The 244,753-nt window shown below is 42.8% G+C and overlaps 1 protein-coding gene across 1 annotated transcript; it reads left to right on the plus strand.

The window, feature by feature from the left end:
* Nucleotides 1-19,586: 19,586 nt before the first annotated feature.
* Nucleotides 19,587-213,482, plus strand: LOC128444811 (cytosolic carboxypeptidase 4). Its single transcript, XM_053427466.1, has 28 exons — nucleotides 19,587-19,601; nucleotides 20,331-20,394; nucleotides 20,602-20,748; nucleotides 25,038-25,169; nucleotides 27,777-27,870; nucleotides 57,935-57,972; nucleotides 72,830-73,038; nucleotides 75,497-75,662; nucleotides 77,521-77,585; nucleotides 93,036-93,152; nucleotides 93,429-93,618; nucleotides 95,179-95,224; nucleotides 95,365-95,493; nucleotides 97,847-98,113; nucleotides 101,869-101,952; nucleotides 102,146-102,226; nucleotides 102,330-102,478; nucleotides 122,656-122,743; nucleotides 122,909-123,041; nucleotides 141,522-141,675; nucleotides 149,713-149,893; nucleotides 165,599-165,728; nucleotides 172,064-172,195; nucleotides 187,192-187,254; nucleotides 187,476-187,589; nucleotides 190,519-190,673; nucleotides 209,171-209,351; nucleotides 213,378-213,482. Exons 1-28 carry the CDS (start codon nucleotides 19,587-19,589, stop codon nucleotides 213,480-213,482), a joined length of 3,429 nt encoding a protein of 1,142 aa, XP_053283441.1.
* The last annotated feature ends 31,271 nt before the right edge of the window (nucleotides 213,483-244,753 follow it).

Here is a 244,753-nt window from a genome sequence, read left to right on the forward strand (position 1 = left end):
TGATGATACCATAGGCACTAGAATTAGCCACATATTCCCTGTAGATTTGGGACTCTGTTGGTGCATGCTGACATTTCATAGTACAGTATATGCTCACTTATAGCTGACTAGCATTAGCATTAGTAAAAGCAGAAGTGAGAGGAATATTAAAATACTGAAAGTGAAGTGTGGACATGTTGGCATGAGTTTGGTACAGGTTAGGATGCTGTGCTGTGAGGTTTTGTTTTTTGAACTGGGCCCAAAAGCAGAAACAGGGTTTGTGAGTGAACAAATGGTATTTTTAATGAAGTGCAGAGGCAGGCAGGAAACAAGATGGTAGCTGGCCCGGACTGAGCAGGCTATCTGTCTGTAACTGCTGTCAGCAGGGAAACATGAAACGTGGGGTGGATCTTAAATGGTAAATGGTTTTATATTTACATAGCGCTTTTTTTGTCTTGATAACCACTCAAAGTGCTTAACAGTACAGTTTTACATTCACACAAACATTCACAAAGTGCACCTATTAGCAGCACTTTCAGGTTCTATAAAGGGGAAATCAGGGTTCAGCATCTTGCACAAGGACACTTCGGCATGCAGATTGGGAAGACTGTGGATTGAACTGCCGACCTTCAGGTTGGTGGACCACCACTCTACCCCACAGCTAAAGCCGCTTAATAGAAGAAGGCGTTTTTATCCTATGGCAGAGGGGTTGACGATCTTGATGATTTGATTAGTGTTTGTTCTGGGACCATACGTGAGCATGAAGTTGAAACAGTCGAGAAACAAGGCCCAGTGGGTCTGGGGAGAGTTCAGCTGTTAAGAGGCGCGCAGGTAGTAAAGGTTCCTGTGGTCGGTCCATACAATGAATGGCTGCAATAAGGTCCAAGTATAAAGTTGCATGTTCTTCAACAAAACAAAGCACAAGATTTAACTTAACCCAAATGTAGACATAGCTGCAGAGAACAGGTTTAAAAGTTATTTATTGAGAAAGAGAGTTGGTGTTCAGAGCAGGCATTCTGGCCGGTAGTGGTGGGAGTGGGGGCTCAGAGAGGGGAATCTACAGGACCAGGTGAGCAGGGGCTCATCCAGAGATCACAGAGTCAAAAAACGGATAAGTATGCACAGGAGGGGTGGGTGTAACAGAGACTAAGCTCTGGCGGCATAGTGAAGCTGAAGTCTGCTTTTTAAGCTGAGTTGATTGGCAATGGGAAACAGCTGCACTCCTAATGCCCTTCGTGATCTCACTCTCTCTCACACACACGCACACACACACACACCGACACACACACACACACAGACATATAGGGATGGAGACAAGGAGGCTGACCTAGAGGACCTGAAAAATTATTTTTTAAGTACAAAATGAAAACTTTTGACAGTATTCTTTAAACATACTATGAAGACTAAGATACATTTATTTGTCCCAAACACATGCACAGACATGCACAGGCACACTCATGCAGGTAGGGAAATTTAAGCTCTGCTTTTAACCCATCTGGTGAAGGACACACAGAGCAGTGAGCAGCCATGTACGGCGCAAGGGGAGCAGATGTTGGGGGAGTAAGGTGCCTTGCTCTCGGGCACTAGACAGGGTAGGGAGAATCCTCTTGGATTTTTGGACAGATCAATCCAGGTTCGTCTTTTTGTTGTTTCTCCGTGGAGTCGAACCAGAGACGAACCAGAGACCTTTTCTGCCCATAGTCCAAGTTTCTGCCACTAGTACCAAGTAATAAGTCCAGCAAAAACAATTGGAATATAAGAAAGCTCTCATGTCTCCCCATTCATTCAAAAAAAAGAAGTAATTGAATGTTAATATAATATTTAATGATAGTATTATAAATGGATCGCCATTGTGAGCTAGTTCTTCTTCTTCTGATGTTGAATGGCGGTTTTGCAAACAACTCATCGGTGCATTATAGTGACTCAAAATGGATATTAACCTAATTTCTGTTATAGAGTCCTGTGTTTTTTAGAAACCTGAATATAATATATCCTACATCACCTGAGTACCATTTCTCTTTGACTTAACGTTAAACTGTTTCTTTGGAATGACTTTTTAAGGGTGTCTCTTGGCTATAATATTGTGGACAGAATCCTTCGTATCTCAGGTGGTTGTTCTCATTTCAACTACTTTCTTTTGAATACCAGAAAGTATCTGCATTTATTTCCTCTGTCCCATTCTTCCTGCCAATCTCTTTTTCAGTCCTGATTGGAATATACTTTTGATCTCAGCCGTGCTACAATTTACTGCCACATCTACAGTTATTTTCCTTCTTGCTCCTTTTGCATATATTTATCAGCCAGATCAATTCTAGGGATGCATGATAGATATATCGGTCCAATATACTACTGGGAATTGTATATTATTATTTATTTATCAGAATTGGAAGTTCTAGCCGATAAAATGTCCGATAATCACAGCTAGCCTGGCTCATGACATCATACATCCCATCACGATTATACCAGCGTTATGTGTTGACGTCGGAACTGAAACTGTGTGGCCGGTGTCAACGTCAATCACACTTTCTGAGAGTGACTGTAGAATTGCAATTTGCAACAAATGTGCTAAGGTTCCGAGAGGGGGAAAAATATTAAAAAATGTTAATACTATCAATGTCATAACTCACCTTAGAGTGCTTCATCGCGATTATGATGTATGGCAAGGATACGAGCCGCTTGCAGCCAGTAATAGTGAGGGGTAAAGGTCAAAGCGAGTGTCAGTGCAGCAGTGCTTATCCAGCAGGCGTTTGAGAAAAGCAGGACGTTTGCTAGAGCAACCCAGTTTCATCAGAAAACGTTCAGTGGCAACATTGGTCCACTTGGAAAAATGTTACCATCTCACAATCTGGCCTCTCAGAATGTGAGATGGTAACATCTCTGTCCGCCCATTGTTTTGCATTGGCGTGTTCTCATGTCACGTGACTCCCATGTTCCCATCTGCGGAAAGGAAAACATGGCGGACATTCCTTGTTTTTTCAGATAAAAATATAATTTTGTAACTTAGTTTGGGCATAAAAATACATTCTGACACCATTTCTAGCGAGAAATGTGCTCTTTGCTTCCACAGTCTTCAGCCAGTTCATGCTTATGAAATATATTTTAATAGTTATCACGAATGTTTTTATCGTTGCTATGAGGGTTGCAATGACGCTGCCATGCCGATGACCACGTCGCAGCGTGCTGTTTAAATCACCGTCCCTGCGTTGTGTCGTTCAGTGATCGTGAATGTTAGTCACGTTATATAATATTAATATTTGAGAATAGATTACACCTCTAATGCGAAGGATCTAAGTAGTCCCTTCATATCGAGGCGGGCCCGAGTGCGCGAGCGAACCTGACGTGTGGGATCGTAAACATTTTTTTTTGTAAACATCGGGTCCATTTAACTCAGCGCTGCGTCATAAACACAGAGCGCTTGGAAGACGACGGTGTAGCTTTCTCCTGTCAGGTAAGTAGTTTATTGTTTTTAAAGATCGTTACGATCTAGGTTTACAGTCCGAGTGCTGAGACAGCGGATGCGGAGTCCGTCGATACACACTATGGACGCTATTCATCAGGTAATATTCTGTTGTTTTTGCCCCAGGCGGCGGCCCAAGGTAGCCCGTGTTACCTGGGATGTTAATAAATGGCAGGTGAAACCAGTTCTAGACGCTTAGCTCATCACTGAGGGACATTACAATATAAATATAAACATGAACAGATAATGTAATGGTATAAGGAAGCTAACAGAAACCACAAATCCGCCCATAAAATATTTGTACACAATACAGTGTAGGGTGCCCACTGTAGGGCCTTCACTTTACATTCATTTTAAGTTTTGAGAGCTTCCCTATTTTTGGGATGGTTTATGATTTAACTTTGATTTATGAATGCTTTAGATTAACAAGGAGTGTATTTGTCTACCATTACTCTACAATATCAGATCAATTTGGTTTAATTTATAGTCTGCAATATGACAATAATGTTTTCATGTTAGGTAGTTGCGATTCATTTTATAAAACCATTGCTATGTTCTGTTTTTTAATCAAGTAGGATCCAAGTGAAGCTACAGGAGATTCAGCAACGTCAAAAACTTGGACCGAACAGTTTGTTTTGCTTGAGGAACAGGAAGGGCAGCCTCTTCCAAAAAGTAGAACTGGAGAGAAGGAGAAGCCGGGTTGAGGCCACTACCATCATCCACATACATCGAGGAAGATGAGGGAGAGAAATGATCCTACCATTAAAGAGGTACTTTTAAGTTACATACCAGAAACACCATTTTATATAATATGCCAAATATACATTTTTATTAAATCCCCAAAGTACGCTGGGTGAAATACAAGTTAATATCACACTGAAAGAATTTTGATCAATCATGCTTCCCTGCTGTGATTGTTCAACTGGGAAGACAACTTTTTCCACAGGAAGGCAAGTAAATTTGAGGAATACATGTGCAAAGTTTTCTTCTGTTATGTATAATGATGACCCCATCAAACATAATGTTAGCAATATTTACACCTTTTAATTTATACTGTTTATTTCTGTCTACATGTGTCAATTTGCCTTCATTAGTTTCAGAAAAGAGCGATGATGTATCGGTCAGTGGGCGGCAGCACGAGACTCCGCAAACTAGTCTGTAAGCAGAGTGGACGAAGGCGTTGAGGTTGCCTCCTGCTATCATTGTTATTTTGCTTAAGCAGAAATATGCCAGATGTTTCACAATGCAATCTGATAAGGTCGTATGAGAAACATTCTTAGCATTAAAGAAATGAACACAGAGGATAGCATAGATGTTTCACCTAAATCAGTAGCTGGTAGTCGGCAGCCTGACTTATTCAAACACATTAATTGTGACTCCCTCCCAAGCACAGTCAGACAGCAAATGGTTTCCTCCACGGGTCTTTAATGAAGTCTTGTTCTCCACATCAAACCGTGAAAACTAAGTTAAACACGGTAACAAAGACATAACATATAACGTTAGCTAGTTAGCAAACACAGTATCAATAATTACAATCAAGGTTAAAATAAATAATAGACAAAATACTTTTCAGAGCATGCAGCCAATAAGTTGGCTGCAATTTTCTGACTTCCATAACTGAGGCATTCTCTAAAGAATGTAATGTGCCCATTCTATTTCAAACCTATTGGATCATTGTGTGTTTATTTTGCTTAAAGCAGAGCATTCACTGCTTTAATGTAATCAGCATCTTATCTGCCAATAACATTGTGTAGAAGTGCAAGCAAATACCAATATGTTATGATCAATGAAATTTATTGTGCACAAACATTACATTAAGGCATCTGCTGGAAATGATATGATCAACAATTCTCATGCAAATAAGACTTTAAAAACTACACAAATAGTGTTTTGGAGAGGGGGGTTTCAGAGGGAGGGGGCAGCTCTGGAGAAAGGTCTGTCACTCCAGGTTTGCTGCTTGGTGTGATGGAGACAGCAGGTTAGCATCAGGAGTGTAGGCTGCAGGAGGGAGCGTGGAGCTGGAGCTCAGTGGAACAGCTTCACTTGAGAAGAACTGAAGGACACAAACAAACCATAGTGTTAAATTATGACGATGGTTCCCTCTGATTTTTTTTTTTTAAACATAAACTTCAGACAGGCCGCTAAAACTAAATATGCTAAAGCTAACAGCTACCAAACACCAAGCTAATGCCAGGCAGTAGCAACAATAAGTAGCCTTGTAGCAACAGAGTTTACCTAATCACAGCAATCACATTTCTTCATCAGTGGAGAAGTACCTCACCATGTTTCCCTCTTCAGAGGAGGATTCATCCAAACCTGCTGCAGCCTGCTGAGCTTGGACCTTGTGCAATTTTCTCTTGAGCATGCAGAGTAGGCCCTCACGTCCCATCTCCGTAAATGCCTCAGTACTCCCTGAGAATATATGATAAAAAACAAAACGTTTTAATAGTGCGTTTGTGTGTATGTATATATACACACATACAAGGCTTTCTTTTCTACAGAAATCTTTTTCCTGAGTTGATGTCTCTGCTTATTGCAATCTAGAATGTGAAACCAAATCTATATTTGGGTGTACCCATACAAGATGTCCAATGTAACACCAATAAAATCCAGTCTACTACACTAACATTTTAATGCCTCTGCAATAGCGAGTCGCCGGAGGCATTACTGTATGTTTTCGGGTTGTCCAACTGACTATTTGTCTTAAAGTCAAAAGGTCAAGGCCACACTGACCTCATCTTATGATTTCAGTTGTCAAGAGGCTACAGTGACATTTATACGAGAGAAAATATTGTTTGTTACTTGTGAAGAGGAGAATAACATGAATTCATACCAATATCAGTTTACAATCAAACCTTTTTGTGTTGACCTTGTGTAAACAGAGTCAAAGGACATTGTGCAACAATGACACACAGTTTTTCAACAGTACCTGTCGTTCACTATTGAACTTCTGACACCCATTACTGGACTGTGTCTTCCTGTAGAGTGCAGATGTTCTCAAGGTCCTTAGCACAGTCTGTCAAAACAAAATTAGAGTTACAATCCATTGCAGATACGGTTAGTATTTGCACACCACATCGGATCAAAACAAAACTGCAGTCTGTGAAACAAGCAGTTTTGGTAGATATAAGGGAAACGCAAATATTTCTGCATGAAACATATTCAGTCCCTTAAGCAAAATAACAATGATAGCAGGAGGCAACCTCAGCGCCTTCGTCCACTTTGCTTACAGACTAGATTGCGGAGACTCGTGCTGCCGCCCACTGACCGATACATCATCGCTCTTTTCTGAAACTAATGACACATGTAGACAGAAATAAACATAACAGAGGAAAACTTTGCACATGTATTCCTCAAATTTACTTGCCTTCCTGTGGAAAAAGTTGTTTTCCCAGTTGAACAATCACAGCAGGGAAGCATGATTGATCAAAATTCTTTCAGTGTGATATTAACTTGTATTTCATCCAGCGTACTTTGGGGATTTAATAAATATGTATATTTGGCATATTATATAAAATGGTGTTTCTGGTATGTAACTTAAAAGTACCTCTTTAATGGTAGGATCATTTCTCTCCCTCATCTTCCTCGATGTATGTGGATGATGGTAGTGGCCTCAACCCGGCTTCTCCTTCTCTCCAGTTCTACTTTTTGGAAGAGGCTGCCCTTCCTGTTCCTCAAGCAAAACAAACTGTTCGGTCCAAGTTTTTGATGTTGCTGAATCTCCTGTAGCTTCACTTGGATCCTCCTTGATTAAAAAACAGAACATAGCAATGGTTTTATAAAATGAATCGCAACTACCTAACATGAAAACATTATTGTCATATTGCAGACTATAAATTAAACCAAATTGATCTGATAATGTAGAGTAATGGTAGACAAATACACTCCTTGTTAATCTAAAGCATTCATAAATCAAAGTTAAATCATAAACCATCCTTAATTTGAGAAAACGAAATCAAACTTAATAGAAACCAAAAATAGGGAAGCTCTCAAAACTTAAAATTAATGTAAAGTGAAGGCCCTACAGGCCCGTACACTGTATTGTGTACAAATATTTTATGGGCGGATTTGTGGTTTCTGTTAGCTTCCTTATACCATTACATTATCTGTTCATGTTTATATTTATATTGTAATGTCCCTCAATGATGAGCTAAGCGTCTAGAACTGGTTTCACCTGCCATTTATTAACATCCCAGGTAACACGGGCTACCTTGGGCCACCGCCTGGGGCAAAAACAACAGAATATTACCTGATGAATAGCGTCCATAGTGTGTATCGACGGACTCCGCATCCGCTGTCTCAGCACTCGGACTGTAAACCTAGATCGTAACGATCTTTAAAAACAATAAACTACTTACCTGACAGGAGAAAGCTACACCGTCGTCTTCCAAGCGCTCTGTGTTTATGACGCAGCGCTGAGTTAAATGGACCGGATGTTTACAAAAAAAAATGTTTACGATCCCACACGTCAGGTTCGCTCGCGCACTCGGGCCCGCCTCGATATGAAGGGACTCCTTAGATCCTTCGCATTAGAGGTGTAATCTATTCTGAAATATTAATATTATATAACGTGAATAACATTCACGATCACTGAACGACACAACGCAGGGACGGTGATTTAAACAGCATGCTGCGACGTGGTCTTCGGCATGGCAGCATCATAGCAACCCTCATAGCAACGATAAAAACATTCGTGATAACTATTAAAATATATTCCATAAGCATGAACTGGCTGAAGACTGTGGAAGCAAAGAGCACATTTCTCGCTAGAAATGGTGTCAGAATGTATTTTTATGCCCAAACTAAGTTACAAAATTATATTTTTATCTGAAAAAACAAGGATTGTCCGCCATGTTTTCCTTTCCGCAGATGGGAACATGGGAGTCACGTGACGTGAGAACACGCCAATGCAAAACAATGGGCGGACAGAGACATTACCATCTCACATTCTGAGAGGCCAGATTGTGAGATGGTAACATTTTTCCAAGTGGACCAATGTTGCCACTGAACGTTTTCTGATGAGACTGGGTTGGCTAGAGACAGTCCACAGGCTAAAGCAATTAATGAAAGAATAACGGAATTTATCGTGCTTGATGACCATTAGTTTTCGCCGGCTAATGGCACATTTCAAGCCCCGCTACACACTGCCAAGTTACCCCTTCTTTCAGATGTTTAGCTGCCCCATAGGATGTGTTCGCCGCACACATTCGCAGTCTAATAGATGGCGACCTAAGTTTTACCGCTGATATACGGACCTCGGATGTCAGTCCAGTGAGTATGCTTGGTTTGATGGCTCTGTAGCTGGATGATGATTTCAATATGAAACAGACATTATAGAACTGACAACAGCCTGTCAGTTCTATAAGAACCTTACTTTTATATAGAAAGAGGCATTTTATACTATGTCTCAACTAATTGTGTTTAATAAGTGACATGTCGTTTCAGAGATATTGTCAGTGCATTTATTTTATTTTGAATTTTAATGAAAAATATTATATAAGATTTATCTTACATGAAGGCCAAAGTATAGATAAACCTTCCTCACATGCATGCACTAAAAGTACACAAGCTATGCCCAACCTTTTTCCTTTTCTTTATTGAGCATAATATTCCATTTGCTTTTGGCAGTTTTTATCAGGCTTTCAATTCTATTATAACCTTTATTTTTGAACTCACAGTACTCAGGGTTCATTCACATTTTGACCAATGAATTTCCATGACTTTTCCATGACTTTTCAATAACTTTAAACGAAATTTCCATGACCGAACATTTTCTGAAATCTCGGTGTATACTCGAAAAAGTGACAAAATGTAGCATTCAAACTAACAATGAGAATTCCAAGGCATACAGTATACCTTAAATGACACAAACCAAAGTAGCCTGCTTATATTTTTAGCGTATTTCTTTAAAAGCAGATGAATTATTTAAAACTCAGCGTAAATGAACTAGGGATGGGCATGCGATTAAATTGTCTTAATCGATCGTCGGGAGAATTAACGATAGATTTTCGATTAATCATTAATATTTTTAATGTAAAAATTCACTATTTATAGGCTATATTAAAATGCAGTGAAAATAGGATAAACACAGCGTGTTTCCTCATTGAGGTCTTTATTACAAGAGGAACAACTCTTGTGGCAGTTAAACGGGATCAGTTCAATGGTTACACTTGAAAATATGCGCTGCTGTACTCTTAAGCCCTGATGAGAGAGCAGCTAGCCGCTGAGAGCTAGCTCGATTTGACGGTTCTCGACCTCTCAGTCCGGTTGTTGTCACGCCCTCACTCCCGGAAACCCTCACCCAGACCCGGGTCTGTCCGGGTTCCCCTCTGCGTGGACTGACGGTCTGTGTGCAGACATGAAGTCGAGTGAGCAGTGGAGGCTAGCTTCGGGCTGCTTTCTCCAGCTGCTAACATCCTCGCTGTGCTGCGTTCAGGACAACTCGGATATTCCGACCTCCTGCCACATAGCGAACATGTAATAGTTTTCATTCATGAAAAAATAATGTCATCGACGAAATTCTTAATGATCAATTCATCGATCGTCGATTAATTATGCCCATCCCTAAAATAAACTACATGAAAATATGAATATAACAAATTTCCATGACTTTTCCAAAACTTTTGGGGGATATTTTTTTCCATAACTTTTCCAGGCCTGGAAAAACACATTTTAAAATTCCATGACTTTTCCAGGTTTTCCATGACCGTACGAACCCTGAGTACTATTTTAATGTACGGAGCCCCCCTGGTATCAAGCGAAGAAAAAAAAATCCATTACCTCATTAAGCAAACCGGGCCCTCAGTTTAATAATCTCTGCCCTCGGTTTAGCTCAGTGGTTCTCAAACTTTTTCTGTCATGCCCCACTTTGGGTCTAGAATATTTTTCACGCCCCACCCGCTCCCCCGCCCCAACAAAATGGGCCAAGTTTAACATGTGTATTTACATATAATACACATGTACATTAAATCCACATTACTTTCAGAAATGTCTGTTTACTGCTCCGCCATTAAAGAGATGCGGAAGTTAAAACATTGGTTCGGCTATAATATTATTTCCGCCTCATATTTCCCCCTCCCGGTCGCGCGCCTCATCTGTTATGCCTCCGCGCCCCACTGGTGGGGCGCCACTCAGTTTGAGAATCACTGGTTTAGCTAATGAAGTCCGCAACTGCGTCAAACCAAATGGAGTGCTCCCCGCCACCTACACGTACTAATTTATAGTCAGTTGAATTTATCCAGACTGACTTGAATACTTCCCCGGAGTCCCTTTGCCTTATCGTCCGCAGATGCCACCACATTGTGGATTATGATGTTGGATCGCGTGTCAGAGATCGAGATCGTAATGGTGGATCCTGTATCGTGTTGGCATCTGATAGTTGTGGTGGACCACGATCGAGGTGGCAGCTGATGATGTATCCTGATGGCGGCAGTGGACAGTGGACTGTGGACTATAGTGGCATCCGATCGTGGTGGCTGCTGACCATCGACTATGATTACAATAAGACTGCTTGATATACAATGTTTCTCCTAAAATATTCGACCATTACTGACAATAATCCTTCAATTAATTTAACTTTCAATATGATACAATACAAATGATTATTCTAATCAATGCTGCAAATACCCTTTTCTTTCTGATGTTCTATTGAACAAATTTCTAGAACCGCCTTTTTCCACTTGCGTAATATCTCAAAAATCAGACATGTCCTTTCGCAAAAAGATGCAGAAAAACTAGTCCACGCCTTTGTTACATCGAGACTGGACTATTGTAATTTATTATTATCAGGCTCCAGCAGTAAGTCGTTAAAGACTCTACAGCTTGTCCAAAATGCCGCAGCACGTGTCCTGACGAGAACAAAGAAAAGAGAGCACATTTCTCCAGTATTAGCATCGCTAAACTGGATTCCAGTTAAATCTAGAATAGAATTTAAAATTCTCCTCCTCACCTTCAAGGCCCTTAATAATATAGCGCCTTTTTACCTTAAAGGGCTGTTAGTACCTTATAAACCCACTAGAGCACTCCGCTCCCAGAATTCAAGCCTACTTGTCATCCCTAAAGTCTCTAAAAGTAGAGTAGGAGCCAGAGCTTTTAGCCATCAAGCCCCTCGGCTGTGGAATAATCTACCACTTTCAGCTCGGGAGGCAGACACCATCTGTTCGTTTAAGAGTAGGCTCAAAACCTTCCTTTTTGATAAAGCTTATAGTTAGAGCTAATTAGTGCGGCAGAACGTAACTTGTTCAATTATTGACACATGACACACGGAGCTTCTTTTTCCAGCTTCTCCTTCCTCTTCTCCATCCCTATCCCCCTTCCCCAGAATCCCTTTGCTTTCTCTGTGGCCGCACCATGGATTGCGGTTTGTGGATCGCGCACCGGGGGTCGCAGTGTTGGATCCAGTGTGGCGGATTCTGAGTTATGTGGCCTGATCGTGGTGCTGGTGGCGGACCCTGTATCGCGTTGGCATTGGGCACGGGCGGTGGACCAGGACCGGGGTGGTGGCTCGTGATGGGTCCTGGTGGGTGGCGGTGGACGGTGACTGAGGACTGGAGTGGCGTCTGGTCTGAATGGTGGATCGTGGTCTGGATGGTTGCTGACCATGGACTGTGATTGCAGCGGGACTGCTTGGCATGTCATGTTGGGGTTGTCCTTCGGGATGTCTACCCTCATCAAATGCTGCTAGAGACTTTAATCTTGAAGACTTTAATCTTGATGATGTTTTCCTGCACGTGGCATCTATTGCACTTCTGTCCGTCCTGGGAGAGGGATCCCTCACATGTGGCTCTCTCTGAGGTTTCTACGTATTTTTACCCTGTTAAAAGGGTTTTTAGTAGTTTTTCCTTACTCTTGCTGAGGGTTAAGGACAGAGGATGTCACACCCTGTTAAAGCCCTATGAGATGAATTGTAATTTGTGAATACGGGCTATACAAATAAAATTTGATTGATTGATTGATGTAATGTTGGGGTTGTCCTTCGGGATGTTTACCCTCATCAATGCTGCTAAAAACTTTAATCTGAATGATGTTTTCCTACATGTGGCATCTATTGTACTTCTGTCCGTCCTGGGAGAGGGATCCCTCATGTGGCTCTCTCTGAGGTTTCTACGTATTTTTACCCTGTTAAAGGGGTTTTTAGTAGTTTTTCCTTACTCTTGCTGAGGGTTAAGGACAGAGGATGTCACACCCTGTTAAAGCCCTATGAGACGAATTGTGATTTGTGAATATGGGCTATACAAATAAAATTTGATGGATTGATTGATTGATTCTACATTACACGTGGCAGCTATTGCCCTTCTGTCCGTCCTGGGAGAGGGATCCCTCACATGTGGCTCTCTCTGAGGCAGTGTTGCCAACTCCACAGTAAGGAAAGTAGCTATTGGCTTTCCTAAAAGTTGCTAGATGTCGCTAAATAATGTCATCGTCTAATTTGCATAATGTAATGATCGCTATAGAACGTACAGAAAGTGAGAAAAAAACACCCTAAATATGTTTAGAACATAAAATAAGCTTTCTTCTACAGAAGCGTATTACATTCACTTCACAATTATTTTTTTTCTGTTTTTCTGAGATAATTATCTCGGAAATTCCGAGATAAATGCCCCAAAACATAAAAAATGAAAGTGAATGCCATACGCTTCCGTTTTCTTCTGTTAATACTTTTTTTTTTATTATCTTGCCATTGAAATAGGATATCACTTCTCAAAATAACTTCATGACTTTAATGCTGTATCTAGAACCACATACATAAATCAATTTTGTCCTGTATTGTTAAATGTTAGAATATCAAATTTATTCAAAAGGCTGTTATGTGGGGTGGAACTTCTAGCTCTACGTCAAACCCTCCTCCTTTATCCGGGCTAGGGACCGGCAAAATTATCCAAAAGAAATGGCAGAGCAAGTTCTTTTTTTTTTCTTCTTAAGTTTGGTTTAGTTTTCAGGGCCCTGAAAGGGTTCAGTTTCACTTCGTTCCACACGAGAGATGTGGCATTGATGAAGAGACTGATTTCAATGACTCATGACTCATGTTTTCCAGTGACAGTGGAAAATTAATTTGCAGTCTGGAGGACGCTGAGCGGGGGTCTCCTCTCTGCTCTGACTGCAGCTGGGACTGCTGCGCAAGGCTACTGGGAGACTGACCGCCTGTGAGTGTGTTGGGACGGCGGAGGGGCTCACGGCAGCACCCGCTGCTCGTTGAGGACAGTAACTGCAGAACGATACGTGCTTTCACGTCAGTCTCCAAAACACCAGAAAGTCTCTAATATCACTAGAAAAAGTCGCTAGATTTGTCGCTAGTAGCTTTTGACAAAAAAAGTCGTCATGAGGGTTTGGAAAGTCGCCAGATTTAGGAACAAAGTCGGTAAGTTGGCAACACTGCTCTGAGGTTTCTACGTTCTTTTTACCCTGTTAAAAGTTTTTTTTGTTTTCCTTATTCTTGATGAGGGTTAAGGGCAGAAGATGTCACCCCTTGTTAAAGCCCTATGAGACAAATTGTGATTTGTGAATATGGGCTTCACAAAAAAATTAAAACATTACCATTACAAAAATTCGATTGATTGATTTATATACTTACATGCGTTAAGTGGTTTGTTAAACTGGGGGAACGGATCATTTATTTTTCTTCACCTGATACCATGTTGTCAGTTGTCACTAAATAGACAGACACACACAAGCACACAATCTCTTGTGGGGGGCGGCTTTAGGCTTGTAGAGGTCAGTCACCTGTGAAGACCATCATCATTTACCCCCAAACCAGCGTGGAGAAATGTGCTTCCTGTGTGAACAGCCAGGCAGCTGCCCGCACGAGAATTGCACATCATTAATGTTTATTTCTGTCGACATGAATAGCTAGCTAGCTGTCAGTACAGCAGACTCTTTGTATATTTTCTATTATATATTCATATTGTTATTTATAGCCTACGTGCGGTATTACATTTAAAACATCTATATTAACTAATGAATGTAACCTCTGGAGGGGGGTCAAACTGAAATCTTGCCTAAGGCTCCAACATTGCCCTGGGCTGGCTGACCCAGAACTTTTGCTGGGCCTTCTTGAGAATTGTGTTGATGTTGGGTTCCCACTTCAGGTTCCTGGAGATTGTGGATCCCAGAAACTTGAACGATTCCACAGCCAACACAGTACTGTTGAGTATGGTGAGGGGGTGCAGTGCTGGGGGGCTCCTCCTGAAGTCCACTGTCATCTCCACGGTTTTAAGTGTGTTAAGCTCTAGGTTGTTGCGACCGCACCACAGGACCAGCTGTTCGACCTCCCGCCTATATGCAGACTCATTATTATCCTGGATGAGGCCGATGACTGATGTGTTGTCTGCAAATTTTAGGATTTTAACAGATAGGTCTCCTGAGGTGCAGTCGTTTGTGTAGAGGGAGAAGAGCAGTGGGGAGAGCACGCATCCCTGAGGTGCACCAGTGCTGACTGACCGGGTGCTGGATGTTATTTCACCCAGCCTCACCTGCTGCTTCCTGTCTATCAGGAAGTTTTTGATCCACTGACAGGTGGAGGCAGGCACAGTGAGCTGGATGAGTTTGGTGAGGAGGACTTCTGGGATGATGGTGTTGAACGCCGAGCTGATGTCAACGAACAGCATCCTTGCATAGGTCCCTGGGGAGTCGAGGTGTTGCAGGATGAAGTGCAGCCCCATGTTGACAGCATCATACACTGACCTGTTTGCCCGGTAGGCAAACTGCATGGGGTCCAGCAGGGGGCCTGTGATGTCGTTCAGATCGGTCAACACCAGTCTTTCAATGGATTTCATGACCACAGACGTCAGGGCGACGGGTCTGTAGTCATTCAGTCCGTTGATGTAATGTTTCTTAGGGACTGGGATGATGGTGGAGCGTTTGAAGCAGGAGGGGACTTCACACAGCTCCAGAGATCTGTTGAAGATCCGTGTGAAGATGGGGGCCAGCTGATCTGCGCAGTCTTTCAGACAGGAGGGTGACACACTGTCTGGGCCTGATACCTCCCCTGTATTTTGTCTCTGAATGTGCTGGCACACATCCTCTTCAAGGACCGTCAGTGCTGGTGGGGAGTCAGGGGGGAGGGGGGAGGTGATAACAGGGGGTGCAGATGGTTGTGTGAAGTCTGGGTTGGAGCGGGTGAGAGGTGTTAATGTGGGGTGATCAAACCTGCAGTAGAACACATTCAGATCCTCAGCCAGTTTAGGGTTCTCCATGGGGCGGGGGGAGGTTTTCCTGTAGTCAGTGATGTCCTGAAGGCCTCTCCACACTGATGCAGGGTCGTTAGCTGAAAACCTGTTTTTCAGCTTTTCAGAGTAGTTCGTCTTTGCCATTCGGATCTCCTTAGTCAGTGTGTTTCTGGCCTGGTTGAACAGGATCCTGTCCACACTCCTGAAGGCCTCCTCTTTTGCTTGACGAAGCCGCTTGAGCTTTGCTGAGAACCACGGTTTATTGTTATTAAATATGCAGTATGTTTTGGTGGGTACGCACATGCCTTCACAAAAACTGATATATGACGTCACAGTGAGTTCGTCCAGTGATGAAGATGCAGCCTCAAAAACACTCCAGTCAGTGCAGTCAAAGCAGGCCTGTAGCTCCAGCTTTGACTCGTTGGTTCATTTCCTCACAGTTTTCACCACAGGCTTTGTAGATTTTAGTTTCTGCCTGTAGCTTGGAAGGAGATGAAGCAGGCAGTGATCGGAGAGTCCCAAAGCTGCACGGGGGACACAGCGGTATGAATTCTCGCAGGTTTGAGGTGGTATGTACATGCCGACCAGAATAAAGGAGGAAAACTCCCGCGGTGAGTAAAATGGTTTGCAGTTTATGGAAATGGCTTCTAGCTGAGGAGTGCATATTTTCCATAGCATTGTGGCATCTGTACACCAACTTTCTTTGATGTAAAAGCAGATTCCTCCTCCCCTTGTTTTCCCTGTTAGTTCCGTAACACGGTCCGCGCAGTGGAGTTGGAAGCCCGGCAGATGAAGGATGCTGTCAGGGATGCACTCACCAAGCCAGGTTTAGGTGAAGCACAGCGCAGAAGATCCTGATAAATCCCTGTTTATCTTCCTAAAGATGGCAAACATTACACCGTTTGCCAGGTGTAACGCCGGGAGCGGAGTTCGGAACCCCCGCTTTCGCAGTCTAACCAGCGCTCCAGCGTGCTTCCCTCGCCTGCGTCTCCTCCAAGCTCCACAGAGAGCTGCGGCTCCTACTCATCTCATTATTATATACCAACCCACTGTCAATCCCTTTACTGGCTATACTAGCCCAATGCACAGACTTTACCACTACATATTCTTATATATTTATATATTTATATTTTTCTGCTGTTTTTATATATATACATTTTATATTTTATTGTACTATCCAATCCCTTCACTGGCTATACTAGCCTCATGCACAGACTTTACCACTACATATTCTTATATATTTAGATATTTTTATATATATAGTTTTCTGCTGTTTTTATATATATATATACATTTTATATTTTATTGTATTATCCACTCCAGCAGCACAAGAACACTTTCCTACTGCACACTGACACAATCACATCATTGCATTCCATTCCTCTATCTGTAAATTTGTTCTCCGTATGTGATTTATGTATGTATGTCAGTGATGTGTTAAGTGTACAAGCTACTGGATGATCTGAATTTCCCACGGGATTAATAAAGTATCCATCTATCTATCTATCTATCTAGACAAACAGGCTAAAAGTGATGGACACTGCTGCCACACTGAGACACGTAAACGTCCAATACATTATACAAATTCAGTTCTACTCAGGGTTCAGCCACCCGCGGCTCTGCGGCTCTTCAGCCCCTCTGAAGTGGCTGTACAGTGTTGTGCATATTTTTTGCGAACGCTGAACTTAACGGATCAGTTTTTTTTGATGAACGTGAGTGAACGTCACGTTCATTTTTTAAATCATCATCGTATCAGGCCATCATGAAATACCAGGAGCGGGCGAGTGTGCGTGCGTATGCGTGTGCATGTGTTTGTAGCAAGCGCACCGGCCCCAGGTCCTGGACCCCGCCCACTCGTTCAGAAGAGGGGGCAAAATGTCTCTTTTGATAGTAAAGGCTTCGTACACCTGCACACTATGGACTTATAATTATGAGATACTAAGTCATAATAATGAGATACTATCTCATAATAATGAGATGCTAAGTCATAATTATGAGATACTAAGTCATAATAATGAGATGCTAAGCCATAATTATGGGATACAATTTTTTTCTTCTTCATCAATGTGGCGGAAATGGGCTTCCATAGAAAAGACCCTTATTGACACTGTAAGTGGACTTAGTGGAGCTGTGTACGGCTCCCTGGTGTTTGCCCAAGCCTTGGTGGTGCTGCGGCCGGGCTGTATGCCTTCTCCCGGCCACGGAGCTGTCGTCTCTCTGCGTCTGTAGCCAGAGACTGTTTATGTTTATTTATCGCATATCATCATCCCGATATTAAACAAGGTTGTCTCATATCGCATGTTTTCCAACTGGTATAGAAAATACATTAGAATGTCTACTATTTACAATATTCCTAAATAAAAAAAAGGTATAATCATTTAAAAAATACCATATTATATGTATTCGACAGCCTCATCTCCCTCTGCTGGATATAGCTTCACAGTGCAAACCAAACTCATAGCTCTATCCAAGAGAACTCAATCCACTGGTTGAGACTGCTGGGTCTGTAACACTCTTCACCATCGGCTGTGGCTGAGGGGTAGAGTGGTCGTCCTCCAAACTGAAACCCCAGTCTGACCAATCTGCATGCCGAAGTGTCCTTGGGCAAGATGCTGAGCCCTGAATTGCCCCCCATAGAATAGCAAAGTGCTGCAAATAGATGCACTGTATGAATGTGTGTGTGAATGGGTGAATGTAAATCTACTGTAAAGCTACTTGAGTGGTCATCAAGACTAAAAAAGCGCTATATAAATACAATACCATTACCATTACAAACCAATCAGAAGCTTTAACCCGCCCTCTGACTATTGATGACTGAAGTTGAAAGTTTATTTTGTTCTGTCCAGCAGGTTACGCAGAGGATAAATAAAAGTATAAATAAAAACATGAATGTAAAAATAAAAAGATAAAACTCGAAATATATAAATAAATGTATAAATTAATGTGTAAGTTAATTTGAAATAAATAAATACATAAATACAACTATAAATAAATGTATAGATATTCATCTAGGCATTTATTAGTAGAGCTCTTTACAGCAGTGGTGAGACGTGGGCAAAGTAAAAATCTCACAACTTTGCCTACAGTAAACTCTCAATGTCACAAAGGACATGGCCAGATCTATGAAAGCTTTGGAGAGAGACGTGGTGGAGCTGCAGAATTTGGCAGACTCCACAGGAAAAAGAGAACACATTCAGGTTTTCAAAAGGAAAAAGGCAGATTTATACTTGTTTCTGTCTTTAGATATGAAGGTTTTTTGTTAAAGTTATACAATGTCTTTGACATCAACCTGAGCATTATAGCCGGTAAGACACTGTGTTATTTATTTGTCTACTACTGAACCAAAACAAATTAAAAGGCTGGCCCTGAACGAGGCTCAGAGGCTGGAGTTGAGAACACTGTACAAACCACCTCTAACTAAGAGGGTTGGGGATCTACAGTGGAGGGTTCTTCATGGAGCTGTTGCTGTCAATGCAGTTGTCTCTGTAATAAATCCAGAAGTTGCTGACACATGTCCTTTCTGTCCCCAGAGGGAGAAAGTCTTTCACTGTTTCACAGTCTCCTCTATGTCGTTTTCTCACTCCGTTATCTACTTTATTTAATCAAGTTTTTTCATGTTAAACTTTCATTCTAGGTCACAAGTACATTGAAAAAGAAAAAAGGAAGGTGCAAGTTTTCTTCTGTGTCAAGTCAAAATAGCCATTTATCTCAGCCGGAGAAATAAGATTAACAACCTGGGTGACGTTGACGCAACATCTTTTCTCAAATGAATGATAACAACAAGACAAAAACAATATTTAGTTTTCTTTATGTTGACCAACAATGTGGAGCTTTGAAAATGTTTCATGCATGAGACGAGCTGGATATTGCTCATATTTTGGTTTGCATTTTTCTTTTCTGTTTTGTTGTATCTGTTCTGTCCCTCAAATGTGTATTATGTTTAGTTATGCAACAGCATCCCCTTTGGGCATTTCAGGTACATAACAATGCTACGGGTCAAGGTATGAATTGCCCCCCATAGAATAGCAAAGTGCTGCGAATAGATGCACTGTATGAATGTGTGTGTGAATGGGTGAATGTAAATCTACTGTAAAGCTACTTGAGTGGTCATCAAGACAGCATCCCCTTTGGGCATTTCAGGTACATAACAATGCTACGGGTCAAGGTATGATTCGGAGTAATTTGGCTGTAATTCAGAGTTAGTTTATTTGCGTTATTTATAGATGTCAGCTCTACACATAAGTATTGTTGTTTACAAATTGTGTCTTTACAACCAGAAGGTTATTTTGCCACAAAGTATTATGTTAACAAAGGCAGTTTTGCCGAGCAGCTACGCTAAGCTAACAGATATCGCCGTGTCTTTTAATATACGAGCCTCCGTGTGATGTTATTGAAGTAGCTCAGAGAGCCGGATTGTAATCTGTCTCTCTCTCTCACACACTCGCACTCACTATGTACAGTCCCCTGAAATAATGTATATTATGATTTGGCACTATACAAATACAATTGAATTGAATTGATTTGTTGGTTCAGAGTGTGCTCAGCGCATGGGCTTCACAGAGGAATGCCTGATGAGAGAATGACCTTCTGGAAGGATTATATATGCCTATGGGCCTGTGTTTCTCATGTTGGTCTGTCCTTTATTTGTCATCGAGCTGAAGATATATAGATATATAGTAAAAGAAAATGTTTTGCATTTATTTATATATCTTTGTTTTTTGTGTCTGCAGAATGAAGGGGATGTGGCAAGCACCTTAAACATCCTCAATGTCTTGGATGAACTTCTGTCAGCTGGTGAGCTAATATCAGCTTTTAACCAACACCAGCTGTATTCAATGTGATGTGGGAGAAGACACCATGAAATTAAGGCTGAATCCAGTCTGCTAATGGACTCATGGAGAAATAATAACGACAACAAAATGTGCCACTCTCACTGAAACTCACAATATATTTAGCTTTATAACATAATTTGTTTTGTATCAACGTTATGTCTCTGTTCAGGTACAGATCGTCGTATCCACTATTTGATAAGTAAAGGTGGCAGCGAGGCCTTGCTGTCTGTGTTGGTCAACACTGGCCTCAGTTTCTGTCCCAATTACACTGTCCTGCTGCCACTGCTGCACCTGCTGGCTAAAGTTGGACACAGAGGTGAGAAATTATCAAAAGTAAAAAAAAAATGATGGTGATGGGAAACTAAATTATATCTATTTAACTCTTTAATCAAACTTCTTACACACTAGTTCAACACAAGATTATTGTAGCTATACTCACTGAGCACCTAATGATCAAAACCACACTAATTTAAGATTGTTTATATACAGTATATTTGCCTTTGAACAGCCTCTTTTTTATGTCATGAATTCAACAATATGTTGGAAATATTCCTTTTATTTCTGATTTCTGTTGACTTTACTGCATCACATTATTTCTCCAGATTTATCTGCTGCATATTTGTGCTTGAAATCTGGAAATCCATAGAAAACCTCCTCATCCCAAAGTTGTCTGTGTTGTAGATAAAAAAAAGTATATTACTGGGCCAAAGACTGAACTTCTGATTTGTCCTAATTCTAATGGTGTCATACTTCCATTGTGGATTTTGGCTTTAGATCACTGTTTTTTTAATGGTGTATCAGTGTTAATTTCGTTGACGAAAACTATGACGAAAACTATTCGTTAATAAACTTTTTTACATGACTAAGAAGAGACGAAGACGAAACGAAAACGGATCTTTGAAAATAAAAACTGTGACTAAATCTATTTTACCTTTCGTTAACGAGACTAGACGAGACGAAAATGTTGGTGGTTGACTAAGTCACAATACTTTTTTTAAACATCATCGTATCAGGCCGTCACAAAGTATCAGGAGCTGGCGAGTGAGTGTGTGTGTCTGTCCGTGTGTGTTTGTGTGTGTGTGTGTGTGTGTGTGCCCCAGATAGCGCACCGGTCCCGAGGCTTTGCCCCCCGCCCCGCTCACTCGCTCAGAGACACAGTGAGATCAGAGCTCGTTCACGTGAAGCACCCGCTCAGTGACTGACTGCTTCGCCTCCAGTCTGACCTGCTCTCACTTTTTGTTTTCACGTTTAAAACTAAATATATATTTCTAAGCTATTAGGATGCAGTTATATGTTTTTATTTATTTCAAAATGGCGTGCTTCTTATTTCATACATTTCCCACAAATACGGGGAGGACTCAAATAGCCCTACAAAGTTCTGTGTTTTATTTATTTCAAAGTAGGCCTACACTTGCCTGTGTATTTTGGTGTTTTCCTTTGTTGTAACGGGTACAAATAGTAATAAAAGAGTTTTCTATATTGTCGTTCTATAATTTCGTAAATGCAACAAACTATAGTTTAGTATAGTATAACTTTATAATAAACTTTATTAGCTTTGTTATCAAATATGTTTTGCGGTTCCAGACAAATTTTATTTGGGGGAAGAGGGGACAAAATTACTCTTTTGAAAGTAAAGGTTGCCGACCCCTGCTATAGACCTATGCTGGTAGGGATATCTAATGGACAACCTAAGTACTGCAAGCTAGACTATTATGCAGTTTTGGACACAACACAGGGTCCCTTGGCCTGAGAAGGGAAGAAAAGGAGTTTAATGTGGCTATTAAATGTGACTAAAACTAGACTAAAATGTAATTCGTTTTCGTCGACTAAAACTAGACTAAAACTAAGAAGGATAAAAATGACTAAATGTGACTAATATGCATTTTCGTCAAAAGACTAAGACTAAGACTAAATCAAAAATAGCTGCCAAAATGAACACTGTGGTGTATTCAATCACTGGTTAGCAGTGCAATTGGGACACTTAATATAATTCTCAGTCATTGGAGGCCTTTGAACTGAGCCTTCACCTGTACCTGTTTATCTTAGGTCTTGTCCAGGCAGCCTGCAGTTTCTGATCACCTCAGTACATAGACACATAGTATAAGTGCATAAGCTTGCAAAGAATACACGTAGACAGAATAGAATTCAAGATTCAAGATTCAAGATTTTTTATTGTCAAATGCAAAACAATAACATTAAGCAGTCGCTGGCAATGAAATGCTTGAGTCACAGGCTCTCTTCTAGCAATGCTCAAGTAATTACAACCAAAAAAATAAAATTGAAATAGTATAAAAAATAATAAAATAGAATATCAACATTTAAAATAGAAAATTAAATATATATATATATATAAATATATAGATGAAGAGAGAAATAAAATAAAATAAAACAACAATAGTGCAATTTGTGCAGTAGTGCAAATATGCAAATATGCCACGGTGCTGGTTTGGTGGAGTTATTGCAGTTCAGAGGAGTTTAAAAGTCTTATGGCCTGGGGGAAGAAACTCTCTCTGAGCCTGGTGGTGCGGGTCCTGATGCTGCGGTACCGTCGGCCAGATGGCAGCAGGCAAAAATGTTTATGGCTGGGGTGAAAGGGCTCTTTAATAATCGAATAAATGTATAAAGAATTTTTTACAACATCCGACTTGATTTAGATCTGGTGACTGCAGGGGCCACTGATGTGTAATGACTGGGTTGGAAGTGACGGTTTAGACTGAGGCTGCAATAATAGTAAAGGGTAAATGGGCTGTATTTATCTATTACTTTTTTAGTCTCAAGACTTTGGCAGATTCTGAGATAAAAATAGGAACTTAGTAACTATAGATCAAGGGTGGTTCAATTCATTTTTTCAAGGGGCCACATGAGAAACATGGACAGTTGTGGAGGGCCGGACCAATAAGCTGAACTCAATTCTACTCATATTAATTTGATAAGCTTCTACAGGTAAGAGTAAATGTTATGGTTAGGCAATGAAAAAGTGAGGCAGGCAAAGTAATAAAGCCAGCATTATATCACACTTTAATCAACATTTACAAGAAAAGTTGTGAACAAAATATGCAATTTTTTTGCAGTATTCCAAAGATCAGCTTTAAATTAACGGTCTACAAAGTGCTATTACTATTTGCATATAGTCTTATCACCCCATTTGCTGTTTTTTTTTTTTTCTTGTTAAGTGAGAGAAATCTAGTCTGTTTTGGGATCGAACAAGTGCACTGAAGTCAGGTTGAATATCTGAGGTGGATATACGAAGGACAGCTGACAGGTGATCATCAGTGAGAGAGGATCTATATCCCGGATTTGTTCAACTTTAAATGTTTGTTCATATATGGAAGTAGATCCAAAGAGAACCAACATCTTCTGAGCATGCCTCCTGAACTCTTGGATGTCCTTGTCTTTTTTTTTCAAAAAACTCTCCAATCTCTGCTCTCAGGTCCCATACTGTTTTAAGCACCTTGCCCAGACTGAGCCATCTGACAGCTGCGTGGTAGCCTTTGTCCCCATGTTCAGTCTCATGCTCCTCCAAAAGTGCAACAAACTGTCTGAGATTCAATGCTCTTGCCCTGATAAAGTTAACTAATTTAGTTACAACATCAGTAACATGATTCATTTTGAGCACTGACTTACACAGCACCTCCTGATGTATAATACACAGGGTTCATACAGATTTTGACCAATGGATTTCCATGAATTTCAATAACTTTAAACCAACTTTCCATGACCAAACATTTTGTGAGATCTCAGTGTATACATGCAAAAGAGACTAAATTTTGTATTTAAGCTAACAATGAGAATTTCAAAGCATACGTATACCTTGAATTACGTCTGTTGTAACCCATGGCATGTACTTTTCCATTTGTAGCCAAGCATGGTTAAATCTACACTTCCCTGGCGTAGTGCATTATCTCGCCTGCTTCCCCACCGAACATTTCAATTAGTACGAGATAGTATGCCTGCTTATATTTTGAGCGTAGGACTGGAAATAAACATTAAACAATTCCATGACTTTTCCAGGTTTTTCATGACCGTGGGTTAATTCACATCTCTTCTTAACTCCGTTCGCCAACACATCATCCGCTCGCGGGCATTCAGGATGTACGTCAGGTAAATGTTTAAAAAAGGCACCTTCAAAATAAAAGAAATGTTGTATTCTTTGCAGGATTTTCACTTATTTACGTGTGATTCCTAATATTCCGTTGACCTCACGCGGGCCGGTCACAGACAGCCAAAGGGCCAGATGCGGCCCGGGGGCTGTACAATAACAGGGATAATTAGCTTTGTAGAAGTGTATTGACTTTATATTGAGATATACTTACTAACACAGAGGGACCATACAGAATATAAAATAAATGACTGGCATTTGATGAAGATTTTTAAAAATCCACTATCAGAAGTAGCAATGCTCGCAAAAGGAGTGATGTTAGCAAAGGTAGCAATCCGTACGGCACCTCCCGTGTACCCTTGGGCGAGAGTTTGTGTGCAGTGCGTGCGAATGTGAACGCAGCTCCAGATGAGGATATCAGCAGCCATTTAGGATACATTTAGTAAATTTTGTCCTTACTATGGCTTCATTTTAATAAAAATATTAATTTGTATCCGTTTGTGCAGATAGTCGTATTGGTGTGAAGGCAGAGGAGACTGGAGCTGTGCTGCTGACTCTGAATCTGCTAAAACACAATGCCAAACATGTCAAGATGGCTGCTGCCTGTCTCTGGGTCATCCAAGTGTTTTCTTCATCAGGTATCAACACATGAAAAGTCACACACTAGCATTAACGTTAACAATTTTGTACCTCCGTTAAGGGGGTTATGTTTCCACTTGTGTTTATTTATCATCAGTATATGCTAACTGCTAAACCAAACTAGATGGGAGGATGGGGCATTAGCCAGGGAAGAACTCATCCAAATCTCGTGCAGATCTGTGTATCTTTATCAATTCACAGGAAATTAAAATTGTTTAATCTTAAAGTAAATGAATGGAATTATAAATCATGTAGAGACGAATGCATTTGTACAATTTGGTGCACATTAGACTTAGAGATTAAATGACAGGCGTTCTGCATTTCTCATTATCCTACTTGTTAATATGATAAGGGGATGTTTCAAAATAACATGGCAAGTGTCTGATGCATCGGCAGCTCATCACGGAGTGAAGTAAATACAGTTGCAATCAGAAATATTCAACCCCCTCACCTCAATAGACATTATAGTGATGTGGATGACAGATAATGTCATGATAATGTTTGTTAAAAAGTTAACAAAGACAAAACAAAAGTAGGCTACTTACAACTCAAATATTAAAAGTAAAACTAAATCAATGCACCAGCAAACACCCAAGCAAAACCAAGCAACACAATCAGAGCTCTGCCACAGCTCAACCCAAAAACCTCCCATCGCTAACAAAAAACAAAGGACTATTTAAAGGGGCAGGTCCGTTCAGAGATCCGGAAAACAGGTGTGGTGATTTTATGATTGGAACCAGGTTCCTCTTCCTCTGTGCCCACTTCACTGACGCGTCCAGCCCGAGAGCTCGCCCTTACGGTGCCTGCAGGCATCACCAGTCAACCAGGAGAAGGAGGAGGAGACAAAACAACAACACAAAACAGAACACAATACATGTATACATACAGGACATACAGAACACTGTAGGTAACAATCATGTCGACTAGAGCAGTGATTTTCAACCAGTGTGCCGCGGCACACTAGTGTGCCGTGGGAAATTATCTAATATCTAGTGTTGCACCGAAGATGTTTACCGACATCTGCACATCGGTAATAAACTTGACTTTCACCGATATCATTGGTATTTGTGGTTAAACCGCTGGGCACGTGCCGCGGCTGGGGGAGCAGTCGCCCCGTCGCCTTCCTCTCCACGCCTCCGGAGACCCGGCGTGCGGCACGCCTCGACGTTTTTTTGGGGGGGGAGGTCCTCTTCTGCGGTGCCTCACGGCGTCAGTGGTGTGGGGGCTTTCTTTCTCTTGGACCGCGGGGTGGTGTCCCCCGCCGGTGCGGTAGGCGGGCCGTTGGAGGGGACCGGGTATGGCGGTCGGCGGCGGCGACTCTGGACGCGTGTCGGGACCTTCTCGCGGATCACCTCAGCTACGGCGCCCGCTGGGGGAACCCTCCGTTCGCGCGGGGGCCCCCCCTGGCGGTGCGCCTCGGCTGGCGCCTAGCAGCTGACTCTGGTGCGGACCAGGGGAATCCGACTGTTTAATTAAAACAAAGCATGGCGAAGGCCCACGGTGGGTGTTGACGCGATGTGGTTTCTGCCCAGTGCTCTGAATGTCAAAGTGAAGAAATTCAATGAAGCGCGGGTAAACGGCGGGAGTAACTATTGGCACTCAAAACAGGTCAATCTGTTTTAGACAGGGTTAAAAGGTCCTGTTTTAAATGATCCTTGTGGTATTTTGACCAAAATATGTTACAGACATTTCATTAAGACCCCAAGGAACCATATCAACTGTGATAAAATGTGTATAATATGTCTCCGTTAAATAAAGTTTACTTAAATCAAAGATTGTTTCATAAATCTGATTCAATACCTCATTAAAAGGTAAGAGTAATAAAGGGCTGAACTAATTTAAAATAGTGCTTTTTAATACATTTAGAAACTATATTACTAATTATATGTATTATATGTACTGTGTTAGGCCATAGAGTGTCATTTTGTGTCATTTTGGTTGGTGGTGTGCCCCAGGATTTTGTAAATGTAAAAAATGTGCCGCGGCTCAAAAAAGGTTGAAAATCACTGGACTAGAGGAGCCGAGGATTAACATTCTGATTATTGGACAAGCCGACTTATCTTCAATAAAGAGGACTCAACTGTTTTGAATTGAATAAGCCTTGGTGAACTACAGGTTCACAGTTTTACTATTGGACCAGATTGCGGAACTGGGTATTTATCAAGTTATTAAGGGAACCAATGTGCACAAGACCAGAACACCATGACTTAAGCTCTCAGGATCATATAAACTATGAGCTTCTATGGTCTTTATATGTGCTCTTATCTTTAGGGCAGATGTATATCATTCCCAGGACATGGACTAAATTGGCATCGCGTCCTTTATCCCGCATATTAATCTGCTTAACAAGCTTTGATAACATGGTCTGAATCTGAATTTAAACCATGTTTGAGCGTTATGTGGTATTCATGTACAAAATTGTTTTTATGTTATGTATTCTTTTAGTTTGGAGCTAGGTTTTAGCGTACTCTAAGTGTTCCCTCCCCACCTACTTTTCCATGGTAGAATACCTGTATTTAATCAAATTTGATGACTAACCTCAGTAACTCTCATCATTCCTTTGTAAAAGAATAGTATTTAATTGTGTTGTTGTGTTATGCTAACAGTTTCTGCAGCCAACCTAATAGGAGAAAACCATGGACTGGATGTCATCTTCCACCTCATCCCTCAGTATACCACCAAAAATCTGCACACCATCAAGTATGTATACCCAGTATATCTGCATTTTACTCTGACAACTTTAGATAAATAGGTTATAAAGGTCAGCTAAGTGCACCTTATGTATCAATAAAATGTACATATTTCATTGGTCAGACGCCTTAAAATTATAAGGATGACGGAAGGGATCTTTGTATGTATTTGTTTATTATAGGTGTTATGATGTATATATGGGGTTCTTTAACGGCAAATATGATATATATGGGGGAAGTGACGTCCCGCCGGGGTTGGTTTTTTGGTTGTGCGGGCCGGCGGTGCTTCCAGAGGTTCGAGGGAACGAAGATCAATTAAGACCTACATGGGATTTTCTCGCCGAAACGGGATTATTACCTGGGAGTCGTTTAATGGATTAACGCAAGTACTGAACATTTCCTGGGCACTTGGAGGGTGGTGAGGACAGCGTGGACTTTGTTTGGATTGGTTGCAACAACTCACCACGCCACACCTGCAGTTTTTTTTGTTTGGGACATTGCTTGGGGATTATGTTATGAACCTGGGGTGGGGAAATATTGATGTTTGTGATTTGTGTAAATAGCGTGTTTATGTTCCCGTGTCCGCCTTTGTTTGCGGGCACGAGCCGAGGTGATATGTGGGGTTGACGGTGTTTTGTGTAATACAGATTATTGTACACAACCTGTTGGAGTGTATTTCATTTATATATATATTTATCTCATTTTTGGTGAAACCGATGACAGGGTTATCGGTCCAACCAGTGATCATTCGTTTATTATAATCCAGGTCAGGCGGCATGCGGCCGTACACAGCGGGTCGGATCCACCCGTGGTCCTTAAAAATAATGCGTAGTAATTTTCCCCTGGGGTCTTAAACAGGGCGAATTGTTACAAGGTAGTGTCAGAGGTTATGAAATCCTTTTCTCAGAACCCAGGGGCTGACGTCAATGACTTGTTTTTTATACTTTGGTAGTTTGTAGATCTAAAAATAACATTCAGTTGGCTAGGTAAGGTGTCCTTAACTGTATTATTGGAAATGTTTGCAGTATGGTGTCTTGTAAACTGTATCACAGAGGGGCTGCACCATACATATACATACTGCATTGTTTATTTAAAGGTAATTATCCTATTTGTCCTGAAAATGTTGTCCTCCTCCTCTTTGAGCCCTGACAATTAGTCTGTCAAAACTGAAGACATTTGACTCAAATAGCAGATTCCTCCAGTATACCCAGTTCAACTGCCCAACAAAACCAGGAGTACCAGACACTCAACTAAACTGGAAATACTAATATTCTCTAAATATATCTGAAACAAAACATCTTATCTATATCTTAGATAAGATTTTTTTGTGTAACTGTTATTACACAACAAACTTTTTGTGTAACTGTAATTGTTTACTTTAATTATTTACAATTTTGTGTGTAACTGTAATTGTTTACTTTAATTATTTCGAAAAAAGCTATTTCCTTCAATTAGACATTGTAAATAATAAAAAGTATTGAATGGGGTTTCAGGGGAATGGAAAAAATCTGATTGTTAGAAGGGTGAAATTTTACATTTGACAGATTTGACAGCTCCCCCACTCGATGACTCTTAGTCGAGTCCCAACTAAGTAGCCCCTTCTGTTGCTGAATGACAAGCCTTTCTCATAAATCATGGGTCATAGCCATTTATTGGATTGGATTGGATTCAATTTTATTGTCATTACACAGAGTACAGGTACAGAGGCAACAAAATGGGAAGAAGGTTGAAAGATTACAGCAAAACATGAGGGGAGGGAGGAGAGAAAACAACCCCCCAGACTATGCTCCTAGAGGAGTACAGTGTGGGAACAGGAGAAAAAAAACACCTCAGTACATACGCACATACATTTTAAACATGACTTGCAACGGGGAGGGGGAAGGGGGGATGGAGGTAGGCCAGTGACTGGGTGTTCTGACCCCAGCCAGTTGGAGGATGGAGGTAAGCCAGCACAGACAAGCAACCATCCGGTCCTGCAGCCTCGAGGCGCTGGTCCCAGACCAAACAAACTGGGGGTACGAAGCAGACAAAGGCGTGGGATGGGGGGTGTGGGGGGTGCATATCTGTGTGTAATATGTACGTGTGTATGTATGTAAAGTTTGTGTATAAGTAGGCCTGGGTTGTCGCCTTCTCCAGGCCACAATCAGAAAGATTCTCAGTTCGCAAGATTGTCGTTGCTATGGAGACAGCCTTGATAGGGTCCTAGAGAGGAACAACAATTCACAGGTGTCTGTGGGAAGGGGGAAGGGAATGCAAGAGAGTCTCACTGCAGCGCTCTTCAGGGGAGTTGTTGTTCCAGCAACGGCCTTGGCCAGGCCCGTGCTGGTTGGGGGGGGGGGGGGGGGGGGGGGGGGCGGGGTGGCGAAAGCAGATAAGATTGGGATTGCAAGTAGCCGCATTCCAATTTGCGCGTCCACTCTTTCTCCACTTTCACCAATTTTTCCACCAGGTCTCCGAATCGATCCAAATTCCTTTGCAGAGCCGTGAGCTTCTCCATGTTGTTATCCATCTGGCAGTTAAAAGCCGTATTTTGAGTGCCAACAGCTCTGCCCAGCGCATCAATCATGAGGGACAGCCTTAGGGGGCTTTTGACAGCTGTCACTGTTTCATTTATTTTTCGATAAACCAGGGCAGCGCCTATTCCAATCAGCAGAAAGCCTATAATCATGGTTCCGAATAGGTAGGTGTCTTCAACGTCCTCCACGGAAAGTGCCGCTAGGCACACGACACGACACTTGTCCCACGCGTCCATCGAGTAACCAGCTGCGAACGTCCCGGCAGGACAGACAGGTTCCCCCGAACCCGAGTTTCTCGTCGAGAAGACGGTGTCAATTGCATTGAGAGACCAACTGATCAAATCTATGATTTTAAGTTCGTAGAGCGGTGCGGAGAGAGTCTCTCAAGTATAGGACAAGACAAGACAAGACGAAAGGAGCCAAGCAGGGAAGGTTAGGGGGAGGAGAGGGACAGAAAACGCGACCGCCTTCGAAGAGAGCCAGAGCAAGAAAAACTAACAATTCAGTATGTATTTGTGAGGAATTTCCATATCATATACAACCAAATCGTCAGGAGTTATTATAATTAAGTAAAAAAGAGATTTCATGAAGCTAGCTTACTGTATAAATACTAATCTGACAGCCATTTGCCAAGTGATATTGCATAGGCCTACACAAGTTCCCATATGTATCGAAAGATGTGTGTTGATAAATTAAAGCTCCATTTTGGATCTGGAAACAAAAACAATGAACGCTCTTTGAACACTGAGGAGTATTAAGATGGAACTGGCCGACGGAGGTCAACAAAAACGAATGACCAGAGCTCACTAACTCATTAACAGTGCTTTGAGGTGTCACCAAATGGATATATCACAGACAGATGTCATAAAACCACATTACATTCTGTACTGAAATTCTATACTAAAAGTTCATACTTTCTGTAATTTTTGTAATATTGTTTTCACATTGCTATTAGAATTGTGTAGGGATTCTATCAAATTATCTAAGACTTAATGAAAGCTAAATAGAGATTTAATATGCCTGAGGTATTCATCTAACAAGCAACTATAAATTTACATTTATATAACTACACTGCAACTAATAATATTATATTTTGTCATATAGCTGCAAGCATTTATACATTTTAGGAACACTTGATTACACTTTTGTCAAATTAACTTTTTATGTTTCACACTGATCAATCAATGATTCCCTATTTATAAGCTACATTTATCTAGTTCACCCTATATCAATCAATCAATCAATCAAATTTTATTTGTATGGCCCATATTCACAAATCACAATTCGTCTCATAGGGCTTTAACAGGGTGTGACATCCTCTGTCCTTAACCCTCAGCAAGAGTAAGGAAAAACTCCTAAAAACCCTTTTAACAGGGTAAAAATACGTAGAAACCTCAGAGAGAGCCACATGTTAGGGATCCCTCTCCCAGGACGGACAGAAGTGCAATAGATGCCACGTGCAGGAAAACATCATCAAGATGAAAGTCTTCAAGATTAAAGATTAAAGTCTCTAGCAGCATTTGATGAAGATAGACATCCCGAAGGACAACCCCAACATGACATGCCAAGCATTCCCGCTGCAATCACAGTCCATGGTCAGCAACCATCCAGACCACGATCCACCATCCAGACCAGACGCCACTCCAGTCCTCAGTTACCGTCCACCGCCGCCCACCAGGACCCATCACGAGCCACCACCGCGGTCCTGGTCCACCGCCCGTGCCCAATGCCAACGCGATACAGGGTCCGCCACCAGCACCACGATCAGCCCACATAACTCAGAATCCGCCACACTGGATCCAACACTGCGACCCCCGGTGCGTGATCCACAAACCGCAATCCATGGTGCGGCCACAGAGGCCCTGGATCTGCGGGTGATAAAGCAAAGGGATTCCGGGGAAGGGGGATAGGGATTTTAAATTCTATTCTAGATTTAACTGGAAGCCAGTGTAGCGATGCTAATACTGGAGAAATGTGCTCTCTTCTCTTTGTTCTCGTCAGGACACGTGCTGCGGCATTTTGGACAAGCTGTAAAGTCTTTAACGACTTACTGCTGGAGCCTGATAATAATGAATTACAATAGTCCAGTCTCGATGTAGCAAAGTCGTGGACTAGTTTTTCTGCATCTTTTTGTGAAAGGACATGTCTAATTTTTGAAATATTACGCAAGTGGAAAAAAACTGTCCTAGAAATTTGTTTTAAGTGAGAATTAAAGGATAAATCAGGATCGAAGATCACTCCCAAGTTCCTGACTGTTTCATTGGAAGCAAGGACAATGTCGTCTAGCGCAGCTATATCATTAGATAATGTATCTCTAAGTTGTTCGGGGCCAAGTATTATAACCTCTGTTTTGTCTGAGTTTAATAAGAGAAAATTGCGGGTCATCCAGGTTTTTATGTCCTTGAGACATGTTCGAAGTTTAGTTAATTGATTACTTTGTTCAGGTTTTATTGACAAATATAACTGGGTGTCATCCGCATAGCAGTGGAAATTTACCGAGTGTGTCCTGATAATCTTTCCTAGTGGAAGCATATACAGTGCCTTGCATAAGTATTCACCCCCCTTGGACTTTTTCCCATTATGTACTGTTACTAACTGGAATTCAAATAGACTTAAATAAACTTTTTCCCGTTTGATCAACAAAACATGCATAGTACTTTGGAGGTGCAAAATAAATTTTATTGTGAGACAAACAATAATGAGAACAAAAAAGTTGACATCTGTTGGGTGCATAAGTATTCACCCCCCTGTGTCAATACTTGGTATAACCCCCTTTCGCTGCAATTACAGCTGCAAGTCTTTTGGGGTATGTCTCTACCAGCTTTGCACATCTAGAGATGGAAAGGTTTGTCCATTCTTCTTGGCAAAAAAGATGAAGCTCAGTCAGATTGGATGGAGACCGTATGTGAACCGCAATCTTCAAGTCTTGCCATAGATTCTCTATTGGATTGAGGTCTGGGCTTTGACTGGGCCATTTTAAGACATTAACATTCTTTAATCCAAACCATTCCTTTGTAGCTCTGGCTGTATGTTTAGGGTCATTGTCCTGCTGGAAGATGAACCTCCGCCCCAGTCTCAAGTCTTTTGCAGACTGCATCAGATTTTCTTCAAGGATTTCCCTGTATTTGGCTCCATCCATCTTTCCCTCTATTCTGACCAGTTTCCCTGTACCTGCTGAAGAGAAGCATCCCCACGGCATGATGCTACCACCACCATGTTTCACTGTTGGGATGGTGTGCTCAGGGTGATGGGCAGTGTTGGGTTTTCGCCACACATAGCGTTTTGCATTGAGGCCAAAAAGTTCAATTTTGGTCTCATCTGACCAGAGCACCTTCTTCCACATGTTTGCTGTGTCTCCCACATGGCTTCTGGCAAACTCTGGCAAACGGGATTTTTTATGGATCCCTTTCAACAATGGCTTTCTTCTTGCCACTCTTCCATAAAGGCCAGATTTGTGGAGTAGACGACTAATAGTTGTCCTGTGGACAGATTCTCCCACCTCAGCTGTGGATCTCTGCAACTCCTCCAGAGTAACCATGGGCCTCCTGGTTGCTTCTCTGATTAATTTTCTCCTCCTCCGACTCTTCAGTTTGGGTGGACGGCCTCCTCTTGGTAGGTTTGCGGTTGTGCCATATTCTTTCCATTTTCTCATGATGGATTTTATGGTGCTCAGAGAGATGTTCAAAGCTCTGGATATTTTGTTATAACCTAACCCTGCTTCATATTTCTCCACAACTTTATCCCTGACCTGTTTGGTGAGCTCCTTGGTCTTCATGATGCTGTTTGTTCAGTAATGATCTCCAACAAACTCTGAGTCCGTCACAGAACAGGTGTATTTATACTGAGATTAAATTGCAGACAGGTGGACCCTATTTACAAATTATGTGACTTGCAAATGTGACTTGTGAATGCAATTGGTCGCACCAGATCTTTGTTAGGGGTTTCACAGTAAAGGGGGTGAATACATATGCACTCAACACTTTTCAGATTTTTATTTGTAAATAATTGTGAATTCCATGTAATATTTCCCCCCACTTCCAAATGATGCACTATTTTGTGTTGGTCCATTACATAAACTCACGATGAAATAAATTTTAATCTGTGGTTATACCATGACAAAATGTAGAAAAGTCCAAAGGGGGTGAATACTTATGCAAGGCACTGTATAATGAGAATAAAATTGGGCCGAGCACAGAGCCCTGTGGAACACCATGGTTAACTTTGGTGCGCACATATGACTCATCATTAATTTGCACGAATTGGTAGCGATCAGAAAAACACGATTTAAACCAGTTAAGGGCGGTTCCATTAATGTTAATTAACTGTTTGAGCCTTTGTAATAAAATTTGATGGTCAATTGTGTCGAATGCTGCACTGAGATCTAACAGAACGAGGACAGACACAAGTCCCTGATCTGAGGCTATTAAAAGGTCATTAGTGACTTTTGCCAAGGCTGTCTCTGTACTATGATTGGCTCTAAACCCCGACTGAAAGTCTTCATATATATTATTTTCCTGGAGAAACTCACACAGCTGATTGGCTACAACTTTTTCTAAGATTTTAGACATGAAGGGGAGATTAGATATTGGCCTGTAATTGGCTAAAACCTCTGGGTCTAGAGTGGGTTTTTTGAGTACGGGTTTGATGACAGCTATTTTAAAAGACTGTGGTACATAACCTGATGATAATGACAGATTGATAATGTTAAGTAATGAACTATCAATTAGGGGCAGAATTTCTTTAAGTAATTTTGTAGGAATGGGATCTAAGATACAGGTTGTTGGTTTAGAACCTGAGATTATTTTGGTAAAGTGATAACGGGTGATCAGAGAGAAGCTGTCTAAGTAATGGGTAGGATTCTCAGCCGTTTCTGAGATCTCTGTTGTTGGGAGGGTATTAGTGCCAATTGAGGGCAGGAGATGGTTGATTTTATTTCTAATAGTTTGAATTTTATCATTTAAAAAGGTCATAAAGATATTGCTATTTAGGGATCGAGGAATACTGGGTTCGGTGGAGGTGTGACTCTCTGTCAGCCTGGCTACAGTGCTGAAGAGAAACCTGGGGTTGTTTCTATTCTCTTCTATTAGTTTTGAATAGTAGGCGGCTCTTGCTTTGTGGAGAGCCTTTTTATATTCTTTAACACTATTCTTCCAGTCTATTAGATTTTCAACATCAGAATCAGAATCAGAAGTATTTTATTGCCAAGTAGGTTTACACCTACAAGGAATTTGCTCTGGTAATTGGTGCTTACAATTAACATAGAAACATAAAAACACAATAAATACAACATACATAGGAAAGCAATGAAAAATAGAAAACCAGTATATATTTACTCACTGTTTACTTCTTATTTACTCACTTTTTTCCAATATCTATACAAAGTAACATTTATGTCGACATAAACATTTCTGAGTAAAAATATATAAAAGATAAAAGATGTAAAAAGTGATATGCAAAATGCAAAACAGTAAACAGTGTCCGATTGCAATATGCAATGTAATGCAGTATAGTATAATATGATGTAATGTGTTAATTTAACACATCCTAAAGGTGTGGGGGCGGAATAAAAGTCTAAGTCAGGTGGGGGTCCCGGGCCTTGTTTATGAGGCCAACTGCAGCCGGGAAGAAGCTGGTCTTGTGGCGGGAGGTTTTGGTCCTGATGGCCCGCAGCCTCCTGCCCGAGGGAAGAACCTCAAATAGTTTGTGACCCGGGTGGGAGGGATCAGCCACAATCTTACCTGCCCGCCTCAGGGTCCTAGAGGCAAACAGGTCCTGAAGAGATGGCAGATTGCAGCCGATCACCTTCTCAGCAGAACGGATGATCCGCTGCAGCTTCCTTTTGTCGTTGGCAGTGGCAGCAGCGAACCAGATGGAGATGGAGGAGGTGAGGATGGACTCGATGATGCAGGTGTAGAAGTGCACCATCATTGTCTTTGGCAGGTTGAATTTCTTCAGCTGCCGCAGGAAGTGCATCCTCTGCTGACCTCTTTTGGTGATGGAGCTGATGTTCAGCTCCCATTTGAGGTCCTGGGAGATGATGGTGCCCAGGAAGCGGAAGGACTCCGCAGTGGCGACTGGGGCGTCTCTCAGGGTGATGGGGGTGGGTGGGGCTGGGTTCCTTCTGAAGTCCACAACCATCTCCACTGTTTTCAGAGCGTTGAGCTCCAGGTTGTTCCGGTCACACCAGGTCACCAGATGGTCAATCTCCCACCTGTAGGCGGACTCATCCCCATCAGAGATGAGCCCAATGAGGGTGGTGTCATCCGCGAACTTAAGGAGTTTGACGGACTGGTGACTGGAGGTGCAGCTGTTGGTATACAGGGAGAAGAGAAGAGGGGAAAGAACACAGCCTTGAGGGGAACCGGTGCTGATGCATCTGAGTTCAGAGAAATGCTTCCCCAGCCTCACGCGTTGCCTCCTGTCAGACAGGAAGTCAGTGATCCACCTGCAGGTGGAGTCAGGCACACTCAGCTTGGAGAGCGTCTCCTGTAGCAGATTCGGGATGATAGTGTTGAAGGCAGAGCTGAAGTCCACAAACAGGATCCTGGCGTAGGTTCCTGAGGAGTCCAGGTGCTGGAGGACGAAGTGGAGGGCCAGGTTGACTGCATCGTCTACAGACCTGTTGGCTCTGTAGGCAAACTGCAGGGGGTCCAGGAGAGGGTCAGTGATGGCTTTGAGGTGACAAAGCACGAGGCGCTCAAATGCCTTCATCACCACAGAGGTCAGGGCGACGGGTCTGTAATCGTTGAGTCCAGCGATCTTGTTTTTTTTAGGGACAGGGATGATGGTGGAGGTCTTGAAGCAGGCTGGTACGTGACATGTCTCCAGTGAGGTGTGGCGCTCCAGCAACATGGTTGCTGGAGCGCCACTTCCTTTCTAGTTTTCTTGATAATTCTTTTAACTCATTTGTCTGGGAATTATACCACGGAGCTAATTTACTATGTTTGACATTTTTCTTTTTTAGAGGCGCTATTGAGTCTAATGTTAATCGTAACGAGTCTGCAGAGCTATCAACGAGGTGGTCGATCTCAATGGAGCTCAGGTTTTCAAGAATTTGTTGTTTATATCTACTGCTAATACGGGTTTAAATGTAATTGGAATTATTTCCTTAAATTTAGCTACAGCACTATCAGGTAGACATCTAGAAAATTAATTTTTTATTAGTGGCTTATATTCAGTTATTGAAAAATCAAAGGTTATTAAATTATGGTCTGATAGAACTGGATTGCGCGGAAGTACTGTTAAATGTTCAATTCCGACACCGTACGATAATACCAAGTCAGGTGTGTGGTTACAACAATGAGTAGGTTTGTGCACACACTGACTGAAACCAATAGAGTCTAGTATTGAAATAAATGCTACGCTAAGGCAATCTTTATTATTGTCAACCTGAATATTAAAGTCACCAACAATTATAATTTTATCGGTCTTTAGGACTAAGTTTGATAAAAACTCAGGGAATTCCTTTAAAAATTCAGAATAAGCCACCGGAGCACGGTAAACTACAGCAAATATGATTGGCTGTTGGTGGTTCCTAGATTGGCGTGGAAGACTAAGAACAAGACATTCAAATGATTTGTAGCTGAGTTTAGGTTTAGGATTAATTGATAGACTGGAGTTAAAAATAGCAGCAACTCCACCTCCTCGCCCAATTTCTCTGGGAACCTGTGAATTTATATGACTGGGGGGAGTAGATTCATTTAGACTGACATATTCATCAGGATGCAGCCACGTCTCAGTAAGGGACAATAAATCTATGTTGTAATCAGAGACTATTTCATTAACTAAAAGAGCCTTTTTTGACAGTGATCTAATGTTTAAAAGACCACATTTAAAAGTCTGGGTTTCCTGTGTTGTTTCAGAGGTTGTTTTAATTTGTATTAGATTTTTGTGTGGAGTTCTCGCTCTGTTTTTGTTTAATTTCAATAATTTAATCGGACGGTGAACAGACACAATCTCTATGGGGTTGTGTGACTGATCCAGAGGGAGCGCAGAGAAGTGTTTAGCACTGCAGCTCTGCTTCCTGGTCCCAGCTATGGGTTGTCATGTTATAGACTGAGTAATATTCCTAGATAAGAGAGCTGCTCCATCCCAAGTGGGATGAACGCCCTCTCTCCTAACAAGACCAGGTTTTCTCAAAAAGTTAGCCAATTATCTACAAAGCCCACACCGTTTACAGGACACCACCTCGACAGCCAGCGGTTAAAAGATAACATGCGGCTAAACATGTCATCACCTGTTGTATTAGAGAGCGGGCCAGAGAAAACTACTTTGTCCGATATCGTTTTAGCAAGCGCACACGGACTCAACATTCACTTTAGTGATCTCCGACATACGAAGCCGGGAGTCGTTGCTGCGGACGTGAATTATGATTTTATTGTATTTACCTTTTTTAGTTTTAGCCATTAACTTAAGTTTAGATTCGATGTCGCCGGCTATGGCCCCTGGGATACAATTAACTATAGTCGCTGGTGTCGCTAACCGGACGTTTCTCAGAAGCGAGTCGCCAATAATCAGAGTTTGTTTATCAGCGGGTGCCTTGCTGAGTGGAGCGAATCTATTTGAAACGTGAGCTGGTGGCTCTTTAATCGTGGGCTTTTATAGACTAGCACTATGCCCCCTCCGGGTGGTCACCCAGCTGCCCTGGGCTCCCTGCTGCACGGGACTGGTCAGGGGACTGCTAGTTAAGGCTAAGCTACGTGATAAGCTAGGTGGCTCCGCGGCTAGTGGGAGCCGGCTAACTACAGCTAACGGAGTTTCTAAGCTGCTGAGCCGAGCTTCTAAGTCGCTAAGCCTCGCCTCCATCGCTACCAACACACTACATTTATTACAAGTACCTCTACTGTTAAGGGAGGCAGAGGAGTAAGTAAACATAAGACACTTGGAGCAAGAGAGAGCAGTGGAGCAACAGGGAGAGAGAGAAGACATCGCTGCTATAGAGCGTAATGACGTCAGTTCTCAACATCTGTCCTGACATCAGTGAGGTAGTGAGTAGAAGTTTTTACCAGGAGCTAGTGAAGGTCATGGAGGACTGGGGTGATGTGACAAATTGATTGGGTGCTGGTAAGTAGGCGGGCGGCAGAGGTCTGGAACTTTTTTAAGTTTGTGAAGGACTTTGTTTGTGGAACCAAATAGTAAGCTGTTTCAGTAGTCGAGTCTGGCTCTTATTAATGCATGAATATGGGTCCATTGCCCTTAGGGATGGGTATTGTTTGGTTTTTATCCAATACCGGTGCTTAACCGATACTTTTAAAACGATACCGGTGCCTAAACCGTGCCTGAACAGATACAAAAAAAAACGACGCTTGACGACATTTAAGAAAGGCTTTTTTTATTGCCAAATTTATGAACTGTTTAGAGTAGATTATAATAAATATAAATAAATACAAAACACTGTTTAACCCAAAACTATGAATAATATATGAACAGTTTACGCTGTACTTAAATAAATAAAAATAAATACAAAACACACACACTCTGACTCGTGACTCTGACTTCGGTGCCTGAGCCAATTGACGACTGAGCGTCGCTTTTCCATCACTCAGAGACCCCCGTGTCTCTGCGGCTGGGGCTGTCGCAGGCAGGCTTTGGCCCACCTTCGTCCCCCCCAAAATGCAGACGCTTTTGTGAAACCTTTCTCACGTGGTCTTCCTTCATCCCGCCCCCAGCCTTTCCAAGCCGACCCAGAGCCGGTCGCGGCGCACCGCCACGGAGGAAATGCGCCCGGCGGAGGCCAGCCAGCGCCAGGGAGAGGTCTCGTGAGGAGATCCTCCCACACCTGCACGGAAGCCCTGACGCACGCGTAACGCAGGCAGCGCGGAGACAAGAGTTTGTCCATCGGGGGGGGCGCCCCTTCCAGTGAAGGAAGGAGTGGAAGTGTGAGGAGGCGGGAGGAACGAAGACCTCAGTCTTCAATTGGCTCAGGCACCGAAATGAAGCACCGAAATCTACGTTGCATTTCGGTCCGGGTAGGTACCGGTTGTATTGGAACCGGTTCTCGGTACCCAACCCTAATTGCGCTGGTAGTGGACTTCATGCTGGCTACCACTGAGGATAGTTCAGATAAAGATAGTTTAGTGAAGGCTGAGAGGGTGTGATCTGTCCACTTGGGGGGATCAGGTTGGGGTCCAGTTGGGTTGGTGAAGGCCAGCTAGTTGTGAAAAGTGTCGATTTTTGTTCGAAAGAAATGTACAAATTCGTTGCATTTGTTAATTGTAAAAGACAATGGTTGAAAAAATAGTTTTTGGATTCTCACGGCCAGATGGATTAGTCCTGAGTAAAATGCAGTGCTGGTAGTGTTGAGTGTTTTTATAAAGATGTTGGTGTTTTTTGCATGTCTCTTTGTGGACCGTGAGACCAGTTCTCCTTACGAGCCGCTCAAGCTTGAATCCTTTTGATTTTAGCTGGTGCAGTTCATTAGTGAACCAGGGGGGGCGGAGTGGGGGAAGGAGACAGATCTGGTTTGAATGGGTGCTAGTAAGACGCAAGTATAGTTGCTGTTCTTTGATAGCTCAGCTTTTTGCCTATGTTGTGATTATGCCCTTACATTGTGCCTTTGCTATATATATTGGGGTATTCTAATTTATGTTTGCAATTATGCTCTGTTGGAGGTTTACAGTAAAAGGTTCTTCAAAGAGGCGGGTGAGATTCGCCTAAAACGCCTGTTTGAGGACACCCAAATTAAATTGAAAGCTGTTCTTGAACCATTTGGAGTACATGCATGATCTTGGTCTCTTTTTTTTTACTATTTTCTTTTTATTCAACAATTACACAAATACAAGTCATCAACAACATCGACAACCAGAAATAAAAAAAATAAAAACAAAAAATAACAAACTGCTGTCATGTCAAGCCTGAGTCAACTGCCATATGGTCCACTTCCTCCATTTACTGTCCATCTGTGATCCTGTCAATCTTAGCCTGTGTGTCAGTCTTTCCATAATATTTATTTCCCCCACTGTGTCTACCCAATGGGTCTGAGTGGGTAGATCTTCCGTCCCCCATTTCCTTGTGATGGCCTTTTTACCTGCAACCATGAGTATCTTGAATAGATACAAGTCCCCATCCTGAACATCATTCTCCATGTACATACTTAGATACATCAGCTCATGATTCATTTTAAATTTGTATCCCAGAATATCTTGTGTTATCCTATGGACCATTCCCCAAAACCCTATTATTTTGGGACAGTTCCAGAATATATGTGCATGGTTGGCCTCAGATGACCCACAATTCCTCCAACATGACTTTCTTGTTTCAGAATAGTTATTTGAAATTTTACAGAACCGTATCAGATTTTTCCAGGAAAACTCCCTCCAGGCTCGCGAACAAGTTGTTGTCTTATGCTTATCCCACATCTTATCCCATTCATCGTCAGATATTTTCATGTCAAATTCTCTTTCCCATTTTTCTTTTATATACCCTGTTGTGTTTTTGTCATCCATCAATGCCTTATATAATGTAGTTATAGTCCTGACCCGGTTCCCTTTATATGTATCAATCATTACTTGTACCACCTTGTTCACCTCTAGAGGGAGCTCCTTTCCAATCCGTTTCCCATAATAATCCTGTATCTGTAAATATTTGTAAAATTCCCGCCAATCCAGGCCATGTTTCGTTTTCATGTCTTGAAAACTCATTATCTTCCCCTTGTCCACCAGCGTGCACCATGTCGTAATGCCCTTATCCACCCACTGTCCGAATCCCCCACCGCGCCCAGCTGGTTTAAAACTGTTATCAAAACTCACCCATTTCAATAGATTTGCGTCCTTCTCCGCCTTATTATGTCTAAGTAATTTAAACCATAATTCCAAGGTAAATTTTGTGATCGAATCCATTTGATTTCTAACCGTCTTAAATGTTTCCCTATCTCCTATAATACTCTGTATGGGACACAGTTCAAATGATTTTTCCATTTCTTTCCATTTTGCTTCATAATCCAGTTTACACCAACAATGCACATATCTCAGCTGGGCCGCATGGAAGTATTCTTTCAGGTTCGGCAGACTCAGGCCCCCACCCTCCCTCTTTAGCTGGAGAGTTCTGAGTCTCACCCTTGGCCTCTCCCCCCCCCATATGAATCTGGATATCATCCTGTCCCATGATATGAATTGTGTTTGAGGTATCTCTATTGGTAATGCTTGGAACAAGTATAAATGTCTGGGTAATACATTCATTCTTATTAATTCAATCCTTGAGCTAAAATCCAATGTTAGGGTGGTCCACCTATGTATATCTTTTAATAATTCTCGGTTAATCCTATCATAATTTGCCCTATATAGTCCTGATAAGTTCCTAGTCACTTCTACGCCTAAATAATGAATTTTCTTCAGATTCCAATTTAAATTGTATTTATGCCTGATCTCCTTTGGTGGTGTATAATTGATAGTGAGTACTTGGGTTTTAGTGATATTTATCTTGTATCCTGATAGCTGTCCATATGCGTTTAAGAGATCTAGCAATTCAGGCGATTCACTAGGCTGTTCAAGGAATGCAATGACGTCATCTGCGAAGAGGCCGACCTTATGTTCTACTCCGCGCACTGTCACCCCTTGGATTCTTCTATTTTCACGTATGGCTTGTGCCAATGGTTCAATAAAGTATGCAAACAGGGTTGGTGACAAACAGCATCCCTGTCTGGTTGATCTTTGTAGATAGAACTTGTTAGATAGGCTCCCATTTATTTTGATTCTAGCTGTAGGTTGTTGATATAGAGTCTGAATAGTTTGTATTGATTTATCGTTGAATCCAAACTTCTCTAACACTGTGAATAGGAAGGTCCAATTTACCCTGTCAAACGCCTTTTCGGCATCTACGCTAACCAGAATCGTGTCTCTTTTCTGCTTGTTTGCCTGGTCTATAATGTGCAGAGTCCTCCTACTGTTATCGTGTGTCTGTCGCCTGCTCACAAATCCTGTTTGGTCCTCGTCAATCAAATCCTGTGTAAAGGCGTTTAATCGTCTAGCAATAATAGATGTATATAACTTGTAGTCCAAATTCAGTAACGATATTGGTCGGTTATTTCCGCATAATTCCCTATCTTTCCCCGGTTTAGGTATGACCGTTATTATTGCTTCTGTCCATGTTGGTGGTAATTGGCCATTTTGTAAGGTCCAATTAAACGATTTAACTAACAGTGGAGACAGTTCCTCTTTGAATGTCTTATACCATTCCGCTGGGTATCCATCACTACCCGGTGATTTCCCATTTTTTTATCTGTTTATTGCCTCCACTACCTCCTCTATTGAAATATCCCTCGTTAGGGTATCATTCTGTGTCTGTCCTATCTTTGGCAGGTCTAGTGTGTTTAAAAAAGACTTAATCTCCTCTCTTTGTGCAGACTCTGGCTGTGAATATAACTCCTCATAGTATCTCTGGAATGTTGTTTCTATACCCTCTGGCTCTGTTATCAATTTGTTCGTTAGGGGGTCCCTAACTTTATGGATTTGACTAGTCGCGAGTTGTTTACGGGTCCGTCTCGCCAATAATTTAGTGGCTCTCGAACCTATCTCATAATAGCTTTGCTTATAACAAAGAATCTTCCGCTCCATCTCCTCTGTTAAATGTTTATCTATCTGTAATTTTACGAGTTTAATTTTCTTTTGTGTGTCCAAGTCAGCCGAATTCTGGTATTTTCTTTCCAATTCTCTCAGTTTTTCTATATTTTTCGTATAAATTTCTAATTTAATTTTTTTAGCGTAGGTTGATTCCGAGATTAATCTGCCTCTCATAACGGCCTTCAAGGCATCCCAAACTATCGTTGGCTCCACCATCCCATTGTCATTTTCCGTAACATAGTTTTGTATTTCAAATTTTTATTTGTCCTTCCTTTGTTCATTATTCAGTAGACCCACATTCAATCTCCAATTAGTTATTCTTTTCCAGTTACTTATGCCTATGTCAAGGTATAAAGAGTTATGATCGGACACATCAGCACCCCCTATGTGGCATTCTTTAACCCTGTGAACATTTCCTGGGTCCACAAACAAATAGTCTATTCTAGAATGTACTTTATGCACCGCCGAATAGTGTGTGAAATCCTTCTCTAGCGGGTGTAGGTTCCTCCATATATCGACCAATCCCATCTCCTCCAATAATGTATTTACGTATTTTGATATCTGTATTTTCGATTTTTTGAGGCTTGTAGTGTCCATGTTATAATTTAAAACTACATTCAAATCCCCCCCACAAATTAGAATCCCTTCGGTTTCCGCTGCGATTACATCAAATAGCAGTCTAAAAAATGTTTTATCACAGTCTGGGGGCGCATAAACATTCACTAGAGTAACCCCCACATTATCGAGCTTCCCTTTCACAATAATATATCTTCCCTCCCTATCTCTTATCTCTTTTTCATATTCGAATTGCATCTGGTTTGATATCATAATCGTCACACCTCTTCTGGGACCTCCCTTAAACGAACTACTGTACAGATTTCTATATCCGTATCTCTTAAGCTTATCATGTTCTACTTTGTTAAGGTGAGTCTCCTGTAGATATATAATTTGGGCTCTGTCTCTCTTCAGTTTTGCCATAACCCTGTCTCTCTTCTTGGGGGTGTTCAGTCCTTTTACATTAAGTGACACCAGTCTAACAGTCGTGCCCAGCTAGTCCTAGTTCAATAACCCTATTAAGCGACCTGAACAGCAGTAGGTTGAATAAACAAAGAACATTTAACATTGCATAACGTGCAATAAAACATAACATGAAATAAAAATAAGCAATAAAACAAAATACAAACTTCTTCCAAAAAGGGGGAAGTCGTTTCCCCCAAGTCCCGTTGGTAGGTTGAGGGGGAATCCTTCCTCTCAGAAAGGGCCCCTCTCTAGAACCGAAATCAAATCCACTCCGTAGGTTTCCCCTCCGTCTAGATATGTCCAACTCTGTCATTTCAGTCTCTCTCACCGGCTTCTGTTACGTTGTATTTAGTAGTGGTCCGTTAACATACCTTGTAGGCCGTCAGATTGGTTCTGTGACTCTTAAAACCTCCATTTAGGTCAGCGAGAATGACTCATTTCTTTCTCTGAAAGCCCCTCAGCTTCTCCCTGGCAGCAGCCGCCGCCGTCCTCCCCGTCTTGCTTCGCGTCACCTGTTGCCATTCTGCCCGGTTTCGTGTCTTCTCCCTCTCTGCGGTCGCGGTGCCTTCTCCCGTGAGACCCACCTCGTATCCTCTCTCCTCCATGTCTCTCGCCACGTCCTCTGCGCTGTCATAGGTCTTCGCTCCGCTTGCCCAGTGGATGCGCATCTTCGCTAACGGAGTCTGGAAGCGGATCTGTTCTTCTTTCAATATTTTCTTTATGGCCCCGTACGCCTTTCTCTTCTGGACCACTTCGGTTGCATAATCATGGTCGAAAAAAATCCTCTTCTCTCCCACGTGAATCTTCCTCTTCCATGCATGACTAAGCACCATTTCCTTGGTTTCAAATTGTAGAAAGTTAACTACCATCGATCTGGGGGGTGCGTTCGGAGTTGGCTTCCATGCCAGGGCTCTGTGCGCTGTCTGTATCTGGAGTGGGATGCCTTCAGGTAATTCGAGTTCGGTGGTTAAAAAGCGCTCCAGGTACTTGCCCGCCCAATTCTCCTCCGTGCCCTCCGGTAAGCCAAAAATGCGTATGTTGTTCCTTCTCGATCGCCCCTCGAGGTCCGTCATTTTCTCCTTCATCCTTTGGGTCTGGGCCGTCATAGTTAGCATCTCACTTTTAGCTTCTGTCTGCCACTCTTCCAGTTCAGCTATGCGCGCTTGCGCCTCCTCCATGTTGTCAGGCTGTGTTTTCATGTCGGCGTTAATCCCTTCGAATTTGCTTTCTGTTTCTCTCCGGATCCTTTCGAATTCTTCCCTCACCTCTCTCCTCACATCGCTTATCCCTTGTTTGACTTCTTTAACCTCCTTTTTCACCTCGTCCAGTTGTTTGCCTATGGGTGTTAGCAAGTCAATCAGCTGATTTAGGCTAGCTGGCTTCGCACCTTCCCCGCTCCTCTCACCCCGCGTTTCTCCGTCAGCATTTTAATCCATTTTGTTTCTTTTCTATCACCTCTGATTTGATTTTCTTTGTATATCTGTCCTCTTCATTAGCTCCCTCCATTATTACATTGAATCTATTTGTCCAAATTATGATTTTTGAGGGTTTATCTTCGCCGAGTTGAGAGAGCCCGAAACTGCGTGACTGCTCACTCCGCCATCTTCCGGAAGTCCCTCATCTTGGTGTCTTTTGAAAGGTAACATTCTGAACTCCCCCCCCCCCCCGATAGTCAGAATCACTTTAAGTGCTACTGGCATTGAGTAATAGCAGTTGGCACATAGTGAAGTAGAAGGCTTTTATTTTCGCCTGAATATTTTTGGTGAACAGATGCCTGCAGATGACTCGAGCTGGGACTTATGAGCTGGAAAACACAATGGAACCCTAGCATGAAGCCTTGACTAGCCCAAGTTCAAATTTGAACACAATACCACAGAAAATGAAGATTTTACAGACTTTCTACTAAGGGCATGTCTAGGCGTTTTCCAAAAAGTTCATTTGGAGACTCCAAAGGACCCTTGGTAACCATGGTAACCAAATAGGCTAAAAAGGCTTCTTTTACACTAAAAATCATACTTTTATATAAAGGAGACAAAACTGATCATGTGGTTTAAAATGTATTCAAATGTACATCTTTAATTTTTTTGGTTACATGCCAGCCATTGTCGCAGTCACGACTGGGGACTAAACACAAAGGCACTAAACACAGGAGGAGGCTTGTGGAGGACTTTGTAGTGCCCTATCGGGATGTCAGCATGGACCGTTATGGGAAAAGAATAAAAGTCGGAAGCAATTAGAAAAGCCGTTCAGACGGGTAAATATCTATCCATGCTAATAAACATAAATAATACTTACATTTCACATGTTATTGGCAACATACCAGCCATTCTAGCAGTCACCCATGCGCCTCGATGGACCGATATTGGAAAAGAAAAATAAGTCAGAAGCAATTAGAAAAGCGGTACACATGCGGTAAATATCTATCCATGATAATAAACATAAATAATACTTACATTATCATCCGGCACGACATAGAATCAGCCAAACTGGATCCACCACCACGACCTCCGACTCCGCGACCTCCTCCACAGCTGTGGCCCTGGATATGCGGGCGATAAGGCACAGGGACTACGGTGAAGGGGTCAAGTCAGAAACATGTATTGATGTGATATGAATTACTTTGATGTAATAAGGATGGAGAAGAGGAACTTTATAACTAAGAGCAGGTCTAAGACAAGCCTGGACAGGCTCTAACTATAAGCTTCATCACATGTTATTGGCAACATGCCAGGCATTATAGCAGTCACGATTTGGTACCAAACAAGGAGGCACATCACAGGAGGAGCACTTCAGTGGTGTCTTTGCATGGCACTGCCTGCAAATCAGCCGACCATTGGTGCTATGCCCGGAGATAAAAACCGGCCTTTGATGTGCTGTGACTGGAGCAGGGGGTGGTACGGTTCTGGCTGTGGTGGGAGATCCCGCCTCTGCCAGCTCCTCAATAAGGGTCTCTCTGAAGGTCTTCTGGGCCATATGTACCTGTCCTTTAGCCTGTGCAAGGTCTTTATGGAGGAGAAAGGCATTCACTATCCCAATGTCTTGTACCACCTCATCGTCTTGTGGAGGACTTTGTAATACCCTATCAGGGCGTCAGAGAGGTCCACTCCACCCATACACCTGGATGGAAAGAAAAATATGATTGAGAAAAATATACTAAAACATAACTATATGAAGCACACAAGTCTCGTTGGCTAGTGTAGGCTGTGGACAACCCATGCCTTCTCCAATTGGGTCGAATGAGCTGGCCATCTAAAGTTCAGAGTGCAGCCACCATTTTGATATCCAGAGAGCTGCTTTGTTTACCTGCTAACAGAAGTTAGAACGGAAAATAAGTCAAAGTTGGCTCATAGCTGCTGGCTACTCTGAGATTAGGCAACAGTTGACTGTGGCTATTCTTTGATGAAATAGTATGTCATGGAGTGATTATGTTACTGGATTAGATCGTCTGGACCTTTGGCAATGTACCATAACCGTTTTTGTTGGAATATTATTGATCTGTGGATTAATAAAATGCTTCATAAGTGAGTGACGTCGACTATCTTAATTTTTTTTTAATATAAGTTGACTGACTGTTACGTTGATTAAACCGGCTGTGGTGAATGGATCTTGAAATGGTTTATCATTTGGATGGATCAGAAGAATCTTAGCTAGCTAACAATATGTTGCATTAGTACCTAGCTGTACGACGCAGTTCTGTAAATAACAATGTTTGACGCTGATCGGTAAAACAGCGCACCTCTAGGCGCCACCGGGAGGATGATGCACAGCTGGTTAAACAAGAAAAGTTAAACAAGAAGTTTTTGGAGGACTTCTCACTGTTAGCTAACTGTCAAGCTTTGAAGACGAGCAATTCTTTGCAAGGACAGTATACACTCTATGCAAGAGTGGTAGCCTGTTGTAGAAGTTGTTCTTGTGTCTGGTTGCACTGGCCATATTTAGAGGGGAATAGTGTGAACAGCTTGAAGAGGTTTGTTACATTTAAGCCGTTACATGTACTGAGTTATTTCAATAAATTGTAGTTCTAGTACTGTAATTGCAGAATACTTTATAGGGGAGAGCGGGGTAATTTGGGACATCGGGTAATGTGAGACACCCCTGTATCTAGGCAACGGAACACATTTGTGATCATTTGACCATTATGTTTTCAAGCCCCTCCCATTCCCCCCTTGCCATGAAGCAGAAGTTGGGGCTGGTGCTGTGGAAAGTATGCTTTTTCACAGCACCAGCATTATTTCCACATTACCCCGCTCTCCCATACTCCTACTCAGTTATAATTATGATGAACAAATTACCTCTACTCTGTTACATTGGCCCGAAACTTCTCGCTACTTTTCCATGTCTATGATTTATTAATTGTACACATTGCAATTTCCCGACAGTGAAGGTTGGAAGGCAGTTTGGCACCAGACCCTCTCTGCAGCCACGATAATCCGTTTAAGTCTGTTCCTGTCCTGTTTGGTTGCCGAACCAAATCAGACAATAATGGATGTGCAGAGGACAGACTGCAATTTACCATGTAAAACTACACCTACAGCTCCTGAGGCTGTTACCTGATGGTATTTGTTGGATGTACACTTCAGGGGATATAGTGGATCTCAAAATCCTGAATGTCTCCACAGCAGACACAGTGTTGTTATATATGGTGATTATGTGCACTAGGGCTGCTCGATTAATCGAAATTTAATCGTGATTACGATTATGGGGTCAAACGATCTCCAAACTACTATAATCGAGTTAAAACAATTATTTGGCATTTTTTTCGAAAGAGACGCGCATGCGCAATTCAGTCCTTCCCCCAAAGCATTAAGCGGCCCAGCTCACTTGCTCTCACTCTCAAGCAGCAGTAAAGTGAAGGAGGCGAGTTGTGTGTGTGGTGACCGCCGGTGAAAAAAACAGCGCGAGTGGAAAAGCAGGGAGGGCAGCAGCACACCATGTAGCGGCCGCGCCGCGCACCGCTATTCTCAAGCTCGCTCCTGCCTGGCTGTTCAGACCGGTCAAACCGGACCCGCATTTTTCCCGCGCCGGTCAGTCGGTCAGAGAGTGTTAAGGTTGCCATCATTAAGGGTTTGAATAACCGGGCACCGATATCCTGGTTTCACGGAGGAATAAGACACGCAGCCGTGATCGGTGTTTACCGGAACCAGAAGTGATTAAAAAAATAAAGCATAGACTTCAGAATAAGGGCACATATTAATAATCGTTTAAATAATCGTGATTTTTGATTTTGTCCAAAAATAATCGTGATTATGATTTTTTCCATAATCGAGCAGCCCTAATGTGCACTATTAGAGGGTTTCCCCGGAAATCCTGCTAAGAGCAAGAAGAGCAGTGGAGAGAGCGCACATCACAGATTCACATCCGGGTCCTGGATGGTATTTTCCCAAGCCTCACCTACTGCCACCTCAGGAAGTTTGTGATCTGCAGATCTAGCAGAGCTCTGCCAGACAACCAACAATGTTTCTGGAACAGATCACCTTTGTGGGATGTTACCAGCAGGGGAAGCCCACAGTCCCCGTGGCACTCATTCAAGTTGGCTTGGTACAATCATTCTACTCTGCTATTGATGACTGGGTCGATGTTTTTACCACAGTTATTATCTATAAATGTGACTTATTCATTTTCTAACTCATTAACTTATACCTTAGTTGCTGTGAAGGTTATCACACCACAATCCCATATAAACATATGATCTGCCACTATGACCCAAATTACCGCCTTCCCATTCCATTGCTATTTATCCGTATGATGCATTTATTCTATTTGAGATATTTTATATTTTTTGTCATTATATATACTCCCTTCCTATCAAATATTAGTCAATTATCTTTGTGTTGCTTGGAGGTAGACATTGGAGATCCATTGAATCAGTAACTTATGACTTTATAAGTGATATTAAATTGATTAATTAAATTATATAAATTTGCTGCAAGAGCTGGTGCCCGTTTTTCATAAAGAGTGTGAATTCATCATAATGCTACACTTCCTTGTAATCAAATGACAATAAAAGGACTTTTAGATATTTAGATACAGAAAAACGAAAAATATAATGTAACTTTATTATCAAAAATGTGATAACAAGTAATTAGACAATGACTAAAGCTACTTTATAAAATAAGATGTGCAATCTACCCTGGGCCTGTGGACTTCTCTAAACTAAGGCCCAACTCCCACTGGCCTAAATATTGATATTGATCATATGTTCATCATAAATCTATCCATATAGTTAGCTTTTATGTGTATCAAGTTTTTTTGTCTACTGATGTTTCACAATTTCAAATTCATTTCAGTGAAATTATTATTCTGTTGTTGGGCAACAGCCCAGTGAGTTGACCAGACAATAGGTAATACAAATTAAATCGAAATTTAATCGTGATTACGATTATGGGGTCAAACGATCTCCAAACTACTATAATCGAGTTGAAACGATTATTTGGCATTTTTTTCGAAAGAGACCTTCCCCCAAAGCATTAAGCGGTCCAGCTGACTGGCTCTCACTCTCAAGCAGCAGTAAAGTGAAGGAGGCGAGTTGTGTGTGTGGTGACCGCCGGTGAAAAAAACAGCGCCAGTGGAAAAGCAGGGAGGGCAGCAGCCCACCAGGTAACTTTAGGGCTGAAGCCATCCCTAAAGTTTCCCTCTAAGATCCAGCATGGAAATTGTATCTCCTGGTGGGGGAAGCATTTCCTGGGTTTCTTCAGGAACCCCTGCTGTGCTCCTGGCCGCTCCTTGAGAGTTGAACCCTGAGGACATTCCAGAGGACTGACCACTACACAATGGGTTGTAAAACTGAGGCCTGTGGGCCAGGCTGAAACCAGTTCTACCAGCTATCACATTCCGATGGACCCTAAAAGTGCTCCTCTGAGTTGAGCAGACACCTCAGCAGGCGTAGGAGTCTCCCACTGGTGGTGGAAAATGTCCTGGGGATCCTTTGGAAACCCTGCTGATTTCCAAGCCCCGCCCACTGAGATTGAATCCTGACAATTCAATTGGCTTATACCCCATGACCCCTCTTCAAGGGGGAGGACCTCTCAGGTAGAATAAAACTGCTGAGATCATAGAAATCTTGGCCATTTACCCTGCTAAAGACTTCAACCAGGACCCCTCCGGGTCTTCCAGATGTTCTAACTGCTAAAGGGGGCAACCACAGACGTTTGTTTTATTTTATTCTCATTTTCTTTTATATTAAGTCGAAGCTTATTTTGAAAGACTATTTTTGTTTTTAACTTGAAAAGGCCACGCACAGGAAGCTCACTCGCAGGCCGAGATCAGAGACTTTCTTTTCCACGATCCCCAAAACTGCGCCACAGCGGTTAATCCCTGCAGAAAGACAAGGCATCATTCTGTCGAAGAAGGACGAAGCAGAATCCCATCGAAAAAGACGAACAACGTTAATTCCGTTCCAAGAGCACGAGACGAATTCGCTCTATTTCCGGTCCCAGCACGAAGCCGCTGTCACAGAGGAACCAGCGACAACCAATGTTGAGAGACCACGATTATTCACTTTTTTTCCGGGAATCCGCGAGCGCGCACGTATCCTGAGGTTCAACAACAAGTAGGAGGCTTTATTGTCTGGGCAGAGACTAGTGTAATACCTAGCGTGTCATTTATTTGAGTGTATATTGGTTTGAAGACTGCTGAGTCTATTTTCAGCCGCGTTAAACGCGGCGAACCGAGACGTCACTTCCGTTCCCTTTGTTGTGTGTTGAATGTTTTAAAGTGCCTCGCGCCGTGACGGAGAGCCTCCGGCAGCAGTGTTATCGTCCGACTAGGTTTGCAGAGACTTTACAGATCAAAAGATCGGTATACAACGCCAATTTGGATACCGAGTGGTGAAGTCCCTGTAACCTTATCTCTGACGATGTTTTGAGAGCTTTTCTTTCTCTCTCCCTCTTCTCCTAAACCTGCTTTTACACACGTCCTGACCTCCACGAGGGTGCTCTCTCCAGACTCGCAATATCAGCTCCCTGTCCTGGTCGCTGTGTAATTTTTCCAGTCCAAACAACAGTATTCCACAGCTCTTTTCCAGTGATTTTTTTTCAAGAAACAAAAATAATTACAGAAGTAAAACTGAATCGTGTTTTATTTATTCTTTCTTTCTCTAAGAACAGCTCCGTCATCTTCTTAAATCTGTCCTCCCTGGCTTAGCTCAGCATTGCTCTCTCTTCACTCTCTCTCTCTTATTGTTCCTCCCTCATTCTGCTGTCCATCTACTCTCTCCATTCTGTTTCTCCTTTCACTATGTCATCTCTCTTCTCTTCATTCTCTCTTCCTTCTCTGTTTTCTCCCCATGGCCCCTTGCTTCTCCTTCCTTTTCCCTCTTCTCTTCGTTTTCTTTTTTCAAATGCAACATGTAGTAGTAGTATAACATAACATCATCAAGTGAAGAGCAGGGCTCATGAACATTACAACACTTCCAAACCTCTGATGGTGGAATTACGCCAGCCAGTGAATTGCTGTTCATTCTCAGTGCTCCATTTAGTGAGGCGCTGAGTGTCCTCACCTGTCCCTTAAACAAATGAATAACAAAATATGGTATTATTAATCACGTTATTACTCATCCACATTTACAACTCAGTTAGCTACCTTGATATTAGTCAACTTGCTAAATTGTAGTCTAAGATGCTGGCAGGCAAGTGGTGCGTATGGTAGAATGATTTATCGACATTCATATGCTAGTCGTTGCTGGTTTTAAGCCGGCATCAACCACTGCATACTCTGCCGTTGTACAGGAAGGAACTGAGGAACGCAATGTATTATAGGGCAGTTAAGTCTGTCTACTAAGGTCATGGTGCATACTGAAATTCTTGCAAATTTAGTATCCATTGGAGCATTCTCCCCTTCTCACACAATCCGCATGGCATTTTAAGCAGTTGAAACGCACTTCATGCTAATTTTGCAGTCATGTTAGTATGAGGTTCCAAACACACCCATTCTCTTACTTTACTTCCTGTCATTGTCTGTTTTTACGGAGATTGTATGCAGCTACCCTACTGTATCACAACTGGGTTCAATTATCCCTGGTTCCTGTGTATTTATTAGCAATGTGTCTGCTCAGTAAGGGTTCTGTTCCGGTCTGTTACTGTCTCAAGATGCTTCTCTTCTGGTGTTTTTGTGTTTTCGACCTTGGCTACAGCTACTTGCTTTTTTCTGTGTTGATGGACTCTCGACCCAGCAAAGCATTTGTTTTTAAATTATTGGAATAAATTGCTGAACTGCCTCTGCTGGTCTTTGTGCTGTAAAGTGCCTTGTATGTTGTGATTTTGTGCTATGCAAAAAATAATTAAATGAATCTTATTAAAAGACAAACTGCAAGAAGTCTCTTACATCTTCAGTCAACTTCACATCATTTCATAAACAGAGGAAGTAACAATTCATTGTCAATCATAGCTTTTTTACTATATCTCTAATAAAATGTTCTACAATAGGGATGCACCGAATAGAGAATTTGTGGCCGAAGCCGAATAATAATCAAACGCTTGGCCGAATACCGAATGTGGTTGTTAAGTTTTTCATTATTTATTTTTTTTAATTTGCAAAAATAAAATACATAGACATGATTTTCAAAGAAAGTAAATGTTTATTTAACATTTCTGAAATGTTGTGCAAAAAAGTGCAAAAGTTGGCACAAGTCTACTAAGTAACAGTAGGCTATAATGTAAACAATAATGTAAAGGCTGAGGTAAATAGCAAGTGTGCTTGTAACATCAAACACTTACAGGTACATAACATATCCCTGACCAGAACAGATTTGTCATCAGAAAGAAACTGACATCTGAGACAAGACAACCCAAATTGCTTTACAGACAAAAACATTAAAACAAAACAACTGTGCCTGTATCAAGCCATAGGTCTACTTAGCCTACTCCTACAGGAACAGTGGCAGGTTCTTCTTTATGAAGAGAAGCTTCTCTGCTTTATCACATGTCAGTCTGTTCCTCTTCTCATCAAGGACATGTGATGCAGCACTAAACAGCCTCTCACTATCAGTGCTTGTGCATGGAGCAGCCAGGTACCTTGGAATGGAAACAACATTGTAGGTTCAGTTCATTGTTATCAAGCAATAAAAAAATAGTAATAAAGAGAAAAAGAAAACCAATCCTTTCCCATACTTTTAGCTTATTGTTTTAAATGTTACTATACATCACCATTACTCTTGTGCACTTGCATTGTAGTATTCCTATATTGTTTTATGTTGCATTAATTACATTATACATTTTGTTTTACCACTGTAAACCACTTTGTAAGTATGTTTTGAAAGGTGCTGTAAAAATTATTGACTGTTATTACCTGCGTGCCATCTGTGCTAAGTCAGGAAAGCGTTCTTGATTGGTCCTCCAATATGTTAGAGGATTGTCACTCCTGGGGATGGGGACTTCTGACAAGTAAGAGTCCAGCTGTTGAGCAGTGACACTCGTTGTCTGCCTGGCATCTGGGTTGTTTTCCTGGAGGATCTCTTCAAACATGTCAGAGAGTGAGGGCACACGTACTGCCTCCGTGGTGCGGATTCTTTTTGTCTCTGCACCCTCTCCCCCCTCTCTGTGCGTCACTTCACTGTCTCCAAGTGGCTTTAATAAGTCCAATTCAGCCTGGACCATTTCCCTAACCCTCTGTTTTTTCTCCACATCAATGTAGTGATCCTTGTACCGTGGGTCAAGCACTGTTGCGATGCAGAACAGGGGTTCGGAGTCTGCCTGACTAAAACGTTTGTTGACAGCTTCTAACAGTGCACTTTTAGTTGTTTTGACTCCGTGGTCCGTTTCTGCTTCTTTACTGAGAAGACGCTTGAGTGCTGCAAGTAATGGGATAACATCTGCTGCAGATGCATCAGATGAACTTATCTTCTTTGTTATCTGCTCAAACGGGGCGAGAAGAGAGAGCGTGTTCTCGATTAACAGCCACTGGTATGAGGTGAAGGTAGAGGGCAGATCATAATCTGCTACGTAGGCAGCCAGGACTCGTTTTTGTGAAAAAAGGCTCTCCAACATATAATAAGTACTGTTCCACCTAGTACTTACATCCTGTTGGAACCGTTTTGGTGGCATTTCGAACTGTTCTTGAACAGATTGAAGGCGAGAATAAGCAAGAGGGGAATGCTTAAAGTGACCTACAATTTTCCTCCCTGTCGCTATGATATCTGCAATACTGCGCTGACTTAACACACCCTCGTGGACCGCTATCTGTAAAGTGTGAGCCATGCACCGTATGCCTTTCAGGTCACTGTCTTCCATAGCTCTAGTCATATTTCGTGCATTGTCACTCACGACTGCATGCACTTTTGATGGGTCGATATGCCAAGTTTGAAACATCCTGGCAAATGCATCAGAGATGGCTACTGCCGTGTGTGATCCTCTGAACTCCTGTGAGTGAAGCACTATATTTTGTAACTTGAAATCTGCATCGACCCACTGTGCAGTTAAGCTCAGCATGCTGGTGGGGCTGACATCCAAGCTCCATATGTCTGTCGTGAAGCTGAGGTTAACATCTTTATCTTTAGCCAATAGCTCGTGGACGCGAGTTGCGACGCTGTCGTACATCTCAGGTAAGCACACGTCCGAGAAATACCGCCTGCTCGGTATCGTGTAACGGGGCTCAATGTGCTCCACAAGTCTCCGAAAGCCGATGTCCTCCACAACACTAAACGGTTGATCATCCAAAGCAATAAACTCCATTACCTTCTTCGTGATTGTGTTAGCTTTGGCATTGTCCTTTGCGAACTTTTTTGTCTTTTCAAAGACTGCGGCCACGGACGGAGTGTGGGTGCTGCTCGGAGCTTTCCTCTTTGATGCTACTGCAGCCGTCGCTCGCTCAAACTGAGCATGCTGCTCGGGGTGTTTGGCTTTAAGGTGGTTAATTAAGGCAGTAGTGCCAAAGGTCTTTGCGGACGACCCCCCTCTAGATATTTCGGCTAAACACTGCTTGCAAACTGCAATTCTTGTGTCGCTCTCCGACACTTTAAAACATGACCACACCGCGGACATCTTTGTTTACGTTTATCGCGTCACTAGACGCTGTTTGCTTGCGTCATTAAAACGCGCCGATAATATTCGGCCTTGTTTTTCACTCATTTTACCGGATACCGAATGTGGCCGAATGTGGCCTTTTTTGCAATATTCGGCCGAATATATTCGGTGGCCGAATATTCGGTGCATCCCTATTCTACAATGTTAACTGGCACAGCGTTTTATAGAACTAAGATTCAATAGCAAGCTAAGCAGCTAATATTGAGAAGGCAAAGCACCTGAGTACCAGCCATCTCCAGACAAAAGTAGTAGATCCAATGATCACCACGCTATGACCAAACAGGCTTTAGACTTTGTTAAGCCCACCTATAGTTAACATATTGACAAAAAGATACAGGATTAAATATATATGTAAATTAAGTAAATAAATGTAGAAATATATAAGTAAAATATGTAGAAAAGGATGTGGAAATATAAAATGTAATACTTTAATAAATACATCAATAATAAATATACATTTAGGAAAACAGAAATGGTCTTTTCTGCCACAAACTATATATTTTGTAACTTATTTATGTATTCAATTATTTGGTTTTTGTTTGTTTATACTTATGTCATGTTTGTTCTTCCTACCTGCCAGACATATTGAATCAAAATTAAAAAAAACTGATAGAAAGCCCTTAAGGCATATATCCTTGTTTTATTTTTAAGAATATAAAGAAACCACAAAGTCAAAACAGTATATGACTATATCACAATTCAATTCAATTGTATTTATATAGAGCCAAATCATAATAAACATTATCTCAAGGCACTTTGCATAGAAGGTCAAGACCTTTAAAACAATGAGCTACAGCAAATACTAACATCTGAATGACATAATTATTTTGGTGTGTGTCGTCATATCAAAACACTCAAAAACACAAACCCTTATTTGTGTCATGGCCTAACTCGTGTACCATGCACACAAAATGTTTACATATTAAAATATCCGAAAATGACTGCTCCCTCTATTTCTTTTCCAGGGCAGCAATTAATGCCTTTGCGGCCCTGCTGTGCTCAAGTAAGTTTTCATGACTTTCTTCATTCACCAGCTCATGGTTTCCTTTATACTATAAGTATATCATTATTACCACCATTGTCACAATACAGCATTTTCTTCACTGGCAGTGCTTGCATTTCTGACACCCTTTTCTTATTAGGGCCGAAGCACCAAATGGTGAGAAGCCCTATTGAAATTGTGAGGATTATTGTTATTATTAGGGCCCGAGCACCGAATGGTGAGAGGCCCTATTGAAATTGTAAGAATTATTATTATTCAGGCATTAGAATTGGCTTTTTGAGGGCTTTCCCATGCTCACAAAGTTTTTTAAAGTTTGCTGTAAATTAGAAAGTGGTAAAAATTTTCGCATTTGGAAATGGGCGTGGCAAAATGGCTCAAAGGCGCCACCTCAAACGCAGCCCCTAAGTGTCCACATAACGATTTGCACCAAAATCGGAATACTGGTGTATCGTGACTAATCATACAAAAAAGCCTCAAGGAGCATTATGAAAAATGCAACAGGAAGCCCGCCATATTGGCTTTAGTGGTCATTTTGGCCTTAATCCACATTTTTACTTTGAAGAACTTGTCCCAGGGCTTTCTTCAGATCAACTTCAAATTAAGATGAGTGTCATCACAACAAGATGGAGATAAAAACTGATTAAAAAAATTAATTTTTCGTCAAACCGTGTGACCGTGGCGTCAAAGTTTGATTAAATGCCATCAAAACACAATGTTCTGTATCTCGGACATACACGGTCCAATCGAATCCAAACTACACATGTAAGACAAGAGTCCCAACCTGATGACATCTACACAGAAATTCTGACTTGAAATCACAGCGCCCCCTGGTGGAAACAGTAAATGTCTTGTTTTTTGCATGTCTTACACTTGGATGTATTCTTCCTCATCCACTGACCTCAACCATGTCAAACTGTATCAAATGAGTCTCAAGACGTTGATAATGTAGGCATAAGATTACGCGCCGTCGATGGCTGCCCACTGCTCTGTGTGTCCTGCAATGTTCACCAGAGGGGTCAAAAGCAGAGGACAAATTTCCCTCATCTGCATGTAGTGTGACTTTGCATGTGTTTGGGATCAATAAATGTATCTGGTATCTTGTACTGTGACTTTTCGTCAAACGCCAAGTTTGATGGCGTGGCATTAAAGTTCAATAACTCGCTGTGAAACACGAAATTGCTATAACTTTAGTGTTCATGGTTCTATCTCACTCAAACAACATGTGTGTGTTAACATCCCCCCCCCTGAAGATATTCATATGGTTTTAAGGGAAGGATCAACCTTGCGTGATGGACGCAGGAAGCGAAGCGTTTATCCTTTCCGCAGTGCGCAAAACGCATGCAACGCGGAGACGTGCGCTTGGTCATCTATCGCTCTCCACCGACCGCAACAGGCTTCAACGTGTGGGTGCTCGGGCCCGCCAGTGCTACAACGTAGCCCTAGTTTAATGATGTATTTCTCTCAGTTTATGAATAACAGATAATGTACTGATGATCACAGAAACATCTCATTGGGATACACTACATAACAAGTACGCTTGTTTGGGGTCCCATTGTCAGGCAGACTGTTGTTTCAGTATATAGACTAATATAACAAGAGTTTCTGCAGGTTTAAATTAGTTAATTTTAAGTTTTAAAGGCCATAATGACTAAAAACACCTATATCTTGGGTTGGGTTTTGTTCGAATTAACTAAATTCGTATAAATTTTATCTATTCCAGTTCATAAGACTGTGAAAATGTTATGTAAATCGAATGAAAGTTGTAAAACAAAGCTTACTTTCTGTTGCCAGTAGGTGGCGCCATCACTATTATTAGGCACAGACATATAGATCTGTTCAAGTAGGCGCTCTGATGTAGCGTGAGCAATTTTGTGTCAATTGGACAATGTTACCACAACTTATTTTTCACACTGATCAATAGGTGGCGCTATGACCCTGAACTAATATATATATATGGAGCGGTTCAGGTCAGGATTGTGATCATAAGTCAGTAGTTTGGAGCCGGTTGGATAATGCAGAGTGGATTAACAAAGTACTTCCTGTTTCATGGCAAATCAGTAGGTGTCATTATGACACTGAGGAAATATTGACATATTGAGCTGTTCAGGCTTGTACTCTAATCATGTGACAGAAGTTTGGTAGTTATAGGACAATGCAAAGTGGAGTTATGACAACATTGTTTCCTTTGGCGAAGGATGATCCTTCGCCGCACATTGATGTTTACACGCTTTGAGGAAATGTCACAATTCTGACCATGATCCAATGACTTGAATGAGCTCTTTTGAGCTGTATATTGTATAGCAGCCAGGAGCATTTCATCAAAGTATAAAACATGGCGCTGTGATTTCAAGTAATAATTTCTGTGTAGATGTCATCAGGCCGGGACTCTTTTCTTACATGTGTAGTTTGGACTCGATTAAACAATGTATGTTTGAGATACAGAACCTCGTGTTTAGATGGCGTTTCATCCAACTTTTGCGCCACGCCACGGTCACACGGTGTGACGAAAAATCTATCTCTAAATCAGTTTTTATCTCCATCTTGTTGTGATGACACTCATCTGCATTTGAAGTTGATCTGATCAAAGCCCTGGGACAAGTAGAGGAGAGCGGGGTAATGTGGGACATCGGGTAATGCGAGACATCCCCTGTATCTAGGCAACGGAACACATTTGTGGTCATTTTACCATTATGTTTTTAAGCCCCTCCCGTCCCCCCCTTTCCTTGAAGGGGAAGTTGGTGCTGGTGCTGTGGAAAGTATGTTTTTAAACAAAAATGTGTTTTTTGCATGTAAAAGTAAATTTTCTTACTTTGAACTTAATCAACTGTAGTGTCAAAACAAATAGATTCAGGTAGAAAAACTTATATCATACATGTTGGTGAACTTCCAACATATAAAACCATATGATCGATGCTAGCTGAAGATTAGCCTGAATTGCTAAGAGATGTTGTTTTTCTAAAACGGTGGCTGTGGGGTAAAGTGGGAAAAATGCTGTGGGGTAAAGTGGGACACTGTCTCAGTTTACCCCACCATGGAGCACAAGTTAAGTTTAGTCTTAAACATATTTTAGTGTTATATTACATTATATATGTGTTATTTTTAATGTCATAAACATTGTAGAAAAGCCATCATGCCGAGAAACTATACACCAGGAAGACAACCTGGGGCCAAACACACCTCGCAGAGATGGAGAGTGCAGCCGCTGAGGTCATGCAAGGAAAGAAGTCCTTAAGAAAAGCTGGAAGGGATAGAAATATTGATAAGACAACCCTCAAAAGATTCATAAAGAAAAAAGAGAAAGGGGGAGTAAAGTCAGTAGCCTGGGGTGCAGTAGCTGAGGTAAAGAGAATATTCACAGATGAGATGGAGGAGGAGCTTGCCAAACACTTGAAACAACTAGCTGACCAGTTCCATGGCCTTGCTCCAGTTAAGTGTCGTGAACTGGCATCTGAATACGCAGAGAAAAACAATATCCCTGTCCCTGCCAATTGGACAGAGAAACAATGTGCAGGTAAGCTAGGGTGTGCAAGAGATAACATGAATCATAATAATCATAAATGTGCTTAATTGACCAATCCCCATGATTCTGTTACTAGTCCGATATTAGTGGTTGTCAATCTAGGTGTCGGGATTTTAACTATTACAACATGTGTTGTTATGGTAGTTTTAAAGTGGAAATAGTAAGTGTCCCACTAATAAAAACATATTTATTCTTTAAAGAAGTAAAGACATGAGCAATCAATAACTCTGAAGGAGCAGAAAGAAAGAATAGCGACTGCTTCTTTGATGTTCCAAAACAATATTCAAACCTATTATGGCAATAAACTGAATATTATAAATTATAATTCCACACATTTATTATTTGTCTGTGTGTGTGTGTGTGTGTGTGTGCGTGCAGTCGGTAAGTTACTTTGTTGAAGAACAGAGGGAACAAAAAACGAAAATATAGTTTCCTAGTCAACCACAAAAGACAGGTTGTAATATGCACACCAGATAGGAAACAGTGGGTTGTTTTTATACTAAGGCTGTCAACGTTAACGCGTTACCGCGTGCGATGAATCCGGAAACCTTAACGCGCTAATTTTTTTGTAACGCAAATTAACCACATCACCAAGTTTGACCACAATTTCCTGCCGTAGTCCTCCAGCGCGGATGTTTACCTGCCTGTGGGTGAAGAAGCAGCGAATTGATGAGTGAGGAGACGGACCCCGGTGTGCTTAACGGCAAATTTAGAGTAAAAAAGCTTCTGAATGGGAGTTTAGATAACACCAGAGTTGTGTGTACATACTGCAGTGATGAACTGTCTTTCCACCGTAGCACAACGAGTCTGAAGTAACGTCGTCGTGCAAAGCACCAGTGTTGGGAGTAACGCAGTACAAAGTAACGCGTTACTGTAATTCCACTACTTTTATCGGTAACGAGCATGTAACGAGGTATTTTTTTAAATCAAGTAACGCAGTTACAATTACTGAAATTTAAATGAGTTCGTTACTCGCGTTACTCTCTTTTGCAGAGGTGCCCAATACGTCGATCACGATCTACCGGTCGACCGCGAAGGAAGTGTGGGTCGATCGCACTGGACAAGAGGCAGTCATGAGGACGCTCCGGCCCAAGTAACAGCTCTTTTTCTTTTTTTCGCCCCCCCGCCACATGGTCGCGCGTTTAGATTTCTCATCTGCCCTCTGTATCGCTCACGGCGGAGTTCCATCCCGATGCGCACACACACAGGTGAGCACACTCCCACCAGCGGACAGAGAGCTTCCGCGCCCCCCCCCACCCAAAAAAAGCTGTAAACCTAGGGGAAACACTGACAGCGTTGGCGTGTGTATTAAATCTGTCCGCTCCGTGAGAGCTACAGGCAGGTACGCAAGGTGAGCCTGATTCTCTCTCCAAAGAGGAAATAGGCTCTCAGATCATAAGTTTGAGAAGCTTCTCCTCACTTTTATTTCATTGGGCCTAATGTGGTAAAAAAAACACTGTTAAATGACTGAGACAGTTATTTTGTATTAAGTTAAGTATTAAAAGGGATTTTTGTACTACTGCTTTATTTGAAGGCCTGTTGCCCTGTTGATTACAAAAAATATGTTTATTGTGTTTGACTGTTCAGTACTGTTCATATTCATTACATTTAAAAAGCAGACATAAAAGTAACTTAAAAGTTACTTTCCCTAGTAACTAATTACTTTTGATGAACAGTAACTGGTGAAGTAACTCAATTACTTTTAAAAGAAGTAACTAGTAACTATAACTAAGTATTAATTTTCAGTAATTTGCCCAACACTGCAAAGCACATCTTTGCTAACACAGACGTTAACACAGAGACGAGTTCAAGCCGTGCACGTCAAGCTACACTGGCGGAGTGCAGCAGAGCCGGTGCTCTGTCAAAAAGACGATAACAACTAAGCTAACTAATGCTATCGCTAAATGGGTCGCAATGGACTGCAGACCCATCAACATAGTTGAACACAAGGGGCTTCGAGACATTATCCAGATCGCCTCAGGGGACTCATCCTACAAAACGCCATCGAGGGGAACTATTGTCACAAGAATCCATGAACTCTATGGAAGTGAAAAGGAAACGGAAGTGGAGCAGCTGGCACGAGCTTCATTTATTGCACTGACAGGAGACCACTGGACATCAGTAAGCACCCATAACTACCTCGGCATAACAGCTCATCTAATAGATAAAGTTCACAAGTATCAAATAATGTTATTCATTGTAGAGTTTGAAAAGGGACTGTTTATTTTGTCTCTTCAAAGACACCATGGCATTCATTTTCTTTTTAAACGTTAAGCCTATGTTAAAGTCATGAGGGTAATATGTCATTTTACAAATTATTTACAGGTAAGCAGTTATTCTTGTATTTGATGTGGTTGTCTGCCTAATAAATGTGCATTTTATAAGTTGTTGCTCAGTGAATAAAGATATTGTAAGTACATGATAGTAAAGTTTAGAAAAGCCCTAACCAGTTGGTTATACACCGTACTTGAAAATAGTATTAAATAATATTTAAGTGTGTGATTAATCATGATTAATCACAGCCTATTGACGTGATTAACTTTTTTTAATCGATTAACAGCACTATTTTATACATTTGGCTATGCCCTCCCATTCGGGAGGGAGGTTGTTAAACAGTCAATGGATGAGATCTTCTGATCACATGAATATAAACACTGCCTAGTTAAGGCAATCAGGTAAATTTCATTCAGTAATACAGGAGAACAGCATAATCAGATTGCTGTGTCTGGAGTAATCAGGTAACTGTGTTTAGACTAATCAGATTACTGTGTCTGGCGTAATCAGGTAACTGTGTTTAGACTAATCACGTTACCGTGTCTAGATAATCAGGCCAAGAAACAGTATGATCAAGGTGACATTGTTAGAGATTCAATCATGATCAATCAAAGGGGACCAGGCCAATATCAATCAATCAATCAAATTTTATTTGTATAGCCCATATTCACAAATCACAATTCGTCTCATAGGGCTTTAACAGGGTGTGACATCCTCTGTCCTTAACCCTCAGCAAGAGTAAGGAAAAACTACTAAAAACACTTTTAACAGGGTAAAAATACGTAGAAACCTCAGAGAGAGCCAAATGTGAGGGATCCCTTTCCCAGGAGGGACAGAAGTGCAATAGATGCCCCCTGCAGGAAAACATCATCAAGATTAAAGTCTTCAAGATTAAAGATTAAAGTCTCTAGCAGCATTTGATGAGGGTAAGCATCCCGAAGAACAACCCCAACATGACATGCCAAGCAGTCCCGCTGCAATCACAGTCCATGGTCAGCAACCAGCAGGACAACGATCCACCATCCAGACCAGAACGCCACTCCAGTCCTCAGTCACCGTCCATCGCGACCCTCCACGAGCCGCCGCCGCGGTCCTGGTCCAATGCCCGTACCCGATGCCAACGCGACACAGGGTCCGCCACCACCACCACGATCAGCCCACATGACACCGAATCCGCCACACTGGGTCCACCACCACGACCCCCGGTGCGCGATCAACAAACTGCAATCCATGGATGCCCTGGATCTGCGGGTGATAAAGCAAAGGGATTCCGGGGAAGGGGGATAGGGATGGAGAAGAGGACGGAGAAGCTGGAAAAATAAGCTCTGTGTGTCATGTGTCATAAAATAGAACAAGTAACGTTCTGCCGCACTAATTAGCTCTAACTATAAGCTTTATCAAAAAAGATGTTTTGAGCCTACTCTTAAACGAACAGATGGTGTCTGCCTCCCGAACTGAAAGTGGTAGTTTATTCCACAGCAGAGGAGCTTGATGGCTAAAAGCTCTGGCTCCTACTCTACTTTTAGAGACTTTAGGGATGACAAGTAGGCCTAACTTCTAGGAGCGGAGTGCTCTAGTGGGTTTATAAGGTACTAACAGCTCTTTAAGGTAAAAGGCGCTATATTATTAAGGGCCTTGAAGGTGAGGAGGAGGATTTTAAATTCTATTCTAGATTTAACTAGAAGCCAGTGTAGCAATGCTAATACTGGAGAAATGTGCTCTCTTTTCTTTGTTCTCGTCAGGACACGTTCTGCGGCATTTTGGACAAGGTGTAGAGTCTTTAACGACTTACTGCTGGAGCCTGATAATAATGAATTACAATAGTCCAGTCTCGATGTAACAAAGGCGTGGACTAGTTTTTATGCATCTTTTTGCGAAAGGACATGTCTGATATTTGAGATATTACGCAAGTGGAAAAAGGCGGTTCTAGAAATTTGTTTTAAGTGACTATTCAAGGATAAATCAGGATCGAATATAACTCCCAAGTTCCTGACTGTTTTGTTGGAAGCAAGGGCAATGTCGTCTAGCGCAACTATATCATTAGATAATGTATCTCTAAGGTGTTTGGGGCCAAGTATTATAACCTCTGTTTTGTCTGAGTTTAATAAGAGAAAATTGCGGGTCATCCAGGTTTTTATGTCCTTGAGACATGCTCGAAGTTTAGTTAATTGATTACTTTGTTCAGGTTTTATTGATAAGTATAACTGGGTGTCATCCGCATAGCAGTGGAAATTTACCGAGTGTGTCCTGATAATGTTTCCTAGTGGAAGCATATATAATGAGAATAAAATTGGGCCGAGCACAGAGCCCTGGGGAACAGCATGGTTTACTTTGGTGCGCACAGATGACTAATTATTAATTTGCACGAATTGGGGGAGATCAGAAAAGTACGATTTAAACCAGTTAAGGGCGGTTCCTTTAATGTTAATTAACTGTTTGAGTCTTTGTAATAGAATTTGATGGTCAATTGTGTTGAATGCTGCACAGAGATCTAACAGAATGAGGACAGACACAAGTCCCTGATCTGAGGCTATTAAAAGGTCATTAGTGACTTTTGCCAAGGCTGTCTCTGTACTGTGATTGGCTCTAAACCCCGACTGAAAGTTTTCATGTATATTATTTTCCTGGAGAAACTCACACAGCTGATTGGCTACCACTTTTTCTAAGATTTTAGACATGAAGGGGAGATTAGATATTGGTCTGTAATTGGCTAAAACCTCTGGGTCTAGAGTTGTTTTTTTGAGAAGGGGTTTGATTACTGCTATTTTAAAAGACTGTGGTACATAACCTGATGATAATGACAGATTGATTGTATTAAGTAACGAACTATCAATAAGGGGCAAAAGTAATTTTGTAGGAATGGGATCTAAGATACAGGTTGTTGGTTTAGAACCTGAGATTATTTTGGTAAACTGATCACAGGTGATCAGAGAGAAGCTGTCTAAGTAATGGGTAGGATTCTCAGCCGTTTCTGAGATCTGTTGTTGGGAGGGTATTAGTGCCAATTGAGGGCAGGAGATGGTTGATTTTATTTCTAATAGTTAGAATTTTATGATTAAAAAAATTCATAAAGATATTGCTATTTAGGGATCGAGGAATACTGGGTTCGGTGGAGGTGTGACTCTCTGTCAGCCTGGCTACAGTGCTGAAGAGAAACCTGGGGTTGTTTTTATTCTCTTCTATTAGTTTTGAATAGTAGGCGGCTCTTGCTTTGTGGAGAGCCTTTTTATATTCTTTAACACTATTCTTCCAGTCTATGAGGTTTTCAACATGGTTGCTGGAGCGCCACTTCCTTTCTAGTTTTCTTGATAATTGTTTTAACTCATTTGTCTGTGTAACACTTACTACTAATTGCAGTTAAGTTGGATACAGGACCAGAGTCTAAGTTCGTTGGAGCAGTAAAATAGTTAAACAATATAGATATAAATATAATGACCACACCAGAGACCATAGAATAAATTGAAATGCCGGACTTTTATATAAGAATAGAAAAGGTGGTTTTAGATAGAATGATTCACAGGTACCATATAAAACATTAAAATACAGCTAACATATAACACACATTACAAATCTTCAAGTGAGTGAAAGTTCAGTTCAGTGTGTATTAACACATCTTACGATCACGTCGGGCAGTCTGTAAATCCCAGGAAAAACACGTGCTGTCCTCCGATGGAGAAGGACTCCGTCCAGTGTAATCACGCGCTGAAAAGGGTGTGGTCACTCGCTCAGGGTTGGTTCGCCATCTAGTCCGCATGCATGTAGCTCGATGCTAGCATGGATGCTACACTCCTCTCGATCTCTCAGCAACAAAAAAAAATAACTCCTCAAATGTCCAACAAAAACACAGTCCACCGCGTAGACAGAATAAAACAAAACACTTTTAGAAAATGAAATAAAAGTTTACAAGAGTCCAAATCTAGTATTTCTAGACTTAAGTTCACTTGCTGCAAACTAAAGTCTCCTCTTCTCAGTCTCCGTGTCTTCACCTGCCGTTCTGCCGGAGCAGGAGAACTAACTGGTTTCTCATTGGCTAATGCAACTGTGCTTTGTTAAAGCAACAGTGTACATTAAACTTCTCACAACTAATAATATGGGTCCTTATGTATTAGTTTTGATATTTGTTTGTGTTTGGTAAAACATTTCAATCAGATCAAATATAATGGATTTTTATAACTAATATAAACTTAACACAGGTCAATTTTAATAATATTTATTCAATTATTTATTCACTAAATCATGTTCCTTTTTTAACCTGGGTTACATCTGGGAATTATACCACGGAGCTAATTTACTATGTTTGACATTTTTCTTTTTTAGAGGGGCGATTGAATCTAATGTTAATCGTAATGAGTCTGCAGAGCTATCGACGAGGTGGTCGATCTCAATGGAGCTCGGGTTTTTAAAGAATTTGTTCTTTATATCTACGGATAATACGGGTTTAAATGTAATTGGAATTATTTCCTTAAATTTAGCTACAGCACTATCAGGTAGACATCTAGAAAATTAGTTTTTTATTAGTGGCATATATTCAGTTATTGAAAAATCAAAGGTTATTAAATTATGGTCTGATAGAGCTGGATTAGGCGGAAGTACTGTTAAATGTTCAATTCCGACACCGTACGATAATATAAGGTCCAGTGTGTGGTTACAACAATGAGTAGGTTGGTGTACACACTGACTGAAACCAATTGAGTCTAGTATTGAACTAAATTATACGCTACGGCAATCTTTCTTATTGTCAACATGTATATTAAAGTCACCAACAATAATAATATCGGTCTTTAGGACTAAGTTTGATAAAAACTCAGGGAATTCCGTTAAAAATTCAGTATAAGCCCTGGGAGCACGGTAAACTACAGCAAATATGATTGGCTGTTGGTGTTTCCTGAATTGGCGTGGAAGACTAAGAACCAGACATTCAAATGATTTGTAGCTGAGTTTAGGTTTAGGATTAATTGATAGACTGGAGTTAAAAATAGCAGCAACTCCACCTCTTCATCCAAATTCTCTGGGAACCTGTGAATTTATATGACAGGGGGGAATAGATTCATTTAGACTGACATATTCGTCAGGATGCAGCCACGTCTCAGTGAGGGATAATAAATCTATGCTGTAATCTGAGACTATTTCATTAACTAAAATAGCTTTTGATGATAGTGATCTAATGTTTAAAAGACCACATTTAAAAGTTTTAGTTCCCCGTGTTGTTTCAGAGGTTGTTTTAATTTGTATTAGATTATTGTTAGTTCTCGCTCTGTTATTGTTTAATTTCAATAATTGAATCGGACGGTGGACAGAAACTCTCTCTATGGGGTTTTGTGACTGATCCAGTATATAAGCCCAGTTCCCTGTTTTTTCTTTCTCTTTCCACTCAATAATCCTGGAGGTTTTTACTCAACTTCTCATGAAGGAGAGCTACACCTCTCCTGCTCACTGAGCCAGGGAAGCTTCCTCCCTACCCAAGCTCTATCAACCTTCAAGCAGGCCTGCCTGGAGCAGACTGCTAAAACTTTCCAAAAGGCAGCGACGCAAGAGCCTGCCCAAGAACTTCAGCACAAGAGTTGCATCGTACAGCAGAACCACACCAACAGGAGCCACAAACCAGCAAGACGAACTCACTGGACTTCAAACAGCACATCAACCTTTTGCCCCCTATTCATGGATGGTTAACACAACTCAGATCAAATTTTATTCTAGCCCATATTCACAAATTACAATTCGTCTCATACGGCTTTAACAGGGTGTGACATGTTACGCACCTGGTCTAGGGGAAACAGAGGCGTGACATGATGGTGCTTCTCCCATTCTCCCACTCCCAAGCAGGCTAGTGTCGCAAGGTATTTTTGTTTAGGGGTAGCTTTTTATTTATAGTTCAGAGGGAGAGAAGGCCAACACAACAAACAAAAACAATCTATTTCCCTACCTTCCTCCTACAAACCAAAAATGTTAACAAAAAGACAAAAGCTTACCTAACTCCTAAACCAGAAACACAGGAGAAAAAAAAGGCAAAAGAAAATGGCTTGACCCACCTACAGGGCTACCACACACAGTTTTTCTATTTTCATACATACGCAACACAACAATAATTCAGCCTGAAACTGGTCCCAATTGGATCTGGGAGAATTGGAGGAGAGAGGAAGACTGCAGTCAGTCAGTGGTTCAAGTAGGCTCCTCTCTTCACTCTGGCCAATCCTGGAGCAGCAATCAGGCGGCTCACGCCAATCAGCAGGTCCAACCTGCTAGCAATCAGGCACCCACACACACACACACTCACTCAAGAAGACTGCTCACACTCTAGGAGGAGGAACAGAACAGTAACATATATACACAGCCAGGGTCGTAACAGACATCCTCTGTCCTTAATCCTCAGCAAGAGTAAGGAAACACTACTAAAAACCCTTTTTAACAGGGTAAAAATACGTAGAAACCTCAGAGAGAGCCACATGTGAGGGATCCCTCTCCCAGGACGCACAGAAGTGCAATAGATGCCACATGTAGGAAAACCTCATCCAGATTAAAGTTTTTAGCAGCATTGATGAGGGTAAACATCTCGAAGGACAACCCCAACATGACATACCAAGCAGTCCCGCTGCAATCAGAGTCCATGGTCAGCAACCAGGAGGACCACGATCCACCATCCAGACCGGACCACGATCCACCATCCAGACCAGACGCCACTCCAGACCTCAGTCACCGTCCACCGCCGCCCACCAGGACCCACCGCGGTCCTGGTCCACCGCCCGTACCCAATGCCAACGCGACACAGGGTCCGCCACCAGCACCACTATCAGCCCACATGACACAGAATCCGCCACACTGGATCCACCACCGCGACCCCCGGTGCGCGATCCACAAACCGCAATCCATGGTGCGGCCACAGAGGCCCTGGATCTGCGGGTGAAGGGATTCCGGGGAAGGGGGATAGGGATGGAGAAGAGGAAGGAGAAGCTGGAAAAAGAAGCTCCGTGTGTCATGTGTCATAAAATAGAACAACTGGGCTTAATAATTATACTAGGCTAAGCAAAGACTGTTCAATTCTATTCTTGTGATGTTTATAAGTTTGACTTGTGTTGTTGGAATATTTGGTAATAATTAATTAATTATTTGACAGTTAATGTTAGTTATGTTATGCTCTTTACAGTCTTTCTTTGCATGCAACTAAAGGCTGAAATATGCTACTCCGACTCCGTTACGGACGACCGGACGGACGGATACGGCAGACACTTTTTGATTTATGAAAACAATTCACCGCCAGAACAGTAGGTGGCGCAACGGAAGACGAGCTTAGAGAAGCCTACCTCATGACGTCTTTGTATGTAGAAGAAGTCGTAGATTGTTTATTTAACTCCTCCCGGCTTTCCTCACACACAGTGAACGATGGCAACTAACAGACAAAGGCTGTTGATGGAGCTGGAGCTGCTTGACATGGAAGAGGACTTGCTTGTAACTTATTTTATGAGACGAGAACAAATAACAGAATCATAGTTGTATTTGGGTTTTAAAGTGGCGGTTTTGTGATATAGGGAATGAAACAAGAAGTGTGAGGTCCGGAAATGATGTCGTTAGCGGACTGATCACAGCCAAGGGGTATCCCTTATACCGACGTATAGTTAGAAAAATCAGAGGTGCACGAAGACCTCTCCGAGGTTAGGGTTAGGGTTAAAACCCCTTAAAACCTAATAGAAATGAACAAAATCTCTGCAAAACAAGATAGATAAATGTGGTCTCTTAAACATGATATCACTGCCATCAAAAGCTGATTTAGGAAATTAATTGTAATTAATAATTAGTGTCAAGGAGGTAGAATAATTTTTTCTATCAATCTTATCAATTAATCCCAATTTTAAAATCCTCTATATCCCATTTGAAGGATCTGGAATTGCCCATTTAATTTGAATTATATTATAATCTACAATCTACAATTCTCTTTCCACAGCTCCCTGAATGATTACGGAATTTTACAATACAGCAGCCATGTTAAGTCTTTTATCTAAACTGTCACATGGGAGATGACATCCCAGGCAGTGATAGCTGTACTCATATTGCATCGTCAGAACCAGCATGCTCTGTCACAAGCAAGAATACATGACCTGCAACACAAATTATCCCATGACGCCAATAGCAGCATCTGGAGTTTATGTTGGGATTTTATGAGAGGTCCAGGTATAGAATATATCCTCAAGCAAAGATCTGGAACATCATAATGTCTAACTAGCATTATTATATTACATTATTGTAAAGCTCTTTGAGTTGTCATCAAGACTAGAAAAGCGCTATATAAATACAAAACCAAAACCATTTATGATTAGGTGCAACATACATTGAAATATCAGATGTATCAACATTTGTGTGCATCCAACAACTTACCGTCAAATCAAAGCAAGTGATATACATATTCTAACAGTATTAAAAAAGAGATTAAAAATCCTTTGCTCTATCAACATTTTTACAATTCTGAATAATTTATTGATTATAGGTCTCATTTTAATGGCGTCTGGGTCTGGATCCGGAATGATGTCTACCATCTCCATATTAGTGGACGGGACATGGACCAAACTAAAAAATCAACATATTTTTTCTCTCTGTCATTTTACGCTGTTGTATCCTCAAGGGTTTTCTGGGTATGAATGGTGAAAAAACTATTATATAAATTGCTTTTAGTCATGCATTTTTATGATGTGGTTGTTTACCATTGAGCTTTGTGGCTCCAAACTGGTGCTACATAGAGCTAAGATACAATATGAAAGAGACACATCACAAAAACATACATATAAATATGTAACTACACTGTTTGAGTGGAAGTGTTCAGAGTGGATGCAGAGGAACTAATAGATACCATGTAGCCAAACAGCCAGACAATTTGGAGTCAACGATGTATGTCATTCTATATTTTGTATTGATATGCTCAGTCTGAATTGTCTCGAATCAGCCAATACTGATGTCAACAGCAGAGGGATCAAATAGTTAAACATACTGATCTCTCTCTCTCTCTCTCTCTCTCTCTCTCTCTCTCTCTCTCTCTCTCTCTCTCTCTCTCTCTCTCTCTGTGTTTTTCCCTCACAGAGGATAACATTTGTTCTGTGATATCAAAGGGTTACATCTCTGGACTATTGCAACTTTACGAGGACTGGCACAGCAAAGATACTCAACAAACTGCCATAGAAATCCAGCACATGCTGCTGCGCTGCCTCCATAAGGTCACCCACAACAATCCTGGCAGACAGGCTTTCATATCCCAGGGAGGACTCAGACTGCTGTATCACACCTCACAGGTAAAATTCATAGCTGTATTTATTAAGCGCCACTCAAATTGCTTTACAATACAGCTTTCCCCCTATGTGCAGCACTTTCCCTATCATACATCACCAGTGTTCATTTAGGCAGCTTTTTTTGTTTTAGTCTTAGTCTTTTGACGAAAATGCATTTTAGTTTTAGTCACATTTAGTCATTTTTATCCTTCTTAGTTTTAGTCTAGTTTTAGTCGACGAAAACAAATTACATTTTGGTCTAGTTTTAGTCACATTTAATAGCCACATTAAACTCATTTTCTTCCCTTCTCAGGCCCAGGGACCCTGTGTTGTGTCTCAAACTGCATAATAATCTAGTTTGCAGAACTTAAGTTGTCCATTAGATATCCCTAACAGCATAAGTCTATAGCAGGGGTCGGCAACCTTTACTTTCAGAAGAGTAATTTTGCCCTCTCTTCCCCCAAATAAAATTTGTCTGGAACAGCAAAACATGTTTGATAACAAAGCTAATAAAGTTTAATATAAAGTTATACTATACTAAACTATAGTTTGTTGCATTTACGCAATTATAGAACGACAATAAAGAAAACTCTTGACATTTTATTGCTATTTGTACCTGTTAGAACAAAGGAAAACACTGAACACTTATGAAGAGAAGAAAATACACAGGCAAGTGTAGGCCTACTTTGAAATAAATTAAATACAGAACTATGTAGGGCTATTTGAGTCCTCCCAATATTTGTGGGAAATGTATGAAATAAGAAGTACCCTATTTTGAAATTAATAAAAACATATAGCTGGAGCCTAATAGCTTAAAATATATATTTAGTTTTAAATTTGAAAACAAAAAGTGAGAGCAGGTCAGACTGGAGGCAAACACAGATACTGAAGCTAGGTAGAAACCAACTGCAGCTTCTGCTCTGATCAAGAAGCTGCTGCGCTGATCTCTGAGCAGCTGAGACCAGAGAAACTCTGTGTTTTCACTGTTTCCATAGTTAAGAATCAGTCAGTCACTGAGCGGCTGCTCCACGTGAACGAGCTCTGATCTCACTGTGTCTCTGAGCGAGTGAGCGGGGTGGGGGGCGGAGCCTCGGTACCAGTGTGATATCTGGGGCACACACACACACAGACACACGCACACACACAGACACACACACTCACTCGCCCGCTCCTGATACTTCATGAAGGCCTGATACAATGATTTCCACCAACATTTTCGTCTCGTCTCGTCAACGAAAGTTAAAATAGATTTAGTCATCGTTTTTATTTTCAAACATCCGTTTTCGTTACGTCTTCGTCTCATCTTCGTCATGGAAAAAAGTTCGTTAACGAATATTTTTCGTCATAGTTTTCGTCAACGAAATTAACACTGTACATCACTCATACACTTCCGGCACAGTCCTCAATCTTGGGCAATTTCGAATCAATTGGTCCAACAATATAAACATATATTTGCATGCATAAATACTCAGTGGACAAACAATGTACTTCTGCATCATACTCAGTATTTTTTTTGCCTTTTAGTTTCTTCTATGTCCTATTCATTACTGAAGCTGCACATTTCAATTCCCAGTTCTTTCGGTGAGAGCATTCAAGAAATCATGTCTGGCCCACCAGGGTTACAAGGTAGAACCTCTTTGTCAGACAAGCACAACTCAATCACCTGTTTTCTCAAATGTTGAGACTGTGATTTCCACTGCTCTTTTTGAGAAGCTTTGGAATTGATCAAGGCTAAGTTATACCACATACTCTTCAAGATGAAACTCCATCAATAACAGTAAATGAAAGAGAGCGGAGAGGGAGACCAGGAATCAGCTCTGACTAGTTATAATGAAACAATAACAGTGTTAAGATGTTATTGATTATTAACAATAGCAGCAACAGTTCATATAATAATTAATTAATACGCATTATTATTAATATTATTAATAATAATAATGGAGTCAGAGTTACCTGCAAAGACAATGAAAAAGAGAGAGGGAGACTATGGGAGGAAAAAACATTTTAGTGAATTAAGATAAATAAATGTATGTGGGGGCAGAGAGACAATGAGAAGGGGAGAAGTGCTCAGTGCTTGATGGGAGTTCCCTGAGCAGTCTAGACCTATAGCAGCTTAACTAAGGGATGGTTCAAGACTCACCTGATCCAGCCCTAACTACAGGCTTTATCAACATAGGCTTCATGATGACGCCAAGATGAACATCTGAAGATATGTCCCTAACATCAACTGGTGGTTGGCATTATAATTAGTTTAGTAGACCTTCAAACATACAAGGGGTATTCTCCATCCTGTCTTATGTTCTAAAATAAAGTCTTATTCCTTTAATATTCATATGTATGCTCATTATGCGTATAGCAGTACTAGTTTTGTAGAGTACAGCTTAATTGGTACATCGTTATCCCTTTGTACTACACAGTACAGTCCAGCTAGAGCAAATGATTAGTCTATTAACATGTCACTTTTTTGTTTTTACCTTTGTAGACAGATTTGTTGACTAAAGGTCTGGAGTCTCTGATTGAGCCCTCTGTGCAGTTGATGAGGAAGTGTCTCCCCAAAACTCCTCTACCACTGACATCAGATCAGTCTGCATACACCTTCCTCCTGCCAGGAAGAGTGCATACCGTCCCTGATGTAGACATTTTACCAGGTACTGTAAACAATCAAAGTAACGACACAACTTTGGGTAAAGCTTTACATTACAGCCCACAACACACATACTCTAAGTCAAATGATGCTGATACAAGCACCGAAAACCTCCTCTGTCTAATCTTTTGGGATCATTTATTTGATGTGTGTTTTACTTTTTAGTTTGGTTCATTTCCCATCCACTAACATGGAGGCAGCTGGATTTGCTACCTAAAATACCAGGAGGTGAGCTTTAATCTGGACATTTGGAAGGGATAGAAATAATTGCAGTAGATGTTGCATGTAAAATAGCACATCAACAAAATAACAATATTTACTGCATTCATGAGAAAAGAAAGTGTGTAAATGGAAAGATTGTATCAATGTCTAAAGTTTTGACAAAAGAAAATGTCAGCAAGGGAGCAGCAATGACTGATATTGTATATCTAGCAATCTAGTAGTAATCATAATCCACAATCCTCTGCCACCAAGATCCACATTGTGCCTCCAGCTGCAGCTGAATCTGCAATGAAACAAGGCCTTCAGGAGAGAATGAATATGAATATGGAGGAAAGCAAAGAGATGCTCCATGTGTCAACAACAATTACAGTATAACAAAGAGCTGGTCCAAGACAGACCTGAGGCAGCTATAACTAAGCGTTATCAAAAAGGACGGTTTTAAGACTATTATTAAACGTAAGAGGGGGTCTGCATCCTGAATTGAAACTGAGAGATTTCCACAGGAGAGGAGTTTGATAGCTGAAGGCTGAACTCTCCACTGTACTTTTAGACATTTTAGTGATGAAAATTATGCGGGAATCCTAGGACTGCAGTACTCTAGTGGGGTGACACGGGTCTAGTGTTTTTAAAGTATGAGGGCACTAAATCAATAAGGGCTTTGTAGGTGAGTGAATTTAACAGGGAGTCAATGTAGTGAAGTAATACAGGTAATCTTTTCTCGTAGATCTTGTCATTAAACTTGATGTACCATTTTGGACAAGCTGCAGAGTCTTTTAAGAATCATAAGTCGTAAGGAATTACAGTAATCCATTCTGGAGGAAGCTAATGTGAGAATGCATTTTTCTGAATCTGCATCTTTAAAAAAAAAAAGGGATGTGCCTTATTATGGCAGTACTTGAAATTTGTTATAAATGTTAATCAAAGGACAAATCCGGGACAAAGATAAGTCACAGATTCCTGGCGATTTTGCTGGAGGCAAGGGCAATGCCATCCAGAGCAGCTACTCTATATCATTAGATATTGTATCTAACTTTTGTAACTTTTGTTTTGTCTTTTTTCTGAACATATCAATCAATCAATAACATTTTGTTTGTATAGCCCATATTCCCAAATCCCAATTTGTCTCATAGGGCTTTAAAAGTGTGACATCATCCTCCCTTAGCCCTCAACAAGAGTAAGGAAAAAAAAAAAAAAACGATCACACTAGAAACAACCAATATTGATAATAGTAAAGTGATTGAGTCCACAAAACACTTTAGAAGTACAGAGGTAAACAGAGTTGCAGCAGAATGCAATACAATTAAAGAAATTGGTGACCAAAGCTTCAAATATAATTAAACAACAGAAAAATCATTACATGCCTCGTTACTGCTCGTGTGTTGTTATCCACAATGTAAGTGTCCACAAGCCCCGAAACTCAAATTTGACTAGAAAAAAGGTAATTTCCACTGTGTTTTAATCCTAAACCTCCGACGAGGTGCATTCAGGGACTGTCGAAAAAACATCCACTAGCTGAGCCACTTCTGGTGGACTTTGAGTAGATAATGAGTGAATTTTCTTTTCTGGGTGAACTATCTCTTTAACATGCACACACATATTGGACACTGACATTTTCACTTAAGTTTTTCTCTTGTGACCAGATAACAGCAGTGAGGAGAGTGACGATGAGGACGCTGACAAGCAACAGGCAGAGAGCAAAGATTATGTAAGTGTGTCCCTGTGTGTGTATGTCTTATGTTTATGCATTTGTGTGTAATTTCAGAGACTTTGATTATCAGGACCTGTCTTGAGATCCAATGTTAAAAACATGGTTATCTTGTTCACTGAGTTGGAGTTAAGACACTCAACTAATCACAAACTTTTCAATGTTACATAAATCGTTAAACACAATCCAGAAAGTAATGCAGAGTGATTTGTATCTTCGAATCTGTATCTGCGCCTCAAAGCACACCTCCATACGACTCATACTATCACAATTTATTTGTGGATTGCCTTTTACAAGAAACAATTTACGATGCATTGTACCAGTCATATGATACATGCATTTGAGGATTATTTGTCTCGGAAGAATAAATTCAGTTCAATTCAATTTTCAATTCAATTTTATTTCTAAAGCACCAAATTAACAAATACATTATCTCAAGGCACTTTACTAAGTGAGATCGAGATCTTAACATTTTTCAGGGAAACCGAATATTTATCACAACGAGAAGGCACTTATGAGCAAAAAATCCCCTTTAACAATAAATCATTATTTAATAAATGTCATACAAAACAGGTTAACTAGTTAAGTAGACAGGAGAACTGTGTCTGCTAAAGGAAGCCAGAACTGCCCACACCCTACACTATCACAGGTGATGCAATAATCATAAAGGCATCTGGAAATACATTAACCTATTACTCCACACAAAGTCACGCCAATATCACACAGGTAGGGGAGAGAGGGGTAATGTGAGACATCAGGTAAGGTGAGACAACCCCTGTATCTAGGCAACGGTACACATTTGTGGTCATGTGACCATTATGTTTTCAAGCCCCTCCCAATCCCCCCTTGCCATGAAGGAGTGGCATGTAAAAGTAAATTTTCTTGCTGTGAACTTAATCAACTGTTGTGTCAAAACAAATTGATTCAGGTAGAAAAACTTATATCATACATGTTGATGAACTTCCAACATATAAAACCATGTGATTGATGCTAGCTGAAGATTAGCCTGAATTGCTAAGAGATGTTGTTTTTTCTAAAATGTTGGCTGTGGGGTAAAGTGAGACAAATGCTTAGGGGTGAAGTGAGACATGAAAAACACGTTAAGTTTAGTCTTAAACATATTTTAGTGTAATATTACATTACATATGTTTTATTTTTAATGTCATAAACATTGTAGAACATCCATCATTTCAAGAAATTACACCAGGAAGACAACCTGGGGCCAAATACCCCTCGCAGAGATGGAGAGTACAGTCGCTGAGGTCATGCAAGGAAAGAAGTCCTTAAGAAAAGCTGGAAGGGATAGAAATATTGACAAGACAACCCTCAAAAGATTCATAAAGAAAAACGAGAAAGGGGAAGTAAAATCAGTAGCCTGGGGTGTAGTAGCTGAGGCAAAGAGAATATTCACAGATGAGATGGAGGAGGAGCTTGCCAAACACTTGAAACAACTAGCTGACCAGTTCCATGGCCTTGCTCCAGTTAAGTGCCGTGAAACTGGCATTTGAATACGCAGAGAAAAACAATATCCCTGTCCCTGCCAATTGGACAGAGAAACAATGTGCCGGTAAGCTAGGGTGTGCAAGAGATCACATGAAACATAATAATTATAAATGTGCTTAATTGACCAATCCCCATGATTCTGTTACTAGTCCGATATTAGTTTTGGAATGTGTGGTTGTCAATCTAGCTGTCAGAATTTTAACTATTACAACATGTGTTGTTATGGTAGTTCTAAAGTGGAAAAAGTAAGTGGATCACTTTACCCCCTTGAATTCTCACTTTTTTTAAAACAATCATATTTTCACTGCCCTTTGTCCTGAAGACATTCTGATCATTTCCATTGCTAGGAAACATCCTGAATTAATGGGAAATGTGTAAATGGGAAATGTGTAAATTTCTCGCCTAGACCCCGCTCTCCCCTACAGTGAAGGATCTGTGTTGAGGTAGTCCAGGACATCCTGTATTTCACACTTAACAATGGAGCAGGCTCTTCTGTGGAGTCTGCGGTGGTAGATGTCCTGCAGAGAGAGTAGTGATGTCCTGACGATTTAATTTCAGTAGCCGCTGTTATGTATGGTTAATTCTAAATTAAATTTGATGCAATTTTTTCTTCAATGCGGCTGAAAATATGACAGCATTTTCCCCCATGTTCTCTCATGATGGGCAAATCTGCCTCTGAGCCTGTGCGTGTGTACTCGCCATCCTCTTTGCTCTTTAACAGAGACGGCTTGTTTAACTTTGTGGAAATTTATTGAAACATTGTTGCTGTGTTTCAATTTCCTTCGAATGTGAGACCGCATTGATGCGATCTCTTGATTATTTTGCTCTGTGCTCTGATCATGTGGTCATGTGTTCATGTTTAAAGTAGATACATTTAGTGCGGCTATAAATAGACTCTGCTGCGTATTTTTGTTTTTGGAAGGTGTTTGGGATTGGGGGTGCGTGAAACTGGTCGGGATGTAGAAGCAGGTGCGTGGCCTACAAAGTTTGGGAACCGCTGCTTAAAGTAGTCTTTACCACTCTCTGCCACACGGTGATGCAGTTGGTAAACATTAGGGATGAGCGAGTACAGCATTATCTGTATCTGTATCTGTTAACCATATGAATTATCTGTATCCGTATCCATACTCGGAGTGGGCGGGGCCTAACCCGGAAGTGGGTGTGATTTAACCCGGAAGTGGGTTGGATTTAACCCGGAAGTAGGCCGGGTTGTCTTGAAACGGGCGGGGCTTTAACCAGTATGTTATTTTAAGCATGCAATTGATATGGGTTGATCAGAAATTGTTATATTTATTGCTGATTAGAAAACTATTACAGGACAGCATCAGCATTGAGCTTCAGATCAATGATTTTGATCACAATAGCAAACGAACTATTTACAGAACAAGTTTTGCAACAATGAATACAACACATGCTGTTGCAATTATGAATTGTTGTTTATGTAATATAATATAATATATATAATATATAATGTGTGTGTGTAGCTTAATTTGTAATATGTTTTATATCACTACTACCTAGAAAGTGTCAGACACTCAGTGCGTGAAGTAAAATAAAACTGGTTAGAGCTAACTGACGGTTTAAAAAAAAAAAAAAAACTCCAACGACCGGCAGAGAGAGGGAGAGAGAGAGAGAGAGAGAGAGAGAGAGTAGCCAGACGCTAGAGAGTAGTCAGACACTCAATGCGTGAAGTAAAAAAAAACAACTCCGACAGGCAGAGACGCAACGCGAGTCGCTTTCTACCAGCACCACGTCTGAACGAACCCACGTTTAACAGAACTCTACTGGTTAATAAGTAAGTACAAACTGAAATAAAAACAAACTTCAAGCTGAAGAAACCCTAAACGTTAACGGAAAAGACCCGCGAACCTGAGTGACTGAGAGACAGAGAGCTGTTCTGTGAGTGAGTGAGCAGAGCGGTGTGTGAAGGGGAGGAGCGCTGTGACGCTGTGTGAGGATTTTCATTCGGTCCGAGCAAAAATATTGACTCGTATTACTCGTATAATACTCGTGCTCGGCAAAAGTGCTTTATCCGTACCGGATACTCTTTTCAGCCGAGTATCCGGCTCATCTCTAGTAAACATGCTCTCAATGATGCAGATGTAGAAGTTGCTAAGGATCTTTGGTGACTTGCTGAATTTCCTCAGCCTCCTCAGGAAGTACAGTTGCTGTTGTGCTTTCTTGACCAGCTGGGTGATGTAAAATGTCCATGTAAATGGTAAATGGTTTTGTGTTTATATAGCGCTTTTCTAGTCTGATGATGACCACTCAAAGCTCTTTACCGTACAGTTTTAAATTCACCCATTCACACACACATTCATTCAGTGCATCTATTGGCAATCGTTTCGGCGTCGGGTCTATTTTTTCCGCTTGGCGCGAGCATATCACGAAAGTAAACACACTGAAAAATGACATATTTTATATGATATAAATTATCAAATATGCATCCCATACTTTGTATTCCTCTTCTGTTGTCCTGGAGTTTTAATTTTCCCAATTTTACCAATCACATTATTAAATGTCCCCCTCTGCCCATCCACTACAGCCACACAAGCAGTATAGATAAAAAGAGTAAGGGGGGGAATACACATGTTGGGACGCTGTTGCAGTTAATGTTGGAGCAACGAGTAAGTATATGCTTGAAAAAAATGATTAAATGCCGTTTTTACTGCAGGCTGATGACATGTGGCTCTCTCTGAGGTTTCTACGCTTTTATTATTTTTTTTTTCTTTACTCTTGTTGAGGGTTAAAGGCAGAGGATGTCACACCTTGTTAAAGGCCTATGAGACAAATTGGGATTTTTGAATATGGGCTATACAAATAATATTTGATTGATTGATGATGCTCTCAGTTTCTGAAGACCAGAGTTTAACTGGCCCTGTTATTGCACTACTTATTGTAAGTCGCTTTGGATAAAAGCTTCATTATATCTAATGTAATGTAATAACCTGTTTAATCATTGGGGTTGAGAGCCTGAGTCTCTCTGTAGGCTGGGTACAGAATAATAGACCCTTTTAAAGTCGACGCCATCATAAACATGTATTACAGTTCCCAGGATTGGTTGCACAGCAACAAAGTATGTCTGTAAAATACAGCATGAATGCAGCAGCAATGAAGACACGGAGCATTCAGTTCATCATCCAGACTGCATCTTATTCAAATTCAACACAATTTCAAATACAAGCATTTCTCAGTCAGTCTCTGTTTCAGTTTATAACTGCATCTTAAAGTGTATAAAACATACATTCAATAATCCTATTATTTGCAATGGAATGTGTTCTCAGTGTAACTCACACTTCTGGTGTACATCTTATGTCTCCTTACTTCAAACAACATCTTAATACACATTATTACTCATATATAAGTGAACAGGGATACTATAATCACGTAGTGCAGGTTACAGTGATACATAACTGTAGTGACATCAGAAATAAATTCTGGACATGCCCACTTAATCACAACACAGCTTTCACTCTGGAAGATATACAAACATAGCTACCTGCCTGCAAGACTATGCAGGTAATATAAACACTTATACAGGCGATTGTGATCACATCCCACCTAGGAGTGCGTGTCTCCCGCTTAACTGTCCAGCAGAGTTTCAAAGTTTTTAACAGTCAAAATCAATCAAAATGACATCAATATGTCTCATTAACACTTCTGGTGATAAAGCTAAATTTTAAGGAGTTAATGTCGATGACTCTCACCCACTACTAACCTGTAAAATACAGCATGTTGATTATGCCATTCTACTGGGGTACGTAAAAGCAGTTGAGGGCCCTATGTTTTCCCCCTGACAGGCTTAGGTTATAGTGAATTGGGTTTTTACTTGGAGCAGCTCATATAGTGGTCTTGCTATGCCTGAGAAGTCTTGTACGTATGCTCGGTAATAGATAAGGAAACCTAGCAGCCTCCAAATATCTCCTACTGTCATGGAGTTGTCTCCTTCAATGCTTGAACTCCCTCAACATCTTTTGGATCAACGCTCACCCCATTTGTAGACACCAGCCGACCAACGTACCTGACCTCGTTGCAAAATAACACAGACCTTTCTGGCCTCAACTTAACCCCGTGGCAATGTAGGGCCTTGGAGTACGCGGCGCTGCACCTACACATGCTTTTCGAATTACCTCGGATATCATCGAGATAAGGGATGCAACACTCATCCCTCAGCGGCTCAAGCATTTCCTCCATGGTTCTTTGGAAGGCTGCTGGTGCATTTGACAACCCAAAGGGTATTCTGACCCCTTCGTATAAACCCCAAAGGGTCCTGAAGGCAGTGACATGTCTCGAACCTTCGGCAATAAAGCTTTGGTGGTAGGCTTTGCCCTGGTCTAAGATGGAAAAACAGCTATAGCGCCCAAGCTAGTCAATCAAGTCGTGAATATGGGGAAGGGTATGTCTGTCTGGCACAGTCTTTTTGTTAAGCCTCACTGTCTGTCAGTGCCTGTCAGTGCTCGGGCTCTAATAATATTGCCACTGCATGGCTGCAGCATGAACCAAGCCTGAAATGTCAATAAGACACCATAAATCATACTGGCTAATCCAACGTATATGTTTTAATGTCATGACCAGGGCTTGAAAATAACACTTGCTCTCAGCCAAATTTAGTGTTCTAAGAATTCTGTGAGGAAAATATATTAATAAATGATAGGGGAGGGATTTACACTAAAACGGAAACAGAAACTCATATTCAATTCAGCAATACAGTATATATATATACAGGGATTTAAGACTTCCGGTTAGAGGATGTAGTGGGTTGATGCACATGGAGAGGCTCCAGACTAATTTGACTATACTACCTTTAAGACCTCCTCTGTGTTTTACATTACATTACATTTCATTTAGCTGACACTTGTATCAAAAGCAACTTACAATAAGTGCATTCAACCAGTCTGTTGAGGGTCAAGAAGGTTATTGTGGTTAAGATAGGAGGAGAGTTGATTAAAGTACCGCAATGGGACCTTGAGAGATTACCAGGACATGAGGTTCACGCTTGCCAGAAAACGAGCGGCTTTCAAGGACATTAAACAGAAACTGTACAGAAAGGGGAGCTGCTTCAGACTGTTACCCCCGGCCTGCCTGCGCGTCACCTTTGAAGAAGAATCCGTCTACTTCGACACCCCTGTAGAAGCAAAAGCCTGCTACGACCAATTGATAATCAGTTAAAGAAGTCACGGCATTAAAAGAAGGTCCCAGAAGCAGGCGCACATAGGCTTGCATGCATGTACACTACCCATTTCATATGCAGACGTTTTAGTTGTTTTTTTGTGGGAAAAATTGTCAGCCGGCCACTACTGGTGTCTTTTCCCCTTAAAAAATAACTATTTTTCCTATTCATGATAATCACCTCTTTCCCCCACCAAGACTAGACTGTGCATTCTCTCTATGGCTCAAAAATGGCATTTCCACCATTGGTCAATTAAACATCAAAGGCTTGTTTGGAAGTTCCGGAGATATATTTGAACGATACAATATCCCTCAATCCCATCTTTTTCGCTATTACCAAGTGCAACATTTTGCCAGATCTTACAACTCCAATTTCCCTAATTCACCTCTTAAGCGTTCTAAATTCTGAACACCCTACCAAAGGTAAAAGGATTTATATCCCAAATGTATCAAACCATCAACTCAATTACTGAGACTAACATTGGTAAAATCAAAGCGGATTGGGAAAAAGAACTTGGCATGAGCATACCCGATTCATTTTGGATTGCACGGTTAAATTTACTACAATTCAAGGTACTGCATCGCCTGCACTTCTTTAACTCTTAACTTTAATAAATAAACACAAAATATAATTGCTTTCTCAACCCTTTTGGCATGAAGGATAATCTTAATGGATTGGAAGTCACATCATCCCCCAAATTGTTCTATGTGGTAGAGGGATTTGGTGTTCTTCTTAAAATTAGAGAAATAAAATTCTCGCTGCGGGGTCATCCTGAGACATTCAAATCCACTTGGGGTCCGATCGTATAATACTTTGACAAATTGAAGATTCTCTTTTTTACGTTTCCCTTGGACTTTCGTTTTCCTCTATTTTTTATTGATTATCATTATTATTGTTTGTGAAAGTTTTCTTTTTTATTATTATTATTATTATTTTTTATATATTTTCCCCTTTTACATAAAAATATGTATATGACCTCCTGTAATTTGGTAACTTATTTTGCTTAGAATCCTTCAGTTATTAAAATGACAATGTACTTACTGCATCGAGGCAGTGTGATCTGTTTATGGGTATGGGGGGGGGGGAATTACATGTACATTGTATTATTGCATTCCTTGTGCTTTTGAGAATAAAAATAATATAATAACCATACAGTATATCATCAAGCTCTGAACTATGATAGCTAACAAGCCAGCAACACAAAATATTACTAGCCTGCCATGCAATATTGTATATATATAATTAATACAATCATCTGGTTTGTTGTGTATAATCCAAGCCTCATACATAGCGGCCTTGTATTCTTGTCTTTGGCTTGCAAGGACATCCAATGTCAGGACACAAACATATAGGTAAGTATCAGAGACTTGAATGCTCATAATTTCTCCCGTTGTACATGCTAGGTTTCTCCACTAAATATGTTTATAAATCTTGCCTGACTTTGGAAATGTTGGTATAAGGTGATAAAGGGATAAAGTCAGATAGCCGGGAGGCCAACTGCTGACCCGGACTGGGGACATCATCAAACTGTGGAAGGAGCAATTTAAGGTGCTCTTGAACCGGTCCTACAGGTCCTCTGTGGAGGCAAGGAAGCGGAAGACTTGGGTGAAGCCTCAACCAAAAGCCCTGCAAAGGTTGCCATGGTAATTAAGAAGCTTCCCTGATGTGGATGAGATTTGCTCTGAGATACTGAAGGCTCTGGAGGTTGTTGGGCTATTGAGGCTGACATTCCTCTGCTATTTCACATGGAGGTCGGTAACAGTACCTGACCGATTTCCAAAAGGGGGGACTGGACGGTGTGCTTGAGAGATCAAACGTCTCAACCTCCCTGGAAAAATTTACTCCAGGGTCCTACAAAGCAGGGTTTCCCAAAGTGGGTGTCCCGACCCCCCGAAGTGTCGCGAGACACAGACGGGGGGTCGCGAGATGCCGTATAAATATATACATAAATATGAGTTGAAATTAGAATAAAACCATGCAATAAAAACATTTCCATCAGTTTTTTTGTTTTTCTTTGTTGACCCTTGAGGTTAGTATGACACGGACCAGCGGAACGAACGAGAGTTGCAAGGCCAAAAGAAAGTCCTTACTAAACAGACATTCCAAGCTGCAGCTTATGAGGTGGCGTATTTAATTGCACAGGCAAAAAAGCCACACACAATCGGCTAAAAGTTAATTAAACCTGCTGCTGTAGGTTACAAGTGGCGCCTCACGTAAATTCCACACACTGTTTTATCACAGAAAATCTCTTGCAAGCAAAACACTTGAACCAGAACTCAAACATATTCTTGACAATGCTATAAAAATGGTCAACTACATAAAAACACGTACACTCAATATCAGACTTGCTCTTGCGGGGAAATGTGCTGAGCCACCTGTATGAGCTGCAGGACGGGGTGTGCATATTTCTGATTGAGCATGGATGACGCTGACTGGTTAACAAGGCTGGCGTACTTGTGCGAAAATACTTTCTCAGCCCTGACATACTTAAAGAATAAATACAGAGCGCAGCTAAACGTGGAGAATGATCTCCAAATAAAGCCGAGAATGGACTTGCTCTGCTCCATGCATATTGCCCACCTATCTCATTGTTGAGTTTAAGAAATGAAAGTAATGTTTAGGCTAAAATTAGGTGTCTGCTGCTCGTTATGCATACAGACGCTCACATATGCGCACAGACATCACCTGCGCACTTTTTTATAGTGCATATGCTCACTCAGCCCTGCTGTTTATACAGGGAGTTTCCCTAGTATTCTGGTTATATTCTATTTCTTAAATTGCTATAAAATAATATCATGGCGGTTGTTCTTTAGTGTTGTATTAATGCCTGTGTTTGCATAGGCCTAATAGTGCGTGTGCGTGGCTGTGCGCAACATTATATAACACATCCAGGGTCGGTGGGGGTCGCCAGTCTCTGGCACAGTTATTTTGGGGGTCACAGGCTGAAAAGTTTGGGAACCCCTGCTACAAAGGAGGCTCTGGCCAATTGCTGAACCTCAGATACAGGGCGAGCAATGAGGATACCTTCCAGATTGTGGAACTGTAGACCAGTTTTTTACCATTGGTGGCATGCTGCAGGAGTCATGGGAATATGACCACCCAGTCTAGATGTGTTTTCTAGATAAGGAGAAGGCATATGACTGTGTCTATGTTCACAGAGGGTGTGGGACTCTTCCAGGTTTGCCCTTTGTCACCAGTACTGTTTGTGATTTTCATGGACAGAATTTCAATGCACAGTTGTTGTATGGAGAGCGTTCGGTTTGTAACTTCAGAAATGCATCCCTGCTTTTTGTTGATGATGTGGTTCTGTTGAGTCGAACAGGCCTGGGGCTGTTGTAGCCAAGTGTGAAGCTGTCTGGATGAGGGTCAATGCCACCGAGGCTGAAGGCATGGTTCTCTACTGCAAAGCGGTGGATGGCTCTCTTTAGGGTTGGGGTGAGTCACTCCCCAAAGTGAATGCCTATCTTCACAAGTAAGGGGAAGATGCTGTCGGGTTGGTCAGGCATCAGCAATTATGTGGGCATTGTACATAATTGTTGTGAAGAAGGAGCTGAGCTGAAATGCAAAGTTTTTGTCATTAGTCAATTCATCTATGGTCACAAGCTCTGGATAGTGATTGAATATGAAGTGAAGATTTATGAAATCTAGGGATCAACAAAAATGTTTAAATAGATGCTGAGCTGAATGTCATAAAACAGAAAAAAAAACCCGGCTCTACCTGGGAATATACGTTTGACAAAATAATTTCAAGTCAATGTCCACTTGCTTTATTTCTCTACAACTGAATGTTGTGCTTTTCATCACGTTTTTCTCATCATCAATTAAATGGTGATGTCTGTGGGATGTGGTTAACAGATGATTTTATCTGTGGGTTTGTTGATTCATATGATGAATGTATGTTAATTAATAGGAATCAGGATGTAGCTCAACTCAGGTTGTTATTTTTTAAGAGTTTTTTTTACAGGTCATCATGTCCTTACATGGTTTGCAAGTGTCTTAACAGACTAATTGTAATTGATTAATTGTTTAGCCTTCTACAGCGCATCTTATCCGAGCAGGTACACATGCAAATCTCAGTAGACCATGACATTTTCACTGTTCCTTAAATACTATTGGCCATCGACCCGACATGTTTGATTGAGGGAGAAGCTTGTGTGCTTGTGAGTATGAGGTAAAACCAGGGGCCTGTACTATGAAGCAAGGTCATTGGCTTAAGGCATCTTCACGAATTCAGGAGTATCATAATAGTTAACCAGTACTACAAAAGGAGGTTAAGTTTTAACCTGAGGTATGCTGCCATGACAACTTACACGGCAACCTAAAACTGCTCTTAGCAGGTTTTGTGTTGCCATCTATTCTTTAAAGATGATTCGAATCTGCTGATCCTCCCAGATCATGTTTAATATGAAATATATAGATTCTCATCTCATTCTCAGCGAGCCTCAACGACTTCCGCCCTGTCGCACTCACCCCAACCATTATGAAGTGCTTCGAGAGGATGGTCCTGGCTCACCTTAAAACCTGTTTACCTTCCACACTGGACCCCCTCCAATTAGCCTACTGCCAGTACAGAAATACGGAGGATGCCATATCCACAGCACTTCACTCCGCACTTTCTAGTCTGGACAATAACAACTCCTATGTAAGAATGCTGTTAATAGACTTCTGTTCAGCTTTCAACACCATCATCCCCTCCAAACTGATCACGAAACTCAGTGACCTAGGCATCAACATTACCCTCTGCAACTGGATACTGACTTCCTATCCAACAGACCCCAGTCTGTTAGGTTAGAGAACCACACCTCCTCAACCATCATCCTGAACACCGGCGTGCCACAGGGCTGTGTGCTGAGTCATTTCCTCTACTCCCTCTTCACCTATGACTGTTCACACCTGTTCATGGTTCTAATACCATTGTCAAGTTTGCAGACGATACAACGGTGATTGGCCTCATCAGCAACAATGATGAGTCGGCCTACAGAGAAGAGGTCCAGCATCTGGCGTAGTGGTGCGCCGACAACAACCTGGCTCTCAACACCAAGAATACCGAAGAGCTCATTGTGGACTTCAGGAAGAAGGTGGCACACACACCCCCATCCATATCAATGGGACAGAGGTTGAGTGTGTCATCAGCTTCAAGTTCCTGGGTGTCCACATCTCTGAGGACCTCTCTTCGACCCTCAACACATCAACCCTGGTCAAGAAATCACACCAGCGTCTCTTCTTCCTGAGGAGAGTGAAGAAGGCCCACCTGTCTCCTCAGATTCTGGTGAATTTCTACCGCTGCACCATCAAGAGCATCCTCACCAACTGCATCTCAGTGTAGTATGGCAGCTGCTCTGTTGCGGACCAGAAATCACTGCAGAGGGTGGTGAAAACTGCCCAACGCATCACCGGTTCCTCACTCCCCACCATTGAAGCTTTCCAGAGCAAGAGATGTCTGCGGAGGCATTGTCAAGGACAGCTCACACCCCAGCCACAGACTGTTTGCCCTCCTCCCTTCTGTGAGGCGCTACAGGGTCCTCCGTTCCCGGACCAACAGGTTCAGGTACAGCTTCATCCCTGCGGCTGTCACCCTGCTGAACTCTGCACCACAGTGATAGCAGCTAACTACTTTACTCTGCACTTTTACTGCCTTTTTTTGCACTTCTGGTTAGATGCTAAACTGCATTTCATTGTAAAAGTACTTGTACTGTGCAATGACAATAAAGTTGAATCTAATCTGAACTAATCTAAGTGAAATAAGTTTCTTTGCCAACGTCTTTGCCATGGGTGTCTATTGCTGAGGGGTAGAGCCATCCTCCAATCTGAAGGTCGGCATTGCGATCCCCAGTCTTCCCCATCTGCATGCCGCAGTGTCCTTGAGCAAGATGCTGAACCCTGAATTGTCCCTCATAGAACAACAAAGTGCTGCTAATAGTGATGTGTGTGTGAATGGTTGCATGTAAAACTGCACTGTAAAGAGCTTTGAGTGGTCATCAAGACTAGAAAAGTGCTAGATAAATACAAAACCATTTATCATTGCTAGGATCGGACGTCTCAAATGTGACTCACAGGAGTATTGTCTTCACTGTAAAACTCTGCGAGTCTGTATTTAGTCACCTGTCATTTTTATCTCTTTAAATATAATTTCATTTCTTTATGTAATATTTCCTATAATTCGTGAACAACGTACATTTACATAATATATTTTTTACTACTAAATATAGCTGTCATTCAGACTTATTGTTCCTGTGGTTTTTGTTATACTTTGTGTCATAAAAGGCAAACAGACATACAACAGAGTTAACTGTTATTTTTACTCCGAAGAGGATTTTACTAGAAATGCAACCTTGCTGTATCTTTAATCTTTTTGCAATGTTTTAAATGCTTTTTTTAAATACACTAAAAAATAAAGTTTATAAAGTTTAATTCAGTGAATCTTGTGTTCAGCTGTTTATGAACATAACATGACAGACAAACTTTAGACTTTTGAACTTTTTTTTCTTCACATATGACTTTTGAGATCTTTAATCCATGTTTGCAAAAATAAAAACAGAGATGTCACTTTTTATAGGTGGATCGGGGCTAATTACTTAAAGGGAAGCTTCACTACTGATGCATCATTCATATGGTCAGGATAACATTATGGAGTGGCTGTGGCTCAGGCGGTAGAGCAGTCGTCTTCTATCCAAAATTGTGTGCGGTTTTATCTCCGTTGTGCACTTACATGTCATTAACATATGTGACAAAAACACTGCTTATGAATTAAGCAATGTATTTTAATAAACCTTCTGACTGTTCACTGTCAGTGTCACATTTTTCAATTAAACTGTATTAAATATCTTCATATCCACTCAGAATCAAGCTGCACTCTTCCTCTGTGAAATATGGTTCAGAGATTTGCACTGCAAAACACGCCCCCTTTATGCACATGACCATTAACACAGATTACAACAGACCAACATCTTAAACAGCTTTGTAGGGGAGAGCGGGGTAATGTGGGACATTTTTTACATTTGCTCCCCTCTAGGTGAGCTAAAATGATATATCAGTAAAATGTACACATTTCCCTTTAATTTAGGATGTTTTCTAGCAATGGAAATGATCAGAATGTCTTCAGGACAAAGGGCAGTGAAAATATGATTGTTTTAAAAAAAGTGGTCTTGTGTCCCACTTTACCCCAGCTACGGGGTAAAGTGGTCCACTTACTTTTTCCACTTTAAAACTACCATAACAACACATGTTGTAATAATTAAAGTCCTGACAGCTAGATTGACAACCACTAATATCGGACTAGTAACAGAATCATGGGGATTGGTCAATTAAGCACATTTATGATTATTATGATTCATGTGATCTCTTGCACACCCTAGCTTACCGGCACATTGTTTCTCTGTCCAATTGGCAGGGACAGGGATATTGTTTTTCTCTGTGTATTCAAATGCCAGTTTCACGGCACTTAACTGGAGCAAGGCCATGGAACTGGTAGGCTAGTTGTTTCAAGTGTTTGGCAAGCTCCTCCTCCATCTCATCTGTGAATATTCTCTTTACCTCAGCTACTGCACCCCAGGCTACTGATTTTACTTTCCCTTTCTCTTTTTTCTTTATGAATCTTTTGAGGGTTGTCTTATCAATATTTCTATCCCTTCCAGCTTTTCTTAAGGACTTCTTTCCTTGCATGACCTCAGCGGCTGCACTCTCCATCTCTGCGAGGGTCGTTTAGCCCCAGGTTGTCTTCCTGGTGTATAGTTTCTTGGCATGATGGCTTTTCTACAATGTTTATGACATGAAAAATAAAACATATATAATGTAATATAACACTAAAATATGTTTAAGACTAAACTTAACTTGTGCTTCATGGTTCACAGCCACCATTTTAGAAAAAACAACATCTCTTAGCAATTCAGGCTAATCTTCAGCTAGCATCAATCACATGGTTTTATATGTTGGAAGTTCACCAACATGTATGATATAAGTTTTTCTACCTGAGGCAATTTGAATTGAAAAAAAAATTTTGGGTGAAAAACCACTTTCCACAACACCAGCACCAACTTCTCCTTCATGGCAAGGGGGGGATGGGAGGGGCTTGAAAACATAATGGTCAAATGACCACAAATGTTTTCGTGCCTAGATACAGGGGGTGTCTCACATGACCCGATGTCCCACATTACCCCGCTCTCCCCTAGTACCTTTTTAACACTGATTCACTGAACCAGGGTTTCTCAACTGAGACTTTGTTAACCCAAGTTACAGCAGAGTAGGTTGAACCAGCAGAGTACTTCAGGCGCAAAGATGCCTCTACAAAATATTGTCTTTGGAAACGTTATGGATCATTTGCATATGAAGAGGGCACTCTCATTAAAATGGCAAATTCTCTCTTTAAAATTGTATAACAAAATAAAATATATATATTGACTGTGTGAACCCACACTGAGAAAACTTGCCATTTTAAGTGTTTACGTTGGGGTTGTAGCTCAGAGATTATTGCTTATAGTAGTAAGGAACATTTTCAAAACATTAACAGGCAGGAAGTGAAGGGGCATCACATAAGAATTCTGCCTGTGATGCTTGGCCAATGGCAAGCTTAAACTGACAATGTACAGTACATCTTATAAATCAAAATAGTCATGAAAGTATGTTTCCCTCCATCTGTTTCCTCACACACAGACATCTGTACCTGTGTGTGTGTGTGTGTGTGTGTGTGTGTGTGTGTGTTTGTGTGTGTGTGTGTGTGTGTGTGTGTGTGTGTGTGTGTGTGTGTGTGTGTGTGTGTGTGTGCGCATTCCTCTATCAAGGATGATGACTTGGAGACAGACCTGAACAGACTTTGTCTCCGTCCGGACCTAGACAGACCTATAGAGCTACTGCCACAGTATGGCCACCTGTGTCCTGAACTCTCACATGACTTTAAGGTAATGCAAGTGTGTGTTTGTGTCTATATCTAGCTGCTTTTGGACATGCACTTCGCAGTTGGGAACTCTGCAGTTCCTCTAAAATAATTGCATGCTTAAAACTGTCAAGGTAGCAAGTGAAACCCATAACACTCTGAACCACGGTTTCAATCCCATCATCACTGACTGGTCTGAGATTTGTTAGTCATTATTTAGTTAAGAATGAGAAATTGTATGATATAATTTTTTCAAAATGTTTAATTAAATTGACCGTAAAATAACATGTGTGTCTCCCAGGAACTGAATATTAGTTCAGAGCCAGAGGAGAGTTCACCATCATCAGATGAGGAAGCTTTGCTGCTCAACACTTTCTCCCCTCACTCCACCAGGATGGACAGAAAGAAGGGGGATTCCAGCAATGAGTTGTCCACTTCCTCTTCAGGCTCTCAGTCAGAGACAGAAACCTCCACAAACGAAAACACAACAGGTCAGAATTAAATTTAATGAAAGTGTTGAAACAATGCTGGAACCAAGATACTCAAACGCAGAAAACACTCAAGAAGTCAAGGGATAAGGAAGAAGTCAAAGTCTTTACTGAAACCAGTGAAGGTCATGCACAGGCAAACACTCCAATAATACAAGCTGAAAATCCAAAGGGAGCAGGCAAAATATCCACAATTAAGACAAAAGTCATACATTTAGAAGCAACACTAAGAAAACCACGAGCGTACTAAGTGCACAGAGGCAAAATCACAGAATTGGGGTGGAAAGCAGTGTGTGTACTGGATGACTGTTTGGTGATGAGGTGCAGGTGCCGTGAGTGCAGTGGCGGAAAACTGAACAATGGGTGGAAGTGAAACTAACATAAATGTATATTATTCCACACTAATGATTGACTACCAACAGTTGAAGTTAGTGGATGTTAGTGACCACTAGCACCATTGTGTGTCTTGTTTTAATCACACGACACCCTGTTCTGAGGCAGGTCTAACACAGGTTAATCAGACCTGGGTGCATGTTCCTAGTTCCTTGGGACCCATCTCGAATCCTGGTGGAGAGATCCCTCACATGTGGTCTCTAGTTTTTTTTTACCCCTGTTATGGGGTTTATTTGGTAGTTTTCCCTTACTCTTGTTGAGGATTATGGACAGAGGATGTCACTCCTTTCTAAGCCCTATCAGACAAATGTGATTTTTGCATATGGGCTATTCAAATAATTGCATCAAATGCCATGTCTGCATGCCGCCTTTTTCTCTCATTCTCTTCATCAACAGTATCCTCCCAGGGTACTGTCAATTCTACAAAGAAGACAATGCGCAGAGTATCAGGTCTGGCCTCAGGGCGGTAGTGACAATGTGTTTGTGTTGGATGGCAAGGTATTAGCAGCAATTCTCTTTGTTTCAATTGTTGCTGCAAAGCATCTGAGTACCTGGTTGTGTCTCCATGTATACTATACATACCTTCCCTGGGAGAGACTCATTTACAACCAGTGAGGATGTTCCTTAGGGTAGCTGGAGTTAAGCAAAGAGGGCAGGATGGATCTTTCTTCAGCCACAGCTGTAGGTTTTTGAGTGAGGGAAGAATGTCATAGATTGCCCCTGATCTTCCTTTACTCTATGCTATCCAATTTTATCCACTGCCCTGTCTTGCTTTAGTGACAGCCTTTGCATATCTTGCTGCTTCTTCCTGAAGCTGGATTTGCAGCACTACCAATTTTTAATTGCCCTGCCGGAGTTGCCCATGTTAAACAGGGGTCTACTTGGCCAAGGCTCAAACCTCATCTTCCCCGTTGAATGTGGCCCAAAATTTCAGTCTGCTGGAGGGCTGCTTTTGTCATTGAGTTGCTTATTTTTTTGTCCATTTCCGTCCTGTTGTCAGTGATGGTCACACAACGTATTGATTTGTCTCTGGAGTCTTGAAGGGTTACAGTCTTGTAACGGTGCATTTAAACTCCTCTATTATACTTGAGATTCAAAGCTCGAGATGCTGTGTCCTGACAGGCCGATGGTGCTCAGACATTTGGGACTCCTAATCACTTCCTCACATAGGAGTTGATCATTCTGTCCATGTTCTCAACTCTCAACAGGCTGAACAGTAAGCAACAGAGCTTCGACCTGCAAGGAAGCATGGACTGGTTGATGTTCTTAAGGCGGATGACATCCTGCTTCAATTGCTGGACCTACTGCAGATCTCGTTCTCCATGCGTGCTTTCTCTCTCCCATTGTCCCTCTAAGCCATCTCCCTCTGCCAAAGCTCTTCCCTCTGCAGCCACTGGGCCATGAGGTCCTGATGCGCGCCAGCCTGCTCCTGCGGCTGGCTCTCCTGTTGCACTATCTGGCAATGGATGTCAGACACCAGCAGCTGTAAGCTTTGAAGCAGGTGCCCTGTGGATGGTTTCAGGTGAGGGGATTCTCAGCCGCAGGTCCTTGGGAGGGCGTGGGGGATCTGGGGGTGTATGTCCTGGGTTACAGGGGAAGGTGGATGAGGTTGAGGAGATGGTTGGGGTGGTATGAGATGTGAGGAAGGAGTGCCCAAGCTGTTTTCTGCTGATGAACTAGTCATTCCACGAGTAACCCTTGATTCCAGATAAACTTTGTGGGATTTGTCTCTCTCCCTGTCTTCCCCAAAGGACCATAATGGTTGCCTTTAGGATTTTCATCCACATTCGGCATTAATGCTGACTCAAAGTGAAACCCGTTTCACTTATCTGGGCTAAAAGGTTTGTGAAGACGTGGCTTTTACAAGGTTTTCTGACAGAGTGCTTAGCCTCTCCATTCCTTCTCGTCATCAACACGAAGTCGGTGGAGTTCATCATTGAGTTATTTCGATGAGCTTCAGCGAATGTAAACAATGACGGCTGAATTCAACTTTCCCTTCGTCAATACAGAATCTGTCACTCCCATCTTTTTTTCCCAATAAGAACAGCAGGGAAGACCTGGCGCTAAAACTTTCCTCAATGTTTTCTTGTGAAAGGAGCTGCTGAACTGTCTATCTCGTGATATGATGGGTGATGCTCTCTGTTTATTGGGTGGAGAATCTCCTGTCCTGATACTGTGTTTTACTATGTCTTTGCATCTATGGTATATTCTATGCAGCCGAGAGGTCGATGTTGTTGTAGAAGTTGTTGATGATGAAGGAAGGACACCGAGGACCTAGTACTTTCAGTATAACAAAGTTTATTACAAGAAATTACAGGTCGGGACGGGCATCTAGATACCCGGAGACACACAAGCCAAAAGTGAAATCTGACTCGCGAGGCTCTTACACACATTTATATAGGGACGTTGGTTCCGCCCATGACTTCAGGTAAATGACGTCCTCCATGGGACTTTTGCCTAAATAAGGGCACGTTTTTATGTCCGAACATGAAGACACATTAGTCAAAAACATTCCCTCTGCATCCATCCACCAGCTGGTCAGAGACAACACCCGAAGTCAAAGGTCATTCCCAAAAGGTAAAGTACAAACAAGGCAAACATCTGGAAGACTCTGAGAATGTCTGAGAGTCCAAAAGGCAGGAATCATAAATGTGAGCCTGTCATTGTGTTTTTAGCACATACCAACATGATCTACTCTAACGAATATACACAACACATCCATAATCTTGATCATACTACAAAATGAAATACAACTTTAGCAGTGGTTGAACAACTCCAAACCATTATTCCTTGACTTTGATGGAAAACATCATGAGGTCAAGTAAAGATGTGAAGGATAATCTGTCTGGTAGTAGGACAAGAGAACCGTGTTGCTTAGAAACCCCAACTCCAATGAAACTTGGACCAACAAACTTAATTTATAACAGAGAGGAGGAGGAGCTGAGGCCATCTGAAATGGAGATTGTGAATACATCATCTTGCAGATATATTGCAAATTAGCATGAACACACATATATGAATTTGTTTACCTGGGTTTGGCTAATATCTTCAAAGACTGTCGTTAAACTGATGTTTAACTGTTATTGTCTTTTCCAATGGATTTCCACCCCCTTGCTATTATTGATTGGTTGTCAGTAGTACATACTGTGCAGCAATGCATTTAATACCTGCGACCTATCCTTGGCTAAATTCAGTTCAAATGTATTCATCAACCAAGAGTGTTATCATTTATTACTCATTGTCACTTATTGACACAACTCTTATAAAAATACATGTAACACCTTTTAATTTTTCATTATTTCTTATTGATGTCCTAACTTTCTTAAAAAGTGTAATTTAAAATAAGGTATTTCTTCTTTTTGTCTAGCTGCTGCTCAGTTAGAGACCCCTGACTTTCTCTGTCACAGCAGCATCCTTGGCTGTAGGACTACAGGTAGAGAGCTGAGGTACATCAAAGTATTTTCTTTGTATGTGTATTTGTACTTAGGTTTATAATATTCTCAATGATAACTCTATCGTTTACTTTAGATCACCTATGTCGATAACGTGTTTGACAGTTAGGCACTGCAACCCTGACCTTACTTAGACATTTCCTGACCGAAATGGCCAGATCTTTTGAACTTTACGTTAAACAGAATTAAACCTGAATGAATATTCTATGGAAGTTAAGCCGAGGAATATTTGAGCTGTCTGTACACTGACTTTCGTTTAAGTAATTTCCTTTTCTGATGTGTCATTCCTGGGGTCACCTCTCAGTCAGTCTCTCATATTATTGTATAACAGAGTCATTAATCAGTATGACCTTCACTCTGATCTTATTATTGTCTTTTTCTCATAGGGGAGACGCCGCCCAAGGTCATAAAGAAAATGAACAAGTTGAAGAGCAGGAGGGAGGAGAAGAGTTTCCCCATTGTACCATGATAGACAAGTTATTGACGAGACATGGAGCATGTATTCCGCACCATGAACCCCAGCTGTATCGTGCTGTAGCCACTCAAACCAAGTCTATTCCAGGGTTCAGCATCCTACCTTTCCCTGATTTCTGGGGTCATGTCCCTCCAGCAAGACATGAACCCATGGTCCCTCGCAAACCCAACATACAGAGGTACTGCATGCTCATTAAAAAAAAATAGATTATATCCCTTGTCAACATTTGGCATAGTTTATTTTGGTCTTATTAAACTATCTGTGTTATACTTTGGTCAAAATACGAAAGAGATGAAGTACCACGACACCCCTCTCAACTCAATGTGAAGAACCTGGTTGAGAATGGCCTGTTTGTGGGTGTTTTCCATTAAATGCTAATGAGCCTCTGCTCCCCTTGGTAATATGTTGTACATGCAGGCAAATTCTAAGTTCTGGCTGTGTATGTGTATAAAATAACGGAAAGACATGTATGAATTGTGTTGTGCAATTGATACATTAAACGTGACACCATTAAATGGTGTGCCTTTTGGCATTCAATAAATTTGTTTATCAGAAAAAATATAAATACTTTTAATATTAACATTGAATAATAACTTTAATTGATTCAAGTTACCTCGGGGCACCACCCTTCAAAGGAAGTAAAATAAATTGATAAATTGAACCCTCGTGAAGGTTCTACTACAAATTTGGAACTAATTAATAACTTAACCAAATTTACCATATAGATAGTTGGCCAAGTTGAAGGATATAGAGTTCTTGACAATGTAGAGGCTAGCAAAATTCACAACATTTGTAAAAGAATACAAATTTATTATGAAGATAATAAAGCATAAATATACAAATTAAAAAAAGGTGTACTTACTATATAAATATGTGTATGTGAATATGCGTGTGTGTATCTGTGTGAGTGAGTGTGTTTTCAAAATGGCGGCTGGCCCCTATGAAGGCAATAAACCCTCCCCCATGGTATGTTTACGACATGTGGCGGGGGTCAGAGAGATGTGTGGGGAGATATGTGTGTGTGCGTTGGTGCCAGGTTAGAGTAAGTAGCTAGTTGCATGCAAAGAAAGACTTTCAATAGCATAAAATAACCATCATTAACTTTCAATAACTTATAACATAATATGGAAGCCCATTTCCGCCACTGTGATGAAAAAAAATTATCTGTATCTTATAATTATGATTTAGCATCTCATAATTATGACTTAGCACAGTCAGGACATCAGGGTTAAAGTGACTGAACGATATTATAACTATGAGATACTGAGTGCAGGGTCTGTCTGCGGGAGCGTGCGTTTCTGTGTGTGTTTGTGTGATCGTCTCTGTCCCTCTTCACACAAACTGATATTAATATGTATTTAGTTATTAATCTATGATGTCGGATCATGATTCGGGATCGTTCCATCACTTTAGCTCATGGAGCGTCTGCTGGCTTGGTCGGGGTCCGCTCCTGCTCCCACCTGCCGCACCGTGCTGAATGTGACGGGGAGTGCGGCCCCGATTCTGCGTCATCATGCAGTGCTGAAGGCGACAGCGAGCGCAGCTCCAATTCTGCGCCCTCGCGCAGCGCTGAGGCTGGTGGAGGCCGCAGTTCCGGGTATGTCAGGGGATGCTCCTTTCCTGCACCAAGGCCGGTGGTGAAACCGGCGTCCCCTGCTCCAAGGTCAGCGGTGAGGCACAAACACCTTGTTCCTGTTCCTGCAGCCCCTATTCGTGGTCCCTTGTCGGCGGGGAGGCCGACTAATGCAGCCCCTGCAGCCCCTGTACCTGGTCACTCGTCGGCGGAGAGGCCCCAGGTGCAGACTGGTGCCGAAGCATGCAGGCCCTGTTCCTGTTGCCTGGGCATCCATGCCGCGTCGCCCCCACCTGCCAGGCCTCCGGAGAGATGCTGCGTACGACGCCCACTTGCTCGACCTCCAGAGAACCTCAGTGTCTTGGCTGGCTCCCTCTCCTGGTCTGTTGGGAGGGGGAGTAGGTCAGGCCGGATGGCTCCCTGGCCTGAATTTGGTGATGGGGGTATGTGGAGGTGAGGGGGCTGGGAGAGCACCTTCATCAGCACCACAGAGGTTCATTCAGCTAACAGCGCTCACCTGTGCTGATTGATCCTCGCACTTAAAAGGCATAGACTAAGCTTCTTCAGGAAAACACTAAGGAGCTCAGACTGAAGAACACTGGGAGAGTTACAGGATGGACACTGAGGCGAGACACTTACACAAGAGACGGAGCTAAAAAGCTGAAGAAGTTCAATTTAGTTTTTTTATGTTTGTTCACGTGTGTGGTCCTAAAATAAAGATGTTAAAACCTGAATGGTTTGTCTCTGTCTGCTGTGGTGAGAGTCCCATGGCATGGTCGACTGCCACAATGGGCTTTACAAACTATTAGATAAATATATAAATATAACAAAATATACAATATTCGGGTTCAGGTGCTGCTAGGTGCACACACAGGGAGCTCTGCTGCACCCTCAGACCTGGGTGCAGTGCATTTCCTTAGCCATCTCTTGTCTCAGAACAGAAATAAACTCAGCTTTCAGAATTAACAGGCTACACTTGGAAGGAACATTTTATTAAAAGCTGTAATAGTAAAACTATGGAACATGTGACACATCTAATATGTTCACACCAGTGTGTAAAACCTAAAGATGGTCAATTTTTTGGAGTGATAGGATATTCTCCACTTTGAGGTGTTATCTTTTCCAGTATAGACCAAATGGGTGATCTCCTCTTCATTATTTCCATCCCAGATAAGAAATCTTCGTTAAAACAATTCAAGTTGGTTTTAAGAAGACATTTCTTCTTAAGAAAGTTTGATAAATGAGGCCCACTTGTGCTTTTCTTTTGAATAGAACTTGCTAAAGTGTAAGTGATCCTATGAATGCTGCTATGATGGAGATCATCACCTGGGATTTGCATGCATGTCTATGTCTGATATGGTGAAATAGAAATAATGAAATCCCTTATTGAAGTGTATATTGATTACTTGTTTGGATGTTTTTTTTTATGAATACAACAGACTTAATTTAAACCATATAAAATGGTAAGAACTGGTAACTTGATTTGATACATATATGACTTTAAGAACAAGGATATAAATCTAACATACTTACTATACTTAACACAGTGTAGGCGTGGTATCAAAAATAAATAGAATTGTAACATTTCTTTGAGATATTGTGACTCAGCCCCCACTGCCTGGTCATCAACGTTTCTATAAAATAGACTGAATATCAAATGTATTTACTTTTTTCTTTTTTTTTACTGAGATTAGACAGCATTTTTTTATATTATTACATGCATATATAATGTCAATCTACATTATCTATTTGTATGAATGTATATAGAAGTCTGGTTTATCTGATACCTTAAATCAGAGGACGTTTGTGAAGACATTTTTGTACAATTTGGCTTTACAGTTCAGGTTTAGAATTATAGGTTTAGGTTCGGGTAAGGTAAGTATCTTTGAGTAGGCTCAAATTGATAAGATTTGAAAGAGATACGATTTCAAGAGGCCAATAGAGTTTGACAATTAAAAATGTCCGGCATAGACTGGAAAGTAATTTGAGAGGAGAAAGTCTGTTGTTCTGTGTTTTGATTAATCTGTGTGTAAATTACTTTTTCTGATTGCTGGCAAATACAGCACCAATGTATGAGCAAAGTGGATGTGGTTAGAAAGAGTATGTTCTGCTTAAGAGCAGTTCATATGTTTAACCACCGGACCTCATAAATGACCCACTCTTCCTTCTCATTGAAACTTCTGCAACTTCCTGTACTGCCATGTGTTATAATCGTTATATCCATTTTTTTTACTGCAAAGTTATCCAAGTTATTCTGACCTGTCGAGCTGGTTTCAATGGCTCTTCAGAGTTTTTGAAATATCATAGGAACAGACTTTATCCTTTTTATTAATATGCCTGCATGTGCTTGTCTCTATCAGGCAGAAAGTGTTTGAAGATGTCCAACGTTTCTTGAATACTGCTGACATCATCAACCAGGTAGTCTATGACCTAGAAGACAGCAGGTTGGTGAACAACACACACACACACCGTATGCATTTATAGATTCAGTAGATTTATGTTTCAAATATCTTTCAGTGAACACACTTTTAAAATGTTTTTTGAAATGTTGGAATTTTAATATCTGTGTTCAAATTGGATCTTCATAATGTGCCATGAAATGAATCTGGCCAGTTTCTCTCTATCTTTGTTTGTCAGCCTTCAGTGTCTGTCAGATTCTCTGAGGTTTTTCTCTAACTTTGAGTGTGGGAACTTGAGGAAGGCTGTTCATATCCGCAGGTATGACCACATGGACACACAAAAACACACACTAGTATTGCTTCATCCCGGTCCTGACTGAGAGAACCAAAGACGCATTCTCTTATCTTCTCTTCTCTTGTAGATATGAATATGACCTCATATTGAATGCAGATGCCAACTGCTCCCAGCACACCCAATGGTTTTACTTTGAAGTCAGTAATATGGTGGCAGATGTCCCCTACCGTTTTAATGTCATCAACTGTGAGAAGAGCAACAGCCAATTCAACTATGGTGAGAGGTTGTAATGCGTAACATTTTGTTAATTAATTAATGGATGCATTACAGAGGAATCCAGTATGTCGACAGGGGAGGACTGGGACAATAATTAGGGTTTGGAATTTGACTCATTTTCAGGTCCCCTTTTTCACACAAAGCACCACCCCTTCGGCTGGCTAACCCTATATGTTTATGTAACGGTTACAAGACTAGTATACAAATAGGCGGCGCAATAACTCACTGCACCCTGCCATTTTTTCAGTGAAGTCATCTTTGTCAAATGCCATAAGAAACTCCTGCTCTCATTCCACAACCAAAACAGTAAAAAGAAGATATCTCCAAGGGCTTTTAGGTGGTGAACTTTCATTGAGATGTGAAATTAGTCTAGAGATGCAGAGACAGGAATTTTATAATAAAAAGTGTCCTTTAATGAAAATTCAACCAAAACCGAAAAACAACTAGAAACTGGTATCAAAAGTCTGAACTGAAAAAACCCAGACCACACTGGGGAAATCATTAGGAACTGACAAGAGATGAAGATGATGCAGAGGAATGACGAATGACGAGGCATAAATGATGACAAACCAACAAGGAAAAAGGGAAGCACAATGATTTACAGTATATACACAGGGAAGGCAGGGGCAATTTAACACAGGTGGAACACATGAGAACTGGTGAAGACAATCACAAAGACAAACACAGGAAGTGAAGATGGAATACACTCAAGGAGCAGAAACTACAAAATTAAACAGGAAACTGAACACCGCGAGAAACATAAATTTAAACAGATATATTTACACCAGTAAATAACCACAAGTATTCAAAGCCAAATAAAGTCTAATTAATCAGGCCATAATGGGGGGGGGGGGGAATTTGATACAAATGGAAAGGAAATAAAGATCCTCAAATTAAGCAGATACATATAATCCAAACCAAAAACGGACAAACGCACCACCAGGGTCACGAGGGTACGATTGAATAGCCTGGTTTTGTTATGGTTATCCAAGGGTGCACTGCTGTATACTCAGCCACCATCTTTAGTTGCTTTAAGGAATTTATACACCAAAGAGCTCCACAGGTCTTGGATTTGATGATGCCCAAATCCTGCAGCAGCACCAACTGACCATCTATTCGTGGTGCATCTCGCACATGCTGATCGTAGTTTTTCTTACGGCGCTCTGCAGGGATGTTCGGTCGCTCTCTGGCTCCTTCAAAGACCATCTGTAGCCGGGTCTGGTACTCCTTAAGCCATTCAGGGACGTGACCACTAACAGGGTCCTGAACCAACAGAAGGTCAACTGGTAGCATGGGCTATTAGCCGAACATAAGGAAAAAGGGAGACTCACCAGTTGAATGATGGTGAGTAGTGTTGTAGCACTAGAGTACATGTGGCAGACAGGAATACCAGTCTCTCTTCTGAGTCCCAGGCAGATAACGCAGCAAGTTGTGGAGGTTACCCTGCTGCTCGCATTGTCGATTGCCAGCCAGATGATACAGTGTTTTGCAAGACTTGTCAATGCCGTAAAAGACACAAAGCTACTGAATGAGGCCACCCTTGAAGTTGACGTCCTGGTCCGAGGGTATATGGGCAGGGACAACAAACTTTGAGAACCACTCTGTCACTAAAAGACATCAGTCATTATAAGGATGTTTTCCAGTCCATTATGGGCAGGCTCCAGCACTGTGTTATCCATGGCCAGGATCTACTATGGGCAAGAAGCCAGCAAATGTCCCATGAAACTGAGAGCTGGTTGGGTGTTCTTGGCAACTTGACACTGCTCATATGTCATCCCTGGCCAGTAACATTGCGGCCATAATAGCTCCATTGTTCTCTCCATACCTTGATGTTCATGTTCCTGGTGACCTTGAATTGGAACCTCTTCTTTCAAATGCAGCAGGCAACAAATGCTGGAACACTGCCTCAGCACCATCAAGGCGAAACACTTGGCGATACAGGACTCCACTCTTCTCAAGAGGGAAGTCCCATTGTTAAAGTAGGGCCAAAGCTGGTTGAGACAATTATTTCCTGACCTCGTGGTTGGGGCAGCTTCCATATCCAGCTTGCATCCCGCTCACCCCCGTCAAAGCTTTCCAGCAAAGCTCAGACGGGTTTCTTTGCTGATTCACCGTAGAAACCCATTGGTCAGCAGGATTATTTATTATGCATGAGGGGCATGGTTGAATGCGGGCATGTACAGGCCAGATATCGAGGCAGATCCACGTAAACTAGTAAATTAGCTCCCTGGTATAATTCCAAGACACATGACTTAATACAAACGTGAAGAAAACTAAAAAGGAAGTGGCACTCCAGCAACCGTGTTGAAAATCTTCTTGCCTGGAAAAATAGTGTTAAAGCATATAAGAAGGCCATCCACAAAGCAAGAGCTGCCTATTACTCCAAATTAATAGAAGAAAATAAAGCAACCCCAGGTTTCTCTTCAGCACTGTAGCCAGGCTGACAGAGAGTCACACATCCACCGAACGCAGTATTCCTTGATCACTAAATAGCAATATCTTAAGGATCTTCTTTAATGATGAAATTCTAATTACTAGGAATAAAATCAACCATCCCCTGCCCTCAGTTTGCTTTAATACCCTACTCTGTAAATTTGTACCAGATTTTTGTGACATTAACTCAACCTGATCTTAAGATATAATGTTCAAGAATAACCAAGATGAAATCCAAACTCAAGCGAATGTTTGTGCCAAATGTGAAAGAATTCCCTTTTTTGGAGATATTGTATTCACAAGGCAAAGAATGTGCTTTGTGGGGTCACAGTGACTACATTATTTACATGCAGTGGCGATTTTAGCCTGAAATTTCTGGTGGGGCAATTTTGTATGACGTCATGTCACCGTCACAAAAATAGAGGTAGCTGATTATTATAAGCAGTAGGCCTATAAAGACCACTAAGATATACTATGGGCTGCATTTTGAGTGCAAGCAGCGAGCAGAAATCCTATTTAAAATACAATTCACATATATTAGCGCTCAGCGCGACATAAAGATGTTGTCTATAATACAGCATTAAAGTAAAATAATTGCAACAAAGTAAAAAGATTAGACAGACACATAGCTTCAGATCAACATCAATACTCTGAATAAAGAGCTTTAGGAGACATAATGCTACTTTAACAGGCTGCTCTTAAAATGCAGATGTGACTTTAAATTCTCACGTTTCAGTTGATCAAAGTAAATCTGTTCAAATGGGTTGGCGAGTGATCAACTTTACATACTATTAGATATTTTACATGGTGGAGCTTATTCCTCAAACACACTCATCCTCATCAACTCTAACGCAGGCAACAGGCTCGGAGCTGGAGTCGCATTTCGCATTATTCGAGTCGAGTTGCTAGGCAGATTTCGTTGGGCACATCTGAAAGTGCCCCACCATCCAATGCTGACTTCGGCCTGTGTGGTTCACGCTCATTAGTGTTTCCATAGCAACAGTCTTAAGCTTGGACCGTTGCCCCCAGAGCAGAGACGGACGGCAAGAGAGAAGCTTTTCACAGAGCAAGCGCACAGACAGAAACACACACGAATCAAATGACTCCAAAACAAGACTATAATGCTTGTGAGTCAAGTTTATTCACACATACATTCACGCTACTTTGCATATAAAATAAAAAAATATATATTTTGCCACTAAGTACAGATGTATTGAGCTTTCTGCACAACAGCGACATCTGGATCTGGTGGGGCAGTGCCCCACGTGCCCCTAATGCAGAAACGCCACTGTTTACATGTCATCCTTGAGTGTCAGTGAAAGTTTTTGACAGAGGTGACGAAATCCCTTTGGGTATTCCTATAAATGAAGCTTTATCTCAGCGTCTCAATCATTTTCTTAAACTCTGAGTAAGTCAGTGATCCGAAAACTCAACATCTAAATCATTTTAGCCTTATTTCATAATTTAAAATGTTTTCTTGCATTCTGACAAATTCTGTCATTGAAAATCTAAACATCTTAACTAAAATTTGCTTTATCTCAGCGTCCCAAGCGTTTTCCTGCATTCTAAGTAACTCAGTGAATAAGAAACTCAACATCTTAACCATTGTTCTAAATTCTGATTGATTTCCCCATTTCAAGCTTTTTTCGCATGCTGGCCAACTCTGTCCTTGACAATCTAAACATCTTATCCATTGATGCAAATTTACCTTTATTTCAGTTGTCTAAGCAATTTCTGGCAGTCTGAATAACAGTGATCAAGGAACCCAACATTTTAACAATTGTTATCTCAGCGTTTCAAGCTTTTTCTGAAATTCCGAGTAATTCAGTAATTAAGAAACTCAACATCTAAATCACTGTTGCAAATTAAGCCTCATTTCACAAATTTAAAAGTTTTCCTTCATTCTGACCAACTCTGTGATTGAAAAATGAAACATCGAGTTAAAAAAACGTAAGGCCATTTGACTCTGACCTTTGTCCAACAAAATGTAATCAGTTCCTCTTTGAGTACATGTTTTTACCAAATTTGATGAGATTCCCTGAAGCTTATCTTAAGGCTTTTATCAAGTGCTTTCAACACAATACTCTACTGGGTGAGAAACTCACAGCGATGCAGGTGGAAGCTCCCGTCGTGTCCTGGATTGTGAACTACCTGACTGACAGACAACAGTATGTGCGCTTGCAGCACTGTGTGTCTGACAGCGTGGTCAGTAACCGAGACCCGACAGGGGCTGTCCTCTCTCCCTTCCTCTTCACCCTCTACACCACGGACTTCAGCTACCAGACAGAGTCCTGTCAAACCCCCCTGAAGTTTTCTGATGACTCTGCAATAGTTGTATGCATCAGCAAGGGTGAGGATTCTGAATACAGGGCTGTGTTGGCTAACTATGTGCAGCTCAACATGACAAAGAAAAAAGAACTGGTTGTGAATTTGAGGAGGGTCATGACACCGATGACTCCTGTTTCCATCCATGGAAACAGGGGGTCAGCGTGGACATTTTGGAAGAGTATAAATACCTGGTAGTGTTCATAGACCATAAGCTGGACTGGGCTAAGAACACTGATTTCCACTATGAGAAGGGCCAGAGGCGCCTCTATTTCCTGAGGAGACTGAGGTCCTTCAACATCTGCAGGACTATGCCGAGGATGTTTTACGCGACTGTGGTGGCTAGTGCTCTCCTGTTTGCTGTTGTGTGCTGGATGTACAGAATGCACATATTGTACATATTTCATATTTTATTTTATTGCATTTTATTTTATATAATTTTTTTTATCTTTATATGCTTATATTTCTACTCTTGCATGGAGCTATCGTAACAAGCACAATTTCCCCCTAGGATCAATAAAGTATTTCTGATTCTGACATGAATGTACTGCATTTATCTATAAGACAATGCTAGGGCATGCATTGCAAACTAGCTTAGAAGACAAGGAATGGTATGTGGTATTTGGCCATGCTGTGTACAGTGGGCCCAGATACTAAGGCCCAATCCCAATACACCCCTTTGCCCTACCCCTTGTTTTTTAGGGTTATCTTGCTCCTTGAAATGGAGCAAGATACCCCTTGTTTTTTAGGGTTATCTTGCTCCTTGAAATTGGGTCACAAGGGCTAGTGGTTTAAAGGGGACATATTATGCCCATTTCACCACAGTTGATATGGTTCCTTGGGGTCTTAATGAAATGTCTGTAACATTTTTTGGTCAAAATACCACAAGGATCATTTAAAACAGCACCCTTTTTACCATTCTAAGTCACTGTCCTACACATATATTTCTTTATCCGTTTGTTGTGTTTCTTCATTGAAGCTACAATTTTCAAACTACTACATCTTCTGATAAAGATGTACATTATTTAAATACATGCATTAGATATGTGTGTATACACACATATCTACACTTAAAATATGCGCTGCTGTGCTCTCGAGCCCCGATGAGAGACCAGCTAGCCGCTAAGAGCTAGTTCGATTTGACGGTTCTCGACGTCTCAGTCCGGTTGTTGTCACGCCCTCACTCACGGAACCCCTCACCCAGACCCGGGTCTGTCCGGGTTCCCCTCCGCGTGGACTGACGGTCCGTGTGCGGACATGAAGCCCGAGCAGCGGAGGCTTAGCTCCGGGCTGCTTCGTTCAGCTGCTAACGTTATCGCTGTGCTGCGTTCAGGGTAACTCGGATATCCCGACCTCCTGCCACATAGCGAACATGCAATAGTTTCATCGATGAACATACACACAGACACACACACAGACAGACAAAGGGATCATGGAGGGGCTACAGCTTTGGAGGCTAACCCTGCTGCAACTTTTGCGGCGAAATGCACTTAAAACCCCGGGTATGAGTCTATTTTAAAGCGAGCGACGGAGGCGGCAACGAGCTGCTGGTGACCGGCACCGGTTCTTGCAGCTCGGGGTGCGTGGAGCAAATCTGTACGGGCCACAAAAGTTATAAGGCGCAGCTATCTCCCCCCTCCTCCTCCGCTTCGCCGCCCGGGCATCACAGGAGAGGCTGTCGGCTGCAGCCGGAGACAGGGGGGGGGGGGGGGGGTCCTGGAACACGTTCCGGTGCTATTTTCTAACAAAGCTCCACAAACAGCTGTTTTAAGTTATACCTGCTGCTTCAACCGGGCGACACACACAGAAGCAACAACTCGGGTTAGCCTCCGAGTGCATTGTTTTCACACACACACACACACAAGCTACGACTCCGAGAGCATTTTTCCTCCACTCCGGACCCGAAATGGGATCTCTCCCCCCACCTCCCAATCCGATGCTTCCCGGCCGGGGTTCCACATGAAATACCGCTGTAAATACGTTCACAAGCAGCCATTCCAGAAAGTCCTGCAACTTTAAACACAAACTAACAGCAAACTAGCGTTAGCCCGCTGCTGCTAACCATAGCGGGACACACACAGGGGACACACAGGCTGGAGATTTGTCCCAGATAGATAATGATCAATGATGAAAATGAGACATACCCTGCAGACGTGGGGAACCCTAAGCCGGTGAGACGTGTCCAGCTCTCAGGTGTGTGAAGTCAGCGGGAGCATCGCCAGCCTCGCAGTGAGCCGCCCGGGTATAGCCGGGGACCAACACGTCACCGAGCAGCCGGCTGCCGCTGCCGACGACGCCGGCCGGCAAGCCGGGCACTGATTGCTATGAGGCTAACGCCACCTAGGTCCACCAGAAGCGAGCCGCTGACATGGAGCCACAGCCCGACATCACCTAACGAGCCGGAGCTGAGGAGGGGGCTTTGGCATGTGACTTACCCCGACCGCAGGCTCTGCTTCTCGGCCAGATCTCTGCTGCTTCCCGGGTGGGCTGCCACATGCAATACTGATGTAAAAACGTGCACAAGCAGCCATTCCAGATAGTGCAGCCATTTTAAACACAAACTAACAGCAAGCTAGCGTTAGCTCCCTACTGCTAACCGTAAACAAACACAGACAGGTCCGCCAGAAGCGAGCCGCTGACATGGAGCCAGCATCTCGACGACATCACCCAGCGAGCCCGAGCTGAGGAGGGGGCTTGGACTCGTGACTTACCCCGACCGCAGGCTCTGCTTCTTGGCCAGATCTCCGCCTCTCACCCCGCTCACCGGCTGGTTAGCATCCCCCCTCGGCTAGCTTCCCAGCCAACACCCGCCGCCTCGAGCTGAGGAGGGTGCTGTGACTCGTAACGTAACCCGGTCTCCTCCTCCACCAGATCTCCGCCTTCGGGGGGGGGGGGGGCTATGCCATGTAGACCGACTGTGACGTCAATTCTGGTCGTATTCCCATTCGACGCACTCTATCGTATAGTTTCTTACATAGAGAAACCACAACAAATCGCGGGACTTGTTTTTTTCCAGAGTTTTCGGGACAGTAGACATGCCAGATACCCACATTAACGTGTAGAAGCACTACAAAAGTGGATTTTTCATAATATTTCCCCTTTAAATCTTTCCCTACAGAGTCGGACAGCACTTCAAGAAGCTGTTACATCATCGGTAGTCGTAGCAAAAACCCAACACATCATCAGTAGTTGATGCGACATGTCATTATCTGAAAATAATGCAAAAAAAGATCGCTAGCCTGCTTAAGGTAGAATGAATCTAGCGCACTTTGTTTCTTTTAAGGTTGTTGTGAAAAAGTGTACCATAATATATCGAAATGATATTAAACTACGATATTACAATCATTATCGTAATTTTTTAAATCCTAATTAATGGAAAAAATATTTGATTTACCAGCGATTCTCAAAGCATTCTGGTTACCTCTCCGTTTGAAGTGAGGGTCTGAAAAATCTTAGTTTAGAGGGGTATAGCCCTCTGTCCCAACAGGTATTTGTCATGTTCTGTCATTTTAGTTTGCTGATTTCAGTCTCTTTTGGTTTTCTGTTTCCTGTTTTATTTTGTAGTCTCTATTCCTTGTATGTTGTTTCTGTCTTCACTTCCTGTCGGTGATTGTCTTCCCCAGTCCTCATGTGCAGAGGTGTAAAAAGTACTGAAATATTGTACTCAAGTAAAAGTACCTTTACTTTGATGAAATTTTACTCAAGTACAAGTAAAAGTACCCATCTAAAAATCTACTCAAGTAAAAGTAAAAAGTAGTTCATCTAAAATGTACTTTAAGTAAAAGTTACTTAGTTACTTCCAACAACTTGATGGGGGCCGCTCCTATACAGTGCAAAAAAGGACAAGGGGTCATAAATCCAATCCAAAAACAGTAATTTTTAATTAAAGGAGAATCTTTACAAATATAAGTGCAATGACATTAAACATGTGAAACATTAAACATTTAACATTTGAAACATTAAACATTTAACATGTCAACACAACATTTAAGAACTTTTGGGAGGAGATGTCAAGACATGAACCACATGACAGCTAAAATAAAAAGTTTAAATGCTGCTGTCCCACTGTATATTTAAACTTTTGGTTAAACTTTGGTCCATCTTTAGAGCACTAGTCTACAAACTTCTTGTTGAGTTTGAGCAGCAGCTGATTTTCAAAGTGAGTACAGCTCATCCGGGCTCTTTGCAGTGAACAGCATCCAGCACAGGTAGGCCAGTATTGAGTTTCAGGCAGTGTTGTGCATGAACGAGTTCAAAAGAACGCGTTCATTGAACACGTTCATTTTTATGAGAACGTTGAACTGAACGAAACTTAATGACAAATATTGAATTTGAACGGTGAACACTTTCATATTATCTGAGGTCTAGCTAAAACGTTACGGTTTCCTGTTTTCCTTCTCCTGAGGAGAGACGCTGTCTAAATTGAATGCTTGCACTATGTTGTTACGATCGCCGCCGCCAGGAGTGAAGCTTGCATAGAGCGCCAAATGTGCTAGGGCCGGCCCTGTGTAGCGCAGTGATTCTCAAACTGTGTGGTGCGCCTCATTTAGGCATAACACGGAGCACGGAGGCACAGGTGGTGCGCGCGACCGGGAGGGGAAAATGCGGGGCGGAAGTAATATTCTAGCTGAACTAATGTTTTGACGTCCGCATCTCTTTAACGGAGGAGCAGTAAACAAATCGCTCTTTCGCTGTAGCCAGGGGTCGGCAACTCGCGGCTCTGCAGCCGCTCTGCAGTGGCTCCCTGTGCAGTGTTCTCCATGTCGCGCATATTTTTCGCGAACAGTGAACTTTATGATCAGTTTTCATATGTTGAACGTGCACGTGAGGGAACGTCATCCACTCTATGCAGCATCTACCACTGCAGTGAGAATTGCCTTGCGCCTTGAACTTTTTTTTTTACTCAGTAACGGATGTAATTTCCAATGTAGCGAAGTACAATACTTCAGTCAAAATCGACTTAAGTAAAAGTAAAATTACCCATTTCAAAAGCTACTCAAAAAATTAGAAAGTACACAAAAAAACTACTCAATTACAGTAACGTGAGTAAATGTAATTCGTTACTTTACACCTCTGCTCATGTGTAACACCTGTGTTTAATTGCCCCTGCCTTCCCTCTGTGTATTTAAGCCTCTGTGTTTCCCTTTGTCTTCTGTCCCACCTGTCTGTCCACTGTCGCTCTCTCTCAATCACTCACTCACTCACTCACTCACTCACTCACTCACTCACTCACTCTCTCTCTCTCTCTCTTTTGGTGGAGTGGTGGTGGTGAGCTTGTGAGAGCGTGTCGGATTTTTCGTAAATTGCGGTAGTTATATTCAAAACTTTGTGTTTGTATGATTGTGTAGTTGTTAATTGTTAGTGTGTCTGTGACTGTTTGGCGGTGAGTGAGCCGTGTGTTCGCGGCGGGATGGCGTCCTTTGGGCCGCTGTCCTTGTCTCTTAGACACGGAGTGAGGCTGGTCCCGGAGCAGGACGTCTCGGTGGAGCAGGTGTTGTTGGCGGTACGAGAGCAGGAAGGGTACGGGAACATCTCCTACGCATCACGGATGAACAAGGCGGTGGTGGTGTTTATGAAGGAGCAGAAGTGTGTGGCGCAGCTCGTGGAGAGCGGCCTGGTGATCCAGGATCAGCTCGTCCAGGTGTCTCCACTGGCGGTGCCCGGGTCACGGTGTCCGGTGTCCCCCCGTTTATCTCCAACCAGGCGCTGGAGCAAGAATTAAAGCGCTTCGGAAAAATGGCGAGCGGGTTCAAGCCGGTGACTCTGGGGTGTAAGGATCACATATTGAAGCATGTACAGTCACTGCGGAGACAGGTGTTTATGTTCCTCTGCTCCACCACACAGACTCTGGATGTTTCATTCCGGGTCAAACACGAGGACGGGTTTTATATGGTTTATGCGAGCTCAGGGAGCAGTAAATGTTTTATTGTGGGGAGGTGGGTCACAAGCGGATCTCTTGTCCCCGCAGACAGCATGCGGTGGGGCCCACTGGGGTTACTGTTGCTGCCGGGGGAAAGGAGGCTGTTCCTCCGGAGCTCAGCGAGGCAGGCGGCTCCGCGCCGGCTGTAGGTGCTGCCGGGGACCCGGTGGACGAGTCCGCTGCTGTAGGCGGCTCTGTGTCTCAGGTGAGCACAGCCGGACAGGTGAGCACTGAAGATATAATGTTCTATTGTGTACGGGGATGAGGGTGGTAGCGGCCCGGTGCCCGGTGGCAGGGGGGTCGGGAGTGCGGGTGTTAGCGACCCAGTGCCCGGTGGCTCGGGGGTCGGAGGTGCGGGTCAGTGGCGGACTCAGACTGTTTGAAGGGCAGGGGCGAAAAAATTAAAAGGGCACATTCTGCCCAACACGGGCCCCCACCAGCGTGCAAAAGCTATGATGCATCATGTATGATGAAATAGTCCTCATCCTTGATTAAGATAAGCATTAAATTATAAGGAGATCTAGATAAAAGTAATTAATGATGTGGTACTGACAATTACAATTATAACTACACCTCTATGATAAAACCACACAGGAAACTATAAATCATTTACAATATTTATTCAACAAACACAGCAAAACACAGCAAAACACAGAGGGAACTATAAACATGTATTTCACAAACAGATGTGATAATGACAATGAAAGCTATGATTTGGGAGCTTAGTTGTCAGGGGACGGAGATGGTGGGTGGTGGAGTCATAGGAGAATTCTTCTTTTGGCCATGTGTTTGTAGATGTCAATGACCTTGTTATAGTCAATTGGAATATCCCTTTCGATGGAAAGCAGCAGAAGATCCGAGAGCCTACTTTCCCCACATCGGTTTCTGAGCTGGGTTTTTATTAGCTTCAGTTTAGAGAATGATCGCTCTACTGAAGCAGTTGTCACCGGGATTGTTGCATATGTTTTTAGTAGCAAAGTCAGACCAGGGAAAACTGATTGCACATCATTGTCTTTCAGGCACTTTAACACAGCTTTCACGTTGCTGGGGGGAAGAGCATATGATGAGTGGAACACCTTGAGCTCGGTGACAACATTTTCTTCCTCCACATCATAAAATCTGCATACATCTTTGACAGATCGAGCAACTCTGTCATTTGTCATGCCTTTCCAGTGACTTGGGATGGTAAGGCAGTGAAGGCCTGAAAGAATTAACCCAGTTGGTGTTTCATCCTTCCCCTTGAACCTCCGGTGTAGCTCCTGGGAGAGTGTATCAAGGAAGGTAAAGAAAACCTTTCCCCGGTAGTGCTCCTCCAGGTCTTGGGCTTGGTAGTCCTCCGTAGCAGATTTGGTGCTGTATTTGTACTTTTGGGGTACCTTTCTGCGTCTCGCTTGTCCAGGAATTTCATCTGGAACCTCAATTCCTGCTGCCTCTGAGTTCCCTTTTGCCTTTGAAAAAAGGACCTTGAACTCCTCATCCTTCCTCATTGCTTTTACTCTCTGTATAACTCCCTCCACAATGGTGTATGATGTTGTCAAGTCAAGGTCTTTCTTCTGCAGTGAAGCAGATGCGATGGCAGTCTCATTGAAAATGGGTGTGGTAATCTCCATGCATAGAATGAACTCAAAATCTATGCTACGCAGGAGCATCCGGGCATCACCTGCTGCAGCGTCTGGTGGATCACTGTCAGCCATGTTCCGAAGCAGCTTAACGACGGCAGAAAGAACCTTCTTCAGGGACCTCAGAGCGTCTTCTCTGCATGCCCACCTTGTGTCAGACAGCCTTTTCAATTCACAGACCCTTTGGTCAGGGTACATGGACTGTTGCATTTTAACAAGCGCAGCATGGCGTTTTGTAGATCCGGCAAAAAATGTGTATAGACTTTCCACTAAGTTGAAAAACCTAACAAAATGCTGGTTTGATTTGGCACTCTCAACCAAGACCAGGTTCAGACAGTGGGCATGGCAGTGCACGTATAAAGCTTTGTCATTATGGCTCTGAATTCGCAACTGCAGACCCTTGTAGCTTCCACTCATATTTGCAGCTCCATCGTAGCCTTGGCCCCTGACATCTTCCAACTTCAGTCCATTCTCCTCAAGGAGTGTCATTACAACATTCTCCAATTCCTTTCCTGTTGTTCCCGTCACATCGCAAACTTGTAAGAATCTCTCCTTGATTTCCATCTGATGAACAAAGCGAACAACGAAGGACACTTGTTCGACATGGGAAACATCAGTGGTCTCATCCAAGAGAATGGAGAATAACTTTGACTCATCTATTTCTTTGAGAATGACTCTTCTGACATAGGTGGCAAGGGCCTTGATAATGTCATTCTGTGTCTTATAGGACAACAGCGACATCTGTGGTTTTTTCTGTTGAGACTGGATATGGTTTATGTCATCAAGGTGCCTTTTGAGGGTGGAATCATATTTTGCAAGTAGCTGAACAAGTTCAAGGAAATGTCCTTTGTTCAAAGATGTTCTACTTTCATCATGACCCCTGAACGCCCCATCTTGCCGTGCAAGATACAGTGTGATGTCTACCAGCCTTGTCATTAATTCCCTGTTTCGTTGTCGCTCCTGTTCTTTTTTGGCTTTTTCTTCTATGTCTGCCCTCCTGAAAGCTTCTTCCAGTGGTCTTTGTCTGAAGTTGCTCCACCTTACCATGCTTACCATATGTGCTTCTGTTTGTTTATGTTCCTTTATTTTTTCTGTTCCTTTTTTCCAATTGTTAACTCCTACAGTTCTCCAGTTTGTTTTATTCTCATACTTTTCCTCTTTCAAGAAAAGGCGGCAACTAAAACAAAACATAGAATCATTTTCCACAGAATATTCTAGCCAGGGATTATCTTGATACCACTCCCTGTGGAATGAACGGCCATCTGTCTTTGGGTAATTTACAGCTGGTTGACAAGGTCCAATAGAGCAACAGAACTCAACAAATCTCCCAGAGTGGTGGTCTATGCTGTGCTTTTGAACATGAGCTGGATCAGTGGGAAATTGTAAGGACGACAGAAGAGCAGTATTCATGTTATTTGATGCTGTGTCCATTGAATCATGTCCCTCCCTGTCATCATTTTCATCCTCGCTTGGCTTAACTTCATAATTTTCGTCGTCATCATCTCTCTCCCTGGTATCATCTTCATCATTTCCCTCTCTAATATCTTCATCTTTGTGATCCTCTATCTGCCTTGCATCTCCTGGCTCTCTGATATCTCTGTCTTCACTGCCTGTGCTGTCACCATCATCATCATCTTCTTCATTTCTCTCCCTAGCGTCACCTGCATCCTCTCTGTCCTTAATATCTTCATCATCATCATCTTCATAATCATCATCTTCATCATGTCTCTCTCTTATATCTTCATCTTCATTATCATCTATCTGCCTTGCATCTCCTGCCTCTCTGATATCTCTGTCTTCATTGTCGGTGCTTTCTTTATCTAACGTGGAGCAAATAACAATATTTGTATTATAATAATTGAGTATAATTGAACTATATTGTAAAATAATTGTATAACAATAGAGTCAGCCTGCACTACCACTAGCCCTCTTGCCTTGATTGGAATTGACCACCCTCAGTGTCATGCAAAAACTCAATGGTTAGTAAATTTAAATGTTTAAGTCAAATGTTTTTTTGTGCAAAATTAGCGTTCTTGACAATGTTACAGATTATCTTAAATATGCAACAGACTCAGTTATAATCCAACATATGGCTCTGTGTGACAAACCTTTACATGCATTGTCTTCTTAAAGTTGTGAGACCCCTTCACTTCAGACTCGATTGAAACATTTATTAAATTCATGTTTTAAAAAGGTCTCTGATTTGCATATAAATATGCAAATCAGAGACCTTTTCACTAATTCATTTATAAATGAATTGGTGCTGAATTGGTAGTGACATGCTAATATGTAGTGTGTAATTGATCCTTTGCTAATCTGAGAAATATAAATTCCAAAATGATTCAACTTGGTATAAATGCCTGTTTTTTTTAATCCAGATTAAGTGTGACTTTATTTAACCGTAGGGAGAGCATCACAACACAATTTTAAAAAGAGTGGGGGGCTTAATATTTTCAAAAAGTATAGTTATGGGCAAATCTAGTGTTGAATTGAGTCCATACAAAAACGGAATGCACTATAGCTAGCAATGAGATGACTTGGCATACCTTTCTCCTTATCTCCTCCCTGGCTGTTGCAGCTCTGGATCCATCCCTTCAAAGAAGAGCTACCTCTTGCAGCATTTTTCAACTCCTTCTTTATGTCTTTCAGCTTTCTTTCTCTCCTTGGCATTCTGTAATAATAGGGGTAGCCCAATGCTAACCCCACTCTTAAATTAGCTTTAGTTAGCTAGTTCCTTTGCTAGGAATCCAGGCAATGTGTACAGCTATCCTATAAAAGCACTTGCAGTGTACATTAGTATTTAGTGATGAATCATTGGTGTATATCAATCTTTACAACTTTAAAGAAAACTTGCTGTATCACCTGCCTCACACACTGTAGGATGCCAGAGAGTAGCAACTCTGTCTGTATTCAGCATAGATATTAAGCCCCCTCTGAGACCTGAACATTCTAAATGGGGTGTGGCTAAAACTGAAAAGGTAAATGAAGGGAATAGATTGTTTTTAACAATGGAAATTAGTATTTTATTGTACTTTATTGTGTCATTGTTGGCAACCATTTGCGTTGTCGTTTACTAACGTAACATAATCTAGCCAAAAGGGTGCATTGGAAAAACAGGGACAGTGCATATGAGATTACTTTATCGTGTTTCAAACTTGGCATCTAATTGCGCTTTTCCACTATGGGCCATGGTACGGGCATACTCTTAATATTATTATTATAATTTTTTTTGGCATTTTTATGCTTTATTGATAGTGTAGAGACAGAGTTGAAATGGGGCAGAGAGGGGAGTGACATGCAGAGAACGACCGCGGGCTGGAATCGAACCCGGGTCCGCTGCTGGCCGAGGCCCATGGGGGGGACGCCCTACCAACTGAGCTAAGGGCGCCCCCTTAATATTCTTTTTGCTTCGTTATCCAATGCAGATTTCAGGACCACTCGATGTTACAGTTCGTTATAGCGACGCACGCCACATGAAAGCAACGCCTCTTTCTCATTCCCCTTTCGTCAGCTACCAAAGAGTGGAACGTCTGCACCTAATTATCTTACCACAACATGTTTTTTCGTTTTGCCATATTCTTGCTCTAGAGGGCACATCATCATAATTAATTGTATGAAGGGGCACCATAGAGGGCACCCAATACTTTTTGTCCTATGTAAAGGGCAGCCAATAAGGCACTTTCTCTCGTATTCACCACTCTAGAGGGCATTTTTACAACCATGTAGGCACTATAAGGACATTAGAAGGCCACTCATTGAGCACGTTATCGGAGTTTCTTGTTCTAGATCGGATTTTCTTGCTCTAGAGGGCACATCATCATAATTCATTGTATGAAGGGTTACCATAGAGGACACTCAATAATTGTTTTCCTATGTAAAGGGCAGCCAATAAGGCACTTTCTCTCATATTCACCACTCTAGAGAGCAATTTTTCAACCATGTAGGCACTGTAAGGGCATTAGAAGGGCACTCATTGAGCACGTTATCGGATTTTCTCTCATAATTCGCCACTCTTTATGGCACTTTAGCGCGCTTTTTCAACCAAGGAGGCACGAGGGGGGGCGGTCGCCCCCCCTGAGTCCGCCACTGGTGCGGGTGTTAGCTGCCCAGTGCCCGGTGGCCCTATGGTCGGAGATGTGGGAGTTAGCGGCCCGGTGGCCGGTGGCTCTATGGTCGGGAATGCGGGTGGTAGCGGCCCGGTGGCCGGTGGCTCTATGGTCAGAGAACCAGGGGTTAGCGGCCCGGTGCCCGGCGTTTCTAGGGTCGGGGATGGTGTCGGTAGCGGCCCGGTGGCCGGTGGCTCTATAGTCAGGGATGGTGGTCAATGTAACCATGTAGATTTACTCTCTGGAGGAGATAGATAGTTTCCTGGATGATACATTTGGGAAAACAGTAAATGTGAAAGACCTTTTCCTAGATATTGGGAAATTTATTCAGACAGTCACCACTCTACAGAAGGTGGTTGGGCTGAATTTACTAGATGAAAAGAAGCGTTACCATCTAAGAAAATTTGTCACTGGGGTAAGAAAAGGGTTAAAGGTATCGAACACAAAAATGTCAAAGAAGTTGAAAGTGTCAAAATAAATATGTTCTTTAATCACGGGGTGTTTCACTGCTGTTGTTTTCTGTTGACTCTCCTTATTTTTCCCATGCAGTATTTAAGAATAGCATCCTTAAACATAAACGGGGGCAAAGATGCTAAGAAAATAGCTGTTTTAGCAGAAACAATAAAGCAGAAGAGGCTGGATGTAGTGTTTCTACAAGAAACACATACAGACACTGTCAATGAGATCGACTGGGGCTTATGGTGGGGTGGGCAACATGTCCTCAGCCATGGGACAAATATAAGTGCAGGAGTTGCCATCCTCTTTTCAAAAAAAGCTAATGCAAATATAATCTCTCACACAGAAATAATTCAAGGAAGAATCCTTGTTGTAAAAGCTGAAATACAAGATTTTAATTTCAGTTTTATTAATATTTATGCACCAAACCAAGGCTCTGAGCGGGAAAGAGTTTTTAACATTTTTAATGAAACACTTAGCGGCATTGATCAAAATGAATGTATTGTGTTGGGTGGAGATTGGAACTGCTGTACAGATTTTAAGCTAGATAGGACAGGTGTGGAGCCACATGTTCAGTCCTCCCGGCTTTTATCCGAAAGTATCACGAAAGCAGATCTGGTGGATGTGTGGAGGCTAAAACATCCTTCAGCCTGGCAGTACACCTGGGTGAAAGTGTTAGATGGGAGGATGAGTGCAGCCAGGTTAGATAGGTTTTATCTTACTGCCGCTTTTACTAATCAGGTTTTATTAGTTTATTTTATCATCAACAATTAAACCAAAGTCTTTTTGGCATTTTAACGTTAATATTATTGCATAATTTTACTTTCTGTGAAAATTTGTAACTGTTTTGGGCTTTTTAGGAAAACAAGAAACACGAGTTTTCCTCCCTCACCCAGTGGTGGGAAGTAGGAAAAGCCCAAATAAGAGTGTTCTGTAAGCTATACTTAGCCAACTCAACAGTTAAAATAAAAAGAGCCATTAAGACATTAGAGGAGGAGGTCAAAAACCTGGAGGCTGACACACAAAACAACAGGCAGAATGCAGAACGGCTAAAAACCAAGAGACAGGACTTAAACTCCTTTTTACACGAGAGAGCCAAAGGAGCCTTAGTCAGAGCCCGATTCACAAAACTACACGATATGGACGCTCCGACCACCTTCTTCTTTAACTTAGAGAAGACGGTGGCTCGGAGTAAACTGATGGTGTCTCTGCGGCTCCCGGACGGAGAAGTGACCAGAGAACCGGCTCGGATGAGGAAACACGCCGTAGCGTTCTATTCGGAGCTGTTCAGAGCAGAATATTGTGATGCTGACGCTACTGCAGAGCTGCTTGAAGGACTTCCTCAGCTGACTCCAGAAGAACAGGACACACTAAACACTGACATCACCCTAGAGGAGCTGACTACGGCCGTGGCGCAGATGGCGTCCGGAAAGGCCCCTGGAGTGGATGGACTACCTGCTGAGTTTTTAGAACATTTCTGGGGTATTTTGGGACGTGACATTTTATGCATTTTTAAAGAGTGTTTTAAAAAAGGGACACTTCCTACATCCTGTAGACGGGTAGTTCCCTCTCTGCCGCCCAAGAAGGGAGATCTGAGCCTTTTAAAGAACTGGTGACCAGTAGCCCTTTTATGCACGGATTACAAAATCCTCTCGAAAGTTTTATCAAACAGGCTGATAACTTATATCGAACAGCTGATCAACCCAGATCAGTGTTACTGTGCTCCTGACAGATCCATGTTGGACAATCTGTTTTTAATAAGAGATGTGTGTGATGTGTGTAAATTATATAATGTTAAGGTGGGTATTATATCAATCGATCAGGAGAAGGCATTTGACCGTGTGGATCACAAGTTTTTATTTTCAACTTTGCAGGCTTTTGGTGTTCGGGGGGGCTTCCTTTCCTGGATCAAGCTCCTGTACAGTGAGGCTAGTTGTGTGGTGAATGTGGGGGAGGGCTGAGCTGCCCTGTGGTCGTCACGAGAGGCATCAGGCAGGGCTGCCCCATCTCAGGACTACTATACAGTATCGCCATAGAGCCACTTCTGGCAACTTAAGGAAAGTCTTGTCTGCTTTGGGAGAGCCTCTTCAGCCAGAGTCAACTGGGAGAAGAGTGAGAGTTTTTTAATGGGGCAGTGTAGCCCGGGGACTGAGCCTGATCTTCCTGCAAATCTCCAGTGGGGAAAGAATGGACTAAAGGTTCTGGGGCCATCTAGGAAGTGAGGGCTTTCAGAAGCAGAACTGGGAGGGGGTGCTGGAAAAGGTGGAAGCAAAGTTGTCTAAATGGAAATGGTTGCTACCTTATCTGTCCTACAGGGGGAGAGTTCTGATAGTGAATAACTTTGTCGCCTCGTCTCTTTGGCACAGACTTATTGTTTTGGTGCCACCTCCAGGTCTGCTTAAGGATGTGCAGTGTCGCCTGGTGACGTTTTTCTGGTCTGCACAGCACTGGCTGAGGGCAGCGGCCCTGTATCTCACTGTGGCAGAGGGAGGTCAAGGTCTCATCGACATTATATCCAGAACAGTGGCCTTCAGACTGCAGACGGCGCAGAAGTTGCTGTACGGCTATAGTCTCTGCTGGTTGGCTCCTGCTCGTCTGCTGCTCAGACAAGCTGGCCGACTAGGCCTGGACAAGCAGCTATTTCTGTTATCAACTACTGAAGCTGACCTGACCGGGCTGACTCCAGTGGGTGACCTCCAGTGGAGGATTATACATGGGGCTTTAGCTACAAACAGAAACGGAGCTCACCTGGACCCGAGCGCTGGGGAGGGATGTGCTTTCTGTGGTGACAGGGAGACTCTAGAGCACCTAGTGGTGACTTGTCCTCGACTAGAGGTTTTTTTAAATACAAAAAAAGAAACAGAGAAACACTTGTCCTGGTTAACTTCCTGAATGGCATTGCTAAACTGGCCACCTGGAAGAGCAGAAAGAACCAGATGTTAGGGGTAGGCTGGACAGATGTGGTGAAGTGTTTTAAAGGCTTGGTAGCAACTCACGTTAAAATAGAACACGCTTTCTACAGCCTGACCAGTAACCTGGAAGCTTTTACATCCCAGTGGGGGATCAGACAGGTTTTATGTTCCACAGAGGAGGACGGTTCACTGATCCTTCATTTTTAATTTCCATGTGGGTGTCTGACATGTAGTTTTCTTGTGTAAAATATGACCTGATTGAAGTGTTATTTATTACGTTTATTTCATGAAATGATTTAAATAAAAGTTAACTTAAAAGTCAAAAAAGTCTCTCTCTCTCTCACCCTCTCTCTTTCTATGTGTGTGTGTGTGTGTGTGTGTGTGTGTGTGTATATGGCCACTGTAGGAATGCAGCCAGTGCTGTACTCAGTAATGGAAGCTCTGGAAGGCAGACCACACTGGACAAGGACCGGAACTGAAATTTGTTATTTCAGGTATGAATGAAAGAAAATAAAAAAAACGTTATTATTACCAAGGGACAATGGAAAATGTGATTTCATAAAGTTAAACTTGACTTGATCCACTCACTAATTTTAACAACCACTGTATATAATTTAACTTGCAATATCAATTCTTATTTCCTTCACTTTGTCCTCAAGAAACCACTTTTGTCCAGCTCAAGGAAGAAGAAAAACAAACTTTTATACTCTGACCTTTACCATCAACTTCAAACACAACGAGGATGTCTGCTACCTGGCCTACCATTATCCCTACACATACTCTGCCATGAAGGTAATCACTCATCCATCCATCCACCCACCCACCCATTCATCCAATAGTTTCATGTATGAGACATTTATCCCCATGAATTAATGAAAAAATGTAATAATTATAACATCTCGCAACTCGCTCAACAATATTGTTGAGTGAGTTAAAAAAAGTCATGCAGTTCATGGTATCTTCAGGAGTTGTAAATGTGCACTTATGGAACTGAACTTGCTTGTATTTCTTGAAAACGTTTCACTTAATCCAAGAGGCTCTAACTGACTAGTACTGGACTTGAAGATCATGAGCCTGGAGAAATACTTCAGGGCTATACTAAACAAAACTACATACTACAACACTACTGACATATTAACATAATTAGAATATAATTTAGAGAACAAGATAATCAAAGACAAAGAAAGTATAATCTGTGAAATTATCAGAATCAAACATGTCATAATCACTATCAGCATCATTAAATCAGTTTGATCACTAAGCAAGTATTTTTTCATGATATAGTATTACTGCACTGCAGTTGTATGCCTTGTTACTGCATATATAACATACTTTTTTCCAGATTCATATAAAGGTCACTGTAACCTTTTTAAATTCAGTAAAATATCCTCAATACTGCTTAGAGTGCATTGCATCTATGTAGTAGCATTGTTGTGGGGAGTGACTTCCCTATTTGTTCTCGCCTAAAGCTGAAGTTCATATCAGAGGTTTTCCCTGTGCATTAGTTGGGACTAACATGCTTTTGTAACATAATTCAAATGGTTCATATTAAATCCCACTAAATGGGATAACAGTACCACCTGGTGTGTTGAATATGTACCTGCAGGGAAGCGGTGAGCCCGAGGGGCAAGGGATAGTGGTTATTCCTCAAAGGTATTGAGTTAGTATTCACATCTCCTGTTGATGGCCCCCAAGCTGATAATTTACCCCACCTAATGTCTCTTTTGTCAGACTTGGATAAATGTGGTACCAGAGCAACACTGTACAGGATCGGCACGGCTAAACTCAAACGATGTGTCCCTCTACAGCCGATGCAACATTTAGTTTGGGATAAGTTGCATGCTTCTGATGTATCAGCATTGGGAAAAGCGATCGTCATTGAACCCACCCTGTCCAACCGTAGACCTGCACCTATTCTTTTGGGGAGAGTTGAGACTTCCTTATCAGGAGACGGGTGGGTTCAAGTGAAAGTCTTAAATCGACTGGAAAGCGGCTCAAGCTTAAGAGAAATGCAAAGGTTGTAGATGGGTCCCCCTGTCTTTCTGTGCAGTACTTACTTGAACCAAAGCAAATCCAATCCAGTACACGTACAATTTACCCCTTGAAACAAGGTCAGAGGAAGAAATGTCACGCATCTTGAGTGACCTGGCCTGCATGATCTGGACCTTTTATATCGTCAAGTGTCTCCAGAGTGAAAAGATAAACTGCTGCAGATCATTGAGCAGTAAGAGCACATCTTCTCAATGAACAAAATGGACTGTGATGAGGCAAAAAACGTTGTCCACAGAATTTGTTTTATGGATGATAAGCCCTTAAGACTTCCATATAGACATTGCCTCATCAGATCGACAATCACCGCGCTTGGTGGAAATGTGTTTTCCTCAACGATGGACCTCACATCAGAGATCTACAGGATGCCTAAGGCCTGACAAATAGCCCTACCACTTTCATGCGGATGATGCAAGACAGTGAACATTGTCAGATTGCAATATGCAATGTAATGCAGTATAATATAATATGATGTGTTAATTTAACACATCCTTGAGGTGTGGGGGCGGAATAAAAGTCAGAGTCAGGTGGGGGTCCCGGGCCTTTTTGATAAGGCCAACTGCAGCCGGGAAGAAGCTGGTCTTGTGGCGGGCGGTTTTGGTCCCGATGGACCGCAGCCTCCTGCCCGAGGGAAGAACCTCAAAGAGTTTGTGACCCGGGGGGAAGGATCAGCCACAATCTTACCTGCACGCCTCAGGGTCCTCGAGGCAAACAGGTCCTGTAGAGATGGCAGATTGCAGCCGATCACCTTCTCAGCAAAACGGATGACACGCTGCAGCCTCCTTTTTCGTTTGCGGTGGCAGCAGCGAACCAGATGGTGATGGAGGAGGTGAGGATGGACTCGGCGATGCAGGTGTAGAAGTGCACCATCATTGTTTTTGGCAGGTTGAACTTCTTCAGCTGCCGCAGGAAGTACATCCTCTGTTGACCTCTTTTGGTGATGGAGCTGATGTTCAGCTCCCATTTGAGGTCCTGGGAGATGATGGTGCCCAGGAAGCGGAAGGACTTCGCAGTGACGACTGGGGCGTCTCTCAGGGTGATGGGGGTGGGTTCCTTCTGAAGTCCACAACCATCTCCACTGTTTTGAGCTCCAGATTGTTCTGATCACACCAGGTCAACAGATATCCCACCTGTAGGCGGACTCATCCCCTCCAGAGATGAGCCCAATGAGGGTGGTGTCATCCGCGAACTTAAGAAGTTTGACGGACTGGTGACTGGAGGTGCAGCTGTTGGTATACAGGGAGAAGAGAAGAGGTGAAAGAACACAGCCTTGAGGGGAACCGGTGATAATGGATTTGAATACAGAGACATACTTACCCAGCCTCATGCGTTGCCTCCTGTCAGACAGGAAGTCTGTGATCCACCTGCAGGTGGAGTCGGGCACACTCAGCTGGGAGAGCTTCTCCTGTAGCAGATTTGGGATGATTGTGTTGAAGGCAGAGCTGAAGTCCACAAACAGGATCCTGGCGTAGGTTCCTGAGGAGTCCAGGTGCTGGAGGATGAAGTGAAGGGCCATGTTGACTGCATCGTCTACAGACCTGTTGGCTCTGTAGGCAAACTGCAGGGGGTCCAGGAGAGGGTCAGTGATGGCTTTGAGGTGGAACAGCACGAGGCGCTTGAATGTCTTCATCACCACAGAGGTCAGGGCGACGGGTCTATAGTCATTGAGTCCAGCGATCTTAGTCTTTTTGGGGACAGGGATGATGGTGGAGGTCTTGAAGCATGCTGGTACGTGACATGTCTGCGGTGAAGTGTTAAAACTGTCAGTAAACACCGGAGACAGCTGATCGGCACAATTCTTCAGGATTGATGGGGAGACAGAGTCTGGCCCGGCTGCTTTGCAGGGGTTCTGTCTCCTGAAGAGTCTGTTGATGTCCCTCTCCAGGATGGAGAGAGTGGTCCCTGTGGTAGGGGAGGAGGGGGGGACTCTGAGGTGGGAAGTTGTGGGAAGATGCAGGCCCTTGCTGTGGTTGGGGAGGTACAGCTGATGGGCTGGAGTGTGGTTTCATGGGGGAATGTTTCAGGACTGTCCCATTGTCTATCGAAGCGACAGTAAAACTTGTTCAAGTTGTTGGCCAGGCATGAGTCGTTAGTGGAGTGGGGGGCTCTGGGCTTGCAATTTGTAATCTGGCTTAGCCCTCTCCAGACAGAGGCAGAGTCATTGGCTGAGAACTGTTTTTTGAGTTTCTCAGAGTACAGTCGTTAAGCTTCTCTCACCTCCTTGCTAAACCTGTATTTCGACTCTATAAACCTGACTCTGACTCCACTCCTGAACGCCTCTTCCTTCTCCAACCTTCACTTTTTGAGTTTCGCTGTGAACCAGGGTTTGTCATTATTATAAATCACCCTGGTGCGAGATGGAACACAGCTGTCCTCACAGAAGCTGATATAAGAAGTCACAGCCTCTGTGTACTCATCCAGACTATTAGTAGCAGTCCTGAACACATCCCAATCTGTACAGTCAAAGCACGCCTGAAGATCCTCCACAGCCTCACTGGTCCACAACTTTGAAGTCCTCACAACAGGTTTACAGAGTTTTAATTTCTGCCTGTATGCAGGAATCAAATGGACCATGACATGGTCCGAGAGTCCCAGTGCAGCCCGGGGGACGGCGTGATATGCACTGCTTACTGTGGTGTTACAGTGATCCCGAATTTTCTCCTCTCTGGTCAGGCATTTAATAAATGTTTATATATTTGGGGAGTTCACGGGTGAGATTTCCTTTGTTAAAGTCACCGAGGACAATCACTAAGGAGTCCGGGTTAGTCCGCTCCACACACAGTATCTGATCAGCGAGCATGCGTTGTGCCTGTTGCACGTCAGCATGTGGTGGTATGTACACCCTGACCAGAATGAATGAAGCAAACTAACAGGGGGAGTAGAAGGGGTTGCAGGTTATGAAAAAATATTCCAGATCAGGAGAACAGTGTTGTTGAATCACTGTCACATCGTTACACCAGCCAGAGTTAATGTAAAAGCAGATATCTCCACCTTTCGTCTTGCCGGAGAGCTCCGTGTTGCGGTCCACTCGGAAAGTTGGAAGCCAGCCAGCTGCAGCGCAGAGTCCGGTACAGATCCACACAACCACGTCTCCATGAAGCACAGAACGGAAGATGAGGAGAAGTTTCTGTTTTTACTAACTAGTAGCTGGAGTTCATCCAGCTTGTTGCAGAGTGAGCGCACGTTGGAGAGGAATATTCCTGGAAACGGTGTGCAAAGTCCCCGCCGGGGAAGACGCACAAGTGAACCGGCTCGATTTCCTCCTCTCCGCCGCTTCACCGTGTGAACAAAGGTTGTTTATCCCTGTAATATAGCTTAGTTTATATTATGAGAGGTGTATACAGCATCTTTTGAGTCTATGTTGGTGAGGGGTCTTGCCAATCTCTTGCTGACATAATTCCAAGTGGGAAGTTTTTAACTGACTTAATGTTTACGATTATGTTCTTTTGAGTATTAGTATACCCCAATTTAGCAGGATTTAAGGGGGGTGTATGTAACATAGTTAAAGCGTTCATATTTAATCCCACTAAATGGGATAAAAAAGACACTAGCCCCCCCCAAAAAATGGCCCCAGACTGCCCCATCCCCCTCTTCACACCTCTCTAAATTCAGGAGAGAGATGTCAACAAACTACTCAAGAGACTGAACCCCCGCAAGGCAGCTGGACCAGCCGCTGTTTCCCCCTCCACACTGAGGCACTGTGCGGATCGGCTGTCCCCAGTGTTCACGGACATCTTCAACACCTCACTGGCTGAATGTGTTGTACCCGCCTGCCTCAAAACATCCACCATCATCCCCGTTCCCAAGAAGCAGAGGATCAAAGGCCTTAATGACTATAGACCAGTTGCTTTGACCTCTGTAGTAATGAAGACCTTCGAGCGCCTCGTGCTGACTCACCTCAAGACCATAACAAACCACCTCCTCGACCCACTGCAGTTTGCCTACAGAGCCAACAGGTCCGTAGACGATGCAGTCAACATGGGACTTCACTTCATCCTCCAGCACCTCAACTCCTCCGGCACCTACGCCAGGATCCTGTTTGTGGACTTCAGCTCTGCATTCAACACCATCTCCCCAGCTATTCTCCGGGATAAGCTGACACAGCTGAGCGTGCCTGAGCCCACCTGCAGGTGGATCACTAACTTCCTGACCGACAGGAAGCAGCGCGTGAGGCTGGGCAAGCTTGTCTCTGAGACCCGGACCATCAGCACTGGAGCCCCAAAAGGTTGAGTGCTCTCTCCTTTACTCTTCTCCCTCTACACCGCCAACTGCACCTCCAGCCACCCCTCTGTCAATCTCCTGAAGTTTGCCGACGACACAACCCTTATTGGACTCATCTCCAATGGGGATGAGGCCACCTACAGAGAGAAAGTTAACAGCCTGGCTTCCTGGTGCAGCCAGAACTACCTGGAGCTGAACGCTTTAAAAACTGTAGAGATAGTAGCAGACTTCAGGAGGAGCCCAGCCGAAACCGCCCCCCTCACCATGTGCAACTCCCCAGTTAAAACAGTGGAGTCTTTCAGATTCCTGGGGACTATAATTGCACAGGACCTGAGGTGGACGGAGAACATCACCTCCACCATCAAGAAGGCCCAGCAGAGGATGTTCTTCCTGCGGCAGCTGAGGAAATTCAACATGCCGCGGAAAGTGATGGCTAAGTTTTACAGCCATCATTGAGTCCATCCTCACCTCATCAATCACCGTCTGGTTTGCTGCCTCCACTGCCAAGGACAAGGGCAGACTGCAGCAGATCATTCGGTCAGCCGAGAAGGTCATCGGCTGTGACCTGCCGGCTCTCCTAGACCTGTTCCACTCCATGACCAGTAATAGAGCAGGCAAGATCATTGCCGATCCTTCCCATCCCGGTCACCACCTATTCCATCAGGACTAAAACTTTGCATCACCTGAACAGTTTTTTCCCTATGGCAGTGGGGCTCACAAACAAGCCCCATGCATCACACTGACTCTTCTGACCCCCCCCCCCCCCCCCCCTCGCACATCATTTATAACTATATATTATTGGCACCATCACCAATCTCTGCACCCTAGAACCGCTTATGCCCATAACTCCCTTACTGTATATATTGTTGTTATATATTGTTGTTTGTACAGTGCACCAACCACATCAAGGCAATTTCCTGTATGTACAAATATACATGGCAATAAAAATAATTCTGATTATGATTCTGAACAGTGCCACCTGGTGTGGTGAATATGTGCCTCCAAGGAGCGGTGAGCTCTACAGGCATAGGATTGTGGGTATTCCTTAAAGTTATCAAGGAACGCCATGATGTAGTGTGTTGAAGTCTGTAAGCATGTTTATTGTTAATGACATGAAATGAGTTAAGCGGGATTTATTTAATGTGATTTTATATGTCTAGGATAAATTTCACTATCCATTTATTCAGCTACCGATCGTCTTTTATGTGTTTAATTGTCTGTAAAGATTCACCTGTGTAAGGTAGCTAACATAATGTGTGATGTCTTTACAGTCAGCACGCGACTGCCTTTGTTTCGATGACCCTTCCACTGGGTTTTATATAAAATATATAATATATAATTTTTTTATATAGGCAAACAGTAACTTCTTTATTGTTTAGCCCATATTCACAAATCACAATTTGTCTCATAGGGCTTTAACATGGTGTGACATCCTCTGTCCTTAACCCTCAGCAAGAGTAAGGAAAACCTACTAAAAACCCTTTTAACAGGGTACAAATACGTAGAAACCTCAGAGAGAGCCACATGTGAGGGATCCCTCTCCCAGGACTGACAGAAGTGCAATAGATGTCAAGTGTAGGAAAACAACATCAGGATAAAGGTTTTAGCAGCAAGGATAAACATTTTTGAAGGATAACTTCAATACTATATGTCAAGCAGTCCTGCTGCAATCATAGTCTGTGGTCAGCAGCCAGCAAGCTCATGATCCACCATCAAGATCGGATGCCCCTATAGTCCACAGTCATTGTCCACTGCGGCCAAATAGGATCCATCATCAGCTGCCACCTCGGTTGTTGTCCACCACCGTTATCAGATGCCAACGCAATAAAGGATCCGCCATTATTATTACGATCAGCCCGCACGATATAGAATCCACCACACTGGATCCACTATGAATGTGTAAAATGGGTGTGTGAGTGGGTTTGGGGGTGAAAGGTGAGTATGGTTGTCGAAATTGAACTATTCTTAATTATTCGCAAGGACGGTCAGACTCAGGAACGAGCTTTCAAAATGTATGCACATATCCACATCATGTGAAATAATGAAAAAAACAGGCAAATGTACAAAAAATTTGACAAAGTACGTGATGAGCAACTATTGACCCAAAACTACCAAACATAAGTGCTGGGTCAGTGTCGAGGCATAGAAGCTGGTTGTCTTCTGAGGTTCATCCAGCAGCAAATACTGTGATGGATTTCGGCATAGCAGGGGTAGGGAAACACAAACATATTTCATCCTAGCAGGACTGAGTGAACAAGAAAAAGAGCCAAATCTCCAAATAATAATTCGGTAAACCAATTTCCAGGATCATGTAGGTACCTTATACTGTCACTTTCATTATTCTTTTTATCTTCCAAGTCCCATCTGCAACTACACAAGAGGGAGGAAGAATAGTGTGAAGAATCGGAGGTGTCTAATCATGTGTTTGAGCATCTGGTATATTGTGATAGCCAGGGTGATAAATCTATGAAAATGCTAAGAGCTGGTCTCTGGACTAAAGTAACAGCAGATTGGTAGCTGCAAAAGCACATAATTGAGGCTGGATTGCAGCGGTTGAAGGACAGGGAGATGAGTGTTCAGAATGTGTTCAGTTAAGTTATTTGCCATGCTATGTTTACTGTCAGTGTTCAAAGGGATTGTTCACGTTGTCCCAGGAGCACACCATGGGCTGAGACAGTTTTCTGAATTGTCCTGGCTTCTGGCTCCATATGGACCATAATGCAAGTGAAAATAAGAAGACAGATTATTAATAATCATGAAATATTCATATAATTAAGCACAAATAATCAGCGATTACAAGTACTTTACTTACAAAAGGATTTATTAAAAAGGGAAATAAAGTTAATGTTATACAATGATTCTTCATTTAACAAACTCAAATATTTCAAAGATGACAACAGCAGCAGCAGCACTTATCACAATTTAGAAACACATGTAATACTGAGGGTATCTATATGTGTGTGTGGTCGTGTGTGTCTGCCTGTCTGTGTGTGTGTGTGTGTGTGTGTGTGTGTGTGTGTGTGTGTGTAAGAAAGAGAAGGGGGAGTGGCATGGCGAGATGACGCGGTCACTTGGTGACGTAGTCTGGCCGAATTCAAGATGTTACGTTCGGTTATTCAAAATGGAGGTTTACAACCTCAGCGACGCCATGAGGCCGAAGACGAAATGGCGGTAGGTAACGTGAGTTACAACAAAGGAATTTTTGAGACAAAGAGATTCTTATCTCGTGGTTTTGGTGCCAAAGGGCGTCGAGTTGGATTCAGGCTCTTTTAGTCTAGATGTATGCATGTAACATGAAATGTGTGAATTGAGGTCAGGACGTGTGTAAAAGCAGGTTTAGGAGAGAGAGAGAGAGAGAGAGAGAGAGAGAGAGAGAGAGAGAGAGAGAGAGAGAAAAAAACTTAAAGGGACTTTAGCACTCGGTATCCAAATTGCCGTTGTATACCGAGCTTTTGATCTTTAAAGTCTCTGCAAACCTAGTCAGACGATAACAGTGCTGCCATAGACTCTCCGTCACGGCGCGAGGCACTTTAAAACATTCAACACGGTAAACAAGGAACCGGATGTGACGTCTCGTTTCGCCGTGTTTTACACGGACTGAAAAATTGACATGGCGGTCTTCAAACAAACATACACTTAAATTAATGACAAGTTAAGTATTAAACTAGTCTCTGCCCAGACAATAAATCCTCCTACTTGTTGTTGAACCTCAGGATACGTGCGCGATCGGCGGATTCCTGGAAAACAAGTGAATAATGTCTTGGCCGCTCAAGCTCGGTGGCGCTGGGTCCTCTGTTGCAGCGGGCATCGGCTGGGCCGGAATAAGAGCGAATTCGTCTCGTGCTCTTGGAACGGAATTAAACCTCGTTCGTCTTCTTCGACGGGATTCTGCTCCGTCCTTCTGCAATGATGAACAGGTGTTTTGGTGCCGTTTGTAGATCGTGTGAAAGAAAAGTCTGTGAGCTCAGCCTGCAAGTGGACTTCCTGTGCGCGGCCTTTTCAAGTTAAAAACAAAAATAGTCTTTCAAAATAAGCTTCGACTTAAGATAAAAGAAAATGAAAATTAAACAAACGTTTGTGGTTGTTGCCCCCTTTAGCAACTAAATCATCTAGCTAGACGGTCTATTGAAGTCTTCAGAGAGCAGGGAAATGGCAGCGATTTGAGGGGCTCTTCTGTATTTATTAACCTGAGAGGAGGGCGAGCCTCCTTGACGGGGGTTCATGGGTCATCCAATGGAATGTCAGGGTTCGACCCTTCAGTGAGCGGGGCTTGGAAATCAGCAGGGGTCCCCAAAGGATCCCCAGGACATTTTCCACCACCAGGGGGAGACTCCTACGCCTGCTGGAGATGTCTGCTTCCCCACTCAGAGGAGCACTTTTAGGGTCGATTGGAATGTGATAACTGCTAGAACTGGTTTCAGCCTGGCCCACAGGCCTCAGATTTACAACCCATTGTGTAGTGGTCAGCCCTCTGGAATGTCAGGGTTCAACTCTCAAGGAGCGGCCAGGAGCACAGCAGGGGTTCCTGAAGATAAAATGCTTCCCCCACCAGGAGATAAAATCTCCATGCTGGACTTTAGCTTCAGCTTGGCCTACAGGCCTCACTTTTTGTTACCTATTGTCTGGTCAACTCACTGGGCTGTTGCCCAACACTGCTTTCAGATATGCTCTGAACTCCACAGATCCTCCTAAGTTTCTCCAGAGTACTTGCATGCGTGAACACAAACATGATGATAGTGCACAGCAAGAGATCCCCGCTGGATTCATCACAAGCGAGTGGTTACACGTGGTTGATTACAATTCTAAAATGAAACTACTCAAACAATTTTAAAACAAAAAGAAAACAAATATCTCTGGATTTAGAAAGACACCAAAAAAGGCGTCAAGACTGTTTGTGGAGATAACAGTCAACCGTTGTTGATGTTTATTAAATCATTTGATTTTTAGAGCAGAAATTATATGTTACATCCGTCCTCTGCCTGCTACACCATTCCTTACCTGAATCCTGCAGATACTTTGTTTCTGTTGTGAACGTGTCTGAGTAGACACTAGACGAAAAGCAGAATTTCTGTCAAAGGAAACCTCTCGGAACTCACCTAATCCACGGCAGTTAGTGGCTGTTTACAGGACACAAGTTCCGTGTTCTCCAACGACGATGACCGTAGGGAAGCGGAGTAAACATACAGCGGGGGTCGCGGAGCCGCGGAGCGAAGGTGTGACTTAATTAGCATATGAATGCTAATGCGGAGTGAAGCTGCTGGTGATAGCTTCTCTCGTTTCACCATCATAGGAAACCACAGACCCTTGAAACGAAAAGTCACTCGTGATTTGCTGGTAGATTTGCTGCTATTGGTGATCCTAGGTCATTGCAGTACACACGTGGGTAAATCCCTCCCACACAATATTAATAATAATAAGTAATATATAGTTGTTACTAATAATGTATATATTAATATATATTATTTATCAGTAAGCCTTTACCAAAGGCACTGCAGTTAATGAAGATTATACATTCATTCATGTGAGGCTTGATGTTATATGATGAACATATTTTACAGGGAAAAAACATGAACAAGGTATATTTTGAGTCAAAGCTTTATTACATCCAGCAAAAATATTGCACAAACACAACTGGCCTAGCCAGTGAAAAACTAATTAGGTGAAGCTTGAAATGTCTCTTTGCAGCCTCTGGGTCATATGTGCTTTGTGGGACTCTGTCCGAATTTGCCCCAGTGTGTAGACGTCTGTGGTGTGTAGCTGTGAGATCTAGTGTAGCTTCTAGTCTTATTTGAAGTGTGGCACACAGGTCGGTGAGCTCGTGGCTATAGAAGGATGGATCCATGTCATTTGTCCCACTTCAATCAGCTGTAATCACAATCAGTACAATTAGCACAGTTCAATGACAACATACACCTCTACATGTAGCTGAAAAATTATCTAATGACTATAACCTTACCCTCTTTCTATTCCGACGACTCCTGAACTCCCCAATGCTGATGCAAGGTCCGGTTGGATGTACCGGAAGCTCCTAGTAGCTCATAGTGGGTCTTAGTACGTCATAGTAAAGGCAGCTGGAAAACAACATGAGTAGCATGAGTTTATTATTAATAAACAGAAATAGCCTCGCTGCATCACCGTTGGAAGATCCACAGGAAAAAAACAAATTGCCAAACAGTTACTTACATAAAAAGACGTCATTTTCCGCACTGCAAATTCGGACTTTCAGCGAGTCTCGGCCTAATGTGCATCGTTGTGTGCGGGAATCAGGCTGTGAAAACACAATGATGAAATGGATCAGATAAAGTAAACCTGGAAAATGTATTTTGTAGGGCATAGCACATCTCTTTTTAATCTTACCCTCGCTCTGCCTCGCTGTCCTTTTCATCTGTTTTTTTTTTTTTTTTTTTTTTTTATTATTAACTTTTTATTTTGGATTTTGAATTTTGAACAGAAAGAAATAAAGGGAAAAAAAAACAAAAAACAAAACAAACATACAACATACTCATGGGTGTAACAGTATATGGTCACATTCTTCTCAATACATCGAAGTACAGTGTCACACTATTCCAGGCACAGTGCATACATAATCCATTTTTCCCAACGTTCAACACATTTCTCCAATTCCAATCTTAAAATATAAGTCAGTCTCTCCATACAGTAAACTTCTTTCACTATCCCCCTCCACTGGTGCAATGTTGGGGGGTCAGTTTGGAGCCATCTTCGGGTTATAGCCTTTCTACCACATGCCAAGAGAATCTTTAGCAGGTATTTGTATTTGTGAGGGATAAATTCTGGTATTTTACCTAGATACAAAGTAGTAAAAGAGTAGTCTAATTTAATTCCCATCATCTTACATATTTCATTAGTTACTTCCCTCCAATATGGTTGAATTCTTTGACAAGCCCAAAAGATATGAAAATGATTGGCCATAATGGCTCCACATTGTCTCCAACAAAGCCCCGGACTCTGAGAGCCTGATTGCAAAGCCGTTATTTTAGGAGTGATAAAAAACCTCACAACATTCTTCCAACCAAACTCTCTTAATGATCTTGAGTTTGCAGTGGTTGCTTGTGTCTCACATATCTCCATCCAGGACTCATCTGATATTTCTGTACCAGACTCCTTTTCCCATTTTTGTTTGATGTATAACGTAGAGTGATTTTTGGAGGTTTGTATACTTTCATATATTCGTGAGATCAGTTTTTTAATGTTGTTTTTTTCATATGCTTCATGGAATATAGAGATCAGGTTATATTCTTTCCCCGTTTTGATTTGTGATATTTTATTAAAGTAGTCTCTGGCTTGTAGGTATCTAAAAAAATTGCATTTTTCCAATCCAAATGAGTCAGAAACTGCCTTATAACTCTGAAATTTACCGTTAGAAGTGAGTGAACAAAAGGATGTGATGCCTCTCCTAATCCACTGTTTAAAGCTCCCGTCCAGTCTCGCAGGTTCAAACTCTGGATCATATGCTACCCAATTCAAGACCCTGGCCTGTTTCTCTAGCTGCAATTTCCTCAACACCCTAAACCACAGTTTAACCTTGAATAGGGTCCATTGATTCAAGCTGTTATAATTATTTTCTGCTTGGCTTTTGTTTCCTAATATTGATTGTATTGGAATATCTGTCTGTGTAATTTCCAAAGACTTACATTTAGATTCATAATTTGGTGTACACCAGTATACTAAGGGTTTCAATTGTGCAGCATGATAATAGGCCTGTAAGCATGGTAGAGCTCTCCCTCCCCTCTCCTTCTTCAGCTGCAGTGTCTTGAACTGTACCCTCGGTCTTTTACCGTTCCAAATAAACCTTGAAATCCACCCGTCCCATTCATCAAATTGTTTGGGTGGTATCTCCAGGGGTAAGGACTGGAAGAGATAAAGAAATCGTGGCAACACATTCATTTTGATTATTTCTATTCTATTGCTCATATCCAGCGGGAGCATCGTCCATCTAGAGATGTCTGATTTTACCGCTTTGTTGATGGGGCCATAATTAATTTCAGAAAGCTTCGACATATCCTTTGGTAGATTTATTCCTAGATATTTTATTGTGGAAGAGTCCCATTTAAAGTTGTACTTCTTTTTTATATCTGGATGGGGAGTATAATTAAATGTAAGGGTTTGAGTTTTTGAAGTATTTAGCTTATATCCAGAGTACGAGTTGTAAGTCTTTAATAGACACATCAATCTGGGGATGCTCGAGTCAGGGGTTGTGATAAAGAGTAGGACAGCATCCGCAAACATACAAATTTTATGTTCCTCTCCTCTAATAGTTATCCCCTTTATCTCAGGGTCCTCTCTAATTGCTTGGGCCAAAGGTTCAATAAATAAGGCAAACAAGGTCGGGCTCAGGGGACATCCCTGGCGTGTCCCTCTTTCTAGGCGAATAGTTTGTGACAGGTTTCCATTTATCCTAATCCTGGCTGTTGGAGAGGAGTATAACGATTTAATACATCTGATGAAGCAGTCCTTAAAGCCAAACCTTGCAAGTACCCTATACAAATATTCCCAACCTACTGAGTCGAAAGCCTTTTCGGCATCTAGACTAACCAACATTGCACCAATTTTGGCCGAAGTAACATGACTCATCACCTGTAATGTTCTCCTTAAATTATCCTGTGTCTGTCTATTTAGTACAAAGCCTGTTTGGTCCAAATCTATTAGCTCCGGGATAATAGCTTCCAGCCTTTTAGATAGGACTGAGGCAAATAGTTTATAGTCTACATTGAGTACTGATATTGGTCTATATGAGCTGCATTCCTTTTTATCTTTACCTTCTTTTGGGATGACAGAAATGACTGCTTCCTTCCATGACTGCGGGGCTTCTCCTGTTCTCAAAGTGTGGTTAAAGCAGTTAAGCAGCATAGGGGTTATTTGTGTTCTAAATGTTTTGTACCATTCAGACGAATATCCATCTGCACCAGGAGCTTTATTAGTTTTCAATCTTGAGATGGCTTTATTCAGTTCTTCTAGCTTTATCTCAGCCATAATTTCTTTATTCTGTTTTTCTCCTATGGATGGTAGGTCCAGCGAACTTAGAAACGTCTCTATTATTGTGGTATCGGTTCTGGTTGGTTGAGTGTACAAGTCCTTATAATATAGTTCAAAAGAGCGTTGGATGTCTTCTAGATTACCGCTCAAATTTTTTGTCATAGGGTTCCTAATTTTATATATTGTATTCTTTTCCTGTTGTTTTCGTATCCTCCAAGAAAGGAGTTTCATAGACCTCGATCCTGTCTCATAGTACTTTTGTTTGGTAAATTTAAGTTGTTTTTCAATTTCCTCATCATATATACCATTTATATCTTGTTTGATTTTATTTATTTTAATTAATATTTGAGGATCTTTTTGTTCTGTATGTCTAATCTCTAGTGACTTAAGTTCCTCTTGTAATTCGTTAAGTCTTTTCTGTTTTTCTTTTTTCCGTGAGGCCGTAAGGGCAATTATTTTACCTCGAATTACAGCCTTTGCTGCATCCCACAAAGTATTAGGAGACACTTCTCCATTATCATTATACTGTAGGTATGTTTCAAATTCCTGCTGGATCTGTTTCTGTACTGCTTTGTCATTTAAAATGCTTGTGTTAAGCCTCCAAAGTGTATTTTTCCGTTGGTTGTTTAAATATAAGGTTAAATATACGCCTGAATGATCAGATACGTCTCTAATCCCTATCTCACAATCTCTGACCCTATGCCAGTCTGATTTATACATAAATAAGTAATCAATCCGTGAGTAAACAGAGTGACAAGGGGAGTAATATGTAAATTGTTTTTCTATGGGATGGGACTCTCTCCACACATCAATCAGGCCCAGTTGTGTAAGCATTCGCTGAACCAAGATGGCATTTGGGCTTTTCTTTTGGTGTTGGTTAGATGTATCTAATTTTGGTTGAAGTTGGATGTTAAAGTCACCACCAAGAATCAGGGTTCCCTGTGTTTCCTTTACCATCAATTCGAATATTTTCTTAAAAAAAGATTTGTTACTCCCTGGGGGAGCATACACATTAAATAAAGTTACTGCTTCATTATCTAATTTGCCTTTTACTAAGACAAATCTCCCTTCATTATCTTTCACCTGAGAAATAAATTCAAAATTTACTGCATTGGGGATCAGTATGGCCACACCTCTCCTCCGGCCTGATTTATGAAATGAATAATAGGTATTTTGAAACCCAAGCTTTTTTAATTTTTCATGTTCAGAAGAAGAGAGATGTGTCTCCTGCCAATATATTATCTGCTGCTTTTCTCGCTTCATTTTTGCAATAATTTTACTCCTTTTTATCGGATTATGCAGCCCATTGACGTTCAGTGTGACTACTTTATACTCCTGACGATGCATATCTTTTTCCAAACTGTGTTGTGACATTACCCATGATAACAAGAACAACGAACAGTGAACAATGAACTAGAAAAACAGAAAAAAAAGACTTCCAAGTCCGTAGTTCCAATAAAGCTTCAAAATGAGAGGAAATCCTCGCGTCCATCGAGGGCCTCTCTGTGTCAGAGATGGTACTCTGCAGCGGTAACATTTAGAACAGCTCCCAACAATCGGTAAAAAGTTCAAACCTGTCCAGCTCTGTGAGAAACGATAGTCAGTGTCTTAGTAGCTCACCCACAGACGCTTCACTCTGCAGCGTCAGATGTTCCCGGAGTGGCGCGCTGAAAGCTCCGTAGTTTCTCCCTTATCCGTCCGCGATCCACCGCCCGTCCGGATCGATTTGCACCCGCTTTCTCCCACGTCGATAATCTCCGTTGTTTCTCCCCGGTAGGGTCTGGCTCTATCTCATTTTCCAGAGTGATTCCCCTCTTCTTCAGGTCCTTTGCAGCCTCCGCCGCGCTCTCGTAGATCCGGGTGCCGCTGTCAAAAAACACCTTCAATTTAGCTGGATGTGGCGTCTGGAAGCGGATACCCTTGGCTTTGAGCTCTCTCAGCATTCCCGCGTATGCCTTTCTCTTTTTCAAGATCTCGGGAGGGTAATCTTGGTCGAAATAGATCCTTTTCCCCTCATATCGAACGACTTTTTTCTTCCATGCTGTGTGCAGCACCTGCTCTTTCACTCTGAACTCGAGGAAGCAAATCACCAGTGATCTTGGCGGAGCGCCTTGGGGAGGTTTTGGAGCCAGTGCCCGGTGGCAGCGCTGTATGCCGAGGTCCATGTCCGCTACCGGCATGCCGACTTCTGATTTTATTAGCTTGGTCACAAACGCCGACAGATCGGGCCCCTCAGACTCTTCCGGTATTCCGTGTATACGGAGGTTGTTTCGGCGTGAGCGTGCTTCTAATTCGGTTAATTTAGCCTACAAAGTCTCTTGGGTCTCTAATGCCTGGATGAGAGCCTCCCTCGCAGCTTCATCCCTGTCTTCGATATCAGATATACGTTGTTCTACCTCCGCAACTTTGGCTACAGTAGCATTTAGCTCGCTAGTAGCTTCTTCAAGTTTCTGGTTGATTTCTCCTTTAAACTCGTTCAGTTCCTTCTTCATGTCGTTGCGAAGAGAGCGTCGGAATTCACTCATTTCACTTTTTAGATCTGACCTGAGTGCCCGAATCTCGTTGTAGATAGCCTGCATGTTCGGGTTAGCTACTTCTTTATCAGCGCCGCCATTGTCCTCATTGCCGTCTTCGTCTTCATATGTTTCGTCGGATGTCGCCGATTTATCACGTTTTGAGCTTGGTTTAAGTTTAGTCTTTCTTTGCTTCTCCCCTTCCATGGTTAATATCAGTACTTTTTTTTTTTTATCAGTAGGGTTTTTCTAAGGGGATTATATCACACCGGGTGGGAGCGAGATTTTCAAGCAGCCATCAGGTTCAGCGCCACCGGAAGTTCGTCCTTTTCATCTTAAAGCAGCGGTTATAACAGTTTTTAAATTGTACTTTTATATGGGATGAGTATGTGACTGAGGACCCGTTGATTCTTTCTGGTGTTAAGTAAATGTACTTACATGATTCTTGCTGTTCTGTGTTTGTACCCTCATTGTTGAATGCACTTATTGTAAGTCGCTTTGGATAAAAGTTTAATAACAACAATAAGACAATTGAAGTTCAAATTATGAGGGAATATCAGCAGTCAACAGCTTAGTGGCCATGGACATGTGAATATGGTGCTGTATTTGGCAGTATTTTGGGAGGACAGATATTTTTATGGAAAACCAGTAGAAGTTTGGAGCTTACAGGGCAAAGACACATAATCCCCAGCATCATTTCTTCATGTTGAGCGGATTGCTGGTAGATGTGTGGTTAACACATCCACTGTTTATTTAACCAACACAAGTGAAAAGTAACTGTAATGAGCCACTCTGCATAGTGGTTGAGATTTAGGATAGTGTTCATGGGCAATTAATATTGAAGAGGTGGTTTGTAAGTCCTGTCCAGGGAAACAGACTTACTGAGCGTCATTGTTTTGGATTGTAATATAATGTTGAAATAAAGTGCATTGTTTCAAATTTGTTTCATAGTATGTACCTTTGCTAATGGTATACAATGTAATTCATTATAGCACACTTACTAACCTAAGGGAAACAATTTACAATTTCAGGGTTTATATTTATTTTAAGCCTGGTTTTCTTACACCAGATAGTTTAGTTGGTACCTTTTAGAAAAATATTTTATCTGCACTGAGGGAAGCTATCCTGATTTGCATTTGTAAAGCTAAGAGCATTGCCATTTGCTTGTGAAAGCCTCCCCTAGGCTTAGGAGCAGGGGGGTCACCTCCAAACATTCACAGGCCTGTAAAACTGCCAGAAACTGGTAAGCCCACATCAATTCCTTCAGTTTTCTGTGCTGCCTGCAGATTCCTCTGAACAGCCGTTAACCGAAAACTCTCCCATAATTTCCTGCGTTACTTATTGACACAAACTCTTCTTTTCATGAAGTGAAAGATCTGTGAATGGCAAACTGCGAACAAAGTATAGACCCAATTCACTTGAGATCTTCCACAGATTTATGCATCAGAATCTACTGTACTTGTACTCATATATATATATATATTGTTTCTTTCAGGCTCATCTGAATGTGCTGCAAAAATCCGTGGACCCTGCCATTGTGTTTTTCCGGCAGCAGATTCTTTGTAGCACTTTGGCCGGAAACCTCTGTCCAGTGGTCACCATCACGGCCTGTCCTACCAGCAGGGCCTGGAAAGACATGCACCAGCTCCGTGAGTTCTGCTGTGTATGTGTGTGTGTGTGTGTGTGTTTGTGAGAAAGAGAGAATGATGAGCTGAAAGAAAAAGGGTCAGACTGGCTGGATTGATGGGGTGTTTATGAGTATGGCATTTGTGTATATCACTCCTTTCGCAGGGAAATAATAATATTTAAATAGATGGAGGTTAAGGTTATGACAGTGGTTAGGGGGTTAGGCTCAATATCCAGGATGCCAGTGTTCTCTAAAGCAGTGATTCTCACCTGTTGGGTCGCGACCTAAAAGTGGGTCGCGGACACGTTTTTAGTGGAAAGGAGCCTTTGCCTGGGCCAAAAAAAAAGAAAAGAATACAATCATGTAATTTTATTTTGAAGGGGATTTTGTGTGCAGCGGAGTGTCGTCTATTCACACTCCCTAATAGCGTAGCCGAGCGTTTTTTTCTTTTATACTGTCAGGCCTCAGCCGAAAAAGAACACAAGAGATGGTTATTGAATCAGGACATCCCACCCGTTTATTTTCCTTCACACCTCCAAACTTTACTCTTGACAGCACCCCCTTCTGTTAGAACCCCTTCAAAACCAAAGTCCCTACTAACACCCTGCTTTTAACAGGAACTACACATCAACCTTCCATAATAAAGCCACTAAAAAAAAAAATTACAATTAAATTTTTCTTTGAAACTACTTCTCAGTCTGAAGTTAATGAATTGGTATGTTGTATTACCTTGTGTCCTTAAGATTCACTTTTTGGTTTTTAATTAAAATGTAGCTAATTGAGTGTAAAAGGGAATACTGTGATATTATGAACTCTCTCAGGTTCAAACTGCACCACCTTTCATTCAATAGTTTGAGAAGTCTAACATTTTCCTCTATTTGGGTCGTGGCTTGCCATTAAGGGGTGATGGTGGGTCCCAAAGCCAGACCAGTTTAGAACCACTGCTCCTAAGTGAGCCTTCAGGATTAGACAGAATAAAAGCAAGAAAACAAAGGTCTGCTCAGGACAAATGTTTATCACATATCACATTATTTTCCAGTAACTAATGATAACTAACAGTTTGAAATATATAGAAATCATGAGATTCATCCTGGCATATCCAAATTAGACAACCTGTAGCTTAATTATAAAACTGTTGCTGTTATTTTACACCAGGTATGTTTCCATTATGCCATTGATTTTCAAAGGGTAAGGCGGGGTACACGTACATGAGGTTCGTGCAACAGTGGAAACATAATGATGAACTAATGTTTTGACAGAATGTATTTAACACTTGAACAAATTTGCAGTTATGCTCAGGTATTTGACAGGGACCAAAAGAAAAACAGGCAAGGCTTCAGAGAAAAGCAAGCCAAATAATAATCTTTATATAGAGAGCACTTTTCAAAACATATGTTAGAAAGTTTACAAAAGCAGCATACAAGCACAGATCGTAAAACATCAGGTTCAAAAGAAAAGGTAAAAAACATAAATGTATAAATACAAGTGCTGTGTAAAATATCTGAGTAAAATAAATTAAATGACAGTTATAAAGAAAGTTTAGACTCAGTTAAAATCTGTAAAGGCTATCCGATAAAAGTTTTTTAAGAAGGCACTTAAAACAGTTCAGAGAGTCAGCATACCAGATCTTCTAAGGCAGGTTGTTAGCGCCTCGGAGCCCAGATTGCAAATGCTCTGTCCCCCTTTTTAGCCGCGCCACCCGGCACAGGCTGGTGGGTACCGTTAAGATCAACAGCAATACGTTGGTCCGCAGGTCGGCCTCGTCCATCCCTTTCCAACCGTTGCCGTATTTTCGACGACCCTCACGATTCGTCATCTCCAGGATATTGTTCTCTACCGTCGGTGTGACGAACAGGTAAAACGTCCAGGTCTTGCTCTTGAGGGTCCTCTTCGGGATCAGAGGATTGTTGCTGGGAGAATAGCTGTTCGAGAACCTGTTCTCTGGTGACACGCGCTTGACGAGACATCGTGTCATAGTCAGGGAGAACGGCACACGAAGAAACACACGGTTTCCTTCGGGGGGTCTAATTGACCCCCCGAGAATACAATTGGAATCAGCTGTGGGTCTAAATGACCCAGCAGAGTGCAATAGATGTCATGTGTAGGAAAACATCATTAAGATAAAGGTTTTAGCTTCAATGATGAGGGTAAACATTTTGAAGAATAACTTCAATACTATATGTCAAGCAGTCCTGCTGCTTGAAAGATCATGATCCACCATCAAGATCGGATGCCACTATAGTCCACAGTCATTGTCCACTGCCGCCAGTTAGGATCCATCAGCTGCCACCTCGGTCGTTGTCCACCACCATTACCTGACGCCAAGCTCCTCTTCTGTGGAATCATCTCCCACTTTCAGTTCGGAAGGCAGACACCCTCTGTACGTTTAAGAGTAGGCTTTAAGCCTTCCTTTACAATAAATCTTATAGTTAGAGCCAGTCCAGGCTTGTCTTGGATCTGCTCTTAATTATGCTGCTGTAGGTCTCAGTGTCGGGGGAAACATGACACATGGAGCTTCTCTTCCCAGCTTCTCCTTCCTCTTCTCCCATCAAAGAAATTGATATATCATCAAAACATGTAACTGACTTGACTTTTCCCCCCGGAGTCCCTTTGCCTTATTGGCTGCGGCCACATCGTGGATTATGATCGTGAAATGCAAATTTGAGATATTGATCGTAATGGCAAATCCTGTACCCTGCTGGCTGATCGTGATAATAATGGCGGATCCTGTGTCCTGCTGGCTTATCGTGATAATAATGGTGGATCCGGTATCGTGCTGGCTGATCGTGATAATAATGGCAGATCCTGCATCGTGTTGGAATCTGATAGTGGTGGTAGACCACGATCGAAGTGGCAGCTGATGGTGGATCATGATTGCGGACTATGTTGGCATCCGATCGTGATGGTTGATCCTGATGTGGTGGATGCTGACCATGGACTATGATTACGACAAGACTGCTTGTTATACAATATGTCTACTCAGATACCCTACCATTACTGACAATAATCAATCAATTCATTGACCTTCTGTCAGGTTCCGTCAGTTTAGTTTGTGTATTTCTGCCTCTGTGTTTTCTGTTTCCTGTTTTATTTTGTAGTCTCTGTTCCTTGTGGGTGGTTTCTGTCTTCACTTCCTGTCTTGGTGATTGTGTTTCTAACTCTGCATGTGTTGCACCTGTGGCCAATTACCCCTGCCTTCCCTGTGTGTATTTCAGCCTTTGTCCTTCCCCTTGTCCGCTGTCGGGTTGTCTGTTTTTCAAGCTTTGTTCCATGTTGCGGTTCTCGCTGTGTTCCATGTTGCTGTTTTTCCTGCTGTGTTTTTGGTGCTTTCCTGTCCTGCGTTCCTGCCATGTCCTGTTCTCCTGAGTCTAGTAAGCTTCCTTGTGTTTTTGTCTTCTTGTTCTAGTTCATGTCTTTTCAGTGTTTCAATTCCTTTAGTGATTGTTTTGCGTTTTGTTAAGTTAAAGTCTCTTTTTGTATTAAAGAGACCTTTTGTTATATACCTCTGCTACTGGGTCCATCTCCTTTCCTCAAATCGTGACACCTTCCATTATGCTACAAACTGATTATTCTAATCAAAGCTGTAAATACCCTTATCTTTCTGATGTTCTCCATTACACGTGGCATCTATTGCACTTCTGTCCGTCCTGGGAGAGGGATCCCTCTCATGTGGCTCTCTCTGAGGTTTCTACCTTCTTTCTACGTTATTTTCATGATATTGATTATGCTGGTATTATTGGTTACAAGGGAATCAGGGCATACATACACACACGTACATAATGTAGATAATCAGAAATATACATTAATAATTGGAAAAAACAACTGTGCTGACTGTCTTATTTGTCTCAGGTTTTAGTGAATTGACAGCATTCCTGTGAACCAAGAAAAGGCCAAGTGTTGATACTAAAAATGAATTAAATATCGAGTATATTTTATTCTGTTAACAAGGTCAGGGAAAGTATCCGCAATAAATACATCAACAAACAAAACTACAGTCTTCTTTTATGACTGCATAATTGTCATTAAAAAGGAGTTCGTCAGGCAAGAGAATAACACTAGAAAATTCCTCCTGCTGAGGAATGGGTGCCTAGAATTTGCCGGTTCCAGACTAAATCATTTTTTGGGGGGGGAAGAGAGACAGACTGTGTCAATTTGAGAGCGAGAGAGAGACTGGCTGGAATAAAAGAAAGAAAGAGAGAGAGAGACAGACCCATATATATATATAGATAGATATATAGATATATAGATATAGATAGAGAGAGAGAGAGACTTGATCAGTAGGTGGCGCTATCAGTAACACTGCATACACACTCATAGGTCTCTTCAGGTAAGGAATCTGATGAAGTGTGTGCGATTTGAGACCGATTGCTAAAACTTCATTTTCACACTGACCACTAGGTGGCACTATCCCTATCAATGATTACACCCTAATATATCTGTTCAGGTCGGGCATCTGATGAAGTGTGTCCAATTTGGGGCCGATTGCTCAAACTTCATTTTCAGACCAACCACTAGGTGACGCTATCACTTAGTATGTATGCAGTAATAGTCTTGACTTGATCAGGTCAGGGCTCTGATCATGTGACCGGATTCTGGGGGTGATTGCTAAAACTTAATTTTAACACTGACCACTAGGTGGCGCTTTGACTATCACTTCATACACACTATTACAGGAAACCGATGAGGAGCCAATCACAAAGTTGTTCAAATCATTGAGAGTTGTATGTTTAAAGAGTTCAATAGTCCCCTTCTGAAAAACAATGTTTAAGACCTGACCTCACCTGGATTTGAACACTCCACCTCTTGGTCGCTATCCCTCTTCTCTACCAACTGAACTACCTACAGTGTTTTCTAACTCCTGTGAAATGTAATTATAAATAATCCACTGTCTCCTTTCCCCCTCTGGCCCCCCTCCTCACTAACGACACACCTGTGACACAGAGTGACAGATTGGACCTGAGGAGAAGGTCCCGAACAAAATGCTCTAATTCAAAATCTATAACTCCTGTCCGTGAAATGAAAACACCGTGAGAATCACAAGGCTTGGACGAACAAGTACATATTATCTATATTATTATTTAGAGCCAAAAAATGAGGCCATGCGAGCAGTTTAGAAACGTACTTCTCATTTCATAAATCACCTCCGAAAAAGTACATTGACTTCAATTGAGCAGATTTATTTCCACACTCTAGCACCGTCATCAAACAAATACTTGTTACTCAACAACTGTAAGTCCTATCTGGAAAATGATCTTAAATCACAAGAGTTTACACTACAACCAGATATATTTTTTTAGTCGTGAGGGCTAAGAAATGGAGCCGTGGGAGCGATTTACGTTTTATTTTTCAGTTTTAATCTTTTCAGAAAAATCTTCAGAATTAACATGGGGCTCCAATGGGAGAAGGATCCGGAAATAATTCCTCGATTTCTCGATGCGGGTATAAGCACAGGTCCGATAGATTTGAGATTGACATGTCTGCGAAGGAAACAAATCATGTCTGAGGACCTCCGTTTGGGGATTTGAGAGCAGTTTTAGTGACTAAGCTTATCAGAATAAAATTCTGATAAGCTTTTTGAGAAGCTGCAAGAGGTCACATGCCGTATGTATTTGCATTTTACCCCCACAACAGATGTGAACACCCTTCGTCACCAACTATTCTGTGCTAGAAGTGGCGAAGTAGACTCCAGTCAACTCCCACCGTGTGAGGATTGCCTCTTCATGCATGCAATGCGTGCTAACTATCAGGCTGCAATATGGAGGCGGTCTCTGAAGACCCAACCCTCCGTGCCGGATTCAAAGGAGAGTGGGTGGACCACAGACGATGATGGGAAGCTGGCGATTGAGTGGATGAGTGGCTCACCAGCACCCGATGCAGTGTTGCAGTTGCTCACCTGCAAGTGCATGAGGTCATGCAAACTGCCAGAGTGCACATGTCTCACCAATGGCACTGAAGTGCACAGATATCAATCAATCAATCAAATTTTATTTGTAAGTCTTCAAGATTAAAGATTAAAGTCTCTAGCAGCATTTGATGAGGGTAAACATCCCGAAGGACAACCCCAACATGACATGCCAAGCAGTCCATGGTCAGCAACCAGCAGGACCACGATCCACCATCCAGACCAGAACGCCACTCCAGTGCTCAGTCACCGCCGCGGTCTTGGTCCAACGCCCGTACCCGATGCCAACGCGACACTGGGTCCGCCACCACCACCACGATCAGCCCACACAACACAGAATCCGCCACACTGGGTCCACCACCACGACCCCCGGTGCGCGATCAACAAACCGCAATCCATGGTGCGGCCACAGAGGCCCTGGATCTGCTGGGTGATAAAGCAAAGGGATTCCGGGGGAAGGGGGATAGGGATAGAGAAGAGGAAGGAGAAGCTGTAAAAAGAAGCTCTGTGTGTCATGTGTCATAAAATAGAACAAGTAACGTTCTGCCGCACTAATTAGCTCTAACTATAAGCTTTATCAAAAAGGAAGGTTTTGAGCCTACTCTTAAACGAACAGATGTTGTCTGCCTCCCGAACTGAAAGTGGTAGTTTATTCCACAGCAGAGGAGCTTGATGGCTAAAAGCTCTGGCTCCTACTCTACTTTTAGAGACTTTAGGGACGACAAGTAGGCCTAAATTCTGGGAGCGGAGTGCTCTAGTGGGTTCCCAGTGAGGAAGAGCCCATTGTCGAGTTAACTGACTCAGATGATGGGGACTGAGTCCTAGATTGAGGGTGTGGACCTAATATTTTCCAATATGTACAGTTGTAAAATAACACTACTATTCAAGCCATCAGTATTATTCTTGCATAGAACATGCCAATTGATGTTAAGTGAGCATGGTGTACAAGTGTAGCGTCCTCCAGACATATGCACTTTCAGACCACTAATTAAACAGTTGTACAAGTAATGTGTGTTTTGAAGTACTGGTAATAAGAAAAATAAAACTAAACTATTTTACATGCCACAACATTGATGGCCTGTATCATGTGTAGTTTCATTATAATTATTGTTGCCTAGTGGCCTAGGTTGATTATAAACAAACTAAGGGACTATTATTTAGTTAAATTTAACTTAATGTTGTATTTGAAGAAAAAACCACTAAATATTATTATTTGAAACTGCAAATTTTGCAAAAGTTGACTATATATCCTTATAAAAATGATAATGTGAACTGTTCCAGTACATAGGAGGCCATTAAAAGTATTGATTGGTGGGTTTATTTCAAAGGAGACGAGATAATAGTATAATGGTACAGTTAAACAAGATGACTGGAGAATTAATATTTCCGCGTTAGCCCGATAGGGTCTCTCTGTTCAAGAGATAATAACCACTAATAAGCCGCCACTCTGAAATAGTTATCACATTAAAACATAATCTAGGGATGTATAACAATTTAAAAATAGCAACTAGAATTTGCCCACCCAGATGGTACCGATATGTGAAATTTCGGATCTGGGCCCATGGACTATTATTGGAGCACGTAAAGTTATTTCAAGTTAAAAAGTAAAGTCAGTTCCTCTGTGAGGTTCTGATTAGGAGTTCTCTAAGTCTTGTAAGATACGAAAAGGATATGAGATGCACCAAGTGAGTGTTTTCTGAAAATATCACAGAGGTTATATCCTGTCTGTTACCGGATGTCACAACCTAATATGGTCTTATTAATTTTTCTTTGCTCATACAATGTATGCAGGTTAATACAACGTATACAGAATGTAAGAGAGTGCAGACCAAAAGCGTAAAATGCTGGACTATAATTCACACAGGATGTAAGATAATAAGCAAAGCAAGAGGACAGGACATATTTCATGGTTAAAGGTACTTTTCAATATGCATTGCACATCCGCTTGTAGTTTTAAGAACGCACATAAATGGAACATAATTTGACATCTAGCTCAGCCGTTTATGCAGCATATGCGCATATTGACAGGGTGTTCAGATGAGCTGTGTGTGTTGGTGAATGAGCCAGTCTTTACATACTAAAACAGAACTCTAATTCTCCACAAAGCATAAATAATGCCAACAGGTAAATGATAGAGCTGTATGTTCCTCTCTCCAGGTAATCGTCCCTGTATCGTGCTGACAAGCCGTGTCCATCCTGGTGAGTCCAATGCCAGCTGGGTTATGAAGGGGACCCTTGAGTTTCTGTGCAGCAGTGACCTGGTGGCTCAGTGTCTGAGGGAAGCCTTTGTCTTCAAGATCATGCCAATGCTTAACCCGGACGGAGTCATCAATGGCACGTGAGTGTGATAAGAAAACTGGTCTGAAAAAGTATCTCTCACGTTCATACAAATTGTGCTTTAAGCCTTATTTGTTAAGTTGTGTCCACATTTTTATTGTGTACACTGCACAGAGAAAAGTGTTGTTTGATACACATATGTACATTATTTTTCGTCAGTTTGGGACACAACACTGACGGCAAATACTAGTCTGGATCAGCTGGAGGGTTGCTTCAATAATTTTTGAGTCAAAAGTTTTCTGTTACGTACCTGAGAAGTTCAAAGGATAAGGGGAGTTCACCTAAACCTAAACCAGGGAAACAAGTCCAAAGTATAAACACATATAAGGAAAGTATATTGCAACAAAACCATGAAAAACAACAGTAATCAAGTAATATAATAATAAATGTAATAAAATAGATCTATGAAGTGAATGCTTGATAATATCAATCACCTTATTAATATTCACAAATCACAATTTGTGTCATAGGGCCTTCTGAATTTCCCACGGGCTTTCTGAATTTCCCACGGGATTAATAAAGTATCCATCTATCTATCTAACAAGGTGTGACATCCTCTGCCCTTAACCCTCAACAAGAGTAAGGAAAAACTACTAAAAATACAAAATTTAACTAACCCTAACCCAGACCCTTTAACAGGGTAAAAAGAACATAAAAACCTGAGAGAGGGCCACATGTGAGGTATCCCTCTCCCAGGATGGACAGAAGTGCAATTGATGTCATATGTAATGGAGAATGGGTATTTGCAGCATTGATTAGAAAAAAGAGTTTGTAGCATAATGCAAAGTCAATGATTTGACGGATTATTTTGAGTATCTGAGTAGACATATTATCTACAAGCAGTCTTGTTGTATTCCTACTCAATGGTCAGCAGCCACCACAATCAAGATCCACCATCATGATTGGATGCCACCATCAGGATCCACCATCAGCTGCCACCTTAAGCGTGGTTAACCACAACTTTCAGACTCAAACACGATACAGGAGCCGTCATTATTTCCCCATTCAGCTAGCACGATACAGAATCCCCCATTATTAACACGATCTGCCAGCACGATACAGGATTCGCCATTATGACCGCAATCTCTGATTTGCAATCCACCATCATATCCACGATGTGGCCACAGCCTCGGCCCTGGATCTGGCGAAAAAAAGGAATAGGGACTCCGGGGAAGAAGTCAAGTCGGTAACATGTATTGATGAGATGTTAATTTCTTTGATTTGATAAGATGGGAGAAGAGGAAGGAGAAGCTGGGAAGAGAAGCTCCATGTGTCATGTTTCCACCGACACTAAGACCTACGGCAGCATAACTAAGAGAAGATCCAAGAAAAGCCAGGACTGGCTCTAACTATAAGCTTTATCCTAAAGGAAGTTTTTAAACCTACTTTTAAACGTACAGATGGTGTCTGCCTCCCGAACTGAAAGTCGGAAATGATTCCATAGGAGAAGAGCTTTATAGTTGAAAGCTCTGGCTTCTACTCTACTCTTAGAGACTTTATGGACGACAAGTAAGTCTGAATCCTTGGAATGCAGTGTTCTAGAGGGGGGATATGGTACGATCAGCTCTTTGAGGTATAATGGTGCCATATTATTAAGGGCCTTGAAGGTGAGGACGAGAATTTTAAATTATTTTCTAGATTTAATCGGAAGCCAGTGTAGTGAAGCTAATACAGGAGAAATGTTGTCTCGTTTCTTGGTTCTTGTCAGGACATGTGCTGCAACATTTTGGACAAGCTGCACACTTGCCTGACCGTTTCATTGGAAGCAAGGGCAATCTTTTGTAGCTCAGCTATATCAATAGATAATGTATCTCTAAGTTCTTTAGGGCCAAGTATTATAACCTCTGTTTTTCTGAGTTTAATAATAGAAAATTGCCGGTCATCCTGTTTTTTATGTCCTTGAGACATCCTTGGAGTTTAGTTAATTGATTACACAGTTCTGGTTTTATTGAAAAGTATAACAGGATGTCATAGCATAGCAGTTAAAATGTATAGTGTCTGTCCTGATAATGTTTGATAGTGGAAGCATATATAATGACAATAGAATTGGGCCGAGCACAGAACCCTGGGGAATAGCGTGGGTAACTTTGGTGTGCATAGATTACTCATCATTCATTTATAGAAGGGGTTTAGTTTGATTACAGCTAGTATTAATCAATCAATCATCAATCAAATTTTATTTGTATAGCCCATATTCACAAATTACAATTCATCTCATAGGGCTTTAACAGGGTGTGGCATCCTCTGTCCTTAACCCTCAGCAAGAGTAAGGAAAAACTACTAAAAACCCTTTTAACAGGGTAAAAATATGTAGAAACCTCAGAGAGAGCCACATGTGAGGGATCCCTCTCCCAGGACGGACAGAAGTGCAATAGATGCCACGTGCAGGAAAACATCATCAATAATCAAAGTCTCTAGCAGCATTTGATGAGGGTAGACATCCCGAAGGACAACCCCAACATGACATGCCAAGCAGTCCCGCTGCAAGCACAGTCCATGCTCAGCAACCATCTAGACCACGATCCACCATCCAGACCAGACGCCACTCCAGTCCTCAGTCACCGTCCACCGCCGCCCACCAGGACCCATCACAAGCCACCACCGCGGTCCTGGTCCACCGCCCGTGCCCAATGCCAACGCGACACAGGGTCCGCCACCAGCACCACGATCAGCCCAGTATCCGGCACAATGGATCCACCACCGCGACCCCCGGTGTACGATCCACAAACCGGAATCCATGGTGCGGCCACAGAGGCCCTGGATCTGCGGGTGATAAAGCAAAGGGATTCCGGGGAAGGGGGATAGGGATGGAGAAGAGGAAGGAGAAGCTGGAAAGAGAAGCTCCGTGTGTCATGTGTCATAAAATAGAACAAGTAACGTTCTGGCGCACTAATTAGCTCTAACTATAAGCTTTATCAAAAAGGAAGGTTTTGAGTCTACTCTTAAATGAAAAGATGGTATCTGCCTCCCGAACTGAAAGTGGTAGATTATTCCACAGCCGAGGGGCTTGATGGCTAAAAGCTCTGGCTCCTACTCTTTTTTTAGAGAATTTAGGGACGACAAGTAGGCTTGAATTCTGGGAGCGGAGTGCTCTAGCGGGTTTATAAGGTACTAACAGCTCTTTAAGGTAAAAAGGCGCCATATTAGTAAGGGCCTTGAAGGTGAGGAGGAGAATTTTAAATTCTATTCTAGATTTAACTGGAAGCCAGTGTAGCGACGCTAGTACTGGAGAAATGTGCTCTCTTCTCTTTGTTCTCGTCAGGACACGTGCTGCGGCATTTTGGACAAGCTGTAGAGTCTTTAACGACTTACTGCTGGAGCCTGATAATAATGAATTACAATAGTCCAGTCTCGATGTAACAAAGGCGTGGACTAGTTTTTCTGCATCTTTTTGGGAAAGGACATGTCTAATTTTGGAAATATTACGTAAGTGGAAAAAAGCGGTCCTAGAAATTTGTTTTAAGTGAGAATTAAAGGATAAATCAGGATCAAAGATCACTCCCAAGTTCCTGACTGTTTCATTGGAAGCAAGGGCAATGTCGTCTAGCGCAGCTATATCATTAGATAATGCATCTCTAAGGTGTTTGGGGCCAAGTATTATAACCTCTGTTTTGTCTGAGTTTAATAAGAGAAAATTGCGGGTCATCCAGGTTTTTATGTCCTTGAGACATGTTCGAAGTTTAGTTAATTGATTACTTTGTTCAGGTTTTATTGACAAATATAACTGGGTGTCATCCGCATAGCAGTGGAAATTTACCGAGTGTGTCCTGATAATGTTTCCTAGTGGAAGCATATATAATGAGAATAAAATTGGGCCGAGCACAGAGCCCTGTGGAACACCATGGTTAACTTTGGTGCGCACAGATGACTCATCATTAATTTGCACAAATTGGGAGCGATCAGAAAAATATGATTTAAACCAGTTAAGGGCGGTTCCATTAATGTTAATTAACTGTTTGAGTCTTTGTAATAAAATTTGATGGTCAATTGTGTCGAATGCTGCACTGAGATCTAACAGAACGAGGACAGACACAAGTCCCTGATCTGAGGCTATTAAAAGGTCATTAGTGACTTTTGCCAAGGCTGTCTCTGTACTGTGATTGGCTCTAAACCCCGATTGAAAGTCTTCATATATATTATTTTCCCGGAGAAACTCACACAGCTGATTGGCAACAACTTTTTCTAAGATTTTTGAGATGAAGGGGAGATTAGATATTGGTCTGTAATTGGCTAAAACCTCTGGGTCTAGGGTGGGTTTTTTGAGTAGGGGTTTGATGACAGCTATTTTAAAAGACTGTGGTACATAACCTGATGATAATGACAGATTGATGATGTTAAGTAACGAACTATCAATTAGGGGCAGAATTTCTTTAAGTAATTTGGTAGGAATGGGATCTAAGATACAGGTTGTTGGTTTAGAACCTGAGATTAATTTGGTAAACTGATCACGATGATCAGAGAGAAGCTGTCTAAGTAATGGGTAGGATTCTCAGCCGTTTCTGAGATCTCTGTTGTTGGGAGGGTATTAGTGCCAATTGAGGGCAGGAGATGGTTGATTTTATTTCTAATAGTTTGAATTTTATCATTAAAAAAGGTCATAAAGATATTGCTCTTTAGGGATGGAGGGATACTGGGTTCGGTGGAGGTGTGACTCTCTGTCAGTCTGGCTACAGTGCTGAAGAGAAACCTGGGGTTGTTTTTATTCTCTTCTATTAGTTTTGAATAGTAGGCGGCTCTTGCTTTGTGGAGAGCCTTTTTATATTCTTTAACACTATTCTTCCAGTCTATTAGGTTTTCAACATGGTTGCTGGAGCGCCACTTCCTTTCTAGTTTTCTTGATAATTGTTTTAACTCATTTGTCTGGGAATTATACCACGGAGCTAATTTACTATGTTTGACATTTTTCTTTTTTAGAGGCGCTATTGAGTCTAATGTTAATCGTAATGAGTCTGCAGAGCTATCGACGAGGTGGTCGATCTCAATGGAGCTCAGGGTTTTAAAGAATTTGTTGTTTATATCTACTGCTAATACGGGTTTAAATGTAATTGGGATTATTTCCTTAAATTTAGCTACAGCACTATCAGGTAGACATCTAGAAAATGAATTTTTTATTAGTGGCATATATTCAGTTATTGAAAAATCAAAGGTTATTAAATTATGGTCTGATAGAACTGGATTGCGCGGAAGTACTGTTAAATTTTCAATTCCGACACCGTACGATAATACAAGGTCAAGTGTGTGGTTACCACAATGAGTAGGTTTGTGCACACACTGACTGAAACCAATAGAGTCTAGTATTGAAATAAATGCTACGCTATGGCAATCTTTATTATTATCAACATGAATATTAAAGTCACCAACAATAATAATTTTATCGGTCTTTAGGACTAAGTTTGATAAAAACTCAGGGAATTCCTTTAAAAATTCAGTATAAGCCCTGGGAGCACGGTAAACTACGGCAAATATGATTGGCTGTTGGTGGATCCTGGATTGGCGTGGAAGACTAAGAACCAGACATTCAAATGATTTGTAGCTGAGTTTAGGTTTAGGATTAATTGATAGACTGGAGTTAAAAATAGCAGCAACTCCACCTCCTCGCCCAATTTCTCTAGGAACCTGTGAATTGATATGACTGGGGGGAGTAGATTCATTTAGACTGACATATTCATCAGGATGCAGCCACGTCTCAGTGAGGGACAGTAAATCTATGTTGTAATCGGAGACTATTTCATTAACTAAAAGAGCTTTTTTTTCCAGTGATCTAATGTTTAAAAGACCACATTTAAAAGTCTGGGTTTCCTGTAATGTTTCAGAGGTTGTTTTTATTTGTATTAAATTTTTGTGTGGAGTTCTCGCTCTGTTATTGTTTAATTTCAATAATTTAATCGGACGGTGAACAGACACAATCTCTATGGGGTTTTGTGATTGATCCAGAGGGAGCGCAGAGAAGTGTTTAGCACTGCAGCTCTGCTTCCTGGTCCCAACTATGGGTTGTCATGTAATAGACTGAGTAATATTCCTAGATAAGAGAGCTGCTCCATCCCAAGTGGGATGAACGCCGTCTCTCCTAACAAGACCAGGTTTTGTTGAAAAAGTTAGCCAATTATCTATAAAGCCCACGCCGTTTACAGGACACCACCTCGACAGCCAGCGGTTAAAAGACAACATGCGGCTAAACATGTCATCACCTGTTGTATTTGGGAGCGGGCCAGAGAAAACTACTTTGTCCGACATCGTTTTAGCAAAAGCACACACGGACTCAACATTAACTTTAGTGATCTCCGACATGCGAAGCCGGGAGTCGTTGCTGCCGACGTGAATTACGATTTTATTGTATTTACCTTTTTTAGTTTTAGCCATTAACTTAAGTTTAGATTCGATGTCGCCGGCTCTGGCCCCTGGGATACAATTAACTATAGTCGCTGGTGTCGCTAACCTAACGTTTCTCAGAACCGAGTCGCCAATAATCAGAGTTTGTTTATCAGCGGGTGCCTCGCTGAGTGGAGCGAATCTATTTGAGACGTGAGCTGGTGGCTCTTTAATCGTGGGCTTTTTAAGTCTAGCACTATGCCCCCTCCGGGTTGTCACCCAGCTGCCCTGGGCTCCCGGCTGCACGGGACTAGTCTGGGGACTGCTAGTTAAGGCTAAGCCACGTGATAAGCTAGGTGGCTCCGCGGCTAGCGGGAGCCGGCTAACTACAGCTAACGGAGTTTCTAAACTGCTGAGCCGAGCTTCTAAGTCGCTAAGCCGAGCCTCCATCGCTATCAACACACTACATTTATTGCATGTACCACTACTGTTAAGGGAGGCAGAGGAGTAAGTAAACATAAGACACTCGGAGCAAGAGAGAGCAGTGGAGACAGGGAGAGAGAGAAGACATCGCTGCTATAGAGCTACGAGGGTGAGCTCAAACAGAACACAGAATCACTAAGCACGATAGAGTAAGGGTTGGTATGTGCGAGTGTTTAACTACAGACCGGTGATTTTAGCCGTAGTGCTACAGAGAAACAGTTGTGTTTTTAGCAGCGGAGCTAATTCGCAGAGCGACCACCACCAGTGGCAAGAAAACAGGAAATGACGCAGCACGCTTACCGTAATGACGTCAGCTGTCCCAATTACCCAATTATTAAGGACTGTGGTTCATATCCTGATAATAATGAGATGTTGATTGTGTTCAGTAAAGTACTATTTATCAGGGGTAGAATTTCTTCAATTAATTTGGTAGGAATGGGATCTAAGATACAAGTTGTAAGTTTAGAAGATGTGATTATGTTGGACAGCTGATCAAGGGGTTATCAGATAGAAGCTGTCTAAATAATTGGTACGTTTCTATAAAAGAACAGTAACCATAAGAAATAAGACTATGGTTGGCAAGATGGCGTCGTAGTGGGAACACCTCGCCTGTTGAGCTCCGGTGAGGTTCACTGAAATATCCATCTAAAATACGTTTTCACCTGGTGAAACGTTATAAGCGAGCGTAGGAGTAGGTCTATAATGAGCCTGGATGAATATTTTCTGAGAATGCCTCGGTCCAGACCCAAGAAAAATACTGCTTCGGAGGAGCATGCTAGCGACGCTATGGAGCCTGCTGCGGTTGAACCCGAATATGCTAACGAGGTGGAAGCCGCTGCCGAGGTCGAGGAACCCGGGAGCGCTGTTAACCCAAGTATTCTTCTGGCTTTGAGCAAGATAACTGACAACATTACAAAGTCATTGGATGTTAAAGTTAACACTGTGCTCGCTGCTATACGCGAACAAACATCTCAGATCCAGGCTTTGGCAACGCGGGTCGGTGATGCCGAGACACGGATCTCCGGCGTGGAAGACACAACGGACGTGTTGCAAGCCAAAGCTGGACCGCGCTCACCGCTCCCTAGCACCGAGGCCGGGCACTAACCAGCGCGCCAGACCCATCATCATGAAACTTCACAACTTCGCTGATAAACAATGAGTGATGGCTGCAGCCCGGCGCCTTGGTGCGGAGCCGAACCAGCCAGCGGACAGGATCAGAGTTTCCTTCTTCAATGATTACTCAGCGGCGTTGGCCAGGAAACGCAAGGCTTTTGACGAGGTGAAGGGCTGTCTGAGGAGGAAGAACGTGGAATATGCCCTTCTATACCCCGCCCCGCTGAGGCTGTCTGTCAACGGTGTGGTGAAGAGATTCGGCACGCCGGATGCAGCTGCGACTTTCATGGATTCGCTGCCCTAAATCTCTGTAACCACCGGACTATCCCTTTTCTTTAACATTGCGCCTGGACTGTGTCATATGTGAGTATCTGACAAATTCAGGCGTGTGTGACTAAGCCCCTTTCCTTTCCTACTGCTTATAATCAACCAGGTGAAATGTTCTACTTCACCGTGTTCTTGGCGGACAGTAGTGTATTTATGTCTATGAGTAGGCGCGTGTCAAGCGCATGTCGCACCTGTCGGCTCTCAGCCGCAGGCAGGAGAAGGAAGGTTTTTCCCTACATGTTTAGTAAGGTCGTTGCCAAAATTCTATTTTTGAATGTTTTGTTGTACAGCTCTTTGTTTTTTCTTTCTTTATTTGCTCATTTTTTCTCTTACCCAGTGTGTGGTGGGTCTCTTGGCTCAATATGCTTTGTATGATACATGAATAATACCAATAATGAATAAGCTGCGAGTATGTACCTGGAATGTACGGGGTGTCCACAGCCCTATTAAGCGGAGAAAAATAATTACATGTCTAAAGAAGGATGATATGGCCTCTCCATCACCACCATTGCTCTAAATTGCCTTCTTACCAGGGATGCAAAGAGGAAAATGAAATATACCTTTTATGAGCAAGGAGATAAAGCAGGCAAATGTCTGGCCTATTATGTTAAGAAGCGTGCAGAGTCCCAAACTACTGCAGCTGTATCTGATAAAGATGGCCATAAGGTATACGAAAATAAACTGATAAATAACTGTTTTAAGAATTTTTACAAAAACCTATACTCTTCCGAACAAGCTCCAGAGGGAGAGCAAATAATGGACATTTTCTTTGCTCAATTGGAGTTTCCAAATTTGTCAGAAGAGCATAAGACTGCCCTTAATAGTTCCATAACTAAAACTGAAATGCTTAAAGCTATTAATAAATTACAAAATGGAAAGTCACCAGGACCTGACGGCTTCTGTTGTGAATTTTATAAACAGTTCCAAAATATTCTTGTAGATCCTCTTCTTGATATGTTCAATCACTCCTTCACTACAGGAGAATTTCCACGGACACTGAAGGAGGCCAATATATCCTTAATTTTAAAGAAGGGGAAGTGTTCTGACTCTTGCGGATCCTACAGGCCCATAGCACTCCTAAATGTGGATGGGAAGCTGCTCTCTAAATTCTTGGCCTCTTGTTTATAAAATCTTTTACCTATACTGGTAAAGGAAGATCAGACAGGTTTTGTAAGGGGTCGGAATTCAGCTACCAATGTTAGACGTTTGTTGAATGCTATCGTAGCTTTTAAGCAGGAGTCTATTAATGGTCTGGTGCTTTCTCTCGATGCAGAGAAGGCATTCGACCGAATTGAATGGTCTTTCCTACTGTATACACTGGGTAAATTTGGTTTGGGGGAGAACTTTATAAAATGGGTCAAGATTATTTATACTAGACCACAGGCGGCAGTGTTGACTAATGGACTCAGGTCTGAATACTTCAATACTCACAGCGGGGTGATGCAGGGCTGCCCTCTATCGTCCCTCTTATTCGCTTTGGCCATAGAGCCACTTGCTGAGGCCATAAGGGTGACACCCATAATACGCAGTTTAGAGATTGGACAGCTGTGTCACAAAATAACCCTATACGCTGATGATGTTCTAATTCTTCTGACTGACCCTGAAACATCTGTACCAGGTCTTATGTGATTGACAGTTTCAGTTGTTTTTCTGGTTATAAGATCAACCTGGCTAAATCAGAGGCTATGCCCCTTGGTACCCTTTCAACAATACCAACTACTGTACCTTCATTTCTACGGTGGCCCTGAAAGCTCAACGAACGGCAACTTAACAAAACACATGCAAGTTGACAAAACACCTGCAAAAAGAGAAAAGCGCTGCAAATACCGGAACGAGCTGCAAATAGAGAAACGCGCAGCAAATACCGTAACGCGTTGCAAAAAGCCAAACGCGCAGCAAGAAGCCAAACGCGCAGCAAGAAGCCAAACGCGCAGCAAGAAGAGGCCACAACACAACGGAAGTGTTTCCAGGGGACAGCTAAAAGTGATGGACACTGCTGCCACAAAAACGTCCAATACACCATAGAAATTCGGTTCCACACAGGGTTCGGCCACCCGCGGCTCTTCGGCCCCTCTGCAGTGGCTGTACAGTACAATGTTGTGCATATGTTTAGCGAACGCTGAACTTAACGAATCAGTTTTCATATTATTAACGTAACGATGAACGTGAGTGAACGTCACGTACATTTTTTAAATCATCACCGTATCACCGTATCAGGCCATCATGAAATACCAGGTGTGTGTGTGTGTGTGTGTGTGTGTGTGTGTGTGTGTGTGTGTGTGTGTGTGTGTGTGTGTGTGTGTGTGTGTGTGTGTGTGTGTGTGTGTGTGTGTGTGTGTGTGTGTGTGTGTGTGTGTGTGTGTGTGTGTGTGTCAGTGTGTGTGTGTGTGTGTGTGTCAGTGTGTGTGTGTGTGTCACACACACACTCGCCCGCTCCTGGTATTTCATGATGGCCTGATACGGTGATGATTTAAAAAATGTACGTGACGTTCACGCACGTTCATCGTTACGTTCACGTTAATAATATGAAAACTGATTCGTTAAGTTCAGCGTTCGCTAAACATATGCACAACATTGTACTGTACAGCCACTGCAGAGGGGCCGAAGAGCCGCGGGTGGCCGAACCCTGTGTGGAACCGAATTTCTATGGTGTATTGGACGTTTTTGTGGCAGCAGTGTCCATCACTTTTAGCTGTCCCCTGGAAACACTTCCGTTGTGTTGTGGCCTCTTCTTGCTGCGCGTTTGGCTTCTTGCTGCGCGTTTGGCTTTTTGCAACGCGTTACGGTATTTGCTGCGCGTTTCTCTATTTGCAGCTCGTTCCGGTATTTGCAGCGCTTTTCTCTTTTTGCAGGTGTTTTGTCAACTTGCATGTGTTTTGTTAAGTTGCCGTTCGTTGAGCTTTCAGGGCCACCGTACATTTCCTTTCAAATGGTCTCCCAATGGGTTTATGTACTTAGGGATCTTCATCACACCATCCTTTGATCAATTATATATTGCCAACTTTGCACTCTTATTTTGTAAAATTAAGCAGGACCTAGAGCGATGGATGTCACTTCCTGTTTCCTGGCTAGGACGCATTGCCCTGGTCAAAATTAATGTGTTGCCTAGGTTATTGTATCCTATCCAAATGATTCCTGTTTTGTTTTCTATAAGGGTGTTGAAGGTGTATTGGGATTTTTAATACATAACACACGACAAACAATTATCTTCTGGTTCATACAATTCATACCTAGCTGCGGCTAGGGGCCAGAGCACCCTCGTCACTTAGTCAGACTTGGGTCAATGGCTCAGAACAATGGAATCACATTTGATTTATACTAAATAAGCCCCTCCTTTCACAGAGGTAGAATGTCCATCCAATCAGCTCTCTGCGTGTTGTCTTCAGGCTTAGATTTGGTCACCTTCAATCTGAATGAGGACCCCTTCGAAGTCTCACTACACATTTAGATCAGGCCTCTGCTGAGACTCAAACCTGTTTCTCTCAGTGAAACCCCCGTTGTCGCAGACCCCCTTGTCTGCGCCGTTTAAACACCTATGGTCACTCAGTTGCAGACAGTAAGATAGCCCCTGCTGTGAAAACCCTTTTGTTTCAGCAGCTGGCTCAGGAGTCTCCAGCCAATACAGATCAGCACAGAATGTCACCAGTCTAACTGCAGAAAACATTCTATCAACAACATTCTATATATATATACTTGTCCATCTTTCATTAAACTTATCTAAATACAAAATGTCCCATTCACAAAGGATATACAGTGCCTTGCATAAGTATTCACCCCCTTTGGACTTTTCTACATTTTGTCATGGTATAACCACAGATTAAAATTGATTTCATCGTGAGGTTATGTAATGGACCAACACAAAATAGTGCATCATTTGGAAGTGGGGGGAAATATTACATGGATTTCACAATTATTTACAAATAAAAATCTGAAAAGTGTTGAGTGCATATGTATTCACCCCCTTTACTGTGAAACCCCTAACAAAGATCTGGTGCGACCAATTGCATTCACAAGTCACATTTGCAAGTCACATAATTAGTAAATAGGGTCCACCTGTCTGCAATTTAATCTCAGTATAAATACACCTGTTCTGTGACGGACTCAGAGTTTGTTGGAGATCATTACTGAACAAACAGCATCATGAAGACCAAGGAGCTCACCAAACAGGTCAGGGATAAAGTTGTGGAGAAATATGAAGCAGGGTTAGGTTATAAAAAAATATCCAGAGCTTTGAACATCTCTCTGAGCACCATAAAATCCATCATAAGAAAATGGAAAGAATATGGCACAACCGCAAACCTACCAAGAGGCCATCCACCCAAACTGAAGAGTCGGACAAGGAGAAAATTAATCAGAGAAGCAACCAGGAGGCCCATGGTTACTCTGGAGGAGTTGCAGAGATCCACAGCTGAGGTGGGAGAATCTGTCCACAGGACAACTATTAGTCGTCTACTCCACAAATCTGGCCTTTATGGAAGAGTGGCAAGAAGAAAGCCATTGTTGAAAGGGATCCATAAAAAATCCCGTTTGGAGTTTGCCAGAAGCCATGTGGGAGACACAGCAAACATGTGGAAGAAGGTGCTCTGGTCAGATGAGACCAAAATTGAACTTTTTGGCCTCAATGCAAAACGCTATGTGTGGCGAAAACCCAACACTGCCCATCACCCTGAGCACACCATCCCAACAGTGAAACATGGTGGTGGTAGCATCATGCTGTGGGGATGCTTCTCTTCAGCAGGTACAGGGAAACTGGTCAGAATAGAGGGAAAGATGGATGGAGCCAAATACAGGGAAATCCTTGAAGAAAATCTGATGCAGTCTGCAAAAGACTTGAGACTGGGGCGGAGGTTCATCTTCCAGCAGGACAATGACCCTAAACATACAGCCAGAGCTACAAAGGAATGGTTTGGATTAAAGAATGTTAATGTCTTAAAATGGCCCAGTCAAAGCCCAGACCTCAATCCAATAGAGAATCTATGGCAAGACTTAAAGATTGCGGTTCACAGACGGTCTCCATCCAATCTGACTGAGCTTCATCTTTTTTGCCAAGAAGAATGGACAAACCTTTCCATCTCTAGATGTGCAAAGCTGGTAGAGACATACCCCAAAAGACTTGCAGCTGTAATTGCAGCGAAAGGGGGTTCTACCAAGTATTGACACAGGGGGGTGAATACTTATGCACCCAACAGATGTCAACTTTTTTGTTCTCATTATTGTTTGTGTCACAATAAAATTTATTTTGCACCTCCTAAGTACTATGCATGTTTTGTTGATCAAACGGGAAAAAGTTTATTTAAGTCTATTTGATTTCCAGTTAGTAACAGTACATAATGGGAAAAAGTCCAAGGGGGTGAATACTTATGCAAGGCACTGTAAATGGGTGGCTCAGCTCTTTTATTTGGAACAAGCGTAGACCCAGACTTAAGATGGCAGTTTTATATCTACCAAGTTTGATGGGTGGCCTGGACTTACCTAATATTAAAATTTACCAACTTTGTGCCCATTTAAGATTTGTAAACGACTGGGTTAGGGGTAAAACTTCAATCTGGATGGATATTGAGACAGCGTTATCTCAGTGCAGACTAAGTGATCTATTATTTTTTAATACTTTTAAAGAAATCAAAGCTTTTTGTGCAAACCCTGTAACAATCAACACTCTAAAAGCTTGGCTGCTTGTCCGCCGTCTTGAGGGAAGATCAAACATAACATCCATTTTCACCCCAGTAATTAATAATCCTGCTTTTCCCCAAGGTTCTACGGACCCTGGTTTTCAACAATGGTCTAATAAGAATATTAAATCCCTCAGCGACCTATTGTCAGATGATAAGCTTATGTCATTTGAACAGCTTACTAACAAATACAAATTGTCCAAACAAGATTTCTTTCGCTTTTTGCAAATACGGCATTATATCACTCATAGCACAACCCTTATTGATCACCCTGAAATATCTGCTGTTGAGAGGATTCTGTTTCATCAACAATTGAAGGTGTCTCTGAGCTCATTTTACCATGTGCTTAATGCTTTTTCTACCACTGGTGCGCAGGGGGTCAGAGGTGGTTGAGAGAGGGAGTTGCCTGTGACCATAGATGAAGACAAGTGGGATACCATTTGGTCTTTTGCAAAAAAGATTTCAATTTGCACTCGGACAAGAGCGATACAACTTAAGATTTTACACAGATTACATATTTCCCCTCACCGCAGGCATTTCTTCAACCGCTCTCTCTCCCCTCTGTGTCTCAAGTGTAAAACTGATGTGGGAACTTTAACTCATTGTTTCTGGTCTTGTCATAAACTTCAAAGATATTGGGTTGAAGTTATAAGTGAAATAGAGAGAATTTTTCATATTAATATAGGAATGGACCCCATATCCCTGATTCTAGGTCTCCCAAGTGACTGTTTGAAAACAGCAGTTAATAAAAGATTGTACAATATTTTAACGTTTGCAGCTAGGAAAAATATTCTTTTGTAGTGGGTCAGTGACAAGGTCCCTTCAGTCTGTGGTTGGCGCCAAATAATTGTTGAACTGATCCCTTTAGAATATCTTACCAACGTCATACATCACAGTGTAGATCAGTTCTACAGAGTGTGGCGCCCATTTTTGGACTATATCGGTCCAGACCTTTCCTCCACCCTATTAAAAGGACTGCTGTGGACTTGAACGACATTCATGTACTGTGAGATTCACCACCTCTTGTATCATGCCATATGTTCATCCCTCATGTAAGAGCTGTCATGTTTATTTTGTGTTTGTTTTATTTTGTGTCTAGTTTTGTAGACACTGTTTGTTGAATGGAAACAAAAAACTGCAATAAAAAAAATGAAGGAAAAAAAAAAGAAAAAAAAGAAATAAGACTACAAACGATATTTCCTATCAGTTCTTCTTTCTGTTAAACCAGTGCCAGTCATGAAAGAATGCTTGCACAGCCATGAAAAAATATTCTACTCATTGAAGTATCAATCATTATGTGGTGATCAGTGTTGCTATTGTGGCGTCATTGGCTTTCTCTTAGTTTTCTACGTTTCTTTTACCATTGTTTTGGGGGAGTTTTTTCCTTACTTTTGCAAAAGAATTAAGGACAGGAGATGTCACAATTTGTAAATGGTAAAATGGTAAATGGTTTGTTTTATATAGCACTTTTCTAGTCCTGATGAACACTTAAAGCGCTTTACATTAAAGTTTCCCATTCAGACACACATTAATAAAGTGCATCTATTACCAGCATGTTTTTGTTCTATGAGGGGCAATTCAGGGTTTAGTATTTGCCCAAGGACACCATGCAGATGGGGAAGACTGGGGATCGAACTGCCGACTTTCTGGTTGGAGAACAACTGCTCTACTCTACTCTTTTTTACATTCATGTTCATGGTCTCCCTTTAGTCATATACGACATGTAAAAGAAGATAACACACCAAATAACCAACAGCAGAATAATTTGTGCACTCAATGTGGTCTCCTCTGATATGTCTTCTCAGGAATCGCTGTGATCTGAACAGTCAAGATCTGAATCGTCAGTGGTGTAAACCAGACCCCATCGTCAGTCCAACCATTTACCACACAAAAGGCTTTCTCTACTACCTCAACAGTATAGGACGAACTCCATTGGTGAGAAACACCACCGGCTCTCCGTTTGTAATCTCGTTATCTTAATATACTTATCCTTTGATGTTGTGTTTTCTTGAGCTTTGCTTGTTTTTTCCTTTGATGAAAACCTCATGTTACTTTGCACTGATGTCATTTTTAAGTTATTCTGCATATCTTTACTAAACATATAGTTACACAATTTTAAATTCTTTAAATTTCTAATTAAAAAAGGTAAATGTCTTAATAAGTTATCTTCAGAGGTGCTGGGGCGTCTTTTGGATCCTTTAGAAGGTCTTCTATGAATGAAGCAAATGGTAAAAGGACTGTTTTTATATCACACCTTTGTCATTATCATCAGTGCTCTACAATGCATTCATACACTGCTAAAACAATATTAAGAGAACACTTAATCATCACAGTATAACACCAAGTCAGTTAAACTACAGGGACATCAATCTGTCCATTTAGAAAGCACAAGTGATTCTTAATTAATATCACCTGCTTTGGTGCAATGAGAGTGACAACAGGTGCAACGGAGAGGCAAAGCAAGACAACACCCTAAAATGGAATGTGTTTACTTGTGGTGGCTACAGACAGTTACCCTCCCCTTATGCTTCCTGAATGAATCTTCTCCAGTTTTGTGTTATGCTAGTTTCCTTGTCACTACTTGTAGCATGAGGCAGAGCCTGCAGCCTTTTCAGGTTGCACAGGTAGTACAGCTCCTCCAGGATTGCACATCTATACCTGCGGTTGAAGGAAAATATTTGCTGTATCTCCCATCACAGTATCAAGAGCATCGAGAATATACCAGGAGACGGGCCATAGAAGGCCATCAACCCAGCAGCAGGAAGGGTATCTGCCTCTTTTGTGCGAAAAGGAACAGGAGAAGCACTGCCATGGCCCTAAAAAATGACCTCCTGCAGGCTACTGGTGTATAGATTGTGTTACATGTATAGATGTTCCTGGATGACAAAGGCATTGATGTTATTGACTTGCCTTCACGTTCCCCTGACCTAAATCCAATTGAGCACCTATGGGACGTTATGTATCGGTGTATACGATGCTGCTGAGTTCCGCCAGGAGCCAACTGATGCCCGGATCCAGGGGTCTCATTTACAACAGATGAGTACGCACAAAACGGGACCTGAAAAGTGCATATGCTACTTCTCAACGAGCGGATTTATAAAAACAAACTTGACGGGGAAATGTGCGTATTTCCACGCAAACTTGGTTTCGAATATGGGAAAGTGAAGACGCAGACGTTAGGTGGTGAACTGAAGCCAGATTATTGATCCAATTCATAATTTACATTAAAGCCAGCAGCAAAAAGCTCCCTTTTGTGTTGCTCTAAGGAAACATTTCTAGCTTGAGCCGTTTCATCTGGAGTATGAGGTAGGTAACACCTGTGCCATCCTTTGCTGTTGTGACTGGAATGATTAAGGGATCTTGCCGTGTGTCTGCAGTGCTTTTACTAAGAGGAGAGGGTAGAGAAGCGCTGAAAGCAGTCAGAGGTAAGTATCAATTAATTTAGGTAAGTAGGACAGGTTTGTACCTGAGGTACAAAGGAGTCCTTTCTGGATCAATGAGCTGAAATGTCTCGCTTAATTGTGTTTTTTATGCAGGTGGTTGGCTCAGAAAGGAGTGTCCAGTGAACCAAGACATCTGCGCCAGGTGAGATGCAGGTACATATCTCAACGCTTGGTTTGCAGGGTTTTCCTCTGTATGTACAAAGTGCCATTGTTCAGGCTTCGTTGACTGGCAGAAACGTTGAACCCTGTTGTGGACGGATGCATAGAATTGCTTTGTCTCTTTGCAAATGTAGCCAAGCACTACCTTGCTGTCAGTGTAGAGGTTTGTTGCATCCAACTTCAGGTCTATTTCATCCTGGATGACATCTGCAACCTCTACAGCGCAAAGCTCAAGCCTTGGGATTGTGGGATTAGATGGGGGTGTTAGCTTTGCCTTAACCATAACGATTCCCACTTCGACTTATGTCACAGTATCCATGACCTCTGTTGACGCATCTGAAAACCCACACAACTCCATGTGCACTGCTTAACTGGCTGAGGTTGTCATGTAAGCATTTGGAACATGAAGCTCTTTGAGGTCTTGGAGCAAATTTTCCCAGGCTTCCCTTCTGCTAGGTTTGTCTTGCGGGAGGGGTGTGTCCCAGTCACAGAGTTCGGAGGTAAGTTTCCTTAGGAGGGCTCTGCCCTTGATTGTGAGTGATGCCAGCAGACCCAGGGGATCAAAAACACTATTGACAGTAGAGAGGACTCTGCGGTGGTTGAATAGTTTGTTTATGATCGATACAGAGAAGGTAAAACTGTCAGAAGTGATCTCCCAGAGCAGATTTAAGATCTGTTGCATGGGTGCAGTTTCTCCACTAAAATCCAAGTCCATGATTACTGGGATTATCGTCAAGCGGGAAGGTCTCCTTGTCTGGCTGACAGTTTGACACAAACATGTGTAAGCAAGGGGCTGATTCTGCAAGTGAGGCCTGTGTTCGTTGGAGCAGGTCTGTTCCCCGGCTTCAGTTGATACAGATACTAAGCCATCCCTTACCCTATAACTTCCTTTTTGATGTCATTGTCCTTTTTCCTCATAAACCGGAGGAAATTGGATGAAGCTTAGCAGGACAACCAGTAGGGAATTATTGAGGTTTGGGCCCGCAAGGACTACAGAATCAAAGATAAGCATGTTTTGATTGGGTATCTGTGGGTGGTTGACCCCAAAGGTAGGGAAATACAAGTAGTCCTCATCTTCTTTAACAGCACTCCCTTTGCGTATCCATTAGCAAAGATATTTTCCATAAATGTCACATACTGTTGCTGCATCGCAGGTTTTCTCTTCCAGGTTGGACTTGAAAGTACTGACTATGGATTTATGTACACAAACCAAGCACACCTCTTCTAACACTTATAAGGCAAGGTCAGGAAACAACTGTTGCCTGACTTTTTGGGCGCTTAGTACATCTTCCCTGAGTAGCAGGAGTATTTTTGCTTCTGGGTCCAATTCTAGTAGGGGAGAGCGGGGTAATGTGAGACTTTGTTTACATTTGCTCCCCTCTAGGCGAGCTAAAATGATATATCAGTAAAATGTACACATTTCCCATTAATTCAGGATGTTTCCTAGCAATGGAAATGATCAGAATGTCTTCAGGACAAAGGGCAGTGAAAATATGATTGTTTTTAAAAAAAGTGGTCTTGTGTCTCACTTTACCCCAGCTACGGGGTAAAGTTAGACAGACCAGAGAAATCAAGGGGGTAAAGTGATCCACTTACTTTTTCCACTTTAGAACTACATGTTGTAATAGTTAAATTCCTGACAGCTAGATTGACAACCACACATTCCAAAACTAATATCGGACTAGTAACAGAATCATGGGGATTGGTCAATTAAGCACATTTATGATTACTATGATTCATGTGATCTCTTGCACACCCTAGCTTACCTGCACATTGTTTCTCTGTCCAATTGGCAGGGACAGGGATATTGTTTTTCTCTGTGTATTCAAATGCCAGCTCACGGCACTTAACTGGAGCAAGGCCATGGAACTGGTCAGCTAGTTGTTTCAAGTGTTTGGCAAGCTCCTCCTCCATCTCATCTGTGAATATTCTCTTTGCCTTAGCTACTAAACCCCAGGCTACTGATTTTACTTCCCCTTTCTCTTTTTTCTTTATGTATCTTTTGAGGTTTGTCTTGTCAATATTTCTATCCCTTCCAGCTTTCCTTAAGGACTTCTTTCCTTGCATGACCTCAGCGGCTGCACTCTCCATCTCTGCGAGGGGTGTTTGGCCCCAGGTTGTCTTCCAGGTGTAATTTCTTTTCTACAATGTTTATGACATTAAAAATAAAACATATGTAATGTAATATTACACTCAAATATGTTAAGACTAAACTTAAATTGTGCTTCATGTCTCACTTTACCCCACAGCATTTATCTCACTTTACCCCACAGCCAACATTTTAGAAAAAACATCTCTTAGCAATTCAGGCTAACCTTCAGCTAGCATCAATCACATTTTTTTATATGTTGGAAGTTCATCAACATGTATGATATAAGTTTTTCTACCTGAATCAATTTGTTTTGACACAACAGTTGATTAAGTTCAAAGCAAGAAAATTTACTTTTACATGCAAAAAAAACATTTTTGTGAAAAAACATAATTACCACAGAACCAGCACCAACTTCTCCTTCATGGCAAGGGGGGGATGGGAGGGGCTTGAAAACACAATGGTCACATGACTACCCTTGCCTAGATACAGGGGGTGTCTCACATTACCCCGCTCTCCCCGAGATTAGCCTGGTGTAGGACTGTGCTTGGTGTTGGAGTCTCAGATCAGTTCTTCGGGATCTCGTGACACTCAATGAGTGGGGCAGGGTGGTGAGAACTTGCCATCGAGTGACTCAATCTGGAATCCTTCTTCGTTTTTGCCGGATGTTTTGATTATGCCAGAACAAGTTCTTAGATGGTAGGAGAATGGTTGGTTCTATACATTAAACATCTCAAAGAACTCTGGTCTGGCTAATGAGTGATTGCTCTATTCATCCAGAATTGCATGAGCTTTAAAGGCCATGTCCTTGGAACGCCTATGTTTGTCTTGGCGAGGCAGATTTTTTTAGCTTGAGTTATGTAGAAATGATCAGGATTAACAGAGGAGTTAGTACACAGAGGCTTACCGAAAGGAAACTGGTACGGCTATGCAAATGAACCCAGCCAATGGCTGGAGAGCAGGATCCGGAGTGGTGAAGATGACCTGCAAAACAGGAGAATAATAGTTAAATTGGGAAAACTGGCAACAAGCCAAAGCTGGAATGCAGATTTACTGATCAGACACTACAATCTAGTAAGGTGATTGTAGCAGGGCTGAGGCTTTATGGTCTTGATTACGGATGGAATGCAGCTAGTGAGGCTCACCTGTCTCAATTCAGGTAATTACACACACTCACGCACGTACACACAGACACAGAGAAAGAGACTGCAGGCTAGATAGAGGGCATTACAAAAACAGGAAATGATGCATCATGCTTACGGCAACACGTCAGCTTGCCAGCAGAATATGCTCTCATCTTGTAGACATATTCTCACGTGACATGCTCACCTAAGACTTTCCTTTCACTCTCCCTGCACATATGCCTCACACATTGGGCCACCTGCTGGACAACTGGTTTACTGCCTGTCACTGACGGCCAATGAATAACACTATATATATGACTTATTATTAACACACTGACTTATTTTTCACCTTAATACATTTAAACCTCATTTAAACAAAAACATTTTTTCACAATTTCTGGTTAAGGCTGAATGTACGAGCATAAATATACACAAAGAAAGGCAGTTTTGCAACTTTATCTATTCAATGCACAATATTCACATTAATATCAATTCATATTTATAGCGTCTGTTCAAACACAATATGTACCTTCTCAGTTCAACAATATGTTCTGCAGAGGAGCTGCTACTGAAGCACAATGTTTTTACATATAGGCTTTCACTTAAATACGGCGATACAGTATTAAGCCATGTATCTTCCGCTCCTGCAAATATTTATATATTACATCAACAGCAACGCTGTAGTGCTTTTCTTTTGAAAAGGCATACAGACTGTCTTTTTTGTGATGTAAATTCATCAGATAAACATCAAAACTCAGGTGAAAGATATTTTTCTCTGTTTATTCTGCTGTGAACCACAATATTTATCTGTCAATGACACAAATGTATTATCAACACTGCCTTAAAACCGTTTCAAAGTATAAGCACTCCAGCTTTTCACTTTCTGAATCCATTCATTTGTTCAAATGGGCCTTTGATTGTTATCAACAGACTGGAAGATGCAAATCTTAATACCGTAGAGTACTGACGTTTATTTTAGTACATAAACCGACTTGTTTTTAAGGAAATGCAGTAGATAAACCAGGACCTCTGCCGCCAGTAGCGGACACACAGCGTGTGCGAAAAACAAGCAACAGACACACAGCTGATCTGCAGCACAGCGACAGCCAGTGAGTCCAGAGAGTTCTGGGATCGACAGTGAAGACTGCAAGATGGACTGGTTGCCGACCTCGGTGCAAGAGGTTTCTTCCAGTTGAGGGAGACTTTTATCTCCAGTCGGCAAAATGCTTGCTCATTGTGGGAACTGTCTCTACAATCTTAAGGGTCTCGTCCTTACTGTGTAAAGTAAATATAATGTATAAAATGTATATCATGTTTGGGAACTATACAATTAAAGTTTAACTGAATTGAATTATTGCTTTATAATCCACACTAAGGTTATTGTGCCACCGATTTGTGTGGATATTAACTGCTGCACTGTAAAGCTCAGTTTCTCTTCCTGTAAACATCTTCCAGGTTTTTTGTGACTACCACGGCCACTCCAGAAAGAAGAATGTGTTCCTGTATGGCTGCAGTGTGAAGGAGACTCTCTGGCAGTCTGAATCTGCAGTTGACACTTTAGGATTAAAAGAGGACCCTGGATATAGGGTAAGTCACATGTTCTCTCTCTGTCTCTCTTTCTCTCTCTATCGATCTATCTATCCCTCTCACAGTGCATTTACAAGAGTTGCAATGAAACTCTGAAACCACTTAAACCCAAGAACAAAAGATACACTTTCGTTTTCACTCATACTTTTAGTTAAAAAGTTAAACTCAAAGAATTCTTCTTTGTACACAAAAGGCTTATTTCTCAACAAATGTGTTCACCATTTTTTAAATTACTGAGCACCTTTCCTTGGAGAAGGACTTTCGGTCGGCACCAAAGTGTTTCTGGAAGACTATCCGGCACCTCAGGACGGGGGAAACGGGGAACCATCCAAGCTGTGTACAGTAAGGATGGGACTCTGTTGACCTCAACTGAGGAGGTCGTCGGACGTTGGAAGGAACACTTTGAGGAACTCCTGAATCCGAATAACACGCCCTCTATGTTGGAGGCAGAGCTCGAGGTTGATGGTGTTTCGTCGTCAATTTCCCTGGTGGAGGTCACTGAGGTAGTCAAACATCTCCGCAGTGGCAAAGCCCCAGGGATTGATGAGATCCAGCCAGAAATGCTAAAGGCTCTGGGTGTTGAGGGGCTGTCATGGTTGACACGCCTATTCAACATCGCGTGGGAGTCGGGTACAGTGCCAAAGGAGTGGCAAACCGGGGTGGTGGTTCCCCTGTTCAAAAAGGGGGACCAGAGAGTGTGTACCAATTATCGGGGTATCACACTTCTCAGCCTCCCTGGTAAAGTCTACTCCAAGGTGCTGGAAAGGAGGGTTCGGCCGATCGTCGAACCTCAGATTGAAGAGGAACAATGCGGTTTTCGCCCCGGACGTGGAACTACGGACCAGCTCTTCACTCTCGCAAGGATCCTGGAGGGGGCCTGGGAGTATGCCCATCCGGTCCACTTGTGTTTTGTGGATCTGGAGAAGGCGTATGACCGGGTCCCCCGGGAGAAACTGTGGGAGGTGCTGCGGGAGTATGGGGTAAGGGGGTCTCTCCTCAGGGCCATCCAATCTCTGTACTCCCAAAGCGAGAGCTGTGTTCGGGTCCTCGGCAGCCAGTCAGTTTCGTTCTCAGTGGGTGCTGGTCTCCGCCAGGGCTGCGCCTTGTCACCAATCCTGTTTGTGATATACATGGACAGGATATCGAGGCGTAGTCGTGGTGGGGAGGGGTTGCAGTTCGGTGGTCTGAGGATCTCGTCACTGCTTTTTGCGGATGATGTGGTCCTCATTGGATCATCGGCTTGTGACCTTCAGCACTCACTGGATCGGCTGGCGGCCGAGTGTGAAGCGGCTGGGATGAGGATCAGCACCGCTAAATCTGAGGCCATGACTCTTAGCAGGAAACCGATGGATTGCTTACTCCGGGTAGGAAATGAGTCCTTAGCCCAAGTGAAGGAGTTCAAGTACCTCGGGGTCTTGTTCGCGAGTGAGGGTACTATGGAGCGTGAGATTGGCCGGAGAATCGGAGCAGCGGGGGCGGTATTGCGTTCGCTTTACCGCACCGCTGTAACGAAAAGAGAGCTGAGCCGCAAGGCAAAGAGGCTGGGTGATGACCGAAAGGACGAGATCGCGGGTACAAGCGGCCGAGATGAGTTTTCTCAGAAGGGTGGCTGGCGTCTCCCTTAGGGATAGGGTGAGAAGCTCAGTCATCCGTGAGGAACTCGGATTAGAGCCGCTGCTCCTTTACTTAGAAAGGAGTCAGCTGAGGTGGTTCGGGCATCTGGTAAGGATGCCCACTGGGCGCCTCCCTTGGGAGGTTTTTCAGGCACGTCCAGTGGGGAGGAGACCTCGGGGAAGACCCAGGACTAGGTGGAGAGATTATATCTCAACACTGGCCTGGGAACGCCTCGGGATCCCCCCGTCAGAGCTGGTCAATGTGGCCCGGGAAAGGGAAGTCTGGGGCCCCCTGCTTGAGCTGCTACCCCCGCGACCCGACCCCGGATAAGCGGATGACGATGAGTGAGTGAGTGAGACCTTTCCTTTGCTAAGATAATCCATTCCATATGTGAGGCACATCCAGATGCTGATTAAAGACCATGATTTTTGCACAGGTGCACCTGGAAGTGGACACAATAGAACGCTAATCTAAAATGTGCAGTTCTTTCATTCAACAAAATGCCAAAGTTCTCTTTCAACATTAGTTGTGGTATCTCACTACGGGACACGCTCTCCGCGCTGTCCCTCAGAAGCAATTTTACACTCCGCCAGTCCTGACTGGCAGGCAGATGTGACGTCTGTCACTAGCGGAGGGACTTCCTCCCTCTAGATAAGACCAGATGTCACGTCATCGCATTCAGTCTAAAACCTCTTCTTGCTCCTAGAAGCATTATCTCAGATGGCAGGTGTAGCTAAAAGGCTAACAAAACTGTTCAAAGAGCGTGCTAACCTCTTGATCGACAAGCATTACCTGAACACGACATAGCTGGCTGGGTTTAGTAGATAGTCAGCATACTAGCTACTCACCTCTTCAAATTTATCGAAAGAGATAAAGAGATAAAAAAGAAAGCGCCTGTTAAATTGGGAATTGTGTGGCCTGAAGCCCTCACGAGACCACCATGTCCCGCTATGAGGGTAAAAGGCTGCCCAGAGCAAAAGCTTCGACCAAACAGCTTCTGCCTGCGTTTCCTGAGTGCCTGGAGGAAGCAACACGGTCCTGGAGTAATCCCAAAGATCCCAAAATCGCCAAGAACTCCGTCCAGGGAGGGGTGACGTTGGACTGGGCTGATATGGAGGGAAAAGGCTTCTCCCACCTGCCCCCAGTCGAACCTTTACTGTCAACTCACCTACTCTCGACACAGAGGTCCACTATGACCTCAGCCGGCCCCACCCTGCCCTAAAAAGCGGAATGTTTACAGTCGTCGCTGACGGAGAAGGTGGGACGAGCTGTGCGTGGTTACTGACCTCTGCCTGCGTCTGCTCAGATGCGCTGTCCAGACATCTGGAAGAGCCATGGATGATCACTCAGTAGAGCTTGGTGGCTACATTTATCAAGCCTCTCCCAAAAGGAATAGGCCCATTTCCTCGATGTTCCTGTGGACCTGAAAGGCTTATTCCAGGTGTAAGCTACCATGCAAAAAGGCTGTGAGGAGAAAAAGAGAGAGGTGGAAGCGCTCGAGCTTTGCCTCCCCAAGAAGGCGCCGGACACTTTCCCTGCCGTACACTGGCAAATATTCACCCAAGCAGTGGCACGGCCAGGTTCCCATATCCCGAAACGTCGGATGCACCCTCAGGCGGCTGGTCGGGGTCCGATAGTGGACTTTCGTGCACTAAACACACACATGAGGCGGTACAATTCAGAATGCTAACGCATTCAGCGCTGATCTGCGTACGTCCAGGCATCTGGTTTACAGCCATCGACCTAAAAGACGCATTTTTTCACATCCAGATTGATCCTCCTCACAGGAAAGAAGCTCTCCTTTAAAACGGCTCTCTTACTGGCGCTGACATCTGCAAAGAACGTAAGCGACATTCATACACTGTCAGTGAAACTGTCATGCATGCGTTTTTTTAGGGGTGATTTAAAAAAAATTCTCAAACCAAATCCTGTGTGTGTGGCCAAGGTTTTTACTCTGCATTAGCATATCGCCCTATTGAACTGTCGGCGTTCCATCCTCCACCCATCTCCAGTGGAGCAGGGATGGCTGAATGCGCTCTGCCCGGTGCACGCGTTGCGCACTTATGCGGACCGGACATCTGGCTTCAGGAAATCGGGGCAGCTGTTTGTGTCTTCGTCGCACCTGCCACAGCCTATCATTGCAGGGGATAAGAGCCCCCCATAGGCCTTTGCGCATTTTCCACTCGGGGGGTGGCTGCGTCATGGGCACTGTTCCAGGGCGTACCTGTTGAAGATATATGTGACGCAGCCAGCTGGGCAACGCCTCATACCTTCACCAGATTTTATAATCTGGATGTTACTGTACCTACATGGTCTCATACAGTTCTGAGCGTGGGATCAGTCACAAATGTCCCTGTCTGACTGACTGATTGATTCGTTTGTTATTTATCTTTTAGGTAAGCTTATCTGGCAATGCCGGAGTCGCTATATCCCATAGTGAGATACCGAAATGAATCTTGAAAGAGAACTTGAGGTTAAGGAGTAAACCCCAGTTCTCTCAAACATGATTGAGGTATCTCACCAGATCACCCTCCTTGCCTGGAGCGAGGAAGAGGTGTGCTTATTTTTTAGACTGAAGGTGATGACGTGACATCCAGTCTTATATAGAGGGAGGAAGTCCCTCCTCTGGAGACAGAGGAGGGGTGTGTCCCATAGTGAGATACCTCAATCATGTTTCAGATAAAAAGGGTTAATTCCTTAACCTCAAGATCCGACAAGTTTTGAAGGAGCATGCAATTGGCACACTAACTCTAGGAATGTCTATCTAACCTGTTGCCCATAACTGAATATTCCAACGTTGTTCTGAGAATCTGGCAGTATATTCAACCAGCCTGTTGTCCCATGGTGGTAGGGTTAGGGTATGCTGCGTAAATGACCACAATTGCTTTTTATTGATGGCAATTTGAATGCACAGAGATTACATGATGAAATCCTCATCCCAGTTCTGCAAGACCTGAATAGTCACCAGACATGTCACCTATTCATCATGTTTGGATCGACGTGTAAAACAGTGGGTTCCAATTCCTGCGATATCTAGCAACTTCGCATTGTTCAAAGTTCAGTTGATGCAGATGAAAATGAACTAGTCCATGTTCACTTTTTCAAATTTGTATTGGATGTTTTAGATGACAAACGTACGGTCATGTGTTTAGTTATTAATGTTGTAGGATCATGTATGCTTATGCCGGTCATACCAGATACTGACTGTTTTTTCCTCCCTTCGAAAAAATACCCTATGTGAAACTGAAACTCAGTGCCTAAAAATTGGCTTTTATCTGTGTAATAATCATGCTTTATAATCCACATCTTTTGATATGCCATACCCTTCAGGGGGAGGGATTATTTAGGGAAAGGTGAGGTGCTCACTTACACAGATTTTACCAAATCTGAGAGAAATATAAATTCCCTGTGTTTGTTTGTATTTTTGTTGAGTGTACTTCTTTGTCAGGCACTCTCTCTCTCTCTCTCCCTCTCCCTCTATCTCTCTCTCTCCCTATTTTGTATGTGTTCTTGTTACCTCATTGGAACCTTCTGGTAAGAGTTGAATAGGTTAGGGCAGAGGTAGGCAATCTTAAAATGGCTCTTTCGATTTACTATCAAAAGAGCCATTTTAATTAAATCTGTCTGGAGTCACAAAACATATTACACATACTTATCCCTGGTTAGTTTACCGAGGCCGGGGGTCAGAAACTCTAGATTAGCGACCTGCAGGGAAGAGCGCTGGGCCGTAGATGTAATAGGATGTGACGCATATTTTAGTTGACAAAATTTGAAAACAAAACGTGAGAGCAGGTCAGACTGGAGGCGGACGTATTCTCCACATATGTTTGTGGAGAATACGTAATTTGAACGGAGCAAACAGCGGAGAAGTTCTTCAACATGGATGACATTAAATTAATAATTGGAGTGGAGAAGTACAGTGAGTTGTATGATCCTCAGCACATATTGTATAAAGACAACACCAAAAAAGACACATGTTGGCTGCTGTTGCAGTTAATGTTGGAGCAACAAGTAAGTATATGCTTAAAAAAAATTATTAAATGCCGTTTTTACTGTAGGCTGATAACAGCAAAAGTATATGATATTTTTAGCACTGTGCGGTGCTTCACCTTATATTGGCCTGGTGACGTCATGGGTCATGGGGGCCAGAATGACCAATAGTGGCTGAAAGTTGTGTCCGGGGGAAGTTTTAACAGCTAGGTGTGAAGTTGAAGAACCCTGGGAGACAAAGAAACATGGTTGCAAGATTTGGCTACAAATGCAGTCCAAACTATAGTTCACAAATACTAGGTCCCGACCACTATTAGATGTTCCATTTTGACACTGTATGATAGCTCAAGGTCGAGTGGTTACAACAATGAATGGGTTGGTCTACACACTGACTGAAACCAATTGAGTCTAATACTGAAATGAATGCCATACTCAGGGCTCCCGTGGGGTCTCAAGAAGTCCTTAAAAGTCTAAAATTGTATAATCATAATTTAAGCCTAAAAAAGTCTTGAAAGGTCTTAAATTTGATTTTTCTAGGTCTTAAAAATGTATTGGATTAGGAAGTAACTTCGCGATAACTTGAGTTGCAGGCATGGCCTGCCCCCTTTAAGGAAAGTGGCCAGTGAGTGACGTAGTGCACCTGTGTGTCTTGAGAAAAGGAGTTAAAATGTGTGGACAACATAAAGTGAATGACCACTGACAGCGTGATGGGAGTGTTGCTCCTGCTGTACAGCGAGAAAATAAAGTGGCCACGTTACAAAGTAAAGAAACGTCTCCTCCTCCTTCTTCACGGTGTGGTCTGGATGGCAGCCAGTCAGCGAGCCAAATAACCAGTGAGCTCAAGACTATGGTTCGGAGCCGAGATACTGGCCTAGGGAAGGTAACACTTGTTCTCCAGTAAATGTGTTTTTGGGAAAGGTCCGCACTGCAAAATGGTAAAGGCTTTAGAATCGTCTGCTCAGTCAGAGAAACACAAGTCCCAAGTGAAAAGCCAACAACAAACTTCTGCCAAATAGTCAGTGGTTGCCCCTGCTTCGGGACCATCATCTGTGTCAAATGCTACATTAGCTAGAGTGCCAGCTGCAGCAGCTACGGCAACAAAGTCAGGGATAATGAACCTCAGGACGACGTTTGTGTCTACATCAACCCTAAAAGCGGAGGTGCTGTGAACGCTAAATACTTGGCTAAACACCAATCGTATAACAGCAACGATAGCATAGGTGAGCTTTTCAAAAAACTTTACCTGCGGTGGTGAGTCAAAGGTTGTACATCACAAAATTTGTTTAGCGGAATACATCAAGAGAGACCTCGTCGCTATAGTCAACAACGGCCCGTTCGAGGTACCTGGGGTCCCAGTTTATGGGACATGCACCAGCGCGGGACTTGCTGGAAAATGTCAAAGTAAGTAATAAATTATTGATAATGAATGTTGATATTTAGCAAGTGTATAGTAAGCCTACTCCAGGGGTCTTCAACAAGGACCCCCAAACTGATGTAGAGATGGAGCAGGGACCCCCCTACTATATATATTGTATAAAATTGGGTTTTATATTAAACTGGGCCTAGTGACATGTATAAACATAGCTACCCTGTTACTGTGCATTCAATACTAAGCTTTTCAAATAATACACATGTTCATATATTCATGTTTTCAATTTAAACATGTGCAAGCTACAGGGTGGCCGTGCCATTTATAAACATACATCTTGAATATAGCACTGAGTTATTAAAATAATTCACAGATTCATTTTTATTTATTTATTTTAAACATACATGTAGAAGGGACAGTGCATCCTCAAGCCACAGATACTCCCATATTAATATGTTGGATCCATGTTAATGTATATTTAAAGACATTTACATTTTTGGGGGGGGGAATTGTTTGGGAAGAAAATTTAAGATATAAAAAATGTTGCGGACACCCTGTTGAAGACCTCTGGCCTACTCTATAAATGTCTATATTCATTTCCATTGCTTATCAACACAATACATGATATAAAAGCATAAATAACAGAGACAAACATCTACTTGAACTTGACTGAAAAAGGTGTAAAGGTTGATTTAATATTTCATTTTTATTTCTCAGGAGTGTGTGGACCAGCTTGAGCTGAGGAGCCAGGTGTCCATCTCGATGGATGGGCCCAATGTGAACTGGTAATTCTTTGAACTTCTCCAGCAAGAGCATGCAGAACAATATGGAGGAGCCCAGCTTGTTGTCGTTCGGAGCTGTGGCCTGCACACCTTACACAACGCTTTAAAATGTGGCTTCTCCACGTGGCAGCTGGACAAGCCACTGAAGGCAATGCCCACATTGTTCCACAATGTGCCAGCAAGGAGGAAAGATTACAGTGCTGTAACCAAATCTACAGTTTTCCCTTTGTCATTCTGTGGCCACCGCTGGATTGAAAACTTGCCTGTAGTGGAGAGGGGACTTGCGGTCTGGCCATCACTGCTCCAGTACATGGATGCAGTGAGAACAAAGAAACTCCCAAACCCTGGAACAGCATCCTTTGATACAATACAGCAGCCCTGAAGGATCCACTTGTCTTAGCAAAATTGAAGTTCTACATGGCTCTTGCCTTCAATCCATTCTTGAAGAAGTACCAAACAGACGAGCCAGTGATGCCATTCCTCTGCCAAGACTTGTCACGGACAAAAAAATCTGGCTTCGCCTACAAGACACTGACATTGGCTTGGGTGCTGAGTCAATCGTCAAGGTAGTGTGATAATTTGAAAAAATAATTTTACAAATTATGATTAAAATGCAGGCAGCTTATATTAATTTATTTCTTTGTACTATTTACGGCCTATTTCCCCCCTCTCCAGAGAGCCAAAGGTGTAGAGCTCACAGTCCTTGAGTTTAGGAGGGACTGAATGCAGGCCCTGTCAGATATTGTTAGGGAAGTGCAGGAGAAGAGCCCCCTCAAATACCCAACCGTTAGGCAAATGACGTGTCTGGATCCCTCTGTCATGTACAGAGACCCTGACAGTTGCAAGAGACAGATGAAATGTCTAGTTCTGAGGTTTCTGCAGGACGAACAGCTGTCAGAAGGTGTTTCTGCTGGTAGGAATAGTTCTGGAATAGGCTCTGACAAATTGTACACATTTTACCAATTGTACACCATTTTAACCAAATATAGTTTGAACACCATTATTTCCGGATCCATTATAACCAGTACATGTCTGATTGTTAATGTAATCTAACGATTTATCTATTATTCACTTTTCTTTATCTTCTGTTTTGTTGTAGGTGATTCCATTCTTAAACAGTTGAGGCAGTCCTGACCCTTGACAGCAGAAGTTAGGAGTTCCTCTCCTTCCCCCCAATGCAGGGGAGGCTGAACGTCTTGTTCCGTGATTTCCTCAGCAAGCCCTATCCTGAGCTCTGGGCTTTTTGCCAGAAGCTGCTCATCTTGTCCCATGGTCAAGCCTCTGTGGAGAGAGGCTTTTCTGTGAACAAGGAGGTGGAGACATGCAATATGCAGGAGGACACTGTTGTTGCGCAGAGGCTTGTGTGTGACTATGTGACGCTACACGGAGGTGTTACGAGGGTCCCACTCACTAAGGAGCTCCAGAATTCTGTGGCATCAGCCAGGTCCAGGTACCGCATTCACCTGGATCAAGAGAGAAGGAAAATTCGGAAGCACGGGGTCAGAAGAGAAAAGCTTCAGACAATTACCTGGAGGAACTGAAAAAGAGAAAGAAAAACCATCCTATAGGTGTCTGAAGGTCTGGCCAGAGATGTAGATAGGTGTGCAGAAGAGGCTGAGTGCAAGGCTGGCAGCAAGATGGCCAAGCTCATCTCCAGGTCAACTATTCTGAGGAGGGGCTGCAAGGAGAAGTTGGCTGAGCTTGAGACAATTGAAAAGGAGATTGTGGCCAAGGCAGCAGAGCTGAAGTTAGAGGTTTTTGTAGTGTTGGGGTGGGATGTTAAATTTCCTTCTCTGACCATTTTGTCTGGCCATGTTTTATGGAACACACTTTTTTCTCAATGTTGAAAGAATCGTTTATTGAACTCATACTTGGTAATTGTTTGACAAAAAAAAGTATCTTTATTGATTAGAAGGCTCAGTTATTTCTGATTCTATTTGTTACTATTTTGGACCTGTTTGTCTTCCAACTTCTGTGAGTAAAGAGATACAGTCCTTGCCTCAGTGCTAGGCCAGCTAGCTGTCGCCTGTATTCCTTCTAAAACAGGTCTAAAGACACACACATCACGTTCTGTGTACTGTTAGGTTCAGTCACTAATCTTATGTTGAATGGTTATAAATTTAAGTAATTCTGTGACCTATTTCTTCTTTTATAGTAATTTTTCTTCATTCTTTTTTGCCAGTATGGCCATGAAATAGGTCTTAAATTATATTCAAAGTAAGGTCTTAAAAAATCTTAAATTTAACTTTTTGAAACCTATTATTATTGTCAACTTGAATATAATAAAGTCACCGACAATAATACCTTTATCTGTTTTTGGGGCTAGGCTTGATAAAAACTCAGGGAATTCCGTTCAAAATAAGCCCAAGGAGCAGGCAAACTACAGCAAATATTATTGGCTGTTGTAAATTATTGGATGGGTGTGGCAGACTAAGAACCAGACTTTCAAATGAGTTGTAGTTTAGTTTAGGTTTAGGATTAATTGATAGACTGGAATTAAAAATAGCAGCACCTCCACCTCCTCTGCAAAAGTCTCGGGGAATGTGTGTATTTATATGACTGGGAGGAGAAGATCAATTTAGGCTGACATATTCATCAGGATGCAGCCACGTCTCAGTGAGGGACAATAAATCAATATTGTGATCTGAGACTAATTCGGTAATTAAAACAGCCTTTGATGACAGTGATCTTACTTTGTTTGTTTAGTTGTTGCAGATGTTGCTCTCACTCACTCACTCATCGTCATCTGCTTATCCGGGGTCGGGTCGCGGGGGGAGCAGCTCAAGCAGGGGGCCCCAGACTTCCCTTTCCCGGGCCACATTGACCAGCTCTGACGGGGGGATCCCGAGGCGTTCCCAGGCCAGTGTTGAGATATAATCTCTCCACCTAGTCCTGGGTCTTCCCCGAGGTCTCCTCCCCACTGGACGTGCCTGAAAAACCTCCCAAGGGAGGCGCCCAGTGGGCATCCTTACCAGATGCCCGAACCACCTCAGCTGACTCCTTTCTAAGTAAAGGAGCAGCGTTCCTAATCCGAGTTCCTCACGGATGACTGAGCTTCTCACCCTATCCCTAAGGGAGACGCCAGCCACCCTTCTGAGAAAACTCATCTCGGCCGCTTGTACCCGCGATCTCGTCCTTTCGGTCATCACCCAGCCCTCATGACCATAGGTGAGGATAGGAACGAAGATCGACCGGTAGATCGAGATCTTTGCCTTGCGGCTCAGCTCTCTTTTCGTTACAACGGTGCGGTAAAGCGAACGCAATACCGCCCCCGCTGCTCCGATTCTCCGGCCAATCTCACGCTCCATAGTACCCTCACTCGCGAACAAGACCCCGAGGTACTTGAACTCCTTCACTTGGGCTAAGGACTCATTTCCTACCCGGAGTAAGCAATCCATCGGTTTCCTGCTAAGAGTCATGGCCTCAGATTTAGCGGTGCTGATCCTCATCCCAGCCGCTTCACACTCGGCCGCCAGCCGATCCAGTGAGTGCTGAAGGTCACAAGCCGATGATCCAATGAGGACCACATCATCCGCAAAAAGCAGTGACGAGATCCTCAGACCACCGAACTGCAATCCCTCCCCACCACGACTACGCCTCGATATCCTGTCCATGTATATCACAAACAGGATTGGTGACAAGGCGCAGCCCTGGCGGAGACCAGCACCCACTGAGAACGAAACTGACTGGCTGCCGAGGACCCGAACACAGCTCTCCCTTTGGGAGTACAGAGATTGGATGGCCCTGAGGAGAGACCCCCTTACCCCATACTCCCGCAGCACCTCCCACAGCACCAGCACCTTGGAGTAGACTTTACCAGGGAGGCTGAGAAGTGTGATACCCCGATAATTGGTACACACTCTCTGGTCCCCCTTTTTGAACAGGGGAACCACCACCCCGGTTTGCCACTCCTTTGGCACTGTACCCGACTCCCACGCGATGTTGAATAGGCGTGTCAACCATGACAGCCCCTCAACACCCAGAGCCTTTAGCATTTCTGGCTGGATCTCATCAATCCCTGGGGCTTTGCCACTGCGGAGATGTTTGACTACCTCAGTGACCTCCACCAGGGAAATTGACGACGAAACACCATCAACCTCGAGCTCTGCCTCCAACATAGAGGGCGTGTTATTCGGATTCAGGAGTTCCTCAAAGTGTTCCTTCCAACGTCCGACGACCTCCTCAGTTGAGGTCAACAGAGTCCCATCCTTACTGTACACAGCTTGGATGGTTCCCCGTTTCCCCCTCCTGAGGTGCCGGATAGTCTTCCAGAAACACTTTGGTGCCGACCGAAAGTCCTTCTCCATGGCCTCTCCGAACTTCTCCCACACCCGCTGCTTAGCCTCCGACACGGCAGCAGCTGCAGCCCTTCGGGCCTGTCGGTACCCTGCAACCGAGTCCGGAGTCCTCCAGGATATCATATCCCGGAAGGCCTCCTTCTTCAATCGGACGGCTTCCCTGACCACCGGTGTCCACCACGGTGTCCGAGGGTTACCGCCCCTTGAGGAGCCTAAGACCCTGAGGCCACAGCTAGCCACCGCAGCTTCAGCAATGGAGGCTTTGAACATCGCCCACTCTGGCTCAATGCCCCCAACCTCCACAGGAATGCCAGAAAAACTCCGCCGGAGGTGTGAGTTGAAGATACCTAGGACGGGGGCCTCCTCCAGACGTTCCCAGGACCCATCACATGCCCATTTAACCACAGTTGGTATGGTTCCTTGGGGTCTTAATGAAATTTCTGTAACATATTTTGGTCAAAATACCACAAGGATCATTTAAAACAGCACCCTTTTTACCCTATCTAAAACAGCCCTCCTCAGATTGACCTGTTTTCAGTTTAGATGTCTGACGCTAGCTTGCAGCGTCAGCTCGCGAGTGCTCCGGGCTAGCGCTCCACCCTCTCCCCGGGGAGACGGCGAGACGGTGCAGCCCGGCCCGGCGCCGTCTCCCCGGGACAGTGTGGAAGGATGCTGCTGCTGTGCCAGCTCCAGCTCCCACTGCAGGGCTGTGCTGGGGAACTGGGTCGCTGGGGCTCTCGCAGCCAGGCTTCGGCCCGGGGAGAGGGTGGAGGGTGGAGGGACAGTAGACATGCCAGATACCCAAATTAACGTGTAGAAGCACTACAAAAGTGGAATTTTTCATAATAGGTCCAACCTTAAATAATTTAATGGGACAGAGGACCGACAGTCTATGGGGTTGTGGTTATGTGACTGATCGGCAGGGAGCGCAGAGAAGTGTGTAGGACTGCAGTTCTGCTTCCTGGTCCCGACTCTGGGTTGTCATTTTGGGTTTATGTTAAATTCCGAGTTAAAAGAGCTGCTCCATCCCAAGTGGGATGGAAGCCGTCTCTCCTAACAAGAACAGGTTTCATCGGAAAAAAATTGCTCAATAATTGGTTGAGCATGGGCTCTAGGCGATGTCTGTAAGATACCCATTTTGTGAGCTTAAAAGCACTTTTTTGGAAGAAAAGAATCTGATGTATTTTTAAATCCTGTCTGGAGGTTTTATGGAATGAAGACATGGGTAGATCGCAACCTGCAGGTCATAGGGTCAGGTTGTCCACATGCTGGTTCAGTAATATCCATTACACACCCTTCCAACAACCAAGAGGTAACAAAACCAAAAGGTAATATAGGTTTGAAATAAAGTAAGGTAGTCATATAACCTGCAAGTGAAAAAAGAATGGTGCAAAATTTAGGTAGCAGAACTGTATTGCATATAGGAGTCCAAAGATGACAGGACAGGTTCAAAAAGTGAATGGGGAAAAAAAAAAATCTTCCAATAGTAACATCAGTCATTGTGTCACCGGAAATTATTAAGATATTAAGATTATTAAGAAGAAAGAATTAAGATATTTAATACATTACAAAACCTTCTTTGGATTGTGTGGCGCTGTCCTTTCTGTTTTGCATTTTCTTAAAATTTGGCTTCATAAAGATTGTAAAATTATTCCCATAATCAGTTGGTGATAATGAGATGTGATGGTTGAACAAGAACAGATTCACATGCAGCAGGCAAAACTCAAAGTTCAGATCAAGTCATACGTGAAGGAAGTCAAGGATGCAACGGTTACTGGGAAGCCAAAGGCAAAAATCACAAAACCCCCAAAACAAGTAGAAAGACAAAAAACAACACAAGGCAGCAAAACTATTTATGAATAGGGCAGTCTCGGACACAAAAACAGGCAATGGCCGAGGAATGAATGTCTGAAAACTTGAAATGAAGTACGGAGACAATCTGTCAGGGAAGCGGTATGTGAGCAGGTGTATGTATACTGGTTGACTGATGGTCCAGGTGTGGTGAGTTCAGTTGTGTTAAACTGAACAATGGGAGAAGGTAAAGCTAGCAGTGCAGTGCAAATTCACACTTTAAAAAGAACTAGTTTAAAGTTCAGTTAATAAAGATACAAATTAACCAATTAATGTTGTGATGGAAATTCATCTTGAGATTTGAAATAATGAAATCAGACTGGAGTTGCCATTGAGTCTTTATAATAGTAATCTCTGCAGAGATACACAACAAGCACGGGTGCTCAGGATGGAACAACTGGCTGCGAAGGTGAAAAAGCCAGGACTTATACAAAGAGGCGTTTCACAAGACAGCATGAGAAAAAGAAGACATGCCAGAATTAATACAAAGAGGAGCTTCATAAAACTTAATATGAAAAAGATATGAAATCCTCCTCAGTGCTCATCTGCTGTGTCCGTCCGCTGTAGCAAACTCCCAGTTTGCCAAGGCCACAGTAGTGAGACACCTGGTCTGTTGAATTTTCCCTCACAATGTTTATTTGTTCCGTTTTTTATTGGGATGGTTATGATTTTGATGACAAACTTACAATAATTTGATTAGTTATTAATAGTGACAGTCGGTCAATACACGGCGCGGGGACACGGTCCCTTCAACATCCTGAGACAAAAAACCTGTATGTTAAACAAAACTTAATTGGATAATAATATTTTACTTGTACAATGCTCCTTGGTGACCGTAAGCCCCTATGAGCATTCAATATAAGTTGTTTTCAAATAATACTTGGTTAATTTCTGTTCAAGTACTTAATACTTCCGGATGTGGGCTGCTGTCCAAGTCGATGTGAATATGGGTCCGGAAAGTTTTGGCAACCACGGGATCCAGGAGGTCTCTTTTTCTGTCATTCTGGAAATGAAACCAAATCATTGATAAAATTCAGGTCACTGATGAACACATCTGTCTCTCTCTCCCTCTTTCCCGATCTATCTATCTAGACCATTCCAAAGACTCTGGATCGTATTGCACCTGCCTTTTCTTTCAACAGCTGCAACTATTTGGTAATAATAACAATTATAATAACTAATCATCAACAGCTTTATTATCATCACACACTCAATTAAATTATTTCATCTGTTTTCATCATGTCTCATCACCACCACAATTATCATTATAATAGGTAGTCTTATCAATTTTTTGGGGCTTTATTTATTTTCAAAATGTATTTACAGTAAAGTGACAAAATAAATCATGTGATATTGAAACTATGTATTTTTATCAGGTTGAAAAGTCTCGCTCTGCCACAGCCAGGGTGGTTGTCTGGAGGGAGATGGGTGTGCTAAGAAGTTACACAATGGAGAGTACTTACAATGGTTGTGACCAGGGAATATACAAGGTATGTGTATGTAAGATTGTGTGAAATTAGTCCAAAGACACTTTATAAGGTGGACTTGAAGACGAAGAAAAATGTTCATGAGCTAGTATCTGTGCCATGTAAGTGCAAATAAAAGTATGTATATATATATATATATATATATATACACATATACATATCACATTTACTCCAGTAAATCAGTAACCACAGTGGGCCTTAAGCCTAAATAAGACCCCTCAGATTTTTTGCTTGCAGCTGTTTTAACATTTATAGAATATTAAGAATTAAAAATAAAAATAAAATCACTTGAAATTAAAAAGGTATTTTTAGGAATATAAATATACATGTATTCAATTCATAAAATATATTAAATATGTATTATACATTTTTTCAACCGATAAAACAAAAGGTTAATATGTTGGAATTTCTGTAACATGTTATATATATATCTATATATATATATATATAGATATATATATATATATAGATATATATATATATATATATCTCAGTCTAAAATTAAATTAACCTTATTAACCTAATTAAATCTAAGAAAATTGTACAACAGGCTTTAAAACAATAAAATAAAGGCTACAGTGCCTACTTGTTGTTACGTATGGATTTTTTTTTTAACCCCAGCGCAGAGAGAACTGAGCACGAGTCAAAAAGAAGAGTGCAAGGGTCTGTATTTTTCCAAACGCTGGATCTTAGAAGTGGTAGTTGAGGGAAAATACCTGTAGAGGGAAGGCCGGAGGATTGACAGGTGAATCCTGGAGGAGACGAGGAGAAAACAGTGAGAACAGTGTATAACAACACAAGAATGTAACTCTGATGGTCTTTAGCAGAGGGGCCAAGGACGAATAACTACCACGGAAGTGACAAGGATGAGCTGGCAATGACCAGGGTAGATATCCTGTCGCTGATCAGCTGATGAGCTGCAAGAGCGGTGGTGAGCTGTCCCTGGCTGTGCCTCCTTCGAATCATCTGGGAAAGATGGCACACACCTGCGGAAGGGGAGAGAGGCAAGGGAAGGGGCAGAGAAACTGGGGGGCACATAGGAATTTTTTTTTAATGGTGGGATTTTGTCCCCTTTGTCTGTTTACCTATGGAATGGACATCTGGGGTCTGTCAACCTTCTTTCCTTCACATCTCTGTGAATGTGTGAGCAGGTGAAGATGTCCTTCACTGAGATAAACAGCTGGCTGGTCAGTGTGCAAATATGAGTTTCAGAAGAAGGTATAAAGCCCACTCAGCCCGGAAAACCAACAAGGGAAAAGAAACCTTTACAAACCAAGCCAAAGATGAACTGGGCTGGAGCTTCGTCAAAAGCAAAATGGGAGGCTGAAAGGGCACATTTGAAACAAAGCTTGAGAGGAGGGTAACATGATCTATGACACACGGAGCTTCTCTTTCCAGCTTCTCCTTCCTCTTCTCCATCCCTATGCCCCTTCCCCGGAATCCCTTTGCTTTATCACCCGCGGATCCAGGGCCTCTGTGGCCACACCATGGATTGCGGTTTGTGGATCGCGGTGTTGGATCCAGTGTGGCGGATTCTGAGTGATGTGGGCTGGTCGTGGTGCTGGTGGCGGACCCTGTGTCGCGTTGGCATTGGGCACGGGCGGTGGGTCAGGACCGCGGTGGTGGCTCGTGATGGGTCCTGGTGGGCGGCGGTGGACGGTGACTGAGGACTGGAGTGGCGTCTGGTCTGGATGGTGGATCGTTGGCTGGATGGTTGATGACCATGGACTGTGATTGCAGCGGGACTGCTTGGCATATCATGTTGGGGTTGTCCTTCGGGATGTTTACCCTCATCAAATGCTGCTAGAGACTTTGATTATTGATGATGTTCTCCTACACATGGCATCTATTGCACTTCTGTCCGTCCTGGGAGAGGGATCCCTCACATGTGGCTCTCTCTGAGGTTTCTACGTATTTTTACCCTGTTAAAAGGGTTTTTAGTAGTTTTTCCTTACTCTTGCTGAGGGTTAAGGACAGAGGATGTCACACCCTGTTAAAGCCCTATGAGATGAATTGTAATTTGTGAATATGGGCTATACAAATAAAATTTGATTGATTGATACAAGAGAGGAGGCAGATTAAAAAGCAGTGGTAAAAACCTCAGAAGAGCTGAAGGGAAAACTAATTTACTGCAGGGGAACATCAAAAGCTGACTAACGACCTTGAGGCGAGCAGAGCGCCTAAAAAAATCTACAGTAAGAACTTGTTTCTTTAAATACCCCTTCAAGTTCGTGAAATCTGTCTTCACCACAAAGAAGCTGGTCACATTACAGGTGACGGTGACATGGCAAAAATCCCCTGATACTACAATTAATGCATCAGGATATTGGGTCCTTATTCTTGCGACCATGTCATGGATGACGTCATATGCTTCTATTGTACCTGCTCGTGGTGGAATATAATCAAGAAAGGCGCAATGTGAGAAAACTCCGTTGTTACATTATACATTCTTAGACCGTCTGCCAAAAGTTAAATATCCTCAAAGCAGATCTTCTCCATCTTAAAATGTCCAGGGTTGCACCATTTATTGTTCACAGACCGAACCAGTCCCCCACTTTTGCTTGTACCACTCTCCTTGCATCTGTGAGTTGACATACCCTCCCTCAGCTTTACAAATGACGATGATTTCAAGAACTTATCTAAGTGTACAACCTGTCTGGATGGAAAAATGATGGTGAGTTGTGGGGGATAACCAACTTATATTGATTTCAGTGCTAATGGCTTCATTTATGAACCATATGAATTTGTGAATCCATTCATAGTTGCTCAAAATGAATTCATAATCGTCAGTTTTTCCATTACACACAACTCTGGTATTAGTTTGAAAATGTGTGTGAATTGAGTTGGTATAGCTTCACTTCTGTTCATAAATAAGTACAAATCTATTTAACTGTGTGTGTGTGTGTGTGTGTGTGTGTGTGTGTGTGTTTAGGGCCTGCAAACAGGAACCAGGGAGCTGCAGGAGATGGGGGTGAAGTTCTGCCACAGTCTGCTTTCTGTAACCAAAGACATGAAGGCTCTTTACGACAAGAGACTCAGCAACCACATTGGCCTAGATCATAACATCCTCGACCACAACACTCACAAGTAAGACACCATCTTTAAAAGACATGTATAGTGGGGGTAAAAGAAATTAGGAAAATCCTTCAAAGTGAGAACATGAGGTTAGGACTTCAGATATGGGTTAAAGCTAGAATGGGTAATGTCCTTACCGAAAGGGATATCGTATCTCCACAGTTGGATGTTGTGAGGCTGATTTTGAGTTAGGACTAAATTACCATCGTATATCAATTAAAATGGTTCATAATCTTATTAAACTCATAGTAAATAACAACTATGGGTTTTAAACAGAACATTTCCAGTAATTAATATTATCTTTATAACCAAACACATGGCGGTACGTTTGTCACCTAAATCATCCCAATAAAAAATGAAATATGAACGCGAAGTAGTTAATTTACATCTGCATGAATTGAACTTGGAACTCGTTCTTTTTAAGTGTGAACTGGTCAACCCTGCTTCTACAGATGGGCTCAGATTCAGATATCACGTTCACATTTAATTGTGTAAATGTTTGGTTGTTTGTTTGATTTAAAAAAGAAAAGAAAAAGTTTAATTCAACCATACTATATTTGCCCAAAAAAAGGCTACGTTGCCCCAATTATTTAAGATAAAGGTTATCTTTGAGTTTGATAAAAAAGAAAAGTTCTAGGTAACAACTTATATTTGCTCAGAGGCATAGAAAAGAGACAACAATATTTAATTATGGTGTGGTATTTATTTTTGAATCTTAATAACTATCATTTGGACTTGTCATCATTAAAAAAACAAATGTTAAATGTATATATCCGCCTTCTGTCATTTAACAATAAATGACAATATATATAGAAAATGGGGATTTTTCGGGCATTTAGAAATGGTTATTAATCGTTTTTATTCACAACTAGCCTGTGATTAATCTGATTAAATTTTTTTAACGTTTGACAGCCCTAGTAAAATATATTCAACTGAAACATTGTACCAGTATGTGTCATGCAGTTCTACAACTTTATGGACCTCTGTTTGGACCTCTCTATTTAGTTTGCCTGCATTTGGACCACTTGTCCATTGAGCAATATCCGCACATATCCATGCTTGCACTAAATACTCAATGAACAGAATGCACATATTGTATATATTTTATATTTTTTTTATCTTTATATGCTTATGTTTCTACTCTTGCATAGAGCAATTGTAACAAACACAATTTCCCCTTGGGATCAATTAAGTATTTCTGATGCCTAAATGTCCTTGTAGTTACTGCTGCAGTAAATGCAGCTATTGCGAGTTCTCACGAGGAAGAAATCTTGGTATATAGTTGGGTTTAACAAGATATGACATTCTTTGCCCTTAATCCTCAACAAGGGTAAGGAAAAACCACCACACCAAAAAAGAGGAAAAATAACGTAGAGACGTCAGTGAGAGCCACATGTGAAGGATTCCTCCTAGGATGGACAGATATGCATTAGTTCAGCTGACAACACGGTCTTGATCCACCACCACTATCCATGATCAGCGGCCAGCATGATCATGATCCACCACAGCTATCCACGTACAGCTGCCAACACAGACAAATCAAAGAACATGATTCTCACAGTGCTCCCAGGATTTTTTTCCCAGGTCAGAATGTTGTGTAGTAATGGTCTCACTAAGGGATGGAGATAAGTTAGGATAAATTGCTCCAGGATCTGCATTAGGTGGGATGTTGGTGCCACCGGCCTAGTCCCAAGTTATTTGGGATGCGGACTCAGTAACACGCAAAGGGTCACCAAGGTTGTGGTACTCTCCTTAATTTTCGGAGTTCTTTCCTCACCTGGGTTGTTGTGGCTGTAGCGCTTTCTTGGCCTCCATCTCCATGAGATCCTAAGCACTGGGTTATGTGGCTGAGGGGTAGAGTGGTCGTCCTCCAACCTGAAAGTCGGCGGTTCGGGTAATGTGAGACACCCCCTGTATCTAGGCAACAGAACACATTTTTGGTCATGTGACCATTATGTTTTCAAGCCCCTCCCATACCCACCTTGCCATGAATGAGAAGTTGGTGATGGTGCTGTGGAAAGTACATTTTCTTGCTTTGAACTTAATCAACTGTTGTATCAAAACAAATTGATTCAGGTAGAAAAACTTATATCATACATGTTGATGAACTTCCAACATATAAAAGAGACATGAAGCACAAGTTAAGTTTAGTCTTGCAGTAGCTGAGGCAAAGAGAATATTCACAGATGAGATGGAGGAGGAGCTTGCCAAACACTTGAAACAACTAGCTAACCAGTTCCATGGCCTTACTCCAGTTAAATGCCGTGAACTGGCATTTGAATACGCAGAGAAAAACAATATGCCTGTCCCTGCCAATTGGACAGAGAAACAATGTGCAGGTAAGCTAGGCTGTGCAACATGAATCACATGAATCATAATAATTGTTCTGTCCCCCAAATGTGTTTAATATTTAGCTATGCAACAGCGCCCCCTTGGGGCAGTTCAGGAATATATCATTGCCAGAGGTCAAGGTGTACTTGACCTCTGAAGTGATTCAAAGTTGTTTTCTGTGTTGTTTATAGAGGGCAGCTCCACTCACAAGTTGTGTCTTTCTTCTGCGGGTAAACGCATCGTCTTTTCACAAAATTCATTAAAGTTCGCGAAATACCTACCGTGGAGTTTAAGCTGGTTGGACAGCTAGCGCCCGCGCTAGCGAGACCTTCACAATAATCATAAATCTGCTTAATTGACCAATCCCCATGATTCTGTTACTAGTCCGATATTAGTTTTGGAATATGTGGTTGTCAAACTAGCTGTCAGGATTTTTAACTATTACATGTGTTGTTATGGTAGTCCTAACGTTTGACAGCCCTAGTAAAATATATTCAACTGAAACATTGTACCAGTATGTGTCATGCAGTTCTACAACTTTATGGACCTCTGTTTGGACCTCTCTATTTAGTTTGCCTGCATTTGGACCACTTGTCCATTGAGCAATATCCGCACATATCCATGCTTGCACTAAATACTCAATGAACAGAATGCACATATTGTATATATTTTATATTTTTTTTATCTTTATATGCTTATGTTTCTACTCTTGCATAGAGCAATTGTAACAAACACAATTTCCCCTTGGGATCAATTAAGTATTTCTGATGCCTAAATGTCCTTGTAGTTACTGCTGCAGTAAATGCAGCTATTGCGAGTTCTCACGAGGAAGAAATCTTGGTATATAGTTGGGTTTAACAAGATATGACATTCTTTGCCCTTAATCCTCAACAAGGGTAAGGAAAAACCACCACACCAAAAAAGAGGAAAAATAACGTAGAGACGTCAGTGAGAGCCACATGTGAAGGATTCCTCCTAGGATGGACAGATATGCATTAGTTCAGCTGACAACACGGTCTTGATCCACCACCACTATCCATGATCAGCGGCCAGCATGATCATGATCCACCACAGCTATCCACGTACAGCTGCCAACACAGACAAATCAAAGAACATGATTCTCACAGTGCTCCCAGGATTTTTTTCCCAGGTCAGAATGTTGTGTAGTAATGGTCTCACTAAGGGATGGAGATAAGTTAGGATAAATTGCTCCAGGATCTGCATTAGGTGGGATGTTGGTGCCACCGGCCTAGTCCCAAGTTATTTGGGATGCGGACTCAGTAACACGCAAAGGGTCACCAAGGTTGTGGTACTCTCCTTAATTTTCGGAGTTCTTTCCTCACCTGGGTTGTTGTGGCTGTAGCGCTTTCTTGGCCTCCATCTCCATGAGATCCTAAGCACTGGGTTATGTGGCTGAGGGGTAGAGTGGTCGTCCTCCAACCTGAAAGTCGGCGGTTCGGGTAATGTGAGACACCCCCTGTATCTAGGCAACAGAACACATTTTTGGTCATGTGACCATTATGTTTTCAAGCCCCTCCCATACCCACCTTGCCATGAATGAGAAGTTGGTGATGGTGCTGTGGAAAGTACATTTTCTTGCTTTGAACTTAATCAACTGTTGTATCAAAACAAATTGATTCAGGTAGAAAAACTTATATCATACATGTTGATGAACTTCCAACATATAAAAGAGACATGAAGCACAAGTTAAGTTTAGTCTTGCAGTAGCTGAGGCAAAGAGAATATTCACAGATGAGATGGAGGAGGAGCTTGCCAAACACTTGAAACAACTAGCTAACCAGTTCCATGGCCTTACTCCAGTTAAATGCCGTGAACTGGCATTTGAATACGCAGAGAAAAACAATATGCCTGTCCCTGCCAATTGGACAGAGAAACAATGTGCAGGTAAGCTAGGCTGTGCAACATGAATCACATGAATCATAATAATTGTTCTGTCCCCCAAATGTGTTTAATATTTAGCTATGCAACAGCGCCCCCTTGGGGCAGTTCAGGAATATATCATTGCCAGAGGTCAAGGTGTACTTGACCTCTGAAGTGATTCAAAGTTGTTTTCTGTGTTGTTTATAGAGGGCAGCTCCACTCACAAGTTGTGTCTTTCTTCTGCGGGTAAACGCATCGTCTTTTCACAAAATTCATTAAAGTTCGCGAAATACCTACCGTGGAGTTTAAGCTGGTTGGACAGCTAGCGCCCGCGCTAGCGAGACCTTCACAATAATCATAAATCTGCTTAATTGACCAATCCCCATGATTCTGTTACTAGTCCGATATTAGTTTTGGAATATGTGGTTGTCAAACTAGCTGTCAGGATTTTTAACTATTACATGTGTTGTTATGGTAGTCCTAAAGTGGAAAAAGTCAGTGGATCACTTTACCCCCTTGATTTCTCTGGTCTGTCTCACTTTACCCCGTAGCTGGGGTAAAGTGAGACACAAGAACACTTTTTAAAAAACAATCATATTTTCACTGCCCTTTGTACTAAAGACATTCTGATAATTTCCATTGCTAGGAAACGTCATGAATTAATGGGAAATGTGTACATTTTACTGATATATCTTTTTAGCTCGCCTAGAGGGGAGCAAATGTAAAAAATGTCTCGCATTACCCCGATCTTCCCTACTATATATGAAGCAGTCCTGCTGCAATCATTATCTATGGTCAGCAGCCAGCAAGATCATGATGCACCATCAAGATCTGAGGACACTATAGTCCATAGTCATTTTCCACTGCCGCGAATTAGGATCCATCATTAGCTGCCACCTCGATCGTGGTCCACCACCGTGGATGCCAACACGATGAAGGATCTGCCATTATTATTACGATCAACCAGCACGATACAGAATACTCCAAACTGGATCCACCATCCACAGATCGTAGTCAATAATGTGGCCACAGCTGCGGCCCTGGATCTGCGGACGATAGGGCAAAGGGACTCCGGGGAAGGGGTCAAGTCAGTAACATGTATTGATGAAATATGAATTACTTTGATGTGATAATGATTTGAGAAGAGGAAAGAGAAGCCCTGTGTGTCATTTGTCCCCCAACCTTCTAGACCTATAGCAGCGTGACTAAGAGCAGGTCTAAGACAAGCCTGGACCAGCTCTAACTATAAGCTTTATCAAAAAGGAAGGTTTTAAGCCTCCTCTTAGACGTAAAGATGGTGTCGGCTTCCCGAACTGAAAGCGAGACATCATTCCACAGGAGAGGGGCTTGATGGCTGAAAGCTCTGGCTCCTACTCTACTTTTAGAGACTTTAGGGACGACAAGTAAGCCTGAATTCTGGGAGCGGAGTTCTTTAGTGGGTTGATGAGGTACTAACAGCTCTTTAAGGTAAAATGGCGCCATATTATTAAGGGCCTTGAAGGTGAGAAGGAGAATTTTAAATTCTATTCTAGATTTAACCGGAAGCCAGTGTAGTAAAGCAAATACTGGATAAATGTGGTCCCTTTTCTTGGTTCTCGTCAGGACACCTGCTGCGGCATTTTGGTCAAGCTGCAGAGTCTTTAACGACTTACTGCTGGAGCCTGATAATAAGTAATTACAATAGTCCAGTCTGGATGTTACAAAGGCGTGGTTTCGCTTTTCTGCTTCTTTTTGCGAAAGGACATGTCTGATTTTTTGGATATTACGCAAGTGGAAAAAGGCAGTCCTAGAAATTGGTTTTGAGTGTGAATTAAAGGACAAATCAGGATCGGAAATCATTCCAAAGTTCCTGAATGTTTCATTGGAAGCAAGGGCAATGTCGTCTAACGCAGCTATATCATTAGACAATGTATATCTAAGGTGTTTAGGGCCAAGTATTATAAGATCTGTTTTATCTGAGTTTAATAAGAGAAAATTGCGGGTCATCCAGGTTTTTATGTCCTTGAGACATGCTTGAAGTTTAGTTAATTGATTATTTTGTCAAGGTTTTATTAACAAGTATAACTGGGTGTCAATAGCATAGCAGTTGAAATTTACAGAGTGAGATAATGTTTCCTAGTGGAACCATATATAATGAGAATAAAATTGGGCCGAGCACTGTGATAGAAATCTGGAGATACAAGAGGCTGGAAACAACGAAGTTATCTACGTGTATGTAATAAGGGGCTTTCTGCAGAAAGGATCAACACAGGGAGACCACAAGGATCTCAGAGTGAAGATGAAGAACAGTCAAAATCACACATCTTATATAGGAGGATTTAAGGATGTCCCTCTGAGCCAATCCAGACAGGTACCATGGTGGGGGAAGGAGAGGAATCTACACATTAGCAGCTGATTCACATGTGTTTCCTTAGGTGATAAGAAGACATACCACTACTTCCTTTGATGGGTGATTAAGTAACAAACGGTCTCACCGTATTTCAACACTAACAGTGCCGACCATAAAACAGCTCAAGTCATAAAAGTCTCTTGTCAAGGCTTCAAATGCTTACTATCTAAATACAAAATAGTTTGTCAACCATTCTTAGTTAAATTTTCTACTACAGCACAGAGCCATGTGGAACACCATGGTTAACTTTGGTGCGCACAGATAACTCATCATTAATTTGCACAAATTGGAATCGATTTTAAAAAAATTATTTAAACCAGTTTAGGGTAGCCTGACGTTGTCATACTCATAATTCTAGTCAGAATATGAGTCTGATACCGCTCCATTGGGCTGTGATTATGGGGTGTGTTTCAACCGAACCAGGAAAAAAAATTCCTCTTCGCTCAATTGAATAGACGTACAACCAATCAGAGCAACGTAGTATGTGACGTATGTAAAGCGACGCATGGTTGTTGTCAACAGACCTCAACTGCACGCACGCTGGAAGAAGTAGAAGAAGATCAGTAAAAGCGATTTAAGGATCGACAGAGAGCTTGACAAGACGATCAGCCTTTTTGAGAGAAATTTAACAGCCCCCCCCCCCCCCCGCGCTTCCCCAAACATGAGGCAGAGTTTCTCTACTGATGTCACACGGCTCTTTATTGTTCACTTCATCGTAGCCGTAAATACACCGTCAAACTGGAATGACATTAAGTACACGATATTTTAATCCATAAAACCAAACACAAATGTTAAAATACAATAAACAAACAAATCACCACGAGACAAGTCTGATGCGTTAACGTGACTGTAACAAGTCTCTTTGTCACCGGGTTTCTTCGTAGGAATCAGGGAAATGGTACGTGTGTCTCAAGCCTTCTTTTGTTTCCCGGACACATACAAGTCTCAATCACACAGTTCTTCACACGCATATAATACTTCGTTCTCCAGTCTTGCGTCCGGGCGTAGACTGGCTTCTGTGGATGCATGTCGCTCTGTCGCACTCCTGCTGATAAGGGGGAGAGAGTCATTAGCCAACCTGGAACACCTGTGCACCTTTAGACTCTCTCCCTGGCACCGATCCCAGAGCCCCATCTCCACTCCCTCACTCCTGTAGCCGCCACTAACCATCCCCCACTACCACAGTGACATAGTGACTCCCGTTCCACGCTACCTGCATTAAAGTAAAAGGGACCAGCTTCCTTACCTCGTTCCGCTGGCGAGGGGTGTTAAACTATAGTTTTTGAGAAATGCCGCACAGCCGGCGTCCGGTCGTTGTTCCTATCCTTGTGCCGGCGCTGTACGGCAGGTGTCTTATTGCACTGGTCCGTAAGCGAGGGATCTGGTGCATCTATTAACATGGTCCGCTCCTTAAACTGCAGGTATTTATGCGAGGCGAGTCGCTACGTGTAAAACAAAATAAGCCCAACACAAAATAACAGAATAAAACAGTATGCATAAAGTGGCAGGTGTAGCAGTCAGTTACAGTAAAGGTGAATGCACGTACGAACAAGTTCTCCGTTTACGATTACAACTCAACAACACATCAAACAAATCGTATTGCATTTGTCGGTCCTGTTAGAACTTAATAACACGGTTGGAACGCGACATTCCCACGTCCCATCTTCTTTGCGACCATCGGGGACAGCTGATAGATTAAATTTGTTCCGAATCCCGTAGGAAGGACGGCGAAAATATCTTTTCGATCTACAAATGCCTTGATTGCGTTTCTCTGTTCCTCTTTCAAAATGAATGTGCTGTCGATGTCTTTTAAAACAGACTCAATGTCAGCATCTACACATCTCAGCTCTCCAGCGGCAGGCATGTTTGTTGAAAACGAATTCAACCCAAGCGCACTTTGATGACTTGGTTGATTATGTTACTGTTGATCATCTGTCCATCATCGTATAAAGCCTGCCCTCACAATTTGATTGGTCCGAACAGCTTCTGTTCGGGCATAGTTTCTCCCCAACAGAGCGACTCCAGACCGAACTTCCCGACCTCAAATGTTGTCGGTGGGGCTAAGTTTGTCTGGCATCCAGGCTACGTGTTTACAGCAGTATTGCAGGGCAATATTTGGCACCCCACCCGGGAAGCATCGGACTGGGAGGTGGGGGGAGAGATCCCATTTCGGGTCCTGTGTGGAGGAACAATGCTCTTGGAGGTAGTCGTAGCTTCTGTGTGTGTGTGCGTTGCCCCGGGTTGAAGCAGCAGGTATAAATAGAAAACAGCTGTTTGTGGGGAGCTTTGATAGAAAATAGCACCGGAATGTGTTCCAGGACCCACCCGGTCTCCGGCTGCATTGTACCCGTGCTTGGGCGCTCACTCAGCGGACAGCCTCTCCTGCGATGCCCGGGCGGCGAAGCGGAGGAGGAAGAGGGGGGAGAGAGGAGCGCCTTATAACTTTTGTGGCCCGTACAGATTTGCTCCATGCACCCCGAATTGCACGAACCGGTGCCGGTCACCAGCAGCTCGTTGCCGCCTCCGTCGCTCGCTTTAAAATATAGTCATACCCGGGGTTTCAAGTGCATTTCGCCACAAAGGTTGCAGCGGTGTTAGCCTCCAGAGCTGTAGCCCCTCCACGAACCCTTTGTCTGCGTGGGGGGGGGGGGGGGGGGGGGGGCACTCAAAACAGGTCAATCTGAGGAGGGCTGTTTTAGACAGGGTAAAAAGGATGCTGTTTTAAATGATCCTTGTGGTATACCCCAAGGAACCATATCAACTGTGGTAAAATGGGCATAATATGTGCCCTTTAAGTAATTCTGTAGGAATGGGATCTAAGATACAGGTTGTTTGTTGTTTGGGGGGGGGGGGGGGGGGGGGCACTCAAAACAGGTCAATCTGAGGAGGGCTGTTTTAGACAGGGTAAAAAGGATGCTGTTTTAAATGATCCTTGTGGTATTTCGACCAAAATATGTTACAGAAATGTCATTAATACCCCAAGGAACCATATCAACTGTGGTAAAATGGGCATAATATGTGCCCTTTAAGTAATTCTGTAGGAATGGGATCTAAGATACAGGTTGTTTGTTTAGAACCTGAGATTATTTTGGTAAACTGATCACGGGTGATCATAGAGAAGCTGTTTAAACAATGGTTAGGATTCTCAGCAGTTTCTGAGATTTCTGCTCTTGGTAGGGTATTAGTGCCAATTGAGGGCAGTAGATGATTGATTTTATTCCTAATACTTTTAATTTTATCATTACAAAAGGTCGTAAATATATTGCCATTCAGGGATCGAGGAATACTGGGTTCGGTGGAGGTGAGACTCTCTGTCAGCCTGGCTACATTGCTGAAGAGAAACCTTGGGTTGTTTTTATTCTCTTCTATAAGTTTTGAATAGTAGGCAGCTCTTGCTTTGTGGAGTGCCTTTTTATATGATTTAACACTACTCTTCCAGTCTGAGATTTTCAACAGGTTTCTGGAATTATACCACAGAGCTAATTTACTTGTTTTACATGTTTCTTTTTTAGAGGCGCTATTGAGTCTAATGTAGTGAATCTCAGTGGAGCGAGGGTTTTTAATGAATTTGTTGTTTATATCGACAGACAATACGGATTTAAATGTAATCGAAATTATTTCCTTAAATTTAGCTACAGCACTATCAGGTAGACATCTAGAAAATAATTTTTTTATAAGTGGCATATATTCAGATAATGAAAAATCGAAGGTTATTAAATTATGGTCTGATAGAATTGGATTGCGCTGAAGTACTGTTAAATGTTCAATTTTGACACCATATGATAATTCAAGGTCAAGTGTGTGATTACAACAATGAGTAGGTTGGTGTACACACTGACTGAAACCAATTGAGTCTAGTATCGAAATAAATACTATGCTAAGACTATCTTTATTATTGTCAACATGAATATTAAAGTCATCAACAATAATAATTTCATCGTTCTTTAGGATGATTCCACATTAGCTTAAGTGACCTCCGACATGCGAAGCCGGGAGTCATTGCTGCAGACGCTAATTACGATTTTACTGTATTTACGTTTAGTTTTTAGCCGTTAGCCCCTGGGATGCAATTGACTATGGTCGCTGGTTTCGCTAACCTCACGTTTCTCAGGACCGAGTCGCCAATTACCAGAGTTTGCTTCTCAACGGTTGCGTCGCTGAAGGAGGGAATCTCTTTGAAATGTGAGCTGGTGGGTCTTTAATCGTGGGCTTTTTAAGGGTAGCACTATGCCCCCTCCGGAACGCTACCCAACCGCCCTGGACTCCCGGCTGCACGGGACAAGTTGAGGGACTGATAGCTGAGGCTAAGCTTTGTGCTAAGCTAGGTTGCCAGTGGGGGCTGGCTAATTACAGCTAACGGAGGTTCTAAGCTGTGGAGCCGAGCTTCTAAGTCGCTAAGCCTCGCCTTCATCACTACCAACATACTTTATTTATTACAAGTACCACTACTGTTAAGGGAGGCAGAGGAGTAAGTAAAAATGAGACACTCAGAGCAAGAGAGAGCAGTGCAGCAAGAGGAAGAGAGAGAAGACGTCGCTGCTATGTTAGCCTGTTAGACTACGAGGGTGAGCTCAAACAAAAGAATCCAGAGACATGCAGATGGAAGGACACAGAATCACTAAAGCACCAAAGAGTAGGGGTTGGTATGAGTGAGTGTTTAACTATAGACCGGCGATTTTAGCTGTAGTAATTGTCGTCGCCAGGCACTAAACTTGACCTCGCCTCCGGTGATTGGACAAACGTGTTTGTTGATCCAGGATTTGAGAAGGAATAATTAGACACTTATACATGAAGTTCTGGAAATTGAACATTTATTGTAAAACAATGAAATACTTACAGAGAGGCTCTGGGGTTCTGCCGGACACGTCACCAGGTTCACTGGATCATGTCGAGAAGAAGCGCACACTCATCCTAAGTCCACCGTATTTATCAAGACCCAGGGTACAGCACAGAGGCGGGTCTTTTTCTTTGAGGGAATTCAGTTATTGGCCAGATGTATACCGTTTCCTCAAAGTGCAGTTTTTTGCAAGCACATCACTTGTAAGGGAAAATTCAACCGACCAGGTGTCCCACTACTAGGGCCTTGGCAAAGAGGGAGTTTGCTACAGCGGACGGACACAGCAGATTAGACACAGAGGAGGATTTCATATCTTTTTCTCACCACGTTTTATGAAGAACCTCTCTGTATTAGTTCTGGCATATCCTCTCTCTTTCCTGAGCACCCGTGCCTGTTGTGCAAACCCTGCGTCTGAGTCAAAAAGATAGACATCATTCCAAGAAAAGAAACAGTTGTAGCATAAGCTTAATATGGACTATGCAGCTGAAATTATTCATAGGATACAGGTAAAATATAGTCACAAGATACAGAGAAACATAGATATCTCAACATAATACAGAGAAACAGCTGTGTTTAGCAAAGGAGCTGGTTTAGAGAATGCGACTGTCAAATTATGGTTATAATGAGGTTCGTACAGCGACGTATTCGAAGTCGGTCTTTATTAAAACTTATTAACAGCAGAACACCCGTGTGCATGTTACCGGTCTGTCCATCAGCCTCACCCAGCTCTACCTTCACATCCTGTTACTACAAAATAAAAGCATCCCTTACACTATTATTCCATCATACCACATCTCCCTTTCTTTGAGAACAAAGGGTGGACTACCTTTGTCTCTGAAGGTCTTAAGGGGTTTATTGTGCCCTTTTGCTGGAAGACCTGTCCCTGATCTGTCCCTGTATCAAGCATGTAAAATAGAAATAAGTAACTTACACTTTACCATACTATGAACTGTTACTTTAGCAGGCTGTGTTCTTCAAAACGTAAACTCTCAGGTTTCAGGTAAATGTAAGCAGAACCATTTCACAATCACATTTCTTTTTTCTTTTTTTTTTGAAAACAAATCAATACATCACCAATCAAGTCTCTGTGGCTCTCTAACCTCTCTCCCACACCTGGTCCGCACAGTCTCTGTGGCGGGGCCCTCTCTGCTGGGAGATGTTGTCACTGGTGGAGCTGGCTCTGGTGTGAGTGAATCTTCTCCCCCCGGTGACTCATCAGCGTCGACTACCCCACTGTTGGTCTGCAGTGGCACCAAGTGATGCCGGTTCCTCCTCAATGTGCCCTGAGGCACCTGGACGATATAAGAGCGAGGGGTGTTGTGTGTAGATAGCACTGTGCCCTGGACTCGTGCATCGGTGATCCACACATCTTCCCCAGGAACGAGTGGCTCCAGGTTTCTCGCTCTGTGTCTCTTGTCGAAGGATCTTGCGTCGTTCCTCCTCTTCTCCCTTTCTTTGGTCTCCAGTGCGTTGTAGTCAGGCAAAACTGGATTCAGCAGGGTCGGAAGGGCAGGAACTGTAGTGCGGAGGCGGCGCCCCATCAACAGCTCAGCTGGGCTATAGCCATTCTGTAGAGGGGTTGCTCTGTAGGCCAGCAAGGCAAGATATGGATCTGATGCCTTTGTTAGCAGGTTTTTCACGGTTTGGACCGCACGTTCCGCCTCCCCATTGCTCTGAGGAAACTTGGGGCTGCTCGTGATGTGCACAAAGCCATAGTCTGCTGCAAAGGCTTTAAAGTGGCTACCAGAAAACTGGGGCCCATTGTCACTTTTAAGAAATTCACAAATTCCATGACGAGAAAACATGGACTTCAGGTGCACTACCACATCTGTGGACCTTGTGGGTGCCAACAGCGCAATTTCCACATACCTTGAGAAATAATCTACTACTAGTAGATAGGACTTGCCTTTCAGCGTGAACAGGTCAGCTCCCAAGGTTTGCCAGGGTCTGTCTGGCATCTCGGTTGGCAACAGTGGCTCTTTGACGTTCCGTCTCTCTTGAATGCAGGTTCTACATTTCAGCACCATGTCATTCAGCTGGCTGCTGAGTCCTGGCCACCATACTGTCTGTTTGGCCCGGCACCTGCACTTTGTAACCCCCAGGTGTCCCTCATGTAGTCTCTGCAGCACATCACCTTGTAAGGCTGATGGAATGACGAGCCTCGTGCCCCGCAGCAGCAGTCCATCGTGCACAGTCAGCACTGCTCTATCAGCCCAGTAATGTCTCAGCTCTCCCTGTAGTTGGCTTTTGTCTGGCCAGCCGTCTGTGCAGTACTGTATCAGAGCAGAGCATGTGCTGTCTACCTTCAGGTGCTCACGTAGGCTACTTAGATAATCTCCACTGACAGGAATGTTGCTGATGACAGAGTCTACATAGATGTTGGTGTCCTCTAGTAGGCTTGCATCTGTGTGTGCTCTTGCGGCTCTCATAGGAGCACGAGATAAGGTGTCGGCTGTCCACAGGCTTTTGCCAGGGACATGATTGACTGTATAGTTGTACCTCATGAGTCGCATCCTAAATCTTTGAATTCTTGGTGGGAGGTCATCCAAAGCTTTCCCTCCCAGCAGACTCAGCAACGGCTTATGGTCAGTTTCCAGCTCGAATGGTCTGCCCAGAATGAAACAGCTGAACCTTTCACAAGCCCATGTTGCAGCCAATGCCTCCTTCTCTACTTGAGCATAGCGCTGCTCTGTTGGTGACATTGACCTGGACGCATATGCCACAGGAGACCACATGGCATCGCTCTTCTGCAGCAGGACTGCCCCCAGGCCAAAGGAAGAGGCATCAGCAGAGATTTTTAGTGTACTGTTTGGGTTGTATAGTGCGAGCACCGGTGTGGATGACAGCTCTGTTTTTAACTGATCAAAGGCGGCCTGCTGCTCTGTCCCCCAGTACCAGTGGTTCTTCTTGGACAGCAGGTCTCGTAGCACTTTGTCTTTTTCAGCCAAGTTAGGCAAGAAGCGGCCCAGCTGATTGACCATACCCAGGAAACTCCTGAGTTCGCTGACGTTTTTGGGTGCATCCATCTCTTGGACTGCTCTCGTCTTCTCAGGATTTGGTTTCACTCCATCTGCTGAAATCACATGACCCAGGAATCTGACTGTGTGGCGTGAGAGCTCACATTTGTCCATGTTGAGCGTAATGCCGGCCTTTTGTGCCTTCTTTAGCACCGCATGCAGCCGCATATCGTGCTCGTCCTGTGTCTGTCCCCAGACCAGGATGTCATCCATGTGACACAGTACCCCCTGCAGGCCACCGGTCACTTCTGTTATCATCATCCTTTGAAAGTGCTCTGGGGCTGAAGCTATGCCGAAGGGTAGCCGGATAAAATAGTAGCGCCCAAAAGGCGTGATGAAGGTGGTGTATTTGGCAGACTCTGTTGTCAGTGGTACTTGCCAAAAGCCCATGTTAGCATCTAATTTGCTAAAAACTGTTGCCCCAGCTAGCATGCCCAGATTGTGCTCGACAGAAGGCAGGATAAACTTTTCTCTGCATACTGATTCATTCATCCTTGTGAAATCCACACAAATGCGGACATTGCCTGCTTTTTTAGGCACCACCACCATCCCGGCGCACCAATCAGTCGGCTCCTCAATCTTGGTGATTACGCCCATCTTCTCCATACGGTCTATCTCCTCCCTCACTTTTCCCATAAGCGGCAGAGGAACTCTGCGTGGTGTGTGGAGAGAGAAGGGCACAACCTCTGGATTTAATTTAATTGCATATGGCCTCCGAACAAGACCCAAGCCGCTACACAGTTTCGGATACAGATGTTTCACTGAGTCCATGGTGATGCTGTCCACCCTGCACACAAGCTGGAGCTGTTCTATGGCAGGCCTTCCCAACAGTGCAGTGTGCAGGTCTTTTACCACATAAATGTCCTCTGTGGCTGTCTTTTTGCCTCTGCGTAGTGTTTCTCTGGCAACACCTAGGACAGAGAGCACATTGCCACCTGGCCCAACCAATGGGCGTGTCGGCACTGCCAGACGCCTCACATCATGCCCCCCTGTAAGGTCATGGTACACCTTGGCTGGCAGGGCGGTGACATCAGCACCAGTATCTATTTTAAAGCACACGTTTTTTTGTCGTACTTGTAGCTGCACTGTCCACGGGTCTTTTCCAGTATCCACGGCTCCCAGGAAAAAGCTCTCTTCTTCCTCTATAGTGACAGCATTCAGAGATGTTGCACTGCTTCTGCACACTTTGCCATAATGTCCCTTTTTGCCGCAGTTGTGACACACAGCATCTGTAGCAGGGCATTCTGATTGTCTATGTAAGGGCATTTTTCCGCATCTATAACATGCTTTTGGTCCTGGCTGTGGCCATGCATTAGCTTTATAGCTGCTTGGTGTTTGTGCTTGTGGCTGAGGCTTAAAGGGAAATTTGGGCTTTCTGTAGCTTTTAGCATGCACTGCGTCAACATTTGAACATTGGCTAGCACCGCCATTTTCTCCTCTTAAGTCAGACTGCTGCCTTCTAACTTCTTCATACTGTCTTGTCTTTGTTATAGCAGTTTCAAGTGTTAGGTCTCTGTCTAGCTGTAGCTTTTCTGACAATGAGACGTTTCTCAGCCCGACCACTAACCTGTCGCGGATCAGCTCTTTCTGTAACAGTCCATAGTTGCAGTGTTCAGCTAATCCGTATAGTGCAGTGATGAAGGAATCCACCGTTTCTCCCGGCAGTTGCACACGCAGATTGAACTTGGCTCTTTCGTATATGACATTCTTTTTAGGCACAAAAAATGTATCAAAGCCCGCCTTGACATCCGTGTACTTATTCCTCTCATCTGCAGTTAGCGTTAGCCCCCTTAGCACCTCTTCAGCTTCATCACCCATGCAATACACTAACGTGTTTACCTGGTTTTCCTCCGACGTCGCGTTTAGATTGCTTGCAAGCCGAAAGCGGTCGAATCTCCTAATCCAACGCTCCCATTCTTGAGGCTTGGTAAAGTCGAATGGCTCTGGAGGTTGTATTGTGAACGTAGCAGTTGGTGTAGGTTGCGCCATATCTGCCGGGTCGTCTCCTCTTCCTCCGCCAAAACGATACTTTCTCCTCACCTTCTTTTTTTTTTTTTTTTTGCTTACAAGTCGCCCAGTTCTGACACCATGTCAAGTTATGGTTATAATGAGGTTCGTACAGCGACGTATTCGAAGTCGGTCTTTATTAAAACTTATTAACAGCAGAACACCCGTGTGCATGTTACCGGTCTGTCCATCAGCCTCACCCAGCTCTACCTTCACATCCTGTTACTACAAAATAAAAGCATCCCTTACACTATTATTCCATCATACCACAGCGACCACCACCAGCAGCAGGAAAACAGGAAATGACGAAATCATGCAGCACGCTTACCGTAATGACAACCGGCAACCACTCATTTATGTCAAAGATCAGCTTTTAACCTGACAGATATTAAATGTATTCAAGTATAAAGTAGCATTAAGCAACAACAGTTACTTCATAACAAAGAAAGCCAAACAGCTGGCAATAAAAAACACATAAAACCCCTTTTGCAAACCTGAATGTAGCTTGAGAGCGACGTGTGAGGTAAGTGCACTTACAGCATTATGAATAGAGTCCCAACTCCATATAGGTGATGACATGGTCACCTACTCACTCAGCACCAAAAGTTCAGCTTCCTCCTTACTCTGAAGATAGGTGACAGACAGCCGTTACAGTCCCACTGGCCATGAAGAAGAGTAACAGCTGGTTTCCCTCGGAGCCAGAGACTTTTTCATCACACAGTGATTTATCTGATTCTCCCGTGCAGCCACGTCCGTTTTTAGCGAACTAGCGTGGCATTAGCTGAATGCTAACAAGTGGCTACACAGCAGGCAAGAGATACATTTATTAATCCCACACAAATGCAAAGACACACTACATGCAAATGGGGAAAATTTGTCCTCTGCTTTTGACCCATCTGGTGAACACAGCAGGACACACAGAGCTGTGGGCAGCCATGCACGGCGCCCGGGGAGCAGATGTTGGGGGAGTAAGGTGCCTTGCTCAGGGGCACTTAGAAAGTGGGCTAGGGAGAGTCCTCTTCGACTTTTGAACAGATCTAGGTGTTGTTCATCCAGGTATGTTATTTGATCGCTCCTTGGATTCAAACCAGAGACCTTCCAGTCTGATGTCCTTCATTTTCTGGACCTAGTCCAATTTTCATCCACTATTCCACCGCCTCTCCCCAAATGGCAGGAGTGAGCTCCCACAGTCCAAACACACTTTGTCAGGGGCGTTCTGCTGAAAGGATCAACACAGAGAGTCACAGGGATCTCAGAGTGAAGATGGAGAATAGTTAAATGCAGGGATATTATTTAGGAGAACTAAGGCTGTTTGTCTGAGGCAGGTCAGACTGGTTCTGTAGGCACAGTTTGAGACAGGGATCAAGATATAGAAAACTGATTTGCATACATTTTCATTAGGTTCTTGGAGAGTCAATAAGTAATAGAAATGTCATACAGGTATATAGAAATATCATACAGGTTTCAGTTCATAAACCTTTCAGGTCATAAAGTCTAAGACAGGTATGCAAAAAATTACTCTTCAACTACAAAATAGGTTTAAACCACACTTAGTTATTTCCCAGTTCCTGAAGGTTCGTGGAAATGTTTAAATCGCCGTCGGAGGCATGGGTGTGTGTGTGTGTGCATGTGCGTGTGTGAAATAGTTTGCAAAGACAGAATAGAAATCACAGGCTAACCTGTACCTTGTGACTCTGGTGCTCAATTGACAAGGAACCCGTGGTATACAGTTACATACTGTAACACGTGTTTTGAGCAATGTAACCCTTACATCAAGTTCTGGGACTATCATATAGAAGCTATGCAGTTCAGTAATAGTAATCAGTGTTAAATGAATCTCTGGGTTATACATTATTCCACTGCTTGGTGGTGACACTGCAAGACAAAATTAAAACTTATAGTAACTGATGTAAAGATTAATTAAAAACCAAATTTTTTCATACGTTTTCTCAAGGAGACATATTCACAATGTCTGATATAACTCAAAGATATGGAGTGTTTTTATAACACTACTGAACCTAACTTTCCTCTATCCTCTCTTTTGCAGCTTTTTTGAAGACGATGAGCCTCCATGTGTTGAGGAGATTGAGTATTCCACAAACTGTCCAACTCTCAAAGGCACTGATCTGGATTCAGATATCAACATTAGCATGGCCATTGTGGATGAAGACGAAGATGTCGATGACATAGGACAAAGGGGAGCAAAGCAGCATCAAGGCAGCATTGGCGTGTTGCAACAATCAAATATGAAGAGCTGCCTATTCCCTGACTCAATCAGACAGGCATCAATCAAAACAAACAAGTGTCAGGGTGTGAGCATTGTCAATGGACAAATCACAAGTTAAAGGAATATTTCTTTAATTTTCAGTGCTTTTAAAGAGATAGAAATGACAACCCAGCGAGTCGCCCGCAAGGCATGCTCTAAATTAATAAAAGAAAAAAATTAAATTTTTACATAGACTTTAGATTGATTTGGAGTTCATCTAAGTGTTAATTAGTGTGATGGCCTGTTGGTAAAACTGTTCCTGTGTCTGGTTCACTTGCTGTACAGTGTTCTGTGGTGCCACCCATAAGTTGTGTATATGGTGTATTGGATGAGCATTGATGTTTCCTGTTCGTTTCCTAAACCTGGCATGTATTTGCCATGGATGGACTGCAGGTGGCCACCGATGATTTCTTCTGCACTTCTGACTGCCATAATCGAATCTGTTCTCTCCATATCCATATGAGGGTTAAGGGCAGAGGATATCAAACTTTGTTAAAGCCCTATGATCAAATTGTGATTTGTGAATATGGGCTTTACAAATAAAATTTGATTGATTGATATCCATCACTGTCTTGTTTGGTTTGGCCATCAAAGAAGTACAAGACCAGATTACAAAAAACAGTGTAGAACTTTAGGGTCTCCCAACAACAGTGAGTGACCATCCATTCTGGTTTCAACATGCATTTATTGTTGACTCAAGCAAATGAGAAAAAAAAAACCATAAACTGTCATGCAGTTTCTGTTGGCATCTTGGCTGCTCAGCTCTGTCCAGTGTCTTTCCTCTCTCTTTGGCATCTCTCATGTCACCTTTACAATCCAGGGAAAGTAATCGGCCAACTAACCTCAGCATTGCCAATTAACCCTCCCTGGTTCAGCCATACACACATTCTCTGCTGGGCCTTTTTGATGACGGATGTAAAGTTTGATGTCCACTTTAGGTCCAGGGAGACCGATTTTCCACGAAAACTTATTGTAAAATTATTTCTTTCTTCGTCGAAGTTGCTTGGATACACACACTCTAACCATAAGCCTCAAGTTGCTAGCATGTTCTGACAACACCAAGGAGGTAAGTAGCCCTTCCGTTTTCGATTTTTGGCTCATTTTACCCCTAATGTTAGATTATTTTTTTTAGTGTCAAAATATTGGTTGGAGATATATGTTACGGGTCCCAAGATTGATACCACAGCAACAAAGTATATCTGTGGAATGCCGCAGCAATGCAGCAGCAATAACGACAGAGCCATAAGTTCCTCATCCAGTCTGCATCTTATTCAAATTAAACACATTTCAAGTACAAGCATTTCTCTGAGTGTAACTGCATTTTTAAAGTGCATAAAACATACATTCAATTATTATGGTGTATCTTTACTTCAAACATCTTAATATACATTATCGCTCATAAAGAAATATAAACATTTACAATATAGACCTATTGAACATTAGCTTATAACTGGTCTTTATAAGGCACAATAACAATACATGACTTAATTACAGAGTCTGTGTGTGTCGGAGCTGAACTACACACTGTAAAGTAAACAATATACTATCGCGACTCGACTGCAAGACGACGCGAATGTAAAATAAACACCTATACAGGCGAATGTAGCCCCGCCCACCTAGAGGCGCAAGTGTCTCCCGCCTCACTGCCCAGCAGAGTTTCTAAGTTTTACCAGTCTAAGTAGACAATCAAAACAACATCAACATGTCTCAATGACACTCGTGGTGATCAAGCGAAGCTTTAGGAGATAACGTAGGTGACTCTCACCCACTACTAACCTATAAAATGCAGGATGAATGCAGCAGCAATAATGACACAGAGCATTCAGTTCCTCATCCAGACTGCATGTGGCCAAAGAGACAGGACGGGGTGCAACTGCTCCCGTGCCAAACGTTCCACCTGAGTGCTGCTGTCAATCACTGATTTCTCTAATGAAACATAAAACCATGTGACTATCACGTATATTATTAGGAATAATCTTAAACTACTGTTAAAGTAATTAAATACAATATTTTGGGGCATACCACATATAGAAGGGGGCGCAAAAAACGTAATTTTTAATTTTTTTTGCTGGGCGCAGTTTTTGGCGCCCCCCTCTCAGTGGCGCCCTAGGCAACCGCCTTTGTCGCCTGTAGGAAAGATCGGCCCTGGGTAGAGTTTGTTATGGCCACACACAGGGCCAGACTCATCACTGTCCCAGTTGATGCCGCTTACCAGTGTGTCCCCTGCAAATTTCAGGACAGGTCTCTTGAGATGCAGTCGCTAGTGTAGAAGGAGAAGCATCATCAAGAACAACAGTATATGACCGGGAGTATTCTGGAGCCCTTGAAGCAGTTCAGGACTTCAAACAGCTCCAGTGATCTGAGGAAGATATGTATGAAGATCAGGGCCAGCTGATAAGCACACACCTTTACACAGGAAGTTGACAGGAGCCTGGAGCATACTTGACCTTGGTCTCCAAAAAAGGTTGAAACACATCCTCCTCACAGACCCTGAGTGCCTTTGGGAAGTCAGTAGACAGGGCTGAGGGGTCGCCAAGGAGAGCAGTTGAAATCCCTACACTAGGGACTGACAGTACCACTATCATAGAATGTGTTTACAGCAGCCACAACGCAAATTACTTCTTACTGCAGTCCCCCTTATCTCTCTGTCCATAGTGATTTGTCAAAGATGTTTTACATTCAAAGCCTCTCTGGGAAAGCACCCAGCCATGAGCGGTTACTGGCACAGCTCTGAAGAGCAGAGCGTGGGTTAATAACAGTCCTCCTCTTTCAGCTCTCTGAAGCCAAGGTGGAATGCACCCACTGTCCCATTGTACATTTTATTGTAAGTGAGATTAACCTGTATTCAAAAGTCTTATTTGAAACAACCTTCATGCACAAAAGCAGTGCCATAATCTGAAAGTATGGCTAAAATATGTATTAAGATCTTAATATCCTTTTAGGGTGATAGAGGAAGGGCTAGTGTGCTGCTTTGTGCTGCCAACACAGCAGTTATTTGAAAAGAGTTACGGCAGGTGACTTAGACCAGCCCCACCGCCACCAGGCCTCAAACCCTGCACAGAATGAGAGGCCCCTGGTCTCAAGGGAAATTTGGTAAGGTAAGCTGCTGGAGATCTTGAAATTCCAGGAAGATTGTGGATAAGAAATTAATGACTGAATTTATGTTTTTATTTCACATCACACCTGTCAGATACTAGCAGAGCAGCCAGATAATTGCAGAGGATAAAGGAATATGTCCAATCAAACAGAATTAAGTGTGACTAAATACTTCCATCTACTGGTAAAAAAGCAGCATAACATACCATAACATAACACTACATGAAAGTGGACCCAAATTTGTTGTGTCTGAAGACAAACATAAAATAACCAACACAATTTTTGTTGAGTTAATTGTAAAGGTCACCTAGGTGCACTTTATAGGTACAGTTAATGTGTTAGGGAGGACAGAAAAATCTGCTTTGGTTACCTACATATATTTTAGTCTCTGCATATTTATCTGGCAGATGCCTTAAATTCAAATGATAAGGGATTGGATCTCCATCTGTACTTGTTTATTGTATGTATTATTGTGCATATATTTGTTTCTTTATATCTGAATGTTATAAATGGGGATAGGATGCTTGTCAGACATCTGTGCTTTAGAGTAATGTCTTGAATAAGTGTCTGAAAACATTAACAAAGGAGAAACACCAATAAGGCTTTATTATTAGAATTATATTATGTTGACTATGGGATAATTGCAGCGATTAGTGGTTGTAGGCTGAAATGTTTTTTTTTTCACATATCAAAAACAGTAAGTTTACATGTCAAAATATCTCTTTGACATACTATCTCTATACAGTATTCATTCAATTTTTGTTCAATGGTGCCTCTGGCGTTTTACAGTCCAGATATTGGCTGTTTCTGTGATGATTCTATGTTTGTTTTGGTTTTGTTGTATGAATTCTGTGTTCTCTCTCCGCCTCCCCTTTCTGTTCTTCCCCTGCAGGTCATTAGTGTGGCGGGAATGTGGCTGGCTTCTCCTTTTCTGCAGCAGACAAGGCACACCTGCTCTCACTCTCTCATCAACCTCCCCATAAAGGCCTGGTCTTGACTCCACTGCTCTGCCAGACAATTCCGTCTAGTCCGTTAGTGCTCTGTGATTTTTTCTGAGTTCTTGTTTTGTTGAAGTGACTTACCCATGTTTTTCCTCCGCTTTGCACAGTTATCCTGTGTGCCGTATGCATTCTAAGATTCTATCTATTTTCCTGGCAAAGTTGCTTATATCAATTCTTTTATTGTGATATACAAAAATAAAACCAAAACATACGTGTACAGAATAGTGACTAGTTCCTTTCTTAGGCTGTTGCTCAGTAGATAAAGCGCGTCATCCACTGACCTGTAGTTGAACAGTTCGATGTGATATAGTTCCAAGGCACTTACCCACAGCACACAGACACACACGCACACACAGTGAAATACATACCAAATCGATAAAGGGCGATATCAGAGGTTTCTGATTCAAATTTTGCCTGCACACACACAAATTGATGTCTGTGACCCTAAAGTACGGTTTCAGGGAAAATGATTGTCTATCATTGGATCATGTGGTCTTGGAGTTATTTTATCACCAGCAACAGGGGACAATCCTCAGGTTTGGTCTCATTCATATTTAATGGGCGAGATCAGACAATTGTCTGACCAATGAACAGCAGGTGGCAAGATTTGGACCATTGTTCTAGAGATGCTGTACTAGAAAAATTTGTAGTTTTATGTATACCTGCTGAAGCAGCAATAGAAAACCGGTTTACACTGCATGCTATAGTAGTTACACATGGATCTGACTCTGCCCCTGGGTTTGTACTATGGATTTCTTTGTGAGGACCAGTGGCGGCTGTTAAACCCTAACCCCAAACAAAATGAAGCCAGATAAAAACAAACAAACACAATATGCCATTCCCATTGCCTTTATCGAGCTGCTGACCAATGCTAAGCCTGCTGAAAAAAGGTAGCCTCATTTTGTCTGAGTGATTTTAGCAACTGTCAAACTTTTTTTTGCATTTTTCAGAGCGATGTTTTAGGTCTCGCACCCACGCCATTTTCGACAGTATATCTGTGCCTAAAACAGCAAACGGGAAGCAATCAAAGACATTACTTATACCGCATCAAGTTAGCTAACTCTGTTTCTCAATACAAAGGCAGGAGAGACACTGGTGTGAGCTCGTCCTCATCACTTGCTGCTGGCTCTAGAGAGCTACGTCACGTGTGAAATCTGCACAAACCAATTAAAGAGCAGCCTGTATCCCCGTGGTTGCCAAAAATATAAGGACTCCAATTCTCATCTATTTGGCGAGCGCCCCACACCAGGAAGTATATTATGTACTGTATTTAGACAGAAATTAACCAAATGCAATTTGAAAACCACTTAGATTGAACGCTCACATGTGCTTACGTTCTACCAGGAGCATTGTACAAGTAAACTATTATTTGCACAGGACCTGAGGTGGGGGGAGAACATCACCTCCACCATCAAGAAGGCCCAGCAGAGGATGTTCTTCCTGCGGCAACAAAGAAATTCAACATGCCGTGGAAAGTGATGGTTGAGTTCTACACAGCCATCATTGAGTCCATCCTCAACGCATCAATTACCGTCTGGTTCGCTGCCTCCACTGTCAAGGACAAGGGCAGACTGCAGCGGATCATTCGGTCAGCTGAGAAGGTCATCGGCTGCGATCTGCCAGCTCTCCTAGACCTGTTCCACTCCAGGACCAGTAAGAGAGCAGGCAAGATCATCGCTGATCCTTCCTATCCCGGTCACCAACTATTTCATAGACTCCCATCCGGAAAAAGGTTCCAGGACTAAAACCTTGCACCACCTGAACAGTTTTTTCCCCATGCCAGTGGGGCTCACAAACAATCCCCCTGCATCACACTGACTCTTCGCCCACCCCCCCGCACATAATTTATCCAAAACCAACCACTGCACCTTAGCATAGCACGGGCCCATAACTTATTGTTTCTTACTGTATATATTGTTGTCTTACAGTGTATATTGTTGATTTATGTCCAATTGTTGTTTTATGTACAGTGCACAAACCACACCAAGGCAATTTCCTATATGTGCAAATATACTTGGCAAATAAAATAATTCTGATCTGATTCTGATAATTATAATTTTGTATATCATTGTAGCACTGAACGGGCCCGAGCACACACAACTCATGAACTGTTTCGGTTGGTGGAGAGAGGGAACGGCTATCAGGCACAAGGCTCCGGCTTTCATGGGTGGATAAACACTGTCATGATATGAAGATTTTCCCAGCAGACGGTCGAAGGAGGAGCTAACCTGGGAGCGGCTCCTAATCATTTCCTGATTTGAACCCGGGATGATGGTAATACACCTGTGGACCATCCAGGAGGACTTCCCCTCGTAATTGACCAATCCTGTTATACCTACTGTTATAAAATATTACAAACGCCGTCCGTGCGGCACGATTATTCACAACCCCGTGCTACTGATTTAGCCGAGGCTGTGATGAGTGCCCATAACTATGCTGTTAACTTTTCACTGCTTCTAAATATATACTTGTTGAATCAGAACAGCCCGGCTCTTCTCATACTTGGGAGGGAAAAAAACGACACCCACTCTCTGGAAGACGGTAAACTTGCAAACGACCTGAATTACGTTTACTGCAGATTTGACAGACAATGGACCAGTTCTAACCCTACCCCACATTCCCAACCCCCCTCCACAGCTATTACACCTCTTCTTCCCGACCTGGACAAAGACACTACCCTCCACCCACAAAATGAATCGAGAGGAAGGGGGCTGACAGACACTGCTTGTGTACAGGGCCCAAAATCTTTTGATACGCCCCTGGTTCCACCGCAAGCCGTTAGCAGTTGTGCATTAAGTACACTATTTCTGATTCACTTGTTTCAAAAACATTTTGATTCTCACCTCTCTGAGATAGAATATCATCTCCTTCCTGTTTTTGAGGTGAAACACCAGTCTTTAAAGGTGTTAATTTCATCCCTGTTCAATGAGCTTAAACTCAATGTATCATCAGAAAACTGCTGCATCTTTGTGAATGCTACTGCTGTAGATGTTTAAAATTGATTTTAATAATTTTTTATATCGTTGGGAAGTTTAAACTTAATTCAACAAAAGCAATAATTTCATTAAGAAAGTTGGTCTTCAGTAGATCGACAGGTTGTTAAATATGTTACAATTGCATCTGAGATATAGTGGAGTAGACTCAAAAAGTTGCATAAAATGAACTAAGCTAAAAGTACCTTGAATTTGTCCAAACCATAGTGAGTAAAACCTCCTGAAACGTAATAGTAAAAACATCATGTCTAATCATACTGTATAGTAGTGCCTTATTGATTTAGACGTTCTCAGGGCACCAATAGATGCTACTAAAGAGAGACCTATCTAATTTCATACTGATTGCTTACATAGTTGCCAATGGGTTTAGAATCAGTGTTAGTAATGGGCCTGTAATTTGCTGCAGCATGTACAGTATCCTCTCCTAGGAACTGTGGGAAGATTGCTTAATCTGTTGACTCATAAAGAGCTTCCTCTGGGAGGCTGAGAGTATAATATCTACTATAATTACTGGATCCACCACAAGTCACAGCAGTGCTTTGACATTGATTATACCTAATTAAACATGTAATCAGTCTGTGCTGACACTGTTGTATCTTGTGTGGACGCGATTCTGCCTTTGACTGGTTCATCTCTCAAAACAAACAGGAAGAAGATGCCACACATATTTTGTCAGTCAGTTAATTGTCAGTCATGAAGCAAAATTGTGTCAATGTTTCAATAGTGTATTCTCCCAGGGAAAAATGTAATAATCAATAAAAGCTCAAAGCTGGAATTAAAGCTGGCAACACATTCTTCCTGTCCACGCATTATTCCTATGCACCTTCGGGTCTGTTTGGTCTAACTTACTGTCTGCCGTATCGGATTCAGATAGACCTCTTAAAAGACTTGAGTGGGTCGTCCTCTAACCATCAGTCTGTCAGTTTTATCCCATTTTTAAGCATGACGGAGATAATTAAGGATAAGTATAAGAATAAATTACCTCTAATGGCTGTGCCGTTTTTATAGGGACAGTGCTGCACACAGATGCATTGTATGCCTATGTGTGAGAATAGACACGCTTTGAGTGGTCATTAATACTAGAAACATTAAAACTCAGGATAAAATCTTTTTCTCTGTTTACTCTGCTGTGAACCACAATGTTTATCTGTTTTTGACACAAACGTATTTACAACACTTTACGAACCAGTAAAAGCACTCCAGTTTTTCACTGTGGTGGCAGCTGTGGCTGAGGGGTAGAGTGGTCGTCCTCCAACCTGAAGGTGGGCAGTTCGATCCCCAGTCTGACCCATCTGCCTGCCGAAGTGTCCTTGGGCAAGATGCTGAACCCTCAATGGCCCCCGATAGAATAACTAAATGCTGCAAATTGATGCACTGTATGAATGTGTGTGTGTGAATGGGTGAATGTAGAAATGTACTGTAAAGCGCTTTGAGTGGTCATAAAGACTAGAAAAGAGCTATATAAATACAAAGCCATTCACAACTGACACACAGCTAATCTGGGCGCGACGACAGCCAGTGAATCCAGAGAGTTGGGGGGATCGACTGTGAAGACTGGGAGATCGACTGGTACATCGCGATCTACGGATCAGCGACCACTGATTTAGATGGATGCCACTCTGTGTCCTTAATATGACACAGGGAAATGCTTAGCTTACAATCAAGGCTGATAAGAGAAGTGAGTAGCTACCATACAAGTAAAGTAAGTGACCTATTAATGTAAAACACCTCTAGAGCCCACTATTAACCTGCTACATCTCATCATCGTCATCCGCTTATCCGGGGTCGGGTCGCGGGGGGAGCAGCTCAAGCAGGGGGCCCCAGACTTCCCTTTCCCGGGCCACATTGACCAGCTCTGACGGGGGGATCCCGAGGCGTTCCCAGGCCAGTGTTGAGATATAATCTCTCCACCTAGTCCTGGGTCTTCCCCGAGGTCTCCTCCCCACTGGACGTGCCTGAAACACCTCCCAAGGGAGGCGCCCAGTGGGCATCCTTACCAGATGCCCGAACCACCTCAGCTGACTCCTTTCTAAGTAAAGGAGCAGCGGCTCTAATCCGAGTCCCTCACGGATGACTGAGCTTCTCACCCTATCCCTAAGGGAGACGCCAGCCACCCTTCTGAGAAAACTCATCTCGGCCGCTTGTACCCGCGATCTCGTCCTTTCGGTCATCACCCAGCCCTCATGACCATAGGTGAGGATAGGAACGAAGATCGACCGGTAGATCGAGAGCTTTGCCTTGCGGCTCAGCTCTCTTTTCGTTACAACGGTGCGGTAAAGCGAACGCAATACCGCCCCCGCTGCTCCGATTCTCCGGCCAATCTCACGCTCCATAGTACCCTCACTCGCGAACAAGACCCCGAGGTACTTGAACTCCTTCACTTGGGCTAAGGACTCATTTCCTACCCGGAGTAAGCAATCCATCGGTTTCCTGCTAAGAGTCATGGCCTCAGATTTAGCGGTGCTGATCCTCATCCCAGCCGCTTCACACTCGGCCGCCAGCCGATCCAGTGAGTGCTGAAGGTCACAAGCCGATGATCCAATGAGGACCACATCATCCGCAAAAAGCAGTGACGAGATCCTCAGACCACCGAACTGCAACCCCTCCCCACCACGACTACGCCTCGATATCCTGTCCATGTATATCACAAACAGGATTGGTGACAAGGCGCAGCCCTGGCGGAGACCAGCACCCACTGAGAACGAAACTGACTGGCTGCCGAGGACCCGAACACAGCTCTCGCTTTGGGAGTACAGAGATTGGATGGCCCTGAGGAGAGACCCCCTTACCCCATACTCCCGCAGCACCTCCCACAGTTTCTCCCGGGGGACCCGGTCATACGCCTTCTCCAGATCCACAAAACACAAGTGGACCGGATGGGCATACTCCCAGGCCCCCTCCAGGATCCTTGCGAGAGTGAAGAGCTGGTCCGTAGTTCCACGTCCGGGGCGAAAACCGCATTGTTCCTCTTCAATCTGAGGTTCGACGATCGGCCGAACCCTCCTTTCCAGCACCTTGGAGTAGACTTTACCAGGGAGGCTGAGGAGTGTGATACCCCGATAATTGGTACACACTCTCTGGTCCCCCTTTTTGAACAGGGGAACCACCACCCCGGTTTGCCACTCCTTTGGCACTGTACCCGATTCCCACGCGATGTTGAATAGGCGTGTCAACCATGACAGCCCCTCAACACCCAGAGCCTTTAGCATTTCTGGCTGGATCTCATCAATCCCTGGGGCTTTGCCACTGCGGAGATGTTTGACTACCTCAGTGACCTCCACCAGGGAAATTGACGACGAAACACCATCAACCTCGAGCTCTGCCTCCAACATAGAGGGCGTGTTATTCGGATTCAGGAGTTCCTCAAAGTGTTCCTTCCAACGTCCGACGACCTCCTCAGTTGAGGTCAACAGAGTCCCATCCTTACTGTACACAGCTTGGATGGTTCCCCGTTTCCCCCTCCTGAGGTGCCGGATAGTCTTCCAGAAACACTTTGGTGCCGACCGAAAGTCCTTCTCCATGACCTCTCCGAACTTCTCCCACACCCGCTGCTTAGCCTCCGACACGGCAGCAGCTGCAGCCCTTCGGGCCTGTCGGTACCCTGCAACCGAGTCAGGAGTCCTCCAGGATATCATATCCCGGAAGGCCTCCTTCTTCAATCGGACGGCTTCCCTGACCACCGGTGTCCACCACGGTGTCCGAGGGTTACCGCCCCTTGAGGAACCTAAGGCCCTGAGGCCACAGCTAGCCGCCGCAGCTTCAGCAATGGAGGCTTTGAACACTGCCCACTCCGGCTCAATGTCCCCAACCTCCACAGGAATGCCAGAAAAACTCCGCCGGAGGTGTGAGTTGAAGATACCTAGGACGGGGGCCTCCTCCAGACGTTCCCAGTTCACCCGCACTACTCGTTTGGGCTTACCAGGTCTATCCGGAAATTTCCCCCATTCCCTGATCCAACTCACAACCAGATGGTGGTCGGTTGACAGTTCCGCCCCTCTCTTTACCCGAGTGTCCAAAACATGCGGCCTCAGATCAGATGACACGATCACAAAATCGATCATTGATCTTCGGCCTAGGGTACTCTGGTACCAGGTACACTTATGAGCACCCTTATGTTCGAACATGGTGTTTGTTATGGATAATCCATGACTAGCACAGAAGTCCAATAACAAACGACCGCTCGGGTTCAGATCAGGGAGGCCGTTCCTCCCCACCACGCCTCTCCAGGTATCTCCATCGTTGCCCACGTGGGCGTTGAAGTCACCCAGCAGAACTACGGAGTCCCCTACTGGAGCCCCATGCAGGACTCCATTCAGGGTCTCCAAGAAAGCCGAGTACTCTGAGCTGCTGTTTGGTGCATACGCACAAACAACAGTCAGAGTTTTCCCCCCTACAACCCTTAGGCGCAGGGAGGCGACCCTCTCGTCTACCGGGGTAAACTCCAACACCGCGGCGCTCAGCCGGGGATTTATGAGTATCCCCACACCCGCCCGGCGCCTCACGCCCTTGGCAACTCCGGAGAAGAATAGAGTCCAACCCTTATCCAGGAGTACGGTACCAGAGCCGAGACTGTGCGTGGAGGTAAGCCCCACCAGATCTAACTGGTAGCGCTCCACCTCCCTCACAAGCTCCGGCTCCTTTCCCCACAGCGAGGTGACGTTCCACGTCCCCAGAGCCAGCTTCTGCCGCCCGGGTCTGGTCCGTCGAGACCCCTGACCTTCGCTGCCACCCATGTGGCTGCGCACCCGACCCCAACGGGTCTTCCCACAGGTGGTGGGCCCATGAGATGAAGAGAGGGGGGGTGCCACGTCGTTTCTTCGGGCTGTGCCCGACCGGGCTCCGTGGCAAACCCGGCCACCAGGCGCTCGCCATCGAGCCCTCCGTCTGGGCCTAGCTCCAGACGGGGGCCCCGGGCTTCCTCCGGGCCGGGTCACATCTCCTCTTCCGTCGATATTCATTGAGGCTTTTTTGAACCTGAGTGGGCTCAGGTTTAGAGCCCACTATTAACCTGCTACATGTTCATTCTTATTACAAGGCATGATCATGCCGCCACAGCCAGGACAGTTGCATTAAAGCAATTCAGGAAAAAGAAGCTCCGTGTGTCATATGACACACGGAGCTTCTTTTTCCAGCTTCTCCTTCCTCTTCTCCATCCCTATCCCCCTTCCCTGGAATCCCTTTGCTTTATCACCCGCAGATCCAGGGCCTCTGTGGCCGCACCATGGATTGCGGTTTGTTGATCGCGCACCGGGGGTCGTGGTGGTGGACTCAGTGTGGCGGATTCTGTGTCGTGTGGGCTGATCGTGGTGGTGGTGGCGGACCCTGTGTTGCGTTCGCATCGGGTACGGGCATTGGACCAGGACCGCGGCAGCGGCTCGTGGTGGGTGGCGGTGGATGGTGACTGAGGACTGGAGTGGCGTTCTGGTCTGGATGGTGGATCGTGGTCCTGCTGGTTGCTGACCATGGACTGTGATTGCAGAGGGACTGATTGGCATGTCATGTTGGGGTTGTCCTTCGGGATGTTTACCCTCATCAAATGCTGCTAGAGACTTTAATCTTTAATCTTGAAGACTTTAATCTTGATGATGTTTTCCTGCATGTGGCATCTATTGTACTTCTGTCCGTCCTGGGAGAGGGATCCCTCACATGTGGCTCTCTCTGAGGTTTCTACGTATTTTTACCCTGTTAAAAGGGTTTTTAGTAGTTTTTCCTTACTCTTGCTGAGGGTTAAGGACAGAGGATGTCACACCCTGTTAAAGCCCTATGAGACGAATTGTAATTTGTGAATATGGGCTATACAAATAAAATTTGATTGATTGATTGATATGTGCCCCGATAATCAAAGCTTATATTATAACTAAGAACTAGAATAAGGCAGACCTGAGCCAGCACTAACTGTGTGTGTTCCCCAGGGCTCTGTGCTCGGCCCAATTTTATTCTCATTATATATGCTTCCACTAGGAAACATTATCAGGACACACTCTGTAAATTTCCACTGCTATGCGGATGACACCCAGTTATACTTATCAATAAAACCTGAACAAAGTAATCAATTAACTAAACTTCGAGCATGTCTCAAGGACATAAAAACCTGGATGACCCGCAATTTTCTCTTATTAAACTCAGAAAAAACAGAGGTTATAATATTTGGCCCCAAACACCTTAGATATACATTATCTAATAATATAGCTGCGCTAGACGACATTGCCCTTGCTTGCAACAAAACAGTCAGGAACTTGGGAGTTATCTTCGATCCTGATTTATCCTTTAATAGTCACTTAAAACAAATTTCTAGAACCGCCTTTTTCCACTTTCGTAATATCTCAAAAATCAGACATGTCCTTTCGCAAAAAGATGCAGAAAAACTAGTCCACGCCTTTGTTACATCGAGACTGGACTATTGTAATTCATTATTATCAGGCTCCAGCAGTAAGTCGTTAAAGACTCTATACCTTGTCCAAAATGCAGCAGCACGTGTCCTGATTAGAACAAAGAAAAGAGAGCACATTTCTCCAGTATTAGCATCGCTTCACTGGCTTCCAGTTAAATCTAGAATAGAATTTAAAATTCTCCTCCTCACCTTCAAGGCCCTTATAATATAGCGCCTTTTTACCTTAAAGAGCTGTTAGTACCTTATAAACCCACTAGAGCACTCCGCTCCAAGAATTTAGGCCTACTTGTCGTCCCTAAAGTCTCTAAAAGTAGAGTAGGAGCCAGAGCTTTTAGCCATCAAGCTCCTCTGCTGTGGAATAATCTACCACTTTCAGTTCGGGAGGCAGACACCATCTGTTCGTTTAAGAGTAGGCTCAAAACCTTCCTTTTTGATAAAGCTTGTAGTTAGAGCTAATTAGTGCGGCAGAACGTTACTTGTTCTATTTTATGACACATGACACACGGAGCTTCTTTTTCCAGCTTTTCCTTCCTCTTCTCCATCCCTATCCCCCTTCCCCGGAATCCCTATGATTTATCAACCGCAGATCCAGGGCCTCTGTGGCCGCACCATGGATTGCGGTTTGTTGATCGCGCACCGGGGGTCGTGGTGGTGGACCCAGTGTGGCGGATTCTGTGTCGTGTGGGCTGATCGTGGTGGCGGACCCTCTGTCGCATTGGCATCGGGTATGGGCATTGGACCAGGACCGCGGCGGCGGCTCGTGGTGGGTGGCGGTGGACGGTGACTGAGGACTGGAGTGGCGTTCTGGTCTGGATGGTGGATCGTGGTCGTGCTGGTTGCTGGACTGTGATTGCAGTGGGACTGCTTGGCATGTCATGTTGGGGTTGTCCTTCGGGATGTTTACCCTCATCTAATGCTGCTAGAGACTTTAATCTTTAATCTTGAAGACTTTAATCTTGATGATGTTTTCCTGCACGTGGCATCTATTGCACTTCTGTCCGTCCTGGGAGAGGGATCCCTCACAAGTGGCTCTCTCTGAGGTTTCTACGTATTTTTACCCTGTTAAAAGGGTTTTTAGTAATTTTTCCTTACTCTTGCTGAGGGTTAAGGACAGAGGATGTCACACCCTGTTAAAGCCTTATGAGACGAATTGTAATTTGTGAATATGGGCTATACAAATACAATTTGATTGATTGATTGATTGATATGTGCCCCGATAATCAAAGCTTATATTATAACTAAGAACTAGAATAAGGCAGACCTGAGCCAGCACTAAATTTAAGCCTTAACAAAAAGAGAGGTTTCAAACCTACTTTGACGTGTTTTGACATCTGACAGAAGTAAAAATACCCTAAATGTCATTATTTTAGCCTGAAGTTTGATGACATTTCCTAGGGCCAAGTAGGGCCAAGTATGGGAATATCTGATCACGATCTGATCTTCCAAGATGAGAAGCAGATAGGAATTTGGAGGAGGATCAGAACAGGAAGAGAACGTACAGGAACACTCTGATTTCAGCCCATCTGATGAAAATGACTGTAAGGGAGAGGAGCAGGCAGCACTTCCACGTCGGTTGAGTTAGAGCCTTGACCGGCTCAGATGTTTCATCTGAGTTTAATAAGAGAGAAATTGCTTGGAGTTTAGTTAATTGATTACATTGTCAGGTGTTATTAACAAGTATAACTGGGTGTCATCTGCATAGCAGTTGAAATGTACAGAGTGTGTCCTGATAATGTTTCCTAGTAGAAGCAAATATAATGAGAATGAAATTGGGCCGAGCACAGAGCCCCGTGGAACACTGTGGTTAACTCTGGTGCGCACAGATGACTCATCATTAATTTCCATGAATTGGAATTGATTTGAAAAATATGATTTAAACCAGTTTAGGGTGGTTCTGTTAATGCTAATTAACTGTTCTAGTCTCTGTAACATAATTTGTTGGTCAATTGTGTTGAATGCTGCACTAAGATATAACAGAACGAAAACAGACACAAATCCCTGATCTGAAGCTATTAGAAGGTCATTAGTGACTTTTGCAAAGGCTGTCTCCGTGGTGTGATTATCTCTAAACCCTGACTGAAAGTCTTCATACACATTACTTTCCTTGAGAAACTCGCACAGCTGATTGGCTACACTGAAAATGTCGTTCGAGTGAGAGATCTGGCGGAGGAGGAGACCAGGGTAAGTTATGAGCCACAGCCCCCTCAGCTCGGGGCGGCGGGTGTTAGCTGGGAAGCTAGCCGAGGGGGGACGCTAACCAGCCGGGGAGCGGGCTGAGAGATGGAGGTTTGGCCGAGCGAAGCGGAGGAAGAGGGGGGGAGAGAGCTGCACCTTATAACTTTTGTGGCCCGTACAGATTTGCTCCACCCACCCAGAGCTGCATGAACCAGTGCCGGTCACCAGTAGCTCGTTGCCGCCTCCGTCGCTCGCTTTAAAATAAACTCATACCCGGGGTTTTAAGTGCATTTCGCCGCAAAAGTTACAGCAGTGTTAGCCTCCAGAGCTGTAGCACCTCCATGATCCCTGTGTGTGTGTGTGTGTGTGTGTGTGTGTGTGTGTGTGTGTGTGTGTGTGTGTGTGTGCAGGGGCGGGGCGGTGAGAGGGGGGGGCACTCAAAACAGGTCAATCTGAGGCAACCCAGTCTCATCAGAAAACGTTCAGTGGCAACGTTGGTCCACTTGGGAAAATGTTACCATCTCACAATCTGGCCTCTCAGAATGTGAGATGGGAACGTCTCTGTCCGCCTATTGTTTTGCATTGTCGTGTTCTCACGTCACGTGACTCCCAAGCTCCCGTCTGCGGAAAGGAAAACATGGCGGAGATTCCTTGTTTTTTCAAATAAAAATATCATTTTGTAACTTAGTTTGGCCATAAAAATACATTCTGACACCATTTCTAGCGACAAATGTGCTCTTTGCTTCCACAGTCTTCAGCCAGTTCATGCTTATGAAATACATTTTAATAGTTATCACGAATATTTTTATCATTGCTATGATGGTTGCTATGACGCTGTCATGCCGAAAACCACGTCGCAGCGTGCTTTAAATCATCGTCCCTGCGTTGTGTCGTTCAGTGATCGTGAATGTTATTCACGTTATATAATATTAATATTTGAGGATAGATTACACCTCTAATTCGAAGGATCTAAGGAGTCCGTTCATAGGGAGCAGGGCGTGAGTGCGCGAGCGGACCTGACGTGTGGCTGTCGTAAAAAAAGTTTTTGTAAACATCCGGTCCATTTAACTCAGCGCTGCGTCATAAACACGGTGCGCTTGGTAGCCGACGATGTAGCTTTCTCCTGTCAGGTAAATAGTTTATTGTTTTTAAAGATGGTTATGATCTATGTTTACAGTTCGAGTGCTGAGACAGCGGATGCGGATTCCGTCGATACACACTATGGACGCTATTCATCAGCTAATATTCCGTTGTTTTGCCCCAGGCTGCGGCCCCTGGTAGCCCGTGTTACCTGGGATGTCAATAAATTGCTGGTGAAACCAGTTCAAGACGCTTAGCTCATCATTGAGGGACGCTACAATATAAATATAAACAGGAACAGATAATGTAATGGTATAAGGAAACTAACAGAAACCACGAATCAGCCCCTAAGATAGTTTTACACGATACAGTGTAGTGTGGTGCCCACTGTAGGGCCTTCACTTTACATACATTCTAAGATTTGAGAGCTTTCCTATTTTGGGATTCTATTTAGTTTGATTTAGTAAGATTTAACTTTGATTTTTGAATGCTTTAGATTAACAAGGAGTGTATTTGTCTACCATTACTCCACAATATCAGATCAATTTGGTTTAATTTATAGTATGCAATGACCATAATGTTTTCATGTTAGGTAGTTGCGATTCATTTTATAAAACAATTGCTATGTTCTGTTTTTTAATCAAGGAGGATCCAAGTGAAGCTACAGGAGTTTCAGCAACGTCCAAAACTTGGACCGAACGCTTTGTTTTGCTTGATGAGGAACAGGAAGGGCAGACTGGAGAGAAAGAGAAGCCGGGTTGAGCCCACTACCATCATCCACATACATCGAGGAAGATGAGGGAGAGAAATTGTCCTACCATTAAAGAGGTACTTTTAAGTTATATACCTGAAACACCAATTTATATAATATGCCAAATATAAATTTATATTAAATCCCCAAAGTACGCTGGGTGAAATACAAGTTAATATCACACTGAAAGAATTTTGATCAATCATGCTTCCCTGCTGTGATTGTTCAACTGCGAAAACAACTTTTTCCACAGGAAAGCAACTAAATTTGAGGAATACATGTGCAAAGTTTAGTTTCAGAAAAGAGCGATGATGTATCAGTCAGTGGGCGGCAGCACGAGACTCTGCAAACTAGTCTGTAAGCAAAGTGGACGAAGGCGTTGAGGTTGCCGCCTGCCATCATTGTTATTTTGCTTAAGGGACTGAATATGTTTCATGCAGAAATATTTGCGTTTCCCTTATATCTACCAAAACTGCTTGTTTCACAGACTTCAGTAGATAGAAAACCCCTGCCTCATTCATTGTAGTAGTAATGTGTTTGAATGACTCAGGCTGCCGATTACCAGCTACTGATTTAAGTGGAACATCTATTGCTATCCTCTGTTTTCAATTCTTTAATGTTAAGAATGTTTCTCATCCGACCTTATCAGATTGCATTGTGAAACATCTGGGTTACCTTATTTTAGTGTAAACAAGAGGGTGGACTCTGACTAATGACTGGATGTATTTAGCACTGATACCCAAACTTGATGTTACACATCTTAAACAATATGATATGGGCGCCACTTAGACAACCAGACCTGTGTGCTTTGCTGTGACTATAAATGACTGGAACCTCAGATAAAGAAAGTAATTTTCTGACTTCCATAACTGAGGCATTCTCTATAGAATGTTATATGCCCATTCTACTTCAAATCCATTGGATCATTGTGTGTTTATTTTGCTTAAAGCAGAGCATTAACTGCTTTCATGTAATCAGCCTCTTATCTGCCAATAACATGGTGAAGAAGTGCATGGAAATCTCAAAATGTTATGTTCAATGTCATTTATTGTGCACAAACATTACATTAAGGCATCTGCTGGAAATGATATGAGCAACAATTCTCATGCAAATACGACTTTAAAAACGACACAAATAGTTTTTTGGAGAGGGGTTTCCAGAGGGAGTGGGCAGCTCTGGAGAAAGTTCTGTCACTCCAGGTTTGCTGCTTGGTGTGATGGAGACAGGAGGTGAGCATTAGGAGCGGACACTGCAGGAGGGAGCGTGGAGCAGGAGCACAGTGGAACAGCTTCACTTGAGAAGAACTGAAGGACACAAACAAACCATGGTGTTAAATTATGAAGATGGTTACCTCTGATTTTTTTTTTAAACATAAACGTCAGACAGGCCGCTAAAAACTAAATATGCTAAAGCTAACAGCTATCCAGCACCAAGCTAATGCCAGGCAGTAGCAACGGTAAGTAGCCTTGTAGCAACAGAGTTTACCTAATCACAGCAATCACATTTCTTCATCAGTGGAGAAGTACCTCACCATGTTTTCCTCTTCAGAGGAGGAGTCATCCAAACCTGCTGCAGCCGGCTGGGCTTGAACTCTGTGCAATCTTCTCTTGAGCCACAGAGTAGGCCCTCACGTCCTGTCTCCGTAAATGCCTCAGAATATATGATAAAAAACAAAACGTTTTAATAGTGCGTTTGTGTGTATGTATATATACACACATACAGGGCTTTCTTTTCTACAGAAATCTCTTTCCTGAGTTCATGTCTCTGCTTATTGCCATCTTCAATGTGAAACCAAATATATTTTTTTGTGTACCCATACAAGATGTCCAATGTAACACCAATAAAATCCAGTCTACTACACTAACATTTTAATGCCTCTGCAATAGCGAGTCGCCGGAGGCATTACTGTATGTTTTCGGGTTGTCCAACTGACTATTTGTCTTAAAGTTAAAAGGTCAAGGCCACACTGACCTCATCTTATGGTTTCAGTTGTCAAGAGGTTACAGTGACATTTATACGAGAGAAAATATGTAGAAATATGTAGACGGACACTGCACTGGTTAGCGGAGTTTAGTTTTTTTTATAAATGGGTTATCTATTTTTACAATCTACAATAAGTTATCAAATACATTTGATCACAGAATGTTACACAAAGAAATTGGCATTCAAGTTGGCATCTTGCTGTCTCACCAGTCTGACGATACAGCTGAAGCATCCATCAATTGCGTCCTGCAGGTAATTTTGATTGTTTGTTACTTGTGTAGAGGAGAATAACATGAATTCATACCAATATCAGTTTACAATCAAACCTTTTTGTGTTGACCTTGTGTAAACAGAGTCAAAGGACATTGTGCAACAATGACACACATTTTTTCCACAGTACCTGTCGTTCACTACTGAACTTCTGACACCCATTACTGGACTGTCTTCCTGTAGAGTGGTGATGTTCTCAAGGTCCTTAGCACAGTCTGTCAAACGAAATTAGAGTTACTACCCACTGCAGATACGGTTAGTATTTGCACACCACATAGATATAAGGGAAACGCAAATATTTCTGCATGAAACTAATTCAGTCCCTTAAGCAAAATAACTATGATGGCAGGCGGCAACCTCAACGCCTTCGTCCACTTTGCTTACAGACTAGTTTGCAGAGTCTCGTGCTGCCGCCCACTGACTGATACATCATCGCTCTTTTCTGAAACTAATGAAGGCAAATTCACACATGTAGACAGAAATAAACAGTATAAATTAAAAGGTGTAAATATTGCTAACATTATGTTCGATGGGGGTCATCATTATACATAACAGAGGAAAACTTTGCACACATGTATTCCTCAAATTTAGTTGCCCTCCTGTGGAAAAAGTAGTTTTCCCAGTTGAACAATCACAGCAGGGAAGCATGATTGATCAAAATTCTTTCAGTGTGATATTAACTTGTATTTCACCCAGCGTACTTTGGGGATTTAATATAAATTTATATTTGGCATATTATATAAATTGGTGTTTCAGGTATATAACTTAAAAGTACCTCTTTAATGGTAGGACAATTTCTCTCCCTCATCTTCCTCGATGTATGTGGATGATGGTAGTGGGCTCAACCCGGCTTCTCTTTCTCTCCAGTCTGCCCTTCCTGTTCCTCATCAAGCAAAACAAAGCGTTCGGTCCAAGTTTTGGACGTTGCTGAAACTCCTTTAGCTTCACTTGGATCCTCCTTGATTAAAAAACAGAACATAGCAATTGTTTTATAAAATGAATCGCAACTACCTAACATGAAAACATTATGGTCATATTGCATACTATAAATTAAACCAAATTGATCTGATATTGTGGAGTAATGGTAGACAAATACACTCCTTGTTAATCTAAAGCATTCAAAAATCAAAGTTAAATCATAAACCATCCTTAATTTGAGAAAACTAAATCAAACTAAATAGAAACCAAAACTAGGAAAGCTCTCAAAACTTAGAATGAATGTAAAGTGAAGGCCCTACAGTGGGCACCCTACACTGTATCGTGTAAAACTATCTTATGGTCTGATTCGTGGTTTCTGTTAGTTTCCTTATACCATTACATTATCTGTTCATGTTTATATTTATATTGTAGCATTCCTCAATGATGAGCTAAGCATCTTGAACTGGTTTCACCAGCCATTTATTGACATCCCAGGTAACACGGGCTACCAGGGGCCGCATCCTGGGGCAAAACAACGGAATATTAGCTGATGAATAGCGTCCATAGTGTGCAGGGGTGGACTGGGACAAAAATTCAGCCCTGGCATTGTCTGTCCAGACCAGCCCACTACATTATCAGCGGACACCACATAGAAGTCCACAAATCTCGCGGCATCTTCTCTCATGCATACTACTGTTACCACCTAGCTCAAAGACGGCAACAAGAAGGGAGGCCACACACAAACCTCTCAAGCCAAAAGTAAATTTATTTAACTCCAAATCAAGATAGCTCTAACTACGTAGTGGGATGTGTAAATTATGTTACGCGTCAGTGGTGTTAACAGTGTTTGGATGTGTGAAAATAAGGTGTGATGTATGTTGTAAGGTGCAGAAGCAAAGAAGAACAAAGGCTGAGGGCCCCTGCCCCTGCCAGCTCTACCTGTGTCTGGAAAACAACTCCTCAGGCTCTCACATGTCAAGTGGTCAACCTGAGAAGGACATGGATACATTATAATGTCTCTAATCATCACAAATTAAGTATGATTTCATAAAAAATAAAAAATGATAAACTCACCAGACTAGAGGAAACTCAACAGACATGGTACAGTGAAGGCAGAGAGTGGAGGCAGACAGAGGGCAAGTCCTCGAACATGGACAGAGGGGGAACAACTCCTCAGGCTCTCACATGTCAAGTGGTCAACCTGAGAAGGACATGGATACATTATAATGTCTGAAAAATAAAGAAAATGTTTTCCTCTGTCCTGCACCTAGAGTTGAGAACTTTTTGGATGTGTGTTTCTTTTAAAACCTTTTGAAAATTATTATAATTATGAAGTATGAATTTATACATTAAAAAAGACATGATAAACTTACCAAATTCTAACAGTGGTCCCAAATGTCCACATATAAAACAGAGGGAGAACGACTCCTCAAATGTATCACAACAACCTGTAATGGAGAATAATTTATCATTTAGTGTACATGATCACACCATTAAGGATCAACACATAAGCACAATAAAACTTCTGAAAAGAATTAGCTTGATTCTGCATCTCTATTTACAGCTGAGAAAGTTTACTGTTGCTATGGCAACAGTAGACGTTAGCAGCTCTTAGCTAGCTTAGCTAAATCATCTGAACAATAATAACCCATAATATCACAATTCGGCATATTAAAACAAAATCAAAAACGTTTTCTACTTTGTTTTGGACATGCTACAAAAATGTAGCCTAGCCAGCCCCAGGCCAACGTTACTTACCATGTCTGCCTCCACTCGCTCATCATTGTCGAGTCCTCCTCGCTCGTCTCCCGGCGCACCTGCTGCTGCTGGGCTGGTGAACCCGGCACCAAATAGGTCCGTCAGTTTGGCACATTTAGCAGCCTCCACCCACAGAGACTTCAGCTTTTTTTTCCCGATGCTTCTCAGCGCCACCCGGGTGTTTTTAACTCTTATTATCCATTTTAAGTTTCTGTCTCAGCAGCAGCCCGTCCCGCGACTCGTCCCCGCGGCCAATTCCATGAGGTCCCGCCCCACCCTGTTTTGTGTTGTGATTGACAGCACTGTCCGGGCTCTCTGAGCCTGTCAGCCCATGATTGATTGACAATGACAAACAATAGACCAATAATATGTGTCGATGCTGGCAACACACTGCTAGCCCTCTGTAGCCAATTGGCCGGCCCAATTGGAGGGAATTTATAGAGGAAGAAGAGGAAAAAAAACAAAAAAAAAACATAGCGGACCAGACCGGCCCACATTGGGTCAACAGCCCACCGGGACGATGCCCGGTATGCCAGATGGCCAGTCCACCCCTGATAGTGTGTATCGACCGACTCCGCATCTGCTGTCTCAGCACTCGAACTGTAAACCTAGATCGTAAAGATCTTTGAAAACGATAAATTACTTACCTGACAGAAGGAAGATATATCGTCGTCTTCCAAGCGCTCCGTGTTTATGACGCAGCGCTAAGTTAAATGGACCGGATGTTAACAAAACCTTTTTTTTACGACAGCCACACGTCAGGTCCGCTCGCGCACTCACGCCCGCCTCGCTATGAACAGACTCCTTAGATCCTTCAAATTAGAGGTGTAATCTATCCTCAAATATTAATATTATATAACGTGAATAACATTCACGATCACTGAACGACACAACGCAGGGACGGTGATTTAAACCGCACACTGCGACGTGGTTTTCGGCATGGCAGCATCATACCAACCATCATAGCAATGATAAAAACATTCGTGATAACTATTAAAAAGTATTTCATAAGCATTAACTGGCTGAAGACTGTGGAAGCAAAGAGCACATTTGTCGCTAGAAATGGTGTCAGAATGTATTTTTATGGCCAAACTAAGTTACAAAATGATATTTTTATCTGAAAAAACAAGGAATCTCCGCCATGTTTTCCTTACCGCAGACAGGAGCTTGGGAGTCACGTGACGTGAGAACACGACAATGCAAAACAATGGGCGGACAGAGACGTTCCCATCTCACATTCTGAGAGGCCAGATTGTGAGATGGGAACATTTTTCCAAGTGGACCAACGTTGCCACTGAACGTTTTCTGATGAGACTGGGTTGTCTGAGGAGGGCTGTTTTAGACAGGGTAAAAAGGGTGCTTTTTTAAATGATCCTTGTGGTATTTTGATAATATGTCCCCTTTAAGGCTTATGTGCCAAATTGTGGTTTGTGAATATGGACTTTACAAATACAATTTCATTAATTTATATTGTTATGATGATGATGAATTATTATTATTATTGATTTTGTTGTGCATAACCCACAGCACTCGCTGCTACTGTAGCATATTCTGACAGCAGGTCAGCCACGATCACAATTCATCGCAATTATACTTTCAGTGTAGTTGGGCGCAGCTGTATAAATAACAATCAAGGTTGAGCTATTCTTAGATCTATTTTTATCCTTTCCAGGTGAAATAACTAAACTTCAGCATTACTGAATCAGAAATGCATTTTAAATGTCCCCTATGTTAACACAAATCTTAACACATGATGAAAAAAAACAACTTCCTAGGAAAACTTCCTGTGTTTCTAAGCAGTGAGAGTGGACTAACCGTGCTAACCAGCTCTGTAGGGCTCTGATTTTACATAGCCCTCAGTGTCTGTGTCACTGGCGATAGGCAGTATCATATTTACATGACTCACTATACCCTTGGCAATAGGCCTTACCGTAGGCTTTCAGACTATTAAATAATTCACATATCACAAATCATAGTACAGACTTCATTCCACCTCCTCCAGTTTCAATTTTTTAGGTAAAATCAAATATTATTGATATTAGCCCTCTAAGGAGCAGCCACCTACCTACCCCCTATCTGCCCCTGCAACCCTATCTGCTTTTTTTTACACATACACACCCTCCTTCCCTGCAAACTCTTCAGCCATGGTAATGTGATGACAAAAGTTGTGTAGTATGTCTATGTTACCCCCTTACTTCACAATCCACACTGAAACATTTCATATGCTTGGGCCTTTGAGTCTTTAGTTGCTTAATAAGTTCTTTCCCCAAGGCAAATATTTTGACACTTACTTTTCATGATGCTGCAATTAAGAGACTTGCGCCTTAAAGTAAAAACAATTAAAAGTTCAATAACCACTATTATTTTAATTCGTGTATTATTGGGTTAAACAATTATATTCAAGATTAAAACAAATTTTGATTAATTTTTTCCATTTTATTTTACCTTGAAAAGGAAATTACAGTGTTTATTAATGTAGCCCTGTATAAAATCATTAGGATACAGTGCATAAAATTAATCTCAAAATAGCATAACAAATGTTGTATTAAAAGAGAAAGTTCATGATAATTAGATAAGTTCATATTATTAAAAATAGTACTTAAAATGAGGTATAAGGGATAAAATGTAATAAATATAATATGTACAGTTAATAAGTTTAGCTATTTACAGTTAAAAAAGTAAATCAATAAATAGATGTGTGGTTAAAAGGCTCTGTGATTGAGAAGACGAGAGACTTATTGATTTGAGTGCTTTTAATGTGAAATCTAACTTTTTCTCAGTTGTGTGTCAGTCATTCAGTTTCTGCATTTCTCATTGGGTAGTAGCAAATTCACAGCCAATCCAAGTCATCCGTCTGGTATGGGGAGGGACATGAAGTTCAGGTTGTGGTTCAGCATGCTTTGAGCAGGTGAGTTAGAGAGAGAGATATTGTCCGGAGTCCTGAGGAAAAGTGAAGTGCTGTGGGAAACATTTAAAGGGGACATATTATCAATCAATCAATCAAATTTTATTTGTATAGCCCGTATTCACAAATTACAATTCATCTCATAGGGCTTTAACAGGGTGTGACATCCTCTGTCCTTAACCCTCAGCAAGAGTAAGGAAAAACTACTAAAAACCCTTTTAACAGGGTAAAAATACGTAGAAACCTCAGAGAGAGCCACATGCGAGGGATCCCTCTCCCAGGACGGACAGAAGTGCAATAGATGCCACGTGCAGGAAAACATCATCAAGATTAAAGTCTTCAAGATTAAAGATTAAAGTCTCTAGCAGCATTTGATTAGGGTAGACATCCCGAAGGATAACCCCAACATGACATGCCGAGCAGTCCCGCTGCAATCACAGTCCATGGTCAGCAACCATCCAGACCACGATCCACCATTCAGACCAGACGCCACTCCAGTCCTCAGTCACCGTCCACCGCCGCCCACCAGGACCCATCACGAGCCACCACCGCGGTCCTGGTCCACCGCCCGTGCCCAATGCCAACGCGACACAGGGTCCGCCACCAGCACCACGATCAGCCCACATAACTCAGAATCCGCCACACTGGACCCCCGGTGCGTGATCCACAAACCGGGGGTCGCAGTGCGGCCACAGAGGCCCTGGATCTGCGGGTGATAAAGCAAAGGGATTCCGGGGAAGGGGGATAGGGATGGAGAAGAGGAAGGAGAAGCTGGAAAGAGAAGCTCCGTGTGTCATGTGTCATAAAATAGAAAAAGTTCAGTCTTCCGCACTAATTAGCTCTAACTATAAGCTTTATCAAAAAGGAAGGTTTTGAGCTTACTCTTAAATGAAAAGATGGTATCTGCCTCCCAATCCGCCTTTGTTCTCGTCAGGACACGTGCTGCGGCATTTTGGACAAGCTGTAGAGTCTTTAACGACTTACTGCTGGAGCCTGATAATAATGAATTACAATAGTCCAGTCTTGATGTAACAAAGGCGTGGACTAGTTTTTCTGCATCTTTTTGTGAAAGGACATGTCTGATTTTTGAAATATTACGCAAGTGGAAAAAAGCGGTCCTAGTAATTTGTTTTAAGTGAGAATTAGAGGATAAATCAGGATCAAAGATCACTCCCAAGTTCCTGACTGTTTCATTGGAAGCAAGGGCAATGTCGTCTAGCGCAGCTATATCATTAGATAATGTATCTCTAAGGTGTTTGGGGCCAAGTATTATAACCTCTGTTTTGTCTGAGTTTAATAAGAGAAAATTGCGGGTCATCCAGGTTTTTATGTCCTTGAGACATGTTCGAAGTTTAGTTAATTGATTACTTTGTTCAGGTTTTATTGACAAATATAACTGGGTGTCATCCCATAGCAGTGGAAATTTACCGAGTGTGTCCTGATAATGTTTCCTATTGGAAGCATATATAATGAGAATAAAATTGGGCCGAGCACAGAGCCCTGTGGAACACCATGGTTAACTTTGGTGCGCACAGATGACTCATCATTAATTTGCACGAATTGGGAGCGATCAGAAAAATACGATTTAAACTAGTTAAGGGCGGTTCCAACTGTTTGAGTCTTTATAATAAAATTTGATGGTCAATTGTGTCGAATGCTGCACTGAGATCTAACAGAACGAGGACAGACACAAGTCCCTGATCTGAGGCTATTAAAAGGTCATTAGTGACTTTTGCCAAGGCTGTCTCTGTACTGTGATTGGCTCTAAACCCCGACTGAAAGTCTTCATATATATTATTTTCCTGGAGAAACTCACACAGCTGATTGGCTACAACTTTTTCTAAGATTTTAGACATGAAAGGGAATTTAGATATTGGCCTGTAATTGGCTAAAACCTCTGGGTCTAGGGTGGGTTTTTTGAGTAGGGGTTTGATGACATTAATTTTAAAAGACTGTGGTACATAACCTGATGATAATGACAGATTGATAATGTTAAGTAACGAATTATCAATTAGGGGCAGAATTTCTTTAAGTAATTTGGTAGGAATGGGATCTAAGATACAGGTTGTTGGTTTAGAACCTGAGATTAATTTGGTAAGCTGATCACAGGTGATCAGAGAGAAGCTGTCTAAGCAATTGGTAGGATTCTCAGCCGTTTCTGAGATCTCTGTTGTTGGGAGGGTATTAGTGCCTCTAGCATTTAGATGCATGCTACTGTCATACCTGTGTGTTTAATATGATGCAGGGAAATGCTCAGCTTGCTATAAAGGCTTGTAACAGAGGTGAGCAGCTACAATAACTGTTGGGATTTCTCTACAAACTTAAGGTCTCGAACTTATTATGTTATGATTTGGCTCCTAAATTGGACTGAACAGAATATCTTTTACTACAATCGATTCTTAATTTTTGACATGGACTTTTTTGTGAAGCACTTTGTAACCTTGTTTAGATAAGTGCTATACAAATAAAGTTATTCTTATTATTATGAAACGTATTAAACACCTCTGGACCCCACTATTAACCTGTTACATTTGTATTCTTATTATGATTTACGATCCCTGATGTCGCCGCACCCACAATCCTGGATCTGCAAGGATAAAGCACAGGGACAGTATAGCATTTAAGTGAGACTTGTAGTAATGAGACATTAATGTGATGAAGAGGGTGAGGAGGACAGATGTATACATCAATTTAATTTTTCGCTTTTAAATATATCACTTTCTCAATAAACATATCTATACACACCTGCAACCCAGCTAGTCCACATCCTACATATCTTTAAATCTTAGTACTTAAATCAATCCATCATTTAATTAAAACCAAGGGAGCTTACATTTCAACAGTTCTGCTCAGGAAGAGAGAATAAGCACATAACAAAGTCTGTTCGCATTGGGGTAAGAGATTTGATCCAAATGTTAACAACATCTTTTTATACTCCCAAAGAATAAGTCCACTTATCCATTTTAACTATTTTAACAATTATAAAAAAACAGTCTTTCAATGTTGGATGAACTGGTATAAGCCCCTTGTTCGTGAATATTATTTTACTCGTTGCTGAAAGGGCCTGCCTCAGCTTTGTGCCATTAGTGAGTTTAAAAAATAACATATTTCTACCAGGAGTCCAGGAGTATTTGAGTCAACAACACCACAAGTTTTGTGAATTCCTTTCCATCATAATCTTAGGTTGAGACAATCCCTGAATATGTGGAAATATGTGTCCATTGAGCCACACTTTCATAGTATTTCAAACTTTTTTCCTGGTGTAGGGTCTTAAAATAACTTAAATTATATATTATTTTCCAAATGTGTACTCTCCAATCCTTCGAACTTAAATGGTCTGGCCTTCCCACCACATTTCTGAAGATTCTCCATCCCCTTTCCACTCCTAGAAGTCTCCAATCGTCTGAACGGGTGTTCCTGTGTGTCCTTTAGTCATCAATCAATCATCAATCAAATTGTATTTGTATAGCCCATATTCACAAATTACAATTCGTCTCATAGGGCTTTAACAGGGTGTGACATCCTCTGTCCTTAACCCTCAGCAAGAGTAAGGAAAAACTACTAAAACCCCTTTTTAACAGGGTTAAAATACATAGAAACCTCAGAGAGAGCCACATGTGAGGGATCCCTCTCCCAGGACGGACAGAAGTGCAATAGATGCCACTTGTAGGAAAACATCAAGATTAAAGTTTTTAGCAGCATTTGATGAGGGTGAACATCCCGAAGGATAACCCCAACATGACATGCCAAGCAGTCCCGCTGCAATCACAGTCCATGGTCAGCAACCAGCAGGACCACGATCCACCATCCAGACCAGACGCCACTCCAGTCCTCAGTCACCGTCCACCGCCGCCCACCAGGACCCACCACGAGCCGCGGTCCTGGTCCGGCGCCCATACCCAATGCTAACGCGACACAGGGTCCGCCACCAGCACCACGATCAGCCCGCATCACACAGAATCCGCCACACTGGATCCACCACCGTGACCCCTGATGAGCGATCCACTGCGGGTGATAAAGCAAAGGGATTCCGGGGAAGGGGGATAGGGATGGAGAAGAGGAAGGAGAAGCTGGAAAAATAAGCTCTGTTTGATGGCTTGATGGCTAAAAGCTCTGGCTCCTACTCTACTTTTAGAGACTTTAGGGATGACAAGTAGGCCTGAATTCTGGGAGCGGAGTGCTCTAGTGGGTTTATAAGGTACTTTATACTTTATTACTTTTATAAGTTGGGGAGAAGCTCGAACAGTGTCCCCGACGCTCTGTGTTCCAGTCTCTACTCGCAGTGGAGTCGCCTTGCCCCGATAAGGAGCCAGTCTGTCTCTGTGGAGGGCAACTTTCCTTCCTCTCAGCGGCAGTTGGACCCTGTATACGACTTCACTCACCCTCTCCAGGACCCTGCAGGGCCCCATCCATTTGCTGTCCAGCTTTGGGCATCTGCCTTTCTTCCTCTGTGGGTTGAACACCCAGACCAACTCGCCGGCTTCGAAATGTCGTCCTCTGGTGTGTACATCATAGTTCCTCTTCTGTCTTGCCCCTACACTCTGCAGCTGTCCCCTGGCAAACTTGTTTGCGGAATCCAGCCGATCCTGTAACTTCCTGGCATATTCAGGCCCCGGAGGATCCAGCGGGGTGTCCAGAGGTCGGCCCATCATCATCTCAGCCGGAGTCCGGATTTCTCTGTCTAGCATGAGCAGGGCGGGGGAGCAGGATGTGGAGTCTGGGGCAGCAGACCTGTATGCCATCAGCACGAGGGGAACAAGGGTGTCCCAGTCCTTTTGGTGTTTAGCGGTCACTATGGCAAGTTGTTGCGCCAGTGTGCGGTTAAAACGCTCTACCAGGCCGTCGCTCTGTGGGTGGAGGGGTGTGGTGCGTGTCTTATGGGAACCCTGCTTTTCACACATGGTTGCAAACACACGGGACTCAAAGTTCCTGCCCTGGTTGGTGTGGATGACCTCAGGTGCCCCGAACCGGCTGAACATTCCTTCCACCAAAGCATCTACGATGGTCTCTGCTTCCTGGTCAGGCAGGCTGTATGCTTCTGGCCACTTGGTGAAGTAGTCCATGACGGTCAGGACATAGCGGTTACCCCTTTCTGAGCAGGGAAATGGCCCCAAAACATCGACCCCAATTCTCTCCATGGGTCCCCCTGTCGGAAACTTTTGTAGTTCGGCATGGGATCGGTCTGTGGGGCCTTTGCGTGCGGTGCAGCTGTCGCAGCGGCGACAACAGTCTTCCACATCTCGCCTGTGTTGGCCCCAGTAGAATCCCTGTCGGAGCCGGCGGAGAGTCTTAGAGATCCCAAAGTGACCAGATCCAGGAGCTCCGTGTACCGCCCGGAGCACAGTCTCCTTCAGGGCCCCTGGAACCACCACCTGCCACCGTGTCTCTCCCGTAGCTGGTTCCTTCCACCCCCTTTGTAGAACACCATGACACAGGCGCAGGGTCTCAAACACTGACCATAGTCCTTTCGTGGCTCGAGAAAACACAGCTATTTCCACCCACCGCAGTTTGTGTCGTGCTGCCACCCACATGCATACTGGCTTGATGTCACCATCCTCCTCTTGGTTCTTCTTCCACTCCTCTGCATCCACAGCCACTAGTCGCTGATCGTCAGACGGACCCCCAGGTCCCACTGCTGCACATTTCACCTCAGTCTTTACGCATTCACACTCCTGTTCCTCCCTTTTGTCGCAGTAGCGGCAGCCGTCGCTATGGCAGGGCCGACGGGAGAGTGCATCTGCGTTGCCATGCTGCGTCCCTGGTCTGTGTACCACCGTGAAATCATACGCCTGTAGCTCCTCGATCCAACGTGCCAGCTGGCCTTCCGGCTCCTTGAAGGACATTAGCCACTGCAAAGCGGAACGATCAGTCCGGACATTGAAATGGAGGCCCCCAAGATAATATTTAAAGTGCCGGATGGCGCTGACCACAGCGAGAAGTTCCCGCCTGGTGACACAGTAGCGACGTTCAGCTTTGTTGAATGTCTAGCTGTAGTACGCCACCACTCATTCTCCCCCAGGTGTCAACTGGGTCAATACAGCACCTGAGCCGACGTTGCTGGCATCCGTGTCCAGAACGAAGGGAAGAGTGAGGTCAAGTGGGGAGAGGATCGGTGCCTCCAGGAGGGGCTTCCCGCGCGAAGAAAACGCTGTCCGACACTTTTCTGTCCATAAGAACTCCTCCCCTTTCTTCAGCAGGCAGAACAAGAGCGCAGCTATGCAGGAAAACCCCCTCACGAACCTTCTGTAATAGGAGAACAGTCCGAGGAAACTCTTTAAGTCCTGAACAGAACTGGGGGTGGGCCAGTTCTTCACTGCTTGTACTTTCTCTTCCATGGTGCCAACACCGCCCTCACCAACTGTGTGACCAAGGAAAGTCACTTCCCGTCTTATGAAGTAGCACTTCTGGGGATGCAGTTTTAGTCCTGCCGCTGCCACCCTCTCCAACACCCGTTTGAGGGACCTGAGGGCAGACTCAAAGGATTCCCCGTGTACCAGGATATCGTCCAGATATACGACACACTCTCGGCAGGGAATATCAGCCAGCACCTTGTCCATCAGCCTCTTGAACGTGGCGGGGGCATTGCAGAGGCCAAAGGGGAGAACCTTAAACTGCCACAAACCTCCGTTAGTGATGAAGGCAGTTTTGGGTCTGGCATCAGGGGCGAGGGGGACCTGCCAATATCCACTGCGCAGATCCAGCGAGGAGAACCAGGAAGACGCTGCCACTGTATCAAGGGCCTCATCAATGCGCGGAAGGGGATAGGAATCCTTCTTGGTCACTTTGTTGAGGGGCCTGAAGTCCACACAGAATCGAAAGTTGTCCTTCTGCTTCTTGGGGACCATAGCCACTGGGGAGGCCCATGAGCTGGAGGAGGGCTCAATGAGTCCAGCCTGTTGCAATTCCCGCAGCGTCTTATCCGCAGGCACTTGTCTGGCCAGGAGAAGGCGTTGTGGTCTCATTCTGATGGGCTGTGCCTCTCCAGTGACGATGACGTGTTTGATTAGATCAGTCCGACCAACATGTCATTCTCTGACAAAGAAAAACAGTCTTTGAACTCCAGCAGAAGCTGTAGAAGTAGACCTTGTTCATTGTGGGTTAGTCCTTCGCAGTTGTCCTGCCAGACCCCCTTCACCGCCAGTGTTCTCTCTTCTCCCTCAGGCTGTGTAGTGGGGGCTGATAGTAGATGCATGCCAGTGGTTATTGAGCTGGGAGATGGCGCAGGCAGCGTCCCTGTTGCAATTTTGTGAGTCACAAGACAGTCTGGCTGGGGTGGTCGCCGACACATCTGTATAGTGTGTCCATCTGGAAAAGTGAGGGTCCCCCTCCTTGTACTAATCACACAGTCCAATGCCCCAAGAACATCCAGCCCCAGTATACAATCTTCGAGGTTCGCCACCCACACTGGACAGCGGGCACATTTCTTCCGCAACCCCAGAGTCACTAATGTTTCCCCCACCATAGGTGATCGCTCCCTGGTGACTGTCTGAAGTTTCACTATGGTGGGGAAAATATCTGTTTTCTTCTTTACCATCTCTGGTTTCACGAGCGTCGCTGAAGAGCCTGTGTCCACCAGCGCTAAACACTCTGAACCCTTGATAGTCAGTGGTGCATACCAGCAGTCTCCAATCCACGTTTGGCCCAGCATGATGAGCCGTTCCAGCTGGCCGTCAACCTCACCTGCTGATTGTAGCACTTCCATCCGATTAGTGCAGCTTAATGTCTCTTTATTCGAAGGGGTGCGGGAAACAGAAGCAGGAGTCCGCATCATCCCGATTTACCTTGCTCGTTTCCCTGGTTAGCTGGGTTGAGGGGGCATTGTCGAACCAGGTGGCCAGGCTGTCCACATCCCCAGCAGACCCTTGAACGAGGTCTTGGAGGCCGCTCCTCTCGCAGTGTAGTGGCATGCATGACCTGTGTTAGCTTTTCCACCCATGCAGGTTCTGTCGTACTCAACTCGGCTCCACACGCAGCTCTCACTTGTGCAGTAATATCCACTGCCGTTTCCCTTGTCCCACCACACAGCATCTCTCTCTCTGTGGCTAATTCCAGAGCCGCCTGGAGGGACCTGGGATGGGCTAGCAATGTCTGGATACGCAGGTCAGCTGGTAATAAGGCCTGCAGGAAATGGTCGCGGGCTAACTCACTCTGGATGGCTGGGGGCATGTGCGTATAGGTGCGGTGGACAAGCCCCTCAATGTCGTTGGCGAGATCCCTCAGCAGCTCCCCAGGTCGACGCTGTCTACTGCACAGTTCAGAGCGAAGCAGGCTGGCTGTTGAGCACAATCCGAATCGTCTCTTCAGGGCCCCCACCAATGCATCGTAGTCGCTCCTATCAGCGGGGCTTAACAGCAACAGGCTAGTCAGTGCATCCCCCGTAAGGCACATAGCGAGCTGGAGGACTTTTTCCTCCACACACCATTTTCCAGCCTGGGCAAACAGTTCAAATTGAGCATGAAATGCTTCCCAGTTAGCTTTCCCGTCGTATCTGGGGGTTTTCACCGACGGTGGGACGGCGTCCCTGTGTGGCTCCGCCTGCGAGCTGCGGCCCGCCATTTCTCCATCGCGCTGCCCCACTGCAGAGGGGCGGCTCTTCAGAGCCGCGGGCTGCAGACCCCTGTCTACGGCGAAAGAGCGATTTGTTTACCGCTCCGCCGTTAAAGAGATGCAGACGTTAAAACATTGGGCACGCCACACAGTTTGATAATCACTGCTCTATACAGTGGATCTCCCCCCTTGTCCGTTCCATTTGGGAGACCCAGATGTGAACTGTCCCCCGCGCCCCCTCCCCTTCCCCTTTCTCACACAGCATCAAGCAGGGGCGCTGCAGTTGCAGGGGGCGCCAATTCGCGCCAAGTGCTCGTGAAAAGGTGTCACCCCGGGCGGCTGCCCGGTTCGCCCGTGCCCAAAACCGCCACTGGGTGTGCCTCTCTGTCAGCCTGGCTACAGTGCTGAAGAGAAACCTGGGGTTGTTTTTATTCTCTTCTATTAGTTTTGAATAGTAGGCGGCTCTTGCTTTGTGGAGAGCCTTTTTATATTCTTTAACACTATTCTTCCAGTCTGAGGTTTTCAACATGGTTGCTGGAGCACCACTTCCTTTCTAGTTTTCTTGATAATTGTTTTAACTCATTTGTCTGGGAATTATACCACGGAGCTAATTTACTATGTTTGACATTTTTCTTTTTTAGAGGGGCTATTGAATCTAATGTTAATCGTAATGAGTCTGCAGAGCTATCGACGAGGTGGTCGATCTCAATGGAGCTTGGGTTTTTAAAGAATTTGTTCTTTATATCTGCGGATAATACGGGTTTAAATGTAATTGGAATTATTTCCTTAAATTTAGCTATAGCACTATCAGGTAGACATCTAGAAAATGAGTGTTTTATTTGTGGCATATATTCAGTTATTAAAAAATCTAAGGTTATTAAATTATGGTCTGATAGAACTGGATTGTGCGGAAGTACTTTTAAATGTTCAATTCCGACACCGTACGATAATACAAGGTCAAGTGTGTGGTTACAACAATGAGTAGGTTGGTGTACACACTGACTGAAACCAATTGAGTCTAGTATCGAAATAAATGCTACGCTAAGGCAATCTTTATTATTGTCAACATGAATATTAAAGTCACCAACAATAATAATTGTACCGGTCTTTAGGACTAAGTTTGATAAAAACTCAGGGAATTCCGTTAAAAATTCAGTATAAGCCCTGGGAGCACGGTAAACTACAGCAAATATGATTGGCTGTTGGTGTTTCCTGGATTGGCGTGGAAGACTAAGAACCAGACATTCAAATGATTTGTAGCTGAGTTTAGGTTTAGGATTAATTGATAGACTGGAGTTAAAAATAGCAGCAACTCCACCTCCTCGCCCAAATTCTCTGGGAACCTTTGAATTTATATGACTGGGGGGAGTAGATTCATTTAGACTGACATATTCATCAGGATGCAGCCACGTCTCAGTGAGGGACAATAAATCTATGTTGTAATCGGAGACAGACACAATCTCTATGGGGTTGTGTGACTGATCCAGAGGGAGCGC

The sequence above is a fragment of the Pleuronectes platessa genome, chromosome 7, assembly GCF_947347685.1.
Source record: "Pleuronectes platessa chromosome 7, fPlePla1.1, whole genome shotgun sequence".
NCBI classification, from domain to species: Eukaryota; Metazoa; Chordata; class Actinopteri; order Pleuronectiformes; family Pleuronectidae; genus Pleuronectes; species Pleuronectes platessa.

Bases quoted from the DNA above. Each gene is read 5' to 3' on its own strand.
- LOC128444811 (XM_053427466.1), top strand. The intron at 57,973-72,829 runs GTAAGTTTTCAT...TTTCCCTCACAG, and splicing joins TGCGGCCCTGCTGTGCTCAA to AGGATAACATTTGTTCTGTG. The intron at 102,227-102,329 runs GTATGACCACAT...CTTCTCTTGTAG, and splicing joins AAGGCTGTTCATATCCGCAG to ATATGAATATGACCTCATAT.